This window comes from Callorhinus ursinus, unplaced genomic scaffold (assembly GCF_003265705.2).
Source record: "Callorhinus ursinus isolate GAN/ISIS: 27379988/994484 unplaced genomic scaffold, GSC_fseal_2.0 scaffold13, whole genome shotgun sequence".
Classification (NCBI taxonomy): domain Eukaryota; kingdom Metazoa; phylum Chordata; class Mammalia; order Carnivora; family Otariidae; genus Callorhinus; species Callorhinus ursinus.
In genome coordinates, this window is record NW_027397075.1 from 696,706 (window position 1) to 985,063 (window position 288,358).

General features: G+C 44.5%; 4 protein-coding genes and 2 pseudogenes across 14 annotated transcripts in view; 3 read left to right on the forward strand and 3 right to left on the reverse strand.

Moving 5' to 3' along the window:
* Positions 1 to 9,637: 9,637 nt before the first annotated feature.
* On the forward strand, positions 9,638 to 29,414 carry GPRC5B (G protein-coupled receptor class C group 5 member B). Its single transcript, XM_025855590.2, has 4 exons — positions 9,638 to 9,815; positions 17,558 to 18,571; positions 26,373 to 26,485; positions 27,826 to 29,414. Exons 2-4 carry the CDS (start codon positions 17,566 to 17,568, stop codon positions 27,868 to 27,870), a joined length of 1,164 nt encoding a protein of 387 aa, XP_025711375.1. The 5' UTR covers positions 9,638 to 9,815; positions 17,558 to 17,565; the 3' UTR covers positions 27,871 to 29,414.
* A 1,598-nt stretch (positions 29,415 to 31,012) lies between these two features.
* On the reverse strand, positions 31,013 to 152,816 carry IQCK (IQ motif containing K). Of its 5 annotated transcripts, XR_012380420.1 has the most exons (10): positions 152,520 to 152,794; positions 143,909 to 143,973; positions 142,175 to 142,304; positions 140,739 to 140,836; positions 117,789 to 117,841; positions 117,583 to 117,660; positions 96,423 to 96,507; positions 66,126 to 66,237; positions 31,744 to 31,853; positions 31,013 to 31,541 (listed from the first exon to the last, which is right to left on the reverse strand). XR_012380420.1 is itself a non-coding variant. In XM_025855591.2 (9 exons), exons 1-9 carry the CDS (start codon positions 152,704 to 152,706, stop codon positions 31,798 to 31,800), a joined length of 864 nt encoding a protein of 287 aa, XP_025711376.1. In that variant the 5' UTR covers positions 152,707 to 152,794; the 3' UTR covers positions 31,013 to 31,797. The 5 variants fall into 5 exon arrangements, 4 of the variants coding, with proteins under 4 accessions (XP_025711376.1, XP_025711377.1, XP_073755544.1 ...); XM_025855591.2 differs by having other exon boundaries at positions 31,013 to 31,853; XM_073899443.1 differs by lacking the exons at positions 31,013 to 31,541; positions 31,744 to 31,853; positions 66,126 to 66,237 and adding exons at positions 85,641 to 88,420; positions 89,347 to 89,525 and having other exon boundaries at positions 152,520 to 152,816.
* Positions 152,717 to 174,216, forward strand: KNOP1 (lysine rich nucleolar protein 1). Of its 4 annotated transcripts, XM_073899442.1 has the most exons (6): positions 152,817 to 152,855; positions 153,538 to 153,598; positions 155,525 to 156,447; positions 160,108 to 160,176; positions 167,365 to 167,442; positions 170,069 to 174,216. In XM_073899442.1, exons 3-6 carry the CDS (start codon positions 155,527 to 155,529, stop codon positions 170,378 to 170,380), a joined length of 1,380 nt encoding a protein of 459 aa, XP_073755543.1. In that variant the 5' UTR covers positions 152,817 to 152,855; positions 153,538 to 153,598; positions 155,525 to 155,526; the 3' UTR covers positions 170,381 to 174,216. The 4 variants fall into 4 exon arrangements, with proteins under 4 accessions (XP_025711381.1, XP_025711384.1, XP_025711382.1 ...); XM_025855596.2 differs by lacking the exon at positions 153,538 to 153,598 and having other exon boundaries at positions 152,717 to 152,855; XM_025855597.2 differs by lacking the exon at positions 153,538 to 153,598 and having other exon boundaries at positions 152,796 to 152,855; positions 155,512 to 156,447.
* Positions 174,217 to 184,314: 10,098 nt separating this feature from the next.
* VPS35L (VPS35 endosomal protein sorting factor like) overlaps positions 184,315 to 288,358 on the reverse strand; it is a 114,877-nt gene continuing 10,833 nt past the window's right edge. For 2 of the 4 annotated variants that reach the window (XM_025855505.2, XM_025855506.2), the window contains 29 exons: positions 288,043 to 288,198; positions 285,440 to 285,562; positions 283,239 to 283,263; positions 280,427 to 280,503; positions 276,961 to 277,089; positions 269,468 to 269,552; positions 262,785 to 262,844; positions 256,909 to 257,005; positions 256,145 to 256,192; positions 254,699 to 254,792; positions 250,845 to 250,922; positions 250,230 to 250,352; positions 241,443 to 241,489; positions 240,391 to 240,502; positions 239,757 to 239,873; positions 237,322 to 237,375; positions 233,877 to 233,957; positions 230,948 to 231,010; positions 229,685 to 229,770; positions 227,983 to 228,063; positions 225,791 to 225,854; positions 223,349 to 223,447; positions 221,736 to 221,813; positions 220,836 to 220,950; positions 204,129 to 204,268; positions 196,099 to 196,264; positions 191,185 to 191,303; positions 185,093 to 185,239; positions 184,315 to 184,567 (listed from right to left, as the gene is read on the reverse strand). In XM_025855505.2, the coding sequence (XP_025711290.2) occupies positions 184,469 to 184,567; positions 185,093 to 185,239; positions 191,185 to 191,303; positions 196,099 to 196,264; positions 204,129 to 204,268; positions 220,836 to 220,950; positions 221,736 to 221,813; positions 223,349 to 223,447; positions 225,791 to 225,854; positions 227,983 to 228,063; positions 229,685 to 229,770; positions 230,948 to 231,010; positions 233,877 to 233,957; positions 237,322 to 237,375; positions 239,757 to 239,873; positions 240,391 to 240,502; positions 241,443 to 241,489; positions 250,230 to 250,352; positions 250,845 to 250,922; positions 254,699 to 254,792; positions 256,145 to 256,192; positions 256,909 to 257,005; positions 262,785 to 262,844; positions 269,468 to 269,552; positions 276,961 to 277,089; positions 280,427 to 280,503; positions 283,239 to 283,263; positions 285,440 to 285,562; positions 288,043 to 288,198 (2,763 nt within the window). In that variant the 3' untranslated portion in view covers positions 184,315 to 184,468. Of the gene's footprint in view, positions 184,568 to 185,092; positions 185,240 to 190,077; positions 191,304 to 196,098; positions 196,265 to 204,128; positions 204,269 to 220,835; positions 220,951 to 221,735; positions 221,814 to 223,348; positions 223,448 to 225,790; positions 225,855 to 227,982; positions 228,064 to 229,684; positions 229,771 to 230,947; positions 231,011 to 233,876; positions 233,958 to 237,321; positions 237,376 to 239,756; positions 239,874 to 240,390; positions 240,503 to 241,442; positions 241,490 to 250,229; positions 250,353 to 250,844; positions 250,923 to 254,698; positions 254,793 to 256,144; positions 256,193 to 256,908; positions 257,006 to 262,784; positions 262,845 to 269,467; positions 269,553 to 276,960; positions 277,090 to 280,426; positions 280,504 to 283,238; positions 283,264 to 285,439; positions 285,563 to 288,042; positions 288,199 to 288,358 lie in introns of those variants that run through there. The other 2 variants (XM_073899440.1, XR_012380419.1) reach the window with 2 other exon arrangements.
* On the forward strand, positions 212,371 to 219,414 carry LOC112811427 (B box-binding protein-like; annotated as a pseudogene).
* On the reverse strand, positions 261,590 to 261,664 carry LOC112811533 (U4 spliceosomal RNA; annotated as a pseudogene).

Sequence of the window (288,358 nt, forward strand, 5' to 3'; positions counted from 1 at the left end):
AATTGCAAGGCCTCTCGTATCCTGAAGAAGACTTCAGCACACAAAAATCCTCTTGGAACTTCCCTTATCCTTGTTTCCCCCAACCCCGAAGTATATAATCAGTTGCTCCTCACAATCCCGGGGTGTAAGCAGCTTGTTCTGCCCTCCGGTTCTGTCCTTGTGCTTTAATAAAATCACCTTTTTGCCCCAAAGACATCTCAAGAATTCTTTCTTGGCTGTCGGCTCTGGACCTCACCCACAGTCTAAAACCAACCAACAGTAGCAGAGATAAGAGGACAGAGCCCCTCCCCCCCCCGCCCCAGGCAGGTGATGGGGTTTTGGAATATAGGTGAGGTTCAGGGGGTGGAGACTCGTGTCTTGCAGAATTGTGATCTTTATAAGTTAGCTATTTGTTGTTACTTTCCTTAGCTTTAGGGCAGCCAGGAGTGCCTGGGGAATGTCACATATATCCCATCTGCGGTGGGGGGTGTGGGGGGGTGTCAGTTTGTGCTTTGTCCTCAGCTGGCCTTCTGTTCCCTCCTCACAGGGAGACTGAGCTCAACCCAAGTTGAGGGGGTGAGGGGGAATGAGGTGGTGGCTGAAGGGCCCCCACCAAGTTTAGTCACCAGTGTGGAATCGAGTGTCCCAGAAGAAAGAGATGCCTTTCTCCTCTCCCCAAGCTTCTGGCTGCATCCACCAGGGGGAATACCTGTCTTCATCCATGCAAAAACTCTCCTCTGCAACCCCCTGAAGAAGGGAAGGGACTGTACACTGCGTATCTCTACATTGCTGTTTTTTCAACCAGGTGAACATTTTATCCAAAAAACAAAAACAAAACAAACAAACAAAAAAACCACAGTATTATTTTTTTTAGATTTATTTATTTATTTATTTATTTATTTGAGGGAGGGTGGAGAGGAAGAGGGAAGAATCCTGACATGGAGCCTGACGCAGGGCTCGATCTCATGACCTGAGCCAAAGCCTAGCGTGGATGCTTAACCAGCTGAGACACCCAGGCTGCCACCAATAACTATTTTAAAGAGGGTACATTGTTACAAAGTTTCTGGATCATAAGCCTTACAAGTCTTCATACACCTCAATATAGAAAGCCTGCTTTCAAAAATTGAGCTCAAAGAAGTAACTTTTTGAAACACACAAATAGTGTCTTCCCTGAAGGACTGTTGATAAGCCGGGAAAATTCGGAAATAATCTAACTGCACAATGATAAGAAGTAGTTACATAATCAGGGATCCAGGGAGACAGAATTCCACACTTAAAATAAACCGTTCTCATAAAAGTTAATTTGTAAAACTTGTTTTTAAGGAAATGTTGTCGAGAGATAATAAGTGTTGGCGAGGATGTGGAAAAAAAGGAATGCTTGTGTACTGTTGGTAGCAATGTAAATTGGTGCAGTCGCTATAAAAAAAAAAACATTAAGGAGGAGTTTCCTTAAAAAATTAAAAATAGATCTACATATGATCCAGCAACCCCATTTCTGAGTATATAAATGAAGGAAACAAAAACGGTCTCACAGGTATCTCCATTCCCACGTTCACCACAGCATTATTCACAATAGCCAAGACATGGAAACAACCTGTGTGTCTGTTGACAGATGAATGGATAAAGAAAACATGGTATACATATACAATAGAATATTATTTAGCCACAAAAAGAGGAAATCCTGCCTTCTGCAACAACATGGATGAAACTGGAGAGCATTATGCAAAGTAAAATAAGCCAAACACAGAAAGACAAATACTGTTTGATCTCACATGATATATATGTGGAATCTAAAAAAAGCCAAACTCCTAGAAACAGAGATTATGGTCATGGTTGCTAAGGGCGGGGAGGAAGGGAACATGGGGAGATCTTGATCAAAGGACACAAACTTCCAGTTATAAGATGAATAAATTCTGGGGATTTAATGTACAGCACAGTGACTACCGTTAATAATACAGTATTGTATACTTCAAAGTTAGGAGAGTAGATCTTAAATGTTCTCACCACAACCATGACAACAAAACTGGTAATTATGTGAGATAAAGGATGTGGTAAACATTTTGCACCATATATATGTATGAAATCATCACTTTGTGCACCTTAAACTTGCACAATGTTACATGTCAGTTATATCTCAATAAAGGGGGGAAAAACACACCTTGTCAGGTTTATTGTCTATCTAGCCTGGTAACTGAATACGATGCACTCCCTGAAGTGTATTCAGATAATATCCAACCATGTGTCAAGATTTTCAGAACACAGTGTATACTTTTAAAATTAGAACTCAAAACCATATATATATTATTTCGAGGATAGACATATATATAGATAAAATAGTGTGTGTGTGAGATAGAAAAAATATATATATTGCATCTTTCCGAGTGTCAGGATTATGTTGAATTTGTTTCATTTAAAATTTATAATATTTGGGACCTGGATGGCTCAGTTGGTTAAGTGCCTGCCTTCAGCTCAGGTCATGGTCTCAGGGTCCTGGGGTCGAGTCCCACATCGGGCTCCCTGCTCAGCGGGAAGCCTGCTTGTCCCTCTCCCTCTGCTGCTCCCCCTGCTTGTGCTCTCTCTCTCTCTCATAAATAAATAAAATCTTTAAAAATAAAATAAAATTTATATTTTCTGGATCTTCTACAATACATATAGATTAGTTTTGTAATGGGAGGAGCTGTTGTACCATGACCAATACTATAAAGAAAAGCAAAGAAAGGAAGTGAAGGGGTTGGCGGTCTTGGTCTTCCCAGGACCTCCTCAGTCCCTGTGCAAGCCATGTTGGTCTTCCCTGGCAGGCGAGACTGACCGTGAGATTTGCTAAAATCCAGACACATCAGCTCCCTGTTCTCTCTCTAACTGCAGATGAGTCAGTCCTCAGACCATCTCAGTCACGGGCTGAATGTTGGTGTCCTCCCCAAATCCACACGTTGAAGCCCTACTCCCAAAATGTGATAGTATTCGAAGGTGGAGCCTTTGGGAGGTGATTAGGGTTAGTTGAGTCAGGACAGTGCTGCCCCATGATGAGATTAGAGCCCTTGTAAGAAGAGAGAGACAGCCCAGAGCGCCCTCTCTCGCCAAGTGAGGATACAGCAGGAAAGCAGCTGTCGACGAGCCAGGAAGAGAATCCTCAACAGGAACCCAATTGTGCTGGCCCCCTGATCTTGGACTTCCAGCCTCAGAACCATGAGAAATAAATGTCTGTGGTTCATAAGCTACTCAATCTGTGGCATTTTGCTATAGGAGCCCATGTGGACTAAGACAATCTCCCTCCTAGCAGCCAGAGTGGAAATTGCAGAACATGCCTCAGATGGAGTAACCCTGCTGAAACCTTTGGGGGGCCCCACTGCCCTCAGCACAGACCTACACCCCTTCCCACAAGGCACAGGGTACCAGCCCTTTCTACCCTTCCACCCTCCTCTAGGGCTGCCCCCTGCTCTGCTCCAGCTACCGTGGACTTCTTTCAGCTCCACAGATGCCACCCAGGCCTTTGCCCATGTGGTTCCCTACACCCACAGGGCCATTTTCCTCATCTTTCACACAGCTAGGTGCTGAATGCACTCAGCCTCCAGGGGTCAGCTTCAGTGTCACTGTCCCCGTGAAACCTGCTCTGATTTCCCAAGTCAGAGATAAGAACCTTCCTCTGAGCACCTGGGGCGCCATGCTACCTCTCTCAGAACAGGTACTCAATCTCTTATAACTATCTATTCATGGTAGCATGAGTCAGAGTCCCAGCAGAAGAGATGACGCATTAGAAATAGGACAGTGTGGAAAATGGGGCTGGGCTGGGCTGGGCTGGATGTCCAGGTGGCACACTCACATGGCTGTTGGCTGCATGCTCAGCAGGGGCTGTCGACCACAGCAGGTCAGTTCGCCATCATGGGGCCTCTCCATGTGACTTGGGGTTCCCACAGCATGACAGCCAGGTTCCAGAGGAGTGTCCCAAGCATGTGGAAGCAGAAGTTTCCGGTCCCAAAAGGTCCTGTCTTAGAAGTTGTACAGCATTACTTCCAGCACATCCCACTGTTCAAACAGATGCAAGCCTGGCCCTGATTCAAGGGGAAGGGAAATAGATTTCACCTCTTGATGGGAGGAATAACCAGAATGTAGAGCTTATCTTTTTTTTTTATTTTTTTGAAAGATTTTATTTATTTATTTGACAGAGAGAGACACAGTAAGAGAGGGAACACAAGCAGGGGGAGTGGGAGAGGGAGAGGCAGGCTTCCTGCGGAGCAGGGAGCCCGATGCGGGGCTCAGTCCCAGGACCCCGGGACCATGACCTGAGCCGAAGGCAGACGCTTAACGACTGAGCCACCCAGGCGCCCCCCCCCTTTTTTTTATTTTATTGGAATGCATCTGACATGCACTTACACCACATTGTGTAAATTAAAGGTGTACAACATGTTAATTTGATACATGAATATGTTGTCATATGATTGCCGTTGTAGTGATAATTAGCACCTCTATCACGCTGCCTAATTACCGTTCCTTTTTTTTTAAAAAAGATTTTATTTATCTGAGAGAGAGCACATGAGAGGGGGGAGGGTCAGAGGGAGAAGCAGACTCCCCGCCGAGCAGGGAGCCCGATGCGGGACTCGATCCGGGACTCAGGGATCATGACCTGAGCCGAAGGCAGTCGCTTAACTGACTGAGCCACCCAGGCGCCCTACCGTTCCTTTTTAGTGGTTGGAATAATTGAATTCCAGTCTCTTAGCAGGTTTGCTGATTATAATACAATACTGTTGTCTATATTCACTAGACTGTACATTGGATCTCTAGGACTTATTTACAACTCATTGCAAGTCTGCCCCCTTACACATCATCCGTCCTATCTCTCCTGCCCCCATCCCCTGGTAGCCACCATTTTCATCTTTGTTTTAATGAGTTTGGCTTTTTTAGACCACATATAAATGATGTCACACGGTACTTGTCTTTCTCCGACTTACCTTACTTAACATATATCCTCAAGGTCCTTAATCCACTACAAGGGTCTGTTTACAAAGGAGCCAGTAACAAAGATATAGGTTGGGGGGGGCACCTGGGTGGCTCAGTTGGTTAAGCGACTGCCTTCGGCTCAGGTCATGATCCTGGAGTCCTGGGATCGAGTCCCGCATCGGGCTCCCTGCTCGGCGGGGAGTCTGCTTCTACCTCTGACCCTCTTCCCTCTCGTGCTCTCTATCTCTCATCCTCTCTCTCTCAAATAAATAAATAAAATCTTAAAAAAAAAAAAAGATATTGGGGGACTTCTGGAATCATCTATACCCAATGGGGCCAGGAGAGAAGTTGGAGTCTCCCACGGCAGGGGCGCTAGGGAGGTCATAGGACAGAGGAAGCCCCACCCTTGGCCTTTTCTAGTTTTCTCTTGCATGGCAGCTGCCCTGGCTGATGACAGACACATTTCCTCTGCTCTGTCCTTTTCTGTCTCCTCCCCCAGCTCCTGGTTACTTCCCTTGTCCTGACTCACTTCACCATCTCTGCCTGTCTCCCCCATTACATAATTGTCTCCTGTCCCAGGGGCCCTTACGTAACCCATGTCACCTCAGGCTTCCATCCCCACCTCAGCCTCACCTGTCTGGTACAATATTTCACAGTTGGGTGGGCCAAGCCCTCAGCAAGTACGTGGTGGGAAGGGGGCGGGGGACGGGGAGGGGGAGGAGGAAGCATTCTTCATCCCAGCAGAGGGACTGGACAAAACTCAACTGGCAGGAACGAGATCTGGAGGAACCTCTTCGGCACACGAAGGCTTAGCGCATGGACTGTTGTCAGAGGGACTCAAGCTGGCTTTCTGTGCCTCAACTTCCAATTCTGTAAAATGTCTGCATCTTCAAATTCACTGCAGGACCATCCACAATAGTCAAGGCATAAAAACAACCTAAGTGTCCACTGACAGATGAATGGACAAAGAAAGTGGGGTGTATATATACAATGGAATATTATTCAGCCTGAAAAAAAAGAGGAACTCCTGTCATTCATGATACCATGGACGAACCTAGAGGACATTATGCTAAGTAAAATACACCAGACACAGAAAGACAAAAACTGCACAATCTCACTTATATGATGAATCTAAAAAAAAACTGAACTCATAGAAGCGGAGAGGTAGGGGCGCCTGGGTGGCTCAGTCGGTTGAGCATCCAACTCTTGGTTTCAGCTCAGGTCATGGTCTCAGGGTCATAGGATCGAGCCCTGCATCAGGCTCTGTGCTCAGTGCAGAATCTGTTTGAGATTTTCTCTCTCTCCCTCTGCCCTCTGCCCCTCCCCCTGCTCTCTCTTGCAAATAAATAAATAAATCTTAAAAAAAAAAGTGGAGAGTAGATCAGTGGTTCCCAAGAGCTGGAGGGTGGGGGAAATGGGGTAATGTTGGTCAAAGGGAAATTCTCAGTTATAAGAATAAGTTCTGAGGATCAAATGCACAGCGTGCTGACTGTAGTTAATAATACTATATTACATGCTTGAAATTTGCTAAGAGAATAGATCTTCAGTGTTTTGACCACAGAAGAACAAAGAGCAAAACAAAACTATGAAAGGTGATTGATGTGTTAATTAGCTTGATTGTGGTAATCATTTTATAATGTATATGCATGTCAAATGATCATGTTGTACACCTTGAATATATACAATTTTGTCATACCTCAGTCAAGTTAGAAGAATAATTTTAAAATAAAATAAAATGGGGAGGGGCACCTGGGTGGTACAGTCATTAAGCATCCAACTCCTGGTTTCAGCTCAGGTCATGATCTCAAGGTCGTGAGATCGAGCCCCACATTGGGCTAAGCGCTCAGTGTAGAGTCTGCTTGAGATTCTCTCTCCCTCTCCCTCAGGCCCTTCTGCCTGTGCTCTCTCTCTCTAAAATAAATAAATCTTAAAATTTAATTTAATTTAAAATGTAATTTAATTAAAAACTGACATTTCAGTTCCACAGTCATACTAGTCACATATAAAGTGCTCAACAGGGATGTCTGGTGGCTCAGTCAGTTAAGCATCTGCTTTTCGCTCAGATCATGATCCCAGGATCCTGAGATTGAGTCCCACATCAGGCTCCTTCCTCAGTGCGGAGCCTGCTTCTTCCTCTGCCTGCCGCTCCCCCTGTTTGTGCTCCCTCTCTCTCTCTGACAAATAAAAATAAAATCTTAAAAAAAAATAATTAAAAATAAAGTGCTCAATAGCCACACGTGGCTAGTGGCTGCTATACCTGACAGCACAGATACAGAACACTGCCATCATTGGGGCGCCTGGGTGGCTCAGTCAGTTAAGCATCTGACTCTTGATTTTGGCTCAAGTCATGATCTCAGGGTGGTGAGATCAAGCACCACCTGGAGCCCTGTGTGTGGAACCCAGAGTCTGCTGGAGATTCTTTACCTCTCCCTCTCCCTCCCCCTCTGCCCCTCCCCCACCCCTTCCCCCATTCTACCCCCCTGCACGTGCTCTCTCTCTTTCTAAAATACATAAATAGGGGCGCCTGGGTGGCTCAGTTGGTTAAGTGTCTGCCTTCGGCTCAGGTCACGATCCCAGAATCCTGGGATCGAGCCCTGTGTTGGGCTCCCTGCATTGGCCTGCTTCTCCCTCTCATACTCCTGTTGCTTATGTTCCCTTCTCTCACTCTCTCTCTCTGTCAAATAAATAAATAAAATCTTAAAAAAAAAAAATCTTGTCAAACCTACCCCAGTCCTCCCTCCACACAATTTTTTTCCTCGAGCTTTATTGATATACAACTGACATATAATATTGTGCAAGTTTAAGGTATACAATGTAATGATTTGATATATGTATCTATTACAAAATGATTACACAATAAGGTTGGTTAAGGCATCCATCACCTCACATAGTTACAGTTTTTTTTGGTGAGGTGAGGTGAGAACTATATATATGTGTGTGTGTATATATATATATATACACACATATATATATACATATATATGTATATATACACATATATATATAAAATCTCCACAGCAGAAAAAAGCCCCTGTCCTAGATATATATATATATATATATATGTATATATATATATATCTCTCCACGTGCCAGACTCTACATAAATCACTTTACATTTATCATGTGTTTAACCTTCACAACAACCCCAACAGGCATGTACTCCGAAAGTTATCTTCATTTTGCAATTTGCAAGAAACTGACGCTTAGAGTGAACTTACCCACGTTTACACAGGAAAGGATCTCGGCGTCAGTTCCACTGGGTACCACCAGGTGGCAGTGCCTATCCATTTTCCAATTACGCAGTCCGGCGGGAACGCAGAAGAGGGGTCTTCCCGTAAATAATGTTCGCCTACTGAATGCCAGGCATTGTTCTTAGGCGTTGAGGATACGTCGGCAAATAAAACAGGAAAATTGTTCTGCCTTTCCCTTCCATTTTTCCGTTCGTGGAGGTGTGTAAGTGGCCTGACCAGGAGAAAATCGGCTTGTGTGGGCAGGAACTGAGGGGCCGGAGGCTCGCGGGAAGTGATGAAAATAATTTGAAAGGTCTGTGGTCATCAAAGATCAGGGCATACAACTACCCCCAGGAGGGAATATTATTCTTATTCTGCAGCCCACCTTCCTGCCTCCTTATCCCCACTCCACCGCAGGGAGGTAGGGAGCAGGGGTCACCTCCCTGTCCTGTCTTGTAGGACCGGGATGGGGGAGGAGGGAGGTGGTCTCACTCTGAGAAACCAGAGTGGTGAGTCCTTAAAGTTCTGGGTTTGGGGGGGGGGAGCTTGAACATCTGAAAGTCACCGAGGGAACCAACCCCGTGGGTGTGCTGGACCGCAGCCCTCCAAGCCCCATCTGGGCAATGCTGATCTCGGACAGCCTGGTGGATCAGAAGCCAGACTCAGTGGCGAGGAACGAGGCTGTCTGGGACCCCTCCTTCAAGCCGCTGCTGCGGCCGTCCCGCGGGCGTGCATCCCGACTGTGCCCTGAGCGTCTGCGGAGCCAGTGGTCCCCCGGACAGCTGGGTGTGTGCCGCCGGGGAGAGTGGTGGACGTGTGTGTACGTGGGTGATGTGTGCAGCGTTGGTGGTGGCGATCCTGCGTAAGGACCTACGTGAGGGGTGCACTCTGTGAACGTGCATGTTTGGGGTAGTCAAGGACTCAAGGGTTGAGCAATGTGCGCAAAGGGACAGGGACAAGTTGGGGCGGGGTGGGGGGAATGGAGTGTGCCCAGGCGGACACCCGGTAGAGGATACCAAGCCGCGCCGGTTGGGATCCTTCGCCACGCGCGCGGCGGGATCCTTTCTGTGTTGAGGACCTGGTGCTTGTCGGTTGAGGGGAAGTTACTGTTTGTGAACCCACGTTGGAGAGTGTCATGGGCGGAAAAAAGCCCCTGTACTAGGACACTCGTGGGAGTATCCCTCTGTGTGTGTGTTCCTGCAAATGAATCAACTTGGGGATATGTCCGGTGCGTCTGGACTGCTTATGGGTGCACTGTGGTTGTGGAGGGAATGTCTCCAAATCTGGGACCGTGGAAGGAGGTCGTCTCAGCGCTGAGGGCAAGGAGCTTGGGGCTTGCGCTGGTGGAGAAGGTGGAGAGACGCAGAGCCGTTGGCCCTGGGTTCAGCAAGTTGCAGCCTGCTGGGCAGGAGCCATGGGCGGAGCTGGATGCCCCGGGGGGCGGGGGCGGAGGGGGCGGGCCAGCTAGAGGGGCGGGGCCGCCGCGGCTGCAGCAACTCGGGTCCGGCCAGGGGGCGCCTCGCGCGGCAGCGGCTCGCGAGGGCGATGCAGTGAGACAGGACCCGCGGGCGGGCAGGCTCGCGCGGGGCTGGGGCCGCGGCCGCGCTGCAGAGATGTGACTTGAGGCCGAGAACCAGCAGGAGCGTCGGCGCTGCGAGGCCGCGGGGGTCGGTGAGTGCGAGGCGCGCCGATGGGGTGGAGGGCGCTGCTAGGACCCCAGAAACTTTTACCGCCGTGGACTTCGGAGAACTGGGGAGTCTGCTTCTCGTGCCCCTCTAAGCCCCCCCGGGGCGTTAGTCTGCTGAGGAAGATGGGGGATCGGGGAGAGGGGGAACCACAGTGAGGCCGGAGAAGAGCTGCAGAGGGCGGGGGGAGGGGAGGGCTGGAGACCTTTATGCCGGGGGCGGGGGGTGGAGGAGGAGAGGGTGCTGTGTACCCGGACCAGGTGGTGATCCAAGTCTCTGATCGCAGGTAAAGGACAGCTGGGAGTAGTGTGCGGGAGTCCAGCCGTACCCGAGTGACTCGTCGTGGGAGGGGAGCCGCGGGCAGGTCCCGGGGCCGCGTGCTCAGCCCGTGGGGGCTGACCGCAGGGCAGACGGAGCTCTGGTTATAAGGACCCGGCTTTGGGGGTGAGCGGCCGCACCTGCCGCAGGGACTGGGGGCCAGGCTCGCAACCGGCGATGCCTGTGCACTACGGGACAAGGGAACACTGCAGGAGGAAAAGAGGCAGAGCTGAGACCTGGGGCTGAGGGGCAAACGAGAGGCGGCTGCATACAATGGCGGGGGGGTTGGCGTTTCTATTCCGACCAGGCTGGGGCTGAGGACTAGCCGTGTGCTGTGGTGCGTTCGCTGTCCTTGGAGGACACGGGCTCCCAGCCCCGCACATCCCGGGATCCCTACCGCCCGCACGGGGCCTGGGCCCGGGGGAGCTGGTTAGCCATCCGGGGAGCGGGGCGCCGACCTTGCCACAGAGGACGGCCCCAGCGCAGCTCGCGAGTTCGTTCCCTGGCTGTCGCTCTGTCACACCCGGGCCTAGCTAGTCAACCCCCTCCCAACTCGTCCCCCGTTCGCTAAGGGGGCGGCTCCTTGGAGCTCGGACAAAGGCCCCTGGAGTGTGGCGGGCAGCGGCGTCCCTGTCTGGGGCCCCGGCCCACGCGCCACATTGGCTACCCAACTGGGCCAGGATGGGGGACACTTGAGCAGAGCCCAGGAGGAACTGGGGGTCCTCGAAAAGACAAGAGAAGTGAGGGAAAAGTGAGGGAAGGACCTGGCACAAAAGCCATGGAACTTCAGCCAGGGACCCTTGATTTAGAAGTTTCCTCGGTGGGGTGGGGGCTTTCGGTGCATTGGGACTTCCAGTGAAGCTGCATGCAAATAGCATGTAAATAGAATGCAAATCATCATCTTTTGGTTGGGAGCCCTCCACGAGGCCAGTTTTGTTTGTAGGCTGTGGAGTGAAGGGTTTTCTATCTGTTCCCTGCTCTAAGTCTGAAAAGGGGTCAGCTGAGTTGAGAAGCAGAAAAATGGAAGGGGAAAGGAGTCGCCATTTGGGGCAGGCAGCAAGACAAGCAGTGTTGTTAGAAAGAGAAGCTTCAAACCCTTATTGCTTAATTTGTTCTTTCAGTAAATGTACCAGCTAGAGATCTGGGGTTGGGGCACTACAGTGTAGAGAATGGACAAGCCCCGGCTCTCAGGGCACTGGCCAGGTGGGTGAACAAATAAATAGCTAAATAAGTAAGTAAATAGTAAGTAGATGGAACTTCTAATTGGGGTAAGGGCTGCCAGGAAAATAAAACAGGAAGATGTCAAAGTGATGAGGGTTCGTGTATGTGGGGAAGACGGTTCTCAGGAGTGATATTTTTGTCGAGCCTGGCAAGATGGAGGGCCCACCTCTGGGAGATCTTGGGGGACCACTGCGCAGGCAGAGGGCACTGTAAATGCAAAGGCTTGGAGGTGGGAATGAGTTTAGCACTGAACAAAGGCCATTGTGGCTGGAGCTCGGAGGCAGATGTGGAGGGGGTGGGTGGGAGAGGGGGTGGTAGGGCAGAGCACGATCTTTTGGGCCATGGAAAGGAGTTTAGGTTTTATTCACCATGGGCCAGTGAACCCTTGGAGGGTTTTGATTAGGCAGCCAAGGGATCTGATTTTTTAAAAGCTCCCCTGACCTAAACACGGAGATGGAAAGCAGCTCCCCTTTCATTCTGCCTCTGGGGATGGCGAGGCGCCGGGAGCCTCTGAGGGGCTCCGTCTGGCCGGTGGGGACCGTCTTAAGCCTGTGCTGTCCTGTGAACCCACTTGGGGAGCGGCTAGGGTTTTTAAAATTCACTCTCCACTTTGAGGCAGTTCTTGTCCACCTTAAGTGGCCCTCACCCAGAGCCCTTGGCTCCATAAGCACTTCATGCAGAGCTTCCTGGGGGTTCTGAGTTAGTCACATTTTTTTCTCCGAATTACCGCCCAAGAGGAACCATCCACCCCTGAACGGACAGCCAAGGATGCAATTTGCATTTAAATGATTGCTTTTATTTACAGGATTGGAGCTGCTTTGCATATTCATGGATCATGGAGCTTGTGTTCTGGCAACCCTGTTTACTAACCTAGGAGGGTTATTAAATTCAAGGGCCCCCAAATAGGCTGGTGGTCTGGGCAACATTAGGAAATGAAGATTATGCGATGGTATAACTTGGAAAAGATACCAGAGGGTGAGATTGTGGGTCTGGGAAAGAGCTTAATGTCAGGAACCTTGTAACAGTTTAATCTCGCAGAGCAGGGAATGCACCATCGACTATAAGGGAGTGGGCTGCGACAGAGTGTAATGCTGGGGTGCGTGGGGAGACTGTTTCCACAGCCTCATCCTGGCCTTCTGCCAGGTATGGGGTGAGGGCTCAAACCAGAGGTGCAGTGTAAAGGCCTTGGGTCAGGAGTTGGGAGAAATGAGTTCTAGTCCAGCTTGGCCTGCGAATTCCAGTAAGCCTCTGGCCAAGCTGCCTCACCTCTCATTTTCCCAACAGGAAGGACGATGGAATCATGTCTGTCCTTTTAATAAGCAGGGATCCTGTGGGCCAAGCACCTTGTGGAGTATTTTTCATGTACTTTTCACACGGGCTTTGTGAAGGCAGCACTATCTTTATCTTTTATAGAGGAAGAGACCTAGGGTCAGAGAGGTTAAGTAATGCCCCATGTCACATCGTTAGATCTGGCTTCACTCCCATTGAGGGCCTCCACTCTAGAGGAGACTGATGAAAGTATAAATTCTGTGCCAGGCATTCACCCAGGTACCGATCTACTGACTATGCCCAGGAGTAGGAAAACCCCCTCCCCGTCTGCTCATTTTCTTTCTTTCCCTTCCATGTTCTAGCATCTCCCCCATATCTTGTACCTCTTCATATGGGTAGTGGGTGGATGGGGGCACTTATTTCCCAAGAGAATGGCCAGTGTCTGGTCTCTGGGTGTCCTTGCTCTGACTTCTTGACAGAGAGACCCAGTTTCAGGGCTCCCAGGCTGGCCTGGGTTTCCCATGGGAAAACCACCTTCACAGTGAGGCTTCCGCTTAGAGCACCTGCTTTGGGGATCAGGTGAGTTTAGAGGTTCCCAGGGCAGACCATCACCAAAGGCATCTCCCATTCGCACCACCTCAGGGACCACTTTGCCTGGTGTGATGGGGGAGGCTGGAAACCAGTAATGGACCAACACCGGGGTGGGGGGAGCCCCTTTCCCACCCCATCTCCACGGCAACTGCTCCCCCGGAAAAGCAGTCAGCAAAGTTCATAACCTCTGACAAGGGAATATTTGCCAATCATTTCTATTTATTTAACAGACAGTTTATGTAAGTGCTTATCTGTGTCAACCCCACAGGATGGGTACCATTAACACCTCTAGTTTTGCTGAGGCCAGAAGGGTAAAATCAGTTTGTCCAGGGTCACAAGGTACTAGCAGGTGGCAGGGGCAGAACTTGAAACCTGAAGAAATCTCGGAAGTTCTCCCTGCTGCTAGCCTGGCCTGTGGCCTTCAGGCAGGCAGCACTGTCCTCACACAAGGAACCTTGCCTGCATTCTTTTTTTTTATTTATTTATTTATTTATTTATTTATTTTTTAAGATTTTATTTATTCATGAGAGACAGAGGGAGAGAGAGAGAGAGAAGCAGAGGGAGAAGCAGGCTCCCAAGGAGCAGGGAGCCCGATGCGGGACTCGATCCCAGGACCCCGGGATCATGACCTGAGCCGAAGGCAGACGCTTAACCATCTGAGCCACCCAGGCGCCCACCTTGCCTGCATTCTTTCCAGCCTCTGTAGGCCCCGGCTCGTGGAGAAATGGAGTGTGTTGCTCCACCACCTGCCAGAGGCTTCTGGCCCCTCTGTGGGTGGGGGGTGGTGGACAGAGAGAGAGAGAGAGAGAGAGTGTGTGTGTGTGTGTGTATGTGTGTGTGAGAGAGAGAGAGAGAGAGAAAGATCGTGTATTTAAGAGCCTCTGAATGAGTCACATTTCTGGGAGCCTGCCTGGCAGCAGAGGTAATTAGTATGTGAGCCGAGGCTTGTGCATTCGTTCACATTTGTTCATTCCTCCTTTTGAGGAGCCGCACGCCTACATCCCATGGGTTTGTTGCCATATATTCCATCCCGTCCCGATCAGCCTTGCCTGCGGCTGACTTGAAACCTCTAATCTGGCATTGTTCAGTTTGGGATTCCTGGAGAACTGCTCTTTTGGTGGGAGGAAGCACCAAGTGGCTGATGCGGCAGGATGGGGCTTACCTGACAAGTGGGTACCACCTGCTTGGTCTCTGGCAGGGTTGGTGAGGCGGAACGTCTGGGGGCCGTGGCTCCTGGCTTCCCCGCTGCATAGGTCCAAGGTTCTCACACCTCGGTGTGGCCAAGCAACTGCGCGCACTTGGGGCTTGCTTGCCGGGCTTGTTGAAATGGAGGGGGCTGGGCGCACCCCCCCGAGAGTCTGCATTTCCAGCGAGCACCCAGGTGACACTGCTGCTGTTGTCCGTCTGAGGATCAAAATTTGACTCGAACCTTTCAGGCCGTCTGTTCTTTCCTCTGTAAGACAGCAATGAGCACACCTGTCCTTCTGGGGTAACATGAGGGTCGAGACCACTTTTACCAATCATCTGGTTCGGCAGCTGGGCTGTGAGCCCTGCCCGAGTGGCAGGTGCTAGTGAGTCAATGCAGAACAAGACAGACAAAGCCCTGGATGTGGGAGAGGGGGGGAACACACCCAGAGGGTAATAAAATATTTGGAAATTGTGGCACATGCTACAAAGACAAAAATCAGAAGTACTGGTGTAGAGCATAATGGGGGACAGGAGAGATTGGCCAGCAAAGGGCTCACTTACCAGGTGACATTTCTAGAGCCCAGGTCTGTAGTAAGAGCCCAAGTAACAAGAGTACAATTGTTTGCTGCCTGGTTCTACCACTTTCTAGTTGTGTGACCTCCAAAAAGCCAGCTGACCTCCATGTTTTATTTCCTTTAAAACAGAAATCGTAATAGTAATTGCCACATGGTGTCATTGTGCAGACTATAAGGCGTTAGTATGTGTGAAGTACATAAAAGCGTACCTACAGTGTGGTGAGCACTATGGGTTAGTTATTGTCATGGTTCCTCTGGCCGTCGTAGAAAACTCTGGGGGGCAATTCTGAACCCCCCAGCAATCCTAGATGAGCCAGATTCAGCTTCATCCTGTGAGGCAGTGATCAGCCCTCATGATCATCCTAGACATTGTTCTGTAGAGTGGGGTGGCTGTCACCTCCTGGGCATCCTTAACGACGATAATGATCCACTAGAGACAACTGGATCCCACTAAAGCTCCTGGCTGCCATTGGTTACATCCACATGCCTAGACATTGGGTAGGGAGGACTTCCTGGAAGAAGGGGGGCCACATGATGTGGGAGGAATCATAGAACTTCTTTGTTGGCAAGTAACTCAAACCCAGCTCAGACTGGCCTAATCCAAAAAAGGGAAGTTTATTGGCTGGATGAATAGTGGCTGGACCATGAGTCTTGATGGCCAACATGTGGCTGCATCCTCACCCCTAATTTGCTTGAGTGGAATGCTGGGGTGCATGTTTAAGAAGCATCTCTTGCCAGATGCCTTCTGCTCTGAACCTGCCTTTCTCTCATCGAGAGGCAAAGGTGACAGTCCCTATAGCACCAGGCTCCTTCTCATTTGGCGGCATCAATAATTTATCCCAGTCAATGGCTTCACAGCCAAGGCAGGATCAGAGCTGCTCCTGGAATCCCGTAAAGGAGCAGAGAGGGAGAGAGGTGGTCGATACTGCATTTACTTAGGGAAGCCCCAGGGAGGCACCGGAGCTGCCTGGATGTGGCTGGCTACGGTCTCACACCCGGGTGGAGCGAAGGCAGTAGGTCCAGTTTGAGCCGTCTGGAAACAGACCTGAGAGCCGAGCTGTGTGGGCTGGAGCTTTCTGAAGGGTAGGCTCCATTCAAAAGTGAAGAGCTGGTGGCGGTAGGGGCAGAGGAAAGAGTCCCGGTGAACGAGCCTCTCACTCATTTGACATCCACCAAGCATCACCTCTGTGCCAGCACGGTGCCAGTGCTTGAGTCCACACCAGTGGTGTCATCCTGGTGATTGTGCCCCCACAGGGGACATTCGGCAATGTCAGAAGATTTTTGGGTTGGGGGAGTGGGTATGCTACGGGCATCTAGGGGATAGAGGCCAAGGGTACTGCTGAGTAGCCTACCGTGCACAGGACAGCCAAGGAGAGTCAGACCCGCAATGGCAACGATACCAAGGTGAGAAGCCCTGGTATACCCTGATGAACCAGACAGTGTCCCTGTCCTCCTGCATCTTGCAGCGGAGAAAGACAGGGAAAAGAGCAAGAAGGGAATGCGAGAAACAAAGTAGACAGGCAAGGGGAAAAAAAAAAAAGACAGAGACGATTAGAGCAAAGAAAGAAGTAGAATAAGAGGCTCTGGTGAAGAGGAATGGGGCTGTGACCTTGGCCAAGGTCTGAGAGGGTGACAGGAGGTGGGGGTGAAGAGCAGTTTTCCCAGCATTGGGGGTTGGGGGTGTTTAAGCAGAGGGAGCAGGGAGGCAATATGGGACTTGGGTTAAGCCCGTCTGCCATGGTTGCTGCGTGGAGTCCTGCTTTCATGGGGGCCCGAAGGAGCGCCGAGGGGAATCCTGCAGGGAGGGAGACAGGGGAGAGACAGAGAGGGGTGCAGTGAGGATGGGTTCTCTGGAGATCTTTGGGGGAGATCTGAGGGGCGAGGGAAAGGGGAAACCCAGGACACTAGTTCATTTCACCTTCATCATCCGGGTACACTGTGTTTGGAAATGAGGGCAAGCTCTAGGAGCCGGGTGGTATGACCTTGGGCAAGTGTCCTAACCTCCTGGAGACCCTGTTTTGTCACCAGTGTAAGGACTGGATGTGCCCAGTGCCTGGCTTACAGTGAGGCGTGGGTAAATACTAAGCCGTTACCATTTAGAGACTGAAAAGAGGCAGTGCATACCATTCTCAGCACGGTGCTGGGCTCATGTCTGTCTCTTCAAAGTTTTGTTTTCATTCCCTTATTTTTGAAGAGGTCAGACATAGCACAGAATATAAAAATCAGAGAGTACAAAAAAGTATACAGAGAGAGTGGATCTCTCTCTCTCACCCTCTTCAGCCACTAGCAATAATGATTCATGAGTGTTCACTGTGTGAAATCAAGGTTGCAGGTGGGAGTCGGAATCAGGGTCCTGTACCTCCCCCACTCCCGCCCAGGGGCTGTACCTTCTGGAGAAAGGGCTGCCTTTTTTTGACCCGTCAAAGGTGCCTCATGGGCCAGCAGGTTCGAAATGAGGTGGGTCTTAAAAGAAGTCAGGAAAGTGGGAATCTTACAGTGAACTCGTCTTTTTCTCCCTCCAAACATCTCCCCCATCCTCAATATTCTGGAACCTCTCCGGCGTCAGAGAGAAAGATGAAAACCCACCAGGTTCTCGCCTTCCTCCTACTCTTCATGATCGCCTCCGGGGCTTCTGAGAACGCCAGCACGTCCCGGGGCTGTGGACTGGATCTCCTCCCTCAGTACGTGTCCCTCTGCGACCTGGACACCATCTGGGGCATCGTGGTGGAGGCGGTGGCTGGGGCGGGCGCCCTGATCACGCTGCTCCTGATGCTCATCCTGCTGGTGCGGCTGCCATTTATCAAGGACAAGGAGAAGAAGGACCCCGTGGGCCTCCACTTCCTCTTCCTCCTGGGGACCCTGGGCCTCTTCGGGCTGACGTTCGCCTTCATCATCCGGGAGGACGAGACTATCTGCGCCGTCCGCCGGTTCCTCTGGGGAGTCCTCTTCGCGCTCTGCTTCTCCTGCCTGCTGAGCCAGGCATGGCGCGTGCGGAGGCTGGTGCGCCACGGCAAGAGCCCCTCGGGCTGGCAGCTGGTGGGCGTGGCGCTGTGCCTGATGCTCGTGCAGGTCATCATCGCCATCGAGTGGCTGGTGCTCACCGTGCTGCGCGACGCCAAGCCAGCCTGCGCCTACGAGCCCATGGACTTCGTAATGGCCCTCATCTACGACATGGTACTGCTCGTGGCCGCCCTGGGGCTGGCGCTCTTCACGCTGTGCGGCAAGTTCAGGAAGTGGAAGCAGAACGGGGCCTGCGTCCTGGTCACGGCATTCCTCTCCGTGCTCATCTGGGTGGCCTGGATGACCATGTACCTCTTTGGCAACGCCGAGCTGCGGCAGGCAGATGCCTGGGGCGACCCCACCTTGGCCATCACCCTGGTGGCCAGCGGCTGGGTCTTCGTCATCTTCCACGCCATCCCGGAGATCCACTGCACCATTCTGCCAGCCCCGCAGGAGAACACGCCCAACTACTTCGACACCTCGCAGCCCAGGATGCGGGAGACGGCGTTTGAGGAGGACGTGCCGCTGCCACGCGCCTACATGGAGAACAAGGCCTTCTCCATGGACGAACACAATGCAGGTAAAAGGGGTCGCCACCCTGCGGGGTTAGGCTCTGGGCCCATTTGCCCCCAAAGGACTCCCTTCTCCCTCTCTAGTGGGGATGGGTGGTCCCCGGGGCAGTCCTGGCAGATGGGAGCCGGCAAACATTGGCCCCCCCTGGTACTTCAGCTGGCCCAGAGATGGATTTTTATTCGGCATTTTTCCCCATCTGTTGCCAACTAATTTAATATCAAAATCCAGGTTTCGCACCTCTTTTGGAAAGTCAGCTCTGTCAGTGCTGGGTTGACATTCCCGCCAGGCAATAGCTGTCTGGAGCTGATCTGAACCAGTGTATGCTGGAAGGTTCTACCTCTCAGGAGTTGGGGCTGCTCCTTTGTTTGTTTGTTGTCATTTTCATTCCAGTGTAAAAACATACAGTGTTATATTAGTTTCAGGGGTACAATGTAGTGATTCAACAGCTCCATGTATTACTCCGTGCTCATCAGGATTAGTGGACTGTTGATCCCCTTCAGCTATTTCACCATTCCCTCTGCCCCCAACACCCAACCTCCTCCCTGGTAACCATCTGCTCTCTCTAGTTAAGAACCTGTTTTTTCGTTTGTCTCTCCCCCCCCAACTTTGTTTGTTCTGTTTCTTAAATTCCACATATGAGTGAAATCATATGGTATTTGTCTTTCTCCGACTGGTTTATTTCTCTTAGCATTCTACTCTGTAGAGAGTTGCAAATGGCAAGATTTCGTTCTTTTTATGGCTGAATAATATTCCATAATATATATACTACATCTTCTTTATCCACTCGTCTATTGATGTACATTTGAGTTGCCACTGTGGAGAACAGTATGGAGGTTCCCCCAAAAAATTAAAAATAGGGGCGCCTCGGTGGCTCAGTCAGTTGCGTGTCTGCCTTTGGCTGGGGTTGTGATCTCAGGGTCCTGGGATCGAGTCCTATGTGGGGCTCCTTGCTCAGCGGGGAGTCTGCATCTCCCTCCCCCTCTGCCCCTCCCCTGCTCTCTCTCAAATAAATAAATAAAATCTTTAAAAAAAAATTAAAAATAGAACCACCCTATGATCCAGTAATTGGATTGCATTCCTGGCTGTTTACCCAAAGAAAATGAACATTAATTCGAAGGGCTATAGACACCCCTGTGGTTACTGCAGCATTATTTACAATCGCCAAATTATGGAAGCAGCCCAAGTGGCCGTTCCTTTAGATGGGGATCCATTTTGTGTTTACCACCCTCCCCACCACTCCCTATTGCTCCCTGACCCAGCTGCTAGAACATACTAACATTAATTCCCCGGCTACCTGGAAGTGTGTGAGTTTGTAGTGCAGGTGCTAGATGGATGCAGGGGATACTGGGGGCAATGTGTGTATCTCCTCCCCACCTCCGTCATTCAGGACTGTATGAATTGGTCCCCGGAGTCAGAGGCCCGGATTCAAGTCCTGCCCTCTGTTCTTCCTAGACGTGTGGCCTTGAGCAAACTGCTTTACATCTCTCAGCCTCAGTTTTTCCCATCTGTAAAACAGAAATAATGAGAGAATGTACCTCTAGAAGTGATACCCTCAGGGTCTCCCCCAGGACCTGGCATGCTGGATGTGTGTCTTGGTTGGGTTCCCCTGAAAGCAGAGCCTGAGACTTGGGTGCAGTGGACTTACCTGGGAGGTGTTCCCTGCAAGGGAGAGGTGGGGGGAGTGGGTAATGAGACCAGGAAGGCAGAAGCAACTAGACAAGTACATCAATGAGCTGGTTCCCGCTGTGGGCAGCTGGGGCTCGGTCCTGACAGGGATGCATGCAGAACGAGCCTCAGACTTGATCTTCCAAATCAGGGGAGGCTGCAGCATTCGCTGCCTGTCTCCCACTCCCATTGCCATGTCCCCCATTACTCTGGCTAAGTAAGTACTGCTGGCTTCTGAGAGGTTTGGTGGGCACAAGAGGTGGAGGCTGTCTGGGTACCCAGGACTGTCCATCACCCCTGCAGTGGGATTCGGAGGTGAGCCTGGAGGATGTGGTGCAGGCACTCAGAGCCCCTGCGGCAGATGCTTCCCAAGTATCTGTTCAAGTCATTACTTCAAGTGAGTCGGCTAGGTTCCCAGCACTTGAGATTCAATAAAGTTGCCTTTTCTCGGTTGCCTGAGGATTGATCAGGAGCTGTAATAATAATAATAATAATAATAATAATAATAATAATAATGACATTAACAGTAGCAGTAGAGGAGGAGGTGGTGGTCCTGATTACCTAGTATAGTCATTGCTTCCTGAGCATTAACTGTGTGCCAGGTACTATTCTAAGTCTTTAACCTCCCTTGCTGCACCCAGTGAGACGGTCCTGTTATTATCCCCATCTTAGAGATGAATAAATGGAGACTCTGAGAGGTTCGGTAACTTGCCAAGGACATAAACCTAGGAGGTGGCCCATTTCCAGAGGGCCATGCTCCCCTTTTCAGTGCTGCTCACCCAGGCAGCTGGGCAGTGTTCACCGGCAGGTCATGACTGCAGAGTCAGCCTTGTGGGGTTGATTGCTGAGTGCATCCTGTCTGTCCCTTGCCGACGGGGGGGGGGGGGCACGTCGAGCCATCAGATCTCAAAGGTCACCCAGAGCCCTCCCCACCTGCCCAGTTTCCTCTGTGCCTCCGGCTCCCCACCAGACCCACAGGAGGGAACACCAATGGCCCCACCCGTGGATAGGGCTAGAAACCCTGGTGTGGTCTTTAACAGAGCTGTTTCAGTCTTACTAGAAAGCCCCAGACCAGCAAGCCCATGTTTGTCAAAGGATTTAGCAGGAATGAGTGTCAGCTCGTGTTGCCAGGACAAGGTGGGGGTCAGGATGGGGATCATCACTGCGAGCCCAGAGGGCCCTCCAGGGAATATCATGAGCAGAGGTCAGGAGCCTGGCTGGTTCCTGGGGTCTGGTGGAACCATCTCTTCCCTGGCTCCTTCTGGAACAGGATCCTCTTTATATAAGACCCATGGACTCCCCCTGGACCTCAAAGGTAGTGGGAACTTCTGAAACGGATGTGCACTTTTGTACGTTCATTGGGGAATTTTTGTCTGTCACTTTGTCAAATTCTCAAAGCCGTCTGTGACCCCCAGAAGGCTAAGAATCAGTGTTATGGAACCTGATGGTCTAGTTTACTTGCAGTGAAAAATGGGGATGCTAGAATGACCCAACTAGTAGGGTCTTCAAAAGTAAGGATGGCTAACCCTTAGTAGGTGCTTGCCATGGGCCAGTTACCATTGTGAGCATTTTAGTGGCTAACCTCATTTAATCCCTACGATCACCCATTGAAGTCCATTTTGCAGACAGAAATTGAGGCACAGAAAGGCTCTGTGTCTTGCCTAAGAGGCAGAGCCAGGGTCTGAGCTCACGCAGGCTGGTTCCAGAGCCCCAGTGCTTGACTTGTCTACCACAGAATTACTCATCGTTCCTCAAAACACTTTAGTGACCCTGAGCTCATGATGTACAGGATGACTTGTGCATTGAGGAGACAGGGTTTATCTGTCCCATTTTATAGAGCAGGAAACTGAGGTCCAGCTCACACTCTTAAGAGCAGGGAGGGGAGAAGTTGGTTTTCCACTATGTGCATTTTTTTCTTAGGAAAATGCAGCCAATCCTTCCTATCCACATAAGATCCAGAGATCAAAGGGATCTGGGACCCAGGTCAGAACCAGCAGTACCAGGGCTAGCACGCTGGATGATGGGGGTGGGGTGGGGGCCCTAGAGGTGCCCCCACCCCCATCTATTTCACACTGACACATTCCAAAGCCAGGGAAGTTGTCTTTCTGTCCCCTTTCTTTTCCAAAATAAAACCAGTTTTATCATTCCATTTTGGTGACAAAAACTAGAATAATCAAGTATAAGTTTCAGCAAGTAAAAATAACAAAAATTGCTCAAAATCCCATTGCCCAAAAGCAGCTACTGCTGTTTGCTTCCATCTTGCCAGACATCGCTCAGTGAGCACACAGTCTCTCTCCTTCCCTCCCTCTCTCTCTTACACACGCACGTGCACACACACACAATCCCATAGACTGGTTCTTAACCTAGCTGTACATTTGGGCAGCTTAAAAAAATTACCAGTGCCTGACCCCTCATTCTGGCTAAGTCTGCTTGGGTTTAGGGTTCTTAAGCTCACCAAGTGAGTTGAAGATGTAACCACTGATCTAAGTAGTGTGCCTAAATCAGTATTGTACCAGGTCAGTGACTGCAGAGCTATAGTATCCTTTTCATGATGCAGAGCTTTCCTTGGGCACAATAATTTATTTTTCTGATCCTCAGCTGGTGGCTATTCCATTTGTTTGTGGCTTTCCATATAAGTAATGCTGCCGTGAACAGTCATCTTTGTGCCCTTGATCAATTAACTTCTTGCAAGACAAAAGAAAAAAAAATTCCTAGACATGCATAAAAGAGTCTGCACCTTTAAATCTTGATATATACTGCCAGATGGCCCCCTAAAAGTTAAACTAATTTACTGCCCGCCCCCCCCTACTTAATAACTGTATGAGAGCTCCATTTCTTCACTCACCTTGGATATTGTCAGACTTTGTTTTAATAGCCCTGTTTTGGATCATCCCAAATGTGTGCCCACCAAAATTCTCACGGGACCAGGCAGGGTGGGCCCCAGGCAAAGCCAATTCCCTCAGAAAGCTCACATGGGCTAAATTGGAGTCCTGGCTAGGATTGTTGTTCTAGAAACCCTTGCTTTGCTGGCTGGGGAACATCTGGGCATGTTACCTTGCCATTATGAGAATAACTCGTGTCATCTTTGATGCTGACCTCAGCCAGCTTGTATTTTAGGGAACCAGGCCCTACCAGGGCCTTGCCCAGGAGTTACAGTTGGCTCTCTTTATTTTGCATTTTAGCCAGCCAGCCTTTTGGGCTCTCTTCCCTTGAGAGTCAATCCCTGACGTCCTCAAGAGATGGGAAGGGCATTCCCCAGGTGGCCTGTGGCTCAGTGAAGCCCCAGTGGCTTCTGCTCCCAGATTGCCTTACCCTGAATGAGATCCCAGGTGTATACCACTTCATCAGCCTCCTGCTTATTAATAAGTATCAGCCAAGGCATGAGGTATGTGATAAAAGATTAAAATGCACCGAAGGATGTAGCACCTCAGATCACATCTTGGAAAGTGTTAACGAGGCATATTAAATGTTCACCTTTCAAAGGAGCAATAAAGACAAGCATTCTTTCTTTTAGGGGATTTGGGCTCTCAGATCTCATTAGGACCAAGGGCTATTTAAAATCTGACTCTTAGCTTCCCTGTGCAAGGCCCTGAATCAGCGTTGAGGGGAGGGCCAATCTAGCCTCACCTGCAGAGTCTGGATAGAAGGCTGGCATTCAACCTAAAAACTTAGATTCCTGTGGGGACGCTCTTAGGGATGAGCCCTGCTTGCCTTTCACAGCCGACCCAGGTCAGAGTGGGGTGTTAGGTGGGACCCTTGTAGTTGCAAGTAATAAAAAATCTGATTTGAACTGGCTTAAGCAAAAACAAAACGACAACAAAAAGCAAACATACTGGGGATTGGGCTACAGGAATCATTAGGTCAAGGAGGCTCGGGTGATGACCAGATTTGATCTTCCTCCATCTCTTGGCCCTGTTAGGATCATGGCAGCCCACAACTCTAGGCTTACACAGAGTCCCAGTGGAAAAGAGGAACGTTTCCCCGGGATGCTTGAGCAAAAATCCCAGAGTTGGCTCTGATTGGACCTAACTGGCCAGACTGAAATCACATACTAACCTTAGGCCAGGGTAGAAGGCGGTCATAGCCAACACTTGGGGCCAAGGCACCCACAGATGGCCAGTAGAGTAGAGCCTTTGTTTGAGGAAAATGTGTTGGGGTCAGATTCCCTCACCACAGCTGGCCGGGTCTGTGCGTTATAAGGAAAGCAGTGCTATTGGGTGCTCCCTCTCTTCAAGCAGGTGTAGGCTAGGACTTGAGACTAGTAAGAGCCCATGAACTACCTCTTCTGCCCCCTGGTGCCCCTCCCTGGCTCCCCCTTCTCTACTTCCTGGGAGAGGTATCTCCTTGCTCAGCTCGTGCATAACTAGCTGCTTGAAGGCTTGGATGGAGCTGCTAAAGCAAAGGAGGTATACCTGTGTCTGGAGACATTCATTACGACCATGCCTGTTTCTTTGGTCCAGCTCGGGCTGAGCTGTCCCTCTCCAATGTCACTTAAACTCAAGTTGCTTCTAAGTAACTAAGTGTGATGGTTAAAAACAGTATTTGAAGCCAGCATCGTGTGATGGTTAAGAACACAGATTCTCTGCCTGGGTTTTGAATGCTGGTTCTGCCTCTTTCCAGCTGTGTGACCTTGGGCTAGTGACTTAATCTCTCTGTGCCCCGTGTAAAGTGGAAAAAAGGAAAGTACCTATTATGCTATAAAGCAGAGTCCCTGCTGAGTGTGGAGCCCCCCATGCGACGCAGGGCTCTGGCGGGGGGGCGCTCAATCCCACGACTGTGCGATCTGTCGTGACATGAGCTGAAATCAGGAGTTGGAGGCTTAAGTGACTGAGCCACCCAAGTGCCCCTCTTCGGAGAAGAGTTTAAGTGAGGCTTTTCTTAGCAAAGCAAGATTAGTGCCTTCAATGAGAATGAAAATAATAGAGTCTGTGTTACAACTGAGATGGACTTTTGTTTTCAGTAGTGCTCCTACATTCTGTATTGGCTTTTAATAGACTATTTTTTAGAGCAATTTTAGTTTTACCGAAAAAATTGAGCAGGAATTACAGGGAGTTCCCACATGCCCCTATTATTAACAGTTTGCATTAGTGGTACATTTGTTACAGTTGATGAATCAATATTGATACATTATTATTAACTAAAGTCCACAATTTACATTTTAGAGCACACTCTTTTGTTTGTGCAGTTCTGCAGATTTGGGTGGATGGGTAATGTCATCTTTGTACCATTATAGTATCATAAAGAATAATTTCACTGCCCTAAAAATGCACCATGCTCTCCACCTGTTCCTCACCGCCTCCTCTCCCCCACAATCTTGAGTCTTTACTTTCTCTGTCCCTTTGCCTCTTGCAGAATATCATAGTTGGAATCACACAGTATATAGCTCTTACACACTGGCTTCTTTCACTTAGCAATATGCATTTGTCTCTTCCATGTCTTGTGGAATTTGGGTCTTCTCTGCAAAAAAGGGAAATTTAGATCTCTCAAAGGACACAGCAAATAGGAAACGCCACTTACCCACCTCTCTTAGGCTAAAAAGTGCTGACATATTTTGCCGTCTCTGCTACGGCTGTCCCTTTTTTCCTGTTTAGAAACACCCTGCCCTGGGGGGGGGGGTTGGAGTCCCTGTGTTCTCTTCCCCGTCACTTTCCCATGAGGATGGCCTCTATCATGTACTTGATGTCCACATTCTTAGGGTTGTCTGCCTCTCTGTATCCAGAAACAGTGACGGGTGTTGAACGGTGTGATGTTGAACTTGGCATGAATGTGGTGAGAGAGGAGACCTGTGTGGTGAGAGAGGAGACCTTTGAGGGATGCAGAGGTGCTTCCTTGCCTCCCAGGGCCTGCAGGGGCTGGGGGGCAGGGTAGAGCCTCTACCCTGCCCCCCACCCCGGCAGCAAGCGCCCTGGATTCTACAAACTTCCCAACCCCACTGAGATGGGTCATGCTCCAAGAGAGCCAGAGAACAAAGCCCCATTGTGACTTTTGTTTTGAATCTGGCTTGTGACAATGGGGAGGGGTGGGGGGTGAGGGGGTAATGTGTGCCGGGAGCATGGTGTTGATGCAGGGGAAGAAAACAAAATCTCTGGGTTGTTTTTTGTTTTTTGTTTTGGTGTTGTGTTGCTGCTTCCTACCTCCCTCAGCTCTCCGAACAGCGGGATTTCGCAATGGCAGCTTGGGAAACAGACCGAGCGCTCCATTTAGAAGCAATGTCTATCAGCCCACTGAGATGGCCGTTGTGCTCAATGGAGGGACTGTAAGTATCAAGAGGTGATGTTTTGGCCGGAAGCCCAAGAGCGGTCAGTGTTGGGGGCAGCTTCACTGGGGGCATCCTGCTCTGTGGAGGCTGCTTACGGGCCCCGCACACACACTGGCTCAAGTGGACACCCCTTGCAGCTAGAATGCATGCAGTGCTTCCATTTCTCTTTGCCTCTCTACCCCCTTTCTCCACGCACGGAAGATCCACCTATACTTAGTGAACCATCTGTGGATTCGTTCGAAAGAGTCCCTATTTCTTGGGGCTCTTGTGCCCAGTGAGTTCTGGCTTTCATTATTGCAGAAGGTGCCTAGCCCCCTTCCTGGGAGGTGACTTTTAGGAAAAGCCCAGAGTTGTGAAACCTCTGGCAGATTTTGCCAACACCCAACCTAGCGTACCCCCCCGACCCCCGCACCCCGTCTCTGTGACCCAGCTGGGTGCCGGGTTCCCCCACCTCCACTCCTTAAAAGATGTCTTAAGAAATTGGAGTGATTATCATTTCTCTCCTGCGAGCACAAAAACAGGTTTTACTATCTGATGCCAAACAGACCTTCAGCAGAATTGTCATTGTTTACATTTTGCCTCTGTGCAATTACATCATTTTGTTTCTCCAGCAATCCAAAGACACACTGTCATTCCCACATTTAATTTCCAAACATAGCTACATGCTTCTTTCAGAAACAATGCATAAAGCCAGTTTACACGTGTAAATTGGACTTCCATTCCTATATCATGTGCCAATTCCATAACTCAACCTGAGCTTTTTTTCCTTTCTTTTCCTTTTTTTAAATGTAAGTCGGGGATGGTCTTTGATCTCTGGAGGGAATTTGGGTTTTCCTGGCTTTTTGAATGGTATGCGAGGCATTGGTTTGCACTGGTTTGGAACAGGCTCAAAGACAAATAGACTCACAGATTTGCTTTCTGAAAACCCCCTGCCATCCCTTGGGCTGTTTTATTGTCCGGTGCCAAGACAAAGCTTGACTCGAAAGCATTCGGCCTGTGGTTATAATAAATAATGTTAGAAAATGGCCCCATCAGTCACTCTGAAGCCCTCCTGGTCCTTCAAGGCCAGTGGGTATAAAAACACCCTGGACTTAGAAAAAAGCAAAGTGGGTTTCTGAGTGAGGAGACATTCATTTGGGGTGCACGATTACAGAAAAGGGGACCCGGGGCCTTCCCAAGAACAGAGCAGCGTCACACACACAACGGTTGCCGCTTTTCTTGGGAATTATTCAGCCCCTTAGGAAAAACCCAGGTAATTTGGCACATTGTTAACGAATTGGTTTCTGATGTTGACTTTGCAAAGCACAAAGTTCTTAGTGTGTTATCCTTGTTTCCAGATACCAACTGCTCCGCCAAGTTACACTGGAAGACACCTCTGGTGAAAGACTTTAAGTTCCAGAGAATAAGAATCTCTCTTACCGATTTTATTCCCTGGCTGTGTCTTTCTTGAGGGAGAAATCAGTAATAGTAGCCGAACAAGGCTGCCTCACAGCCAGGAGATCTAGAAATCCTACACAAGGGGATTTCGTGTAAATGTGAACACTGCTGAACCGAAAAGCTAACACCGACTGCCCTCCCGTCCCCTGCCAACGACACACACACGCACACACACACACACACGTAATACCAAACCAACCTCAATCCCTGCAAACTAAAGCAAAGCTAATTGCAAATAGTATAGGCTCACTCGAAAATGTGGCTGGGAAGACTGTTTCATCCTCTGGGGGTAGAACAGAACCAAATTCACAGCCGGTGGGCCTGGCTGGTGTTGGTTGATTGTGGGGGGTCCCCACACCATTGCCCCTCCCCAGCATGTGCTGGACCCCAGGTGGCCTTTTGGAGATGCCTGTTTCATTGGGAGGACTAATGGGGACTTTTCCACCAGCTTGCCTGTTGGTTTGCACATTTCAGGGGGGTCAGGAGCAGTTAAGGAGTGGTGGGTGTGATTCCAAGGTGAGGCCCAGCCGCATCACGGGATGAGCTGTTACAGCCAGTAGTTGGGGAAGGGACCCCGGCATGTGCCAACGAAGAGAAGGCTCTCTGGGAGGTGAAGTGACCGTCACATTTAGAAAGTGGTGACCCACCACTGTTCCCTCTGTGGGCCTCCTGCTGCAGGGCTACAGCAGAAAAGCAGGCCTGCCTCCCTCCGTGGTGGAGCCAGAGCGATATTCTTGCTTGGGGCAACAGTCTCTTTCCCTTGATGAGCTCTCCCTCGACCTGCTCTTGCTGTGCTCCCCAACCCCGAGCCCTTTCCCAGTTTTAGTCCCATGTTCATTTCCAAAGCTCACATGGGCCATCAGCTGACAGCAACCCCCGCCCCACCGGGCTGGCAGGCCAGAAGGCAGGTGCCATAGCGATTCTCCACGATGATGTCACGTGGCAGGGCGTCCCGGGGGAGAGAGCACACGCTGCTGCCTAGCATGTGAGTTCCTGGGTGTTGGGACGCTGACGGAGTGCAAGTTCCAGGGACGGGTGGAGCGCTCCGGGGATTCTTGCTGCTTTTGGAGGGTATGTGGGACATGTTTTGACTTGGTTTTCTGTAAGTTCCATGAAAATGGCTCTCTTCAAAGCCCATCGTTTCTGTCATGGTTTCCATCTGTCCTAAGCAAGTCATTCCTATGTTATTTGGCATTTCGAACATCTCGGCCATTCAAAAGCCCCATGTTCTCTGCACTGTTTGGCCAGCATAATCACTAGCAGTGGGGGATGCCAAGAGTTTTAACTTGACGGCATGAAATGTATAAATGAGGGTGAGCCCTTTGGCATATACTCTAATGACTATATTGCTTTTTCTATAAAACAACCCATAAGCCTTTAACCTTTAAAGAAAATGAAAAAGGTTAGTGTTTGGGGGTGGGGGGAACTGACCTCTTCATAAACCAATATGTCTGAGCTGTTTTAATAAACCTTCTGATTTTTCTCAAGGCCCTAGTCTCTGCTGTGTCCCGTCCTCGCCACGGTCCCCCCTCCCCGCCGCAACCTTGCAGAGCAACGGGGTAAACAAGCCAATTTGGCCCTCCCTATGTGGCCTTCCTCCCAGTTTTCCTTCCAGCTAGTGCATTTCCTTGTGTTGCCACGCATGAGGAGGAAAAAGCATGGGACCAGAATGCCACCCCTACCAGACCTTCGGGAAACAGCCCCACCCCTGCCCAGAGCATGTGCTTGCTTCTAGAGAATCAGATTCCAATCCTCTGTTCAAGGAGCGTCATTGGTGGACTGGAAACCGGGAGTACTGGGGAAGAGAGGGAGGGAAAGAAGCCAGGACCTGGGGTGGGGATGGGGGTGGTGGCTGCATGCAGACCCAGCATTGTGAAAATACAGAAATCTCCAAACACCTCGGTCTAGTCCGATGAAAAACGACAGCAATACACATTCTCGTGCCAGGAAATGGTTGCTTACCCCCCCCCCCCCCCCAGTCCTTTGGGAGCGCTCTGATCCCATCAGTGATTCCGCCTGCAAGAGTCCCCCCTCCCCCGCCCCTTGCAGAAGGGAGCAATTCACCTGATCGTTTTCTCTCTCAGTTCTTGGTGGTCCGGGCGTATAAGGCGAGCACAGCGTAAATGGCTACAGGGGGAAAGTCACGTTTCACCGACATAAAAACGGAACCAGGTTTGAGCCACGGGAAACCTCACTTAATGAGACCTTTTCTCCCTCCCTTTCTTTTTAAATCTCTGATACGTTATTGCACTTCTGGGTTTTGTTTTATTTTGGGTTTAAGGTTGAGAGTGGGCTGGATGCCCTCCCAATGGGGCAGAGGTGGGGAGTGAGAGCAGAGAACTGGTATCTTTCTAATGACTCCACCTAAAGGGTACAAAGAGACCTCTTTGCCAAGAGACTGTGGCCGCCAGTTGCCCCCACGGAGCAAACTTTAAATACAAAATCAAGTGGCACCTCTGTTTATGTAAACAACACTTGTTGAGGGAAAATGACCTGAAGGAGAGCATCTGTGATCAAAATACCTAATTGTAAGCACAAATCTTTCTGTGTCTGGTTATTAAAATCACTCTGGGACTATAACAGCCACGCTTGTCCCCCCTTTTAATAGAAAATGGTCATTCTATCCTGGATTTCTCCACTGGATATGGAGGGTGGGGAGCGAGGGAATCAGCTCAGAGAATTGGCAAACTGGAAAAATCTGGGGATCCCGTGCTTTTAGCACAGATTCCATCAGGGCCCACCGAACAAGGATAAACTTGGAGTGGTCTTCCAGGTCGGCCAGTGCTGAGTTAAACCCCAAACTGAAAGGGAGCGTTGTGGCTTTTATAATCCAATGATGCAATGATTATACCAGCTTACAAGAGTTCTCAGCAGGTGCTTTTTATTAATTGATAAAGAGCTAAAGCTCATTTTTGATAGATAATATATATTTATTAAATGTATTAATGTGTGTTTTATAATGTACCTTTATCCTCCCCTGGCTGACTGTTGCATACTTATTAAAAAAAAATCGTGAAAGAAATTTCAAGACAATCAATGTGTACCATAAATGACTGTATATAAATATTACAAATTTAAAGGTTGTAAAGCATGGGCAGATAGGTTTTATTTTCAAAATGCTGTTCTTAACACAAAAATAAAGGCTTTACTATTTACTTAAGATGTGTGGTAGCTTGTCAAAACCACCCAGAATAACTATGAGGCTTTTGGATTTGCCTGGAGGCTAAGTCTGTGGCATTTTGAATGGGGGAATCCTGGTTAACAGCAAACCGCAGAACAAATGAGGGTAATAAGTTAGCTTACCCAGCAAATGAGGAACTTTCTATGGTACTTTGGGGACTTGACAACCAAAGTCCTTTGTCTGGGTTTAAGTGTCTCAGCTTGTTGGGTTTGCAGTCAGGGTTAAAAGAGTCCGTCTCCTTTGGAAATGGTCGTAGGCAGTATGTCTTTTTTTTATGAAAAGAATACTCACCAGATAAACTTAAAACCCACGGCAGAGGTTTGGGACTTAAATTTAAGCAGCCAAAGTGGGAAACGGGTATCTAAAGCGCTTCAACATCTCTTGGAACTAGAGCTTGTTGTACATTTTAACTGCGGTTGGTGTAGAAGAATATACCTGAAGCACCGAAGAAATAATAATGGATAAAAAATAAAATTTGGAGATAATGCAGAAAGTTTAGATTCGTACTCTCGTAGGATAAACTATATGCACTAAAGCATGTTTGCAACAAATCCTATCTTGTGCAGAAAAGATTCTGTTCACATGTACCAAATCTAGTCGTTAAAAAAAATCAACAAAGAGGAAGCATAATTTGTACATTTTCCTCACGTAGGGTTACCGAAGCTCCGAAGGGAAAAGATCCCACCAGTGGTTAAGGTGGTGGAGTCTTAGGTGCAACCTCCTCCTCATCCTCCATTTTGCATTTCACTGCAAAGAAATGAAAGAGAAAGTCAGAATCGATTTACATACCTAGACAGACTTGTCATTTTGCAAACAGCACACTTTGATGTGTGGAGGTCCATGACACCGAAACCCACTGAGAACCCGCTATGGTTCTGGCACCACGGATCCACCGGGGAAGAACACAGGGCCATTGTGCTTCAAGGAAGGAATCTAAAGCTTCAAAACCATGTAATGTTTGTGGCCATTCTTTTTTCCCCCAGTTTTATTGAAAAGTAATCGACATACACCACTAAGTTTAAGTCAGATAGCACGATGGTTTGATTTACGTATATGGTGAAACAGTTACTATAATAGGTTCAGCTGACCCCCATCTTCTCATACAGATCCAATAACAAGAAAAGAAAAAAAGGAAAGTCTTGTGATGACAACACTTGGGACCTACTCTCTTCCCAACTTTCCTAGGCATCATACAGCTGTAGCCATCATGTTGTACATTAGGGTCCTAGTTCTGATTTATCATGTAACTGGGAAGTTTATATCGTCCCTGGGAACCACAAGTCTGATCTCTCTTCCTATGAGTTTGGGTTTTGTTTTTTGTTTAGATTCCACATATAAATGAGGTCATACAGTACTTGTCTTTCTCTACCTGACTTGTTTTACTTAGCATAATGCCTTCAAAGTCCATCACAGCCATTCTTAATTTAGTTCAGTAGAAGGTCAAAAGTGTGCTTTGCAGGTCGGGGGACTGAAGAAAGGAAGTTTTGCTAAAGATGATGACAGATTCCAGGCTCTTGACTCTGCCCAATCTGTCACCACTCACCTTGCTCCCCCCACCCACCCAAAATTAAAAACTCAGGATAACACTGGGGTGAATACAAGGTCAAAAGGGAATCTTTTCTAGTCTTTCATGGTCTGGAAAAGAATGTGATCCGGGGGATTTCCTGCATCGGCCAAACAGGAAAGTTGGCAGAACACAGGACTGCACAACTTATAAGGGAAATTGTCCCAATAGGGAAAAGCCCCTCTGCTAGAAAAATAGGGAAACCCAGTCCCCCAGGGTGGGGGGGGGATCCTTTTAGAAAGACCCTCTCATTAGAAAAAAATTTTTTTAAGATTTTACTCATTTATTAGAAAGCATGCGCTCGTGCAAGTGGGGGGCAGGGCAGGGAGGGAGAGGGAGAGAATCGAGAATCTCAAGCAGACTCTGTGCTGAGCACGGAGCCCAAAGCAGGGCTTGATCTCAGAACCCAAGATCATGACCTTAGCTGAAATCAAGAGTTGGTCGCTTAACCAACTGAGCCACCCAGGCGCCCCCAAGAAAGACCCACTCGTTTTTAGTAAGTCTTTGCTTCTAGTGTTCAAGTGCGTGTCCTGGACATTAATGCCTGAAGGTTCTTCTGAGTAAGATCACGGGCTCTGGTCACACATGGAGAGCAGTGTTCTAGCAGAAAGGATGTTGTTACCGTGTAAGGCCCAAGCGTGGAGTGAGGCGGGGACGCCATGATGTGCAACACAGTTACTTGCTGTTGGAAGTGGACTAAAAAGCTTTCAGCAGCCTAAGCTAGTACAGCAGTCTTCAAGCTGGGGCTACACAAAGACTTTATAAGGGTATTTGGTCATGGTTTGTTCAAAAAAGTCCCACTCCAAATCCACAGCTGTGACGGTGTGGACTTGCAGTCGGTGGGGTTTATATGTGATCCCCTTTCCTAACTCTCCCAGTCCTGGCATTGCCAAGTGTGGGGAAAATCCCCAGGTGCCAAACAAGGAGGCAATTTGTCCCCCAGAGTCTCCTTTCTATGTTTAATAACTATCAAAAGCTATAGTGTATTTATTTGGCTTTATGAATTACTACTGACTGTATTAATAACTCAAACCAGAAAAAGTATTTTTAATACTTAGAACCTGTGGTCCCGGAAATTTTAAAGAATTGTTTTGAGTGTACACACCTTTTTTGTCCATATAATATGGAAGTTCTATGGGTAACCACCGTGAATACCCTATGTGTGTCTAGATCCTGTTGACGACGACGAACCTTCAAAGCCAAGGATGCGCTACACCTCTGTAGGTGCTTTCCCAGGATCCTGCTAATCCATGATGTGATCCGGATGGGAATGTTTAGCAACTGAGTGGGCATGACAGATTCCCGACTTGTAGCATTTGCCAATTTCCGTAGTCGATTTTAAGCTACCACAGTTGACCACATAATACAGAGTTGGGAGGAGGTCTGCTCCACCTGATGGAACAGCTCAGTACAGGGCTGCTCTGGGTCCGGACAGGGAGGTATGCAGGGAAACCTCAGGGGCAAGATGGTGCTCTAGGCAGGGTTAAGGGGAGCAGCAACGTTCCCAGCATCACTGGGAACCTGTTAGAAATGCAAATCCGCTGCTCGACCCCAGACCTAAAGAATCAGAGACAGTGGAGCCCAGCCAGTTCATGTTTTTAATAAGCCCCCCAGGTGATGATGGATACAAGTTAGAGTTTGATCCACTGCCGCTGGCTTCTCCACCCTGGCTGCATTTAAGAATCACCCGGGCCACGTCTGAAGCCTATTAGTGCCTGTCTCACCCCAGACATTCTGATCTAATTGGTCTGAGGCCCAGGTAGTCAAAGTTCCCATATGTTGCTACTGTTCAGCCACAGTTGAGAAACCCAAACTAGGGTTGGAGTCCCTTTAAAAAAACATGACCATAAAGACCCTCACAGCAGTTCAGAAGAGCCTAGAGTTCCCCTCAATGTCTCAAAATCGAAGCAGTTTGAGTGACTCTCTGGCCTACAGCTGGCTGACAGACGCTAAAGGCTACCAAAAGCCAGAGAGGGAAGGAAGGGTTGGCTGCTGGGAAGAATCCAGCCCTTGGGTTTCCTGTTCCTCAGCTCTGCCCAAAGGAAGAACTCACCTTAGTCCCAGTATCACCCAATTACTGCCCAGGCCTTGATAACCTCTCTTAGCCACCCCTGCACTTCGACTTCACCTGGGAAAAAAGCCCTTAATTATCTCTTCCAGATGATTACACAAAAATCTTGAGAAAGGGATGCTAGGACCGCTCCTCCAAATTGAAAAAACACTAGCTAGAGTTGGTGGACTGGAAATAACAGTGGACGTGGAGCCTCATGATGGAATCACCTGGGGAGCTTTGAACATTCTCAATGCCCAGCCCAACCCCGGCCAGTCAGGTCAGTCTCGGGGGTGGGGACTGTCCATTGGTGCCACCACATTAGAAAAGTGGCGTTACCAAGTGAAACTGGATATGCACGCTCCCCGCCGTTTGCACGCCTGCATCCATCCCCTGGGGAAGCGCTTGCACACATGTTCTGGGCCACATGGATTAAGACGTCCATGATAGCAGAAAGCTGCAAACAACCCAAATGTCTATCAACAGCTGACTGAATAAATAAATCATGGTCTACTTAAACAGTGAGTATAGGGCAGTGAACATGAATAAACCACAGCTACACCTGTCACCTTAGATTAGCTCCCCAATGTTGAAGGAAAGGTAGAAGCCACAGTGTAATACGTACAGTGCGATTCTATTTCTAGCCAATCTAAATACCAAGGAGTGCCTTTAAAGATGAGAAAAACTCTGAAGAGAGGCAAGAGAACAGGAGGTGCCTGGCTGGCTCAGTGAGTAGAGCATGCGACTCTTGATCTCGGGGTTGTAAGTTTGAGCCCCATGTTGGGGGTAGAAATCACTTAAAAATAAAATCTTAAAAAAAAAAAGGCAAAGCGAACAATTAGCACAAAAGTCAGAGCAAGTGGCTTCACTGGGAGAGGAGAAGCTTGAGAGGTGTTGACAGTATTCTATTTCCTTAACTGGGATGGTAGTTAAAAGTGTTTGCCTCATAGTTATATGTACTTTGTAGTCACTATTGTATGACTATTTCCCCCACCCCCAAAAAACAGGTAAAAAGAAATAAATATGGTAGTATATTACTTGAAATTACGAAGTCAACTAATAAAGGAACAGAAAAGAACAATGTAACTGCTTTGGGAGGGCAGAGATGGGGTATAAGTGAACTAGTCCTCATCTGTCATAGCAGGAAATCAGCAGATAACGTCTAAAATCATATCTATCAGGGGCGCCTGGGTGGTTCAGTCGTTCGGCGTCTGCCTTCGGCTCCGGTCATGATCCCAGGGTCCTGGGATCGAGCCCCGCATCGGGCTCCTTTCTCCGCAGGGAGCCCGCTTCTCCCTCTCCCACTCCCCCTTGCTTGTGTTCCCTCTCTTGCTGTCTCCCTCTGTCAAATAAATAAATTAAAAATCTTTTAAAAAATCATATCTATCATATCTAAAATCAAAGTATCCAGAGAGAAAGAGCTAAGAGTTCAAAGTGATTGCTGTAGCAGAGGGTGACACAAAGATGATGCTCAGTATGGCCTTCTGTACATCCTGTACAGCAGTCCCCCTTTGTCCTTGGGGGACAGGTTCCAAGACCCCCAGTGGATGCTCATAACCACAGATAAGGCAAGGGGGGTACTATCTTTTAACCGTGGGAACCATGTGCAGGGATCACTTTGCTAAAAGTTAAGAAACAGATTAAAGTCTCCCCTTAGTGGTTTTCTTCCTTGTCTTGGCACAACAGAGCCTTGCACACGTAGGTCCGCCGGTGGGTAAAGGGAGGGAGCCAGGGCGGAGGCAGCAGGGGAGAAGCAGGTAGCGATGACTGAAGGAAAGAAGCTGGTTTCCATTTTAGTTTAGAGACATCATCATGGTTGGCCTCCAACACCAACAGACAGATGCCTCCGTGCCCCTGCACCGTCCTTGTCCCCCTCAGCAGGCTGGTGCGCAGCCAGTTCCGGAAGGGCTAGAGAGTGGAAAATCCCAGAGACATGAGCCAGCCCTTCAGCTTCAATTAAAGGCAGTGTGACAAGAAAGGCCCTGCATACTAATGAGACTTGCTTACAGTTTCCTCCCCTCGGTCACCCTCCTTCTCTCCTGTTCCCGTCAGGTCAGTGGCCGGGCTGAGAACGCCACACAGCTGGGAGAAACTGCCTAAGGCTTGAGACACAGGAAATTCAGGGGCCATGGGGTCATCCAGCCACTCATTTGGGTTGCCCAGATGTGGCCTCAGCATAAAGGGATCACCTGGGACAGACCCCTGAGCTGCTCCAGACCTTCAGAATCAGATCTCCAGGAGTGAATCCTGGGAATCAGCATCCCGCACCTCTGTGCTTTGAGTGATCCTTCTGAAGTGACAAGTTTGGGAAAGAGCACTCTGTCACTCAGCCAGCACTCAGCACCTGTCTCCTGAGGGCCCAGGTGTTAGATGGTGCTGGGAGGAGCAAACAAGACAAGGCCTGCAAAGTGCTTGGCACTGAGTCCGATCCAGAGTTAGGCACTCAGTAAATATTACCTATTATTATTTTTAGGACATAGTCTTTGATCTCAAGGAGCTCGCAGTCCAGAGGGGGAAGCAGAAAAATAAACAGGGAATTATAAGAACCAAGAGATGTGCACACACCATAGGAAGAAGTTGTTCCAATAAATGTCCATCCGTCACACAGCTATGGACCCATAACAGCTCTGCATCCTGAGTTAGTAAGAGGAGCCTGGTTCACACTCTCAAGTTAGCAATATACTTAAGAAGCCTTAAAGCATTAATTTGTTATCCAGTTAGCACAGTTTCTAGGATTCAAGGGAAATAATACAAGCAAACACTTCTGTGGCACTGACTGAGCCCTTTACACGTATGAAGTGATGTGAGGTAAGTGCCGTGATTTTCCCCAGCCTGACAGACAAGGAGACCGAGGTACACAGGTCATGTGGCTTGCCCAAGGTCACACCGTGGGCTGTCTGGCTCCTGCATTCATGCTCTTAACCCCTGCAAGGTCATGGTCTCTCAGTGTGTCTCGCCTGGTAGATGAACATTTCTGTACTCAAAGATACCATAACGAGGCCTGCAGACAAAGGTGTTCGCTAACACATCGTTTTACCACAAAAACAGCTTGGGAACCACCTAAAGGCCCAACAATTGGGGAATGATTAGGTATCTGATAATTTATAAACTTGGTAAAATATACGAAGCCGTGATGCTTTTGCCAAGTTTGAAGGAAGAGGGAGAAATGTCACGTGGAACACAGTGAGGCACATTTTCTGTAAATTTTGATGATGCAAATTTAAAATTCCTCAATACCAAAAGTTAACGTTGTCTCCAAGGGGGACACCAAGGCTCTGTCTGTTGGTGTTGGAAGCCAAACGTGATGATGTTTCTAAGGGTAAAATGGAAACCAGTTTCTTTCATTCACTCAACTCTGCCCCTTTTTTACCTCCTATACCTTTCTAAAAAAATTTTTTTTGGAAAACAAATGATTCCTGTTTTATATTTATTCCTGGTTGAGGCCTTCCAAAGTACACCCTTAAAATGTTTTTGGGGGGGCTCCTGGGTGGCTCAGTCGTTAATCGGCTGCCTTCAGCTCAGGTCATGATCCCAGGGTCCTGGGATTGAGCCCCACATTGGTTGGGCTCTCTGCTCGGCGGGAAGCCTGCTTCTCCCTCTCCCACTCCCCCTGCTTGTGTTCCCTCTCTCACTGTCTCTCTCTCTGTGTCGAATAAATAAATAAAATCTTTAAAAATAAATAAATAAATAAATAAAATAAAATCTTTAAGAAAAGAGTTTTTTTTAATATTTATTTATCTATTTCAGAGAGAGGAAAAGAGAGTGTGCCTGAGCGCGCACGAGTAGGGGGAGGGGCAGAGGGCAAGAGAGAGCGAGTCTTTTTTTTTTTTTTAAGATTTTATTTATTTATTTGACAGAGAGATAGTGAAAGCAGGAACACAAGCAGGGGGAGTGAGAGAGGGAGAAGCAGGCTTCCCGCCGAACAGGGAGCCCGATGGGGCACTCGATCCCAGGACCCTGGGATCATGACCTGAGCCGAAGGCAGACGCTTAACGACGCTTAACGACGCTTAACGACGCTTAAAGACTGAGCCACCCAGGCGCCCGAGAGAGAATCTTAAGCACACTGGTGCTCAGCGTAGAGCCCCAAGCAGGGCTTGATCTCACCACCCTGAGATCACTACCTGAGCTGAAACCAGGAGTCTGACAGCTAATTTCACCACCCAGGAGCCCCAAGGGGATAATGTATTTAAAGTGCCTGGTGCAAGGATTGACACATAGTGGATACTCAACTAATGTGACTTCCTTTCTCCTACCCGGACTATAGAAATATCAGCGGTAATGCTGCTAGAGAGCTCACTTAGCATTTTTATTTTTTTATTTTATTTTATTTTTTTAAAGATTTATTTATTTATTTGAGAGCGAGAGAATGAGAGAGAGCGCATGAGAGGGGGGAAGGTCAGAGGGCGAAGCAGACTCCCCGCTGAGGAGGGAGCCCGATGCGGGACTCGATCCAGACACTCCAGGATCATGAACCAAGCCGAAGGCAGTCGCTTAACCAACTGAGCCACCCAGGCGCCCTCGCTTAGCATTTTTAAAAATTCATAGCTTGTCACTCATCTGCAAGTTATTTCTCTTGCAAGCTCACTATCAAACACAGTTAAGAACTTGAAAGTAAGCAGAAGTCAGTGTAGATGCTCTGAAATGCGTGCCCCAAACTCTGCTGTGTTGGTTCTAGGAGAGCCTCTTCAGCCTCTCTCAGAGCATGTGTGCTCATTTTTTAAATCTCATTCTGGCAAACGGAGCTATCAGATATCCCAAGAGTATAACTGAGTTTAGGAACACAATGGTGTGTCCCCACAGCGGATAATCACATAAAAACAGTGTGCAACATCGTTAGATGTCAAGGAAATTAAAGGCATGATGAGATAGCTAGCACACATCCACCCACCCACCAGGATGGTTTCAATGAAAGAGACTCACCATACCAAGTGTTAGCAAGGACGCAGAGCAACTGGAAAGCTCAGGCACCACTAGTGCGAATGGGAAATGGTGCAACCATTTTAGAAAAGGACTTGGCAGTATCCTCTAAAATCAAATATTATGTATACTCCCAGACCCATCAATTCCACTCCTGGGTAGTCTGTAACTGAAGTGAGCCAGAAAACATATACAAGGACATTCATAATAGCAGCATTTTTCATAATAGCCAAAAACTGGGTACGACTCAAGTGTTCATCAGTAAAGTGAATGGATATACAGAATGTAATAATATTCATATGAAAGCATTCTACACATCAGTGAAAAAGAGCAAACTGCTGTTATCCTCAACAATCTGGCTGAATCTTCCAGACAACGCTCAGCAAAAGCAGCCAGGCACAAAGAAGTTCGTCCTGTGTTGTCCATTTATACAACGTTAGAGAATAAGCAAAACACTTCCATGGTCTTAGGAGTCAAAATAGAGTTTGCTTTGGGGTTGGGGGCTGCTGACCTGGTGGGGGCACGAGAGAGCCCGCAGAGGGGCTGGACATGTCTTTATCTTGATCTGGGTGGTGGTTATGCCAGGGTATACATACACAGAAGTTCACTTAAGTTTTACTTCCTTTAACAAATTAAAATTAAATAAATTGGAAGATGGGGAGGAAGAGAATAAAGATCTGAGGACCTTTTAATTCAGATCCAGGGCCAAAAGTCTTAGGTGCCTCTGCAGTCCCTAGGAGGGACTTGCAACAGAATATTAACAATATCACATAATTAATCAAGAAACTTGCATTAATTGAATGCTGAACATTATGTTCATTTATCGTCTCATTCAATCTCCGCAGCCACTCTGGGAGGTAGATGCTATCATTATTGCCATTTTAATGATGAGAAAACTAAGGCTCAGAGACACTAAGCAACTTGCTCAAGATCACAGAGCTAAGTAAATGGGCATGCCAAGATTCTAAGCCTGGTCTATCTGAGTTCAAAATCCATGGTCTAAACCATCAAGTCATAGCACCACAGTAAGAATTGGGGTCCCTGATCCTGACCCAGAACCATCCAATGGAGCTTACAGTCATGTTTCATACTTTCCAATTAGGAAGGCAGGGGATATACAATATATGTTACCAAGCTTTTATTTCTCTTCTGCTTTAGTGGACTGAATTTAAAAAATCAGGTTATTTTTCCATTATAAAAACAAAACATAGCCCTTATAGAACATTGGAAGAACACAGAAAAAGTGTAAAAAGAATAAACAAAAGTAACTCCATGTCTCCCCAGTGGAAGAACAAATGGTGAAAGATTTTTTTTTCTAAAAAGAAATATATGTTGACGTTCGAGGGGTAAACGCCAGTAGTCTGGTAAGTTTACCTCCCTTTCTTAACAGTGTCAGACGTTGGGCTGCATTATTTTAAGGAAAGTTGAGCTTTTTGGAAGCCACAAGGCATTGGGGAGAATTTGACAGTCTTGAATGTGCAATAATTAAGACTTATTGTGGACTTCTAAACAGTGTTACTAAAGTAAACTCAGTGAAGTCTCCTTGAAGGCAGTATTTTAAATGGGAACATTTGGTGCTGGAAGCGACAACATTGGTTATATTGAGACAGAAACATGGGGATTATCAGATTTTGACCCTGTAAAGTATCTGGATTCCTGGAAAGGAAGATATTTAATAAAAGGCTTATTTTTTTTATAAGTGAGGCCCCGATGGGGGAAGGGAACCACCAAGGCAAAACCAGTGACAGGGGCATCAGAGCAGAGTGTAGTTGCTCAGAGCACACCTTCTAGAACAGAATCCTACCATCATTTACCCACTGAGTGACCTGAGCACATCTCTGTAGCCCTTGGAGGCCTCAGCTCCCTCCAGGACAGTAACACCTTACTCTCAGTGGCATGAAGGTCCATCACCCAGCACATAGTACGTGCTCAATAAAAATCTTTTTTTTTTTTTTAAGACTGTATTTATTTATTTGACACAGACAGTGAGATCACAAGCAGGGGGAGCTGCAGAGGAAAAGGGAGAGGCAGGCTTCCCGCTGAGCAGGGAGCCTGATGTGGGGCTCCATCCCAGGACCCTGGGGTCATGACCCAAGCCGAAGGCAGATGCCCACACCCAGGTGCCCCTAAAGATTATATTTTTAAGTAATCTTTACACCCAACTAACAACTCTGAGATCAAGAGTTGCCTGCTCTACCGACTAAGCCAGTCGGGCACCCCTCAATGAAATTATTATTTTTTTAAATATTTCATTTATTTATTTGAGAGAGTGCACACAAGAGGCGGGGGTGGGGTGGGGGAGCTGCAGAGGGAGAGGGAGAAACAGACTCTGCTGAGGAGGGAGCCCGACACAGGGCTCCATCCCAGGAGCCCGGGATCATGACCTGAGCCGAAGGCAGATGCTTAACAACTGAGCCACCCAGGTGCCCCAGTGAAATTATTTCTTAATCATACAAGTAATAGAGTATCTGTAGAAAAACTGGAAAATATGCTATTTTCAAACAGATATTTAAATTCATTTTCTTTAAGTCATGTGAGTAAGCTTTATGTGCTATTCCTATGCCTATATCTCTATAAGCATTTTCTTTCCACATCTCAATTCCCGAGGGTAGGTCCATTTAGCTGAATTGCATCAAGACTGGAGCTTCAGCACAGCCAATTACACCGCCACCATCCACTAGGTTGCCCTTCAAAATTCAGTGTCTTCAAAAGTCTAGTGAGTCATGGGTGTGAATGAACAGACGAACCCCATCAGCCACGTCTTGTGACTTTTTAATTTATCTCTGCATTCTCAGCTGCCGCTGCCAAGACTGAGCCTTTAGAAATATCTCCAGCAGTTTGAATTAGCCTGGGTATAAACATTCTCATCCAGTTCAGACTGGCAGAAGCTCGAATATTAAATGTTGCCTTTAAGCGAAAAGGAAACAAATCCTCCAGTTTATTTTTAAGCAGTTCCTTTGTAAGTGTAACAATTTAATAACTAATCAAGAAATCATTTTCAATCTGTACTGAGGGATTGGAGCTGCATTCACTCATTATATTAGTGCTTGGTACAGAACCCAGAGCAGACAGGGCTCAAGTCAAGAAGCCCCAAGGACTAAGAAACCAAACTTACCAAACGTTAAAAAGGGGGCTGGGAAATAACAAACCAAGAGTTTCAACCACAGTGTTCTTCCTAGTATGAAGAATACTGAAAAGAAAACGTGAATGTTTCCATCCATGGATATTGGTGAGAAACATATTTACCTCCAAACAAAACTCTGTTTTAGAAAGGATTACTCATAACACTTATGTCATTCTTTTTTTTTTTTTTTAAGATTTTATTTATTTGACAGAGAGAAACACAGTGAGAGCAGGAACACAAGCAGCGGGAGTGGGAGAGGGAGAAGCAGACTCCCCACTGTGCAGGGAGCCCGATGCGGGGCTCGATCCCAGGACCCTAGGATCATGACCTGAGCCGAAGGCAGATGCTTAACGACTGAGCCACCCAGGCGCCCCCTATGTCATTCTTAATCCATAAATGTCTACTAAATGCATCCACTTCTGTCCATTCCCACTGCCAACCGGTCACTAATCTGTCCCCCACCTGCGGCCACATCCATCTTTCTAAATAGCCCATCTGATGCTGCCACTGCTCAGCTAAAACCCTTTAAAGGCTCCCTGCTGCCCTCAGGATCAAGTCCACAGTCTTTAACAAGGTCCGTGAGGCCATTGCTTGCTCCCGGCTGCCCTGTCACCCTGCATTCTGCTTTTGCCACACAGGCCTTCTTTCAGTCCCCCTTCCAGGCTCAGGGTCTTTACTTAAGTTCCTTTCTCATTCTGGAAAGCCCTCCCTGCCACTCACATCTAATTAATTCCCAGCTCAATTCTGATCTCAGCCTAGGAGAACCTAGTCAAATTCCCCTGCTAGTCTCTGGTAGCACCCTGAACTTCTTTGAAGCACTCATCATGGTTTGTAATCAAGCACTTGTGTGATTACTGGAATAGTGTCTGCTTCCCCCACTAGACTTTGGGTCTCCAGGAGAGCAAGGTGTTGGTGTATGGTCTCCATTGTATCCCCTGCACCTGGAACTGTCCAGTCCACCCCCAGAGCAGGTGCTTGATCAATTCGTGTTGACCTAATTAAGGAATCCTACCCTAGCTTCCTTTTGTAAGCCCCAACCACCCTCTCTCTCTGCCTCTAGGACACAAAAGGACCCACATCTTTCCTGGGAAAAGAACATCCAGACTTTAGTATCAGAGAGGTGTTTGCATTTGGGCTCAGCACTTACCCAGCACACCCTAGGCTCAGTCATTAACCTTCTCGAAGCTTCTGTTGCCTTGCCTATAACAGTGGGTTCCCAGGCGCCTGGGTGGCTCAGTTGGTTAAGCGACTGCCTTCGGCTCAGGTCATGATCCTGGAGTCCCAGGACCGAGTCCCGCATTGGGCTCCCTGCTCAGCAGGGAGTCTGCTTCTCCCTCTGACTCAACCCCCCCTCATGCTCTCTCTCTCTCTCTCTCATTCTCTCTCTCAAAATAAATAAAATCTTAAAAAAAACAACAAAAAACAGTGGGTTCCCCATGGATCTTATTGCACAGGTAATCTTAATATTCAAATACATTAACTGAGGTCACATACAAAAGTCCACCAGAAGAATGATGACACAACAGATACAACAGGTGCATAATAATAAATGGTAGTTCTTGGGGCGCCTAGGTGGCTCAGTCAGTTAAGCGTCTGCGTTTGGCTCAGGTTATGATCCCAGCGTCCTGGGATTGAGCCCCACATCAGGCTTCCTGCTCAGCGGTGAGTCTGCTTCTCCCTCTTCCTCTCCCCCTGTGATCTCTCTCACTCTCGCTCTCGCTCAAATAAATAAAATCTTAAAAACAATAATAATAAATGGTAATTCTTGTCATTGTTCAAACTGCTGTGTACCTGCTTTCCCAGGCTAAGCCCCTTTAGCGCCTGCTGTCTCTACAAAGTTATCCAAAGCAACAAAATATGTTGGGGGCCTGCTGCCTTCCTTTTTGCATTCCTTTGTCAGCCTCCACTGTGTGCTTGTTGATGCTAGCCCAAAAACTGTGAACATGCCAGACAGAGCTATTGCTCTCTTGGAGCTAATCCATGTTTTAATTAAAAGATAAGTGTTTTCAATATGTAAACAATATCTTCCATAGCTACACAAATGGAATTAAACCATCCCATGGCCATTGCCGAGAAATGATTCTAAGAAACTAATCTGAAATACATACAAAGATTTAGGAATGAAGGCATCTATTTGGTGCATGATATTTAAAACCCTGTTCTTTGGCTAAAGTGAGAAACATTTAATGTCCACGCTATTTTTTTAAAAAATATACTCTTTTAAAAGTTTTTTTAAGTAATCTCTACACCCAATGTGGGACTCAAACTCAAAACCCCAAGATCAAGAGTCGCATGCTCCACCAACTGAGCCAGCCAGGCGCCCCTAAGGTCTACTCATTATGATTGCAATTCCCAAGCTGATAGGAAAGACCTGAATGTCAGAGCATCATCTCCATTTCGGCTACCTGTTGCAACTTTTAATGTCGCTAGCAACAGTAACAACAACGATGAAAATAATAATTATTATTATTATAGGAGCACCTGGGCGGCTCAGTTGGTTAAGCGTCTGACTCTTGATCTCAGCTCAGGTCTTGATCTGAGGGTGGTGAGTTCAAGCCTCACGTTGGGCTCCACGCTGGGCATGAGTCTACTTAAATAATAAAAACATAAAAAATAACTGTAAGTACTATTTATTGAGTCATATGTGTGCTAGGCCATTTAGCCCTACATTCCTTTAATCTCCAAAACAACTCTACTATTATTATCTGAATTTTTCAGATAAGAACATTGAGGCTGAGAAACGTTAGTGACTTTTCTAAGTTGCAAATGTGAGATTTGACTGTTATTTGTGCCGATTCTGCTGCTTTTAGGGAAAGCATCTCAAAGTTTGAATGAAAAGACGAATGTTTTCAATTTGTAAAAATACCTCATAGCTTCACAAATAAAATTAAACTCTCTTAGGTATGAAGGCAGCCATGGTGTCAATATTTAGAATGGTGAAGTTCAGAAAGAAGTGTCCAGTAGGAAGATAACTAAATATGTAAAATAAGTTTATAATATATATTTTACAATGGAGAGTTAGGGACATGCGAAAATACTTGTTATGGAGTATGATTTCATTGATGTAAAATTAAAGATAAAGTTGCATTTTCAAAAACATTGACAATAAAAGATGACAATTGGACACTCAAAGGTCCCTGAATTGCCAAAAACAATCTCAAAAAAAAGAAAGTTGGAGGACTTGAATTTCCTGAATTAAAAACTTATTATAAAGATACAGTGATGGAGACTATGTGGTACTAGCGTAAGAACAGACATATAGATCAATAGAATAGAATTGAAAGTCCAGAAATAAGCCCTTACATTCGTGTTCAACTGATTTTCAACAAAGGTGCCAAGATCACTTCAATGGGGAAAGAAGAGTCTCTTCAACAAGTGTTCCTGGACACCTGCAGAGCCACATGTAAAAGGATGGAGTTGGAACCTTCCCTTAGGCCATATATAAAAATTAACTCAAAATGGGCCAAAGATTTAAATGAAACCACTTGAAATATACAACTCTTAGAAAAAAATAAATCTCCATGACCTTGGATTAGGCCACGGTTTCTTAGATATGATACCAAGAGCACAAGCAACAAATGAAAAAATAAACTGGATGTCATCAAAATTAAAAACTCTTGTGCTTCAAGACACCAAGAAAGTGAAAAGACAGCCCACAAAACTGCAAATTATGTATCTAATAAGAAACTTGTGTCTAGAATATACAAGGAACTCTTACAGCTCAACAATAAAATCATAATCCAACTTAAAAAGGCAAAGGATCTGAATAGACATTTCTCCAAAAAAGATATACAAATGGCCAATAAGCACATGAAAAGATGCTCAACATCATTAGGCATCAGGGAAACATAAATCAAACCACAATGGGATACCACTTCACACTCACTAGGATGGCTAGAACCCAAAAGACAGCTAATAACGAGTGTTGGCAGGGATGTGCAAAAATTGGAACTCTCATCCATTGCTGGTGGGAACGTAAAATGGTTTAGCCACTCTGAATACAGTCTGCCAGTTCCTCAAACAATTGAATCTAGAGTTACCATATGACTCGGCAATTCCACTCCTATGTATTTACCCAAGAGAAATGAAAATGCATGTTCACACAAAACCAGTTCATTAATGTTCATAGAAGCATTATTCAAAATAGTCCCCAAATGGAAATGACTCAAATGTCCATCAACTGATGAAGAGGTGAATAAGATGTGATACATCCAGGGCGCCTGGGTGGCTGAGTCGTTAAGCGTCTGCCTTCAGCTCTGGTCGTGATCCCAGGGTCCTGGGATTGAGCCCCCATCTGGCTCCCTGCTCAGTGGGAAGCCTGCTTCTCCCTCTCCCACTCCCCCTGCTTGTATTCCCTCCCTTGCGGTCTCTCTCTCTGTCAAGTAAATAAATAAAATCTTTTAAAAAAAAAAAAGATGTGATACATCCATACCATGGACTATTATTCAGTCATGTTATGAGCTGACTTGTGTTCCCCCTCAAATTCATATGGTAAAGCCCCAAACCCCTCAAGTGACTATATTGGAAATAGAGCCTTTAAGGAGGTGATTAAGATTAATGAGGTCAGAGCGCCTGGGTGGCTCAGATGGTTAAGTGTCTGCCTTCGGCTCAGGTCATGATCCCAGGGTCCTGGGATCGAGTCCCGCATCGGGCTCCCTGCTCAGTGCAGAGCCTGCTTCTCCCTCTCCCTCTGCCATTCCCTCTGCTTGTGCTCTTCTGTCTATCTCTCTGTCAAATAAATAAATAAAAGCTTTATTAAAAAAAGATTAAAAAAGAAAAGATTAATGAGGTCATAAGGGTCGAGCCCTAATCCCATAGAACTGGTAGTGTCCTAAGAGGAGGAAGAGTTACAGAGGTCTCCTTCCACTATGTGAAGATCAAGCTGGGAGGCAGCTTCTGCAAGCCTGTAGGAGAGCTCTCACCAGAACCTGACCATGTCGGCACCCTGATCTCCAACTCCCGGCCTCCAGCACTGTGGGAAAATGTTGTTTAAGCCAGCTAGTCTGTGGTATGTTGTTACGGCAGCCTAAGCTGACTAATACAGGCCATAAAAAGAAATGAAGTATAGATAAATGCTATGACATGGATGGACCTTGAAAACATTGTGCTGAGTGAAATAAACCAGCCACGAAGGCAACTCTACATAGAGACTGGAAAGTAAATTAGTCGTTTTCTGGGGCTGGGAGGAAGGGGGCGGTCTTAGGGAGTTATGGCTAAGGGGAATAGCGTTTCTTTGTGACATGAAAAGATGCTAAAATTGATTGCAGTCACGGTTGCAAATTCTGTGAAAATACTAAAAGTTACTGTCTTGTACACTTTGAATTGTATGTCATATGAATTATATCTCAGTAAAGCTGTTTTTAAGAAAGAAAGAAGACCTTTCAGTAGTGGTCATCTCCAGGTGGTGAGACTTGTAATGACCAACTTTTTTGTTCAACTTGCCACAAAGGGCAATTATTTCTTCTTCTTTGCAATTATTACTTTTATAATCAGTTAAGAAGAAAGTTACTTTCAAAAATTTCATGAAAACAAAGGCCAGCAGTATTCTCCTTTCCTCCAAGGCTGATAAAACTCACACCTCTGCAAGAGTCGGGTACACCCTAATGACAACTCCCCCTGGACCAGGCTTCTCAGTGTTTCGTGTTCTTTCATATATACGATCTCATGTGAGATTCACAACTTCTGTGTTGTAAACAAGGCAGATGGCCATTTTCTTTCTGAATGTATTTATATCTTGCCTTCTCCCTAAAAGGATTTGAGATAATTCATGACAAAATATAGTAATAAAAATAGAAAGAAAAAAAAAGAAAACCAAGTCCAAAGAGAAATGAATTCAGATACAGTAGCCTGAAGAGCCAATGAGCCGTTATACAAGAGCTTTAAATTGAACTCTGAAGTTCCTGGCAGAAGAGGTAAACAGGGAAAGTTAGGGAAGAAGCAAAACATTTCCTCAAGGGAAGCAACATTTTTCCTGGCACCGTGTGCTGGATAAGATTTCTCAGATGAGGATTTATTTATGTAAAAGGATTCGATGGAGTTTGACCCTAACAACATTTTTCCAGAAGATGCTGAAGTACATTCAATATGGCTGTTTCCTAGAGCTACCCTGCTTTCGTAAGCCAAAGATACACAGTTTTGTAAGCCAAAGACAGGGCGAATTCAGGTTAAATCTAAGATCGGAGGACCCGAGTTTATCTGATATAATCCAGTGGTTTTTATATTTGCAAACTGCCACCTACAATAAGAAATACAATTTACATTGCTTTAATAGTACACAAACACACACATCTGAAACTAAACTTTCACCGATGAGCATTCCCTTACTATAAACAATACATACTAATATTTTCTGATCTACTTGTTTATTTTTTAAAGATTTTATTTATTTATTTTAGAGAGAGAGTACGAACCAGGGGAGGGGCAGAGGGAGGAGAGAGAATCCCAAGCAGATGCCACACTGAGTGCAGAGCCCCACTCAGGGCTGGATCTCAGGACCCTGAGATCACAACGTGAGCCAAAATCAAGAATCGGACGCTCAACTGACTGAGCCATCCAACCCCTACTCTTTTATTTTTTAAATGCTGTGGCAACCCACTAATTGATTTCACCATCCATAGTGGGAAAATGGCTCTAATATGCTTCAAAATTTGTATGGTTTATAGTAGTCACTGATCATTACTGAGCACCTAATGTGTATGAGACATTGGACCAAGCATGTTACATGCACTGTCTTATACAGGTCTCTTTGGGATCCAGTGAGGGGAGTACTTTTATTATTTCCATTGTACAGATGAAGAAACTAAAGCATAGAGAGGTTCAGTAACTTGCTCAAGGTCACAGAGCCAGTGAGAATCTGCAGGTAAGCGTGAGCTCAAGTCTTTTAACTCAAATGACCTCTCAGTTGGACTTTAAGAGGGGTGTTAATTTCATTTCACAGTTAAAAGATGGAAGATCAGAAAGGTTAAGTGCCTTGCTCAAAGACACACAGCTAGGAAGCTTCCAAGCAGGGTTTGAAGGTACATCTTGGGACTCCAAGCCGTGGACTTTTTCTGCCATCATTAGCTGCTCTCTCTGGACAGCTTCAAACGTCACTTTGAAACCTCTTAAGAGACAAGTCTCTAGATGCCCGAAAAGCAAATGAGGGCAACTCTGATGCACATGGCAACGGGAGGACATTACATAAGACTCAGTTACTGCTACCTCCCTCCTACTCAGATGGGACAAAATAAGGCACTTTTAAACAATTTTTCTAGGGGCACCTGAATGGCTTGGTCAGTTAGGCATCTGCCTTCAGCTCAGTTCATGATCCCAGGGGCCTAGGATCAAGCCCCGCATCAGGTTCCCTGCTCAGCAGGGAGCCTGCTTCTTCCTCTACCTCTGCCATCAGCACCACCCCCTCCTCTTGCCCCCCGCTTGTGCTCTCTGGCTCTCTCCATCTCTCTGTCAAATAAATAAAATCTTTTAAAAAAAAGTTTTTCTATATACCAAAGTATTAGCGACAGCGTTGGTGGGTAACTTTTCTGATCTCTTGATGCTTTCCTGTATTTTCATCATGAGAATGTATTACTTTGATAAGGGAACAGTTTTTAAATTAGTTTAAAAGGGATCAGCCTGCCCTTCTTAACATCTAGCTTCCATAGCTCTTTACCTTGAAAATTTTCCATGTCCTGGACTAATGAGAGTTGAATCTAGAAATTGGCAAGACACTTGAGCTACTCAGATCCTAAATTTAGATCCTAAGGGCGAATACCATGCCTCAACAGGGCTGGACTGGCACTCACAGGGAGAAGGCGGGACAATTAGGCGGGCGGGACCACTGTCCTTTAAACTAGGCTAACAGGCATAGAGGGACATGGGCTTCTTGCCCTCAGTGATTTAATCAGAGGTTGGATCCTGATGGATTTCATGTGAAACCAAACACCAACAAATTTCTCCCAAGCATTTGAACTCCATAAATAACATCTGTGCATTGCAGCATAATGAGGTGGGGAAGAGGAAGGACTCTGGAATCTGGCTGTCTGGCTTTGCCGCTTCTTTGCTGTGGGGCCCTCGCTACACAGTTCAACCTCTTTGTGCCTCAGTTTCTTCATCTATAAAATGGGGACCATAGTAGTACCCGCTTCACAGGGCTGCTGTGAAGACTGAGTGTCTGTTAAGGAAACACTTGGAAAATTGTTTGCCTCATAGTAAGCACACAGTGAATAGGAACAGCCTGTGTTACTATTTTAGAAAACATAAATCACCAAAAAGGGAAAATAATCGCCTGCATTTCTATTTTAGGAAAAAAACCCAAAACAGGCAGAAATCAATCAACCCATCAATCACCAGCATTACTACCACTTAGAAATAATCACTATATCAGGGTGCCTGGCTGGCTCAGTTGGAAAAGCATTCTTGATCTCAGGGTTGTGAGTTTGAGCCCCACGTTGGGTGTAGAGATTACTAAAAAAAACAACAACAACAAACCAAATTAAAAAAAAATCACTATTAACATTTTGGGTTTATATTCTAGTAGACTTTTCTCTTTGTCCATTTATATATTATGTGTAAGCATATGCCTTCCCTTTATTCGTTTGTGTGTGCGTTTGCTTGCTTGCTTGGAAACAGTTCCATTTACTTGTCCTTGGAGTGTTTACCAAGCTAGATAATTTGGGAAGGGGATTATGAAACACAGATTCATTCATTAATCAACAAAGATTTCTTGAGCATCTACCATGTGCTGGGCACTGTTCTAGGTGCTAGGGATAGAGCAGTGAACAAAACAGGAAGGAAAAACAAAAAGTCCCTGCTATTATAGAATTTAAATTGTATGGTTACACAGACAATAAACAAAATAAATCTTTAAAATCCTGGGTGATTCAAAAGAATTAAACACTTGGAAAAAAATTATGAGTAAGTTATGTGTATCACGTAGTCAAAGACAATTTGTAAAGGAACTAGTACACTTAACTACAACATATAAGCAGCCCTGTGTAACGCACACAGGAAACATGGCACCATCCCGGGAGTCAGCTTCCTCCAGATCCTTCAGCACAGCTGGAAGGGCAGCCATGACTTGTTTCTTTATTCCTGTGAGGCTGCAAAGAAGGGGTGGCACCCACACCAAGTTCTTGATCTATGCCCACCAGACACAGCATGTTGTAATAAAAGTTTGGAAGAGGTTAGCTCTTTTTGAATGACCCGGTACAGAACATGTTGGATGGGGACAAGCAGGGCAGAGGGGTGGGGAAACAAGGGTGGTCAGGGAGGACTCACTAAGGAGGTGACATTAAGCAGAGACTCATGGAGGTGACAGAGCATCAGCCATGAGAATGTTTGGGATCTGCGCCTTCATTTTTTCTCTCGGTTTCTTTTTTAAAGATTTATTTATGGGCGCCTGGGTGGCTCAGGTCACGATCCCGGGGTCCTGGGATCAAGTCCCGCATCGGGCTCCCTGCTCCTTGGGAGCCTGCTTCTCTCTCTCTTTTTCTCTCCCTCTCTGTCTCCCTCTCTCTCTCTCCCTCTGTCTCTCATGAATAAATAAATAAAATCTTTAAAAAATAAAGATTTATTTATTTGAGAGAGAGAGTGGGGGAGAGGGGCAGAGGGAGAGAGAGAGAGAGAATCTTAAGCAGACTCCCCATTGAGTGAGGAGCCCAACGTGGGGCTCGATCTCACGACCCTGAGATCATGACCTGAGCCAAAGTCAAGAGTCAGACGCTTAACCCACAGAGCCACCCAGGTGCCCCCTTTTTCTCTCAGCTTTTTATTGTGGTAAAATACACACAAAATTTACCATCTTAACCATTTTCAGGCATACAGTTCACCGGTATTAAGTATCTTCATATTGTTGTGCAACCATCACCACCATCCATCCGCATGATTGTTTTCATCTTGCAAAAACTGAAACTCTGTGCCCATTAAACAAGAATTCCCCATTCTCCCCTCCACTCAGCCCCTGGCAACTACTGTTCTACTTTCTGTCTCTATGAATTTGATTACTCTAAGTACCTCTTGTAAGTGGAGTCATACAGGATTTGTCCTTTTGTGACTGGCTTATTTCACTCAGCACAATGCCATCAAGTTTCATCCATGTTATAGCAGGTGTCAGAACTTCCTTCCTTTTTAAAGATTTTTTTTTTTATTACTTATTTTTGAGACAGCGAGAGAGGGAACACAAGCAGGGGGAGGGTCAGAGGGAGAAGCAGATTCCCTGCCAAGCAGGGAGCCCGATGCGGGGCTCGATCCCAGGACCCCAGGATCATGACCTGAGCCAAAGGCAGACGCTTAACGACTGAGCCACCCAGGTGCCCCCTTCCTTCCTTTTTAAAGCTGAATGATATTTCACTGTATGTATAGACGACATTTTCCTTATCCATTCATTTATTGATAGACACTTGGGGTGCTTCCAACCTTTTGGCTATTGTAAATAATGCTGCTATGGATATGGTGCACAAATATCCCTTCAAGACTCTTCTTTCAGTTTTTTTTGTGTACATAACAAGAAGTGGAATTGCTGAATCATATGGTGATTCCTTTTTAAATTTTTTTAAGGAACCACTTTGGCTATTTTACCATTTTACATTCCTACCAACAATCTGTAAGGACTCCAATTCTCCATATCCTCACAAACGTGTATTATCTTCTGGGGGATTTTTGATAGTGTCCATCCTGTTGGGAATGGGGTGGTCTGTGCCTTCATTTTAATTTTTTTCATAGCAGCTTTATTGAAATATGAGTCACATACCATACAATACACCCATTTAAAGCACACAGTTCAGTGGTTTTCAGTAGAGTCACAGATGTGTGTAATCATCACCACAATCAATTTCACTATTCCTCACCCCTAAACGAAACCCCATACCCTTTTGCTATTCCCCTCCATTCCCTCAGCCCTAGGCAACCACTGATTTACTTTCTGTCTCTGTGGATTTGCCTATTCTGGACATTTCATATAAATGAAATCATATACTATGTGGTCTTTTTGATGTCTGGCTCTTTGCACTTGCATAATGCTTTCAAGGTCCATCCATGTTGGAGCAGGCATCCATCCTTCATTCCTTCTCATAGTGTGGCCTTCATTTCTCTATTGAACACCTTTCGAGCTTTTGGAGAGCATTAATTCCAGACTTCTCCCTCAGCCTACAAGTCCATGGACTGACTGAAAGAAAGGCTGTGAGAACAGCAAGGCAGTATGATGTTGTGGAAAGTTCTAAATTTCCTCAGCTTTGCCGCTATCGTCTGTATGACCAAAGGTGAGAGACTTTACCTCTGAGACACTCTCCTGCCCTGAAAGATAAGGGTAATAACAGTTTGTACTAATTGAATTTATTGTGAAGATGAGAAATAATATCTGTAAGGTGCCTGGAACATCAGAGGCATTCAATAAATTGAGCTTTCGTGAGGACCATGGATCTCTGAAGACCATCAAGTGTGGGCAGCTCAGGATATAGGCAACACTTACCCTGCAGGCCAAGATACCACACAGCAGCAGGGAATTCCCATTGCCCTCCCTTTTTTAGCTCCTACTTTCATTCAGAGTCACCCCTGAGTGTGATGGACCCAAATATGGTGATAAGAAAGGCCCTCAGTCTAGAATATATGCTTCCTACTCCTCAAATACATGATCAAACAAAAATCTCCTTTAAACATCCCTGTGCTTCCCCCCCAAACTCTCCTAAATGGCCGAATACCCAATCCATCCTTTCCTCTTCCCCCTCTCAACATCTAAATTTCCCAGTTACTCTCTGGCCCTCAACTATCCCACCCTACTCTCTCCAACAAATGCCCAGAATGTTCACCATCTTACTGTTTTTGCCTTCAGTCTTGAGACCAAACTCCCAAGGCCAACCATTACCACCAAGACAATATCAAGTTTCCCAAGGTTTGCATCTGCTCAGCAATAGGCCTCTTGCCCAGGGGGCAGGAGATTCTACAGCAAACACCTATTGGATTTCTTGTTTATAGAGATTTCCTGGTTTATTCCTTCCATTTTTCAAAGGAGAAAGCAAAGTCCATTGACCTGGTAAATTGCCGAGGAGGGCCAAGAACTCAGATCCCTGAATTTTGATCCAAATGAAGTTGCATTTGTGAGAAGAGACTCGCAAAGGAAGATTTTGGGTCCAAAATCTATCCCTATTGCTGGGAACTTGCAACTAATCCACAGTATCAGGATTTTGCTGATGTGGTTACAACACATTCTCTACTAAGAATAAACCCGTGTAATCACTTTCTCTGGCCTCTAGCCTGACACATCTTAAAATTTCTCCCAAGGGATGCTAATCTGCAGCCAGGAGGGAGAACCACTGCTATAGGTAAATTACCTGGAATAAAAATTTTATATATATTTCTTGACAGCTTAAAAAATATTACCCAAACCAGCCACCAGTTATTGACCATTCACTCTGTGCCAGGGGTCTGTTTAATAGCATACAATGGCATTTAATCGTATTTGATCCTCACAGGAGCCCTCTGCAATAGGCCCTAATTGTTCCCATTATAATAGACAAGCAAACTGGGCCTTGAGAGGATGAGCAACTGGCCCATGACCTCACTGATGGTAAGGGGCAGGACCCCGGTTCTGTCAGACCCCAAAGCCAATAGTCTTAATAGCAGCATGTATTAGCCATATATGGCTAATCATTTATCAGTCACTTCTTATTATGAGCCAGGCACTATTCCAGTTCATTTAGTCCTCCCCAAACCCTACAGGGTTGTTCCTCATATCAGTATTTCCCACTTTACTGCCTTGCAAACTGAGTCAGAGAGAGATTAAGCAACCTTCACAAGGTCACAGCTGTTGATAAGTGGGAAATTTAATCCAATCTGGTTCCAGGAGACTTCCAGAAGTTGGTAGGTTTACCTAGATCCTACCAAAGCATTCTGCATTTACAGAACTGCAAAGAAGAATGCTCGACAATCAGATGAAGGAACGAAGCTACGGAAGTTGGAAGTATCCATTTACATAAACTTAAATTTGGGATCTTGAACTTGTGGGACAGACCATTTAAAAAAAGGAAATCACCTGTTACTTTACTTTTTAATTTCAGCAGAATAGTAGGAGATCTTTGAGCATTTCAATAGAAGGCATGTCCTAGCTGTGCAGACTTTTACAAATTTTTAATGAAAAAATATGTATGAAAGTTGATGTCATCCAAACATCTCCACCCACCGGTGAGTCTTAAAAATACAACCTATGAAAGTAATATCAAGGCATGACATCACTAGATTTCTTTTAATCAAATTTTTATTTCTTTTGCACGTTAAAATGGAGAAGGAACTAAGGTTTGAGGAGATATAAGAGAAAAAATTAAGATGAAAGTGAAACCTCAGAGTTATTGATATATTTCTTCTTAAAGAGCCATGGTATTATCAAAGCAATGACCTCATTTCGAATTATTCCTGAGGCATAATCATTCTCATTTTACAAGTAGGGAAAATGAAACACAAAGATTACATCACCCATCAAAAGTTCCAAAGTGGGTTGGTGGCATTAAGGGCTAATTGATGCAACAGTTTTGGATGACAATATGGCGATCACTGTCTAAACTTAATATACACATGTCCTTTGAACCAGCAATTTCATTCCTATGACTTTATCCTATAAAAATACTTCTTTAAGTAAGCAAGAATAAATCTACAAAAATGTCCATGGAAGTATTGTTCATAATACAAACTGAATATCCATTTATAGGGATTGGCTTAAAAAAAAAAAGTATGGTACAGATTTATCATTTTTATGGACCCACAAAAAATGAAAGTGATCTATATATATTGGCATGTGTGATATTGTGATTTATATTAAGAAATGTGTATTTGTCTTCGTCTGCATTTCTGGCGTAGAGCTCCTAAAAACCCTTGGAATTTCCCAAGTGAGAAGGACAGCCGAAGGTGTCTTTTGTTATGTTTATAAGTGACTCTTGGACCCACCCAAGGATGGCTGGTTGCCAGGAAAACCAACCAAGTGATTAGAGGGTTAGAAACTTTCAGTCCCACCCCACTGACTTCCAGGGAGGGAAAAGACACTGGAGGTTGAATCAATCACCAATGGCCAATGATTTAATCAAACGTGCCTATTCAACGAAGCCTCCATAAAAACCCAAAGGACAGGGTTCAGAGACTTCCAGATGGGGATGCCAGAACAATTCAGACCATGGGCCACCATGGCAAGCCCCAAATTCTGTGAGGACAGTAGCTCCTTTGTTTGGGACCTCTCTCTCTCTCTCACTTTTATCTCTCCATCTGGCTGCTGATTCGTATCCTTTAATATATCCTCTGTAATAAACCAGTAATCTAGTGAGTAAACTAGTTTCCTGAGTTCTGCGAGCTGCCCCAGGAAATTAATTGAACCCAATGAGGGGGTTGTGGGAAGCTCCAAACTGCTCCTGCCAGTCAGAAGCACAGGTAACAGGGCGCCTGGGTGGCTCAGTCATTGGGTGTCTTGCTTTCAGCTTGGGTCATGAACACAGAGTCCTGGGATCGAGCCCCACGTTGGGCTCCCTGCTCAGTGGGAAGCCTGCTTCTCCCCTCCCACTCCCCCTGTTGTGTTCCCTCTCTCGCTGTCTCTCTCTCTGTCAAATAAAATAAATAATAATAAAAATCTTAAAAAAAAAAAGCACAGGTAACAACCTGGACTTAGGATTGCCTCAAGTGGGGGCGGTTCTGCATCACAGAGCCCTTAACCTGTGGGGTCTGGTGCTATCTCTGGGTCGATGTGTGCCAGAGTTGAGTTGAATTCTCCAGCTCAGCTGGTGTTGTAGAATCGCTTCTCGGTGGTGTAGAACCATCCCCCCATGTTGGAATTGGTATTAGAACTTTTGGCATGAAAAGATGTCCATGATGCGTTGCCAAGTGAAGGAATACAGGGTATATAATACAGTTCTGTGTATATAAATATCTATGCATATATATTTATATATAGATAGATGAAGAAACCCGATGGGTAGACCCACTCAGTAGTAATTGCCTCTGGAAAATAAGTCACCGATTATTTTAACATGTATCATTGTTATGTGATAGATGATGTTTGTTAGTGACAGCGGGCTATAGCTAATGCCAGAATCCACCTCCTGAGCCACAGGCTAGTGTTCTCTGCCCCCCGCTATCCTCTTCGGTGGTGAAGCCCTTCCCTGCTGCTCATCTATAGACGAGCAGGGTATTTGGAAGGAGGGAGAAAAGAACATCCTCATCCTTACCCACTTAGCTCTGGCTTTCTGCTCTAATGGAAATGTCTCCCAGAAACATGTTTATAGATCCTGCAGCCCTGGGACTAGGGACTCAGCCTCCCCTATCTCCAAACCTCCCCTATCCAATGGCCTGTGGCTGTTTCAGTGTTAGTGTGCAGGGTGGCAGGCTGGCCAGATGCTGCCCACCGTCCAGCCTGGGGGTCCTGGTACCCTGCTGGGAAGCTTTGCACTGGGCCAACATGTGCTTTTGGGCACATAGGTTCAAATAATTGGACAACATGGCACGAGATGGCCTTGGGTTCCCTGGCATCAGGCAGATCTGGGTTTAAGTCCCTGGTCTTGCCCTACTGGCTGTGGCCTTGTGTGAGTCATAGTCTCCTGGCCCTGGTTTCCTCATCTGTACAACGGGGATAATGTCCTTTCTCTGAGAAAGGAGGTGCGAGGAGTACATGGAAACATCAAGTGCTTAGTACAGTGGCTGGCACATGGTATGTGCCCAATAAGCTACAGCTACTTCTTAGTTTCCAGACCTCCTTCTCTGCTCTAAGAACTAAGTTCCAGGGGTATCCTAAGGTCATAAGCATGTAGTGTGGCCAAGATGAGGTACTTATTTTAAGACTATCCTTAAAACCCAATCCTAACAGTTAAGATTTGTCATTACAATCTAAACTTAAAATACTAGATTTATTTATTTAAAAAAAATACTAAATTTAAAGTCAGAAAAAGAAATTTCTCTGGTTTCTACCCTGACCCTCACCATAGGCTTTGTCTTTTCCCAGTGTCCTCTTAACGAAAGAAAAAATCTCAGTTCAGGAGTAAGTGTGCTTCCAAGAAAATTCTTCATCTTGGAAGACACAAACAATACAATGATCCTATTTTTTTCATTGTTGTGGCTTCTAGGAAGCTCAGAGCCACATTTCTGTTTATTATAGGAACATTTTCGAGGTTATTAGTCACATTGCATAATGTATTAGGGAAGGGCCCAGTTGTTTCCTGAACAACTAGCTTGTCTTTTTTCTTACAGTCACTGTGAATTATGTAACAGATCCTATTTCCCTGTTTTGTCTCTAAAAAATCTTTAGCAAGTATAGGACTTGGAGTATTTTGCTTACTACATTTTGTGGCTTAACTTTTTCTTGACTTTTAATTTTTCCCCAACCCAATTACCACATTTATCTAAAAATGTTATATTATACAAGTTTCTGTAAGATACCGCGAAGCACTCTTGGAATGAGGTAGGGAATAAACAGGTAAGCAAACAAAAGTAAATAACTGATTTCCTTTGACAGGTCAACCTCCTCCATCCCTTTCTTTAAAATATCAGTAAGAAGTGATAAAGTCATTTAAAGAGTATTTACACATATAAAGAATACACACACACAAATGTAACCCTATGTTATAGGAACAATTTCTATGGCTTTTTTCTTCCTACTCATACTAGATTTCAAAATAAAATATGGCCATTCAATTACAAGGCACATTTGAAAACAATTACTGAGTATATGAAGCTAAAAATAGTCTATTAATCGAGAAGGGATTTTTGACCACATCTCAAAAATGACTTAGGCATTTTGTTTGGAATTACATTGGCTGCAATTCTTGTCACACACATTTTAAAATAATTCCGGCAACTGTCCCGATGGAGAGAGACTCGAGGATAACTTCACACCATTTCTGTCCTAGAAGAAAATCCTGTTTGGGAGGGCCTCTGACTCAGTGTAACGTGAGATGAGCTATATATGACCACGACTCTACCCTGACAGCTGACACTATTCTCCCTCAGACCTCCTGTCTGCACCAAGGTTGCTCCAAGAAATGAACTTGGCAAAATTTATTCATACTATAAATACCAGAACACAATATGGATAAAATGGCATCCAGTCAAAAAACATATTATGTTCGTTTGTTGGATTTGTACACAGATCAGTGTGTGGGTTTTTTAGATAAAGTTGAAAAACCATTTTTATTTGCAATCATTCCATTTTTTTCTTTTCCGCAAGTCTAAAGGAGAGCTAGCATGTGTTTAACATCAATTGCTTCATCAGAGGTCTTTGGGGTCTAATTACAGTGTCACCTTGGCAGGGGGGGGTTATTTTCTAAACCTTCACATTACCCAAATTCATAAGGTTTAAAACAGGAAGTAACTCAGTAGTGCCCGAGTGTAAGAAAATGATTCAGCTCAGCAACACAGGAAGGGAACAATTTCCCATGCTGGGCAGGTTGTACCCTCTTCCTAGCAATTCAGCCCCTACTTAGGGGCTCCAGTTAACACAAACAGCAAGAATCCAAGGCTTAGGTCATAAGAAATAGGATAAGCAGTGTGTCATGTTCAGGAGGATTCCTGAGAGGTTGGGTCTGACAGTAGAACTCAAGGGAGCATCTTCTCTCTCCGTGTCTCTCCCCGGGGTGTGTTAGAACGCTAGACAGTAAAAGGGAACACCTGGGCCCTTTCTCTGGCTGTGTGACCTTGGGCAAATCCCTCGACCTCCTTGGGCCTCTACTAACTCATCTGTAAATGAAGCCCAGAGCTCCATCCACCATACATGTGTAGACTGCATGCTCTGTGCCAGGCCCTGTGCTAGGCTGGGGGACATCACAATAAATAAGACAAACACAGTCCCCTCATGGAACCCCATGGAACTTAGAGTCTAGTGGAGGAGAGCAACAAGGTTGTTTAAAAGCACACAGATATTTTAATAATACTAATCACGAAAATAACCAGCATTTGTGGGAACAATGTGCCAGGACTTGTTCTAAAGATCATCTCTTGTAAGCTTTTAACAACCACATTGGGAGACAGGTACTATCATTAGTTCCGTTTTGTACATGGGACAACTGAGGCTTAATGAAGTTAACTAGATCAGGGCTGCACGCATTCCAAAACCCAGTCCTTTACCCACTGCACTGTACCGACTTCTTCTTGGCTGACCACAGTTCCAGGACAGTGTTTAGCACTGGCTTTTTTACCTGACGGCCATTTCACAGTCTTATTATAAGTGGGAAATTTATCCATGAATTCCCACTGGGGCATTTCCTGAACCCCATCTTGTTTGGAAATGATGGCTCCTCCTGGAGCCCTGCAAAGGCTGCAGTGGACTAGCAGCAGGTGGCCCAGATGGGAATGCTTTCAGTGCGCCCCCCTCCATAGCTGGATGACACTCACTAAATCCCTGCTGCTCACCCTGCTACACAGCAAGCCAAATCAATCTGTCAACCGACAGCAAATCAACTCAAAAGAATAAGAAACAACAGAAATAAATAGGCACGCTGCACTTTCCCCGACCTTTAAACTGATTACAGCCTTGATTGTCTTCCAATTTTGAAGTGAAATGAAACGGCAGTTGTGCATGGAAGAGAGGCCTGAGCTGAGCCTGCCCGCAACAGCTCAAGGGCTAGCAAGGGTTAAACCATAACAAGGCTTTCACACCGCCAGTTTGATGAGCTCTTACTCCGCACCCGGCACTGTCTGTACGCAGGCTCATTTAAGCCTCAGGACTGGACCCGCTCATCCATTTATTTATTCACTCACTTGATCATTCAACCAATATTTATTTGGTGCTCACTTTGTGCCAGGCACTGTCCTAGGACAGGTCTTTGTCCTCAGGAAACTTATATTTTAATAAGGAAGACACATAACTGCCAATAAACAAATAACAGATGGACTTCTCTTGCCCGGGGCTCAGGGCATGCAGGCTTAGAGGATGCCACATTTTACTTATTTACTTTTATTTTTTTTATGAATTGCTCTATTTCATATTTTATTTTATCTTATCTTATCTTATTTATTTTATTTTTTGGAGGACTCCACATTTTAAAGCGAACACAAAGCAACTGCAGACCCGGCACCTCCTTAGGGTATCAACTCTGGCTGACCAGTAGAACCTGGAAACTTAATATTAACACAGACGCCCGGGGCCCATCCCAAAACCATCAGGTCAGAACCTGTGGAGGTGAGGCACTGGTATTTTTTGACTTCTAATTTTGAAATACTTTTGACTTTACAGAAAAGCTGCAATAATCATCCACAGAACCCCCCAAGTTCACCAGTAGTTTATACTGTGCCTTACTTAACCATTTTCTCTCTGCATATGCATGTGTACACGTGTGTTACATTCTTTTTTTCTGCATCATTTGAGGCTAAGCTACATATCATATCCATTGATTCCTAAAACCTTCAGCATGTATCTTAAGAATAAGGTGGTTTCTCTTTTTTTTAAGATTTTGTTTTTGGGGCGCCTGGGTGGCTCAGTCAGTTAAGTGTCTGCCTTTGGTTCAGGTTATGATCTCAGGATCCTGGGATGGAGCCCTGCATCAGGCTCCCTGCTCAGTGGGGAGCTTGCTTCTTCCTTTCCCTCAGCAGCTCCCCCTGCTTGTGCTCTCTCTCTCCCTCTCTCAAATAAATAAATAAAATCTTCTAAAAAATGAGGAAATTTGATAGTGCTATGTAGTTATTTATATAAAGCCTATATTCAAAGTTTGCTAATTGTCTCAATGTCTTTCATAGAAATTTTTCTCCATCCAGGATCCAGTCTAAGATCATGTGTTGTGTTTAGCTGTCATGTCCTCTTGGTTCTCCTTTAATCTTGGTCTTTCTTGACATTGGCATTTTTTAAGAGTCCAAATCAGTTACTTTGGTGCGTGTCCTTCAATTTGGGTTTGTCCAATGTTTCCGCATGATTAGATTCAAGTTATGCATTTTGACAGGAATAGTGCATAAGCATATGTGATGAGTGTCCTTCTTAGTATATCATACCAGAGGGCACATTATGTCAGCTTGTTCCAATATTGGTGATATAATTTTGAACTGAAGGTGGGTCTGCCAGGTTTTTCTAATACAGAGTTAGTATTTTTCCCTTTGTTTAATGACTACTTTGTAGAGGGATATTTTGAGACTCTAAATATCATATTCCTCATCAAACTTTCACTCAATGGTTTTAGCAAGTACTGATGATTCTTGCCTGAGTTAATTATTTACTAATATGGTTACAAGATGGTGACTTTTTAATTTCATTCTACTTTCTAAATGTATTAGTTGGCATTCCAATGTAAGGAAAACTACCTCTTCTCCCTCACTTATTTTCAATGAGTTATAATTCATTGCTGTCATTGTTAATTTTTTTAAAAGATTTATTTCTTTATTTGAGAGAGAGTGCACGAGCAAGGGGAGGGGCAGAGGGAGAGAGGGAGAGGGGAAACACACTCCCTGCTGAGCGGGGAGCCCCACGACACTGGGGCTCCATCTCATGACCCTGAGATCATGACCTGAGCCAAAACCAAGAGTTGGATGCTTAACCGACTGAGCCACCCAGGAGCCCCACCGTCACTGTTAATTTTGACACTTAAATTATCCCAGATATGCTCACTAAAACTCCTGTCAAGCTAGAGCCTGTATTCTTTTCCCATGTCCCCATCTTTATTTTCTGGCATAAGATGTTCTAGGCTTATCTTCTACTTTCCTTGCCCCAGCCCTGGAATCAGCCATTTCTCTAAGAAACTAATTCTGTTTAGAATGAGGGGTACTTAGAAACCAAGATCTGGGTACTAAGAGTGCTCATTGCTTCTAGGATTTTCTGTCAATGGCACTGGTATTTTTAGAAAGCTCCCAAGATGATTCAAATGTGCAGCCAGTACTGAGAACCACTGTCTATGAAGAAGGGGCCCAATCATTACCTAAGTCGATGGCTCTGGGAAGGAAAGAGGGAGAAGAAATTATAGGATCTATGGAGTAGTGGACCAAAGTAGTATTTTTCAAAGCATGAGTAAAGACACATTGAAGGATAAAGGCCATGAAATTGATTTACTGGGTCATGTCCAGCATTAAAAAAATCAAAAACAAAACCTCAACAGGAGAATATATACTAGATTCTAATATGAATTACAATAAATTTATTATAATAAATTTCTTACTGGGTCACAGCCCAAAAAGATTGAGAATTACTGGCCTAAAGAAGAGTACTGTGCTTTTCTCTCTTAGACAAGAATGGGTGCTTCCCCCAACTCAAGTCCTAAGGCAAGGGAGGGAAAATCCAAGAGAACAACTTAAAAAGATTAAAGGTGTCTCATTATTTGGTCGAACAGCTGCTTTGAGGGTAGATTTACATCCAGATCATTCCTCTATGCCTATCTGAGGAGGGTCAATGTAATCTGGGTAGACACAGTGGGGCAGAGAGAAGGAGGGCCATGGAGAAGTCTGCATGTCCCCCACTGGTTTCCTGTGGATCAGGCAGACACCGGGAGATCACTTAAACGATCTTCGTAACGCCCTGACCAAGAGGGCTGGCCACTGGGTAAGGAGACCCTGGGAGCAAAAGGCTAGGCAGAGGTGGGATCTGAAGTGGTGGTGGTAGAGGTAGAGACAGAGCCCGATCCCCACAGGGGTGTTTTGCCACCTACTGTTTCCCCCCCAGGAAGAATCATATGAAATACAGGGGTCAGAGAGTCAGCATGGAGACGCCTGCCCACAGGACATGAGTGGTAGCCTTAGCCAGGATGCAGTAGCAGCCAAGGGAGGATCACAACAGACAGTGAAGAGATGGATGCCCCCTGTATCTCCCTCCTTCCCACCCATCCCACTGGAGGAGAAAGGGATCTGGAAGAGGCCAGTGTAGAAGTGTGAAAGATCTAACCCTTCCTTCCCCCACTCCCATCCCCACCGATGGAGGGCAGAGGGGGTTGGGTAAGCACTAAATTAGATCTGAGATTGAAATTTTAAACTAGACTGGGCTTTCTGAAATTAGAACATACTGAAAAGACACAGAATCCACCCCATATGCAAGGGATTGGAAAGAGAGGTTCGAGAAAACACAGTTGAAGACAGTTTCTGGGGAGAAGAAGCAGCTTTTGTTTAGAGCCAGCCATGCTGGGACTGTTCAGTAGACTGGTTCCTGGTCCCTGGGGAAGACCCCTTGAGGAGGTAATGCCCCAGGCCTGGAAGATGAGAAGTAGCTGGGGATGGGTGATTTGACAGGAAAAAAAACAATAGAAAGTACAGAGTCCCCCTGGTGAGGGAGGCACTGGCATATGACAAGAACAGAAAAGTCTGGAAGGGCTGCAGCCTAGTGATGGGGGACAGGTACAGGGCAGGATGGGGAGGTGAGAGGACTCCAAGTATGGATGGCCTGTAGCCTGCTGAGGTGGGGAGGATTATTTTTTCATAAATTGCAAAGTATCATGAACTTATTTAAAAGATTCCAACAGTGCACCTCTTCCTCCCTTGTCCAAATCCTAAAGGTGACTATCATTACTGTATTCTTCCAGGCTGTTTAGACATCTCCATGTTTCCATGTATATACTTTTAATATGGCTGAAAATTTATGTTTCTGTGATTCTTTCCCCTTGATAATATATCACGAATCTCCTTCCATGTTGTTGGTTGAATAAAGGATGCTAAATCCATACCATGCAATTGTTAAACTTCATGATACTACTCTCTAGTTGTGACCAGAATGATGTTCTGAGTATGTTCAGTGACAAGGTAGATTATGTGACAGAATGTAACAATGTAGAATCCAACCTTTAATAAAGTATGTGTGGATATTTATTTGTACCTGTTTGCACTGGAAAAAGTATAGCAGGATATATACCCAAATATTAACAGTGGTGGGATTTCTGTTTTTTCCCCTTTTTCTGGCTGCTGTTTTTCTAATTTTCCTATTGTAAATACGTAGTAACTTAAAAGTTTTATAATAAAATATGTGGAAAGCAAATAGGACAAAATGGTGACACCTGCATATGACAGGTGACAGGTGCTTGTTATTCTTTGTACATCAGTGTGTGTGTGCACATGTTTAATTTCTCACAAAAGGGGAGAGAACAAGCATAATGCATCATTTCAGTTCAGACACACAATCAACAACTTAAAACAGATAACCACCCATCACACTGATGGACACCGTGCTTCCAAAATGAGGGGTTATCCTTGATGTCTTATAGCTTAAACAAAAAGACCTGCAGACACAGGATGACACTGAGTTTGTCCCTGAGTGAGGCAAATAGCCTGTAAATTATCACATCACCTCTGTCATTCCAGAGCAGAATCTTAATATGCAGCCACTTCCCACCCCCTCCCCCTCCACACACAAACTGAGTTCCCTGCAGACGCAAGAACCCGACAAGAACTCAGAGGGCTTCCTTCTTGAGCCTGGGCTAAGACGCAGGCTTTCCTAAATAAACTAAGGGCTGTGAATCAAACAACTGACCTTTCTGTTCTTGTTTGGCCCAGAAAATCTTGACTCGCTCGCGAATGTGCTTGTCTTCACGCAGTTTCTTCTGCCACTGACGCAACTCTTGAATCTCAGGATCACACCGAACCTGGAAAACGCCCACAAAGCTTTAGTTCCTTTTCAAAAAATACCTCTATGCATTAGCTTGTTAACTTTGCATGGAAAATCATTTACAAACTAATTGGATATGCTTTGGATTCTAAGTGAATCAGTGTTCTAAATGATTTATCTAAACTCCTACAGCTTATGTAATATTTGAGTGTAAATGAGGTTGTGTGAGGATTTGCTATAATAATGGTAGGTTGAGAACATTCTAGATCTGTGCTGTCCAACAGAAACATGATGTGGCCACCTGTGAAATTTTAAATTTCCTTGCAGTTTCATTTTAAGGAAAAAAGAGCTGGTGAGATTTTTTTTTTTTAAAGATTTTATTTATTTATTTGACAGAGAGAGAGCGACAGCGAGAGAGGGAGCACAAGCAGGGGGAGTGGGAGAGGGAGAAGCAGGCTTCCTGCTGAGCAGGGAGCCCGATGCGGGGCTTGATCCCAGGACCCTGGGATCAGGACCTGAGCTGAAGGCAGACGGTTAACGACTGAGCCACCCAGGTGCCCCCGGTGAGATTATTTTTAAGAATATATTTTATTTAACCTCAAAGATTCAAAATATTATTTCAACATGTAATCAATACAAAAATTATTTATGGGATATTTTACTCTCTTTTTTCCATACTAAATCTTCAACATCTAGTGTATTTTACAGTTACAGCACGTCTCTGTTTGGGCTAGACACATTTCAAGTGCTCAATGATCGCATATAACTGGTGGCTACTATATTGGTTCTAGAAGAATCACAGTCAATGTATTAATCACAGTTCCGTTTAATACCAATTGACTGAGCGCCTATTGCATACTGGGGTTGTGCTAGACATTGGCAATAAAGAGATTATTGATGATAATTTGAATTATTTAAGTTTTATTTTATTATTCCATAGCTCATATTTATTGTGCACTTATGTTCCAGGCATTAAGTATTTTACAAGTATTTTAACCATCAAAACACCCAGTAAGACAAGAATGATTATGCCCATTTTATAGCTGAAGAAACTGGGTTTAGGCAGCTTGCTGAGTTGCAGAGCTAGGAAATGGTGTTGAGATTCAAACACAGGCAGACTGTCCCAGCTGCCCTTGAGGGGCTGAGAATCTAGTAGGGGACACAGAGTATACAGGAATAAGATCAACAAGGTGTGGTAAGAGTAAGGATATCGGTGAGTACAAGGGAATACGGAGGAGGAACTAAACTCAGCCTGGAGCGGTCAGGAAACACTTCATGGAGGAAATGACATCTGGGCTGAGTTTCGAAGCATAAACTAGAGTTAGCCATGGAGAGAAGGTGGGTAGAGTGTAATGGTGGTCCAGTTCTGCTTATTGTGATCATGTCACAAAGCCAGGGCCCAACCTCCTGCTGTTTTAGACCAGCACTGGATCTTCAGACTTCCTGCTCTGATCATTGGGATCCAAGCGTCCTGGATTAGTTTTCGAAAAGTCCTGTTGTCCTCTAGAAGGGTCCTCCCATGGCTTTTTATAACTAGGAAACTTGGGGGGGGGCAATGTTGGGTTTGGGATGATCGCAATCCCTTTCCCTTCTAGAAAGTTCCTGAGTTCTTTATATGCAAATTGATACCCTGCACCAGAGCTCTACTCACTAAGAGGCATTTGGAGAGACGGCCTTAAAAATAAAGTCCTTCCTATTACTTCCTCTCCCAGGGCATGGAGTGCCTTGGTTGTCTTAAGAAAACTACTCAAGTGATTTTTTTCCAAAATAAAAAAGACAGTTTCCTGCTGAACTTATAAATGACAGCTATGCTTGCTTAAAGGAAAAGAAAATATACAATTTATCTATAAATATGTATTTTTAAAGTTACACATACAAAGGACCATATACATATATATTTTATATGTATATTATGTGTGTATATACATATCAAGTACTTTGTATATAAAGTATACACATATACCAGTATAATGTTATGCAAATTTCAGAGAGTAAAATGGCCCTATATTAATGTCATAGAACATAAGGTAATCCCCCAAATCTTTTAAATTACAAACCAATGTTTTTATAGTGTTTCCTAAAGTCTTATGTTCAAAAGATTAGACACCTTCAATATCTCTGTTCTGGGGGCTGAGCAAGCCCAAACCCTCCTGGGCAGCTAAAAAAGGGATTACCCACATCTTTCCCACCAGCTTCTGTTTATTTGGATCCAAGCACACAGAAATCCCCCCATTTCTGCACCGTGACAACTGATACCCTTAATGATAATAAATGTGAAGGATCTTCTGAATCACTAAAGAAAGGTTAACACTAATTATAATCAGCAAGTTGACTAGGTTTTCTTTTATTTATTTATTTATTTAATTTAATTTTATTTTTTTTAAAGATTTTATTTATTTGTCAGAGAGAGAGAGAGAGAAAGCACAAGCAGGGGGAGCGGCAGGCAAAGGGAGAAGCAGGCTTCCTGCTGAGCAGGGAGCCCGATGCAGGACTCGATCCTAGGACCCTGAGATCATCACCTGAGTCGAAGGCAGTCGCTTAACCAACTGAGCCACCCAGGCGTTCCTCTTTTTTTTTTTTTTTTTTTTTTTTATTTTTTTTTTTTTTGAGAGAGAGAGAGTACATGAGAGGGGGAAGGGTCAGTGGGAGAAGCAGACTCCCCGCTGAGCCTGATGCTGGACTCGATCCTGGGACTCCAGGATCATGACCTGAACTGAAGGCAGTCGCTTAACCAGCTGAGCCACCCAGGTGCCCCGACTAGGTTTTCTTCTAGTCAAATTATTTCTGCATAACTGAGGTATTCTTAAAGTTTGAAAGGACACACAGAGTGTGGGTTCCTTTAGGGAAGAAGTAAAATGGGGGAAGGGGCTTTTACTTTTTACTCTGTATTTTTCTACTTGGATTGTTTGGGGTGTTCACAATGAGCATATATTGTTTCAGGAGTACAAGTGTTTCAATTTTAAGTGACAGGCTGCTGAGAGGCAAATAAGAGTTCTTTAACTTAAGAATAACTGATGAATTTTTCCTACAATCCTTTGAACTCTCAATTACCTAAATATTCAACAAACAGAAACACCCATTTCCTTCATCATTCCGGAAGCCTACAGTTGTTCTCAGGGTTCTACTGACCAATTTAGGGTGATTTTCCTCTGTGTGGTCAGAGACCCTTCATCTTTTTCTTGATTTCCTTCATTTCAAACCAAAGACTGCTATTTACCAAAGTGGAATACAGCAGCCTTGTTAGTTAACTTCTCATTACCAGGAAAGCCTGGATCCCTAGAGAAGGCTTTTGTGAGCCCTGGGGAAAGCATGCACTCATTGAACTGGGCTAATCCCTGTCATTATAGTCATGATTACAGAATCAATTTAAACGGCAGTGGTTGTGCCAATCAGCAAATACCGTAGAGTGCAGCGTAATGTTTAACACATAAACAATTTCATTGCTTAAAAAAAAAAAAGTGGCTTCCTACTTTTACTTCTTTAAATTACCACATGGAGTCCACCTGCTCTTCCAAGATAGACACACTGAGTATTATACACATTATTGTGTACTTGACTTTGGGGTAAGCCCAGGAAGAAAACTCTATTATTTGGATGTGAATTTCTTAAAAAATGTCCGTGAACCAATCAAATTCTCCTAATTATCTACTATTCTGATGAAAGCCAACAGGGTACCATATTGGTTAAGAGAGCCAACTCTGGATCAGAACGGCTGAAGTTGAATCTCAGCTCTGCAAATGACAAACTGAGGAACCTGGAGCAAGTTAAACTCTCTGAGCCTCGATTCCCTCATCTGTAAAATGAGAATAGTACAGATATTTCCTTCACTGGGTTGGTGTGAAAACAAGATGAGATATTGTCTGGTCCATAGTAAGCCCTCACTGTGTTAACAATTTCTTAAATCAACTAATATAAGGAGGCACCTGCGTGGCTCAGTTGAGTGCCCAACTCTTGGTTTCAGCTCAGGTCATAATCTCAGGGTTGTGGGATCAGGTCCCAGGTCAGGCTACACTCAGCGTTGGGTCTGCTTGGGATGGTTTCACTCTGCCCCTCCCCTCTCTAAAATAAATAAATAAATAAATAAATAAATAAATAAATAAATAAATAAATAAATATTTTTTAAAAAAGCAATAAGAATAAGAATTCAGCTCTGAGGCTGCAGCCTACAATTGCTGGTAGGACATGGAGCCAATTGGCTGAAGAGCCAGTGATTCATAAAACTGGAAGTGAGGCCTCTTCCCAAGGGTTTGCAAAAGATTGAACACATAAATGATTTTATAATTATATAACTTTAGGCAGTGCTCCGCCAGTAGAGAGGTATCAGGACTGTAGGATGGTGACTGCAGGCAGGGAGGAAGAGAGGGGCTACTAGCTGGGACTTGGAAGTCACCCCTCATAGATGTATACTTTTGAATTCCTCTTAGCTCAGTTGGTTTCCTTGCTTGTTGGCAAAACAGACAATAACATAGCAATGACTATTTTCTCTGGATGATTCCCTGGAGTTTTTCTAATGGCTTTGGAGAAAGAAACTTTCAATATATTACAGTTCCTGGAAAGATGCTGGAGAAACAACACAACGGACAGCCCTTCAGTAATGCTGGCAAGAGTGAACCTCCAAGTCAGTGTGAGATACCTCAGAAGGTTATCACATCCCTGACATGACCTGATGCACTAATGATTATATTAAAGGATTTTGTACTTGAGAAAAGTGGATTTCAAAATGAAGGAAAGAGATGTTTGCAAATTCTCTTTCAAATACCTAATGGAATATTCAGAGTTTCCAACTCTTTCATAAATTCAATTTTCTCTCTGTAAGTAAGCTTTGTGATTTCTTTTCAGATCTTTGGCGAAATGAAACAAAAGTTAGTTTCTCATTCGGGTGGTTATGAGTGTTCCTTATTGTTTGGGGGAACTAATTATAAAAACCTGTAGATATAACATATTTCCTGGTATTGTGGAGGTGTCCCAGATATTCATCTGTAGTATGACAGCATGTCTCTTAGGAGTTGCGTGGGGCTTTCAGGGAGGAGTAAAATGTGTTCTAGAGAAACATTTTTTAAACAGTGTGTTCATCACATTAGTGTATGGTAAATTCAGTTCAGTGGACTGTGAAAAGCATTACAAAAAGTCTGACCCAATAGAAAATACCAGATATTCCTTTATCATTAAGGACCTGCTTTATCTCTGAAAATGTTTTTTTCTCTCAGAGTCTATTTTATCTGACGTTCATAACGCAAGATCACTTTCCTTTTGGTTGGTATTTGTGTTGTATTGTATATCTTTTTCCACCTCTTTGCTTTGGACCATTCTGGGTCATTCTGTATTACCTGTAGCACAGAGGCAGATTTCTTTTTAATCCAATCTGAGAAATCAGAGAAGAGCTCATTCTATTTACATTTATTGTGATCAGTAATATATTTGTACTGATCTCACTCATCTTGTTTTTTATTTGTCATGCTCTTATGTCTTTTTTTTTCCCGTTCCTGCTTTTTATTGCATTGGATTTTTTGAATTCCATTTTTCCCTTCTACTGATTTGTTAGTTCTTATTCTACTTTTTCTTGAATATGTTGCTATAATGTAATAAACGACTTAAAGTAAAAAATGAGTCTGTCCAACTTCCCCTCAAGCAGTTACGGGACTTTAGAACACCTTTAACACCCCACTCTCAACTCTCATGACTGCTGTCCAGCATTTTAGTTTCCTCTCATTTATCCCCCATTGATGCGTGTATATGTGTGTATGTTGTGTGTGTGTGTATATATATATATATATGTATGTGTGTATATTTGTGTTTATATGTACCTATGTGTATATATGCACTTACAGTATATGTCCATGTGTGTATATGCATGTATGTGTGTGTGTATATTACATAATAGTCAATATGTATTTAGATCTAGCAGCTTCCTCATTCACTACTGTTTCTTGCATTCTGCTCCCACTTTTTCCTTATAGATTCAATTTCCTTCTAACTCAAGCACATCATTTAGTAGTTCTTTCAGTGAGAGGTGTGTTTGAAAATGTATTTAACCCTTGCTCTTGAGTGTTAATTTAGTGAGCATATAATTCTCTGTTGAGTGTTACTTTCCCTTAGGGTGTGAAGAGAGTATATATCGCTGTTTTCTGGCGGATCCTACTGCTGATGAGACGTCTTGATCAGTCTCACTGTTTTCCCTTGTAGGCAATCCTTTCGAGAGAACTGTAAGGCTTCTTCTTTGCTTCTGGCATGCCGCGGTTTGACCAGGTAGCATTTTGCTGCAGTTATGTCCTTATTTATCAAGTTCGGGATTTGTGTTTCTTCAACTGGGATGTTCTTGCCCAGGAGCTCTGTCAACACTGCCTCTCCCCGACTCGTTCTGTCGTCGCCCTCTGCAATTCCTACTAGACTTATGTTTGACCTTCTTGTTCTTTATCTCAACTGCTTTCCCACATTTCCCACCTCTTTCTCCCTGTTGCCTTCTTTCTCCCAGATCTCCCTGGATAGCAATTACTCCTCCAGCTGCGTCTGTCTGCTATTTAATGCACACACAAAGTATGGTCCATGGATCACCACCATCAGCAGTACTTGGGAGCTCATTAGACATGCAAATTCATGGCTTCCACCTAAGACCTATTAAATCAGAACTGAATAGAGAGTAGGGCCACGAATCTGGTTTCAACAAACTCTTCAGACATCCTGATGCTTACTGAAGTTTGAGAAGCACAGCTCTAGCCTGTTCAGTTGTTTTCATTTTTATAGGTTGTACTTAGTTCTTTTTCAAATCTGACTCATTTTATTCTTATTGCCCTGTTCTTTCAGCAAGGTTTATATTCTTTAAAAAATTTTTTTTAGTATAAATCTCTATAATCATCTTAAACATACGTATTTCATAGTCTCAAATTGCCACTCTTGAGGCCTTGGATTTTCCAGTTTGTTGTACTCACTGACTCCCCGCCTCCATTCCTTGTTGGTTTATTTTTTATTATGAGCTCATAGTCACTGAGGGCCTTAGTTCTAATTCTAAGTTTGCCCAGGTCTGAGGTCATGTTTTTTATCCAAGGGCCAAAAACAAAAAAAAAATTTTTTTTAAAGGTCAGATAGTAAATATTTTTGGCTTTATGGGCCATATAGTCTCTGTCTCAATGACTGTCATTATAGCACAAAAGCATTCATAGACAATAGGTTTTTTAAAAATGGGCCTGGCTATGTTCCAATAAACTATTTATAAAAATAGACAGCAGGCCAGATTTGGTCCACGGGCTGTAGTTTGTCAGCCCGTGCTCTGATCCTTGAGTGGGCATTAGAACCGTAGCCCCCAGTTTCCCTTAGTGCTCCTTCTATCTTTCTGTATGTATTACATAACGTTATTGCTTTAAGATAATTCCCTAACCTTACCTGGTGATATTGAGATCACTTAGGGCACTTGTTAAAAGTAAGACTCTCAGGCTCTTGCCTTGTAGGTTCTGATTCAGTCTGTGTGACAATGGAACCACCATGTCGATATGTTTAGCAAGAACCCCAGGTGATTCTAATGATCTGAAAAGTCTGAAACTCTGCTCTAATGGCAGAGAATGTGAAGAATGAACTTAATGTTAGGAGACCTACTACTTTACCATGTGTACATTTTTTGTCTCAGTTCTTACACAATGCCACATCGATTATTGCAAATTCTGACAATCAGAGTCAAGAAGGACGGCTCAGGTTATTAGTGTGCGGTCAGGAGACAGGATCTGTGTGACTCATGAACAGCAGCTGCTTTTTGGTACGGTAGTCTTTTCAATGCAGTTCCAGAAAGGCCTTCTCCCAGGAAGCCACACATATTTTGTACTGAAGTCCCTTTAATAATAAAATCGTATCGTAGTACATACTTGGAAAAAGCATTGGAATTTCCCCCAACAGCTCAATGATGACAGTTGAGATAAAGTTCATCCAACTTTTCTTGGTACTTGTTTACCCACATAATTAGGGAATGATTAAGTTGCAAAAGCATTTAAGGGATTCGATGAACTTTGCAATGATTTATAAATTACAGCCAAGTGAACGATGCCAAAGACCGTATTACTGCACAGTGCTTTGATCTCTTTGTTACCACTGATACCCAGAACGGACATGTATGTACTTATAGCTGCCCAGATGTTTCCAATGTGCAGTCAAGGTTGAGAGCCACTGCTCTAAAATATCAACACTTAACCCCTCCACCAGTGGCTCTCAAAGTATGGTTCCCAAACGAGCAGCAACGACATCTCTTGAGAGCTAGTTTGAAAGGTAAGTTCTCAGGCCCTATTCCAGTCCTACTGACTCAGATGTTCTGGAGTTGGGGCCCAGCAATCCCTGTGTTAACATGGCTTCTAGTTAATTCTGATGTAGGCTTCAGTGAATCCCAGCGCCCTGGATCCCTGTCCTTTTGAAAACCATGCCACTTTTCTCATTAAGTGGGGGAGTCTATTCCCCCCCTTTTGAATCTAGGTGGGCCTCATGACTTGGTTTGATCAAGAGAAGGTAACCAAAGTGTTGCTGTGCAAGTTTCAGAGTCTAGCCCTCAAGAAGGCTTGAGGCTTCCATTTTGGGAATGCTTCTTTCATTATGTAAGGAAGCTGGTCTGACCCACTGGAGTATGACAAGCCAGCCACATGAAGGAGAACTGAAGGGCTCCAGACATGTGCATGAGGCCAGCTTGGACCTTCCAGCCCAGCCCAGATCATCTAGGCAGAGAATACCATCATGCTGCTGGAAAGGTCCATCACGGCCAAGAAGGGCCCACTGAAGGTGGTACAGATGAGGCTGGAGTGCCGGACCCAGAGCCCCAGTGTGGAGCTGCATGGGGACATCCCACAGTTGAAGTTCCCAAATGTAGTGTTCACCATTAAACGCACCAACCAAATATAGCCGCGTGAGTGAGTCAAGGAGAAATAGCGGAGGAACTAGCCAGTTAACCCACAAGCCTGTGAAAAATAATCAATTGCTATGGCTTAAGTCACTAAGATTTAGCAGCAGAAGGGATCAGATTACAGCTATACAATTTACCCATACACTTTGCCTTGAAGGAAGACTGATTAGTCCTTTAAAGAGAAAGATTCTAGAAAAGTGAATTTGGCTGGTACTAATTGCCAGGTGCATCAGACGCACCTAGTATGTGGGGCTGGCTTCAGGAGAATTGCCCTGGGCAGTCACACAGGCCCCATGCTTACAAGGGCCTCACCTTGTTTTAATACTCTTGCTGTCACCATCTAGAAACTCTTAAAACTTTGAACAAGGGGCCCTGCATTTGCATTCTACACTAGGCCCTACACATTCTGTAGCCAGTCCCACCAATATGTAGCTTCCTCACTTACTCCTCACGACACCCTTGGAGTCTGGTTTAACAGCTTCCATCACATATTTGGGATATGCTGCCACTGAGCAAATAAAAAGGGGGGGGTTTGCAGACAGTCTGGCAAGTTGGCAAAGCATTTTCTGGGCATATTAAGAAAAATCCACTTGCAGATATAACCCAGAGTATATTTGAACAACCACAGGACCAGGCAGGGGGAAGGTGAAGAGGGTCTGGCCTGGGAAGCTAGGCCCCAAGCAGCCGAAACTCACTATTTATAGTGCTGTGGCCTATTTTGGCCTGCTGGGTGGCCCTGAAAAATTGCCCTGAGAACTGGGCCTGGAAACTGATGATGGAAATCAGGTGCCTTCAATCTGGAGTATCGCTGGCATCATGCTGGGCACAAAAGGCCTTTCTGATGAGCTCAAGGACATTTTGCAAAACAGGACTTTCTTTGATGGGATTTTCTTTGACAGGGAATAAAAAAAAATTAAGGTGAATCATCAGGAAATTGATCAGGAAATATTAGGGAAGAAAATGCATGGATCAGATCAAGTCAATAAAGAGCTAACACTTAGGAGGCCCTAACCATGTGCCAGGCACTATGCTAAGCACTTGACTTGCACCATTTCCTTTTCACCCTCACATATAACCCTGTGAAGGCAACACTCTTATTATCCCCATTTTACAGGAAAGAAAACAGAGGCTTAGGAAAATTAAGTAATTTACTGAAAGTTGCAGGATTGATGAGCTGGGATTCAAACCCACATCATGGTACTCCAGCTACCAGCTCTGCTTCTCAAACTGTTGCGTGCAAACACTCACCCGGGCATCTTGTTAAGATAAAGGTTCTGATTCGAGAGGCCTGGGGTGGGGCCTAGATTTCCAACCAGTTGTCACATGAAGATGATCCTCCTGCTCTATGAATCCCAATTTGAGTAGCAGGGACATAGATACTGTAATCGTTTTCCTGCTTCTATTTTTTTTTAAAGATTTATTTATTCTAGAGAGAGAGGGAGGAAGTAGGGAGAGGGGCAGAGAGACACAGACTCTGCACGGAGTGCAGAGCCCCACGTGGGTCTTGATCCCAGGACCCTGAGCCAAAGGCAGACGCTTAACTGGCTGAGCCACCCCAGCGCTCCTCCTGCTTCTATTTCTATCCTCCTACAGTTTGCTCTCTCCACAGCAGCCTGAGTTATTGTGTTAGTTTCCCTTACTGCATAATAAATGACCCCCCAAAATGTGGTGGCTCACAAGAACAATGAACACTTATCTCACACAGTTTCTGAGGCTCAGAAGTCCAGGCGTGGCTGAGCTGGGTGGTTCTATTTCAAAGTATCCCATGAGGTTACAGCTTGGATGTTAGCTGGGCCTGTAGCCACCTGAAGGTCTGATTGGCTGGAGGAGTTGCACCTAAGGCTCACTCACACAGCTATGCACTGGGTCTCCATTTCCCGTATGTGCGCGTATCTGTAGGGCTGCTCATGACATGGTAGCTGGCTTCTCCCAGAGTGAACGGTCCAAGACGGAGAGACAGACAGAGAGACCAAGGCCACGGTGTCTTTTAGAACCTTATCTTGGAAGTGGCACACCATTATTTCTGTCATATTCTATTAGTTACACATATCAACCCTGGTATAGTTGTGGGAAGGGACGCCCTGGGAATGTGAATACGAGGAGGTGGGGATCACTGGGGAGTCATCGTGGATGCTGGCCTGATGAAAATTATGTGAGAGCATGTCTCTCTTCTCAGCTTCATTGATGTTGGGCTTGTCCACATGACTCGCTTGGGCCAGTGGAATGTGTGGGGAAGTGGCATGTCTCCAGGCTGGGTCTTAAGACTGTATTTCCCCTCACTGTTTTGATCAGAGCTTTTGATCTCTGCTGTAAAGGAACATGCCCTTGGTAGCTTACTGACCTCAGAAGAATGACAGACCCTAGACAAAACTACACAGAACCCAACAGCCTAGATCCAAGTGTAGCGAGATCCAACCTAGAAGAGCTGAAACCTGGCTGAGCTGCAGGCATGTGAGTAGGATATAAATGTATGTTGTAAGCCACTGAGTGTGGGGGTGGTTTGTGAAGCAGCATTACTGGGACAATTGCTAGCTGATACACTTCTCAGCATTATATTACATATTTATTCATATTTGTTTATAGTCTATTGCAAGAATGCAAGCTCCATGAGGGCAGGGACATGGTCTTATTCCCTGTAGTATGCCCAACATCTAGACCAATGCCTGTCTGCCACATAACAGGTCCCCAATAAATACTAGTGAATGAATATCAGTGAATGAATTGATCTAATTATAGAGCATGCTTGCTTAACCTTTATGCTATACTGCCTTCAAGTTAGCCTAAAAAATTGCGAAGTATTAAAAAAACAATTGTCTTGAACAGGAGTTGTAGGCAGCATATCCTTTACAAAGAAAATGTGACTCGCACCAAGTTGTTCTGCCATTGTCTCTGTGCCAGATGCCAACCCTCTTCACCTGGACCATTTCAGACGTCATCCAGAAATGACAACCAACCTCTGCCTGAGAACGGAAGTGCTGCTTGAAATGACACCAGCTCACCTGGTTGGGTGGCTGTGCCCAGAGGGAAGCCAGAGAGATGGCTAATGACACACACAAAGGGAGGAAATGCACTCCACCCCCCCCCCGCCGCCCCCCCGCCTTCAACAGCTGCACCAGGAGACACCCCTCTCTGGAAAGGAGGAAGAGGAAGTCAAGAAGGCTATACAGCTGACCAACAATCCAGGGAAGCCAACACTCACAAGAAAGCAGAAGGAAAAAGGCTGGCCCTTAAAGTCAATGATGTTGGACTTGCTGAGGAAACAGAAATCGATACCAACTCCTAAAGTTTCCCTACTGCCATCTCAGGGCTCGCTTTGGGTTGGGAGTATTTTGAATGAGAAAGTGCTTGGTCAAATTCCTCCCTGCCAACTACATTAATAGAGTGTTTTCCTTCAAATACAAATGCTCAGAATAGATGTACGTGTAATGATGTGGAAAGCTATTCTCAATGCTAGATGAAAGGCAGGATGCAGGCTGTAGAGTGTGAGCCCAAACTTATAAAAGTAAATATCCCATGTTTATAAAAAACACAATATAACATATATACATACATAAATGTTCATATATACAAAAGAAAAAACATTAAAAAGATACATGCCAAACTGTTAATAGTGGTTTCGCCGGGGAAACAGGTTTAGAGTAGGACAGGAATGGAGAGTTCCACATTTAACTTTAAAGTAGTACTGAATGTGTTTCTCCAAAATTCGTATGGTGAAGCCCTAACCCCCAATGTGATGGTATTAGGGGTTGGTAATTAGGATTAGATGAGGTCGCCAGGGTAGGATCCTCAGGACGGGATTAGTACCCTCACGAGAAGAAATCAGAGAGGGGCGCCTGGGTGGCCCAGTTGGTTAAGCATCTGCCTTTGGCTCAAGTCATGATCTCAGAGTCATGGGATCGAGCCCCATGTCAGGCTCCCTGCTCCAAGGGGTGCTTCTCCCTCTCCCTCTGCTCTTCCTCCTGCTCATGTTCTCGCTTGCTCACTCTCTCAAATAAATAAACAAAAATCTCAAAAAAAAAGAAGAAGAGGGCGCCTGGGTGGCTCAGTCGTTAAGCGTTTGCCTTCGACTCAGGTCATGATCCCAGGGTCCTGCTCCGCGGGAAGCCTGCTTCTCCCTCTCCCACTCCCCCTGCTTGTGTTCCCTCTCTCACTGTGCCTCTCTCTGTCAAATAAATAAATAAAAATCTTAAAAAAAAAAAGAAGAAGAGAAGAAATCAGAGAGCTTTTCTTTCTCTCTCTCTCTGCCATGAGTGGACACAGCAAGAAGGAAGCCATCTGCAAGCCAGGAAGGGGGCTCTCACCAGACACTGACCGTGCTGGCACCTTGATCTTGAGCCTCACAGCCTCCAGAACTGTAAGAAATAAATGTCTGTTACTTCAGCCACCCAGTCTGTGGCGTTCTGTTAGAGTAGCCCAAGCTAAGACATTATTTCTATACGGCTTGGTTTTTGTTCACAGTGAGTATCTGCTATTTTACAATAAAAATATCAACGGAAGAGTTTTTTTCATACAAAGATGGTCATTCCTTTCCATACCCAAACCAACACGGTGCTCCTTGCAGTATGTGCTGAGGTGGCCAGATGTGGTGGTAAAATGACCTCTTGTTTCATATGGTGTTTGCCCCTGACAAGGGGCCTTCTCTCACTTGCTCTGAGGTGAGGACTGGATGATCAGGAGCTGCCCGGTAATTGTATCCTTGGCGCCACGCCTCAGCTTGCCTTGTCCTTTCAGTTACATCAGTGTTAGCTTTTTGCAAATGTGCTGACTTAACCCATCCGGCAGAAGACCATGGTCTCCAGCCATGCCCAGTTCTGCCCACATCCCCACTGTCTCGGAAAGGCGTGTGTTTATCCCACTTCTCATCTCCATCTGTCTGTTGGCGTTCCAGTTACTCTTATACATCAGGCAATCTTCTAATAGCACACATAAAATCGACAGAGAAAAGACTGCTCTTTTCATGTGCTCTTGAAAACCTCTCTCAGTGGTTTAGGAAATAGAACCTCTGGTACATTTCAAACAGGAAAGACACGGAGGGATCATTACATCCATATTGATACCGTTCATTCCTGCAGCTAGAGTTCACAGGACACTTTCTCATGGGTTGCCACCAGAAAATATTTTGATCCTTATGATAACCTGGTGAGCTGGACTGGGCAACTATTATTATTCGCAACTAGAAGAGAAAGAAATTGAGATTCCAACGGTCGTGATTTGTCCTGGATCACCCAACTGGTAGGTCTCAAAGTGGATTCCAACTCATTGGTGGGTCTTAAACCTGGCTATATGTTAGCATCACCTGGGGGGAGGGTCTTTTTAAAAACTGCCCATCTCCTGTTCTCATCCTGGCCAGTTGAACAAGATCTCAGGGGAATGAGGCCTTGGGTATTAGAATTTAAGAACAAAATCTTTCCAAGGATGACCCTGATACACGGTGAGGCTTGAAACCATTGCAATCCATAGGTATAAATAAGCCAGTCTTCTGTTAAATTCATAACCAGGATTGGGAACTCCCTCTTATTGGGGTGTTACAGTGGCAGGCTGCTCGACAATAAAAAGGAAGAGGCTACTGATACACATAACCACGTGGAAGAATTTCAAATGCACCAGGTCCAGTGAAGGAAGCCAGACACAAAGGCTATGTATTTTAGGATTTCACTTACCTGACATTCTGGAAAAGGCAAAACCAGAGAAATAGAAACGGATCAGTGAGCGTCAGAGGCTGGTGGTTGGGGGTAGGGGTTAACTACAGAGGGGCAGCCTGAGGGAATTTTGGGGGATGATATAAATGTTTCTATGCCTTGATTATGGGGGTAGTTACACCCTATGCATTTGTCAAAATTAAAAGACTATACTCTACAAAGGGTAAATTTTACTGTGTGTAACTTCTATCTTAATAAACTCAATTAAAACATATGCACACACTTGGGGGCGCCTGGATGGCTCAGTCGATTAAGCATCCGACTCTTGAATTTGGCTCCAATCACGATCTCAGGGTCATGAGATCGAGCCCAGCACCAGGCTCTGCGCTGGGCATGGAGCCTGCTTGGGATTCTCTCTCTCTCATTTCCCCTTACCACCACTCTCTTTCTCTCTTGCTCTCTTTAAAAAACAAAAACAAACCAAAGAACACAGGCACACACAAAATGAGGTATTATTACACACCCACTAAAATGGCTAAAATTAAAAAGACTGACCATAACAAGTACAGGTAAGGACATGGAGCAATGGGAACTCTCATACATTTCTAGTAGGAATGCAAAATGGCTTTGTTTTGTTTTGTTTTTGAGAGAGACGGGGTTCTGAGGACAGTCAGACCTGGGCTTAAAACTCCGGCCTTACCACTTATCACTGTGTGATGCTGGGCAAGTCAGTTAGGGTTTCTAAGCCTTGGTTGGTTCATCTACACATGAGATAATAGTAGTACATACTGGCTTACTTTATAGGGTAGCATAAAGCATAAAGGAGACAATGCTTGTAAAATGCTTAATTCGGTGCCTGGCACATAGCAAGTAACCAAAAATACTAGATTTTGCTATTTTTTTTTAATAAATCAGATTTATTTACTGATTTTGAGAGAGAGAGAGTGTGTGTATGAGCAGGGGGAGGGGCAGAGGGAGAGGGAAAGAATCTCAAGCAAGACTCCTCGCTGAGTGGGAAGCCCAATGTGGGGCTTGATCCCAGGACACTAAGATCATGAGCTGAAATCAAGATTCGGCTGTTTAACCGACTGAGCCACCCAGGCACCCCTAGATTTTACTATTCTTTTTTTTTTTAAGATTTTTATTAATTTATCTGACAGAGGGAGAGAGAATGGGCACGCACACACAAGCAGGGGGATTGGCAGGCAGAGGGAGAGGGAGAAGCAGGCTCTTCGCTGAGCAGGGATCCCAGGATCCTGGGATCATGACCTGAGCTGAAGGCAGATGCTTAACCGACTGAGCCACCCAGGTGCCCCAGATTTTGCTATTCTTAATATTATTATCATTCTTCTTGTTATCACTGCCTCTGAACTCAAGGGACAGATGAGCTCTGTTTGTAAAGTACCCAGCGCTGTTCTTGGCAAGCACTAGATTCTCAGTACACATTTGTCAAAGTCCCGCATCAGGCTCCCTGCTCCTTGCGAGCCTGCTTCTCCCTCTGCCTCTCTCTCTGTCTCTGTCTCTGTCTCTCATGAATAAATAAATAAAATCTTTAAAAAAATAAAAAATAAAAGAGTGAACAAATGGAGTCACACATCAATGGAAGGCGCAAGGCCTCTATTTGAGTGGAACTGGCAGAAGGGTTGATGGCAGCCATCCTTGGGAGCATTCCACTTCAAATGCTAGAGGTCTAATATCAGAATCCTCAGCTTAAAATCAAGACCTCTATAATGCTGAGAAGTTCAGGAGTTTTCTTCCACTCAATCACAGGAACTCGTAAAGGTGGCCTTGACCTCCCTAACAGTTTATAAACATTCTCCATGTGTTAGAAAATTGCTCAAAACCAATTTCACTACGTAGGATTCACAAATACCTCCAAGATAGCCCGAAGGAAAGGGCTCTTTGGGATTTGATCTTCTGGTTGGGAAGGTTAAGGTGAAACAGACTGAAACTATATCCGTGGGCCAGCAAACACCAAGATGATCCCACAAGAAGATAAATCTTTCCGTGTGGAGCTCCCACTAGAGGAATCCGGGGCAGAGATTGCTTATCAAATCACGAAGGTCATGACCAGCCCCTCTGAGGCTATTGAGACATGGCTGTGCCCCATCAAGAGGAAAACTGGGGGTAATTTGATGCAGTGCCCCATTTTTAGCATTCCTTTTGCACAATACAATGTCTGACTTTTGCCAGCAAAGTCTGCCCACCTGCCAGCAGATATCAGCACTCAGAAGAGAAATTCCAAACCAAGAAAATCTTTTCTGTCCGATACTCAGATGAACTAAAGATACCCACCCAGTGAGCCTTCGGCTGATGCTGTCCTTTCAAGCCTGCTTGGGAGGATCGTAATTTCCCATAGCACACTTCATTTCTTCATATTATGAGGCTTGGTGCAGAGGTAGTTCACGAAGGGCAATGCTAAAATGAATACACTTTTCTCAAAAGTAATCTCTGGGGGATTAACGAGCACAGCTGTTGAGTTTGAGGATCCTGGGACAAAGCACCTCCCCACAGAAGTCCCTGTTTAAGCGCCTGTGTAAATCCCAGAGAAGGGCTTTGAAGATGGAACCAAAACAGTTTGTTCTTCTTTGTTTTCAAACGCCCTCATTAGGGAGATCATTTAAGGGATTCAGTTATTCACTAAAATACTTATTATGTATCTAGTCTGTGCCAGACAGTGTTCTAGGGGCTGGGGATATGGGATGAAAAAGTCAAGCAACCTCTGTCCTTCTGGAGCTCACATTCTGGTCAGGGTGACAGGCAATGGACAAACAAATGAATATCCAATATAATGTCAGGTAATTGGTAAGTGATAGGCAGAAAAAAAAGCATAGTAAGAGGCTGGAGAATGATGAGTGCGTGCTCTTTTTGAAAGGGTAACCAGGAGAGACATTCAAGAAGAATCCTGAATGAAGCAAGAGAAGGTACCACGATTGAGAGTTGCCAAGCATAAAGAACAAACAGCAAGTGCAAAGGCCCTGAGACAGGAGCATGCTTGGTGTTCCTGAGGAACTACAAGGAGGCCACTAGCTGGCTTTTTAAAAAGATGCCCTGGGGGTGCCTGGCTGGCCCAGTTGGCAGAGCATGAAGCTCTTGATCTCGGGGTTGCTTGAGTTCAAGCCCCATATTGGGTGTAAAGCTTACTTAAAAAAAAAAAAAAGATGCACCATGAAGTAAGATGGAATCAGTAATAATAAAAAAATGGTAACAGTAACAACAACAGCTAATATTTATTGTGGATTTACTATGTGCCTGGCACTGTGCAAGGCCCAAATGTGGACTAACCATCTGATTCCATCTTCATAGATGGGAACCATTAATAGTCCCATTTTACAAGCAGGAAAGTGTCATTCAGAAGTTACATAACCCACCCAAAGTCATCAATAAATAGATCTGTCTGCTGATAGAGTCCATATTCTTAACAAGTGGCCATAGGGCATGATTTACATAGAATAAAACAAGTTTTTCCACTCAGCCACAACTTTCAAGAACAAGAAAGTTAAGGCTAATGATGAGACCTTCAAGTGATCTTTCAAAAACAATTTTTTTTTTCTTGGTCACGCCTAACATCCCAGCCCGCTGCCTGAAGTGGACAAAAATTTCTCTTCCTCTAAGTACAGAGCCTCAACTTGGAATTTCTGCTTTCTGCAGAAAAATATGGGAGGAACCACAAAACTTTTTCTTTGTATTCTTTGAAGTCTTTTCACAGTTGCTTGGTTTTTATCTTGGGCTGTTTTTGTCGCCCATTTCCTCCCTAACTATACAGGCCATCTCTAAATAGAAAGGAGTGGTTTTTTTGGAGGGAAAAATCAAGTTAAATCAAATCAAACACAGTTGAACACCCATCTCTTGCTTTTTCTTTTTTTTTTTTTAAATTGTGGTAAAATATACTTAACATAAAATTTACCACCTTAACCATTTTTTTTTTAAAGATTTTATTTATTTGACAGAGAGACACAGTGAGAGAGGGAACACAAGCAGGGGGAGTGGGAGAGGGAGAAGCAGGCTTCCCACGGAGCAGAGAGCCCGATGCAGGGCTCGATCTCAGGACCCTGGGATCATGACTGGAGCCGAAGGCAGATGCTTAACGACTGAGCCACCCAGGTTGCCCCCACCCTAACCATTTTTAAGGATACGGTACAGTGGTATTAAGTCCATTCACATTGTTGTGCAAACATCACCAGCATCCTTCCCCAGGACTCTTCGCATCTTGTAAAACTAAAACTCTGTAACCATTGAACACTAACTCCCCATTTACCCTCTCCCCAGTCCCTGGCAACCACCCTTATACTTTCTATCTTCATGATTCTTACTATTCGAAGTACCTCATCTAAATGGACTCATAACAGTATTTGTCTTTTTGTGACTGGCTTATTTCACTTAGCCTTATCCACGTTGTAGCATATGACAGATTCCTTTCCTTTTTAAGGTGGAATAATATTACATTGCACGTATATATCACATTTTCCTTATCCATTTAGGTGTCGATGGACACTTGAGGTGCTTCCACCGTTTAGGTCGTGCCAATAATGCTATGAGCACGGATATACAAATATCTATTCAAGACCCTACTTTCATTCTTTTGGAACTCACAACACTTTTTATTTAGAATCTTCAGAATGCTCTGAAGAGGGAAATGCCAATATTCCTCCCTTGCCTTTTAAACTGCCGGCTGATCCGATGGGTTTTCTCTAGTGAAGTCTAACACATGTGCTGTGAAAGGCTTTCTTTGTTCGTGAAATCAAACCATATTCCAAATGACTTGTGGTCTGTTATTTCTTGTTAATTAAGACTGTAACAGGAGAGCTATAGGCAAAATAATCAAATTTCCTTACAACCTAAAATATTTGAGCATAAATATCTAGATCTTTTCTACACACACACACACACACACACACACACACACACACACACTCCTAAAAGAGGCTCAGGAATAATAGTCTAATGATGCCAAATTTGAACTAAAGAGGAAGAGGGTACAAAAAGTATCATGGTTGAATGTAGGTTTCCAAGTCTTTATTTAAATAATGTTTTTATTCTTCTGTAAAAACAATATATTCTTTGTAGATAATTTGAAAAATAGATAAAAGCAGAGGGCAAAAATGTCACCCCTTATCCTATCTCTGAACAACTACAATATTATTTTATATATTTGTTTCTAGTGGACTATCTACATATCCATATATATTTTTAAAATATTTTATTTATTTGATAGAGAGAGACACAGAGAGAGAGGGAACACAAGCAGGGGGAGTGGGAGAGGGAGAAGCAGGCTTCCCACAGAGCAGGGAGCCCGATGCGGGGCTTGATCCCAGGACCCTGGGATCCTGACCTGAGCTGAAAGCAGATGCTTAAAGACTGAGCCACCCAGGCGCCCCTACATATCCATATTTTTAACATAATTATAAATAATCTACATATAAGACATTTTATTCTTTCTTCACCTAATATCCTATGGCAATCTCCATCTTGTTACTATGCTCTGTTTATTATTTTTAATGTTGACATAATAGTCCATTGAGTAAATGCCCAGTATTTATTTTATAATTACTATGTTATTGAATATTAATTGTTTTACATTTTACTTAATCTAAAACTTGCCGCACGCTTTCAGGAAGAAAACTCTGATTCTGGATTGTAACTCTGATTCTGGTAGAGCTTCTAGATTGTATCACAGATACAATCTTCACTTATCCAGCCTCTAGCTATCAGAATAGGTCAAGAGATACCTAGGCCAGTGGGATTAAAAGAAAGATAAAACAAGTGGTCACTCAGGCACCACTTCCCAGGCTTCTTCTAGACTCAGAGGTCTGCTGTATTGGTAGCAAATGGTACTCCCCAGAGTTGTGCAGTAGACAACCCATACAACTGTGGACACATGGTTTTACCTGTTTATACACTCCTGCACAGTGTCCATGCAACTCCAACATCCTTAGACATACTTCAGGTCCCAGTCTCTTACTTCTTCCTCTCTTCACTCTCCCAACAAGACCTACACCAAGGCACACTTGTATATATTGCTGGTACATGTAAATAGGTCTAGAGGCTAGTCTCTAGCCTCTGTAGAGGGTAATATAGCAGTAATTGGCAAAACTCTGAAAAAAGGTGCTTACTTTTTGAGCCATCAATTCCACTTCTAGCAATTAACCTTATAAAGAGAATCAGTTAAGTGTTCAAGGACATATGAACAAGGATGTTTTCATAATATGTTTTCTATAGAAGAGAAAACTGGAATGTCTAACTCTGGTTACATAAATTTCATATCACAGAGCCATTACAATTTGTGAGACAGACCTTTGTGTACTGACAAAAAAGGAGATCCCCAGTATGTCACTAAGGGGAAAAAGCAGGCACAAAACAGTGTTGGCCTCACAATTTTGCTTTAAAAAATTCCTATATGAACGGAAAAATTCTAGAAGGATGAATACATTAAAATTTTTTTAAAAACTTCTATGTATTATCCTTTTTTCTACAATGGAAATGTATTATTTAAACAATAAAAATAATAGATATGTTTAAAAAAATTTTGCTCCTTGGGGTAGGCTTCCCCTCTCCAGCTATGAGCAAGTCGATACAGGACACAGTCTTTCCCTGGGACAAAGTGGAATGGTTTCTCTGCACGAGTGGACCCAGATTTTTATTTTGTGCCAATATCTACCTTCAAGAGTCTAGAACTTTTTGTGTTGAAAACAATCATTGTCAGGACTCTAGATTGTGACAGAAATCCATCTGGAAGAGACTCACTGGCACCGCTAAATCCAGGTGCTCCACGGCCTTAAAGTCTCAGCCCCCTCCTGGCTCCCAGCTCCCTTGCCTCTGCAGTCACTTTTCTGTCAGGTTCTTTACTCAGTGGCAAGATGTTTGTGGACAGTCTGGCCTCCCAACTACCCCCATGCAAAGCAAGCTGCTCTGTCTCAACATCTCCTGTGAGATCCCAGGATGGTTTCACTAGGTATGACTGGCCTGATTTAGGTCCCTTGCCCATCATGAACTAATCCCTGTAGCCAGAGGGATGTGATATTCCAGTGGCCGAGCTGGCAGAGACCCACCTCTACAGCCAAGGGGAGAGGGACTGTCCAACTCTAAACCTGTACTCTTTGTTTATAACAAGCTGTTTCTCCTTGGGGGTGCCTCATCCACCCCAGCTCACTGCACAGTAGACAAAGGTATAAGTGCACAGATTCTCATTGTTTTCTGCAGGTGGAAATCGGGATCGCCAGTCTTTTTTTTTTTGCAAAGCCACAAAGGAGCTGCTGGAGCAACCTTGCACTGTATTGTTCACCAAATGAACAAAAACAGTAATGATTGATGGGCTTTGTGATTGTCAGCTGTCACAGTGCCTGGAGGGGGCGTTGATCCTGGGAGGAGGGGAGATTGTATGCCACCCTGGAGTCTAGGCTAGTTAGACAGAATAAAATAAAACAAATGCGCAGAAAGCATAAAACACCCGAAGCTTATTTAGACAGAATCAATATTCAGTGGATTTATCTGGTCTCTGCCTCCTAAATCATTAAAGAAATTTCAATCCTTATGGCCCATGGGAACCTCATTTGAACTTCATAGTTAAAATAGAGAGCAGAGTTTTCTCTATTCCCTGTAACATCCAGTGTTTCAGCGGCAGAAGAGCACCATTGATGTGGTAATGCAGCTTATCACCAATCACACTTCAGAGAGTGTTCAGAGGACCAGCTTCATTCACAATATCGAAACAGCTTTTTAAAAAAAAACATTCAGTTTTGCATGTTGAAACAATCTGGCTTTCTAATCATTCGTTAATCTACTATTTTGGAAAAAAGGAACAAGAGCGTGTCACTTTTACAGATGTGTTTAACATCTAGTAATAACTACCAGGAACCTATTTATAAGGCTAATTATAAAGTCAAAGCTACCAAGAATGGTTCACTACACATAGCTTTTCATACCACATGACATTTCTTTTAATGTGGTAGGTTAAAATATATTTTTATGAGATGTCCAGCTAGTTTCATGATAACAAGCGAGGATGTCAGATTTCTGGATTTTAAAACTTCCTGTCAAGAATATTTTTCAGTCTTAAAGAGGAAGGAAGTTCTGACACATGCGACAATATAAATGAATCTTGAGGACATTAAGTGAAATAAGCCAGTCACAAAAGGACAAATACTGTATGATTGCACTTCTATGAGGTATCTAGGTAGTCAAACCATAGAGACAGAAAGTAAAAGGGTGGCTGCCAGGGGCTGGGGGAAGGAGGGCATGGGGAGGAGTTATTGTTTGGTGGGGACAGAGTTTCGGTCTAGAAAGATGAAAGTTCTAGAAATGCATGGTGGTGATGGCTGCACAACAGGGTGAATGTGCTTAACGTCACTTTACAACTAAAAATGGTTAAAATGGTAAATTTCATGGTATGTATAGTTTACCATACAAAACAATTTTGTGGGGGGCTGTATTTTTCCCTCATGGTGTTTAAGACAGTACCAGTAACGGTTTTCATTAATTGCAAACCCTTCATGCTAAGTGCAATAAAACTACGTGGGAGTGTGTAAGGAGAGAGAGTTCGTGCAAGTGCTGCCTGTGACGGAACACTTCACAAATTTCTGAAAATCCCCTTTTCTGGTCTTAGGATGTTTCGTTGTTATAAAACCAGGCCAAGGGGCACCTGGGTGGCTCAGGTGATTAAGCGTCTGCCTTCAGCTCAGGTCATGATCTCCAGGTCCTGGGATCGAGCCCCGCATCAGGCTCCCAGATCAGCGGGGAGGCTGCTTCTTCCTCTCTCTCTGCCTCTCCCCTTGCTTGTGCTCTCTCTGTCTCTCTCTCTCTGAAATGAATGAATAAAATCTTAAAAAAAAAAAAAAACAGGCCAAAAATCAAGAACTTGTGTCAGAAGAACACATGGTTAAAAGGTATAAAATGGCTTGCTTTGTATTTTTTTCCCATAATTATTCATTCGTTTGCTTACACATAATTTACCTAACATAAAATTCACCCCTTTTACAGTTTACCGTTCAGCGGTGTTTATTCACAGTTGTACCGCCATCTCCATCCTCTAATTCCAGAACATTTCTATCACCCAAAACAGTGCCGTTAGCAGTCATTCCCCGTGCCTCTCTTCCTTGGGTCCTGACCACCACTAATCTGGTTTCTGTCTAGGGATTTACCTATTCTGGACATTTTATTTAAATGGAATATGTGGCCTTTTATGTCTGGTTCCTTCTCTTTAGCATAAAGTGTTCAAGGTTCATCTACCTTGTAGCGTGTATCAGTACTTCATTCCTTTTTATGGCTGAGTAACGTTCCACATTTTACATACCCATTCATCAGTTGGTGGACATTTTGATTGTTTCCCACACTTTGGCTATTGTGAATAATGCTTCCATGAACATTCCTGTACAGGTGTTTGTATGGACAGATGCTTTCAATTATCTTAAACATATACCTAGGAGTAGGATTGCTGAGTCATGGAGCAGTGACTCGATGTTTAGATTTTTGACAAACTGCCAAACTGCTTTCCAAAGTGGCTGTACCATTTCCCATTCTCCCCAGCAGTGTGCGAGCCCTTCCAAGATCTCTACATTCTCGCCAACACTGTTATTGCCTTTTGGATCCTAGCCATGCTGGTGGATGTGAAGTGGCATCTCACTGTGGTTTTGCTTTGCATTTCCTACATCTTTTCATGTGCCACTTGGCACATTTGCATATATTCTTTGAAGAAGTGTCTATTCGAATCCCTTCCAGTTTCGTAATTGAGTTATTTGTCAGGCTGTGAGAATTCTTTATATATTTGGGATATTAGACCCTTATCTGATACATGATTTGCAAATATTTTCTTCCATTCTGTGTTTTGTCTTTTTGTTCACTTGATGGTGTTCTTAAGAGCCAAAAGTCTGGGGTTTTTTAAAGATTTTATTTATTTATTTGAGAGAGAGAGTGTGCAAGCACAAACGGGGGAGTGGGGCAGGGGCAGAAGAAGAGGGAGAAGCAGACTCCCTGCTGAGCAGGGAACCAGACATAGGGCTCGATCCCAGGACCCTGAGATCATGACCCGAGCCAAAGGCAGACACTTAACTGGACTGAGCACCCAGGCGCCCCAAAAGGTTTTTTTTTTTTAAGATTTATTTGTTTTTATTTTAGAGAGAGAGTGGGGGGTGAGGGGAAGGGGCAAAGGGAGGAGAGAGAGAGATTCTCAAGCAGACTCCCCGCTGAGCACATCACCCAATGTGGGGCTCGATCTCATAGCCCTGAGATCATGACTTGAGCCAAAATCAAGAATCAGACACTTAACTGACTGAGCCACCCAGGCACCCGAAGAGCCAAAAGTTTTTAATTTTGACGAAGTCCAATGTCTTTTTCTTCGTTTGTTACTTGTGCTTTTTGTTATGTAAACTGTTGTTTAATCCAAAGTCATGAAATTTACACCTATGTCTTTTTTTCAGATTTTTATAGTTTTAGCATTTTCATTTAGGTCTTGGATTAATTTTTGTATATTGTATGAGGTAGGGGATCTAACTTTATTCTTTTGCATGTGGATATTCAGGAGTTCTAGCACTATGTGTTGAAAAGACTATTCTTTCCCCATCGAATGGTCTTGGCACTCTTGTTAAAAATCAATTGACCATAAATGTAAGGGTTTATTTCTGTACTCTCAATTCTATTCCATTAATCTATGCCACTAGCACTTTTTTTTAAAAGATTTTATTTATTTATTTGAGAGAGAGAGAATGAGAGATAGAGAGCATGAGAGGGAAGAGGGTCAGAGGGAGAAGCAGACTCCCTGCTGAGCAGGGAGCCCGATATGGGACTCGATCCCAGGACTCCAGGATCATGACCTGAGCCGAAGGCAGTCGCTTAACCAACTGAGCCACCCAGGTGCCCTATGCCACTAGCACTTGATTACTATAGCTCTATAGTAAGTTTTGCAATAGAGAAGTGTGAGTCCTCTGATTTTGTTCTTTTTTCAAGACTGTTTTGGATATTTGGGGTCTCTTACATTTTCATATGAATTTTAGGATCTGCTTGTCAGTTTCTGTTAAAAAAAAGTCAGTTGGGATTTTGATAGAGATGGCACTGTATCTGCAGATCAATTTGTACTGTCATCTTCACAATATTAGGTCTTCCAATCAATGGACACAGGCTGTCTTTCCATTTGTTTGGGTCTTTCTAAATTTTTTTCAGGGATGTTTTGTAGTTCTCAGCATACAAGTCTTGCACTTCTTTTGTGAAATTTATTCCCAAGTATTTTGTTCTTTTTGATGCTATTACAAATGGGATTGTTTTATTAATTTCATTTTCAGATTGCTCATTGCTAAGCACATATAAATACGATTGATTTTTTGTGTATTGGTTTGGTATCCTGCAACCTTGCTGGACTTGTTTCTTAGTTCTAATTTTTAAATATTTCTAGTGAGTTACGTAGGAATTTCTGCATAGAAGGTCATGTTTATATAGAGAATAGAGATAGTTTTACTTCCTCCTTTCTGATTAGAATGCCTTTTATTCCTTTTCTTTTATTTTTTTTAAGATTTTATTTATTTATTTGACAGAGAGAGACACAGCAAGAGAGAGAACACAAGCAGGGGGAGTGGGAGTGGGAGAAGCAGGCTTCCTGCAGAGCAGGGAGCCCGATGCGGGGCTCGATCCCAGGACCCCGCGATCATGACGCCAGATGAAGGCGGACGGTCAACCGACTGAGCCACCCAGGAGCCCCTTTATTCCTTTTCTTGCCTAACTTCCTTGGTTAAAACCTCCAGTGCTGTGCTGAACTGAAGTAGAGAGGATATCTTTGTTTCATTCCCAATCTCAGGGGGAAAACACCCAGTTTTTCATCCTAAATATGATGTTAGCTGCGGAATTTTGTAACTACCCTTTATCAAGTTGAAGTTCCTTTCTAGTCATAGTTTGTTGAGTGTTTTTTTTATCATAAAAGCCTGTTGGATTTTGTCAAATGTTCTTTCTGCATCCATAACATGGTTTAAATTAATTTGAAATAATGAAAATCACATTGTATTCTCTTTGTAAAGACTTTGTTCAGTGTATAGAAGGCTACAGTCTCCTTAATTCTTTCCCAGCCACCCCAAGTTACCCACTATTGTTAGATTGCTCCATTTCCTTTCAGGTATTTTCCTATCTTATGTGTGTGTGTGTGTGTAGCTGTCCAAAATATATGTTTTTTTAAAAAATATTTATTTATTTATTTGAGAGAGAGAGTACGCATGCATGTGCACAAGTTTGAGGAGGGGCAGAGGGAGAGCGAATCCTGAAGCAAACTCCCCACTGAGCACAGAGCCCCCCATGCAGGGCTCAATCCCAGGACTCTGAGATCATGACCTGAGCTGAAATCATGAGTTGGCCACTTAACGGACTGAACCACCCAGGCGTCCCTATACAGTACACATTTTAATAAAAAGTGGTATAATATATATACGTGTGTGTGTGTATGCTATTTCTCCTTGAGATACCATCTTGTTCCCAGTAGATATTCCAGTGTCCCATCTTTCTTTTAAGGATGAGATCAAGTCCCTCCATTTTTGTGGAAGCTTCTGAGGTCATCCCACATATCAGACATCTTTCCTTCTAGCAACAACTTAGGATCTTACCCTCTACTTGGCACTCTTCAGTAATATATATATATCACAGGAGATGTTTGTGATATTACATATTATATAATATAATTATTATATATTATATATACATATCACAGGAGATGTTTGGATTTGAACAACCCGAACTCTCACACAGCATACACTTGCTCCTACACATCTTTTGTACCATAAGGAACATTTCTAGCTATTGTGTGATGATGGTATTATAACCAGTTAAATTTTGAGCCACTGTGACATCTTTTTATATGGCAGTGTTTGTTGGTATGATGAGCTGAATTCAGCTGTCTTATAGACTACAGACAGTCCCCAGCTTATAATGATAACACTTTATATGATGGTTTGAAAGCCATATGCCTTAAGTAGAAACTGTACTTTAAATTTTGAATTTTGATCATTTCCTGGGTGAGTGATATGCCATACGATACTCTCATAATCCTAGGCAGTGCAGCAAGCCACAGGTCCCATTCAGCCAGCTGATCACCAGGGTCAATAACCAATACACTGATGACCATTCTGTACCCATGCAATTATTCTATTTTTCACTTTCAGTGCAGTATTCAATAAGTTCCAGGAGCTATTCAACACTTTATTATAAAATAGACTATTTTATAGGGGATGATTTTACCAAAATGTCAGCTAACATAAGTGTTTTGAGCACATTTATAGGCTAAGCTAAGCTATGAGGTCCAGTGGGTTAGGTGTATTAAATGAATTTTCAACTTATAATATTTTCAGCTTACAATGGGTTTATCAGGATGTAGCCCCATGATAAATAGAGAAAGATCTCTCTGTTTTTCATGTTCTGCCTGTAACACAGGCTCCTGTGCGTGAAAGTCTTACTACATGGGAGAATCAGGGACAGAACCTCCCCTTTTCCTGTTAACATACTGGTTATATTCCAGGCTTCTGAGTATGATTTGGTTTGAAGAAAGCGCTTTGCTGTTTTAAAGAAAGGAAATCTGAAAATCACTATTTATTGCATTTTGCTCTTACAGTTTCATTAAAAGGATCAGAAAGTGGGAAAGTAAAACGGCTACTTCTAGTGTAACAAGTGTAAGTCTTACAGATGAAATACACTGACAACAAAGGCGGAGCTCAGAAAGCACTGGAAGCCAGGAATCTTTGACCTCGGTTGGGCGTCCCTGAACTTAAGCTACCCTGCTGATGTTCAGTTATGAAGGAAAAAGACCACAGGTATAAAATATGTATGAAATGCTGAACACCTATGTCGTCACTAGTTTTATCTAAATCGTGGGGTATAATAGAGGGTTTTATAACCGGGTTTTAACTCTTTGGGAACAAACTGCTCCTTATAATGTGCAAGTCTATTATTTATAAACTTCCACACCTGACTTCGACCCATGTGTTCAGGAATGTGCCATGTACAAAAGGAGTGGAATGACTGGACGATATTGCCTGAGACAATAGGAAGCTCCTTGTAATCAAGGACAGTCCCATTTAATGGTCATTTAACAAATATTTTGCTTGTTGATTTATTAATTATATCTCATTAGAGTAAATCTAACTTCTTCATGGAGAATTGCTTGCTGGTGTGTTCCTTTCAGTCTACTTCTCCTGTAGTAATTCTGAGGAGTGCATCAATGTGCATCTTTGGCCTCCATGTAAATCCACTGAGACTTTTCCTTGCGGCGATTTACTACCTCTGAAATCAAATCTAAACTCATTCCATTGACTTGGGTGGAGACATGCTTCTACCTAGAATGGGTGCTTCATGTTTACCTGGAAGCTTCTTAACATTGATACTCTGCCAACAAATTGAAGAGGATGTACGCTTTTTTTTTAAAATTTTTTATTTATTTGACAGAGAGAGACACAGCAAGAGAGGGAACACAAGTAGGGGGAGAGGGAGAGGGAGACGCAGGCTTCCCGCGGAGCAGGGAGCCCGATGCGGGGCTCGAACCCAGGACCCTGGGATCATGACCTGAGCCGAAGGCAGACGCTTAACGACTGAGCCACCCAGGCGCCCCAGGATGTACACTTTTTAGCACGAGATACACATGCCACTCTCATATGTATTTGGTAAGAATTTTTCAGAGTACATCCTTCCTGAAGGGCCACATGACAATATAGATCAGGAACTTTAGAAAGGAACTCACCTTTTGACCTAGAAATTCCACTTCCAGAATTCATCCTACATAAACAACCAGACAAATGTGCGAAGATGCCTGCACAAAGATATCTATTACAGGGCGCCTGGGTGGTTCAGTTGGTTAAGCGACTGCCTTCGGCTCAGGTCATGATCCTGGGGTCCCAGTATCGAGTCCCACATCGGGCTCCCTGCTCAGCGGGGAGTCTGCTTCTCCCTCTGACCCTCCTCCCTCTCGTGCTCTCTATCTCTCATTCTCTCTCTCTCAAATAAATAAATAAAATCTTTAAAAAAAAGATATCTATTACAGCATTTATTATAATAATGATAAACTGGGACTAACCAATGGCTAGGAAAGACAGGTTTCAAAAGAAAAGGTTACTTCTAGCATATGATACGTGTTTATATGTTATTCTATCTTTTCAGATTTTTTATGCTTTATTTTTTTCATTTTAATTCCAGTGTTAACATACAGTGCTATATAAGCTTTAGGTGTACAATATAGCCATTTGATGGTTCCATATATGACTCAGTGCTCACCAAGATAAGGGTACTCTCAATCCCCTTCAACTGTTTCACCCATCCCCCACCCTATCCATTAAGACTTTTAAGGTTTGGAAAATTTCACACCAAAATGCCAGCAATGATTATTTTGGGATAACCGTTTCGGTGGCTCAAAAAGTTTTATTTGCTCTACCTGAGTAATTTTCTTTCTTTCTTTTTTTTTCCTAAAATGAACACGGTATTGCTCTTTGTATGTATATAATATTATTTTTGGGGTAATACAGGCCAGTCGACCCAACATTAAAAGGCTGGAGGGTACTTTTATTGACAATTGCAATGTAAGTTTTGGTAAAAATTCTAAATCACTCTTTGAGATGTATTTTGCAGAGAATCCTATTTCTGAGGTTTGGATGTTAGCTATTACTATAGCTCTGTTTCAAATTCATCTAACAGTTTTCCCATGGGCCCTCCACATCACAAAAATTCCCCATCAGACCAAATGCCATAATTGGACATGACTCTTACCAGATAGGCTCTCCAGAAGGATTGAATGCACAGAGCTGCCTCTTCTTCTGTCAGCAGGAGGGAGAGTGGGATCGGCGGCCGGGGACTGAAAAGCAATAAAATGGTCATATGCCCATGAGAATCCATCCTTCAGCCTCGGCAGCCCTTTGACAACATAATGGCCTCTCTGATTAAGTGCCTCATCCATTTCCATTCTTAGAAAGCAGGAATGCCATTTTTGATAGAAAAGTTTAGGCTTGACTTAGCATGTTTTATTTTAAAATCCAAGATGGATTCGTTTTGTTTTGTTTTTAACCAGTGTGCTCTTAAATCACTGTTAGCCTGTTCTGCTTTGAAAGGCTCAGGCTATTAAAGCTGCATGTGAGTCCTAAAAGGTGGGACATCCATAAGGCTCTATAGACATAAAACAGGAGACAAAGCAGGGCGACTTTTAAATACTGCATTACAACTGAGACATAATAAAGGATTCTTTTTCTACCTTTCTACTGAAGGGAAATTAAGCGGCTCATCTCTTTCCTGAAGGCAAAAATATTGGAATTTATCTCTGATAAATTGTGTGTGCATTCCAGTTTAATGTGGCTTGAATTCAGGCATATTTTTTTTTAAAGATTTTATTTATTTATTTGAGAGAGCGAGAATGAGAGAGAGAGAGAGAGCGAGCACATGAGAGGGGGGAGGGTCAGAGGGAGAAGCAGACTCCCCGCTGGGCAGGGAGCCCGATGCGGGACTCGATCCCGGGACTCCAGGATCATGACCTGAGCCGAAGGCAGTCGCTTAACCAACTGAGCCACCCAGGCGCCCAGGCATATTTTTAAGTTAAGTTCTGCTACTACATCTTAGTAGGCAATACAATATCTCAAGTGCTGGGTCATTTGACGTTCCTTGCTCTTGTGGGATTTTTCAGATTGTGATGGGATGTTTGATCATAGATATTACGTTTAAAAATCATGGTGAAATGTTCTTTTCTCCCCCCCCCCCCGCCAAAAGTTGCATAGAGATACTAATTCCTGACAAGTTTTTATAAGTATGATTTGATTCTGGTTCCTTATGTTTCTCTAAAGCACAGTTACCTCTGAAAACCCCAGTTAAGCCTTTTTAGATATAGTACAAAGAAATAAACTTCAGAAAGGATGTGGGTCACATGGAGGCTGCTCCCAGGACAGGATCCCCAGAAGTGACTTTGCAAGTGAGGGGTTCCTAAGTTCCCTGGCCTCAGAGTTCTCCCTAACAACAGCCATCATTTGAGTTTATAGTAACTCCCATCATACAGAGAGGTTGACTAACTTACCCAAGGTCACACAGCTTGTAGATGGCCTAGTTGGGATCTGAGCCCAGACTCAGATCTTCCCTCTCAGTGCTCGGCTGACACCAGACTTTCACTGGGCAAATACTCGCAGATGTGGAGCCTGGCACAGACTGCAAAGCTAAGTGGCAACATTGCATGATTCTCCAGGATGTGTGGTTTTATTTCTCTCTAAACTCTGATTTAAAAACAACAACAACCCACCCTTGATATAGTATGTTTGTTTGAATGAATGAATGTGCTTTTGAATTATTCCAGAATCAAAGAAATCAAAGCCCAGAAGAATCCTGAGGTTACTGAGATCATTTCAAGGGAGTGCGGTGTTGTTGCCAGGTTCTGGGTCCTGGACCGGGCAGGTCCTTTCGAAGAGACCAAGTAAAGAAGATTCTTCTATTTCTTTGGAGAAATAATTACACACTCAAAATGACAGCATTGTTAGAGAACTGTCCCTAATGTTCTGTTTCCATTTTTATTTGCATGATGTGGTGGCTTTTTAAAATTTTTGTTTGGTTCTCTTTACGTTTTCACTTCTTCTTGCCTAATATCTGGCTCTCTGGGCTGCAACAGATCATTCATATTTTGCTGGAGGCCTGCTTTCTACATTAAATGTCTGTACTCATCCGTTGTCCTTAATCTTGGAATCTTAGTTGTGTGACACCAACAAATCACATCCCTGAAGAAATTCTCTTTCACTAGTTAAAAATCAATGGCTTCTAGAGAGACCTTGGTGTTTCTAAGGAGACCTTGGTGTGCTGGCAATGGTTTTACGAGACTAATGTTATCATGCATTAATGCTAGCTGATATTTACTAAGAGCTTTCTGGACTCCCTTCCTATAAGCATTGCTCCTTGTATTCCAGCCATGCTGTCCTTTTTCATCTCCTCAAAAGTGCCCTCCCACCTCAAGGTCTTTGCAGAGGGGCTTTCCTGTGCCTCTAATATCCTCCTACCCCTAGCCAGGGGCATTGTGAATAGCTGTGCAGGTTGCTGCTTTAAAGACACCCAGCGGGTGGGCCAGAGGGCACTGAAACCCAGCCTATGCTCTTCCCGCTAAGCCATGCTCAGGGTGTGAGCCCCGTCTGCCCTATGGTAGGGGTTCAAAACCTTAAGGTAGCAGGTGAGGGGGCTGACACTTCTTCCTCCTGGTTCACTCTCACTCTTTCTTCTGATTATGGAAAGGTGTTCTTTGATTAGGTTAGGACCTAGTGGAGCTCTGTGTAATTTTCCTTCCTAGTCCTTGGCCCAATTCGGAGATGTAATTCTGTGTGGTTATCTAATGAATGCCCCAATCCTCAACTGGACTGAAAGCTCCACGAGGGCAGAGACCAGGCCTGTGTTTGCTCTCTTGGTAGTCCCAACGCTTAGGAATTATTCCAGAACCAAAGACATCAAAGCCAGGGAGAACCTTAGGGGTAGGGATACCATTTCTAGTGGGTACTTGATAAATGTTTGTGGAATGAGCCTCTCTGCCTGGCACAGCGTCCTAAGCACTTTCCATACATTATTTCATTAAATCCTCACAATATGAGTAATGAGCGATTGTTATCCTTCTTTTAGATTGAAGAAACTGAGGCACAGAGGTGTGAGGTGATTCATTCATGTGAGGTGATATGGTCAGTGACCATATCCTGCTGAGAATCTTTTGACCCAGGAAGCACAGGGAGTGGCCTAAGGAGAAGAGAAGGCAGCTTACAAGGTCACTGATGTGGAATTCAGGGTCTCGCAGCTGTGCGTGTTTAATAGAAGAAAACACAGTTATTTGCCTAGATGAAAAAACTGGCGGGGGGGGAGATATAATCATAGAAAATGCCCTCTTCATTAACTCTTACAGTAATAACTTGGCAGGTATCCATTTGTCTGACGTTCCACAGGGAAATCTGATGTCAGGACAGCAGAACAAAGTGGAGTTTGTCACTTGTATCTGAGGGGAGATTTGATGGCGCCTTTCTGTTCAGTGGCAATTTTTCTGCCTTAAGTATATTTTTTTCTACTAATGTCATGAAATCCTCAAAGTAACAGTATTCCTGTTTCGGAATAGCAGTAGGAAAGGAGAACTGCAAATCTTGGGACAACAGGCTGGGCCAGCCTGACAAAGGGCTTTCACCAGTAATGAAACCCCGAATGGCTTTGCATCACAATGAATCTCCAAAAAGCAAAATGAGATTTCTAATAGGCCTTTAAGCAGTAATATGAGGCCACCTTTAGTGACATCCCTGCTTTCATGGCTAAATAATGGGGTGCTGTCTCGTTCCCAAACCAAGAATAAGTATGAGAGAGCCAGTGTAAATCAGGCCAAATGAAAAGGACTTAATCTTCTGAGAGTAGTCCCTGGGAATTATCAATCATTTCAGCAGGCCAGCTTGAAGGGATAGAAGCCACGTCAGGCCCTTTTCTCTCTTTTGGAATCAGTGCAACTGGCTTCAGGTCAAATAAAAATAGAGATGGAGTAGAGGCAACCGCTCATCATTGCGGAACTCGGGAGCGGGACAAGGGGCCATGACAATCAAAGGAGAAGGCAGCAGCGGAAGATCCCTCTTTAAGGGATTCCCCAGAGCGGACAGGTTTGCGTGTTTCAATGGGCAAAACTGAACCACTGAGTATGTTTCCAACACCTGTCTTACTGGTAATGCTCATTAGTCGTGTCCTTTTCCTTTTTTAAGACTTATTTATTTTTAGAGAGAGAGCATGAGTGGGAGTGGCAGAGGGAGAGGGAGAGAGAGAATGTCAGGTGGGCTCTGACGTGGGGCTTGATCTCATAACCCTGAGCTCATGACCGGAGCAGAAGTCAAGAGTCTGATGCTCAACCGACTGCACCACTCAGGTGCCCACCTTTTCTTTTTTTCTTAAATGTGAATCAAATATATTTGAATCATAAGAACTGATGCTATAATTCTGAGGATTTATTTTTCTAATTTGTGTGTATGCATAAACACACACAATTGCTTCCTCCTTTTTGGGTGCTAAGTAAAAGATTTGCAGGACCTAAAGAAGATACACAGTATGCTTTCAAAATACACAAGGGAATCTGAGAAGTCTTTATGAACTTCTGCATCCAGTTCTAAAACAAGAGGGACCATCCCAAAGTGGCAGAATAACAGAATAATTAAACAGAATAAAGCAGAAAGGAGAAAAGCTTGCTTTATATTGAAAACTGAATCTTGGAATCCAAATTCTATCCGCTTTTCATTAGGTAAGAGATTAATTTGTTTTCTTGGAACATGACAGCACAATCCTGATGCAAAGCCATTTACAAAATGACCCAGGCCCTAAATCAACCATCATTTATACAGCCCTTCAAGGGCCTAGTATTTGATAACATCTACCCATCGTAAACAGCAAAAGAGATTATCCAGTCCCTGCCCTCGGCCTTAACTGGTTTCCCAAACATTCTGTTAGAGGCATCAGTCTTGAGTAATAAACTTCAAATATTTGGAAGAAGTACAACAGAGGTTATCTGGAATGGGGCATCCAGATATACGGTGACCAGCCATTAGGACAGACTCTCATAGGACTCTTTTCTATGATGTGAGGAACAGCTCTGAAAACCAGTAGGGGAGAGCCAGCTACATTACTCTCCAGCAGCCTTAAAGTGTGTTTAGAAACCATGGTTACTAGGATGTGATCTGGCTTTCGCCCCCTCACTAACTCCACCCTGGGAGACAGACAAGCCGTTATTACCCCAGCATCGAGCTGAATCACCCTCCTAAGTTAAACATAGAATCCACTCCCATTTTACCAGGCCCATCATCGGAAGTGGCATATGGGTCCAGTCAACAGAGCTCACCTAATGATGCGAGAAGGCCAGGAGCCCACCCTGCAGGTATAACCATCCTGAAAACCAGGGTTGTGATCTCGATGAGCTTTGATAAACATGCCCAGAGTGCTGCGTCATTTAGTCTCTTTTTAATGGATTACATGTTTTCTCTAATGTGACTCAAGGAAAACTTGAAGGAGATCTGCCTCCTTCCCATTCTCCCTCTTCCTGCTCCAGAACGTGAGCCTGGGCAAGGGTGGGTGTATGGGAAGGGCAAACCACCTTCCTCCTCACGGCTTCCAAATCACTTGCAGGGGTCTTAACTTGTTTTGTGTCATGGGTCCCTTTTTACGCTAGCAGTTTGGATTTCTTCTCTAGATAATATTTAATAAAATATGCAAGTAAATGTTTCAAAGCAAACCAATTATATTGCAATACAGTTTTCAAAATATTTTTAAAAACCCAATTGATGACATAATAATATATGAGCCTCTAGAGTATGCAGTAAGTAAGAAGAGCTAATGGCAGGTCAATGAACTACTGTTATTTGGAAGAAGTAACAAGAGTAAATGATATTTCAGGATCACTGCAACAACTAGATTGGGGGGGTGAAAAAATGTGATTGCTATTAGTGATGAAGACACTGGTACTATGGACTCTCCTGAGGTTTGTTGCCTACATTCATAATTAAAAGTGAGGCTAAATCTCAGTTAGAGGCTAATGAAAATAGAGAGGCAATTTGTCCACCTTCAACGTTCAGGGACCCCTAAATCATTGACAGTTGTGGCTGGAGCTGTGGAAAGGGGCGGGGGGAGACGAGGTTTACGTCTAGGATGAGATTGAGGACTAAAGATTTTAAAACTAAATGGGATGAATCCAGTGAAATGAGACGGTCTAAAAACAGAGTGATAGGAACTTATGGAATTTGTCCAAAAAGTTATTTAAAGGGCTGCCTCCCAGATGGAAGGGAGATCCACTGTGAGATGGTAGGGCAGTTACTGGGGGAAAAATAAGAAGGAAGTTTCATATTTTTTAAAAAAGATTTCTTCATTTGATAGAGAGAGAGCGAGCGTGCCTGAGCACAGACGTGGCGGCGGGAGTGGGGGCCGTGATGGGGAAGGGCAGAGGGAGAGAATCTTTAAGCACACTCCTTGCAGAGTGCAGAGCCTGACGCAGGGCTCCAACCCACGACCCATGAGGTCATGACCTGAGCTGAAACCAAGAGCTGGACACTTAATCAACTGAGCCACCCAGGGGTCCCGGAAGCTTCGTATTTTTATTCCCCCAAAGTTGTCATTTTTCCATAAAGCCCTTAAATTTTCCAGAGCTCTAATTTCTGCCAGTCCATTTCAGTAACTGGCTCCCCATTCAGCCAGTTGCTCAGGCCTGAAATCTCCAAGTCATGCTTGACTTCTCTCTCACCCCACATCCAATCCATCAACAAGTCTTCTTGGTTCCAACATCAAAATATCCCAAATCCAACCTCTTCTTGCCTCCCACACTCCAAGCTGCCATCATCTGCCTGCCTGCACTAGGCTCCCCCACTGGCCACTTGTATTGTTAGAGTTGAATTCAGTCAACTCCCCTGCCAGCCGCCAGAGTGATCTTTTTTAATGAAAAGACTGATTTATTTGAGAGAAAGAGAAAGAGAGAGAATGTATGTGTGAGCAGGGGGAGGGGCAGAAGGAAAGGGAGAGAGAATCTCAAGGAGGCTCCCTGCTGAGCTCGGAGCTTGACGTGGGGCTCTATCCCAGGACCCTGAGATCATGACCTGAGCCAAAATCAAGAGTCGGACTCTCAACCAACTGAGCCACCCAGATGCCCCCAGAGTGATCTTAAAAGATAAATCAGATTCCCTTCATCTTCTGCTCAAAACCCTCCAATAGTTTTCTGTCACGCTCAGAGGAATAAAGTAAAAGCATACTCTTTACCATGGTCCCCAAAAGCTCACCTACCCAAGTTGGGCACAGCCTAGCCTTGCCTGTCTGGCTTTATTTCCTACCACTCTCTCGGCCTCCTTCATCCCCTCTGGTCTCACTAGCCAAGTCTGTTCCCATCTCAGGGCCTTCAGAGTGGCTCGTCTCTTCACCTGGAACACTCTTCCTTCTGATCTTTGTAAGGTTGGCTTACAGGCCCCTGTGCAAATGTTACCTCCTTCGAGAAGTGAACCTTCCCTGGCTTCTCTAAACAGCAGCAGGCCTCACCGCAGCCCTGGGATGCTCTATCCACTTACACTGCTTTAGTTTTCCTCAGAGCTCCTGGGTCTTCTATACATTATATATAGTATGTTTGTTTGTTAGCTTACTCATTGACTGGCTTCCCGCTAAAATGTAAAGTTTATGGGGGCCAAGACTTTCTCTCTCTTGTTTGCCACTCTATCTACAGTACCTGGAAAAGTGCCTGGAAAAAAAATAAGCATTCAACAAATATTTCTGGAAGAATGAATATTATTTCAGATAAGAAAACAGGGGCGCCTGGATGGCTCAGTTGGTTAAGCATCTGATTTTGGTTTCTGCTCAGGTCATGATCTCCTGGTGAGATCAAGCCTCGCATCAGTCTCCCTGCTCAGGTGGGAGTCTGCATCCCCTCTCCCCCTCCCCCTGCTCGTGCTCTCTCTCAAATAAATATATAAATCTTAAAAAAAAAAAAGAAAACAGAACTTTCTTTAATGTCAGGATTTATCAGTGGCAGAGCAGATACTTGGTTTTGCTCTTGCTTGGTTATTCTGCTATTCACATTTCATCTTGCTGAAGTACTGACTACTATTCTCCTGAGATTAAGGATAAAATGAAAGTGGTCATTCTTTGGACACCTACTATGAGCCCTCTGCAATGGATATCTTTAATTTTTATCTGCTCATCATACTCTCCCCTTTCTTGTGGTATCAGCCCTCAGATTTTGCTTTGATACCTCTACCTCCCTGTATTGGGGGGGGAACGTGGGTCACAGCACCTTGCCCTCCCATGACCAAGGAGTGCGCCTGACACCCAAGCTTAGCCAAGCAGATGCTGTTTCCCTACAATGTGAATCTTGAGTGGACTGGTAGAGACTAGAGGATTCTTCCTGGCAGTGTTGTCATGAAAACATGGGTCTGTGCTTCCTGGATCCCTGTACCTGCTTTCTAAGGCCAAGTCCTTACCTTTTCCTTCATGTTTGTGAGTTACCTTTTTTCTTCCAGTATATACCCTTTTCTTTAAGTAGCCTTTAAATTTCTCTTGCTTGTAAAAAAAAATAAAAATAAATAAATAAATTTCTCTTGCTTGTGACAAAGCACTCTGATACCATCTTAAACCTCATGGCCACCCTGCAATGCCATCCCCAAGTAACAGAAGAGAGGAACATGGCTTGTGAAGGGATTATTCCAGGTTGCCTGACTGTGGCAGGCTGCCTAAGAGTTTCCCAAGATGTCCTCATCCAATCCCCAGACTCTTGAATATATATGTCCCTTTAGATGGCAAAAGACACGTTTTAAGAAGTGACTAAGTTAAGAATTTTGGATTATCCTGGGTTATCCAGGTGGGCCAATGATGTAGTCACAAGTAGCCTTGTGAGAGGGATGCAGAGGGCGATGCCACATCTACAGAAGATGTGACAATGGATACCAGAGGTCAGGGTGATGCAAAGTGGTCATGCGCCCTCCGGAACACAGGGAGCCTCCAGAAATTAGAGAAGGCAAGAAAACAAGTTTTCCTCTAGAGGCTCCAGAATGAATTGGTTTTGGACTTCTAGCCTCCAGAACTATAAGAGAATAAGTTTGTGTTGTTTTAAGCCACCAGTTTTGTGGTGGTTTATTAAGCAGCTATGGGAAACTAATACACCAACTAATAAATGGCAGAGCTCACTTGCGAACCCAGACATGTCTGCCATGCTGGTTCCCACAGGCTCCCTGAGCTTATTCCCAAATAGTCACCTAGAGACAACAGGAAGGAAGCAGGACTGAGTGCCGCAGAGAAAGGGCCACCCTCACGCCAAACTTCCAGTGAGAAAGAGGCGCTTAGAGGACTTATGCATCCCAGCATGTCCTGAATTCAGGAAACAGCTCTTCTTCCTTCCTATATGCTAATATAAAGAGCAAAGATGATTTATTATCCTTATGAGACTCCTGGCCTCTTAAGTTACCTGTCTATAAGACAAAATTAAATAAAATGAATTTTTCCTGGAGCACCTGGGTGGCCCAGTTGGTTAAGCATCCGACTCCTAATTTTGGCTCAGGTCATGATCTTGGGGTCACGAGTTTAAGCCCCATGTCAGGCTCTGCGCTGGATGTGGAGCCTGCTTGAGATTCTCTCTCTTCCTCTCCCTCTGCTCCTCCCCACTTGCACACTCTGTCTTAAAAAAAAAAAAAAAAGATGTTTTCCTTTCGACAGGGCATGACAGCAAATTTTCTGCTGTGCCATTTAATTATGATCTTTAGTGCTACACGCATGCTATTTCCTGTGCCATCTAGAAGGCACGAGTGTTTTTCCTTCCCACTGTTAACTTTCACACAAACACACCATCATATGACTGGTGCTTGTCCTCAAATGGCACAGTGACACTTTTGTTTTCACCTCAGCTTTTGGTCATAAGATACCTTTTACTGACATGTAAGTATTGTGATTTTTTTTCTTTTTCTTTTCTTTCTTTTTTTTTTGTCTAAGGATAGAACTTAGCTGAAAAGACATTTCACCCAAAGCAAGTTTTCTTTTCTAAAACACAATCTTTGTCTCACTGAAGGTCTCAGCTTTAATGATGTCTTTCATGAGCCTTCTCCCCCGGGGCATGGGACCAGATAGGCAGCAGGGCACTTTTGTTCCTTGTGCTTATTTAGTGATTTATTTTTGCAAATGAATCTGACCAATTCTTTGCAGTCAAAATAAAAAGTGAAATTTTTCTTGTTCTCAATATCATAGCAAATAGTTTCATTGTTTCTGATTGGCTGGTTGAGTCAGGACTCTATACTGCGAAAGAGGATGATGACAGATTCATAAATAGGAGGAAAGCCATCAGGCAATATGATGTAATCCACCACTGTTGAAAGGTAGGGAAGAAAACACCCTCATAGAGCTCTGATTAAAGCATGTGGTAGATTGCGTTATTGGTCCCAATTATTACTCTTTTCCCTGGAAGAGAATTGTGCATCTCTACTCTGCCATAGGGCTTGCAGTTTCTGCCTGGGGGTGGTGTCAACTTCCCCATAGCACTGCTATTCAGCTTGGCCATGGACTTGTATTGGCCAATGAAATGTGAGCAGCAGAAATGCTTGCCCCTGCATGGATTGGCCATTGCTCTTCTCTCTCTGCCATGAGAGTGAGGGAGCGGGCTGTTCCTTCATCCTGGGTCCCAGAATGAAAGGGGACAAGGAGCAGAACCAAAAGTGACATGCAGCCAACAGAAAAAAGGGTGAAGAATAAATGTTTGCCATTCTAAGGCACTGAAATTTGAGGGTTATTTGTTACTGCAACAGAACCTAGAGAAAGCTGACTAATTCAGAATACTGGCAGGTAGTTGGGGCAAAACCATGTAGGAGCACATATAAGTCAGGACTCTTTAATTTGCAAGTATTAGAAACTTAACTCAAGCTGGCTTAAGCAAAAAATTAAAGATTGTAAAAAAGGCTTAATTAAGGGATAGGGTTGGCGTTAGGCATGGCCATATAGAGAGGCCCAAAACGACGCCATAGAAATCCAGGTTCTGGTTGCCTCTCAGTTCTGAAGTTATCTCAGGCGCAGCCTCTTCAGGTGGTTGCCCCTCCGCAGCTCAAGGCTTATGACCTCAAAGCTCCAAGTCTACAGGAAGAGAGAGAAAATCTTTCCCGGTTGCTTCCTGAAAAATCTTGGGGTTACAGGTGATTGAACCAATTTGGGAGCAACAGCGGTGGTCAGGGGGGTTCACTGCTCTGAGTGGCCAGGCCTGGGTCACACACCCAGCCCAGAGCCAGGGGTGGAATCAGCTCCCTGTCCACACGGACTGAGAATGGGAGACAGGTGATCCTTCCAGTTACAGGGAGTTCTGTAACCAGAAGAAGGAGGAAATCAATGCAGCGGGGGTGGGGGGGGAAATGGGGTGGGGGTAGGGGTGTGGGGGGGTGGGGTGGGGAGGAAGCATAAATGTCTACCACAAAAAGCGAGAAAATGGAATTTAAAAAGGTAGAATAAATACCCTCTAGTTTTGTAATTAAGATAATTTCAGAGAGAGAAAGAGAACGTGAGCACACAAGCAGGGGGAGGGGCAGAGGGAGAAGGAGAGAGAATCCTAAGCAGACTGCCTGATGTAGGGCTTGATCCAGCCACCCTGAGATCATGAGCTGAAATGACGAGTCGGACGTTTAACCGACTGAGCCACCCAGGCACCCCTTGTTTTGTAATTGTTTTTAATTCTTAAAGTAACTCTGTAGACAATATGAAAAACTACAAAATAATTTAGAAAAGAAAATAAAAGTTGTGTTCTGGCCCTTTGGAGTGAAACATCCTTTTGAAAGATTTTTGAGTCTAGAGTTATTTAATTCTATGATTATCCTTGATTTTAAACATTTCCTTTTCACCATATAGTTTATTTAACAAACATGTTTATTTTGTATGTGATAAATCTTATTTTTATAAACCTAAGAAAAAATGTTAAGGGTTGTCGATGTCTATATACAATAACTACATAAAATGCAGTTATTTAAAGAAAAAAATCACAGAAAAGAAATGGGTAACTGCGAAGGGATGGACAGAGCGAAGAGTATGCTAAATTATGGGGAACCTGTAGGCAAAAGGCCCAGCATTTATGTGAAAAGCGATTGGCAGCCACCCGTGACAAATGATCCTAACCTACCAGCTGTGATCTGACAATATAATGACATCAAGCAACAAAGACAGCTGGGCTTCGTAGAATCTGTCTTACCAAGAACATTAAAATAGAGCCAAACTCACATTTTAGATGGCTCCCCAGGCTGGTAGATGGGGTTCTCTGAGGCAATAAATGCTAACACACACATAATATACAGAGTCGTATCTTCCACGGTAGCTACACTCTGAAGTCAGCACATAAGATGTCAAAATTTCCCCTTAGCAAACCTTAAATTACCCATAGCATCTTTCAGTTAGTGTCACATAGCCAGTGTTCCCCCTGTCTGAGCCCTGATCACTCTAAGTACCAGGTGATCTAAGAGGTAGTGGAGTAGATGGGTTAACCACTCTTCATGGCATGGACTCAGCAGCAAGGCCGCCTGGGTTCAATCCCAACTCTTCTTTGCTAGCTTGTGACCTCGGGCAGGTATGTTATCCCTGTGCCTCATTTCTTTCTCTGAAATACGGCTGTCACCGGGACAGCTGGTACTCATGGACTATCCAGTGTTCCCTTATGGATCTCGGCCTCCCTCCCAGTTGGTTTGGGGTCAGCCTCTGTGAGGAGAGGCGAGAGGGTTAAGAATGTCCTAGACTGAGAAGGTTAAGAGCTAGGGTGCCTCCTCCTTTCTTTCTTTGCTTCAGTGACCTCAAAAATCGTATGTTCTAAATAGCTATAAACAAAAGGGCTGTCCAACCTGCATCAGTCTTTGTACGAGCAAGAAGTAAGCTGTTATTGATATTTCAGTGCTGTTTAGAACTGCAACTTAGCCTAACATAGCCTGACGAATACAAGGGGGACATAAAATTTCCTACTCTGTAGGGTTCTTACCGAAGTTAAATTAGGTCCTAGTTATCAATTGTTCAGAATAGTATCTGAGTAAACACCATATAAATGCTTGGTTGGCAGGCAGTTACATAGGTAGACAGACACATAGATGGACAAATAGAAGGAAGCAGTTGCCTTTTGAGCTGCTCATGTTACAAGGGGCACATAACACTGGGAACAACTAAGGAAAGAGCTGAGTCATGTGCCCTATTTATGCTGTACCTCCAGAGTGGAATGGCAAGGGGGACTGCTTAAATTTTCAAAAATCGTATTTCTCTTTCTCTCTCTCTTTTCCCCAAAAGCATAAATTAGCATAAATTAAGTACATGCATACTGCAATCCAACTATACACAAAAACTGTTCATGAAGACAGGGACCATGTTCAATTATGTCAAATTTCCATGGCACAGAGTAAGTATCCAATAAACAGTAGCCAACAAGCTTATGAGTATGTCTGCTTTGTAACTTTAGAGCACATTGCAGCATTCAGTAAATATTGGCTACATAAATGAACAAATAAATAACTCCCTTAAAATAGCTGCAATATAGCTGTTTGTGTATGTACCAGTTCTGGAAAGATGGTAGCCCCTTCACAGGTGGCATCAGAATTCCTCTTAGGTAAAGACTTAGCTTTGTTTCGATGAAAGACCATTTTACAGATGAAAAAACTGAGGCTCAGAGGGATGAAGTCATCTTTGCCCAGAGACACACAGCTCAAAATGGTGAAGCTTGGTCTGGAAGGTGGAGATGTGATTCCAGAGCCCAAGTTCCTAACCCCTACACTTCCACTGCCGCCACCTTGTCCTCTAGGACATTCTTACGCCACGCTTGATGGCTCCCAGATTTGACTTACTGTCATCTTCTCCAACCCACCCCCCACCAGCCTTCTCTCATACTCCATTATTCGAACTGGTGACACCTCTAACACCATGGCCTCCTGCCCTCACGATTCCATGACCCCCGTCTCCCCTTGTGTCAGTCACTCAATAGAACGGCTACATCTTAGGATGGGTTGTCCCTGAAGACCGTCAGATCTCAATGTTCCAAATTCCCGTTGTGATCGTAACCTCCTCTATCCTTCCATCTTTCCCACTTACTCACATGTATTTATATTTTTAGTCCTTCTGCAAGACTGGGATTTGAGAAGATTACTGGTATCTAGAACAGGGCTCAGCAAACTATAGCCCACGGGCCTAATGGGGCCCATCACCTATTTGTATAAATAAAGTTGGACTGGAATCCAGCCATCCCTGTTTATTCACATACTTTCTATGACTGCTTTCATGCTACAATGGTGCAGGTGAAGTAATTGTAAGAGAGACCGTATGTGGCCTGCAAAGCCTAAGAGATTTACCCTGCTCTACAGAAAAAGTATTATTAAAAGAAAAAGTACTACTGGCGCCATGTTCTTAGGGCAAGCCCAAGGCTCTGATCATGTTAACCCTCCTTCTCATTGGTGCTGGAGAGAAGTGGGTTTGGCATCAGAGCAGGATGTGAAGGGAGAACGAGGCTGAGGTAAGGGAACTGCTGGTGAGTCATGCACATTCAGAGCCAGGTCTCAGGGTGACCAAGGTCTCCCCAGCACCGTGAGGCTTCTCACTTGGGTCCACACTTGCTACTCTCTCCTTGTCCTGGGGCCATTTTCCTTTCATACCATTTGAGTTTCTCAGCATGATCACATGAAAACTCAGTCTCCCCCACTGCCTGTCACTCCAGCCACCTCCAGTGGAGAAGAACACCCCTCAGCCCTCCTGGTTGACTTTGCCAGTTAATAGATACCTCCTTGCCCACGGCATTCATCCATCATTCAATCAAGCGGTCAGGAGGAGCTTTGAAAAATCTCATTGTTTCTTTTCCTTTTAATTTTTTTTTATGGAAAATTTCAAAGATATAAAAAAGTAGACAGAAAACAAAAATGAACCCATGTCACCGTCAGTCAGTTTCAATTATACTGTGCTGCATGTCAGTTATTCGATGTCATTCCCCCCAACCCTGTCCACAGACATCATATCATTTCGTGTTTCATTCATAAATATTTTAGCATGTTTCTCTAAAAGGTAATAACTTTTTAAAATCATGACTATGAAATGATTATCATACCTTAAGTAAAAGAATAATTCTTTACATCAACTATTTATTGAGCATTCAAATTTCCAATTGCCTCCTAATTTTTCTTTCTCTGAATCATGACTCAAATAAGATTTACCTATTGAAATTTCAAAAACCATATGGACCCCTACCATCCCCATTTTAGTGTCTCCAAGTATGGTACAATTTTTACTCCCAAAGTAAACACATAATGTAGTGTTTCTCTCTCTTTCTGAAAACTGGTTGTTAAATCATTAACAGAATTTAAAAAATATGGTAGTTTTTGAGAAAAAACTAAGATATACTTAGAAAAGTTAACCATGTTTTCCCTTTATTTAAGATCCCCTAGGCCCAGTCTAGACCTTTCACTATGTTAGCTTTGCTAGTCTTCAACCCTGATTTTACCCAACCATCTGTTTTCTCCACCCCCTTTCCAGGGTTGCAGAGGGTTGCTGGTGATAATCACATAAGCAGGTTGTTTATATGCACCACAAATTCAGGCCATCAGCTGGGCCATCCCTATTTATCTCTGGTTGATTCCCTATCAGTTTCATGACGGCAGCTGCTGCAGCACCCCCTCCGTCCCCCACAAGCCTCTAGAACCTGCCTGGGCCTCCCTCTCAGCAGATGTCTCCACACCTACACAAACAACCAGAATGATAGGACCCACCATGAACTTGCTCAACTTTTCCCCTTCTACCTCAAATTTCCTTCCACTCGTAGTTCTGGTCTCAGAGGAAGACATACATCTTCTTATATCTAATATATGTGTATACATGCATAGAAAAGTCTCTGAAAAGAAGTTCACTAAAATGTCAACAATGGTTAGATTTGGGAGGCAGGCTCTTAGGTGATTTGTACCTTTTTCTTTTTGCTTTTCTGTTTGCTTTTACTTTTTTCTCTGAGCATGTATCATTTTTGCAAAACCCATAATACCATTTCAAAATGTCAGTGATCCGCAAGAAAATGTAGGTGATCCCTATGAGTGAGGGACTTTCAATTTTCCCATATTCTCCATTACCCTTTGAGGTAGGCAATGGCGCCTAAACATGTCCACATCATAATTCCTAGAACCTTATGTTACCTTTACAACGGCAAAAAGGACTTTGCAGATGTGATTAAATTAAAGACTTGAGATGGGGAGAATGTTCTGAATTAGCTAGGTGAGCCAATGTAATCATAGGAGTCCTCCTTCACAGATGAAGAGGGAAGCAAAAGAGAGTCAGAGAAATGTGACTAAGGACACAGGATCAGAGATAGGCAACGTTGCTGGCTTTGAAGATGGAGGAAGTCACCATCAGCCAATACAGAAAGCCTCTAGAAGCTGCAAAAGGCAAGGAAATGGGTTCTCCCCTACAGCCTCTGGGAAAGAATGCAGCCCTGTCTACACCTTGATTTTAGCCCAGGGTGACCCGTGTCAGGCTTCTGACCTCCAAAACTGTAAGATAATAACTTTGTCAAAGCCACCGAATTTGTGGTAATTTGTTACAGCAGCACTAGAAAACTAATATACTCCTATTCCCTCCCTGCTGGTCATTCAAATCAACATAAAATCTAAGTGGAAACACTGACTTGCTTTGCAAACAACTAGAAGACTAGCCATGGTAACCACTGCCAATCACATGACTTAGAGTAAGTGCCTCCTTCGTTGGACCTCTGGAACCAACTCTGGGGTACTCCAAAGTTTGGCTGTGGTCCATCTCAGCTCAATCTGTACATCTGACTTGGGAACCTTGATTCCAAAATCAACCTTTCTCTCCAGACCCCACTTCCGAGCTTCAGGCCAATGTTGCCAATATGGATGTCCTAGAGGCACCTCAATCTCAATGTGACTGAGATAGAAATCCTCCTCTTTATCCTTGAGCCTGCTTTGCCGGTGAGGTCTTTTTGCTTCTATCATGGGCCTCCCATTTGCCCAGCAAATCTCGCCTTTTCAGGCACACCTCTTCTCCACCCCCAAACTCATCCCATGCATCCATCCACTCTACCCATCCCAGGTACCTCCTTTTCCATTCCTGTTGTCCCAGTTCAAGACCCGAGGGCTGTAACCAGGCTTTCCCCAATCTCACATATCCCCTGCATTCTTGGGAGTTATCTTGCCAAAACAGCCTGCTCACATTACCCCTCCGCTCCAAAATCTTTTAAATACGCTCTCTCGCTTATGGAATAATGCCCAAACTTCATCGGTTTTACTGAAAACCAAAATCCACCCTCTCACTCCCTTCCAGCCTTATCTCCTATCTCATCCCTGTACCTTGGCGTGCTCTGTGAGCCAGCTACACTGGTTTCCTGTGCCTGGACCAAGTCCTGCCTTCTCCTACCTTCCTGCCTTTGGCCTTGAGTACCCTTTTCTGCTGTATCTCTCTTCCTAAGTCCACCGTGTCCTTTGATGGCAATTGTAGCCACTAGTAAGCCATATGTTACTACAGGCTGGCCCCCTTTGCGATTTCATTTGTAGGTGCATCATTTTGCTGCATCTTCCTAATTTTACTAACTAAACATTTTATTAATGAGGATATGGAGGCTTACAGAGTGACCTGCTGTGGTGCTTTTAAAACATGTCTGCACGTGGTTTGATACTCCTCCCTTCAAAAGGTGGAGCCTAGTCGCATTCCCTCTGAACGTGGTACTTGAGCTGTACTTAGAGACTCACTGCTAATTAACTAACAGAATGTGGTCGAAGTGCAGGTGTTTGGCTTCCTAGATTGGTCACAAAAGGCCCTGCAGCTTCCTTCTTGGTCTCAAGTCTCTCATCCTGAAAGAGGCGTGAGGACCCTCAGCAGCCCATGCATGGAAAAGCCCATGTGGGGAAAAACTGAGGCCTTCAGCCCCCACCATGTGGGGAAGCCAACTTGAAAGTGGCTCCTCTGGTTCACTCACGCCTTCGGAAGACTATAGTGCCTGCAACGCCTTGACCGTGGCCAAAGAGAGACCTTGAACCAGAAGCACCCAGCTGAGCTGCACCTGAATTCCTGATTCAAAGAAACTATGAGATAATAAGCATTTATTGTTTCAAGCCACTAAATGTTGGGGTACTTTGTTACACGGTAAAAGAAGCTAAAACACCCAGGGTCATGAGACTAATAAGTGGTAGAATAGAGATTTGAATGCTGGTTTGTCTGTCCCCGGAGCTCATGCTCTTAACCCCAACCCAAAGCCGCATGAAGTGCTAGTTTATATTTTGCTTCCTTTATAAAACATTGACATAGTCTTCCCTCAAAATCCATCTTCCTCCAATCTATACCTTTAAGCCCTATCCAAAATGCCCATTTATTGTGCCCCCAAAATCACCATATTTGCCTAAGACCTACCTCACTTTATTTGCAACTTTCCAGCTCCTTTCAGCTTTAGTACCTACATCTTAGTGTTGTCACTAAGATTAAATGAGTAATACATGTAAAAGTGCTTAGCAGAGGGATGACTAAATTATACTATTTATTACCTCAAGTATACTATTTATTAGTAGTATAATATAATTATACTACTTATTTAGACACAGCATGTCTTCTGCTATAGGGATGAAGTCTCAACTCTGGCTGTATATTAGAACCACCCAGGAAGCTATTTAAAAATAAATAAATAAAAACCAAAAACAACAATGCCTAGGCAATACCCTGAATTAATAGGTCTCATTTACGAAGTCTTGGGTGAAGCCAGGCAACAAAAACTCCTCAGATGACTTTGAAGAGCAGCCAGGGTAGAAACCCACTGGATTAGGTCAGAGGTTCTCAAGCTCTGGGGCTACTTTGTTGGCTCCTTGCCCCGCTCAACCCTTCATACCTCTGACATTTGCTAGTGTCTGGAGATATTCTTGATGGTGATGGCTTTAGGGAGGTGCTATTGGCATCTGGTGGGTGGAGGCCAGAGAATCTGCTGAACATTCCAGAATGCACACGCCAGCCCCACATCAGAGAATTATCTGGTGCCAACTGTCGATAGTGCTGAGGTTCAAAAACCTGGATTAGGTATTGTTTCCCAGCTCCTACCCTCGTTCCTACTTGTCTGACTCATCTGGTCAAAAATATCTTTGAGAAGGATACAGCACCTGAGTCCTTGCCTCTCAAAGCCAAATCTGGGCACCAACCAGCTTGGCCACTGCCTCAACTGGGCTGGCTCCAGGTCTGTTGGGGGGTCTGTGAATAGTCTTGTGCTTCCCCATTTCCCTTCAGTGCTTTAACCTGTATTACAACACTCACTACAGGAACCATAGTTAGTTGTAAACATGTCTCTCTCACCCCCAGAGCCAGAGCCATATTTGATTCATCTCAATTTATTCCACAACACCAGGCTCTGTGCATTGCACGTGGTAGGTGTTCAATAAATAACTACATCAAATTAGATTAATATAACTTAAAGTTTTAACATGCTTCTTGGCATCTCTTTGGAAGGTTATGGAAATAGTACAAATGCCAGTTAAGGTGAGAGCTCTTACGTTTCTGTTCTTGTAGAGTTAAAGTGAAATGATTGCTTTGGCTACTTCTCAGTATATTTATATGAGCGGCCAGCAGAAGATAGCAACCATTTTAAATTAAGATATTTGTATAATAAATGACTAGGGATTTGAGAGGACTCTTGTCTAAGTTCTTATATCTTTAAGATTCTTTCTCATTGGTTATTAGAAGTGGGAAAACATTTCATTTTCAAGGCAAAGCAACAACTTGGAAAATGATACTGAAAATACCTGGTCTTAGAAAAACATGCAAATCTTCCACTTATTAATCATTTATACTCAATACATTATGGGCCTTCCATTTTCATGGTGGGCAAAATTAGGCATAGGTTTAGAAGCTAAATAAAAAAACAAGGTTTTCCAATATCATTCTCCTTTCAATGCGTAGCTGCTCTCAGATTTTTAAAAAACTGGTAATGGGGTGCCTGGCTGGCTCAGTTGGTAGAGCAGGTGACTCTTGATCCTCAGGGTTATGAGTTCGAGCCCCATGTTGGATGTGGAGATTACTTTAAAAAAACTCTTTAAAAAACTGGTAATACCTGGGGTACATTTAATTCTCAAAATTAAGAAAGTCAGTCAAGAGTCTATTCAACTTGGCATTCTCAAGAAGGGTAATTTAAGTAAAAAAAAAAATAGTGTCATTTGAGGGTTAAGGGTCTAATTTAAGGTCTTTTATTTGGTTTAATACGGTTTTGCAAGGCTCACTTAATTTTCTAATGCCTCAGTTTCCTGACATTATTCTTGCGAAGGGCTGGCATGAAAACATTTCAAAGCAACAGGTTAAATATATATCATTTTATCTAAATGGAGCTACCTTTCTTCCACCTATGCCTTAAAATAGTGGACCACTGCTTAAATGTCATCTTCCAAGTGAGATCTTCCTTGACCACCCTACGCAAAAATTAAGCCCCCTCAACACTCTGTATTCCCCCCTCTCTGCTTTATTTTTCCCTATAGCACTTAATTGTTTGTTTATTGTCTGTCATCCCTCACTAGGATATAAATTTCATTTAGGCAGGGATTTGGGGCCACTTTGTTCAATGCTTTACCTCCAGCACCCAGAATGATGTTTGGCACATCGCAGTACTCAATAAATATTTATTGTATGAATGAGTCCATTATGCAAATTTAGAAATGAAATATATTATAACACCATCAAAGGCATGAATTAGATGTAACTGAATCAACAGGGCTAGATCTCAAAAGCGTATACTTGAGTCAAATAAAAGCAAGTTGCAGAATAGTGCATAAATTTCCTCATCTGCAAAACAGGTCTGGTAATGGCATTGTTATGAGGATCAAGTTAGTTTACTAGTGTTAAATGCTGAGAACAATGACACAAGCATTCAATAAATGTTATTTGCCATCATCATCATTACACTGATGAAAATTCACTCACAGCAGCAAATAGTACTACTAATTTTTTATGATATAATCTAATTTTACATAAACAACCAATTTTAAGAACTCTGGAAGGATGCACTATAGACTAAACTGATTACATTTGTGAGGAGAGAAGACTCATATTAGAATGATGGTCAAAGACAGTTTTAACTTTATCTGTCATGTTCTAGTATCTTAAATGTAGAATTGATGCATACAACTAAAAATTAATATTTAGGAAAGTTTCTTGAGACATAACCTCTTGAGAGGGGGTGGGGAGGGAGGGAGAGATAACGGAGAGATGAATTACTTAGGATAAGAATTTTTAAAAGTTTTCTACTTTATTTCTGAAGTGCTTCTTGAATAATCACCACATGGATAGGAGGTTCTTCGCCTAGACTGAAAATAACTAGAGACAAGAGCCACAAATATAACTGACCTGGAGCCCTGGGTGGATTACATGAGTTAGTTGGATTGGAGAAAACTATCATTAACACAATCTTAAAATAGGAATAAATTATTTGAGGTCTTGTGTTGGTACTTACTGATGCTTCAGCCACTGGTCCACAAACGGAATGGAGAAGAATTCTGTGAAAGCCTCCCTTATCCTCTTTGGATTTTGACTGGTAACGATGCCATATGTTTGATTGACAAGAAAACAATAAGCAAGTCAACTGTTGCTATTCTGCTTGCAAATTAACACTATTGAATCCTTAGGGTCATTGAATATTCAAAGACATGCAAAACTTACTTGTATAACCACTCGGTCAGAAAATCACAGGCAATGAACTTGGTTCTTTTTCTCTAAAAAGAAAAGAGAGAAGAGAGAATGAAATTATACTCTTTGTCCACATGTCTGAGTAGGACAAAGGAAGAGAGGTTAATTGATTTTTTTTGTGTTAGGTGAAATATGCATGAGCCTTTTATGAGGTTTATAAGTATATCAACAAACAGTAAATTGGGGCGATGCAAAGACTCCTGAAGACATTTCTCTAGTCTTTGGACAAGCATATTTTCTGACAGCAGGGACTAATAAAAGTGCACATAGTAGGGGGCTTACTACATGCTTTTGGAATTGTCACAGAAGGATTTTATTTAAATCTGGACCTTGAGGAGCACCTGGACGGTTCAGTTGGTTAAGTGTCTGACTCTTGATTTCAGCTCAGGTCATGATCTCAGGGTTGCGGGATTGAGCTCTGTGTAGGGCTCCTCACTCAGTGCAGAGTCAGATTGTCCCTCTCCCTCCCCCTCTAACCCTCCCCCTGCTCTCACTCTCTCTTTCTCTAAAATATATAAATAAATAAAATCTTTAAAAAAAAATCTAGACCTTGATTCTGAATAACTGTATTTACTGTCCTCCCCCCGTCCACTCACATCCTCAGAACAGCACTACTTCAGGTCTGGCTACCGTGTTCTGATGTGGAAGCCAAACATGCAAGTGCCATTGGCCAGTGTGGCCAACCTGGCCAGTTGTCCACCCAACAGCCACTCTCCACTTCATCCTGATAAAACAGAGAACCTGATTGACAAGCAGCCCACAGGGGGAAGAACTGTATTTTCCAGCCTCCCACATAGCAAGGGATAGCCATGACACAATTGTGCCCTATGACATAGAAATGAACAGGTCTTATGGACTTCTGCAAAAGTCCTGCTTTCTTAATTTCTGCTGTCCCTTCTTCCTTGAAGTTTCCTTCTACTTCTTTCAGCCTGTAAAACAGATGTGTGCCTGGAAGTGGAGCAGCACCTTTCAACAATGAAGCCAAAGCCACATGCTAAGGGTGGTAGGGCAGGGGGTTAGAAGGAGCCTGGGCCATTGAAGACTTCCTTAAGCCTCTGTACCAGCTCGGGCCTGACCTACTCTGAACATCCTGATATGTAAGGGGAAATAAATGTCATTTGGTTTTTCAACTAAATTTTCATTACATGCCAGTGAATGCAGTCCCTAAGAGATAGATAGATAGCCAGTAAACCACAAGGGAAAGAATACCCTAGAGCACCTGGGGAGAAGGCATGCTAAGAAGGCAATGGGATGGACCACCAGGTATCTTGTCTCCTGGATCCACTGAAAGTCTTTGTAACCCAAACAGAACCAGTCAACTCCTTTAAGAGAACTGTTATGCAAACTGGGAGATAAAGGGTTGCTACCTCTCCTTTTAAGATAACAGGGGCTAAGCAATGTCCACAATAGCCAAACTATGGAAAGAGCCAAGATGTCCATCAACAGATGAATGGATAAAGAAGATGTGGTATATATATACAATGGAATATTATGCAGCCATCAAAAAAAACCCCAAAATCTTGCCATTTGCAATGACGTGGATGGAGCTAGAGGGTATTATGCTGAGCAGAATAAGTCAATCAGAGAAAGACATGTATCATATGACCTCACTGATATGAGGAATTCTTAATCTCAGGAAACAAACTGAGGATTGCTGGGGTGGTGGGGGGTGGGAGGGATGGGGTGGCTGGGTGATGGACATTGAGGAGAGTATGTGCTATGGTGAGCACTGTGAATTGTGTAAGACTGATGAATCACAGACCTGTACCTCTGAAACAAATAATACATTATATGTTAAAAAAAAAAGATAGTAGGAAGGGAAAAATGAAGTGGGGGGAATCGGAGGGGGAGACGAACCATGAGAGACTATGGACTCTGAGAAACAAACTGAGGGTTCTAGAGGGGAGGGGGGTGGGGGGACGGGTTAGCCTGGTGATGGGTATTAAAGAGGTCACATATTGAATGGAGCACTGGGTGTTCTACGCAAACAATGAATCATGGTACACTACACCAAAAACTAATGATGTAATGTATGGTGATTAACATAATAAAATAAAATTAAAAAAAAAAAGATAACAGGGACTAAGAACCAAAAGTCCAGAGGTGTTGGTTGCCATGTGAAAAGATCCTTCCCAAGAATGTAGACAATACAGAATCTGCTAGAAATTCTCTCTTTTTACCTCCAGGTCTACCCTTCTCCTCCCTGCTCTGTGCCTCAGGAGGCTGATTTTATGGTTCACTTCAACCAGGTTCCCTTACTCACTAGGTGGGTCCAGCCAATGAGAGGTACCAGCAGGAGATCCGAGACAGGGAGGAGAGAAAGGCAGGGTGCTATGGATTGAACTGTGTCCTCTCTGACCCAAATTCATATGTTGAAGTCCTAACTTCCAGTACTTCAGAATGTGACCATATTTGGAAATAGGATCACTACAAATACAACTAGTTAAGCCCAGCCATCCCTGAAGGACACAGCAACTCCAAAGAAAATGAATAAATTTTGGGTTCTATTAGCAAGGAAGCAGGGAGATGCTGCTGGCTAGACCATCAATGGCAGATTCCTAACGATATTGTACTAGACCCTGGATCCAGCTATACCCAAAGCCCAAATCCTCTGGCTGATATCCTCAGGTACATGAGCCAATATACATATATTTTTTATTAAGTCAGTTTGCATTAGGTTGTTTATTGCTTACAACAGGAAGAGTTGTAACTCCTATTCCTTTCTTCTCTAATCGGCTAACCCCCACTTGTCCTTCTAGATGCCTCCATGAAGGCCTTCTGAGCAGACTGAAGCCTCTCTTCAGTCTAGAGTAGGCTCCCCCAGTTCCCTGTGTGCCCCTGTCAGAGCATCTCAGACATAACGTAACTGCTGGCGCACATGTCTATCTACCTCACTGAACTATAAACTTTCTGAGGACAGGGCATATGTCTCTTTTCCTTATATTCTCAGGACTTATTTGAGTGCCTTGCATGGAGTAGGTGATCAATGGGTGGTGACTAATTCAACTCGCCATTCAACTCTCAAACATCAAAGCAAGAAAGAACTCATTTACAAGAATTCTGACATTTAAAAATAGGAATTGCTGATATAATTCTGGACAATTTCTCTTCATTTTCTTCTCATAATATTTTACCATGAAAATTTTCCTACTTTTTCCCCCTTCACTTCAAAATAGCCAACTCAGTTTTATAACCTTAGGTAAGGTTGAAAAGATGGTTGTGAAATTGATTCTCACCAAAAAAGAAAGTGCTGCTTAAGATTTTTTACTGAAAGCTTTACTCCAGCTGTTAGTAAATAAAATATGGTGGTGCCTGAGTTACTGGGGGTTGTTTGCAGTCTTTTACCACCTTGATGATAGCCTTTTATTAAAAAATTGAAATACTCCTGGCCAGGGTAATAAAATTAAATGTACCAGCCCATGGAATGGGGTTTCCTAAGCCTGCCTTGCAAGAATAGGTTATCCCTTCAAAAAGCCATCTTTAACCAAAATAAGAAAATACTTATACAACAATGCAAATATGTATCTAGCATGAATTGCTATATAATAATTTAAACAATTCAGCAATTGTAAGATGGCAGTGTCTCTCTCTCTCCTGTCCTACAAAAGATGCATTGTTCCCCTGGCATTTACCGCACCGTTTGGTGGTAAAGATTTCTTCTACCAAGGGAATGCAGCTTGACTTTCTCTATTAAACAGACTTTTAAAATAGCCAAATGGTCTGATGTATGAAGGTCATGCAGACAGATTTAATCACTTTTGATGCAAAGAAATAAAATGGAAGAAATTGTGTTTTCCTTCTGTTCTGGGCAAGTGTGGACGTGCCATGCATACTCAGACACATGGAACAGTGGGGATATTGTTCAGCTGTTGTTTAGTTTAAAAATTATCTGCCAGGGAGCTGAAAAAGAGAAGGGAAAGCAAATGAAAAGTTGTGGTGAGTGAAGAGATAAGAGAGGAAGTAATCGAGAGAAAAATTAAGGAGTGAGATTAGGAAAGTGTGGGCACCCAGGGTTTACATAATGTGGAAAATACACTAAGTTCATGATTGTTAAAGGGTGAGTATATGCAAGTTTGGGCAAGCAGAAGAAACAGTTAAGACCACCTCAAACAAGGTTAAAAAGCAATTTTTAAAATCCAGAATTAAAGGAAAAAGACTAAATGTCAAAAGACATCATCACGTCATCGTGAGTTGGCAGCTTACTTTAAAATGCATCCAAAAAACAAGGTAGATGAATAGAGGGATGGACTGATGGATTGATGGACAGATATGCAACCAAGCAAATAAAGCAAAATGGTAACTGTAGAATCGAGGTGGTAAATATGTGGGTGTTCCCTCTGAAATTCTTTCAGCTGTTCTATATGCTGGAGAAATTTTGTACTAAAGTTCAGGGAGGCGTTGCGGCGGGGGCGGGGGGAGAACATCATCATAAAAGACTGAAACCCCACAAGGAGAAAAGACAGAACCTGGAGTTCAATCCAGTGGTCATGTTGGGTATGTGTATAGGAGGCAGACTGGAGGTGCAGAGACTGGGGAGAGAAACTTCTAGCATTGGAAAGGCAGCAAATCTGCATCAGGTAATGAATGTAATTGCACCCCAGAAAGGTCAAAAGCACATGCTGTGAGGTTAGTGAATTGAAGTGTGGCTTGCTATGGCATTGTGTTCATTGAGACTCTTCGGGTTTGCAAGGGATGGAAATATGCTCGAGTTACCTTGGTTACTGGGGTTTTTTTACAAATCAGTTTAGGATAGATTTTTGCTGCAACAAACAAGCCCTGAATCTGAGAAGCTTATATCAACCATGATTTATTTCTGACTCGCGATATATGAACATTTCAATCAACTATGGCTCTCTGCTCCATGTTGTCTTTACTCTGGGACTCAGGCTGACGGAGCAGCCTCTCTCTGAAATATCACTAGTTATCATGGCAAGTGAAAAGACTATGGTGAACCATGCTTTGACTCTTAGAGCGTCTGTTTGGAAATGACGTATGTCACGTCCATACATTGCTTTGGCCAAAGCAGTCACATGGTCTCTCCATTAGAGAGAGCCCACAAACATTTGTGAACACTAACATATTCTATCTGGCACGGGGGCATAATGTAAACATAGAAGGAGTGGAAGGAAAATGGGAATTCCTCTGACTAGGGGCAGGTCTCAGGGAGAAGTGACCAGTGTCCACAGCTGTTCAGGGCACAAGTCTGGCTAACTACAGTAGCTTCGTCCATCAGTAGCTTTGTGGCTCAACAACAGTTTTTGTTCTTGATCTATGTGGGACTTGGCCCTTTGGCATCACTACTCCCCAGAAGGAAGAATGTGACTGGGCTGGTAAGGTGGTACGACTCAGGATAGGCCATCCCTATTGGGCAGAGCAATTGTATCAGATCATTTCATAGCCACTTGGCATCCTAGAGTGGCTACCTACAGGGTATGACACTTATTCCTGGCTCTATCACTTGTAGCCAGGGTGATGGGGACATGGACAAAGCAGGGACAGAGGGCTGAAGTTGAGGCTGTGGGTATGGCATGCACTTAGAATATCACAGCCTCCTTTCCCACATAGCTATTCTCCACAGTAAATTTCCACATGCCAGAGACCCCCCAGACATGACAAAAGTGATAAATAACTCATGCTAGAAATGAGTACATACTTGGACTAGACCCAGAGGCCAAAATACTTATCACAGCAAACTTCAAACAGAAGTTCAATTTTTCCCCAATGCATTAGAATTTCATTGGAGAAAAATAGTACTTCTCAAAAGAACTTAAAAATATGTACTCATAACACAAAGTATTGACCAAGACTTTCAGCATGGGCCATGTGGTCATTTCTAAAAGTGTTCTTAATTAAAAGGAGTAATGCTAAAATAATTCTACCACACCTTTCCTGTGAGAATCTATTTTTTCCACTCCTTAGAAAACTTTTCCAAACAAAAGCTGATGGTATTTCTAATTCCCTTATTAGTCAAGGCCAGGAAATAAGAGTTTCTTCCTTCACTGACCAAAGCCCTTGCACTTTTTAAAGATATTTGGGTGCTTCACTCAAAAAATAAAAAACTACAATAAATGACCATTAGATGGCAAGGACTCTAAGAAGAAATAGAAGATTCTATTTTACTGAATTATTCATAGTGGCAAATTTTAGTGTCATGAGATCACCAAATGCCTTATCAGGAGTCAGAAACAGTTTCCTGATACTAACTTTTGTTTACAATACTCTTCTTTGTAATGGAATTTGATGAGCAACCAAGCAAAAGGGAAAATTTTATGCCAAGTGGGATAGGATAGGAAAAGAGGTAGAAAGTCTTATCACCTCTATCCAGACTCTGCATTTAATCCATATTTAAAGCTGAGATAAGCTTTATCTTCAGGCATCATTTTACTCATGCAAAAAACTCCTGATTTCTTTCCAAATTATGCAAGGTGTGCTGTTCCAGTTTGGCCCTATTTGGTAACCTTTACTGAGGACCTACTATGTGCCAAGCCTGTGCTGAACACTAGAGATAAAGAAATGAGTAAGCCATGGCTCCACTGTGGTTATTAATTCAACATCCAGCAGCCAATCCCCGGCTGGGTAGTAGCTGTGATGAGTAGAGAGGATTAACCCCCTCTCCAGCTCCGGGTGTGAACCCTGATAACACAGTCCAGATAATCCCACCCCACCTGCCACCGAGACCTAAACCAATCTGGTCCACATTTATCCTGGCCCAAGGGATTCACTGAATGAAGAATGGGTGCACAGTCAATTTCAGACTGATAAGGTATGAGAGGAGATGTGCTGGGGCTTCTGGGAAATCTTTTCCTTTGCTTTTCTAAACAAGCTCGATCATTCTCCCCTGGTTGCTGTAGTAGGTGGGGCAAAGCCTAGGCCAGTGGCAGTAGCTGTTCTGTCACTCTGAGGGAAGCCAGCCTGAGGATAAAACCAACTCTGCAAGAGGCCAACCAGAGATGCAGAAGAGAAGCAAGCCCTCGATTACAACACTGAGCTCCTGAATCAAACCAATCCTGAAATCTTCCTTCTCTACCTCAGAGCTGTCTAGTTTCGTGAACCAATGAACCTCCTTCATTACTTAAGCCAGTTTTCTGCTATTTGCAGCATAATGAGTCCTAGCCAAGATAGCTGCCCAGTATCCCTTCTGCCTTCTTTTGGTAACTGCACCGAGTTCCTTTGGGGGATCTACCCTTCCCCAATTCTAAAGCTATGTGCATTGGGTTAGGGATCCTTCCCTTTGCCCAGTAGCCCACTGCCCACTAAATTCCCCTAGTTCCAAGGACTGACTCCAAAGTAAGTAATTGACCTGAGTCAGTTCAACTAGAAACTCTGGAAGAGACTTTCTCTTTCTCAGGTACCACTTGAGCCTTTAAGACATAGGCTGGTGTCATAGATGGGGACTGTTTGAGGGTAGAGCCAAGCCAGAGGAAATAAAATCAAGAGATGGAGAAGGAACCGAGTCATGAAGACATCATCTGGGCCCCCAGATCAAGCTGTGGAAGATCTCCCCATGGGAAAGCATGTACACAAACAAACAAACAAAAAGTCTTTTTCACTGAAGTGAGTTTGAATGGGGTTTTCTGTAATTTGAGGGACTGGCCCTCAGAGTTAACTAGCAGATATGGGACTGGTTAGTTCTGCATACTTAACACGTCCAGCTAAAACAAAACTCTTTTGACTTCATACTACTTTTTACTGCTAACAATATCAACCTTTTATCAAAAACTGCTTATAGCAAAAATTATTAACCTTACTCTGAGTGCCCAAAATATTTTCAGAGATGCATTGGAAAGAATTTCCAAGTGAGGTTTACCACACAGCCACTAAGCCAGCTTTGTTCAATATATCAGTCCAATTAAGTTCTCATTAAGTTCTGGTCTCTCATGTTCCAATTAAGCTAATCCAAAGGCATGGCTTGATGTCAGGGGATCACCAAGAACGTCGAGCCAGCTGTAATGTCTAATCTTTATGATGATATTTATGTGTCTCAAACTTAATTTGCTCCAGTGGAATACAACCCAATTCATGACAGAACAGGAATGGTATTGTGGCCTTTAATCAACCTTCAGTCTGAGAAAAGTGCTGAAGTTCTATCTCAACAATTGCACAGTTGATTTCCTGCCTTAAGACCTCTCCCCCCTTCCAAATCACATAGACTGTGGGCAGCCCAGGGGTCCCAGGGAAGGCAGCTATACTATAAATAGAAGACCAGGAAGGTCAATGTCAACAAAGATTCAACAAGGAACAAGCAAGTCTTCGTGAAAACTCTACCACCATGAAAACTCCGGTCTCAGTATCGAAATTATTTGCAACCTAGCTTCACAGATATGCCTCCAAGAGATCAAGGGCCTGGAGCACTCCCTTCAAGCCCTGCCCTCTGCTCAGAGAAGATGGAAAAACTGGTCAAGGCCTGTGCAAAAGGAAGCTTCGGGCAGAGGCTCTGATGACCCATCTCACTACTCCTGCCTGAAATAGGATTTATTCTTTCTTTTCACTATCAACCTGGTCCCCTGTTTTCTCCCTCTGTTTTCTCACTTCTTGAATCCCTCTTTCAAGCCCAATCCTGAATAACAACGGCTACCCCTTACTGAACACTCACCCTGTGCTAAGTGCCATGCACACAACTTACTCAATCCTCTCAAAAGCCCTGGTGAGGTGGGTACTATGATTATCACCCTCCCCATTTAACAGATAAGAAAACTTGAGACTCACGGTTTAAGGAATCTTCCCAGGGGCCCAGAGCCAGCAAAAGTTGAAGGGGGAGATTCAAGCCCACCCGTGTGACTCCAGAACCCCTACCCTACCCTTCATCACTGTATTCTGTCAGAGCCCTCCACATGTCTGAGTCTAATCTCCCACCAGTCTTTAACTCCCCACAGGTCCAGTCTTCAATCCACCTCTTCCTTACCTACTGCCCTCAGTTTTAGTTTTCCCTTCCAGCCCTAAGGAACCTTTCTCCAATTTGATTTTGTTCTTATGTTATTGCTACTTTTCACTGTAGCTGTGCCAGTTACTGAGCTAAACACTTTAAATGCATTATCTTATTTAATTCTGATAAACTCTCTTACTACTATGAACAATTACTATTATTATTACTTCCTATTTTATGGAGGAGAAAACTGAGGCTCAGGAAGATTAAAATTACAAGGTCCCAATGCTAGCAATGTCCAAAGTCACATATCTAGAAAGAGGTAGAACTGGGCCCTAAATTCAGGTGAGCAGAGTTCCAAACTCTATGCTTATTCATGAAGCTTCCCTTCTACTGCCTCCCACGTAAGAGTAGCAGCTACTACCACAAAAATCTGGGTAGTTCCAGGTTTTCAGAACACGGGTTGGCAAACTTTTTCTTAAAGGACCAGTTGTAAATATTAGACTTGTGTCACAACTATTCAACTTAGTTCTAGTTAAAAAGTACAACAGTGCGCTTTTAGTGCAAAAGTGGCCGTAGACAATCTGTAAAGGAATGAGTGGGGTCGAGTTCCAATAAAACTTCATTTACAAAAACAGGCAGTTGGCCATAGGCCATAGTTTACAGACCTCTGCTTTAGAACATTATCAATCACTGATAGATGGATGATCCTTCGTGTGGAAGCATGGAAAAATCCACAGTACTTGATCTCGGACACAGAAATGTGATTTTCAAGAAAGCTCTGTTTCACCTATTTCCTGGATAACCCTTTTATTATTCTAAGAGATTAACAGTTTAAACATCTGTTGGATCTGTTATTAGTTTATGACGTGGGTTTTCTGGTTCCTCAAAAGTAGCAGGAGAAATTGCAGCTCTCTAAACAACCAAGAAGGTCAGTGACTTATTTTAAGGTAGGTTCTTTTAAAAAAGAATCAATTGAACCTTATTTTCATTTTTTTTTAATGGCTTCCAATCCTTTAGACATTAATTCTCAAGAGAAGTTTGGGATACTTGCAGTCTTCCTTTCTTTCTTTTTTGGTTACTGTGGTAGTGATTCTAGCAGCTTCTTCAGCCTTGGAGGGCTCTTCATAGGGCATTCTCAGGTTCTGAGCTCACCATATTATTTCCAAGAGTTATGTTTAGATTTTTACAAATATACATTATGTTTAAAAGGCACCAGTATTTTTAGAGTGATGAGGAAAGTCCATCCTTGGCCATCTGTAATACCCAGAAATTAGTAACAAGGATGCCGCCTTCCATTTATTCAAGCAACAACTGGTCACCCCGTCGGGACCCTGGGGAGTAATATTCCTGTTGCAGACTCGCTTTTTCCCAGGCATCATGTTAATCGTGTTCACAACAGTTAATGTGTGCTGAGTGTTTTCTCTGTGCCAGGCACTCTTTTAAATTTTACTTAACTCATTTATCCTCATTGACAGCTACACATTATTATTATTATTACTATTATTCCCATTTTACAGATTAGGAAACAGGGACACAGGAAGGCTAAATACCTCGCCCAAAGTCCCTTACTCATAGATGGAAGAGTATGAATATGAACCCAGTTGTACTCCGGAGCTTGCTCTTTCACACGTTACCTCTTTAACCCTCTCAATAATCCCACCTGTGCTTTACAAATGAGGAGAGGAGGTAGTTGCAGACAAGTAATGTCCCTGAAGTCACTAGGCTAGAGCCAGAAGTCAAACCTGCCACCTGCTGCCAGATCCACACTAATTCTAATACAGCGTATGAGGTAAATTACAAAAAGCGCCACCGTTCTTCACCCATCCCCGGACCCACACCCTCTGTGATGTAGCTTTATAGTTCTTCCCATCAAGAGGTGGAGTCTATTTCCTTACTCCTTGAATCTGAGCTGGTCTTGTGACTTGCTTTGGCCAATATAATGCCATGAAAGTAGCAATGTGCCAGTTCCAAGCCTCAGGCTCAAGAGGCCTTGAGAACTTCTCAAATCCTCACACCCTTGCCCAGCTACCACGTGAACAGTCCAGGGTTCATCTGATGGAAGCTGAGAGACCAAGTCGAATAGAGATGATGCATCCCAGCTAAGGCCATCCTAGAACAGCTGGTACCCAGCCTGCCTGGTAGCTAGCCACAGACACGTGAACAACATCAGCCAAGGCCAGGAGAACTTCCCAACTGAGCCCAGTCCAAATTGCTGCCTTGCAGGAGAGTGAACTAAATAAATTGTTGTTTTAAGCTGCTAACTTTTGAGGTACTTTGTTATGTAGCAAAAGTTAACTAATGCCATGTATAATAAGTGAAATGCAATTCATGCCCAAATGGTAACGTTCTCCCTACTTAGTAGCCGGACAAGGCTGCTACCACAGCCACCTGGCACAAAGCCATGCCCCTGAAAGCCAGAGGACAAAGCTTCAGAGTAGAAAAGGAAAATCCTGTCACAAAGCCACTGCCCTTTATTTTGTAAGACAACCATGGGGTCACCCTCAGGTCAGAGCCTGTTGACTTTCTTTTTAAGGCCTTGTCTTTTGAGGATGACTTTGATTTTCAGAAACAAAAGCAACTCCTAGCCAAGTTTGGGAATGAAGTGATCAATGAATGTTGCCATTGTTAAAAAGAAGAAAGAAAAGAAGCATGACTATAAAGTTATAATAAGATTTTCTTGCATGGTTTACAAACTGGATCTGACAGCAATTCCAAGAGCCTCAAAGGGAAGTATTTTCAACACTCATAGCCTTTTTTTTTTTTTAAGATTTTATTTATTTATTTGACAAAGAGAGAGAGAGAGTACAAGCAGGGGAAGCAGCAGAGGGAGTGGGAGAAGCAGGCTTCCCGCTGAGCAGGGAGCCCAATGCAGGGCTCGATCCCAGGATCCCAGGATCATGACCCGAGCCGAAGGCAGACGCTTAACGACTGAGCCACCCAGATGCCCCTCAACACTAACAGCCTTATTGACATAGAGCAGTCTCCCCTTATCCACAGGGGGTAGGTTCCAAGACCCCAGTGGATGCCTAAAGCTGTGGATAGTACTGAACTCTGTATGTACTATGTTTTTCCTATAAATACATACCTATGATAAATTTAATTTACAAATTAGGCACAGTAAGACAACATCAACTATAACAATATGCTAAAATAAAAGTCATGTGAATGTGGTCTCTCTATCTCTCAGAATATTTTATGGTCCTGTACTCACCCTTCTTCCTTTAGTGATGATGTGAGATAATAAAATGTCTGAGTTACGAGATGAAATGAAGTGAATGAGGTAGTGGTGTTAGGCTACTACTGATCTTCTGATGACTGTCAGAAGGAGCATCATCTGCTTCTGGAACACGTGTGACCACAGGTCACTGAAACCTCAGCTTAGGGGGCATTGCTACAGTGGGACTGAGTGCCTGGCTCGGAAGCAAGACTCCTGGGCTCCAACCCTGGCTCTTCCTCTGAGTAGCCTTGTGAATGGGGGTACTTCTTGAGCCTCCATTTCCTCATCCACAAAATGGGGACAATAAAACCACCCATTCCAAGGGTTGCTGTGATGATTAAATAAGACCACAATGTGAAATAATGCCTGGCATATAAGAAGTACTCTATAAATGATTGCCATCCATCACCACTGATTAATCACTTAGATGGTAACTGGTAATAGTAGATGATTAAGAAATAGCCCTTAACTTGGAGCCATATTTCATATTTAGGTATTAACTTCCAAAATGTGAAATTGGGATCTGTTGTCTGGACCAACTTCAATGTGATAATATTCAATCAAACGTAACAAGATCAGGTAAAAACCTAGTTTCCTCTACTCAAAACCTACCCAAGAGAAACGAAAACATATGTCCACACAATACTTATATGCAAATGTTCATAGCAGCATTATTCATAATAGCCAAAAAGGAGAAACAACCCAAAACAAAATGTGGTATATCCATACCATTGAATATTATTCAGCAATAAAGATGCAGTACTGATATATGCCACAACATAGATGAACCTCACAAACACGGTACTATGTGAAATAAGCCCAATGCAAAAGACCATATGTTATGTGATTCTAGTTGTATGAAATATCCAGAAAAGATTTACCAAATCTATGGAGATAAAAAGTAGGTTAGCTGTTGCCTGGGGGCAGGGGTAGAAATGAAGAGTGACCAGAAATAGTCACTAGAGATTTTGGGGGGGGTTTATGGAAATGTTCTAAAATTAGATTGTGGTGATGGCCGCACAACTCTGTACATTTGCTCCTGTTAAAATGAGTGGATCTTTTAAAATCACTTTTTTAAATTGCGGTAAAATATACATAATATTTACCACCCTAACGATTTTTTAGTGCATAGTTCAGATGTGTTAAACACCTTCACATTGTGTAACGTATCTCCAGAATTCCTCTCATCTTGCAAAACTGAAACTCTACCCATTAAACAACAACTCCCCATTCCCTCCTCCCCACAGCCCCTGGCAACCATATGCCTCTTTCTGTCTCTATGAATTTGACCACTCTAGGTATCTCATGTAAGTGAAATCATACATATAAATCATACTTTGTATTTCAACCGATGCTGTGTTCTGTTTTGTTTTTTTTGTGACTGGCTTATTTCACTAGGATAATGTCCACAAAGTACATTCATGTGGTAGCATGTGACAAGAAGAGTTCCCTCCTTTTAAAGGCTGGATAATATTCCAGTGTATGGATATACCACATTTTGTTTATCCATTCATCCATGATGGACACTTGGGTAAAATGAATGGATTTTATGGTATGTAAATTATATTTCAATAAAGCTGGGTGTTTTTATTTTATTTATTTATTTTAGAGAGAGAGAGCGCGCACAAGAGGGGATGGAGGGGCAGAGGGAGAAGGAGAAGCAGGCTCCCCACTGAGCAGGGAGCCCAACATGGGGCTCGATCCCAGGACCCTGGGATCATGACCTGAGCCAAAGGCAGATGCTTAACTGACTGAGCCATCCAGGTGCCCCAATAAAGTTGTTTAATTTTTTTTTAAAAGATTTTATTTATTTGGCAGAGAGAGAGAGACAGCGATAGAGGGAACACAAGCAGGGGGGGTGGGAGAGGGAGAAGCAGGCTCCCTGCTGAGCAGGCAGCCCGATGCGGGGCTCGATCCCAGGACCCTGGGATCATGACCCGAGCCGAAGGCAGACGCTTAACGACTGAGCCACCCAGGCACCCCTTAAGTTTGATTTATACATCTCCCTGTTAATGGACTTTAAGGTCATTTCCATTTCTCTATATTTGGACCAATGTTGCATTTATTTATTTATTTATTTATTTATTTTTTAAGATTTTATTTATTTATTTGAGAGAGAGAGAATGAGAGATAGAGAGCACGAGAGGGAAGAGGGTCAGAGGGAGAAGCAGACTCCCTGCCGAGCAGGGAGCCCGACGTGGGACTCGATCCCAGGACTCCAGGATCATGACCTGAGCCGAAGGCAGTCGCTTAACCAACTGAGCCACCCAGGCGCCCCCAATGTTGCATTTAATGTTCTTCTTCAGAGCTTCTTGTTACAAAGACTGAGTTTTTCCAGCCATAGTACAGATTTAGAAGGGAAATTTTTAGGTCATAGAGTGTATTTTCAATTTTACTAGGTTTTGCAAATTTTTCTCCAGGAGGGCAGTACCAATTATATAGTAGAACATGACAGTTCCAGGGCACCTGGATGGCTCAGTCCATTAAGCAGCTCAGGTCATGATTCCAAAGTCCTGGGATTGAGCCCCGCATTGGGCTTCCTGCTCAGCATGAGTATGCTTCTCTGTACTCTTTCTCGCTCTCTCTCAAGTAAATAAATAAAATCTTAAAAAAAAAAAAAAGAACATGACAGTTCCTCTCCACAGCTTCATCCATTGCTCATATTGCCAAACTTTTACATGTTTGCCAATCTGTGGCATTGAGTATCTTTTGATTTGGCTCTCTGGGTCTCCCCTTTTGTGAACTTCCTGATCATACCCTTTGTCTATTTTCTTATTTCATTGTTCTGTTGTGTTGTTCTCTTTTTTTCTTATTGATATATAGGAATTCTTTGTAGTCTTAATACTAACCTGTTACATATGTTGCAAGTATGTAGGACAGATGAGTGGATAAAGGTCAAGTCAACTAAAGGCAGAGATCAATAGGAATTGGAAAGTGCCTGGAGTAGAAGATTAACAGGGTTTTGGGGCCTGAGATCAGGGCCACTGTGGTATTCATTATGATCATCCTGCATGTGCTTATAATAGGACCCAAGAATAAGAATTATAGCAAGCTATTTATTGAGCACATGCTATGTGTCAGGTGCAGTGCTAAGCAACTGATCTAGCCTGATGCTCAGAATGAGCCAGTGAGGTAGATGTTATTGTCCCTCTTCCATGTATGAGAAAACAAGGGCTCAGTGACGTGAGGTTATTCATATAAGTAGCTCAGTTGAGATTTTAACACAGCTCTACCTGATTTTAACATCTTGCTCTTAAAAAATGTTTTAAGTGTATTCTGTTTGGCATGCTGTATTTTACCTTTTTAAAAATTGTCAACAGTTAAAAGGACAGTTCATGGTAAAATATGGATTGTGGGTTTTTACTGGAAACTCAGGAGATAGGGTCATACTGATCCCATGTTCCAGCATAGTAACTATCAGTAAGAAATGAGGAGCACAGCAGCTGCCCCTGTAATGCATGAGCTTGCTTGGTGGCCACAGTCCCCGCCACTCCTTGGTGTCCCCTTGTTATGCCAGGCCTCTTTCAGTGCCTACATGGCCCTGCAGTCCTCTGAATGTTTTCGTCTTAAGATAAACAGTGTTGGGACACCTGGGTAGCTCAGTCGGTTGAGTATCCAAGTCTTGGTTTCGGCTCAGGTCATGATCTCATGGATCGTGGGATTGAGCCCCGGGGCATCAGTCTCCATGCTCAGTTCGGAGTCTGCTTCAAGATTCTCTTCCTTTGCCCTCCCCTGCTTGTGGTCTCTCTCTCTCCCCCCCCCCCAAATAAAAAAAAAAAACTTAAAAAAAAAAAAAAGACAAAACAGTGTTGATACACTGGGTGTGGCTGAATAATGGCCCCTCAAAAATATCCACTTCCTAGCCCCTAGCTCCTGTGGATCTGTTACCTTACATGGCAAAAGAACCTTGCAAATGTGATTAAAGATCCTGAAATGGGGAGATTATCCAGATGGGCCCAATGTAATCACTGGGGCGGCAGAAGGCGATGTGATGATGGAAGCAGGGGTCCAAGCGACGCTGCTGCTGGCTGTGAACACAGAAGATGGCCTCAAAGCAAGGAATGAAGGTGGCCTCCACGATTAACACAGTCCTGCAGACCCATTTTAGACTTCCGAACCAGAGATGTTCTATACCCTGCAATGGGCAGGATAGTCCTGCACAAGAAAAAACTGTTCTGCATCCTAAATATTTTCAAATATCCCACTGGATGTTTACTAGGTTAAAAAACTGGTTTATAATCAATCATCTGAGTCCAGAATGTAGCTCCATTTTAACATACAAATGCAGGCAGGGTTTTTTTTTTATGATTTCAATATATATTTATTTTTCCAGGAAAGCAGCTACCATGTATGCCAAGAGAAAATTGTACTTTGTTGTATTCAGAACCTAAGGGTTTCTCACCATTTCAGAAAAATCCTGTCACCATGGACTGCATCACTTACAGTGAGTGAGTGACTGACGCATCATGTGTGATCCAGTCTGCCTTTTGTAGCTGTCATAGTCATGGTGATTCTACATATACGTACAAGTGAGTGACTACTCAGATCTTCTAGTGTAATTTTACCTGAGCTTTAAAAAATTAAATAAATATTACTTATGTTGTGAATGGTTTTCATTTCTCCCTTTATGCTATAGTCCACTATATAAACAGCCACTATATGTATTTGAAATTACTGCACAGATAGATGTGATAGACTATTATGCTAACGGGCACCTAATTAACCATGCCTCCTAGGTCCATGCCCCTTAGCAATGTGACCTTGCCACTTCTTCTAGAGGGAGTCTATTTCTCACCTACTTATGAGTTGCTTTTTGAGTTGCTGGCTTTGTGAATTGCTTTGACCAAAAGAATGTGGTAGAAGGGATGCTGTTGGAGTTCCTGAGCCTCGGCCTCACACTTCTGCCTTTGCCCTCCTGTAAGGCTGCCCTGAAACCACCAGGCTGTAAAGGAGCAGGGCTGGCCTCCTAGAGGATGAGAGAGGCATGTGGAGGAGAACTGAAGTGCCTTGCGGACACCAGCACTCAGGCTCCAGCCCCGTGCAGGAGGCCAGATGGGCCTCCCAGCCCTGCCCAGTCACCTGCTGAAAGCAGTCACCTGGTGAGACCAAGAGAAGAGTCAGCCCATAGAAATAATAAATTATTGTTTTAAGCCGTGAAGTTTCCAGGTAGTTTATGATACAACAACACAGCAATCAGGTAACTGATAAATAGGTAATAAATATTATCTAAGCATTTCCTTTCAGGACATGAAGAGGGCTCTATAAAGTGTGACAAGGGGGCATTGGGCCCAGTAGGGTAGAGAACCACTGCTCTGATGAGTTCCCACTGCTCCTAAAATAAAACTCACTCTTTACTGGCCTATATGATATGGACGCTGCAGAGCGACCTTGCCCACTTCACCTCCCATCTCATTCGCTTGCTCTGCTCCCTCCATACTGGCTTCCTTTTTGTCCCTGGAGTAGGGACTGAATTTGGCAGTACTGGGTCATCAGAAAAACTTAAGAGGAGTTGTACCAGAGGATTTCAGTGCCAAAGTGCCACAAGTTAAAAACAGAACAAATGGTAAAAAGATGGAGCTGAGTGACTTACTCAGTGTATCAGTGAAAATGAAAAAAAAAGAAAATCACCTAGATGGGGGAGCAAAGTTAAATATATGGGTGTGAAAATGTTATTTATTTATAATTTCTATTTTTTATAATTACAAAAGTAATTCACACTTATTTTCAAATATTCACAAAATTTTCAAAAATTACCAAAATACTTTGGAGCAAAGGCCTCCAAATTTTCATCTCTCCCCCAGCTTACATGTTACTTTCCACTTATTGGCTAATAGATTTAGATACTATCATTTATATTCACTTACCTTTGGTTTGGTCTGTGTACCGCATATGTCAGTATACACACAGGAAATGACTGTACTGTATCTACTGTCAATTCACAGGTGTAATTCCATCAACTATTTGTACAAAGTAATCATTTCCCATTCTTTATCTTTCACAGAGTATGTTTAACACAATATAAAATATTGTTAGCACCCAGCTAATGTCACAGCAAAACTAAAAGGCCCATTGACTTTCTTTATAGATGGTCACTTTAGTGCCCTACAGATGCCACCTACATCTCTGTGACCTTTCTTTTTTTTTTTAAAGATTTTATTTATTTATTTTAGAGAGAGAGAGAGCACGTACATGTGCACGCACGAGTGGGGGGGGGAGAGGGAGAAGTAGACTCCCCGCTGAGCAGGGACACTGACTCAGGGCTCGATCCCAGGACCCTGAGATCATGACCGAAGTCAAAGTCAGACACTTAAGCAACTGAGCCACCCAGGCACCCCTCTCTGTGACCTTTTTATACGTAGTTGAAAACAACTATCTGGGGAAGGATTAAATAAATATATTTCACTTGTTAAATTCATCTCAGGAAATGCACAGGGTCTCCATTTAATCTTAAGGCTGAGATAATTCATGGGAATCGTTCCTTTAAGGTTTAGTCTTCCAATTGTAATCTCCTCCAAAAATTAAGGACTAGAGAAATATCTGCTTGTTAAATAACCTGAATTTTATTCTGAGCATTTAAAAGATTAAAATATCTAATGATGAACAAACCATTTGTTTAGTGTCTTTATGAAATTCACCAGAGTTCCATTCATAATATTTAAAATGACATGGATAAAGGAATTGAATTATGAATTAATCAAAATCAAAATCATCAAGCTTACGCAGCTTGTCTGGGGCAGAGTGAGGTTGGAAGCAAAGTCTGCCTGATTCTGGAGGCTCAGTTCTGAACCACTGGACCATGTACCATAGACTGCCTCATTCGTGTGTGTGTGTGTGTGTGTGTGTGTGTGTGTGTGTGTGTGTGTGCCTAATTGGCCAAATGCTCTATGGCATAACAATGAGGTGCCACTCATTATTCTCCCTGCCCCCCTTCTGCTTTATTCCCTCCAGTTTTCCTTGGAGTGTCATGGTACTCGCAGGACAATCTAAATAAAAGATTCTGCCCCACGAGGCCTGCGTGAGGGCCTGGTCTGGGTGACTGCCCCAGATCCACCTCACTTCTCACTCCTTTTCTCCACAGCTTCCAGACCCATTTTTCATATCAGAATGTGCCCTGTGCTTGTGGCAAGCCATTGGACTGACCACCAGCGTGGTCTGGCATCAAACTCCTAGACTCAGGAAGCAGAGTACTGCTCGGCTTGAATCTTGGCTCTACCACTTAACTAGCTGTTCCCTTGAGCTTGTTGGTTAACCTTGGCACTGCAGGGTCCTCATCCGTAAGACTGAAATAAGAGCACCCACATCAGAGGGTTGCTGGAAGATGAAATGAGTTTCTGCAGATCAAATGTTTAGAACAATGTAAGAGCCCTAAAGTGCTAGAAACTGCTATTCTTCAATTCCAGCTTCTTGCTCAACTCTCTGGCTCTCCATCTGTTAGGAGGCCCCTTCAATTTTAGAGGACAGGCTCCTTACTCAGCTCTAGCTCTAGGGGAAGCCACTCTACAGTCTACCTTCCTCCAGAGGCAGTAAATGGAGACACTGCAGGTACAGTTAGTAAATTAGCTCTTGCGTGTAATAGCTAGGGTAAACTGACAAGCGCTCCCATAACTTAACTGCTATCTTAAAAATTGGCCCTGACTTTTGAGGAACCGTATTCATTCATCTAACAAATATTTAGTAGGTCCCTACCACGTCCCAGGCACTACTGGAGCTACATCATAGAACAAAACAGAAAATAACGAAAGCAAGGAAACCTAACTCTAAGTCAGCATTTTAAGGGCAAAATACAAATCAGCAATTATTTCTTGAGTGACCTAATATAAATGCTGTTTCAAGATATAATTTGAATGGCCCCAATAAACAATGAATCATGCTGCTGTTTAAGAATCATTCGGATGCGAGTTCAGTTGTGGGTGACAGATAAGAATGCTCCAGTTATGTAATTTTGGCTGGAGGTTGGTTATCATTCAGTTTAAGCATCTATTCCCACTGACAGGATGCGAGGAACAGCTGAATTGAGAAAATGCAAATCTGTTGTGCAGATCTGGGTAAGAGAAGCTCTACTTGGGTCTGACAAATGTTGCTGTAATTTTCAAGCCTTCAAAAATAACCCACAAAAGACTACATGACCAGGGGGTGAAAAAGGAGGGAATTAGATTTAATTAAGAAATCCTAAATCAGGAAATGAAAGAAGTTAATGGTAATCCACCCATCTTGCATATTTGTAGTATTCAAATTACTGAGCTTTGGGGCAAAGCCTGAGGGAAGGCTGGGTAGGACGCTAACCTTCCTTGGTGCCTGCGAACCTCATTAAATGCTTCCCCTCATCCTCCTGGTAACAGAGGCACCTCTGCCATCCCCTGCCTCCTTTTTTTTTCTGCCATCCCTTTAATAGGGGAGGAAACAGGCTCACAGATCACTTAGGGTCCCACCACACGGAAGCAGTTGAGCAGGACTTTGGACTCACACGGAAGCAGTTGAGCAGGACTTTGGACTCCAGGGTGTCTGGCTGCCTTGAAAGTTTATCAGTTTTTGCAAGCTAACAGTTTTAAGAACCTACATTTTCTACATTCCTTGATCGCTCATTACAACATTTAAACTTTAATGCTCCATTCAAACACCCTGCAGCATTTTATGTTTAGACTGGTTTCATTTAGTCCCAGAGGCAGCTCATCTGCAGGACGTCAAAGATGAAATATGAGTTGGCACAAGGATGCCTCATTAATCTCTAATACAAATAGAAATATCTCTGATTCTTTAAAAGCATTTTATCATTGCCTGGAGGCTGGAAACCATTTCTAGCCCCCTCATTACAAAATTACTTATGGGCAAACAGTAGAGATATAACCCTCAATGTAAAATCTTAATTACTGCCCTTTTAGCTGATTTTTGTGTCTTGTGAAAGGGTATAAATTAGAAGAGTAACAGCTGAAGAAATTAGAACAAAGCCTGCACAGTTGAATGTAGCTGTGTTCAGGTCTAGACGTGCATTCACAGCACCTAGATCCACTCTTGTTGTTTCCCCACATCCATTCTTATTTCAGAGAACAGATACAAAGGGAGAAAAAAAAAACCCTTCAGCTACCAAAGGCTTTACTGCTCGTTTGTGGTTTTCTTGAGGACAAGGCCATAGCTGGTCCTCTCTGTGTCCCTCCCTAGGGTCTGGCCCGGTCATCAGCACATAGTAGGATTTAATAAATATTTGTTGAACAGAACTGAATTTGGGTGACTTAATCTGTCTACGGATATTCTTTACGCATATTCAAACACAGGTTATTTCCACTGTGCTCATTTCATTGTTTAATCATTGTGTGCCATTCTTTGTTCAATCTAATAAAAGGTACAGCACACTGAATATACTTTGGCCAACAGCAAGATTAAAAAGAAAGATCCCTGAAATGTGACTTGCAGGACAGTCTGGTCTCCCTCATTCAGCAGCAGGACCTGAAGCCAGAGAGACAAAGCCATCTGACATCAGCAGGGTCAGGTTAGGGGCTCGGTTCTCTGGCCCCTGGCCTCACTACCATCCCACCCAGCTGCACCTTGCACCTGTTAGCACCACACAGTGGAGGGGAAGGTCAATTATGAGTGGGGAACGGACATTAAGCCCTCAGGAGAAGCCAAATGAGCAAATGAAAAATTTATAAGTGGAAACAGTTCAGATTTTATAACCTACGGCAAGTAACAAAACTGTTCTTCAAAAAACAGATATGGATTTTAAAAAATCAGTATTTCCTGGAGCTATTTAGAGGACAACCTCCAACTTCCATTGTTTGGGAGGGATGAAGTTAGGATTATCTAGGCTATGGGTATGTATGTAAAAGCACCATCCGGGCAGTATGCACCTCTTCTCAGAGAGACTCTGTGCTGAGGGGCAACCAAACAGTTGATACAATTAGCTGTGAATGCTCTAAAGACCCTGGGATGTGGCAGCTGACTGAGGTTTGCACTGTAGTTAAATTGCACCACCAATTTTTGAGTATCATTTTGAATCATAACCTGGATCTGAATGCTAACTCTGCAAATTCATCTTGATCACCTTTCTAAATCTCTTTGTTCTTCTGTTTCCTCATCTGTAAAATGCAGAGGACACTAACAGAAGGAATCTCAGAGGGCTTTTGGAAGGGCTGAATGAAATAACGAATGGTCAAGCATTCAGCAAAGCACCTGGCACAGAGTAAGCTCTTGGCCAATATTAAATATTGTTGCTATTTTACTCTCTTCATGTGGGCCATTCAAAATTCTAGTATTCTCAAAACTGTGCAGGGAACACACACACCCCAAAGTATCCTGTCAACTGTAGAAAACAGGGAGCCTCCACATGGGTATTTACGGGAGGGTGCGCCAGGATTGGAACTCCATTCACACAGAAAACTGGCTGCAGTGTGACCATGACTAATGCTCAGCAAGCACTCACTGTGGGCCAGACCTCTCCTGAAGCAAGCTACATGCATAATATTGAGCAGGAAGTGGAGTATGGAGAGGCCAGAGGTGGGAAGATCAATCCAGAGTCAGATAAAATATAAGGAGAGCTTTAATCCACACACACAGTCAGCGGGAGCCAATAAACCTGGTAGATGCCAGTTACCCTCAGGAGAAGGGCAGGCAGGGAGGCCAAGAAGGCAGAAAACCTCTCTGGAGCCAAGCAGCCAGACAGATGGCAGTGCACGTGTGTGCACAACTAGATGTCATGGCTGGAGCTGAGTGACCAAAACACAGCTCTCCCTCCCAAAGGGATTGTTTTGAGAACGACCACTTGATGGTACTGAGATAATGAGGTACCATCTGATAAAAATGAATTACTGAGCATTTAGAAATAAAGAAACCCCACAGAGCAACTGACCTCAAAACATTTTTCTTTCTTTGCTTGGTGAAGCAGGCTAGCCATTCCAGGAAGCAGAACTGGAAAGATGAATGTTTCCAAATATTCCTTGGGGGAACCTAAATCAAGCCAAAAAAAAAAAAAAAAAAAAAATCCCACTGAAAATCCCAAATGGCCCAGATGAATCTGGGAGAAATGTTTGTTTCTGAACCAAAAAAGACACTGTCCATGAAATAACATGACCTTAAATGTTGCATTTTACTCCAGACTGTTGAGTTAGGCTGTATTATTAAAGAAACTTAAAATATCTTTCTGAGCCTCTGTGGACTGGTGAGGATGTAGAGGGGTCCTGCACCAGGCCAGGGCCATAGGCACAGCAAGGAGGCCAGTGTGGCTGGAGGGAAAATAAGCAAGGGAAATATGGTAGCAACGAGGCCGGAGAGGAACAGGGTGGGTGTACAATGGATTGTACCACAGTAATGGTGGTGGTGGGTGCCAAGGCCCAAAGCACACTAGCAGAGAGAACAGAACAAAGGGGTAGGAGAGGTCTGGCATCAGGGAAGGCCAGAGGAACTGGGCCCAGGGGGAAGATGGAGAAAGTCTATACCTCTGATTTCAACCCACAATGCAGGGCAGCATGATACTTTCATCTATTTTTTACATTCTCCCCTTTGATTTTAATGTGGAATCAAGGTATGCTTGCTGTTATTTATTATTTTTATTTTTTTTTAAAGATTTTATTTATTTATTTGAGAGAGAGAGAATGAGAGATAGAGAGCACTAGAGGGAAGAGGGGCAGAGGGAGAAGCAGACTCCCTGCTCAGCAGGGAGCCCGATGTGGGACTCGATCCCAGGACTCCAGGATCATGACCTGAGCCGAAGGCAGTCGCTTAACCAACTGAGCCACCCAGGGGCCCCTTATTTATTATTTTTAATATATTTCAACCTTAAAGAGAAACCAGTGGGATAAAAGTATTTCTCTTAAAAATAAAAATTAAGGGGTGCCTGGCTGACTCAGGGTTGTTAGTTTAAGCCCCATGTTGGGCATGGAGGCTACTTAAAAAAGTTTAAAAAAATAAAATTCTGATACATATTTAAAAAATAAAAAATAGGGGCGCCTGGGTGGTTCAGTCGTTAAGTGTCTGCCTTCGGCTCAGGTCATGATTCCAGGGTCCTGGGATCAAGCCCCGCATCCGGCTCCTTGCTCGGCGGGAAGCCTGCTTCTCCCTTTCCCACTCCCCCTGCTTGTGTTCCTGCTCTCCTGCTCTCTCTCTGTCAAATAAATAGAATCTCCAAAAATATAAAATAAAAAATAAAAAAATTAAAATTAAAATAAGAACATATTCTTTCGTATTTTTGTGGTCTCCCTGAGGTCTGTCCACCCCGTCCCCATCCTCTGGCTTTGCAATGTTACAAGCCCCAAATTATAAAAGACAAAATCTCACTTCCTTACTTACATGTTTTTGGATCGACTGTTTCCAACTTAACTTGAGGACAGGGTAAATGCAAGTCCATGATCAAATGAGGAACTGAATAAAGGTACTCTGTATTGAAGCCATGGAGAACCATTTCCTCTAATGGTGAAACCTGATGGGGGGGGTTGGGGAGGAAATCAATTCATATAAATAGCTTAAATAACTGTATTTTTCTGTATAACCTAACAAAGGATAAAATTCTGTATTAACTTCAGGTTCAAGGGGCATAACGAATACAAATCTTTGTCCCTCTTCCTTTCTGAGACACCTATAAATGACAATCAAGGAATAAAGCCCTAACAGAGAAAAGAACAGGAGGACCATTAGTGGATGAAAGATTTGACATTTCCAAAAGAAACAGGAATGAAGCATATGGTCAAATAAGAAAGGTAATGGCAGCCCAGGATCCAGAGGAAGAAACTGCCCCAGGGGATAGGAGTCCCTATTCCCATCAAAACTCCAAAAGGCTTCGATTCTTAGGGGTTCAAGTCCTCAGAGGATGGGAATGAAAAAGGGAATGATAAACAGGCAGGGTTAAGTGGAAGTCTGGCTGGGGCTCCACTGGCCTGCTGTCTACACTCCACCTTCTCCTGCTTCTGCCCCTTTCAATATACATAAAGCTCCATTCCCACCAGCATTTTATATCCAGGTCTCCCTCCTTCCCAATGATTCCAGTGATTTCCAACGACTCCAAGGACTGGCCAAGCTGGTAGCCAAAAGGAAAAAAAAAAAAGCTCACCATTGATTTGGAGGCTCTCTGCCTGCAACCCTGAAGAAGTCTTCCAGTAGACAAGCACTCCCCACAAGCTCCTAGTCAATGTTTCTACTCATAGAGGAGGCTCATCCAGAAGACAAACCCACATGTACAATAGAAGAAAATCATACCAGCTACATAGAAAAATCCGCTCAGATGCCCATTTTAAATTTTGAATAAATAACAAAATTCTCTACACAGATAAAGAACATCAACAGCATAAAAGAGATCAGGATCTACAAAGAACAACTGACTGGAAGAAGCACCAACAATTCAGGGAAGGGAACTGTAATTGGTATCTGCGGAGAAATTTGAGAAAGCATTAAATCCACAGAGCAAGAACAGGACGCTATTAAAAAAAGAACAATCACAGGCCAAGAAATTTCTTAGACACAGAATCTCTACTAGTGGCAGTTGCAATAAGCTGCTGCCAAGTCTAGAGACAGGTTTGGGTCCTATCCCTGTGACTCTCCTCAATAACCTGACTCTCTCAGAGCCCTGCTCTTTTATTTTAAACTCCATTAAGCCCCTATTTTACTCCAGGCATACTGCCTGAGGGCCCCCCCTTCCTGGCTGCCTTGTCCTTGGCCCTCTTAGTACAGTCTTTTTTATCCTACCCACACTGGCATGCAGAGAGAAACATGCTCTATCCCCAACTGTCCCCAACATGGACATGTGTTGACTCCTTTGTAAAGACCTTTCTCATCCAGGATCTCATTTGAGCCCCACAGAGGTCCTGTGAGTTAGTCAAGGATTATCTGTTCCATTTAACAGAGGTGGAAGCTGAGGCTCAGAGAGGTTATATGATGCCCTTTAAGTCGCACCATTAGTAGTAGAGCTAGGGCTGGCCCCAATTTCTGGTTCTAATTCCAGTGCCTTCCCTTTCCCACCTCCCAAACTCATGATGTCACCATTCTCACATAAAAGCCTTTCACTTAGGTTAGGGCCTGGGCGATACTCACAGTAATCATAGCTTCTTGTTTGACTTTATATCCCTCTGGAAAGGGAGGCAGCTCAGCTTCATACTCTAAAGGGAGCAGGAAAAAAATCCTCAATTCCACACTTCATTGCAGTTTGTGATGCAATTTCCTTTCCTCTGAATAAAACATTCTTAAATTTTATTTTGGTTGATGGTTTATAAAGACAACCGGCTACTATAGGTTAATAATTCCTGTGAACCACCTTACTTAAAATGGATAAGAGATGATTGTTCTCTTGTATGACAGACTCAAGGCTTTATGTAAGAGTTTGAGACTCTTTGGCTGAGAAGGTACAACTTTAGATTTTGCCCCCAAGTTATAACTAAGGGGAGACACCAGTAGCTACACAGAGAGGAGGGGAGAAAAGAAAGAAGAGCAGCACATGATGGGAGGGCAGAATAAAAGTGACAGAGAGATGAGCTGTCTCTTGAAGTCATGAGGATGAGCATGAAGGTAGGATGGCCTGACTGGGGTTTGCATCTGGAAGAGTAACCCCATAAAGACCTTGCTACTCAAAGTATGCCCAAGAACCAGCAGCACTGGCATCTCTGGGGAGTTAGAAATGCAAAACCTCAAACCCACCCAAACCTGCTGAATTTGAACCTGCCTTTTAACGAGATCCCAGGTGACTTGTATGCACAAGTGGGAGTAGTCCTGCTATCAACTCCAGTAGCTTGCTACCCTGGCTGCACGCAAAAATCACTGTGGAGCTTTTTGAAAATACCAAAGTCTGGCCCAACTCCAGAAATTCTGATTCAGTGGGTCTAGGGTGGCCTGGGAATCAGTATTTTTAAAGCTTTCCAGCTGATCTAATGTGCAGTGAGGTGGAGAATGATTGCCAGGTTTCAAGGCTGTTCACAGTCAACCTGTTGGAGAGCCTAATGCAAAGAACAGTCCATATAAGTTCTGCAGGGTAACAAGAACTATTGCTCAGAGAGGGACAGAAATGCTCATGGGCTATCTCAGTTACATCCCTAAAAGAGAGTGGTAAAAATATTTCTGGAAAAGCCAATGTTTTAAAGGCAAATGCATAGTCGCTTTGCAGCAATGAGGAAAAACGGTTTTTGGGCAAGATAGTATGGATGGAATGAATAAAATTGTATTGGACCTATGTTTTGTTCTACTACCTGGTTCCTTGTCAGTGAAACATCTCTTGGCTTTTTTTTTTTTAACTCCTAGTTATCAGGCTGGGGACCAGTATGTCAGGCTGTAGGTTGCAAGCAATCTTGATTCCCAGGACCAGCTATATTAGTTTTTAATGCTATGTAACAAATTACCACAAACTTAGCAACATAAAACAACACAAATTTATTATTTCACAGTTCCTGTAGGTCAGGAGTCCGCGGGTATGGGATCAGGCTCGAATCAAGGTGTTGGCCATTCATGGCTGTGATCTCATCTGAGGGTTGGGTCCTCTTCTAAGATCATTGGTTGTTGGCAGGATTCAGTTTCTTGTGGCTGTAGGTCTGAAATCCCCATTTTCTTTTTGTTGGTGGGATTCTCAGCTCCTAGAGGCCACCCTCAGGTCCTGTCATGGACAGTTCACACCTTGTTATTTGCTACTTCAAGGCGAACAGGAGTCTCTTCTGCTTTAATGACTTTGACTTAAGGGCTCACCTGATTAGGTCAGGGCCACCTACAGTGATCTTCCTAAGTCAAAAGTCAACTGATGTCAAACTTCAATTACATCTGGAAAATCCCTTGAAGGCAATGCCTAGATTTGTGTTTGATTGAATAACTAGGAAGTGTGTGCAGTAGGGAGTGGGAATCCTTGGAGCCATCTTAGAATTCCGCCCAGTGTAACAGCTTGAGCTCTACCACTTTGCTTTCCTCTCAAACAAGCATGTAAATTCACTCTTCTTCCCCAAACACTTTGAGAAACACCAACAGGGTGTGAAAACTGTTTATTCAGATTTAGGATATATACATTTAGAGCTTTGTCCGATTACAAAAGCAACACATGCCATTATGAGGAAATTCCAAAAAATACAGATTTGTCTTATGTAAAGAGTGTAAGTCACATCCAATCCCATTATAACCCATAACCACTGTATTTTCAACGTATTTACTAACATATGTATATAATACACAAATACATTTATTTACTTTAGATCTCCTAGACCACGTCAAATCACCTAACTATAGAACCTCATAGCACCGTCCTTTTTCTTCATAATTCTTATCAGTTTTATCCTTATTTGAAATTTGTAAAAATTAATGACTGTGTGGGCGCCTGGGTGGCTCAGATGGTTAAGCGTCTGCCTTCGGCTCAGGTCATGATCCCAGGGTCCTGGGATCGAGTCCCGCATCGGGCTCCCTGCTCCTTGGGAGCCTGCTTCTCCCTCTGCCTCTCTCTCTCTCTCTCTCTGTCTCTCATGAATAAATAAATAAAATCTTAAAAAAAAATTAATGACTGTGCATTTTGCGAGGGAAATTGTCTGGGTTCGTTTATGCTCACCATCATATTCCCAAAGAATACTTGCTGAATGGATGAACAAAATGAAGAATAGTTTAACAAGTTACTTTTGATCCTTTATCTATTCACTTGTTCATACTTAGTGAGAGCGTACTATGTGCCAAGAAGCATTTTAGGTGTTGAGTCTTGGACATCTTTCAAGGTTGCTACATATATGATATGCCACAATTATTTAACCAGTGTACTTGGTGTCTAGGTTGTTTCCAATTTTTCATTATTACAAACAATGCTGCTAGGAGCATCACTATATACACATCATCAATTGGAAAGGAGGTATTTTTATAGGATTAATTCTTAGATGTGGAATTGCTCTGTTAAAGGAAAAAATAGTTTAAAATTTCAGCCAAATTGCCAAATGTTCCTTCAAAAAGTTTAAAACGATTTATACTCCTAATAGTAAGACTGTCTGTTTCTCCAGGGTATTACCAATCTTATCTATATTTAAAATGATATGTTGCTTTTATTTGCATTTCTTTGTTATTTATGTTTTTTCTACTTAGATTTTTTCCAAGTAGATCTCTTAGGAGTCCACTTAAATTTGATGGAAAAGATACAAACTTTTTCATCATATGACCGCAAAAGATATACAGTTGAAATGATTATGTAGAAATACAGGAAAATAATATTATCTTCAGGACAATATGATGTGTTTGTGATTTCAAGCCTCTATAATGTTTGAGAATCTGGCATATTTGAGAACTTGTCGCTTTTGCCTTGTGATTTCAATTTAAAATATGTAATTGATTACAGACTGATGCTTTTTACATTGAAAACCATATGAGCTTGTATGAATTTGACTAAGTTTGTAGAGTATTGAACTCACTAACTTCATTTACCATAGTTTGACTCACTCAATTTTTTTTTAAGATTTTTTATTTATTTATTTGATAGACAGCGAGAGAGGGAACACAAGCAGGGGGAGTGGGAGAGGGAGAAGCAGGCTTCCTGCTGAGCAGGGAGCCCGATGTGATGCGGGGCTCTATCCCAGGACCCCGGGATCATGACCTGAGCTGAAGGCAGACGCCCAACGACTGAGCCGCCCAGAAGCTTTAACAACTGAGCCACTCAGGCACCCCTGATTAATTCAATTTCTAAGAGCTGCTTCAGTGCTTAGGAAATTTGCTTGTCTGTTTAGCATTAGAAATGCTTAAGAAAACCAGGTATACTAAATTTATAAATGTTTACAATTTTTTAGTTATCGAAGCTTGTAAACTGGGTTAATCGATCAGGGGAATTTAATGTTATATGCACATTCAGTGAATACTAAGAACAAGTCAAAGTGGTTACTCATTTTATACAACAAAGGCAATATTCTGCAAGAGGCAGAGCAGAAAGAGCTTACAACCCCATTGGCAGAGCGGAGCCTTTCTGCCAAAATTGGAACCTGTCCCCTCTATGTTCCTAAGGATATGAGATAATGAAATGTCCTTTTTGCTCAGGCCACTATTAGACTGTCTCTGATTTGCTGCTGAACATGTTCCTAACTGAAACAGCAATTAAAATACGATGTTTAGGGCGCCTGGGTGGCTCAGTGGGTTAAATGTCTGCCTTCGGCTCTGGTCATGATCCTAGCATCCTGGGATCGAGTTCTGCATGGGGTTCCCTGCTCATCAGGGAGCCTGCTTCTCTCTCTGCCCCTCCCCACCGCTTGTTCTTTTTCTCTCTCTCAAAAATAAAGAAATAAAAATACTTAAAAAAAAAATACAATGTTTACCAACAGGGGCCTACTGGAAAGGGATGGATCAGGAAGGTGGAAGAGGTGGGAGTGAATCTAATGAACACCTAGCCAGCATACACTACAGCGAGGGGTTGTACTAGGTGCTGGACGGATAGATGCCTAGTGCGGAGGAGCTTATGTTCTGGTGAGGGGATGAACAGTAATCCGGTGCCTCTGAGATGTGGACATGCTGCTGGAGGGGGCTATGCCCAGTGCTCTCTCAGTGCAGTGAGGAGATAGGGCTTCAAATCAGTGTGAGGAACGAGATAAGCCTTTCTAGAAGGGGGGGGGGCCACTTAGGCTAGGTCTTGAAAGATAAAGATGAGAAGGCAGAGATGTTCCGGTAAGAGGCAAAGCTTGGGCAAGGCAAGGAGGAATAGAACAGTATGGCTCATTGGAGGAATTAGTTCCTGTGGCTAAAAGGACACAGTACAGGACAGCAGCACTGCGCTTTGTACCTCACTTGGAGAGCTTATTTAAAATGCAGAGCTTAAGGACTCACTCCCAAGAGGTCCAACTCATCAGGTCCAGGACAGAGCACAGGAATCTGCATTTTAACAAGCAATCCAGATTTTGACGCAGGTGCCCCAGGGCTACACTTTGAAGCGTGCTGCATGTTGTGTAAGGGCTTGGATTTGAGTGACACACACATCTGAGTTCAAGCCTGGTTCTATCACTTACTTCGGGAAAGTTTCTTTAACTCTCTCTGCCTCAATTTCCTCCATTTTGCCTGTACAACAGGGAAAATCCTCACTGCGTTGCTATGAGGTTTAAATGAGAGGAAAAACATCTAGCACAGTGTCTGACACATAGAGCAGCTCGAGAGATGTTGCTATTAGTATGATTTGAGCAAATGGTAGGTGCTGAACCTAAAAAAAAAAAAAAAAAGACAGGAACCAGATCATTAAAGGGCTTAGGTCTTAAGCTAGAGTTCGTTTACCATGAAAGCTATGAAAATCATTGTAGGTCAAGGCACGATGTGATCAGATTTGAATTTTAGAGAGGGTCCTGTGGAAGAGGGTCTGACAGGGGACTTCTGCATTTAAAAAGCTGCAGCACAATCCAAACAGGATGTGATAAGGGCTTGACCTAAAGCAGGAGCCATGACAACAAGGGGCTGAGGATTTGGGGCTTATAAATGTTAAGCAGGTACAATCTGTAGGGATTGGAGAATGTATGTGGGGATCATGAAAAGTGAATGGGAAACATGTTAGGATGAATCTCTGATTTCTGGACGGGGTAGCTGAGTGAATGATGGGGACACTCATCGAGATGGAAAGTTGTTGGGTGTCTAGAATAGTGCCTGGAGTCATTCCTAGCCCAGCACTTATAACAGTTCCCAGCATGGGTAGATATGTTGACAGAAGAGATGAGAATAATTTCACTGGAACAATGAGGTAATTAAGAGCTAGTCTGCACTGGGTTAAGAGAAAAGGAATGACAGTGGTGTGAACAAGGGCAGTGTGTTCTTTCCAGAAGCTTGGCTGAGAGAAGAAAAGGGAGAGATAAGAGCTAGAAGATAATACGTGCTAAGGGAGAGGTTTTTCTCAAGATGTCAGACCAAAGGATGTTTGGAAGGAAAAGTCAGTAAAGAAGTGAGATGTAGGAGAGGGGGTGACAGAGCAGGATCCTGGGATGGCAAGGGGGTGGTACCAAAGCACAGATGTAGGCTGAGCTGTTGGTAGCAGGGTATGTGTGCAGATGCAAATATGTTTATTGGTATAAGGAAGTTGAAGGATCCCCTCCCCACTTCTTCTCAGTGAATGCCCCCTACATTTACTAAGTGGTATCACCCAACATTTGAGGGAGTGTGTAGAAACCTGGGGCTAGCAGATGGGGGCAATGGAAGAAGACACTGAGGGATGTTGACGGATAGGCACTGTGCGAGCCCCCGGGGCCATTTTTCTCTAGGTGTACTCAACTGCTGGGCTAGGGTTACAAGCACTGATTCAGAGCTGGTCCCTGTTGGTACCTGGCAGGTGGGATGGAGGAACCTGATTTTACAACAGTTCTAAGGGTTGAGGTTGGAGAGTGTTTGGAGTCATGAACCAATGGCAATAATGAGGATGTTGATGAGAGTAGTAACAGCAAGATCAAAATAGAAGACTGTAAGCTCCCAGTACTTTGACTCAGGCTTGGTTAAAACCATAGTTAAAAATCATGTCAAAAGCAATAATAAAATTTAATTAGAAGCCTTGGCAGGAAAGACCTTTATTGATACTGATACAAGTACCTTTGAGGATACAAAGCTCAGAGGTAGTCATCACTGGAAAGTTGAGAGAGAAAATTAAAGAACAATTACAAGTAAGTCATCAAGTCATTCACACACACACACACAGCATCAGCCAGGTAGGACAGTCTTAAGTCAGGTATCTACCTATTCTGTATTTCTTCTTCCTAAATTGAGTTTCTCACAGGTCTATTTGCTGTGATAAGTTGCTTTTTTTTAAATGGAGATATACTAAAAGAATGTAACACTTAACCTCAAACATAGGATTACCCCAAAGCCTGTTTTTCATGTTTGTCGTGAGGCACTAAATTTTTACTCACTATATGTTTGTTATAGAAAACTGCATGTTAGAATGGTTAAGAAATTCATCTGGGTTATAATAATCATGACCCGAGTCAGCACCTGAGTATATAATTCACCATCTTTGACCTCATTAACTTCGTGATGTAACTCTGTCACTTTGTGAGTAGCATCAATTCACTTGCTTTTTAGAGAGCACCACACTTCTTTGTCTTTGCTTTCTCCCTTCATGGCTATTTGACCAAAATAATCTCACGACTTTAAAACACAATGCAAACCATGTTTCGTTGTTAACAACAATGAACATTTATTGAGCTCTTTCTGAATGCCTGACAGTATGCTAATCACCTTCACATCTATTATTTTACCTGGTCCTCACATCAGCCCTGTGAGGTAGGTAAGCAGTTTCCCTTAAACAACACACCATAATAAACTCTATTACAAAGAGCTGTCTGGCTTGGAGAAGTCAAAACGTCTTTCACTTTTTTTGGGGAAAAGACATCCACAACTACCTTCAAATATGAGTGGATTCTTTATGGTAGAATTCTCACAGGTCTATTTGCTGTGATAAATTGGGTCACAGCACCAAGGGGGTAAGGAACAAAGGGTAGAAATTACAAGGAGAACGTTGAAGATGAATACATTTTTTTAAATATAATGTGATTCTGGAAAAGGAATTCAAGCACTGGATGGGAGGTGAAACAGCCGCCGAGGGTTATCTATGAACTCTTGAGTCCACTATTCTCTTCCTCCTCTGTATTTTCCACTTCTTTCATATATTGCATTCACTCTTTTTTCCCATTCAATGAACATTTACTGGCTTGTCCAATATGGTAGCCACTAGCCACAAGTGGCTATTTAATTTGGTAAACTTAAATAACATAAAAAATTTGAGTCCCAAATGCACTAACCACATTTTAAGTGCTCAAAACTGTATGTGTCTAATAGCTACCACATATATTTGGGTTCTGACATTTAATTAGTTTCAAGTGTACAACATCATCAATCAACAGGGCTACCATACTTGAAAGTTCTGGGAAATGCTGTTTCAGAAAGCTGACATAGTGACAGTAACCACAAGAATGAAACATCTTGAGTTCTTGACCTTGAGGAACTTATAACCTAGGGGAGAAAAAAACCCACCCAATATTATTTTTTCCGAGCTAACACTTATTGAACTCTTGCTGGAAATCAGGCAGTTTGCTAAGCACTTTCTGTGACTATTTAGCTGCAATGCTCCTAACACCATAAAATAGATGTCATTATGCTCACTTTACAGAAAGGTCAATAACTTGCCCAATATATGTGAAGAGTACTGTAAGGCCTCATGACCAAGAGCATGCGTAGGGCCACGAAATAAGTTGAGCTAAACTCCATTTGGGGATTTTAAGGAAGATTAGAAGTGGAGAAGGATTAAAACCCACATCTGTAGAGACCCTGTTTACTCAACATGTGGGCTACAGACTTAACTACATCGGAATTACCTAGGATGCACGTTAAGAGCGCAGATTCCCTGCACCTGATTATGGGATCTGTGCGCAGGAACCAAGCTCCCCATCCCTGCTCCCGCGATTCTTTACTATTCATTAAGTGAGGTTTGAGAGCCGCTGTCCCCCTTTGTTCCGCTTTCTCCTGGGTCTCCTGGCTTTAACCTGACTACGGATCAAGGTGGGAGACCCCGCTGCGTAATCTCGGACAAAAGTCTCGGAGCCTCAGTTTCCCCGTCCGTGAAACGGAGATCCCCGCGGGCATGCGGCGCGGCTACCAAGGAGGCCGCGCACGTCAGGCGCCTGGAGCACAGCAGGCGCCCAGTAAACGCGGCCCCCCGCCTGGCGAGTCCCGCCCCTCTCTGCCGGCCCGGGCTGCCTACCCTCGCAGATCTGCTCCCACAGGTTCTTGCCCGGAGGCTCCACGCCCTGTCCTGGCGAGACGGGTAGCTCGGGGGACACGGCGGACACGATGGGCACTGGCGTCCGCACAGTGTCCGAGGACTCTGCGGGGCGGGCCGGCTCCTCGCGCTGGGCGGTGCGACTACTTTCCGGACCCGGTGCCGCCATGGCCGCGGTTTCCACAGCAACCGCGCTCCCCGCGAGGCTATGACCCGGAAAGAGCTGGAATTCAAGGAGGCGGGCCAGCGACTCGAGATTAACTTCCGGGTCGCGGTAGAGCTGGCTTTCACGTGGAGGCGGGGAAGATTGGCCTACGGGTGAGTGCTGAGGAGCGGCACTGGCCGGGCGCTGTGGGGTCTGGAGCTTGCGCCTGGGGACTTGCGCGGCAAACTGAGGGGAAAGTGGGTGGCCTGTACCCCAAATCCACACATTCCCCTCACCCCAATCGCATGTATGCGCTCGCTCAGGCCTGGAAGTTCTCCCGCCTTGGAGCGGGGCCGGGATTCCGTGTAATCCCTCCCTGTGTTTGTGCGGAAGCTTTGGCGCGGCGGAGCCTTTGAGGGACCGTTCTCGCCTCCTGGGTCCCTTGCTTCCTGCTCGTGAACCTGCGGCGGCAGTGAGGTGTTAGTTCCATTGTGCAGAGCGCGGGCTCCGACGTCCTGCGGGCTGGGTTCGAGTCCTTTTTGCCACTTGCTGGCTTTAGGACCCAGGACAAGTAAATTCAAGTCTCGAAGCCTCATTGAGTCTGAGATGGGGTCTTCACACCGCTCCTCACGAGACTACCGCGAGATTTTAAAAGAGGTTTTGGAGAAAGTGTTTGCTTTTGCTGGAGACGCACTGTGAGATTCTTTTCTCTTCTTGGAGCGAATATATTTGGGGCCCCAGGGTTGAAGAAGAGGATCTTCAGTGCTAAAGAGGGAGGAAGCTACAGTGATTACGAACGGCCGAAAGGGGATTAAATTGACTACAGTCTCCCTTTAACTTCTTTGTTCTAATCAGGTCGCTTGACTACTCCCGCCACCTGAGGCACTCTTGGCTCTCTCGACTGCACCCGCTCCAGGTTTGCACCTTCTCGCCTTCCTTTGCAGGCCCCTCTTCCTCTGTTCTCCGGTTTCCCTGAGATCTTGTCTTAGGCTCATTCTGTTTGAGACTTAGTTACCATCCATATATTTACAGGTGTTTTTTGTTTTGTTTTGTTTTACCCATGTCAGCCCGGTCAGCCGTGAGCCTCAGACTCACATATCCACCTGTCCACCGAATATCCTCCTGTCCACTTGGATAGCTCAAGGCATCTATGTAAACCAGCCTGTCTCCTGCAGCCCCTAATTACCTGCCTTAAGTTCCTTTTTTTCAGGGATTAACACCACCATCCTGCAGTTGCCTAAGCTGGAAACCTCTGTTCTAGAAACTTTCCAGACAACTGGTAGGCCAGATTAGATGAACTTCATTGCTCTGACGTCACCACTAGCCTTGCTTTTATTCACTCTATTTTCATTATCACACCTCTTTTCCTCCTACACCTGCTCCTTGATAGCAGGTGTTTTATCTTGTTCATCTCTCTATCTCTGGCTTTCATTCATTCACTGAGTATTTATCGAACACCCCCTGTGTGTCAGGTACAGAGCTAGGCTTTGGGAATACAGCAGAAAACAGGACAAGAGTGAATTGAGAGGGTGTACCCTTGACTTTCCAGGTGCTCCTGGCATGAGTTATAAATGAACTTGAGCCATGGCTTAGTCCTGGCCTGGCTCTTTGAAGCTGCTAATGGTGAGCCAGGTCCATTGTGGTTCCCCAGGGCTCCGAGGCTGAAGTGAGCTTCAGGATAGAGAAGCTCCTGACCTTTCCCTCCCACTGTTCAAACTTCCTGCGAGGGGGTTATTTTGTTTCTGGATTCCCTGGGTGTCTCCATGTCACCTAGTGCAGGGAGCAGCAGCAGCTCGGGTGGTGACTGGAGAGAAGTGGCCCAGCCGGAAGCTAAAATGTACTTGATGGCACCAGCCCCTTCCCACACTTGCCTACATGCCAAAAGCTGGGCATTCTAAGTTGCTCTGTGTCATCTTCAATTGTTATATGTTGGTAATTAATTTGAAAATTTAGAAACAGTGAAGCAAGCAGGGCTATGTCCCCAACACCTCCCCCTCTCCCTGGCAGCATTTGATCTGGTTCAGTTCCTCTTTATGGATCGGGAAACTGAGGCCCAGAGAAACCAACACTATGCAGCAAGAGGGCATCAGTCACCATTTGAACCTAGGTCTTGTCAGTCCTAGCTGGGGCTCCTTTCATCGTATCATGTTGCCATTCTTATTACTCGTCACGTGGGAAGGTAGGTAGGAGGGTAAGTCATCCAGGTTGCAAGTGGGGGGAATTAATTTCCACACAGAAAGGAAAAGAGCTACTTAGATGAACCAAGGTAAGGGGTTAATTGTGCCATAGTTACTGCATCTGGTGGGAATCGGCAGGAAGAGTTGACCTCAGGATTTCTTTCCCCTTCATTCAGTAAAAGTAAGCCCCTGAGGACAGCACCTGGTCTGTCTGATTTGATTGCAGTTGAATCCTCAGTGGCTGGCACACGGTAGGCAGTGGGTAAATGTGTTGAATGGGTCACCAGGCTCAGAGATTTAAGGAAGGGGGTGGGAAAGAATCACTTTCCACGGATTACTGTGTGTTCTTTCCAATAGCCCTTTGAGAAGGAATTGTTATTTCCCCCCATTTTCCAGATGGGGAAATTAATGTTCAGGGAGGCTAGGTGACTAGGGCTTAAGTTAGTGAGGGAGCAGTTTGAATTTGAACCTGGCGTTGTCTGAATTTAAATTCCATTCTACTTCTTTAATCACATTTTCCTTTGTTCCAAAGGAGTCACGCGCCTTTTCCCATCCCCTAACATTTCAGACTAGCCACTCAGAAATGTGGCTCTTGGCCCTAACTAGCCAAATTGTACATGGAGTGGTTTGGTGTGGAGATAACTTGTATCAGTTTCTCTTTTCAGGGATGATCACCAAAACCCACAAAGGAGACCTGGGCCTTGGGGTCCCAGAGAAAAAGAAGAAGAAGAAGAAGGTAGTCAAAGAACCAGAGACTCAGTACTCAGTTTTAAACAGTGATAATTATTTCACTGATATCTGTCGCACAAGAGCCACATCCCCCTCAAAGAGTGTGGTCTTAGGGCAGGCATCTGAGATGCCTCTAGTGAAGAAAAAGAAGAAGAAGAAGGGCCACAGCACCCTCTGCGAGGAGCACCTAGAACCTGAGACCGTATTACGTGCTGGACGGACAGAGAAGTTGTATAGCCCCAGGAAGCAGGCTCTTGGTTCATCTGAGTTCCAAAGTGGGGAGAAGAAAAAAAAGAGGAAGTCCTTAAGGCCTCTGGCCATGCCTTCTGGCTCAAAAGTGAAGACCTCCCCGGACACAAGACAGGGCGAGGAGGTGACCAGGGTTGGCAAGAAGCCCAAAAAACACAAGAAGGAGAAAAAGGCCCAGGAGGCTGCATCCTTCTCAGCCAAGGACCCTTGGTTCTGTGAGTCTGGGGATACTCTGTACACTTGCTCAGTGGAGAAGGATGGCGAGGAGCAGGCAGCCTCAGGGCAGAAACGGAAGCAGGGGAGCCCCAAGGAATGCAACGTGAAGATGAAGAAGAAAAAGAAAATCTACCAGAAGGGAGATACCTCCCTAGAAGAGCATCTTGAGTGCTCCAAGTCCGTGGAGAGCAACCCTCGAAAAGGAAGTAAGAAGCCAGTCAAAGTTGAGGCTCGAGAATACATCCCAGTAGGACATAACCCCAAGTCCCCTGCAAAAAAGAAAATGAAGTCCAAGAAAAAGGTAGAGCAGCCAGGCATTGAGGAGCCAGCTCTGAAGAGGAATAAAAAGAAGAAGGAGAAAGAGAGCAGAGTAGCAGAAGAACCTTGGGAAGAGGTAGGCTTTTCTTCAGAATTAGAATCTGCTTTGGGAGAATAAGGGTGGAAGGTTGTGTGTGTGTGTGTGTGTGTGTGTGTGTGTGTGTGTGTGTGTGTTTCTCATGTTTGTAGCTGTGTGTTTCTCATATTTGTAGCTGCCAGAACCCTGAATAAACTGATCTCAGCCAGAAAAAACTGATCTCAGCCAGAAAAGGGATTTGTTGAGACCTGTAACTGGAAAGGTTAAAAGCTGTTTAACTTCAGGTATGGCTGGATCCAGGTGCTCATGGAATATCCTCAATAGTAAAGGTATCCCTTGTTATTGAAACTCTACCCAAGTCCTCACTGTCCTCAATCAAGATCTAAATAAATTGGAATAAAATTTTTAGATGAATCTCCCTTTCTGAACTCTTGCCTTTTGATGTCCAAAACTCAGGAACCAAATAGTTTGAGATAACATGGTCTGTGGCTGTCTGAGCTTATTTTCTGTGCTCAGTGTACATGATTTAGATATCAAATAGATTTGGATTGCAGGAGATGCCCGTGTGGCTTTCCCCAGCTCTGGGCTTCGTTGGTTTTGGTCCCAGACAGGCACCTCCCACCTCACAGCAAGATGGTCTCAGAAGCTCCAGGATTTCATCCTAATAATTAGGCTGCCCCCAAAGGGAGAGAGAGAGTCCCTCTGAAACGATTACAGAAGTCGTCTCAGAGCTGCTCTCACAGGCCTCGATTGGATCACACAAGCCAGAATCCCTGATCTGAAGCCGGCGGGGGAGGGGCAGGGGCCTAGGGTATCAGTCCCACCTGAACCCCACTGTCTTGAGGTCGGGGGGAAAAGACAGTTTCTGGGAGGAAAACCCAGTCCTAATTCCCAGGAGGAAGGGAATGGTTGATGGTCTGATGAAGACAACAGAGATCCACTGTCTCCCTTCTGACAAGCTTCCTTGAGCGGGGGAGGGGGGCGGGTGGGGAAGGGAGGAGATGAGCCAGAACACTTGGACTCCATAGGCCCATAGCCTCCCCTGTCTGTGCCGGGGCCACACCTCTATCCCTGTCTTTGGGGTATGTCTGTGTGTGCAGGGGGTTAGGTGGTACATGTCCTACTCCAAGCAGATGTCTGGCTTGTTGGGGTTGTGATGGCTGAAATTTTTTGAACACTTACCGTATGCCTGGTACTAAGCTAATGCTCCCCATGTATTAACCCGTTTAATCCTCACATCAGTCTGGTGAGTTAGCTGTTGTGGTGGTCATCCTCATTTGACAGACAAGGAAACATACTCAGAGGAGTTAAATACCTTGATCAAGATCACCCGCCTGTTACAGTGTGGGGCTGGGCTTTAAACCCAATCTGGCTTCTGAACTTGAGGTTTCATCCTTTCTCAGAAGCTGCCTTGTAACTTCTCATAGATGCCAGTATCATTAGAGCCCAAGAAGTGACTGTCTTATATTGGAACAAGCCCTGGATTCTCTTCCCAGTTCTGCACCAACCAGCTAGGTGAGCTCAGACCAGCCACTGCCCCATGGTCCTCAAGTAAGAATGATGGCTAATGTGTATTGAGCACTTACTGAAGGATGGCATTGGAGGGGCTCCCTGGAGCAGGGTCATCAGGAAGGTGTCTGTGTGGCTTGAGCTCAGCTTGGCCAGACAGGGTTGAGGAGGGCAAAGGTGGCTTCCATTATCAGGGCATTCTGGTCTCTGGATTTTTCCCAGTTTTGCCCTAGTCCATTAGATTTGGTTTTACTGGTCTCTCTTATTCAGAAGCTCTTAGAGCCAAGAAGAACTCAGAGGTGGGAGCCTAACCCCCATCAGAATCTAGAATCCCTTCTCTCCGGAGTCCAGTGGAAGGTGGTCAGTCCCCTCTGTTTAACATCTCCTGCGATGGGGCCTCTGCTGCCTAGGACAGACCACTGAGTCAGGAAATGCACACATCTTCAAGGTCAGGATTGGTGATGTGCATGAACAGAGCTCTTCAGGGATCATCACACGTGATCTGGGTGCCAGGCAGAGCCCGCCTACAGTAAGGATGCAGGAAACGTGGCAGTTGTCATTACCAAAGGACCAGGGAAAGTGGCTGGCCTGAGGTCTCACTTTCAGAGGGTCCCATGGGGGCTGAGGCCAGTGAGAGAGCGTGGCATGTGTACACATGCCCAGGGCAGGCCCAGTGAGGACACCACATGGGAGCAGAGACCTGTGAGGGGTGTCTGCCGTCGGTTATGCAGAGGGAACAGCAAGCGCAGAGGCCCTGGAAGGAACAAAGACAGGGTAGTGGGAGCTGAGAGTTTAGGGGGCCAAGTGCTAGAGACCAGAGAGGCCACGGGAGCCTAGATTTTTGTGTAAACAAGATGAGAGCCTTTGGAGGGTTTTAGGGAGTGGAGTGATGTGATCCAACTGAGTTACTAAATTCTTATTAAGATTTTTTTTTAAAGACTTATTTATTAGAGAAAGAGCGTGCGCACACACAAGCAGGAGGGGCGAGGGAGAGGGAGAAAGAATCTCAAGCAGACTCTGTGCCAAGTGCAGAGCCTGATGTGGGGCTCAATCTGAGGGCCCTGAGATCTGGACCTGAGCTGAAACCAAGAGTTGGATGCTTAATCTGCGCCACCCAGGTGCCCCTTAAATTTTTACTTTTTTAATTGAGATACAGCAGACATATAACATGGTACAAGTTTAAAGTGTATATATAACATGTTCCACTTGAGTTTGTTTTTTTTTTAATTTTTTTAAAAGTATTTATCAGAGCGTGTGTGCACACTAGCAGGCGGGCGGTGGGGCGGGGAGCAGAGCAGAGGGAGAAGGACAAGCAGACGGTGCGCTGAGCGTGGAGCCCAGTGCGGGGCTTCGTCCCACAACCCGGAGATCATGGCCTGAGCCAAAATCAGGAGTTGGACACAACCGACTGAGCCACCCAGGCGCCCCAAGATTTTATTTTTGAGTAATCTCTATACCCAGCGTGAGGCTTGAACCTACAGCCCCAAGATCAAGAGTCTCATGCTCTGCTGACTGAGACGGCCAGGTGCCCCTCCAGTTGAGGTTTTAAAGCTCACCTGAGCTGCTCTGCATAATGCAGCAGGGTTGAGGGTGAGGAAGCAGGTGTTAAAGACTTGTGGTTGTCCAAACAGGAGAGAAGGCAGTGACTAGGAGTGGGGTGGGGGCTTGGGGGGGCACTCTTGAGAGAACTGGGTTTGGGTTTGCTGGCAGGGTCTCCCTCCCCACCCCCCAATCAGGGCCCCAAGGCCCCGAGCCCACCTGTCCCTTGCTAGTTTCCCTCCCACCATCAGCAGGACCCTTGGCCTCTCTCCTCTTAATGGTTTGGTGCCATGGGAGGTTAAGGTGATGTCTGTGTGGCAGGAAAGGTGCGCCAAGCCTAAGTCAGGAGACCCGCATAAGTGTCATCCCTGTCCCTGAGCTGTGGGGGTGACTTCATGATGGTCACTTCGCCTCTCTAAGCCTTAAGTTTCTTCATATGTCAAATAGGTCAGTGCCATTGTTTTGAGGGGAGAATTGGTGAGAATTGTGCCACGATTCCACAAGAGGATGTCAGAAGTTCTGTAAGTGGCAGGGGTTGAGGTGGTGCTGCGGTCTTGGGTCTTTTCTGGACTCTCATGATCTCATTTGCTGAGCTGCTAGGGCAGAGGCCATCCTATGCTTGACTTTTACTCCCTTTGCCCTTTTGCGCAGGAGCCTGACACAGACTTAGAGGTGGTGTTGGAAAAGAAAGGCAACATGGATGAGGCGCACATAGACCAGGTACGGCCCAGGTCCTCACCCCCCTTCCATGTGTCTTGCCCCCGCCAGGCACACATTTGTCTCCTACAAGGCAACAAGATCCTGGTCCCAGAGGTGTCAGGGACCCCAAAAGCCACCAGCCAGCCTCTGGCACACTTCCAGTGGCAGGAACTTGTGGCCTCCCCCACTTCATGCTGGGAGATGCCTTCACTACCACAGCTCTGACTGAGGGGCCATCTGGTCATTCAGAATCCCGGGCTGAGGCTTTCCTCCTTGTAATTGCTGCAGGGAGAGACGGGAGTGTGACCCCAGGAGCTGTAACCAGGGCAGGGAGCATGTGCTCAGCCAGGCCTATGCATTGCCATCTCCTGGCCTCAATTCAGGAGTGTTTAGAGAAGTTACTCTGTTGTGCATCTGCTTCTGCCTCTGCCGTGCCCAGATCCGTAGGTAGATGCATCCTTTACTGGAGCTTGACTTTCTGGAATTGGGGTATATGTATGGTCCTGAACCAAATGAGGCCTGGCAGGACCGCGTGGTAACAGCATAGGCATGGCTTTGGGCTTTGGGCCATTACTAACGAGGTGACCTGGGGCAGTCACTAACCTCACTGACCCTACTATAGGTGGCTGCGAAGACCAGACGAGGTCGTGTTTGTGAGGCACTCAGCAGGGGCCTGTCTGATATCTCAGCTTAAGAAGTGGCAGCCGTTACCCTGACCACATCCTCTTGCTTTGTCAGCAAGTAATTGTTGGAGAGAAGCAACAGGGTGTGATGCAGAGATGACTCCTGTCCCATGGCCCTTCTCCAGGAGAGAAGGAAACCAGAGAATACTAGCAAATGAGCGGAGTGTGAGGAGGCCTGTAAGATGCCACAGAAGTTCCAAATCTAATGCCTTTGGGGCACTGGGGAACTCTCCCTGGAGGCCGCGCATCGAAGTGGGGCCAAGAAGATCCGTGAGGTGATGCTGACTAATGGGAGCTCCCCAGCCTCTGGGTCATAGTCACACTGCTCCCCAGAATCAGGGCCAATGGTAATGAGCTGGGCAGCCGCACAGAGAGGACAAAGGTGGGGCCCTGACCTGTCTAGGACCTTCCATCAGTTCCTTTCCCAGGTGTCCTCCGCCACTCAGGAGGCAGCAAGTTGCTAGAACTCAGTCCTCGTGCCTGTGTACTTCTATGGGCAAGGCCCGCCAACAACCCTTTACTTCTTTTTTGTGCCTGCTGAGTACTTTGATTACTTGACAATTTTTAAGAAAACCTTTAACCATTTTGGGTGACACATTACCTCAGTGTAGTGAAGCTTTGACCTCTCCTGTTTTCCCCATAAGTGCTAAAATTTACTGTGTTAAAAAATTGCAACCTGGAAACAAAGGCAACCTGAAATCCTACCATCTAATAATGATCATTGTTAGCCCTTTGTTACATTGTTCCAGATTTTTCTTCTGTAACTATGTATGTGTAATTTTAAAGCACTGTGCAATCATGCTCTGTATACTGTTCTTTTAACTTTTGTCATTTAACTGGTGATTGCTTTTCATTTTGGTATATGTACATCTGTATCATTCCACATGTGGATCATGGTTCTACTATAGGAATATGTCATTTTCTCATTTTTACAGCTGTCACTTTGTTTTATGTAGTTTTAAACTTATATAAATGGTCACCTTGACTCGTAGCCTGTGGCAGATTAGAAGGGAGGAGGGGGACACCTAGGTGGCTCAGTCAGTTGAGCGTCCAATTCTTGATTTTGGCTCAAGTCATGATCTCAGTCATGAGATTGAGCTCCATGTTGGGCTCTATGCTGGGTGTGGAAGCTGCTTGAGATTCTCCTTCTCCCACCTCCATCACCACCACCCCAAACTCATACATGCACGCGCGCTCGCTCTCGCTATCAAAAAAAAAAAAAGCGGAAGAAAGGCCACAAATTGGGACAGCTGAAGTTATACCTAATCCTTAGAAGGGAGGACAAGGCCCTGGAAGCTTTTTTTTTTTTTTTTTTTGGTAATTGAAGTGTAGTTGACATACAATGTTACAGTAGTTTCAGGTGTACAACCTAGTGATTCAGTAATTACATATTTTATGAAATGCTCACCACAATAAGTGTAGTTACCATCTGTCACCATACAAAGCTGTCACAATATTACTATGTTCCCTGTGCTGTACTTTACATGCCTGTGACTTATTTATAACTAGAAGTTTGTACCTCTCAATCTCTTTCACCTATTTGAGCCTATCTGCCTATATGCTCCATCTCGCAACCACTAGTTTTCTGTTTTTATGAATCATTGCTGTTTTGTTTGTTCTTTTTTCTGTCTCAGTTATTTCACTTAGCATAATACACTGTAGGCCCATCCATGTTGTTGCAAATGGCAAGATTTCATTCTTTTTCACGACAGAGTAATATTCCACTGTGTTGGGCGCATGTGTGTACGTGTACATATGTGTACACATACCACATCTTTTTGCATTCATCTGTCAGTGAACACTTAGGATGCATCCATATCTTGGCTATTGTAAATAATGGTGGGATAAACATAGGGGTGCATATGCATATATCTTTTCAAATTAGTGTTTTCCTTTTCTTTGGGTAAATACCCGAAGTAGAATTACTGGCTTGTATGGCATTTCTATTTTAAAATTTTTGAGGAAATTCCATACTGTTTTTTAGAGTGGTTGTACCAATTTACATTCACACCAACAGTGTACAAGAGTTGCCTTTTCTCTTCATCCTTGCCAACACTTGGTATTTCCTGTCTTTTTGATACTAGCCATTCTGACTGGTGTGATGTGATATCTCATTGTGGTTTTGATTTGCATTTTCCTGATGGTTAAGATGTTGAACATCTGTTCATGTGTCTGTTGGGCATTTGTATGTCTTTGGAAAAGTGTCTATTCAGGTCCTCTGCCCATTTAAAAAAAAATTTTTTTTTGGTATTAGTTCTTTATATATTTTGAATATTAGCCCCTTATTGAATATATTATTTGCAAATAAGTTGATCCTTGAACAACATGGGTTTGAATTGCACAAGTACATGAATACATAGATTTTTTTCCGATACAGTAATGTAAATGCATTTTTTCTTCCTTACGATTTTAACATTTTTAGCTTTATTGTAAGAATACAGTATGTAATATGTATAACTTACAAAATCTATGTTAATCAACGGTTTATATTATTGGTAAGGCTTCCAGTTAACAGTAGGCTACTAATGGTTAAATTTTGGGGGAGTCAAAAGGTGTATGTGGATTTTCAACTGTGCAGGGAATTGGTGCCCTCACCCCCACTTGTTCAAGGGTCAACTGTATCTTCTCCCATTCAGAGGTTGCCTTTTCTTTTGTTATGATTTCCTTCACTGTGCAGAAACTTTTTAGTTTGATGTAGTCCAAATTGTTGTTTTTATTACCCTTGCCTGAGGAGACAAAACCAGAAGAACATTGCTAAAACTGTGTCCAAGTGTTTATTGCCTATGTTTTTTTGTTTTGTTTTTTTTTAAAGATTCTATTTATTTATTTGAGAGAGAGAGAGCATGAGAGGGGAGAGGGTCAGGGGGAAGCAGACTCCCCACCAAGCAGGGAGCCCAATGTGGGACTCGATCCTGGGACTCTGGGATCATGACCGAAGGCAGTCGCCCAACCACTGAGCCACCCAGGTGCCCGCCTATGTTTTTTTTTTTTAAGGTTTTATTTATTTGAGAGAGAGGGAGAGAATGAGCGGGGGGGGGAGGGGCAAAGGGAAAGGGACAAGCAGGCTGCCCACTGAGCAGGGAGCACGATGGGGGCCTAATGCTAGGATCCTGGGATCATGACCTGAGCCGAAGGCAGACACTTAACCGACTGAGCCACCCAGGTGCACCGCCTATGTTTTCTTTTAGGACTTCTATGGTTTCAGGTCTCCCATTTAAGTCTTGAATTCTTTTTGAGTTTATTTTTGTGTATGGTATAAGCAAGTGGATCAATTCCATCCTTTTGGTATAGCTGTCCAGTTTTCCCAACACCATTTATTAGAGACTATCTTTCTCCCATTGTATATCCTTGGATCCTTTGTCATAGATTAATTGACCACATAAATGTGGGTTTTTTTTTTTTCCTGGGCTCTGTTTTCTTCCATCAGTCTGTGTGTCTGCTTTTGTGGCAGTACCATTCTGTTTTGATTACTGTTGCTTTGTAGTATAGTTTGAAATCTGGGATTGTGCTACCCCCAGCTTTGATTTTCTCTCTCAAGATTGCTTTGGCTATTCAGAGTCTTGTGGTTCCATACAAACTTTAGGATTGTTAGTTCCAGTTCTATAGATAATGCTATTGGTATTTTGATAGGGCTTGCATTGAACCTGTAGATTGCTTTGGGTAGTATGGACATTTTAACAATATTCTTCCAATCCATGAGTATGGTATATCTTTCCATTTATTTATGTGATCTTCAGTTTCTTTCATCAGTGTCTTTTAATTTTCAGAGTATACCTCTTTCACCTATTCCTAAGTATTTTATTCTTTTTGATGCAGTTGTAAATGGGAGTGTTTTCTTTTTTTTTTTTAAGACAGAGATAACGAATGGGGGGTGGGTGGGTAAAGGGAGAGAGAGAATCTTAAGCAGGAGATCTCATGACCCTGAGGTCATGTCAAGAGTCAGACGCTTAACCAGCTGAGCCACCCAAGTGCCCCCAGGGGTATTTTTCTAATTTCTCTTTTTGATAGGTTGTTATTGGCGCCTGGGTGCCTCAGTTGGTTAAGCGACTGCCTTCGGCTCTGGTCATGATCCTGGGGTCCCAGGATCAAGTCCCGCATCAGGCTCCCTGCTCAGCAGGGAATCTGCTTCTCTCTCTGACCCTCCCCCCTCTCATGTGCTCTCTTTCCCTCATTCTCTCTCTCAAATAAATAAAATCTTTAAAAAAAAAATGCAACAGATTCTTTTTTTTTTTTTTTAAAGATTTTATTTACTTGACAGATAGCGAGAACAGGAACACAAGCAGGGGGAGTGGTAGAGGGAGAAGCAGGCTTCCCGCCAAGCAGGGAGCCCGATGTGGGGCTCGATCCCAGGACCTTGGGATCATGACCTGAGCCAGAGGCAGATGCTTAACAACTGAGCCACCCAGGCACCCTGCAATAGATTCTTATATATTGATTTTGTATCCTGCAGCTTTTACTGAATTCATTTATTAGTTGTAATAGTTTTTTGGTGGAGTCTTTAGGGTTTTCTATACAGAGTATCATGCCATCTGCAAGTAGTGACAGTTTTCTTTCCAATTTGGATCCCTTTTCTTTTTCTTGTCTGCTGTGGCAGACACTTCACTACTGTGTTGAATAAAAGTGATGAGAGTAGATAATTTTGTTTCTCCTCTTAGAGGAAAAGTTTGCAGCTTTTCACCATTGAGTATGATATTAACTGTGGGTTTATCATTTATGGCCTTTTATGTTGAGGTATGTTCCCTCTGTACCCACTTTGTTGACAGTTGTTACCATGAATTGATGATGAATTTTGTCAAATGCTTTTTCTGCATGTATTGAGATGAATATTTTTATTCATTTTGTTAATGATGATTGATTTACAGATATTAAACCATCCTTGCATCCCTGAGATAAAGCCTACTTGATCATGGTGAACGATCCTTTTAATGTATTGCTGAATTCAGTTTGCTAACGTTTTGTTGAGGACTTTTGCATCTATGTTCATCAGGGATATTGGTCCTGGAAGCTTTTATATCAAACAGCAGGGTCATTAGTCCACTGATGGTGGCCTTGAGCCATGCTGACAGCATTGTATAAGACATACCTACTGTGGACCAGGCACTCTGTTAGGTTCTTATATTCTGCACCCAACAGTTTCATGTGGGTTAGGGGGTTCTCCCACCCCAGCAATTCTTAGCCACCAGCTGGGTGGCCTACCATTCAGCTCAGTTCTGACACTGTATATCTGGAGATTGTGTCACATCCCACAGGTTAAGGACTCAGTCCCACCAGACTGCTTTCCACCCATGCCCCAGTTCAGATGCCAGTTACAAGCTGGATTGTCACCTGTGCTTCTTACCAGGCTGTTATAGATGGGAGGTTCTGATAACCCCCTCCTCGGGTTTTATTAATTGCCAGAGCAGTTCACAAAACTCAGAGAATCCTTTTACTTACAAGATTGTTGTTTATAATGAAAGGATATAAATCAGGAACAGCCAGATGGTAGTGATACATAGGGCAAGGTATGGGTAACTGCACTTAACTTGCTTGCCCTCTCCAAGCATACCACTGTCCCCAAATCTCCCATGTTTTCACCAACCCAGAAGCTCTCTGAATACCCCTCTCTTTTGGGGGTTTTATGGAGGCTTCATTACATAGGCATGATTGATTAAATCATTGGCCGTTTGGTGATTGATTCACCCTTCAGCCCCTCTTCCTTCCTTGGGGGTTGGAGATGGGACTGAAAATTCCAACCTTCTAGTCACAGAGTTGGTTCACCTGGCAACCAGACCCCATTCTTAGGTTCTTTCAGGCATTCACCTCATTAACATAACAAAACATGTTATGAGGCATTCACCTCATAACATAACATTTACAAAGCAACTTGATGACTCCTCGCTTTGGAAATCCCAAGGGGTTTAGGAGCTTTGTGCAGAAACTGGATGAAGACCAAATATGTATTTATTATGAATCCTATTACAATTGTGCTTCTCCCATTTATCCTCCAAGGTAGCTGATATTTCTATTTGCAGATAAATGGAAGTACACAAAGGTTAAGTGACTTACCCAAGGCCACACTAGTTAGTGGCAGAGCTAAGATTCAAACTAACCTGTGCCTGACTTCAGTGCTGTTTCTAGAAAACAATGCTGTCCCGAAAGTTAACTACAGTATCTTCTGTACAGGAAGGCAGGGCTTCAGGCAGTATGCTTTGGGAAGTTTCTACCCAGTATGGCTATTACAGACAAAAAAGGTTGTGGTGCTAAAGGTGGATAAGGCTCAGTTTGTAGGAAAGTTCATTCTTAAAAGAAAAGTTCATTCTTAATCCAAAACAAGGATTAATGAGGCTGCCCATTTTAGGCCAAGGCATTGCAGCCTTGGGATGCTTAGAGGATACTTTTGACAAATGCCTGCCCCAATTTGCAGCGGAGGGAAGCTGCTCTCCCTCTTGTCACCCTCCTGTCCTCTTGCCTGTCTCTGCTCGATTTTAAGCTCAAAGGAAAACAACTGTGTCCCATTTCCTTCTTTTCTTTCCTCTCCCTTGCTCAGGTGAGGCGAAAGGCTTTGCAAGAAGAGATCGATCGTGAGTCGGGCAAAACAGAAGCTTCTGAACCGAGGAAGTGGACAGTAAGTTTGATGCTCAGGCTCTGGTCGGTTTCATACCCTGGCACCCTGAGTCCTCCTTCTGCTTGTTGCACCATGAAGAGCAGAGTGCTGGGAGACCATGTTAGTCCAGGCCCCCAAGGCTGTCCCCATGTGCCTGCTGGCTCTCTTCACTGCAGAACTTGTCCTGAGCTAATTTCCTTCCTTCTGAAAGGGGTGCTTGCCTCCCTCCTGGAGAGCTGGCCAAGCAAGATAAGCAGCCTGAACCTTTGTCTCCTGCTGTGGATGGGTGGGGTGTCCCACACATTAGTCACTGAGAGCATGTAAGAGGCGCTTTCCAGCAGTGGATGATGACCTCAAAAGGCTGCTTGGACCAGGGCAGGAGGCAGGGGTGAGAGCGGTGTGGTGTGGTGGCGGCCTCTCTCAGGACTGCCTTCGAGGTCCGGTTGGAATGGGAGATTTCCAAACCAGGCCTGAGGAGATGGGACAGGAGAGAGTGAAGCACAAGGACCACGAAGTCAGGCTGAAGAGGGATGAGAGGGATGTGGGCAGGGCAGTGGGCCATACCAGGCCAGCCTTGGTGACCATCGTAGGGAGCGTGCACTGGGCTCTTACGTGCTGTGGGAGCTGCTGGAGGGCATTTATGTAGGGGAAATGGGGAATGGGTTAGATGGCTCAGCCTGCAGGCCTGAGGACTGGGATGGTGGCAGAGGATAGAGAAAGAGAAGAAAACAGCTTCATAATCCAAAAAGGCTTGTTAATAGATTGGATTTGGGGGAGAGGGAAAGAAGGATCCAGACGACAGGGAAGCCTTGCCTTTCTGCACTGTTAAGTCTTCACAGTTTAACATAGGAAAGAACAGTTGATTTGGATCAAAAGACCTAAGTTCAATATTTCTGGCTCTGCCACTTTCTAGTTGTGAGACTCAGGCAAGCAATGTCTTCTCTCTGAGCCTCAGTTTCCACAGCTGTAGAATGAGACTCATACTCTGGTCCAGTGGGATATGGAGAGGGGCTTTGTTCTGTGTTTTCCCTCTGGGTATTCTCTCCTTTCTCCCCATCCTCTTTAGCTGAGCAGAGCTGATAGAAACCCTTATTGACTTGAGGAAGGCAAGAAACACGACAGCATCATTCAGAACCTTTGGCTCCAGGGGCTGTACCTAGAAGGACCTGATGGGGGAAGGGGGCTCCTGGGGCCCAGGGGCGGCATCTGCTGGGGACACTTTAGGTGGCATTGCCTCCCAGGACCTAGGGCCACTTGACCGCCGAGGCATATGGTGGGGCTTCCAGAGTGGCTGTGGGCCCCTGCGGGAGGGTCCCCTTTCAGTGGGTCAGCAGCCCTTGAAGAGCTAGCCTACCTATGACTGGTCAGCCTCTGGCAGCACTCTCCTCAGACCCAGTGCAGGACTGTCCAAGCTGGTTTCTCAAACTAGAAATTGTAGACCCGGGAAGCTGTAATTATGCCTACTGGGCATAACTGGGCCACTATGAAGCTGGGAGAATTTGTCACTGCTTCACTCGGGGCAGGTGTAGCAGTGACTGGTTCTTACTGTTCTCCCAAATCTGACCTAGAAATAAGTGCTAAGCTGGGATTTGGCTTGCAAGTGGAAAGTTTCCAGGCAGTATAGAGGTCAGCAATTGGGGTGGTGTGGGAAGAATGACAAATTATCAAGGATTTAAAGTTGCCAAACATTGTGCTCTGGGTTGTTGGTGTAAAATGTGATTTGATCCGTAGCTGAAGCCCTGTGAGAAGGGTATTACACTCCTATTTTATAGGTGATGACATTGAGGCTCAGAGAGTTTAGGTGATTTGACCAGGGTCACACAGGTAGGCTGGATTCTTGGGTATCTGTGACTTTAAACCCCTAGTTTTCTTAAGCCGGGTTTCTTGTCTCTCTCACAGATATGGGAAGGACAGGGGTCTTTTCTTATGCAGCTTCTCTGAGGGACTGTCTTGAATTTTCTTGAACATGGATGATTTGTGTATAGGTGGTAGAGTACTCTGGACAGGAATTGGAACCTCCGAGTTTCTGGAGTTCCTGGGCCGGTTCAGCTTTGGACTCAGCTGTGTGACCCTTGACCTCTCTGGGCCTCCACTCCCTGCTATGAAATGCACTGCTTGTGTGAAGAGAAGTTCATTTCAGATTCCCACTTGCCTCCTCCTCCTTCCAACTGTCAGAAACCTTAGGCTGAGGGAAGAGTGGGTAGCCAGCTGGTGAGGCGAGGTGAGCTGTGCTGGGAGGTGTATAGAGGTATGTTGGGAGGTGAGGTTGTTGGAGGTGAGGGGAGGGGAGGTGTGCCATACTCTTTGCCGTGAGTGAGGGAAGGAGGAAAGCAGACAGGCAGCTCCATGGGGGCCCTGGTGTAGGCCAGACCTGAGATAGAATTCCAGCAGGGTCGTTAATGAGGTTTGTGCCCCCAGTTAAGCTGCAGACCTCCCATTTCCTTATCAGTAAAATGGAAATGCTAACAGTATTCCTCATAGGGCTCTTGTTGGAATTCAGAAGACAGTCCATTGATGTGCTCATGAGCACTGTGCCTGGTATATAGCCAGCATTTAATCAGCTGGATCCTCCCTGGTGGGGCTGGGGTTGGGGAAAGGGCAGGGCTTTGGAAACCAGGAAAATAACCACCTCTTTTTCTCTCTACAGGGAACTCACTTTGGCCAGTGGGATACTGCTAGTTTTGAAAACGAGGAACAGAAACTGAAATTTCTCAAACTGATGGGTGGCTTTAAAAATGGGGCCCCTTCATTCAGCCGCCCCTCTAACACGATCGGAAGGCCCAACATGGCTCTCAGCAAGAAGGCAGCCGACACCCTGCAGCAGCACCTGCAGCAGGACTACGACCGGGCCATGAGCTGGAAGCACAAGCGGGGCGCTGGCCTTGGCTTCTCCACCGCCCCGGACAAAACCTTTTATATTGACAGGAATGCTTCCAAGTCGATCAAGTTTGAAGATTAGACTCTACTGTCTTGTCCTTCAAAACAGTGCAAATTGCTTTTATTATTCACTTATGCAGTTGAAAACCATCTGACAACTGTCTCAGATCAAACCTCTGCAGAGATTAAGGAAAACTCTGCCTGTGTGCTTGGACGAAGTGAGGTCAGGGAGCTCATGTTTCAGAAGCCAAGAGAACATGTGAGTGGCTAACACCTACTATTTTGTGTATTAAGCATTCCATCCCTGTGTGAAGACATCAGCATATATAAATAATAGCTAAATTTGCTGAGTACTTAGTATGTGCCAGGTACGTACTACTGTGTTTCCCTCGCATTATGTAGTTAGTGATTATAAAATAGGTGCTATTATCCCCATCTTACTGATGAGGAAACTGAGGTTCAGGGATGAAGTAATAAAATTGCCCGGTTCACCCAACCAGTAAGTGCCAAGTGTTGGACTTCTGTATCCCACATCCTGTGTCACTGTTCACTACTCCGAATGTCCCCCCTTCTAGGGAATTTCACCAGGAATACTCATGGGGGATGAAAATCTCTTGATTGAAGAGACAAAAGTTTTGTGAGATGTCTAAATCTCAAAAAGGAAGTAGAATTGTTGGTAAACAGATAAGAGCAAGCTCATTTTCTTTACCCATCCTGAAGACAAATAGGGGTCTGAATGGCCACCAAGCAGATGTGGCTGAGCTTCCTCTGTGGTTGGGAAATGTGTTTCTAAACCAATTTTGCCTTTTCTGGCTCTCCTGCCTTCCATCCTCAGTGTTGAGCTTGGATTTAATCTTCATGCTTTAACTGAGTTCTGACCAAGGCATTTTAGAGAGACTGTTAGTCTTAATGAACCGATGGCAAATTCCCAGGGATATGTTTATTAGAATCTTTGTGACCACAAGGGAGAGAGTCCTAGGTGACTTGTGTGGTGGAGGTCTAATGCCAGGAGGCCTGGGATAACACAGGAAGTTGCCTCATCTTGACACTGCTGCCATGCCTGGACCCTACAACCAGCCTCACAGAGCTCCAGATACAGTGACCTGAGTGACAAATGACCACCTTCTCCATTCACCTAGCATTTTGCATCTGAAAATACAGGTTCTGAGTGGGACATTTTCACATCACTTGGCCTGAATGCCTTCTATAGATATCCCAGCTCAGGTAGGCCTAACTAAATAGCCAGGATATTCAGTCTCTCACTGGGCAGGAAGTCCTGATGTGTAGGGGTTGACTCAGCAACTCAACAAGGAAACATTCTTTTCCTCTCTGCTCCATCCATCCTATTGGCTTCATCAGGCTGCTTGAAAGAATAGCTGTAGCAATTCTAGGTGGGATATCAAGATACTAGAACATTCCAGAGGAAGAAGAAAAACCTTATGGCTCAAGGAAAGTTCCAGAAGACCTTTCATCATCACTTATTGCCTAGTAGGGGGTCATATGCCCATTTCTGAGCCAGCCCCTGGTGTGTGGAAGAAGAGTCTCCTCAGGCCAGTCATAAAGGAAGAGTGAGGGGCAGGTGCTGGCAAGACAAACATGGAGTCTACTACTGCCCCACTGGACAGAGGTGAGGCGGGCCTCCCTGGGTGCTGCCTAGTAAGCATGGGCCAGGGAAGGGGTCGCACAAATCTATGCCAGCAGTGTTTCAGGTGGGCCACTTCACTCAGAATGTGAATTGGGCCTTTGATGGATTCAACCGTGAGATACATGATAGAAGAGGCCATATAAGTGCCTGGAAGGTAAGATTCTGTGTTTGAGTTAGCTCCTTCAGAGCACCTCCTCTTCATAGGGGGATAAATCTCTCCTGGCCTTAAATCTACACCACAGGAATTCACTCACTGTATTGACTGCTTCTCTCATTCTTTTTAACTTGTCAAGAGATCACTCTACAGTTTGGGCCTGCCTTGGCTCATCAGGAAGGGTTGTGCTCAACCATCTCTTGGGTGGTTCTGGAGATCAGTTGATTAGTTGTCCACTCTCTTGTCCCCATAGTGATAGTTCTCATTAGCAATGTGATTGTCAGGCCTTTCCCCTCCTGTCATTTAGTATAAATAGTCTGTGTAATAGGATTTGACTTTCAAACTTAATGTATCATCATTGGCTGAAGAGTTCCACTGGCTTAGGAGAAGGTTTATAGTTTGTTTCTGAAGCAGGGTCTAACCAGAGCAGATGGAATAGCCCAGACAGCAAGATGGCCAGTGGCCTCAAAATGGACTTAACCTTGGTCTGCATTGACAAGAGTGGCAGAGACACCATTTTCCAAGTGAGCGGGTCTTTGTCCTGTGGCAGTGTGCAGTCCTGGGAGGATTTTCACTCTGAGCTTCCTGTGTTAGCTGGGCTCCTCTCTTTCGTAAATTAAACAACACTGACTTGTGCCACCTCTGCCCCTTTTCCCCATGTTCAGAGCCATCAATTTGCAAGGGTTTTTTTTTTTTTTGGTGCGATTTCCTATGTTCTTGGTGTCTTGACTCTGTAAAACACAGCATGTCTCCACTGCAAAAGGTGGTTTTGGGATTTTTTACTCAGAATCGGGGCAGGAGAGGTCTGGCATATAGCACAGCCAAGGTCTTAGTTGAATATTTAACAGCTCTGTTCTCATTTCTCCCTTGGGGATTTCTCACTCAACTGACCCTCCTTCTATTGGCAGGGTCCTTCTCTCCTTCAGTTGCCCTTATCTAGCTATCTCTGAAACCTTTATGATACTTAATTACTTTATCCTTTGCAGTGATTCCTGCTATTTCTGCCTTAGCCTACTAGGCCCTACCCTGAGACTTGCTTTCCATGACTAGACCGGTCCATCAAAAGTATTTGCTAGATAGACAAAGTTCTCCTCAAAAAGAAATTGTGTATTCAGCTCTACAAACTTAGAATTATTCAGGTTTGTGATCGGCAGAATAATTGCCCCCCCCCGCCAAGATGTCCATGTCCCAGTCACCAGAACCTTATGAGTGTTAGCACACAAAACAAAAAGGAGTTTAGGGTAGCATATGGAATTACAGTTGCCAGTCAGCTGACCTTAAAATAAGATTATCCTGGATTGTCTCATTGGGCCCAGTGTAATCATATGGGTCCTTAACTGTAGAAGGGGGAGTCAGAAATGTGGAAGAGACTTGTAAGAAAAGCTCAACAAGCTGTTGCTGGTTTTAAGATAGAGGAAGGGGCCACAAGCCAAGGAATGCAGGTGGCCTCTAGAAGCTAGAAAGGTAAGAAAACATTCTCCCCCCTCCGAATGGAGCCTCTGAATGGAACAAAACCCTGCCCTTACCTTCATTTTGAGGGTACGCCCCCTGAGACCTGTTGGACTTAGGAAAAAGAGATCTGCAAGGTGATAGAATTGTATTGTTGTAAGCCACTAAGTTTGTGGTAATTGTTAAAACCAGCAATAGAAAAGTAATATAGGTCTCATGCAGAACTTTTCCTCATTGTTTTTTACCTTACTTCCTAAGATTCTTTGAATTTTTATTGTTCCGTTGTCCTTTGTAATGACATTCCCAGTAGGCTGTGGTTTACAGAGATTGGCTAATTGATTCAGTAATGGGCTGAGGAAAACCACAAAAGATCACAGAAAATCTAAGCCTTTGCCTGGGTCTGGTGATAGATGGTTCCAAAGCTCCTTTGAGGTAATGCATTACTCAATATGAAAGTCCAAATTCATGTCAATTTAAGAACATTGTTACTCAGGCTTGGGAACGAACGCTGTCTGATATGAACAGCCTCAGAGTAGAAGAAAGGACTTAAAAGCAGGTAATTTGTGAATTTGCCAATTGTGTTTCATTTAAACAGTATCATATAGTAACAGTGGTACATGAAATAATTTTAATGGAAATAATTTTGTGAAATAAAGGTCACTTGATAATATTTGAGTAATACCACCATGTTTTCTGAATTTCTCTATGTTTTGTTCAGTAAAGGGGAGCAAAAGTGTTATGCTTCAGAATCCGCTGTTCTTTAATGTAGGCTCTTTTCTCAGGCTGGGGGCTGGTGGTGGTGGTGGTGGTGGTGGTGGTGGTGGTGGTGGTGGTGGTGGTGGAGAAATTAACAATTAAGTTGGCCAGAAAATCCATATATATTCTTTGGTCCTAAACTGTTTGGTAAAAATATGAGTTTTATATAAGTTTATTTTAAAAAATTATTTTAGCCACTTTTACTGAGATTTACTGTGTGAACTGTAATCCTACATTTCACAGGGTAGAGATGAAATGTAATTTACGTCCAGTATATATCTTCCAGAAGTAGAAAAGTTTGGGGCATTTTAATCTACAACTTGGATTAAGTGGATGCATTTTCCTGAGCACAGGCTTGGAGGCTTTGAATCACCACCAATCAATATTAATGCTTTTATTGATTCAAAATAAAATGTCAGTGGAAGCTCATTAGCAGGAATACAAGAATCAGATTCCAGATTCCAAAAATCTGGTGGTAAAACAGTAGAATCACATGCAGTTTAGAATTATGGCTGCAAAGCAAACGGGGCAGTATGTTTAGACAAGTTCTCTTCTAGATGAAGAGAGTCAGAAGTAATTAAATGAACAGTCATGAACATAAATGTTCCTTTGGGAGATTTTATTGGTTATATACTTTCCACTGAAGCTACAGAGGGAATTGCAGATTTGACCTCACTTTCTCTAATCCACCGCTGTTTTTTTAAATTTATTTTTATTTTATTTTATTTTTAAGATTTTATTTATTTGACAGAGACAGAGTGAGAGAGGGAACACAAGCAGGGGGAGTGGGAGAGGGAGAAGCAGGCTTCCCGCCGAGCAGGGAGCCCGATATGGGGCTCGATCCCAGGACCCTGGGATCATGACCTGAGCCAAAAGCAGACGCCTAATGACTGAGCCACTCAGGTGCCCCTAAATTTATTTTTAATTGTACTTGACATATACTATATTAAGTTTCATGTATACAACATAGTCATTTGACATATGCCTTAAAAAATGTCTACCACAAAAAGTATAATTACCATCTTTTACCCTACAGAGTTAATACAATATTACTGATTGTATTCCCTCTGCTTATATTTCTGTGATTTATTTATTTTATAACTGGAAGTTTGTACCTCTTAATCCCCTTCACCTGTTTCTCTCTTCCTCCCACCCCCCTGCCCTCTGGCAACCAACAGTATTTTCTCTGTATTTATGAGTCTGTTTGTTTTTTGTTTGTTCATTTGTTAGATTCCACATGTAAGTGAAATTGTATGGTATTTGTCTTTTTCTGACTTGACTTCACTTTCCATAATCCCTATAGCGTATCCATGTTGTTGCAAAAGGCAAGATTTTATTCTTTTTTATGGCTGAGTAATATTCCTGATGGGTTTTTTGGGTAAACACCCAAAAGTGGATCATATGTATTTCTATTTTTAATTTTTTTAGGAACCTCTATACTGTTCTCCATAGTGGCTGCACCAATTTACATTCCCACCAACAATGCATGGAGGTTCCCTTTTTCCACATCCTCAACACTTGTTACTTCTTGTCTTTTTGATTATAGTTAATCTGACAGGTGTGAGGTGATGTCTCATTGTGATTTTCATTTGTGTTTCCGTGATGTTGAGTATCTTTTCATGTGTCTGTTGGCCATCTGTATGTCTTCTTTGGAAAAATGCCTGTTCAGGTCCTCTGCCCATTTTTAATTGAATTATTTGAGAGGTTTTGGTGTTTCGTTGTTAAGTGTTTTTTTCTTTTGTTTTGCTTTGGATATTAACTCCTTATCAAATATTTACATATATCTTCTCCCATTCAGTAGGTTGCCTTTTTGTTTTGTTGATAATTTCCTTTGCTGTGCAAAAGCTTTTTAGTAGTCCAGTTATATATTTTTGTTCATGTTGCCCTTGCCTGAGGAGACGGATCCAGAAAAGTATTGCTAAGACCATTGTCTAAGAGTTTACTGCCTATGTGTTCCTTCAGGAGTTTTATGGTTTCAGGTCTTACATTTAAGTCTTGAATCAGTTTTGAATATATTTTTGTATGCGGTGTAAGGAAGTGGTACAGTTTCATTCTTTTGATAGACCTGTCCAGTTTTCCCAACACCATTTATTGAGCAGATAGTCTTTCTCACCATTGTTAGATCCTTGGATCCTTTGTCATAGGGTAATTGACCATATAAGTGTGGGTTTATTTCTGGGCTCTCTGTTCTCTTCTGTTGATCTGTGTGTCTGTTTTTGTGCCAGTACTGTTCTGTTTTGATTACTGTTGGTTTGTAGTGTAGTTTAAAATCTGGGATTGTGCTACCTCCAGCTTTTTCTGTCCCAAGATTGCTTTGGCTATTCAGGGTCTTTTGTGGTTCCATACAGATTTTAGGATTGTTTGCTCCAGTTCTGTGGAAAATGCTATAGATATTTTGATAGGGATTGCATTGAACCTATAGATTGCTTTGGGTAGTATGGACATCTTAACAGTATTGTTCCAATCCATGAGCATGGTATATCTTTCCATTTATTTATGTGGTCTTCAGTTTCTTTCATCAGTGTCTTATAATTTTCAGTATAGTTCTTTCACCACCTTGGTTAAATTTATTCTTAGGTATGTGTGTATTCCATTGTAGTTAACATACAGTGTGATATTAGTTCAGGTGTATGATACAGTGATGCAGTAATTATATACATTACTGACTGCTCATCATAATAAGTGTACTCTTAATCCCCTTCATCTATTTTTACCCATCCCCCCCCACCCCTCTGGTAAACATCAGTTTGTTCTCTTTAGTTAAGAGTCTGTTTATGGTTTGTCTTTTTTTCTTTGTTCATTTGTTTCTTAAATTCCACATCATATTGTATTTGTCTTTCTCTTATTTCACTTAGTGTTATACTCTCTAGATCCATGTTGCAAATGGCAAGATTTTCTTTTTATGGCTGAGTAATATTCGAGTGTGTATGTGTCACCTCTTCTTCATTCATCTATTGATGGACACTTGGGCTGCTTATATTCAAAGTAATTATTGATCAGTATGTATTTATTGCCATTTTGTTGCTTGTTTTATGGTTGTTTTGTAGTTTTCCTTTTACTCTTTTCTCAGTGTTTGCTGGCTTTAATGATCTACTTGGATTCCTTTCTCTTTATTTTTTGCACGTCTATTACTGATTTTTGATTTGTAGTTACCATTCGGTTTGTATATAACATCTTATGTATACATCAGTCTATATTAAGTTGATGGTCACTTAAGTTTGAATCCATTCTTTACTCCACCCCCCCCCCACATTTAAAGTATATGGTGTCATACTTTACATCCTTTTATTTTGTGAATCCCTTGACTTATTTTTTTTAGATATACTTAATTTTCCTACTTTTGTGCTTCCTGCCTTTCTTCCTCCTATTTATCAGCTTTCCTTTCCACTCAGAGTCCCCTTTAACATTTCTTGTACAGCTGGTTTAGTGGTCATGAATTTAACTTTTATTTGTCTGGGAAACACTTTCTCTCTTATTCTGAATGATAGCCTTGCTGGATAGACTATTCTTGGCTGCAGGTTTTTTCCTTTCAGCACTTTGAATATATCATGCCACTCTCTTCTGGCCTGCAAACATTTCTGCTGAAAAATCACCTGAGTTCCTTACAGGGTTTCCCTTGTATGTAACTGTTTTCCCTTGTGGCTTTTAAAATTCTCTGTTACTACTGTTGGCCATTTTAATTACTATGTGTCTTGGTGTGGACCTCCTTGGGTTGATTTTGATGGGGGCTCTTAGTGCCTCCTGGATCTGGCTTTCTGTTTCCTTCTCCAGATTTGGGAACTTTTCAGCTATTATTTCTTAAGCTTTCTGCCCCCTTTTCTCTTTCTTCTCCTTCTGGGATCCCTATAATGCAGATGTTATTACACTGATAGTGTTGCTGAGTTCCCTAAGTCATTTTCATTTTTCATTATTGTTTTTTTCTCCTTCCTGTCCAGTTTGATTGCTTTCTATTACTCTACCCTCCAGGTCATCGATCCGTTCTTCTGCTTCCTCTAGTCTACTATTTATTCCATCTAGTGTATTATGAATTTCATTTATTGAGTTATCTCTGATTGGTTCTTTTTATGTTTTCTATCTCTTTGCCTTACTGAGGTCCTCTATGCTTTTCTACAGTCCAATGAGTATCTTTATGACCATTACTTTAAATTCTTTATCTAATGTTAATGTATTACTTATCTCCATTTTGTTTAGCTCCCTTGCTGTGATTTTGTCCTGTTCTTTCATTTGTGACATATTCCTTTATCTCCTGATTTTGTCTAACTCTGGTCTGTTTCTATATGTCAGGAAAGTCAGCTACCTCTCCTGTTCTTGAAAGTGGTGGCCTTATGAAGAAGAGGTCCGGTAGTGCCATGGAGTGTCTGGTTTACCAGAACCTGGTGCTTTAGGGGTGTCTACTGTGTGTTTTGTGAGTGTCCTGTTACTGTGGCTGAGCTGCTTTTGCCTTCAGGTGTCTGCAGTGGCTCTTTGCCTATTGTGGGCAGGGTTTGGTCTGTGTTAGTGGGCCAATCTGGGGCCACCTCTGGCTTGAGTTGAGTCAGACCAAGCATTTGCTAGAGATGCAGTAGCACTCAACTACGGGGCACTTTCCTTGTGTTGACCCCTGAGAAGCTTTTGGGCTCTGGCCAAGGGTGCATTGGAGGAAGCAGGTCCATAGAATGCAGGGGCGCATGGTTGTAGCAGGGTTTGTGCAGGTCTGCTGTAGGAGAGGACCTGCAGCCATCTACAACTCCTGCCAAGGCTGCTGGGGTGGAGTGGGCAGATTCACAGAAGTATGGGGATGGGGTGCGCAGTGTCATCAAGCTCGCTGGAAAGTGTGCTCTGCTGGTTCCTACAGATGTCTGTGTATCTTGGCTGGGCACAGGGGAGAGAAATGGCACTCACCAGCTCCTTTGTTCTGGAGAAGTCTCCCAGGGATCCCTTCCCCTGCAGAACATGCTCTGATTATTAGTAAACCAGTCTCCCTATTGTATATCCCAGGCATTTTTCAAACTGCTACTTCTACATTTTATCTTCGTGGGGCTGTTTCTTGTGTGGCTTACTTAAGGATGGAGTCAGTTTCTTAATGTCTTCTTGGCTCTCCCAGAGCTGAGCCCTCTGATTTTTAAAGTTCCAGGTGTCAAGCTGCACTGATTGTAAGAACTAGCGAAATTGTGCTCCTCTGCTTTTCAAAGCTAAATGTTACGGGGATTCGTCTTCCCTGTGTGAGTTCCCCATGCTGGGGTGCCTGGTGTGAGGGTCTGTTTCTTTACCCTGTCCATGCCCGTGGCATCCCTCCCTCATGTGGACAGTCCTGCAGTCATTTTAGCTCTCAACTGGGTCTCTACCTTTCCTACCCTCTTCAATTCGGCCGCTTCTCTACATTTATCTGTGGAGAGTCTGCTCTGTCCTGTTTTACTCTTTTTAATGCAGTTGTAAACAGTATTTTTTAAAAAATTTCTCCTCCTGCTAGTTTATTATTGGCATGTAGAAATGGAACAGATTTCTGTGTATTTTGTATAACTGAAACTTTTATTGAATTCATTTATTATAGTGGTTTTGATTTTTTTCTTTGGTTTTTAGGGTTTTCTATATAGCGGGGTTTGTGCAAGTCTGCTGTGGGAAGGGACCTGCCAAGGCTGCAGGTCCCTTCCCACAGCAGACCTGCACAAATCATGTCATCTACAAATAGTGATAGTTTTACTACTTTACCAATTTGGATGCCTTTTCTTTTTCTTACATGATTGTTATGGCTCGGACCTCTGTACTATGTTGAAGAAACCTGGGGGAGCAGACGTTCTTGTCCTGTACCTGATCTTAGAGGAAAAGCCTTCAGCTTTTCATTTTTGGGTATGATGTTAGCTGTGGGTTTGGGCTTTTATTATGGTGAGGTATGGTCCCTCTATACCCACTGTGTTAAGAGTTGTTATCATGAATAGGTGTTGAATTTTGTCAAATTTTTTTTTCTGCATCTAATGAGATCATGATTTTTAATCCTTCATTTTGTTAATGTAGTGTATCACATTGATTGATTTGCAGATACTGAACTATCCTTGCATCCCTGGAATAAATCCCATTTGATCTTGGTGAGTAATCCTTTCAATGTTTTGCTGAATTTGGCTTGCTAATATTTTGTTGAGAATTTTTGCATTGGTGTTCATCAGGGATATTACTGGCTTATAATTAGCATTTTTCCCCCTGTAGTATGTATCTTTATTTGGTTTTGGTATCAGAGTAATGCTGGCCTCATGGAAGAATTTGGAAGCATTTGTTCCTCTTCAATTTTTTGCAGTAATTGAAAAGGACAGGTATTAACTCTTTAAAGGTTTGGCTTTACCTGTGAAGCTATCGGGTCCTGGACTTCTTTTTGTTGGGAGTTCTTTGATTACTCATTCAATCTCATTACTAGTAACCATTCTGTCCAGATTTTCTATTCTCGATTCAGTTTTGGAAGATTGCATGTTCCTAGTAATTTGTCCATTTCTTCTAGATTGTCCAGTTTGTTGGCATATAATTTTTTGTAGTAGTCTCTTATAATTCTTTGTATTTCTGTAGTGTCAACTGTAACTTCTCTTTCATGTCTGATTTTATATATTTGAGTCCTCTTTTTCTCTCGAGTGTGGCTAAAGGTTTATCAGTTTTATCTTTTCAAGAACCAGCTCTTAGTCTTGGTCTTTTGTTATTGTTGTTTTGTTTTTGGTCTCTATTTCATTTACTTCCACTCTGATCTTCATTATTTCATTCCTTCTACTAACTTTGGGTTTGTTTGTTCTTTTTCTGGTTCCTTTAGTTGTAAGGTTAGATTGTGTTATTTTTCTTGTTTCTTGAGGTAGATCTGTATCGCTATAAATTTCTATCTTAGAACTGTTTTTTCTGTGTTCCAAAGATTTTGGAACATTGTATTTCCATTATTATTTGTCTCAAGGTATTTTTTAATTTCCTTTTTGGTTTCTTCATTGACCCATTGGTTGTTCAGTACCATGTTGTTCAGTGTCTATGTGTTTGTGGTTTTTCGAATTTTTTTCTTTTGATTGCTAGATCTTGTGGTCTGAAGTGAGTCTTCGTATGGATGTGTCCTTTTATTTTTTTTTTTAATCATTCAGTTATCCTATGTCTTTTGATTGGAGCATTTAGTCTGTTTACATTTAAAGTAATTATTGATAAATACATTTGCCCTTGAATAAGGTGGTGGTTAGGGATACTGACTGATACCCATGCAGTTGAAAATCCACATAAAACTTGTGAGTGCCCCAAAATTTAACTATTAATAGCCTTCTGTTGACCAGGAGCCTTGCTTGGTAACATAAATAGTTGATTAACACATATTTTGTATGTTAGATGTACTAGTATTCTTAAAGTAAGAAAATCATAAATAACATTTTTTTTATAAAAAAAAATCCATGTACAGTTCAACCCTATGCTGTTCAGGGGTCAGCTGTACTTCCATTTTATTTGCTTTCTGGTTGTTTCTGTTCTTTTCTCCTGCTTTCTTTTGTTTGATGACTTTTAGTCTTATGCTTAGATTCCTTCATATTTTGTGTCTATTATAGGTTTTAGGCTACCATGAGGTTCATATATAACAATGTATTTAGCAGTCTATTTTAATGGTCACTTCAGTTTGAACATATTCTAAAAGCACTACATTTTTACTGCCCTCCCACATTTTATGTATTTGCTGTCATACTTTACATCTTTTTATTTTGTGTACCCATTAACTAATTATGGTAGATAAAATTGATACTACTTTTGTCTTTTAACCTTCGTACTATTATAAATAATTGATCTACTACCTTTACTGTATGTTTTTACCAGTGAAATTTTTTCTTTCATAATTTTCTTCTAGTTATGTTCTTTTACACTTAAAGAAGTCCCTTTAACATTTCTTGTAAGGCTGGGTTAGTGGTGATGAACTCTAACTTTTGTTTGGGAAACTTATTTCTCCTGCAATTCTGAATGATAATCTTGACGGGTATTCTTGGCTGTAGGTTTTATCTTTTCAGCACTTGGAATAGATCACGCCATTCCTTTCTGGCACACAGTTTTTGCTGAAAAAGCAGTTGATAGCCTCGTGGGGGTTTCCTTTGTATGTTATTAGTTGCTTTTCTCCTGCTGCTTTTAAGGTTTTCATTAATTATTGACATTGTAACTACAGTTGACCCCTAACAATGCAGGGGTTAGGGGCACTAATCCCCTGTGCAGTTGAAAATCCACATATAACTCTTGACTCCCCCCAAGTTTACTAATAGCCTACTGTTGACCAGAAGCCTTAAACAGCTGATGGACACACATTTTCTGTTATATTATATACTGTATTTTTAAAGCTAGAGAAAAAATTAAATCAGAAGAGAGAATATAGTTCTGTACTGCATAGAAAAAATATCTACATGTAAGTGGACTTGTGTTGTTAAAAGAGCCAACTGTATCATGTGTCTTGGTATGGACCTCTTTGGATTCATCTTGTTTGGGGCTTTCTGTTCTTCCTGGTGCTAGATGTCCATTTCCTTCTCTAGGTTATAGAAGTTATCAGTTATTATTTGGTAAGTTTTGTGTCCATTTTTTCTTCTCTCCTCTCCTGGGATGTTTGTAATGCAAATGTTCAGCTTGATTTCTAATACCTTGTGTTCCAGATTGCTGATTCGTTTTTCTGCACCTTCTATGATATTGATACACTAGAGGGTATTTTTCATTTGTTATTGTATTCAGCTCAATCTTTTTTATATTTTCTATCTCTTTATTAAAGTTCTCACTGAATTCAAGTCCAGCTAGCATCTTTATGGCTGTTACTTTGAACTCTTTTATCAGGTAGGGTATCTCTGGTTCATTTTTGAGGTTTTGTTTTGGTTCTTTTGTTTGGAACTTACTCCATTTTGTCTACTCTGTATTTAGTAGGTCAGCTACATCTGGTCTTGAAGGTAGTGGCCTTCTGGAGGAGGCATCCTGTGGGGGCCAATAGTGCTGTCTCCCCTGGCCACCAGAACCAGGTGCTCCAGGCACGTCCCCTATATGGGCTGTGTACACACTGGTGGGTGGCAGTGAGATTTGGCCACAATTGCTCTGAGCATCGTGGTAGGCACAAGCTGTGCCTGTTGGGAAGGTGAGTCCAAAGATTAATGCCTGGTCAGTGCCAGTGGTGCTAGCAAAGTAGAAAGTGACTTGCAAACTCTTCCATTCCCAGAGAAAATTCCTACAGATTGTTGCCCCTCCCAGCACATGCCCTAAAATTAGTAAATGTCCTTCATGTGTAACCCAGTACTTTTCAAACTGCTACCTCGGGTCTCAGAGTGATTAAGAGTAGACCCTCAGTTTTCTATAGCCTTTGGCTCTCCCAGAGTTAAGCCCCACAGATTTCCACAGCTCAACATTATGGGAGCTCATCTTCCTGGTGCTGCAGACCCCACCCTATGAGAGGCTTGACTCTTGCCACTTATGAGTGATAACCCTCCCACTTTATGGGTCACTGTGCCCAGGATGTGGTTCTTGACCTTATCTCTGCCCTTCCTACCCTTCTCAGTGTAGCTTTTTGTCTTTAGCTGTGTTAAGAGCTGTTCTGCTAAGTCTTTGGAACTGAGTGAGTTCCATGTTGTGTAGCTGCATCATTAGTGTGTCCGTGGGAAAGGTGAGTTCACAACCTTACTGTGCCATCCTCCCAGGAGTTCCAGTGGGTGCAGTGGGGGTGCCTGCTGGTGGTGCTCATGCATGCCCTGCTGTGCCCACGTATGCATGAGCTGCTGCACTCGCATCTTCTGTGTTGCCACCGAGAGCTAGGTATAAACCAGTATATTCTGAAGTCCTATCCAGAGCTGCCTTTTGATAGAAAAGTTAATTGCACCATCTACCTTTTATCAATCTTCTGTGGTGGTTTAGGCAACTTTCAATTCCAGACTTGAGGCCCTCAAATTAGGTAACAGTGGCTCTTTAAAACTAGACCCCTTTTCAAGGTTTTTCTAGTTAAAAAACACACGTGACAGATTTACTTGTGTTCTTCTGTTTCTCAGTAAAGGTTGATCTGAAGGCCACTTGCACAAAGACACTGCTATTCTTGTGAACAAGATTGGATTTTAATGCTCTGAACAATTCCTACTTCTTCACTGTCACAATAATCTGGGTAGAGGCCAAAGCTGAAACCATCTGTATATGTAAAAATAAAAAAAGCAAAGCAGGTCTTTCTGGACTTGACTTCACAGCCCTAGTCAGGTCCTTGTTTGCAGAGGGAGCCTGAGGGCCAGTTCAGTCAGATGACCCATATCTGGTTGTTTGCTTCGCTTTTTGATGTATTCCAGAGTTTTCACCTAGGAGGAAAAAGAACAATCAGTATTCTTTCTGGTTCACCAGTGCGCCAACAAATCAACCATATTGTGAGTTTATGCTTTCTTACAGCTAAAGTCTTTTGAAGGATAAAGGAGGAGAACCAACCAACCAAGTCTTTAAAGTATGGGGCGCCTGGGTGGCTCAGTCAGTTAAGGGTCTGCCTTCAACTCAGTCATGATCTCAGGGTCCTGGGATTGAGCCCCCCAGCCGGAGGCCTGCTTTTCCCTCTCCCTCTGCCGCTTCCCCTGCTTGTGCTTTCTCTCACCATCTCTCTCAAATAAATAAAATCTTAAAGAGCGAAGTCTTTAAGTACAACTTCTTAGATTATAATTTGCTTCTAAAATCAGATTTTGGTGTGACCAGGAATAGCTCATATTTTTATAGATGTGTATTTTATTCAGAGAGAATAAAAGGAAGGGGAGACCGGGGTTTGTTGAGGCCAGTTGTGCTCTGGCCGGTGGCTCCATGTGGTTTACCAGGACCCACATGCCTTCCCAGTGCCTCACCATGGTCCTGGTATCTGCACAGCCGTGTCTCTGTGCCAGGTGCCACAGGTTGACAGAGAGCTGGTTGAGTCTGTTGTTGCGCAGGTCTCCATGTGCCAAGATACTATTAAAGAAGGAAAGGCCCAGGGAGCTTTGGCGCTTCAAAGCCTGAAACAGGAGAGAGAGATTACCATCTGGACATGGGGCCCAGGTTGGACCCAGTGTTGATGCCAGCTCTACCATGCATCTTCCGTAGGGCAAGCTGCTTAACCTCCCAAGCCCCGCCTTCAGCTGTAGGAGAGTAAGGTAGTGCCAGCTCCTCGGGTAAGTGAAGATTGAATGAGATGAAGCATATGAAGCCTTCATTCTGTGCCTCCCACATGGGCATTACTCATGAAATGGAAGCAGAAGCAAGTGATACTTTCATGAGACTCCACACACAGCAGGGTAAAGGAATGAAGTGATAGGCCTTCTTCCAAGTACAAACAAAAACTGAAAGGCTACAATAAAATGTCTTTCAGATGTATCCTGAGCCATCCAAAGTTATGGTCACTGTCTAGGGCAGAAATAAAGACCAACTGACAGCTCCCCATAAACAGCCCAGGCCCAGCTTTCTTAAGACCTATTCTACAATACCAAATCTTGCCTCTGATTAGAGGTACCTAAACAAGCGAAGTCTAACCAAAATGTCAGGGTAGACCAAGCCTGAATTCAACAACAGGCCTTGGAGAAAGGATACAAGTTCTAAAAGCTAAATAGAGGCATGTGGGAAGGCCCAGTGAACAGGTGGGCCTAACCAGCCAGCCAGGTTCTGTCACGGTCCATGGGGACCCTGGACAGCTGTTGACCTGGGCCCTTGCCTCACAATGCAGAACATCAGTGAGTCCAGCAAAGCAGGTGAGAAAGGAGCCCTTAAAGTGGGCCAGGTATTCTCCATGCTTTATACAGCTCATCTCATTTAATCTACACAGCACATCTTTGTGGGAAGCACATTTCTGACCAGCTAGGCACATGTAGGTACATGTTTTGCACTGTCTCCCAAGGATCCCAACCCCTGGTTATTCAAGCACTGTACTGGGTGCTAGGGTGAAGGGACTTTGTAGATGTAATTAGAGTTATGGACCTTGGAGAATCCTGGATTATCTGGGTGGGCCCAATCTAATCCCTTGAGCCCTAAGAGGCAGAGAAATTTCTGAGAGACCAGTAGCAGAAGAGGCAGAAGGGGTGAGTTCACAGAGATTTGAAGCATGAGGATGCTACCTATCATTGATGGCTTTCAAATGGAAGAAGGGGGCCAAAAGCCAAGAAATGCAGACAACTTCTAGAAGCTGAGAACACCTCTAGCCAAGAGCCAGCAAGGGAACGGACCTTAGTCCTACAACTGCATGGAACTCAAGTCTGCCAGCACCCTAAAGAAGCCAGTCAGTCAACACCTTGATTTTCACTGTCAACTCACCAAACTGATAATATAAGTGAGTGTTTTAAGCTGTTGAGTTTGTGGCAGTTTTTTTTAAGGCTGCAAGAGAAATCCAATCCACTCCCATTTTGCAGAGACCCTCAAAGCTCAGAAATCTTTGGGGAACTTGCTCACGGACCACAGGTCTTAAGTACAAAGCAGGGATTTGGGCTCCAGTGGTCTGACTCCAAAGCCTGTGCCCACACCCTTCCATGTTCCACTCCAGCTGATGGAATATTCCCATAGACCCAGTGTTAGCATCACATTAGGAATCCAAATTCTGAAGAGGCTAAGAGTTGCTTTTCTCAACTACTCAAGGTGGACAAAACCAACCTAGTAACCACTGATGTGTCCATCCATCATTCCACAAATATTCATGGGAGCCAGATCCTCTTCTAACTACTGAGCCAACTTAATCCTTCCTGCCATCCTCTGCCATGTGAGAATTTACAGTCTCTTGGTGGAGGGAAAAAAAAACTATCAAGGTGCAGCTTCAAGCACAGTTGGGCAAGGGTGGCTGAGCAGCAATGAAGAGACCTCCATTGCAGGGCCAGTCGAGCCTGCCTTGGCAACGGCCCGGACCTGTGACAGTCACAGAAGCAGCTGAGCTGACTGAACGTTACCGTCAAGGAGTGGGGTCATGCCGTGCACTGCCCAAGCCTGCAGGCCCTGGGAGAAAAGCGGCAAGTACCGGGCACAGACTCATTAAGTGGCAGCTGACTGCCTGCTTGGGATCCTCTCTCTAATCAAGACAATGCAGTTCTTCTACCCCAACCAGGAACCTGGGCAGAGATCACCATTCCGTGGGTTCCAGCCCAACCTGCTGCCTGCCTTTCAAACCAGCCCTTGTCTGATGGCTGGGACAACAGGAGGGTGCGTATCTTCAGGACAAAGCTAAAACAAATTCTATTTCAAATACAACTAAAAGAGTCTCCCCGGAGAGAGGTCCTTTAACTACATTTCACTGAAGTGAGAGAGATTTTTTAAAAGACAAGGGAGACAATATCTAACAACTAGCTATTTCTCTATTCTGTATCTTCTCAGTAAGCATTTTATCTTAAAAAGCCCAATCCACATGTTTCACATGCACAGCCCATTAAAAGTGAAATCATGAGAGACAGATCTGAGGGATGAGAAGTCATGCCAACCTACATGCAAAGACCCAAAAACCACGAACACATTATGAGAGAACCAAATCAGGGCCTTGAAGCCCCCCTCCTCTTCTCCAGAGGTTTTTAAATAGAAAAGAGCTTCTTTTCATTGTTTTCCTATGAAAATTGTCATTTCCAGGAAGCTCCACGGGTCTGGCATGATTCCCAGCTTCACCACACCCAAACAAACAACTTCACGAAGTTCATGAGTAAACTGGCGAGCCCCTTCATGTAGATTCAGAGAAAATTTTGGAAGCAGGGCTGCTCCCAGCATCGAGATGATCTACTCAGGCCTGGCATCGGCACTGGGGGTCTTCAAAAAGCAGGAAGCTTTGCTCTCCACCTGGTAGAGAACTCTGACCCATTTCCCAGGTCCCAGACTCCCAGGGCCCCTGCCATGACGTGCTTGTCTACGCTGAATTTCGCACTGCATTGTTAAAATGAAGGATGGTACGTTCCATTTTAGTTCGGTAAATGTGCATATATGGAAGGACATTTTCACTAAATGTCCCTGGTATTATGTGAGTTGAAATGTTCTTTGGAAGAATTCCAACTTTGCTATTTTTTCAGAATCCTGTTTCAGAGTCATTATTGCAACCAGTGCCCCCTCCCCCAAGAGAAAAAGAGACATTAAATACAACCACAGCACTATCCCCCCCACAACTGCAAAAATGTGTTCCAAGACCCCCAGTAAATGCCTGAAACCACGGACAGTACTGAACCTGGTATGTACTGTTTTTTCCTATACATACATACCTCTGATAGTTTATAAATCAGGCACAGTAAGAAATTAACAATAGAATTATATACTATAATAAAAGTTATGTTAATCTGGTCTCTCAAACTACTGTACTGTACTCACCCTTATGATGATGTAAAGGGATAAACTCCATGAGATGAGGTGAATGACACAGGCATCGTGACATCATGTTAGGCTGCTACTGACCTGATTAGATGTCAGGAGCGGGGTTGGCCCCAGGTAACTGAAACTCCATGGCAGCGGGGGGCGGGGGGTAGTGGTAATGGGACACAACTACTACGTATAGTTCTTGGCTTTATTTTTGTGAGCTTGGGGGTTGTGCTAGGCTATGGTCATTTACGCTGTCAGTGGTCACATCTGATTAAACCCAGCCTGTTGCATCAGGGTGAAGAAATGTATTTTCAAGCCACGTGGCAAATTTTTTGGGGTGTATCTGTTAAACAAAGTACTGCTCTAAGAGGTCCCTGGGCTAGAAGTTGGAGCCAGAGCCCATGGTTTTTAAAAATCAGGAAAAGGTGCCTAAGAAGAATTTTTCATGGCAGAGGAGCTCAAGATAAAGGACCCCATTTCTCCTGGAGGGTAGGAAGAGCTCTCCCCTGAAAACTGCCAATACACAGAGACAAAGAAGAGCTGGGTCTTTAGCCCTAAAAGTTTGCCCGTGTTTGAAAAAGGCCTTTCAGTTGGGGGAGAATTGTCTCTCCTGATACTCACTGGTTTGATAAACCAGTCTCCCTGAAGAAATCGGGGTTCTGATTCTGCCCTGTCCCCTGACAGGGAAGCGCCCTCCATGTGTTAACTTCCCCAGCCCTGCATCCAGAAGGGTCCCCAGGTCGGTGGGACACACCAACACATGCTCCCTCCCTAGAGAGTGTGCTATGATGCACGTGGGACCTACTGCTAACCCTAAGGCTGGCCCTAGAACTTGGCAGGGGGCACTGGAGGATGGAGTCCTGAAAAAAATCCCACTCTCTCCAGCACCTGCTCGAATATCCTGGGGATAATGGGAACCCAGAACACATATGTATATCATACACGTGTACGTCCATACGTAGCTATATAATATTCTTGTGGTTTTCTAGTGGAGAAGGGGGTAAGGACAATGGTGGTATTTCATATAGCCCCGGAAATGAGTATGAATTAAACCTAAAATTCAGTTTGAACTTATTTTGTCTTCAAAGGGTTTGACGGGGTGGGGATAAAGGAGCAAAACCTAGGAACGGGAGAATCCAGGGAAGGGAAGGGAAGGAAGGGGAAGGCTGGGAAGCTACTGGGAAATAGGCAGTCCGAAATCTGCCTTAGCTTTGGCAAAGGGAATTGAGGAGCAGGGTGGCGGGAGAGTACAGGGCCTGCCAGGATGAAATTAGGAATGACACATGGAGGTGGAAACAGATTCAGGCACCAGCCGACCCACGGAAAGAACACAGAGAAAGGTCAAGCACCAGCTTTGACTCCTAAGGCACTGCCCCTCTCTGCCCCCCTTCCCACAGGCCCCGACTACACAACAGGGTTCAGCCTGAACACACTCCCAGAGATGAGCCTAGGTCTGAACAAGCCTGAGACGGGGCCTCTGGGAGCCATCTGTCACCTACATGTTAGGACTGAAGCTGCAAAGGAAGCGGTGGTTGGCATAACTGGAGAAGGGAACAGGTAGGTATGTAGACTGTACTAAATGGAAATTAAATTTAACTATCATCTAACTATATGGAGACTATGGAAAAACTGCTCTGAAAACATAAAAGATGCAGCATCTGACATATCCATGTAATTTGTGGTTAAGAACACAGGTTCCAGAAAACTGCCTCAACCACATTGTGTAGCTACCACTCTAGGGCTGTCTCCCTGTCCGTACAGTGTAAAGGAACAGCTGTCCCACCTCACTGGTCTGTCGTGAGAATTCAGTGAAATGACAAATGCAGAGTCCTCAACGCTACACTCACATAACAGAGGCTGGAGAGGGTGCATGGGTGGCTCGGTTGGTTAAGCATCTGCCTTCGGCTCAGGTCGTGATCCCGGGGTCCTGGGATCGAGCCCCGCATTGGGCTCCCTACTCAACGAGGAGCCTGCTTCTCCCTCTGCCTCTCTGTGTCTCATGAATAAATAAATAAAATCTTAAAAAAAAACAAAGGCTGGAGAAACAACCTCCACTGTGGTGGGACAGGAACCACATGCCACTTCTTACAAGGTAAGTGAAAGGCCTTGGTCGAGGAGGGCAATGCAGTGGCTCAAAGTTCAGCCTTGGGGATCAAGGTGATGACCCCGTTCTATCACCAGAGGAAACCCAGGGCGTGGAGAAACCTCTCTGAGCCTCAGTTTCCTTTACTGTCCAATGAGAATAAACAGAGCACTTGCACCTCAGGCTGGTCATGGGCATGAAAAAAACCTATGATGTGCAAAATACAGGCAATTTATTCAGCATGTATGGATCAAGCACCTGCTGTATGCGGGCCTCTCTTCAAGGTGGAGGGATGCTGTGGTGAGTGACACACAGGCCCCAGAGACAGGGAGGTCTCCGAGACTCATGTCGCAAGGTCCCAGCCCCCAAGGGAGCTGATATTCTGGTAGGAGAGGCAAGCAACTGAAAAACAGAGCATTTAGTACAGGAGCAAAAGCCCTGGATGGAGCACTCAGTTATCGGTCTGCACAGAAACACATTACTCACATGACCGAGTTTCCTTTCCAGAATGGACCAATGTCCAACCACCCTGGAAACCCATGCTTTCAGAGGGAGCAGGCAGAGGGCACCTACCTCATCCTTGGCCAAGGTTTTCAGGTGCTCCAGGATCTGAGCCATCACCGTCTCACAGAGCTTGTTGTTTTCTGCCAGAAACTTGGAGTCTCCCCCATACAGGCTGTCGTTGGAGTCAACTGATGGAACAGACCAGAGCAGTGAGCAAAGCGTGGTCTAGCCATACAAAGGAATATTATGCAATCATAAAAAGGAATGAAATTCTGATACGTGTTGAAACGTGGATGAATCTTGAAAGCTTTATGTAAGTGAAATATGCCAGACATAAAAGGACAAATACTGCATGATTCCTCTTCCACAGGACACTGGGACAGGCAGATTTGTAGAAGGACGCAGAGTGGAGGACACCACAGGCAGGGGCAGGGGGGCGGGGGTATAGGAAGTCACTGTCTATTGGGTACAGAGTTTGTTGGAATGATTAAAAAATCTTGGGTAGGGGTGATGGCTGCTCAACACTGTGAATATACTTGATGAAAGCTGAATTATGCACTTAAAAAGTTAAAGTGGTAAACTTTATTTTATCACTATGTAGGTTATGAATTTTTAAAAAAATGTAAAAAAAGCCTTAGTACAAAAAGTCCTTATCTTTGACTTGGGGAAGCCATTCCAAGGTATTTATTTTTAAGAAAATAATCCAACAGGGGCGCCTGGGTGGCTCAGCTGGTTAAGCGTCTAATTCTTCATTTTGGCTCAGATTGTGATCTCAGGGTTGTGAGACCGAGCCCTGCATCGGGCTCCATGCTCTGCGGGGGAGTCTGCCTGAGGATTTCTCTCTCTATGCCCCTCCCCTTACATGCACGCTCTCTCTCAAATAAGTCTTTAAAAAAAAAAAAATAAAAAATAAATGCTCTGTTACAGTATTAAATACTTGGAGAATAATAAAAGTATATGATTTATAGTTATTAATTACCACATACTACAGTATATTATTGTTATAACATACTATTAATAACATTATAAGATACTATTAATTTTTAAAAAGTGACAAAAGTATCCATAGTAGAGCCGATATGTGTACATCTATATTTCCTAATTTATAGCTGCTTAAGAACCAATTCTTTTAATTAAAAAAATTAAATTTCATGATTTCCTGTCATCTTGAACCTTCCAGAGAATGGGATGGGAATAAGCACACAGTAATTAATTAATTTCAGATATGCCTTCTGTACATTTCTAGTTGCTATTTCAAGAATAACAACTCTCCTTACTGCTTTTTATTTTGAAAACTGGCAAGGCTGCCGAAAAGTCGGGAAAACAGTACACTGAATACATACCTGTGCTCTCCACGACACACACATACAGACACACAGACACATAATGGAGTTCTGTGGCTGAACCAGTCGTAAGCAGATTGCAGACACGTTGCCTAAAAATAAGAACTGCTCCCCAGCAGTCTCCTTGCTCCCCAGCCTCTCTGTGTAAAGGCGATCTCTAATCCACTTCTGAACTGCCTGTGTATGGAGCTGCGTCTTAACTGCTATCCACCAGTCAGAGGAGGACAGCTATTCTCTTAAAAGAATGTAAAAGATTGGGATTCTGGTAAAGGAATGTGATTCAGCCATTCACCACCACCTGAGTTTGCAGGGCGGCAGGAAGGAATTTCTCAAGTCTACTGCTGAGGACCAGAATAGTTCCTGGCATAAATTCTTAGGCTTACTCCGGGTTGGAATCTACTCTCTTTCTGATGAGCTCAGCACTGGAAAAGAGAGAAGGTCTAAGACCGCCCATGGCCAACACACACCAGGGTTCCTCCCCAGAGGGGCCAGGGGTGTGTTCAGAGCAGGCTGCTCACTTGCGCGTGTGCGCGCACGCACACACACACACACACACACACACACACTCTCTCTCTCTCTTTCTCTGCCCCTCCTGGATGAGGGCCTGCTCTGCACCAGGATCCAGGCTAGGAGCTGGGGACCCAGGGGGGCAAGGCTGATTCAGTCCCTGCCTCACAGATGCTCACAGACTGTAAGGAGATGCAGACCAGCAAAGAGGCAATCACAACAGCATGTACTGATTGTTAGAAGCGGGCAGTGCAAAGGGTTATGAGCTCCTAAAATCTAGGCCTGGGATGGAACTCTGGAATTAGCAAGATCAGGCTAAGCTCTACAGGTTAAATTCACTAGATGAAGTGCTAAAGGGGGAACGGGGGGCGGGATGAGTTTTCCATGCTAACACTTGGTGGTGACAGAGGGAGGAAAGGAGAAACTTGAGAATTAGAAGGAAGTTGGTCAGACCAGTGTGTGCAGTGGCCCTGCGAATCCAGGCGCAGCTCGTATGAGGGAGATAAATGACATCCCTGGCAAGCGGACACTAAGAATAGCCCACAGTCCCTGCATCTGTCTGGCCCGAGGATCATGACCCTCAACGCCTCAAGGGCCTGGCAGGTGGCGTGGAGCAGCCAAGGGGCTACAATGGCTCCATGGAGGCATCCTGGGTTTGTGGTCTTCCAGCCAGATCGACGCTATCTGCATATGAAGTAAACATTCAGTACTCCGCCATCCTCCCCTTCCATGTGGAACACGCCCACTCTCTCACAGGCTTGGGTGAAAGCGCTGGGGTTCTTGCTCCAGGTGATTTCACAATACCATCTTATTAACAGAAAAAGAAAGCAGCAAAGGCATCCTTTGGAAATGCAAAAAAGTTGTGACCCTAGTTCTTCAGAAGTTCTAACCTGTGTCAACACTACAAGGCTGCCTAGAATAAGGGATGGGAAAGCAAAGCCTCCTTTGGGCCCCCTGGGCCTCTCTCCTACCAAGACGATTGTCAGGTCACAATTATGCATCCAGAGTAAACACAGCTGGGCCAAGAAAAAAGGGAAAAAAAACCCACCCATCCTTCCGCTTTCTCCTCTAAAAGCTATAAGTCTAAAAGGCTCCTGCCTATCAAACCTAGCCACGCTCCCTTTGCTAGCTAGCACTCCGGCCCCCCAGTCTGCCGTGGCTGTGGTAAGCTTAGAGGGTTAAACGAATCTGCTCCAGAAGAGGGAAGAGAGGGCTTGCCCCTCTCACAGGGCCTGAGGTTTGCAGACCCACTTCCACGTCAGTGCCTGGTCCTCAGAAGTCTCTAGAGTTGCAAGCCCTCAGTGTGCACTTGGCAAAAAAGAGGAAATAAAAATGCCAACAGATAAAGGAAAAGGTGCTCAATCTCATTAGTCATCAGAGAAATGCAGATTACACTCATCAGAAGAGCCAAAATGAAGAAGACTGACCGCAGGGAAGGAACAAAGGGAACCCTCATTCATGCCTGGTGGGGTTGTCAATGGGTACAACTGTTTTGGAAGACCATGAGACAGTGTCTACCAAAGCTGAACATAAGCAAGTTCCATGAGCCAGCGACTCCACCTGTAGGCACAGAGCCAACAGAAATGTACACGAAGAACATGTCCAAGAATGTTCACGGCCAGAACCAGAACCACTGGAAACATGCACATGATTCATCCGTCAGGCAATGAATGAATTCTGGTACGGTCACGCCATGGAATATGACACGGCAATGCAAAAGGAGGAATTCGGCTACGCACAACACAGACAGAGCTCACACACGGAATACTGAGTAAAAGAAGCTAGACACCAAAGTATGCATGCTAAATGACTTCATTCACATAAAAGTGAGAACTGTATAAACTAACGTGCGATGCTACAAGTCGAGAGAGTGGTGAACCATGCAGAGGAAGTGGTGAACCATGCAGAGGAAGTGGTGGTGCTAACTGGAAGGGGGGCACGATCTGGGGGGAGGGTTACCTGGGTGTGCTCACTGTGTGATGAGTCACTGAGCTTTACAGCGGATAGTACGTACGTAGCGTGTTACACTTTAATTAAAACACTGTTCTTTTGTAATTGAGGAGGGAGCATGATACACGCCCCACAGTTCTGGGGCGTAAATTCCACTTCTGTTACTAACTGGCTATCGGACCTTGAGTAAACCTCAGGGTCTGAGTGTCCCCTTACTGGAATGGAAAGTGGGGGCACCCACGCTTGTCTTACACTCTGCAGTGCTGTAAGGAGTACAGGAGGAAGATCCGCGGAGTCTGGTGTGCTACCTGGCATGCAGTAGGAGCTCAAGTCGTGGGAGCTGTCATCCTTGACATCAACCAGCCTCCCTAAGTTACATCTTAACGATTAGCCCCCAAATCCCAGCTAGAGGAAGCCTCTGAGAGTCATAGGGGAAGGCCCTCCTGCGAATTTGCTTCCTGAAATTTCCAAGTGTATAGAGACAGTTGCTTAAACCCTCAAGTATGTCATTACTGGCCAAAGCACTTTTAACAGTAGGGCCATGTTCTGGGAAACCAATCACTGGAACTGAGGGTTTGATAAGCAAGTAGATGCTTGGGCTCTGCAGGCAAAGGTCTGGAGTTGGGACTGTCCTGTGTGTCCAGGATATGAGAAGTCCGCTTTCAAATTTCTAGCAGCAAATTCAGAATGGCTGGTAGCACACAGGGGAACAAGGCCACCTCCTTCCTTCTGAGCATCTTAACTAGGGGTTCACAGAATCTCAGCACCACTTGAAGAACTGGGTAAAGTCCCACCTGAGACTGGGGTTAGGGGCAGACCCTGAATGAAGCTCAGGCATGTATGTATGTAACCACCTTTCTAGGTTACTCGTAGTGCACCAGACAGAGCACAGATCCAAAAGAGTGCTTCTCTAAACTTGTCTGACTGTTGAAATGATTTTGGATGTTTGTTCTAGACGAAATTCTCAGGCCTCTTCTTGGGGATCCTAATTAAGAAGGGGTGGGATGGGGCTCAGGAATCTGCTCAGGGAATTCTTATTTGGGCACATTTAGCAAGGCCCTGGAGTAGAAGTTCCTGGTGGGTAAAAAACCCAGGAGATTAATCAAAGAAAACAAAAAAAAATTTCACTGGACTTTCATGAACTTCAAGCTCGGAGCAGTATGGGAGGAGGGCACCCCACTACCTTTGTCTATGTGGTAGAGGTAGGTCTCCTGGCTCATGGCGGAGAGCAGGTGCAGGACGCAGGTGTAGATGCGGATTTTATCATCACTGCTGTCCTCCCAGGTGTAGTCCTGGATCACGTTGAGAAGCTCTCGAACAAGAAACAGGACCCCATGTTCGGGATGATCCTAGTGGAAAGCCAAAACAGGAGAATTAATCCTAGATACGAGGCAGGAAGCGGGGGGGAAAAGCCCCCAAAACCATGAAGACAGAAGCCCAGGTCCCTCCCGTTTGCAGCTGTGGAGGACTTACAGTGGCCGGCCACTTCCCGGAGGCAAGCCCACTCATGAGCCTGGTTCAGGAACACCGAGAAAACAGAGACTGTTGTTAACCCCACTGATGAGCATGCTCCACTCTTGGGAGACAAGCCCTGAGAGCCTCCTTGGATCCAAGGAATCGAGAAGGCCAAGTTACCTATCAGCTTAATGGCCTGTTTCCAAAATTACAGTCTTGTTCTCCCATGTGTGTAGCAGTAAAAAGCCCTGTTCCTTCGACTACAAAAGCAAGACTGCGGGTCTTGCAGCAGATGCAACAGTGGAAGCCACCTACTTTGGGTAACCCCGCCCCCCCAAATGATCACTGTCACTACCAAAGGCACCAGCTTTAAACATAGCATTGCTCTTTAGGGCGTTCAGTGACATTAACAGCTAAATTGAGGACACTCTCTTGGGAAAGGAAAAACCCAAGAGACACTCCGAGTTTAGAATGGTGTTTCTCAGATGCTGAAATGAACCAAAAGAGGGTTCCAGACGGTAAAAAGCTGGCAGCTGGCTTCCCTTCCGACAGGCTACCTGGGATTCTGGGGCTCTCCTCCTGAACACAGCCCCCCCCCCCCCAGACCTCTACCGCCAGGGGTGAGTGCCCGGGCCCTGCCACCATCGCCTTGCTGACCTGGTGGCCACACCTTTATGGCTGCTGGGACCAGCTGGACCCCCCACAGTCCTGCCAGGCCACCGCGGCCTTGGTAGAAGAACAAGGCCATTGCCAAACCACGGGCCAGTAAGCGTGAGGGGATAAATACCCCAAACTTGTTCCACTCCTGCTTCCAGTCTGCAGTCGGTCCCGGCCCCTGGCTGAAACGAGTTGGGAGAGAAGGAAGCACGCCCGGGTGACGCAGTCCCCGGGGGCCAGTCTCCCACACCGATCTCCATGGAAGGGCAAACAAAGGAGGCTACAGCCGGCAGCTTGTGTGCCAAGGAGGTCTGGCCTCCCGGCCCTACTGTTCCCTCGGGCTGAAATCTTCATCTGCAAGACCTGGCCGGACCCGCTCCTCGATGGTCTCTAGATCCCATCTTTCGTGCGGGCTCCTCATTGAGGCCTTCCCTGGTCATCCATCCAGAGCCTTCCACACCCCCTCCCCCAGTCTCCATCACAAATCGTCCTTATTTTTTCAGAGCAGTTCTGAAGTGACTTATTTATTCCTTCTGGGAATATCTCTGACGGCATCTCTTGGTTTACGTTTCTCTCTCTTTCATCCTAGCCTCTGAGCCCTGGGAGGGCAAGTACTTCAGCTGTCGTAGTTGCCAATTCACAGCCAGGGCTGCCCAGGGAACACGATGTGATCGGTGCCCCGTCCCTGTCCCTGGCTCTGGGGTAGTGCCGGGCACATGGCAAGCACTCAGTAAATAGTGCCGAACGTATCACAGCCAGAGTGCCTTCTCCGTGCCAGGCGCTACGGTGGCTACAAAGACAGACAACAGTCGCTAACGTTCATGGTCACCACGGTAGCTTTTCTACGTTCCAGAAGGATACTGTTATGACCAGGCCCTAATTTCACAGATGGCAGATGAGCCCCGGAGACGTCAACGGGCCCCGTGTCACATGGCTGGTCCGCGGAAGAACCAGGGCTCGAGCACAGACTCCTGCTAACATTTACGCTGCCACTCTCTGACCTGATGGAGCCGGCTAACGGGGGGGAAGCCACACACATACGCCAGCCACTGTGAATACCTGCACGGAGGACGACAAATGCTGGGACCAGGACGGCTGGGAACTGACCAGTAGTACACTTTCGACCAGGGGAAGGAGGGTGGAGGGGTGTGAGAGGTTTGGTACAGCTGTTAACATCTACAGGAGTTGTGCCTGGGTATCAGCAAGAGAGAGGACGCACGATGCACTCGAGGCTGAGCGCCTCAGACTAGAGTGATCAAAATCGCCCTCGCTGTGGTCTGCCTTCCATTTAGAGTCGCTCTCAGCTGGCAACTTACTGCTGCCGCTCTCTGTGAACAGCTGTTTCTGACTGGGCTATTTTGTTCTGCTACGTGGATGTTCAAAAATATTTTTTATTTAAGGATCTGCCTTGGGAAGAAACAACAATCTGAATGTTCCAGTCACAATTTCAACCCCGCCATCGTAACTGCAGTGGGAGCCCATTCAGCACACCTCCACCGAGGGGGAAGGAAGGGGTCATGGAGACAGAAAGGTCTGCAGTAAGCCATTTCCGGGAGCTTTTTGCTCATAACTGAAGAGATGAGACTATTTCCAACCTTCTGCACCAGGAAAAAGTTTTCCATAGGATATCCATGCTTCAGTGGTTGTAACATTTTTTTTTTAATTGTACTTTGATACTTCAGTGCCAGCAACCGAAACAAGGCGAGCAAACACAGATTTAAAAAAAGAGGAAGAAGAGAAAGGGGCGCCTGGGTGGCTCAGTTAAGTGGCCCGCCCTTGGTTTCAGCTCAGGTCATGATCGCAGGGTCCTGGGATGGAGCCCTGTGTCCTGCTCCGCACTCAGCGGGAAATCTGTTTCAGGATTTTCTCTTCCTCTGCCCCTCCCCCACTCCCTAAAATAAATAAATAAATCTTTAAAAACAAAATTAGAAGAACAAAAAGGTCCTGGATTCAGCTGGCAATGCAAGCAGAGCAAGGTGCCCCCGCGGCACCCCCCCCACATCCCTGCCGAGGCTGCCTCCCTGACAGAGCAAACCAGTGCTTATGAGGCAGCTCCCAATCAACTCTCTCTCTCTCAGATGGACAGACAGGTGACCTGGCTTCCACTATTCGCAATATCCCTTTGGGTCCCTGGTTCTGGTCTGCAGGAATCCCTGTATTAAATGCCATTCCTTGGCAGAAGAAGGAATACCCCAGAAATGACTGATTTCCCAGGATCGTGAAGATCAGAGGCGGCAAAGATGCACTGAGCACAGACATCCTGGCTTTTACTCTGGTCTTGGCTGCTTACGAGCTGGTGACCCTGGGTAAGTCCCTTCACCTCTCTGTGCCAATGAAGAGAGTAACAGGCCTGTTTGTGGAGTATTTGTGAACTTCTGGCTGGCTCACTGGAAGGGGTGTGTAAGTGTTGGTGATAAATAATAAAGTCCTTCAGAAAAGGAGCCAGAACATGGGGCAGGATGGGGCATGGCGCTGGAAGGAGCAGGGCAGGAAAGAGGGGGAAATGAAGTGGGAGGGCGGGGCACAGAGCGGCATGGGGATGCGAGGCTGTCAGGAACCAGCTCACTGTCTGGGGGACTACGTGGCTCTGCAGGAGCCCACGCCTGCCTGACTGGCTCACGCCCCCGGTGTCCCTCAGCACCACCACAGACGAGTCACTGAGGCTCTCTTCTGGTCCCTCCAATGCAGGGTGTGCCTTCCCACCTGAGGGCCTTTACCCATGCTGCCCCCTCTGCCCAGAATGCCCTCTCCTGTCCCCCCGAGGCCCTTCATTACTAGTCATCCTGTGGATCTCAGCTCTAGCAGCACGTTCTTGGGAAACTTCCCTGACCCACTTCCTTTCAAATCTGGGTTCTCAGAAGTCCCTGTATTTTTTTGTGGGACTTTATACAACTGTAGTTTTAAGTATGTATTTATTTGTTTAGTGTCTGTCTTCCTGAGTGGAGGACGCACTTCTCTGGTTCCCTCCTGAATTCCCAGATCAGCAAGTATTTACAGAATAGATGGGATGAATGAAGCTCAGCACTCAGACCCCATGTCATGCTCAGGGCTGGACCTCTTCACAAGGATAAGGAGTAGAAAAAGACGTTTCCCTGCTGTGTCCTAGGTGATCAGGGCCAGAAAACTGATGGTAGTAACATTTCCATTGCCTATAAAAGTCAACTGAATCAAAATTAGGCCTCTGAAGTGTTAACAATGAACCTATTCAATGAAGACTACATGTCCTACCAAAATGTTAGGAGAAATGCATTAGCTCAGTTATATAGAGAAATCTCTCTGCAGCCCACCAAGAGGCTGACTGCGGCGAACACCAAAGCAGAATGCTTCCAAATGCTCCCACACCGGTACAGTTTGCCAGAGAGAGGGCTGGCCTGGGGGAATGTTTATTTCTGCATTTCTAAATATGAATAAAGTGGGCCAGGTAGTTTATTTAGTCTAAAATCACTTCAAGTTTTTTCTCAACAAATAAAATGAATCAAGGCCTTTTAAAAGCCTTGTACACAGTTGGCAGGGATGTAAACTGATGCAGCCACTCTGGAAAACAGTATGGGGGTTCCTCAAACAGTTAAAAATAGAGCTACCCTAAGATCCAGCAATGCCACCTCTGGGTATTTATCCAGAGAGTTGAAATCAGGATCTCTAAGAGATATTAGTACTCCCATGCTTAGTGCGGCGCTATTTGTAGTAGCCAAGATATGGAAAGAACCTAAATGCCCATTGATGGATGAAGAAAACCTGATCTACAACAGATTAATATTCAGCCTTAAAAAAGAAGGAAATGTTGTCAAATACGACAACATGGATGAACCTTGGAGGCTCTTAAGCTAAGTGAAATAAGCCCATCACAGAAAGACAAATACTGCATGATTCTGCTTATATAAGGCCATCTGAAACAGTTACGTTCACAGAATCAAAGGGTGGGATGGTGGCTGCCAGGGGCTGGAGGGGAGGAGGAAACGGGGAGTTACTCATCAGTGGGCTTCAAGGTTCAATTGGCAAGACGAATAAGCTCTAGAGATCTCTGTCCAATACTGTGCCTGTAGTCAATCCTACCGTATCATACACTTAAATATGTGTTGAGAGTAGATCTCGTTTTAAGTGTCCTTACAACAATAACATTAAATGAAAAAAATTAAACAGTAAAAGCTGTGACATGAAAGGATATGATGTGAACCAGGATATAAGTGGGATAGGACAGTCGTCTCCACGCTAAACCTCCTCACAACAGACGCACCTCAGGTGCAGCCCATCCTCTGGCCCGGGAGCCCACTCAGCGCTTAGCCTCGGCTCTTCAGGCTGAACATCTGGGCCCTTAAAGCCCGCCCGTGGTAGCTGCATCCCATGGGAGGGACAGACGGTTGCTAAGGCTCAAGCTCGAGCAGATAAGTGCACTGTAAACGTTTCAGGCTCAGATGCTGCAGCCAGGCTCCGGAGCGGCAAAGACCTGGGTTCAAATCCTGACTTCGCTGCTCACTAGCTGTGCGGCCTCAGGCAAGCCGCACGGGCTCCCCAGCTCCGGGGTGCCCTAAGTGGACAAGGCACAGTGACTCCTCCCTTGCAGGGCTTGGGGGGAGGAATCCTAGACACTGAATGATGCGGAAGGACTTCCCGGCACAAGGCAATGGATGAGCAGTCGCACTGGGGCTATTCTTCATCTCATTATCTTTACTAAACCCCAGCAAAAGCATGCACACTGATACCGGGAACGAGAAAATCTGCTGAGACCAGGGGGACATTCCCATGAATGCCTAAGGGGCCAATAGGCAACAGAAATGGGTTCAGTGGGTCCGGAGGTGCCCACTGGAACTGCAGAGAGGGCACCGCCCCCCAAAATGGGGCAGCTGCTCCCAAGCTGTGGCCAACTGGCCAGGTCGGAGAATGCGGGCCCCACATGGCGGGATCGGATTTTTCAAGAGGAGCTGAAAATCGGGTTTTTCTGTGATCCAACAATTTTTAAATGTGGGTAATTCATTCCAAATGTTTTCCATCATTATGTGGCCAAAAGAGCCTGTTTACGGGCTGGATTCCACCCACTGGTCATCCATGCGCAGCCCCAGGGACAGAGCTTCTGGGTCCCGAAGCACTTTCAGATCTGTTGTTTCATCCAGCCTTACAGCAGCCCTGCCAGGTGGGCATTCTGGTGACATTTTAGAAAGGTGACAATTGAGGCTCCGAAGAGTTAGAAAACTTTCCCAAAGCCACAATGCTGCTGAGTCACTGGGTCAGACGGCACTCAAGTTTCTGACTCCAAGCACAAGGCTTTTGTCAAGGCTCCAGTGATTTTTGACGTGAAGAAAACCCCATGTGCAGAAGGAAAATGCATCCCAATTCACCAGTAAACAATGACATTCATCAGCTGGCTCCTTAGAAACTCTGATTCTTTTTAGTCCCCTCACTTGACAACTGGGCTATCCAAAAAAGAGAAACCGATGATACAAAGGACTAAGAAAGTGATCTGAAAACACTGAAGCCAAGCATTGAGCTCTTGGCCACACCATCCTCTCTCTGGAGAACTTGGGATCTCAACTGAGACACTTGGAAACCGAGTCATTTTTTGTCTCCTCAGCTCCTCCACAAGACCATTCGAATGCCAGACAATTCAGCCACACAAAATGCACACTTCAGTGATAGTATAGTCACAGAGATGTGCAACTATCACCACAATCAATTTTAGAACATTTGTGTCACCCCAGAAAGGAACCTTGTACCCATGAGAGCAGAGTTACTTCCTGTCAAAGTGTGGTTCTAGGACTGTCCACCCCTGACTTACTCAAGAGGCTTTCAAAAATGCTGACTCAGGGCCCAACCCCAAACTCTTCAGTGAGCCTCTCTGGAAGAGGGGGCCCAAGAATCTGTATTTTAACAAGGATTCCTGATTCCTACAGACATTTGGCTCTACCAGGAGCCAGTCTTGTTTTGTGCCTGGCCCTGTCACAGCCTGGTGAAGGCTACGGGCTCCTCAGAACACAATTTTTAATGCAGAAAATAAAATACATAAGACTACAAAGGAAACCAATTATGCTAAAATATATTGTCAACATATTTTTTCAATGTATTTGTCATATCGTGTTCTATTACTTCTTGATGAATACATTTAATTAGCCATCCTCTGAAATATGTCACACCTGAAATATGTTAAGAACATATGGCTGATTTCGTTGGTGACAAAGTCCCAGCTATGTCACTACTATGTGGCCCGTTGCCTATAACTCACAGTGAAGCAAAGGGCTAAGTTTATTCACTGAGATTTGTAAAAATTAAGATCTTTTTTTTTCTCATCTAAATTCATGGTTGCCCCCGCCAGACCTTCAGGGAGTAGGCAGACCCCGAGTTAAGAACCCCTGCTAGATACTGAGGGTCCTGGTGCTGGGTCTGGAGAGGGGCCTTGATTCCTGCCAGCTCAAGCCTGACTGCTCGTCAGTATGTCCCACGAGAAACCCCAGCACGCTTCCAACAATGTCTCCTTTGACCTCAGCCACCTTGTTTTGGTTTCTAGTAGTTGCCACTGAAAGAACATCACCAACACCTTTTACAGGGCTGAGTATGTGCCAACTGTTCTAATCGCGTATGTATATTCACTCCCTTAACCCTCCCAACAATCCAGAGATAGAGACACTATTATTATTTCCATTTTATAGATGAGAAGACTGCAGCCCAGTCATGGGACATGACTGCCCGAGCCTGCAGAGCTGGAAGGAGGGGGAGCCGAGGTTCCACCCTAGGCATCTCGGTACCAAGACCTGAGCCCTTACCCAGTAAGTGGCACCCCCTTGATCGTATGAGAACCTCAACTAAGACACCCAGGACACATAATGAATGTAAAATACACTGAATAATTTAGGGGCACCTGGCTGGCTTGGTCAACAGAGCATGTGGGATCTCGGGATCATGAGTTTGAGCCCTGCGTTGGGGGAAGAGATTACATAATAAATAATAGTTTAAAAAAAAGAAAAGAAAAGAAGATAAATTGAGTAATTTAACATCTGACTAGAAAACCAACACAAAGATACAGATAGGACGTCCCTGCACTTTTAGGGCTAAGAATGTATATAAAGCAGATCAAAGAAGGACATCACCTATAGCTCTTCTGGCAAAACGTACCGGAACTATTAATAAAGTAGAAAAGAAATTGCAGAGGAATTCCAGAAGGAATGACTCCGACGGTCGCATCTTTCCATCGATATTAATCATCTTTGGAACTTCTGGAATGAGGCTTATAGCGGCTTTGAAAAAGGCATCAGCTGCAAGACAGAAGAAAAGTCTGTGTATGAGAACTCCGAAAAATTCAGGTTCTGCTTTGTTCTTCACTAGGCCTGCAGGCCCGTCCTGAGAGTTCTGTGGAAGTTGGGCCACGTTGAGGGCCCCATACAGTGGACAGGTCCCACAAGAGGGTTTCTGCAACCTTAACCGACTGGTGGAACATTCAGTTGAGAGTTGAGAGGGCACTGCTGTTGCCTTCCATCTCCCCCTCTCTCCCTCCTTCCTTCACTGAGCAACTCAGCTCAAAGAACTGCAAACTGGCTTTAAGAATTAAGTGAAATAAGCAAGTGGCAAATTTTTATAGAAAGCCAAGAAATCACAGCTGTGGGGACTGAGGGCTCAACCTGGACTGCTTGCCGGAACCCTCCAGTGCCCCGCATGGGGAAGCAGAGTCACCGGGCACACTTCACAGACGGGAACCAAGGTGTGGAAGGACGAATGGTCCTGCGTCAGGGTCCTGGGTACACTGAGGCAGAGTAGGGCGCAAACTCCCATCTGCCTGCGTCTACCCTGGCGCACCCTGGATTTGTTAAAGAAATAACTGAGACATCTGAAGGAATCCACACGTGCACATACGTGCACACATGCATACACAGCTTTAGAGACTTCCGACTAGGTGAATTGTTCCAGAGAATCACTTGGGAAATGAAGATATTTAAAAAAAATGTTTAGTATTCTGTAGAACAAGAAGACCTCAAAGGGTGAGAGAAAGCAAGGCAAGGGGAGAGGAAGAGGAAGAGGGGGATGGAAAGAGGAAGAGCTGGGCGGGAGGCAGCAATGGGAGGGCAGAGACAGGAAGGAATGGATGGGGAGAGGAGGAAGGACTGAGGTGGGGGCTGAGAGGGAGACAGAGTTCTTTCTAGAACTGCCAAAGCATTCACCATGAGAAAAAGCCTCAAGGTCAAAACAGACAAAACACTGACCTGACAAGTGAAATCTTAAACTACCCAAGAAGATCAAACGTTTGCATGGTCCAAATAAGTACACTTCCACTCCGGAACGACTCCCAGTGATGCGGAGAGGACACGCACTGGCACACGGCATCCTGAACCCCCGCCGGAACCCCACCCAGCACCCCAGAGGGGCACATGCAACAACAAAGGCCTGCACTTAATGAGAAGAGTGTGCGGCTGCAGCTGGTGGGGGGTGGGGTGCCTTCTCTTCCCTTTTCAAAGCAAAAAAAAAAAAAAAAAAAAAAAAGACAACAAAAACCACGTTAAGGAAAGGCAGCTCTCTCAGAGCTTTCCAGAAACTCCCTTCCCAGGCTGTCTCTCCCAAACTGAACTCACAACCCTACCACATTCACCAAGCGGTGAACAGGCACTGTGAGCACACAGAGAAAAGGAGGCGAGAGTCGACATCGGGGTGAGACCAACGTGATCACACTAAATAACTATTTTCTCGGAGCCTGTTGTGTCCTTTGGTCGGGGGCGGAGGGGGGGGGACACAAAGAAGCTGATGTCCATCTTTCCGGACAGAAAGAGATTAGATACAGGGCCGCTGGGAAAAGACACGTGATGCGGACTCTGGTAGACAGAGGTGGAGGCTGCAGGGTCTCCTGTCTCAGGCTACAGACAGTAGTAAAAGGCAGCGTTGGAGGGAACCAGGGAGACTCCCAGGCCCTGTCGTAAAGCAGTTTGTATTCTTAGTCCTCGGCAGTCCTGTGGGGAAGGCACAATGGTTTCCATGCCCACATAAGGAAAGAGGCTCAGAAAGTGAGTGGCCAGGTTAAAGTAGCCCAGGGATGGTCAAGGCCATCGCCCACTCTAAGCAATGCAATCAAATCTGCACTAAAAAAAAAAAAAATCAACCTGCAACTCCTAGATCTGATAAGGGGTTTGTATCTAGAATATATGAAGACATTCTCCAGCAAGAGCAAAACAGGTAACCTGATCAACAACGGGCAAAGGACCTGAATAGACATTTCTCCGAAGAAAACACACAAATGGTCAACAAGCACATGAACGGATGCCCAACATCAATAATCATTAGAAACATGCAAATCAAATCCAAAGTGAGATTTCATCCCTAGGAGATAACATCAGGATGGGCACTGCTGAAAATCAGTGACTAGCAGGCGTTGGCAAAGATGTTGAGAAACCGGAACGCTGGTGCACCGCGGGTGGGGACGTGAAACCGCTCAGCGGCTGTAGGAACTGGTTTGGTGGCCACTCAGAAAGTGACACACGGACCTACCACCTGGCCCCGCAGCTCCACTTCCAGGAGTACCTTCCAAAGAAATGATGGCAGAGACTCAAACAGGTATGTGTGCAAGAGTGTGTGTGGAAGGACAGGTCACAAGGGCCAAACAGCAGCAACAACCCGGGCATCTGCCAGCAGAGGAACAGATAAGCAAAATGCGAAACATCCACACCATGGGATAGCATTCAGCCTGAGAAGGAAGGAAATTCTAACATGTGCCCCAACATGCACACATCCTGAAAACATCACGCTAAGAAAATAGATCGGACCAGAGGACAAATGCATAGGATTTCCCTTTCCTGAGGCAGAGGAGTCAAATTCGTAGAGCAGACAGCTGAACAGGGAGCGGGGTGTAGTTACTGTTTTCAGGGATATGCTTTTCATTCAGTCTGGAATGAGGAAAACGTTCTGGAAGTGGACAGCGGTGAGGGGATTGCATGGCATTGTGAATGCACCTAAAGCCAGTGAACTGCACACTGAAAAATGCTTACAGTGATACATTTCATATCACTGATACGTAACCACACTACACGATAAAGAAACAGAGCTGAATTCACCACTGCCATTACCCCCCTTTAAGCTCAGGCAGGCCTGGACCCCACCAGGTCTGGCTGTCTTCCTTCTGCAGGAAAAGCTCTCTGTCCCCATGGCTCTATAGCAATTGCTTTCTGGTGAAAACATTAAGTCCATAATGAACAAGGTGAAGAGCCTCTCTCAGCGGAATCCAAAACTCTGCTCAGAACAACTTGAAAGACCATTTATTTATTCTATTTATGCGTTTGTTACCAAGTGGCCCCAAGAAAAGTGCCTATTATTATGCCTCATTAAAGAGGGAGCAGCTTTGTGCCTGGCGCTCTGTTCCTCACAAATGCCCCACTCAGTTCCCATTCCAAAGGAGAGAGCTAAAATAAACAGTTATTTAGGGGTTGGGGCAGGCAATGTTCCACAGTGTTGCAAAGCAGATTTTTATTTCTATCCTCAGAAGACTTACTCCATATATAAAATCTTATCTAGGAGACTTCTCAATTTCGACTTTGTAATTAGGGCTCAAATCCTACTGTATATGAAAACAGTTTTTCCTCATGGAGTTTGGAATAATCTCATCAATACCACTGAACACTTTTGTGGCTATTAGAGAGAGAGAGCACACACGCATCTCCAGTAGACACCACGCTGAGTGCAGATCTCAGGACCCGAGCCAAAATCAAGAGTCAGATCCTTAACCAACTGAGCCACCCACGCACCCCTTGTTTTGTTTTAAAGACCTACAGAAAAAGGAGAAATCAGATTGCCATCCACAAAGACTATTATTCCTGTTTCACAAGGGGAAGGAAAAAGCAGGTATATGTACAAGCTTCCCTATGCTATATCTTTTTCTACCTGAATCTTCTGAGGTTTCATGGAACAACCAGGCTTCTTTTCCACAACCCACTTAAAAAAAAAAAGAAAGTAAAGAAAACCAAAAATACCACTGAGGCCCAGCTGGTCCCACCCTAGAGTTCGTTCTGACTTGTCCTTCAGTGCTGCCGGCTACTGGCAGAGGGCAGACACAGCCAGCATCCCTGCTCCCAGGAAGAGGGACTGAGCTCCTCTCAGAGCCAGTTTTCCAAAACTGCTTTATCACAAGAATCATCAGCCTTGCAAAAAAAATGCAGGTTCCCAGGCTCAATATCGCCGATGGGAACGTATCACGGTACAGCCGCTTTGCAGGACCCGGCAGCTCCTCTGAACGTACGTGGATGTCACGTACACATACATACAGGCTCCGATATGGGTGAGCCTTGAAATCGTGATGCTAAATGAAAGGAGTCGATCATAAAAGACCTGTATTGTAAGACTGCATTTTTACATGAAATAGTAAGAATAGGCAGATCCAGAGAAACAAAAAGTAGACGGGCACCTGCCTGGAGCTTGGGAGAGAGGAACAGGGACTGACTACTTAATGGATCAGGGACTGCCTTTCGGGGTGATGAAAATGTTCTGGAATTAGTGATGACAGTTGCGCAACTCTGTGAATGCCCTAAAGCCCACTGAATTGTACGCTTAGGAGAAGGATGGATCTTATGATACATGAATCAATCAGATCTCACTAAGCTGTCGTTTAAAAAATATCTATGAATTCCCAGGTGCCACCTTAAATGTATTGAGCCACACTATCCAAGATAGAAACTTGGAAATCTAACTTAAAAAAAAAAAGCTTTCAATAGGTACTAGAGCTACAGGATTCAAAATGCCAAAGGTAACACTCCTCACTCCCATCCCCTGCCATCCAGCTACCCTTCCCTGAGGCAAAACATATTATCTGCTGCTTGACACCATTTTGCAACTCCCTTCACCCCCACCTCACACCTAACAACAGGTCTTCAAGATGATTCCATCACTGGGGCACCTGGCTCAGTCTGTTAAGTGTCCAACTCTTGATTTCCACTCAGGTCATGATCTCAGGGTCGTGGGATCGAGCCCCAACATCAGCTCTGTGCTCAACGCAGAGTCTGCTTGTCCCCCTCTCTCTGCTCCGCCTCTCTCTCTCTCAAAATCTTAAAAAAAAAACCATTCCATCATTGCACATAAAGTACACCTTCATCTTTTTTTTATAGCTACTAAGTGAAATCTGGTCCATGTGCTTTTTCTTCTCTTTGTGTGTGTGTGGGGGGGGGGCACAAAATACATATGACATAAAATTTACCACCTTCATCACTTAGTCCATTTGTTTCTTTAAACAAGCTTCTCTAGTGAGTTTTGGAATTCAAGAGGTTTGCAAGAAACTGTTCTAAACTGTTCGGATAAATGCAGAATATGACTTCCCCGTTGTGACTGATGCACTCTGAAAGGTTTCACCTGGAGACACTCGGCGAGAAGCACACACAAGTAGTCAGCAGCGAGGAAGCTCAGCCAGAGCTCAGCCTTGTCACTTCATAGATACAGTAAGAGCCAGGGAAGCTTGCAAAAACAATCATCACAGGATTTTTTATAATTTTCTGAGATTTCAGGCTCTCCTGTTTCCCAATCTGGGCAGTTTCAAAGGGTCTGCAGAACACCAAAGGAGAATATTCCAGAGGCCTCTGCAAGGACACAGAGAAGTCACACACACCCAAAGCATAAAGCCACCAAAAGGAGAGAATGGTCAAGAAAATAGGTCACTTGCAAACCCTGGAAGAAGGTGAGATGTGAACAGAAGCTGAAATGAGGGCTTAGTTGAAGATACTAGGTGAGCTGTGTGCTGCCTACTAGCTCCTCTCTGAGGACGAAGGTATCTTTGTATCAACTCCAAGCTCAGCAGGACAAACAACCCAGCTCTAAGGGACTAGTTAAAACTGTTGCATTGTCATATCGTGGAAATGATGCAGCTAATAAAGAGAAGGAGGTACATCTGTATGTTTGGATGTATGATGATGTCTGTGATGTATTAAGCACAAAACGATATATGCCTGTGTATAGCATGATCCTGTCTTTGTAAGAAAGTGTACGTGCTTATGGAGATGTGTAGAAAAAGTGAGGCAATATAAGGCCAAAGTAGTAAGTGTGATATCGGAGTGGTGGCTGAGGGTGAAGGAAACTAGGATCTTCCACTTCCTGTTAAGTTACTGTTTGGGAATTTTCATTTAAATTTCTAAAAATTATTTCTCTTGAGCACACAAAGGCAATACAAGTTTGTTATAACACTTTCAACCCTAGGAGTGTTCGAAACAAAGTGAGGCAAGGAGGCAGACAGGCAGACGGTCAAAGGGGTACCTGAAGAGGTCCCCTTCCTTCTTTACCAGAGGCGGGCCACCCACTGCTGTGGGCCTTAGCAACTCCTGCTGCTCGAAGGGACATGCACCCTCCTTGGGTGCAAAAACGAGGCACGAAGGGTGGTGCACGCCTCCCGGAGGCCCAGCGTACTGCTCTGCTCCCCACAGCCAATGCGCCAGGACAGTTCCTCGCAGGTTCGCTGCTCCATGACGTGAGTCCTAATTCAGGGTTCAAGCTCTCTAGATGGCTCCACTTGCAGAGCTTCTTCTCAAGGCTTTAGAAGGTCTCACTGTGTGCTCTGAAGCCTTTTCCAGCTCCGGGAGACAGCTCAAGGGCTAGTGGCCTCCCACAGGCATGCTCACCTGAAGAGCCCATTGCTACCTATTTTGCACACCAAGGCTCTGCACAGGGCTCTGTCTGAACAGTAGGGTTCCACGTTCCCGAGACTAAAATAGCCGTCAACTGGACAACTGTTAGAAAGCTTTAAAATGGCTCAGAATTAAGATGCTGGTTGCTCATTGTTGGCAAGAGAAAAAAAAAAAAACTGGAAAGAATGCAAATATTTTTCAATAGGAGTTTAGGACAAAAATGGAGGGGGGAGTGGGAGAAATAATTTATAGCACTTCCAAAAAGAAAAGGAAATGAAATAGAACACTTAACAGCCATTACAATGAGGTAGATTTTTATATACTGACATGGGTAAGTGGGGAGGGGCGGCAGGGGAAAGGCCAAGATCTACTGGTAAGTGAAAAAAGCAAACTGAGAAACATTGTGGAAGACACAATCCATTCTTAAGGGTGGCGGGGCTGCATGTATATATAATATAGAGAGATGGGGAGGGAAGGAAAGCGCATGAGAGCGCATGAGAACGAATATTTCTAAATGGAGAAAAAAGTTAAGACAACTATCCACATTGTTAACAATGGCTATTTTTTGGAAGGGAGGAAACAGATTACTGGTGACTTTTATTTGGAGGCTTTTTACGTTTAAGTTCTACATTTATTTGTGGGAATTTTTTCAAATGAGCATATACTTTTTTTTTTTTTTCATAAAAATCATTAAGATTTAGCATAACGTCCAGGTTGCCTGTTTCTCAGTGGGAAACAGGACAGTACCCCCAATCACCCTCTGTACAAGAGAACATAAACTCAGACCGGAACTATCACCTCTGAGAGTAAGGTCATCCTTGTGTGTCCCTGGCATTGTCAATACAGAATTAGACTCAGTACATGAATCCTAAGAGACAGTCAAGAAGCGATAACCCACCACCAGAGGCAGTTTTTGGTTTCTTCAATAATGCATTAGGTCAGTGCTAACGGAAATCTTTACTATGCTTCGGAGTCCTAAACTCCCAGGACTAAACAAGAGCTCAGAAGCAATTTGCCCCACTCCCAAAAGACCTCAGGGAAATCACATGCCCTCCCGGACAACGGAGATGGACAGCTCCTAGGCCAGGGAACTCTAGGAAAGGAAACCTCACAATTTCTTAGGACAAAACGTCACAAGAGGGCGAAAGACTCCCTCTGGTCCCTTGAATATACTTGATTAAAGCAGGATTCTGGTTACACTCTCTCCGTATTGCTGAACATCTTTACCAATCTTCAACATTTCCCATCTCTAGGTAAGTTGAGGTTTGGAGTGGCAATAGCAGTATAATGGATACTATTTATAGATGTAACACCGGGACAGAGCCCACTACCTCAAACTTTGTATTTTGGAGTGAATGTTAAAGTCCTCCCTATGCCCCCAAATTCGTATGTTGAAATCCTACCCTCTCCCCACTACCCAAGGTGGTTATTAGGAGGCGGGGACTTGGTGGTGATGAGATCATGGGGGTGGAGCCCTCACGAATGGGATTAGTGCCCTTATGAGAGAGGCTCCAGAGAACGTTCTCACCCCTTCCACATGGGAGCACGCAGTAAGAAGATGGCTGCCTATGAACCAAGAAAGTCCTCACCAGACACTGAATCTCCTGGAAGCTTGATCTTGGAATTCTAGCCTCCAGGACTGTGAGCAACAAATGTCCATCCCTGAAGCCACGCCGTCTGTGGTATTTCTGTTGCAGCGGGCTGAACTCCACTCTGCAATCAAGATGCACCATCATCTTGTTGGGGGGGGGTTGCCTTTTGGGTAAAGCCTCATGGGCCAAATGGCTGAGTTATTATCCACAGGTGAGTTAACCCCAGAGATTTAATGCTGTTTATTACTAAACTGTGTTTCTGTAATAGACCATTATTACAGCAGTTAAGTTTGAGGATTTAAGGGGCCACTGTTTTGATAATATGTATACGAATAAGATTTTATAAAAAATATGAGTGCCTAAAAATAATTAAATACTTTATTCTCAAATGCTTACTTGTTATCAATGACAGCTGAATCTAACCTTGATTCTGCCATCTGGTTTATGCAGAAACCCCTTCCATTCACGGAGTATCAATGCATTGTGAAAAGTCTACTGTGGTCATAGAAATGATTTCTCGGTTCCAATATGCCATCCACATACCCGACTCCTGTCTTTGGGGTAATGCACAGTCAACAAACGTTTCTAAAATCCCCGCAGTAGCTCACAGGGGGCTGTAAAGGTGTCTCTGTAGAGATTAGGTTTGGATTTCCCTGAGCAGAAAGGATTACATTTCTCTCACCTTAATTCTGTTCTTTGTTTTCTACATAAGCTTATCTAACATTCAATCTATAATAATTGGCCTCCAGCAACCACAGGCACCCAGGGCCAGAAATAACACTTGGTATTGCCGTTGACAGGAGCTAACGTAACTTCAGGGAAGCCCAGGGGTAAAAAGAGCACGGGAGGTCAGATCAGGTCACTTATGAGCTGGATACTCCTGGGCAAGTCCTGTGACACTTCGGAGACTTAGTCTCGTCATCTGTAAAACGAACATAAATCACCTAGCAAATACTACATACCGAGTAAGACTGGACTGTTCTGCCAGGAATTCAGGTCTCTTGTCAGGCCCCAAACTATCTTCCTACCTTGATCTCCTGCTCATTCCCTCCAGATGCACTGTTTCCAGCCTGCAAGCCTCTGCTTCCACTCCTGTCTCAGCCTAGAATGCCCTCTGCCTCATTTCAGCATATAAACACCCTCCCTTACCCTCCAGGCTCTTCAATGCCACCTCTTTTATGAAGTTTCTTTTCTTTTTTTTTTTTTTGCTCTTCCAAGCCAAGGGTCCTCTCTCTCTCTCCTCTAAAATTCTGTTGCATGTTTTATGAACATCTTGCACATTTATCACAAGCTGCCTTGTGTAAGTGTAAACCGATGTGCTCTCCCCTATGAGCATGCAGTCTCTTTAAGTGCATTCCTGTTCCGGCACAAGGCTTGGCACAGTGGCTTGCATGTAAGAAATGGCCAAGAGTGCTGGCAGGGGGAGGCAACTCGGAGACATTTATTAATATAAAGAGCTGACTGCACTTATGGGGAGACTCTCCCCTGCCCCTTTTCTGTGGGTTCCATCCATCCCAGGCCCTGATACTCCCTAAAGTGGATGGCCCATGCGTGTTGGGATGTGGGCGACCAGTTTCATGCCACCTGCCCACCTGTGAACTGTGCCAGCAAAAATAACCCGCTTTGTCTCTGATCACCAGGGAGGCCTCAAGGTCTGAGAAGACAGTCACATCAGATGTATCCTTCAGGGGACAGTCTGAATAAGTTAGATACTTAGGTCGGTACATAGGTACAGAGGTAAACATTTAAAAAATAATAAAAAGATGGGGCGCCTGGGTGGCTCAGTCGGTTAAGTGTCTGCCTTCGGCTCAGGTCATGATCCCAGGGCCCTGGTATCGAGCCCCACGTCGGGCTCCTGGATCAGTGAGGAGCCTGCTTCTCCCTCTCCCTCTGCCTCTCTCCCTGCTCATGCTCTCTCTCTCTCTGTATCTCTGTGTCTCAAATGAATCAATAAAATCTTAAAAAAAAAATTTCATGGAGCAGATACTCTTGCAGGGGAGAAAAGCAGACAATTATTTACATATTTACTTGTTAAATAACAACAGTGGTTAGTCCAGTGAGGGCAAAGTCAGGGTAACACATCCTATAAAATAACCTGACCTAACTCTTAGTTTGTTCGGGGGTCGAGATGCCAAGAATGGTATGCCTTAAGAAGGGGCTTGTGAGCTATGCTCTAAAGGATGAAGTTGCAAAAAATAAATTTAAAAAAGTAAAATTTAAAAGGAGGGGGAGATAATTCTGGAAAGCACTATTAATAATAGTGGAAAGCATTGTTATTAATGAAAAGAACAAAACTACTTTGCTTGAATTGTTTTCTCTATCATTTCATCTTTGGAGGAATCGCAGACCTTTTTTGTTTGTTTTCCCAGATAATTTGGCGGGGTTAATCTTAAAAGAACAATCAGTTTTCCTGTGGATTTCTCAAGGTTTTGCAGATGAGAAGTTTGCTTTCAGAACCCCGAAACCACAGAGCTGTCATTGTATGTAGAGCTCCACAGTGTACTTTCTGTCTTTTGAGAGACAGTTAGACAAGGTTAATATTAACTGAGCAGCTACTACGTGCCAGCGAGCCAAGTTCTCTAAATATGTTCTCTCATTTAATCTGCAACAGACAGGTGCCACAGCTGAGCTCTCCACTTGACAGATGAGAAAACTGAGGCACAAAAGGGCCAACTCGTCTGGGGGCATCCAGCTTGTAAGTGGCAGAGTCGGGACCAGGGAACCTAAAAGTCACCATCGTGAGGGACGCATCCCGACATCCTGCTGTTGGCCAAACGCGCCACGGGCTTTTGCACCTCCCATGCCTCTGCTCAAGCCCTTTACCCCACTTGGAATGCCAATGGTTCCTTCTTCCCTCCGCACTCCTCCCGATAAACGTACGTTCCCCTTCTAAGGCCAAGCTTCAACAATACTTCCATTGTAAAACACTCTCCTTTCTCAGATTAGAAACCAGAAAGATAAAGGAACAAACACAAAAATAAAGGGCAAAACAATCTGTTCCTGCTGTGGCCTGGTAATAATCTTCTAGAAAGAACCGCTCACAAACAAGAGCAGAACTTATCTAGTGAACTGGCTGAAAGAAAAGGTCCACAGGCGTCTCCAGGTGAGAAGCACGAGTCCTCTGTTTCTCCTAACTACTGGGGCCAACTGGTGACTTTGGAACAACACCCTTCCCCCACTCCGGCCCCCCGACAATCCACTCCACGTGCTACACCAGTATGTCCAAAGGACCAGACCTGGGCCTCCCCTGTAAAAAGCCTTCATCAGCATCCCAAACAGGGCTGACAGAGTTCAACGGGAGTTTAATGTCAGGCTGGACCCAGTACTGACAAAGACACTGCCCGATAAAGAAGATACAAACTGAGGCTGGATCAGGGAGACCAGAAAATGAATCGGGGGGGGGGGGGGGGGGGGGTTTTTTTTTTTTTTTTAAGGATTTTTTTGAGAGAGAGAGAGAGAGGGAAAACATGATGGGGGGAGGGGCAGAGGGAGAGGAAGAAGCAGACTGTTTACAGAGCAGGGAGCTGGATGTGGGGCTTGATCCCAGGACCCTGAGATCATGACATGAGCCGAAGGCAGATGCTTAACGACTGAGCCACACAGGTGCCCCGACAGGACTGTTTTATAACCACCGGGGTGGGGGGCGCCTGGGTGGCTCAGTCGTTGGGCGTCTGCCTTCAGCTCAGGTCATGATCTCAGGGTCCTGGGATCGAGTCCCACATCGGGCTCCTTGCTCCGCAGGAAGCCTGCTTTTCCCTCTCCCACTCCCCCTGCTTGTGTTCCTGCTCTCGCTGTCTCTCTCTCTGTCAAATAAATAAATAAAATCTTTAAAAAAAAAAAATAAAATAAAATAACCACCGGGGTGGGGGGGGGGGGGGGGGGGGGAGGCGGGATCGGGGGGGGGGGGAACAAAAGCGGCCTATTTCCACAAGCTTCATTTAATTTATATGTAGCCTTCCCCTCTTAGTAAATGAATGTATTATTCATTTTGGCCTGCAATTGCTGCATGTGGCTTTCGGACCAACAATAATAGGCTTTTAAGGTTCAGTGCCATAGCATTTGGAGACTGGAGGAAAAATTAGCAGATAAATTATTAAACATGAAGTGGACGCCACATTCCCGTCCCTCCTGCAGTGGCTTGAAGCGCAGGGTGAGGCAGACGAGGAGGCCAGGGCACAGACACCGAGGGCATCAACCACCCACCCAGCATGTACCAGGCTCTTCTGACACTGTTTATCTCCAGGTGTGGACCGAGGCCATCATGGGGCAGCACAACAGAGGAAAAGCCACCCAGGGCTCTTGTCAAATAGTTTTGGAGCAGCAAATCTTTGATGATGGGGGTGCCTCTATTTAGCTTAAGAATTTTTGTTTTGCCTTTTTTTTTTTTTTAAGTAGCATGAAGCCCCATCTGGGGTCCAGTCATAATAAGCTTGCCTGGGACCTACAATATTTTAGATCACGGTCCTTAGTTTCTAAGTTGGGAGAAGAAAGATCTAGGCTTCTAGAGCCTCTACTTATAGTTCATAGGTTTGATATCAGCAGCTATCCGTTCCTAATGTTTTAAGTTATGCAAAACTCGAGAGTTCCCATGTTAAGTCTACTATTCCTGAACTTTTAAAGAGGGAACCAGTTTATAATAAGATTTTAAGTTTCTTACATCAATCTAAGCTAATTAATCAATCCAAACTAATCTTCATTTTGCATAGCATCAGGGTTTTGGTGGTGGCTGTTCATTTTTGTTTCACCTTGTTTCTTGCTAACCCATCGTGCTTACCAAAGCAGGCACTAGGAGAAAGTTCCACGTTTACCAACACACAACAAGGACAGGTGGGGAGGGTGGATAAGCAACACACATACAGTAAGAAAACACACAGATCAGAAGCATAATGATGATCACGAGAGGATGGTACAGAGCATGATAGACTGGGGAGGTGCAGTCAGCTAGAGTGGTGCTTCTAGCTAGACTGGACAACAGAAGCTATCCCCACCAGGGGAGGCTTGATTCTCATCGCCTGCTTGGTAATTAAAAACAAAAACAAAAACAAAACCAAGCAGCCGGGGGAAGATCATTTTAGAAAGAGGGAATGGCAAGTACAAAGACTCTGAATTAGAATACACCTTCCTATGTTCAAAGAAAAGAAGCCAGCCAGTGTGGTTTAAGTACGGCGTGAGATGAGAACAAAAGGCAGGCAGGCACCAGATCGCCTGAAGACTCATAGGCAAGGTGTTTGATGTAATTCCACATGTGGTGGGAAGCTACTGGAGTCCCCAGGTGTCAAAAGCAAAACTCAACAGACTTTGAAAAGGCTCGTGGGTAGCAATCACGTTTGAAGGCCTCAGTGCCCATAGCTGCCCCAGGTGAGCGAAGATACAGATCAATGTGCCAGAACTGCCATGCCAAGGACCACTCTCCAACCAACCCAAAGAACCCACCCAGGGCAACGGCAGCCGGTGGCGGATGGCCAACCCTGGCGTTATAAACTGTGAGGTCAGGTGGGAGATGGGAGTGGAAGGCAGACCATCACTGAAACCATCGGCCCACCTCGTTCGGTGCCACAGAAACCAACTGTGTGCCCTGCAGATGCTCTATCACAGCGGTGAAGGGCCCGGCCTTGAGTCCAACAGAGCGGGGGCTGAGGGCTGGCTACTGAGCCCCTCCCCGCTGCAGTTCTCACCTGGGAAAGGAGGCACCAACCACAGGACCGCCTCACGTGGCTGTTGGGAGGATGAAATGAGACAGTATGTGCAAACGGCTCGTCACACACAAACGCTCCAGCCACGGTGCCTGGATCTCTGCTGGACGGCTACCTTGCTGCCAAGGCTCTGCACGCCAGCCCTTGACACAGACCGTCCCAGGAGCTGACAAGCACATCCTGTAGCAAACACCTGCCTGAGGGCTTTCTCTTGACTCAAGTGCAGAGCAGGAGAGGGAGCCGGGGAGGTGATGATCTAGAAACAGCCCTCAGTCAACGACAGATGGAATAGAGTCAATAACCCGAGTTCGATCGGTAGTGGGAGTGGAGAGCGGACCCCAGAGAGCCCTGAGCAGTCCCACCGCCGCCGCCGGCCCCAGACACCATCACTGCAACAGTGAGCAGTGAGGCCGAGACCCAGCAGCCGCCCGCCCCCCCTGCCCTCAGCGCTGCCCACACCAAGCCGGGCACCGCGGGCAGCGGCGCAGGCAGTGGCGGCCCAGGCAGCCTCACATTGGCAGCGCCTGCCGGCAGGGACAAAAAAACCATTGCAACAAAGGTTTTGGGAACAGTAAAATGGTTCAATGTAGGAAACGGATCTGGTTTCATCAAGAGGAATGACACCACGGAAGATGTACTTGTGCGCCAGACTGCCATAAAGAAGGATAACCCCAGGAAGTACCTTCGCAGTGTAGGAGATGGAGAGACCGTGGAGTCCGACGTGGCTGAAGGAGAAAAGGGTGCGGAGGCAGCAAATGTGACAGGGCCCTGGTGGAGTTCCAGTGCAAGGCAGTAAACACGCAGCAGACGTAACCAGTCTAGACGCTCTCCACGTCACGGGTCCTCCACGCAATTCCCACAGAATTACCAGAACAGTGAGAGCGCGGAAAAGAACGAGGGATCGGAAAGTGCTCCCGAAGGCTGGGCCCAACAGCGCCGGCCCTACCGCGGGCGACGGTTCCCACCTTTACTACATGCGGAGACCCTCTGGGCATCGACCACTGTGTTCCAACCCTGGAAGGTGATGGAAGGTGCTGACAACCAGGGTGCAGGAGAGCAAGGTAGACCAGTGAGATGGAATATGTACCAGGGTTATAGACCGCGATTCCGCAGGGGTCCTCCTCGCCAAAGACAGCCTCTGGATGGCAATGAGGAAGATAAGGAAAATCAAGGAGATGAGACCCAAGGTTAGCAGCCACCTCAACGTCGGTACTGCCGCAACTTCACTTACCGACGCAGACGCCCAGAAAACCCTAAACCACAAGATGGCAAAGAGACAAAAGCAGCCGATCCACCAGCTGAGAATTCGTCCGCTCCCGAGGCTGAGCAGGGCGGGGCTGAGTAAATGCCGGCTTACCACCTCTACCATCATCCAGTTTAGTCATCCACCGCGAAGAAATGAAGATGAAATTCCAGCAATAAGAAATGAACAGAAGACTGGAGCTGAAGACCTTAAGTGCTTGCTTTTTGCCCATTGACCAGATAAAAAGAACTATCTGCATTATCTATGCAGCATGGGGTTTTATTTTTTACCTAAAGATGTCTCTTTTTGGTAATGACAAACGTGTTTAAAAAAAAAACAAACTGGTTTTTCTTGGGCGCCTGGGTGGCTCAGATGGTTAAGCATCTGTCTTCGGCTCAGGTCATGATCCCAGGGTCTTGGGATCGAGTCCCGCATCAGGCTCCCTACTCCTTGGGAGCCTGCTTCTCCCTCTGCCTCTCTCTCTGCCTCTCTCTCTCTCTCTCTGTCTCTGTCTCTCATGAATAAATAAATAAATAAAAAGTTTAAAAAAAAAAGATGCATATGCGTTAAAAAAACAAAACCTGGTTTTTCTCAATACACCTTTAAAGGTTTTTAAATTGTTTCATATCTGGTCAAGTTGAGATTTTTAAGAACCTCATTTTTAATTTGTAATAAAAGTTTACAACTTGATTTTTTTTAAAAAAATCAACAAACGCCAAGCACCCATTAATAAAGGTCTTAAAAAAAAAAAAAGTCAATAACCCGCTTTCCCTGCCCCTCAGGTGGGGCAGCACCGAGGCCATCTGACACCCCCTCCCAGAGATCCCCAGTGGGAACGTACCTCAGCTGCCCACAGTGGTAACCTGCCCAATAGCGCACCTTTCGTTGGCTTCCTTCCCTTCCCTGTCTCAGCCCCCCATCACGTGACTGACATTCTCGGGGGGTTGCCTCCCAAATAAACCATCTGGCTCCTCTAACTCGTACAGAAATGGGCCCTGAGCAGAATTTTTATCACTAACAGCAAGCTGTAGAGAGTATTCTTTCCATACTTATTAGCATCTATTTGTAGGTCTCTGGGGTTTCAAACAAAGAAACATACGCAAAAAATAAACAGCCAGGGGGCGCCTGGGTGGCTCAGCTGTTAAGCGTCTGCCTTCGGCTCAGGTCATGATCCCAGGGTCCTGGGATTGAGCCCTGCATCGGGCTCCTGCTCCGCGGGAAGCCTGCTTCTCCCTCTCCCACTCCCCCTGCTTGTGTTCCCTCTCTCGCTGTGTCTCTCTCTGTCGAAAAAATAAATAAAATCTTTAAAAATAAATAAATAAATAAACAGCCACGTGCTGCGATGAAGCAGTCCTAACTTGTAAAATTCTCTAAGCACACCTCTCTGGGGGTGTCAAGCTGCCTGCCCTGGCCTGTGTGAGACAGGTTTCAGAAGGCCTTACAGGAAAATAGCATCAGGCTGCCATCTGTCTGACGCTATAAATGTGGGCACGTTCAGTGTGCTTCCCGCTACAGAAACAGATTTAAAACTCATCGTTTCTCGATCAGTTTTCTTTCCTACTTAAAGGAATCTCACACACACACACACACACACACACACACACACACACACACACACACACACACACACACACAACCCTACCTACCTACCTACCTCCCTCTGAGTCGGCTTCCCTCAGCGGCCAGGAAGTGCTCGCAGGAGAAAACAATGGGCTTACCTTGGGAGAGGCACTGGTTGGCCAAGGCAACCTGACCAGAGTGCAGGTAGAGATTGAGGCGCGTGAAGATGCCCACCAGGGAGGGGACGGTGATGAAGCAGTACGCAACACAGGCCTAGAAGGAAGGGAAGAAACACGGCAGGTGACGGAAGCAGTACCCTCGCTGCAGCCTGCTCCTCCGGCTTTCATCCATCGCATGCTTCCAAGAAAAAAACACTGAAAATAACGAAATCTCCTCATTCTGAGCCCCAATTTTCTTTTCTCGCCTCTGCAGCGTGCTCCAGCTGCCTCTGGGAGGAGGAGACCAGGCAAGTAAGGGGCATAAGGGGGTGAGAAAAATAAATCTTCATCTGTCATAGCAGGAAGTAAATAGCTCATGCTTTCCATTGACCAAGAAGCAGACTTTTAAACCAATTACTTAAAAATATGGTGGTAATTAGAAGAAATTGCTCGAAAAGGTTTTGAGCGGGTTGGCTCTGAGAAAAGAGGTATGAAGTCAGGGCAGGGATGGTATGCTTATTCCTCACTGTCCTCTTTTTGGTCCCGTTCTGTTTTTTTTAAAACACAGACATGGATTTTGCTTTGATAAAAAGACCTTCCAGGTACAGGCACAAGCCAGAGAGAACTCAGCCAGCACAAAACCGCAATCCGCCTCTTAACCCCAACACCCCACTCCCATAACACGTATCCAAATGGAGACTTCTTTGATCATTTCTTTTGAAATATCAAGAAAAGTGGTCTGTTCATAGGTAGTCAAGGAAAAATTAATCTGGAAACTCGATACTTAACCACCCCTAGGACACATTTACTTGTCTTTTTCTGGGAAGAGCAACTTAGAAACTTGCAAATCAAACAACTCACTGGAGTGCCAAGTCTGGGAGGCTTATCTCTAGAACATACCCGGACAAAGGCAGCTGTCTTTCTGGAATGATTTCCTTTCATTACTTTCCTTGTTTCCATTGCCAACCGGTTTACACTCTGGATTAATTAAAAAAAAAATAGAAATAATTATGGAACGATGGCTGACTCAGATTAACGTCTTCCATAGAGATCTGGACATGAACTGCATACAAGTCAGTAAGAACGAGCTATGCGGGGCCAAGACTGGCTAGCTCCAAACCCTGACATGCCTGAGGGGTCATCAGGCCTGATTCAGTCTCAGCCTTGAGCAAACATCCCCAACAGGGTAAGAACAAAAGGCACTCACAGAGTTAGTCATGCCTATCAGCCGGCATAGTGAATGACCATTTTCTGGTTTAATGAATAGCCAGGGTTCACTTCATTTCCAGAAATCCCACACACTAAGGTTGAGATCTGAGAGATCCTAAGAGAAACCTCCAAACCCGAGAGCCACCATACAATTCCCCTATGCAATACTAACATGAAGCGTAAGAACAGAAACAAGACCTACCACATCATACTCACAGCATCCAGGTGCTGTTCTAAGAGCTGTACATTCATCAGCTCCCTTACTCCCCACGGCCCTACCAAGGTGGGCACTGTTACCTCCCCACAACTTACAGAGGAGTTCTCTACCTTTAGGTCTTAAGTTCAGTAATGCCACCTAACCTGCTAAGCAGCAAACAAATATATAAAAAGGTTGCTCTCCTTGGGAATTTACATGAAACAAAGCCGTGGAGAATCTTTCAAAAAATATGCAAAGTTCGGACCTATGGTTCCCAAACCATGTACCATGACATCTTCGAGGGTTGGAGCAAATTCATAGGTGCACCACAGTTTTCTTGGGAAACAGAGCAATGTTCAATTGTTGAGCACTGGGGAAAGCACCGGCGTGAGGTAGCTCACAGATTCAACACTGGACTGCATCCTGCTCCTCACAGCGATGTCCTACCTTGGTAAACTGGGTTTTCAGCAGCTGCTCTGATAAAAAACAAGTACTATGCAAAAATCAATGTGGGGAAAGAAAAATCAATGTGGAAGAGGGAACAAGGGTAGTGAGGCCAATCTGATGCTAAGGTTTGAGAAGTGGTATAGTGCCCAACAGGTACACATGCTTATTAGTAATTAGAATTATTTAAGAATAAAAATATATTATTTTTCATTCAATTCACATAGATTGTTATTTGAAAGAGTTATCCAGTTGTGAGGGCATAAATATTTAAGTTCTTTGAGTCCAACTTCTTAATCAACAGAACTGTTCTTTTTCTTGGCCTGGGGGCACCATGAAAAGCTACCGAGATCCAACAATGCTGGGACTCTGGTTAAGTCATTAGAGCCATAGGTTAATATTTCTATGGCTCATCAGTGCAACCCACTTTGCTGCTGGCGTATAGGAATGAGAATATGCTCATTTCAGAGAAAAAGAGGTTAAAAAAAAAAGTCCAAAGACTTAAGCAAAATTGCAGATTTGAATAACCTTTGAGAAGCCACCTTTTATGCCCTAAAGAATAGGAGTGTTATGGGGCCACAAGACTCCCAGATTAAACTCCATGCTTGGCATATAGATAATAAATATTTATTGAGAAAAGAAACGAATAAATGAAAATCCTTACGTGAATCAACTGCACAAGAACAGGTTCCAGGTTGCAAAACATGGACCTAGCCTCAACATAAAAACTGAGCTGTTGTTCAAAATCACGGCCAAAGGAAACCTAGAAGCAAGGGAAAAGATGCTGAGAATGTTATCTCTAGAGACCTCTGAGCACACACCATTGAGAAGAGTTTCCCTGAGCTTCGAGGGGTGGGGCAAGTCTGTGATGACAAGTCACCAAAAATCCCACCAATATGAATGGGTGGAAATGCCCCAGGTATGCAAGCATGCATACAAGCACGCCCGCGCACGCACGCACGCGCGCACACACAAACACACACACACACACTGGAATTTACTCCAATTAGACTTTACGTGACTTTGCCCAGCATATAACTGCAATATTACTATTACCACCTCCTCTTTATGACATGAGCACTGGAGTAGAACATAAAAAGACCAAAGGGTAACAGAACAGAATCTCAGAATGTAAATCGGATTTCCCAGGTTAGAAGGAAACCCCTGGAAAGGAAATAATGGAATTTTGTTTGTCAGCTGTGGCCTTTTCACAGAACATAAATTTGGTTATTGGGAGCCATTGGTCAGAGGGATTTCCCTAATAAGAGCCACACCTTTCTGCTTCCTGATGGGGAGTCCAAACTCAGCAACTTACGGGTGGTTGCTGGAGCCATAGGTGGAAGTTTCTCCATCAATAAAAATCCCCTCTTCTATTTCTTCAAATTTATGAACAGCTTGTTAGGAGGACAAACTTGACTGTTACAGCAATCATTTTTGCCCAGAGGAGGCTTAACATTGCGATTTCCATTACAGCTATCAGGTTTCACATCTTATTTCCTCATATTCTTTTCCATTCTAACTTGGTGGCTCTCAGACAGAGCCATAAAGGGATAAAATACCACCCGATCAGCACATAAATCAAGGGCAAGGAGAGTCACCTGGTAAAAGGTGCATTTCCCCCCACGACAATTGAAGGGTTAATTCTGATTTTGCATCAGAATGGATTGTTTTACCCACAGAGTCAGGTGAACGATGACACTGACCCTTCTGTGGAACAAGTCACATTTTCAGGGTCCTTTTCAAAGTGCTCTAGTTATTTTCCTCTTGGTCAGGTTTTGTTTTGACACTTGTATTAAAACAGGACACCGGCAGCAGTTGTTACTTTAGCTTTGGGCATGAAGAATGAAAGCAAAGGTGGTTCTGGCTAGGAAGGGATGGTGGGGTTGCTCCCAAAGAAGGCTGCAAGAACCCCTCCCACTCTGCTTGGCCTTTTGCAGCGTCCCTGTGGACTCTTCCCATCTGCGGGTGGAGTCTACTTCCCCCCCTCTCCAAGGCCACAGCCCCGGTCACTGTTTTGACCAAGAGAATGTAGCAGGATGCGGCACCAGTCACTGTGTGATTACTGGATTTTGGTCTTAGAAGGCCCTGCAGCTTCTGTCCATGCCCGCACCATATAAAAGAGCCCGGCTGAGACGGCTGGATGATGGCAGAACAGCAGAAAGAGGCCACGCCGGTGAGAAATGAGGCCCCAACAGCCAGCACCAAGAGCCCAGACACGGGAGTGGGAGCGAGGCTGTCCTGGATCCTCCGTGGCCCCAATCCTGGTACACGGAGCAGCCTGACTCCACAGTCAACCCCCAGGATTGTTAAGAATTAATAAGACACTGTTATTTAAAGCTGCTAAGTTTTGGGGCGCCTGGGTGGCTCAGTCGGTTAAGCGTCTGCCTTCAGCTCAGGTCATGATTCCATGATTCCAGGCTCTCTGCTCAGCGGGGAATCTGCTTCTCCCTCTGTCCTCCGCCCCCCGCCCCGTCCCCCGGCTTGTGCGCACTCTGACAAATAAACAAAATCTTAAAAGGAAAAAAAAAAGCTAAGTTTTGGGGTGAGTTGTTATGCACCAATTTTGCCCCTCCCCCCAGCATCGGTTCACCATCACCTGATGAGCAGCTCATCGGGTACCTCAAAGAGCCCCTACTCCCCACTCCCAGGGTCCACATGACTGGGGCTGTGCAGGTGTACATATGTCCCCCAGGCCTGGCCAGTCAGTGTGTTTCTTCCCCCTCACTGCAGCAATTCGTTCAGGTGACCCAAGTTCATCTGGAGACTCAATCCCAGGACTTCTGCTGGAGCCCTTCCTGCTGGGAACCCGGAGCTCTTCAGGGGCATGAGCCTGTCTGGGAGGACACCGAGCGAGCGGAACCCCGAGCCCGACACACACAGACGGCAGGTCCTGATGACACATTTTTTTATTCCTTAAGCCAGTTCGTCTTGGCTCTCTTTGCCCCCAGGGGAGTGCTGGCTAATGTAAGACGTTTTCTAATTTCCTCTTATCTTAATAAAAATGAAAAGCACCAGGGAACATAATGTTAACTGCTTTCACCAGAGTTAAGGACAAACAATTACATCACATTTCCAAGTACCCTGAAACTTCTTCCCCAATACTTACCATTTTTATAAATCCATTTATCAAATATGCCAGCATTCTTTTCTCATCCTCAAGAGTGAGTGCACTAAAATCAATAATGGTACATAATTAACATTGAGGTAATAAATAAAAGTTTCTAAAGAATATGTAAGAAGTAAGCAATTTAACAGGTCAGAACACTTTGCATTTTCTAGATTTAAAACACTCCCGACAGGCTGTGTCTCTTCTGATGAAAATGTATCATCTAAATGAACATAATTTAAGTGTGTTTCTCATCTCTCTCAAAGATGATGTTTTCAGGACATATTTATTGATAGCAAAGGAGAAGGAAACTTTCCCTTGGAATTTGGACAGCAAGGTCCAACTGCAAATTTTTGTATTCCAGAGAAGTTTTGTTCAACATTTCAGGATAGAAAATTTCAAACAAGCAGCAAAGTCGAAAGAATTTTACAACACCCATATACACACCACCAGGATCCCACCATTATCATTTTACTATGTTTGCTTTATCACATAACTACCCGCTTCCCTCTCCATCCATCAATCCAGCTCATTTTGGGGAGGCATCTTAAAGTAAATTATAGATTGTAATTGCCTCTATTTAATAGTAGTATTAATACAAATATAAATAAGACAATGTCACGTCCTTAAGCTTCGACTACACATGTGAAGGCCTATTAATAGTTCCCCAAATTTATTTTTTTTAACAACTTAAGAGCCTAGAGAAAACAGGAGACAAGTTTTGTGTGTTGGTTTGTCCTTTCCATGTCCCTGGCAAAGACTGCATTCCATCCACTAACAAAGCAATGTTCCTTTCATTCTTTGAGATTCCATTTCCCAGCCCCCTCTGTAGTTGGGTACGACCATAGGACAGTTCTGGCCAATGGGATGTGAGCACAAGTGAGGGTGAGCTGCCCAAGTTTCTCGCAGAAAGAAAACCACTATCCTCCAATGCCCGCAGGCTGTACGTGGACATGGTAGAGGTAAGCCAGCTTCCCCCAGCAAGACAAGGGCAACACCCCAGAGGAATGGCCGAACAACAAGACAGAAGGAACCTGGATGGTGCTCTACAGCAGAGGGGCCCTACCCCATCTGATCTCACACCTTTAGCAAGAGAGAAATAAACTTTCTATTTTACCGAAGCTAAAACCCAGTATCCTACTAAGACAAGTGCCTTTCTGATGTGTTTTGTGCCTTTATTTCTATTTTTGTCCAACTAAAAAGCCTATCGGTTGGTTCCATGTACTAGAAAAAGTCTTGATATTTTGATTTTGGTAACTATTCACGAGGCTGACAACACAAGATCATGAAAATAAAGATTCCAAAATTCAGAAGAAAAAAAAAGAAATACAATTCATCTTGCTGATGGTTAAGTTCTAAAACCGTTTTCTCCATTCTTGTAACATTTTCCAATGACTCAAGCTGCTGTGCTTAAAAATTCTGTGGGGACTAAAATTTCAGCCACAAATGAGCAGGAACTGCTTCAAACACAATCAAATGGAAACATGTAACAGAAAAAAACTAGAAAGCAAAGGAGTGATAGTTTGGCCTCTGATCCAGAGGTAAGGCTAACGCACAGGACTGAGCCTCAGGTCTACCAAACACCTAGAGCCCTTCATGTAAGGAAGAAAAGCTATTTCATTTGAATTTCAAGTAATTAGCTAATAACGAGAAAAAATGTAAAGACTATGTTACTGGATGAGTGAACTCATTATTATTGTATCTGCTGCTCTCAAATCTCCAAGAGAGGTGGAGTTTGAGTTCACGCCTTTTCCTCTCAACAGATATCCCTTTGTAAAAACATCTGCCATCTCGGCACGCCTTGGTGGTGCAGTCGATTGAGTGTCTCTTGGTTTCAGCACAGATCACGATCTCAGGGTTGTGGGATCGAGCCCCACATCAGACTCTGTGCTCAGCGTGGAGTCTGCTTGAAGATTCTCTCCCTCTGCCCCTCCCCCTGACTCGCTCTTGCTTTCTCTCTCTCTCAAATCAATCTTTAAAAAAAAAAAGACCTGCCATTTCATTTTCTCAGGAAGGTTACCCTCAGCCTCTCTCTTCTCCTAGACTGGAATGTCCTCATTAGCAAGAATTTTAATAGACCCCATAAAATAATAGTATCCACAGTGGCAGCTTAATGCAGTAATTCCCCAATGTACCATTATGTGGTATTAAGACCCAATCCATGTTATGTTTCAGCCTTAAGCGTGGCTTACTTCACAGAGTCATGCATGGTCTTGCACACGTGCAAAAGGGCATTCAGAATCACAGGGTCCTTTGTGGGCTCTTGCTGATGCCTACAAGACATTTAAAGACAACAGTATAAGTTATGTTCACTCACAGCAATGAAGGCATGGGCTGAGTTTCTCCTCTATCACATCTATTTGAGAAATAGCAAATTACCCAGTTGGCATTGAACATGTAATGGGCAATGTTCTGGTTTTACTCTTAATTCTTCCTTCAATAACAAGTTTGCTTTTCTACACATATTATAACTTCTCCTAAAATCATGGTAAATCCTACCAAATCATGGTAAAGCTGCTGCATTTCTAAGCCAGGCAATGGGCAGACCTGATTTTTTTTACATTTCTTTCTAAAGCAGTCCACAACCCATTTACAACTGTGTTAAGTGCCAGGCAAAATTGTAATTTGGCTTTTCAAATAATACAGAAGGACAAGGTCTTATAACAAATCTTTATGTAAGTAAAGGAAGTATATTTGTTTCCAAGCATATGGAATTAATATTTCAGGAAGACAACACAAGGAAAGCTTAAAACATACATTATTCAAGCAACATCTAACTCAATTTTCCAAACCAGGGTTATTTAAGTTCCATCTTAACACACTTTATTTTACCATATCTATATATTTAATATTTAAAGCAACTTTAGGGGCACCTGGGTGGCTCAGTCAGTTAAGCACTGCCTTCAGCTCAGGTCTTAATCTCAGGGCCCTAAGATCGAGCCCTCCATTGGGCTCCCTGCTAAGCGGGGAGTCTGCTTCTCCCTCTGCCTGCCTCTCTTCCTACTTGTGCTTTCTCTCTCTGTCAAATAAATAAATAAAATCTTTAAAAAATAAAGCAACTTTAACTTTTTAAATTTAATTCTGTCCTAAAAAAAATACATGAAAACACCAATTAAACTAGTTGTATATTGAATACACTTTAAATATACAAGTTTTCAAATCAAAATCAAAATCTCTCCTCCACGTGCCACCTAGAATTATTTCCTGTACCACCAACAGTAGGTTGTTTGGGGAAACACAGATTTAGTCAAAAGGAAAGCAACTGAATTTAAAAATCAATCACAAAGGGGCACCTGGGTGGCTCAGATGGTTAAGCGTCTGCCTTCGGCTCAGGTCATGATCCCAGGGTCCTGGGATCGAGCCCCACATCGGGCTCCTGGCTCAGCGAGGAGCCTGCGTCTCCCTCTGCCTCTCTCCCTGCTCATGCTTTTTCTCTCTCTCTATCTCTGTGTCTCAAATGAATAAATAAAATCTTAAAAAAAAAAAAAAGAAACCCCAACCTTTTTAAAAAAAAAAAATCAATCACAAATCTAAGGCATTGAAGACGGAAAGCTTTCTAGCTCTGTGACCTTGACAAGTATGACTTTATTTTTATCTTTTAAAATGTTACTCCCTAAGTAGTTCATTAACAGATTGCTCCTTCCAAAAACACATCAGAATACAATGTAGGTGATGGCCAGGCTCCAACTACTACTTATGGCTTTGTCTTCTTAGGCACTAATTACAAACTTTTATCATGACTGCTCCTTGTAATGTGTTTTTCCTCTCCATGTTATTTTAGATGTTAAATGCATACAGATCATTAGGCCTCCAAGGACACAGAGTGATTCTTATCCATATGCTTCACAGGGGCATCGGGAATCCAAGCTTCTGGTGACACCGTGTTACACTTACTTGATAAAAACTTCCATGATGCACTTGCAAACCTCCACCCGCACACTCTCTTTTTGAAACATGTCCAGAAACGGCAAAAATTTTTCCTAAAAACAAAACAAAAAAACCAAAACACTCTCCATGCAATTTACACAAGTTGCTGAAGGGATTTGTTGAGTCACTTTTTCTTTGAAGGTCAGAGCAGAGAAAGAGCTATTCATCTCTCTGAGGCAGGTCAGAGAAGGACCCACCTGAAAGCAGGTTTGTGAAAGCTCGTAGGGTTAAAACCACTGACACGCCCCAGGGGTCAGGACTGGGGCCAGTGAACATTCTGGGAACCATCTGGGCAAGCTTCAGATGACCATGGGCTTCTCCAGGTAACAACACACAAGGTGGGCTTCTTTTTTACGACTGTACTGATCAGAGAAAGGAGAGCCAGTTGTTCAGAGTGGCCCCCACAGCCTGACTCTACATTTACTAACTGTGCCACCTAAAAAAAAAAAAAAAAAAACCAAACAAAACTGTGCCACCTTACTCAAGTTATTCCACCTCCTCCAGCATCAGTTTTCCCAACTGTAAAGTGAGAATTCTAACTGCTCCTACTTCCTAGCGGTGTTGTGAAAATGGTACGAGGCAACGCATGCAAAGTTCCAGCACAGTGCTTGGGGTATGGAGAATCTCCAAAAAATAAGAGGTTCTATTTTTAAAATAAACAAGAAACAAACAGTTCCGTGAGTGTACATGAATGGAAACCCAAAGAGGGAGGCGTGACAGGGAAGAGAATCCTCTAGATTTGTACTTGCCCAGGGCAAGGCAGCCAGTGTGAAGGGGTGTGGGGTATTTTAAAATGTGAGGGACACATAACAAAAATTTCAACTGTCAGACAATGAGACAACAATTAGTTTGACGTACTCCAGAGTTTCAACGTTAGACTGTATGTGTGATAAAAAGCAAGTGTCCTGTGAAAATCAGTGTGGAAGAGAACACCCAGTCTGACTCCCAGGTTTGAGAAGCTGTGTGCTGTTCAAGAGGGGCAAACATTCCAAGAGCGAGTCATGAAAGAAAGAAAGATAATATTTTTCTCTCCGTCTGGGTACTCATTTTTCGAATGCTGATTAAGTTGTTATGCCATAAATACTGAAGTTGTTTAGACCTAACTACTTTCTAAAGGGAACTGTTAAGTATTTCTTTTGGCTTCGGACACCATGAAAACATGACCGAGACACTAAGTGAACCTCTGACTGAGACACAGATTTCCAAAGGTAATTAAGGAATGCTACTTACCACTGAGAAAAGCACGGAGAAATCGTGGAAGTGGGCAATCACTTTCTTAATTATTGAATGAAGCTGCAAAACCGAACAGAAAACACATCATTAATAAAACTTGGATATATTTTTTCAAGATTTTATTTCTAAGTAATCTCTACATCCAACGTGGGGCTCAAACTCACAACCCCGAGATCCAGCCAGGCATTCCAAAAGTTGGGTATTTCTAAAAGGCAACCTTCTTTCATAATTTGAAATTACAATTACAATAAGGGAAAGCTGGGTGACTTGGGAACGGGAGATTACTGGGGGTTAGAGGTTAGGCCCTGTCTCAGTCTGAGTTTGCCCATTTTACTCTGTAGTCTTGGGGAAGCCACTTCCCAGCCTCATCTTCCTCCTCTGTAAAATGGAGAGCAAAGCAGTACCTGGCTCACTGTGAGGGTTAAATGGGATGGTTCGTGTAACGTGCTTACAGCAGTGTAGTGCCTTTCCTTGGAAAGCTGTCTATTATAAAGTCAGCTATGAATATTCAAGGGGGGGGCAAACAGCTTCGTCAAAGGGCCACAGAGCCATTACAACTACTCAACACGGCTACTGCAGCTCAAAAGCAGCCAGAGAGAGCATGTAAGCAAATGGGCATGGCTGGATCCAATATAACTTCATTCACAATAACAGGTGGTGGGCTGCATTACATTTGGTCCATGGGTCATACTTGGCACACCCCTGTTCCAGCCCATCATGGCCCTGTGTTTTTTGACAACTTCTGTGGAGAAGCAATGAACAGAGTTTGCTGGTGGAGTCAAAGGCCACATCATTACCCAAGGATGATGGCACAGTCTCTAAGGTCAGCTCCAGATACTCACGTACTGATGTCTACCCCCCACCACCCTGAGATACACACAGTCCTGTTGACAGGGAGAACCACAGAGGTGTTTTTTCTAAGGAAAATATAAACCTCCGCCCCCGGTTACTGTCCAGAAGAGAAAATTTACTGACAGGTACTTTTGTTTACACTAAAAACACTGCTGTTAAAATCATTTGTTTAAATCGCTTAAGACGGGGCTCCTGGGTGGCTCAGTCGTTGAGCGTCTGCCTTGGGCTCAGGTCATGATCACAGGGTCCTGGGATCCAGCCCCGCATCGGGCTCCCTGCTCCGCGTGAAGCCTGCTTCTCCCTCTCCCACTCCCCCTGCTTGTGTTCCCTCTCTCGCTGTGTCTCTCTCTGTCAAATAAAATCTTTAAAAAAATAAAAAAATAAAAAAAAATAAATCGCTTAAGACAAGGGGCTCACAACTCATATGGGTGGCTATCCAGAATGCAGGCTGACCCCTGGGGTACCTTTCATAAATTGCTTCTAGATATGACAGAATTGTATAATGTAATTATTCCTCTCTCTCTTAGGAACGGACTGCATTAAAATTATGTTAAAGTCTTCAATTAAATGGGTCCCTAGGAGTCAAGGTCTTACTAAATATTCCTCAACAAAAATTCTAATGCATCTCAGTCTTCATATGCACCCAAGATCTTGCCGACCCACAAGGGTATGACCCATCTCCTTTACACGGTTCATTTACTCAGTGATGCTTACCAAGAGCCTGTTGTGCAAGACTATCACCCCGAGAAAAATGTCAGGTATTCAGTGCCTATTCAATAAATTCTAATGATGAACTATTTTAATTAGCAAATGGTGAAAACACTCTTACCAAAATGTTAGAATTCTAACCTTCTTACAAGAACATGTAATTAATTTTCTTCTACTAAGTGAAGCTAAAAATTGATTGCAATAAGCGCCAGAACGTCATGTTATTAAATAAAAAATAAAATCTTAATTAGGTTGAAAGTTACTTGACAGTAAATGAACCTTCGCTGGATTCTGTATTGGAAGAGGAAAAAATCTGCTATCAAGGACATTGGACTGTGGAGGAGACAATAAGGTATTAATGTTAAATTCTCTAGAGTCGATAATCGAACTGGTTATATGGAGAATGTCCTTGTTCTTAGGAAATATTCATTGAATTCTTCAGAGGCAAAGTAGATGATGTATGCAACTGTTTCTTCCTCAAAGAAGCCAGAAAAAAATTTACACACATATAGTGCATATGTGTACATATGATAATGATAAAGCAAACATGGAAAATGTTCACAGTTGGTGAATCTGACTAAAAAATAATGGGAGGGCACCTGGGTGGTTCAGTTGGTTGGGCGACTGCCTTCGGCTCAGGTCCTGATCCTGGAGTCCCGGGATAGAGTCCCACATTGGGCTCCCTGCTCAGCGGGGAGTCTGCTTCTCCCTCTGACCCTCTTCCCTCTCATGCTCTCTATCTCTCGTTCTCTCTCTCTCAAATAAATAAATAAAATCTTAAAAAAAAAAAATAATGGGAGTTCAGGGGTGCCTGGGTGGCTCAGTCAGTTAAGCGTCTGCCTTTGGCTCAGGTCATGATCCCAGGGTCCTGGGATCCGCATCGGTCCCCCTGCTCCGCGGGAAGCCTGCTTCTCCCTCTCCCACTCCCCCTACTTGTGTTCTTTGTCTCTCCCTGTCAAATAAATAAATAAAATCTTTAAAAAATAATCATAATAATGGGAGTTCTCTGAACTATTCTTTCTATTTTCCAATAAGCTTAACTACTTCCAAATAATAGTTTAACTGGAAAACACAGGCCCCTTACTTACTGGTGCCAAGCAACTGTGCCAGGGCATCTCATATCATATTTCATGCAATCCTCATAGCCACTCTGAGTGTAGGACTATTAGCCCCATTTTACAAGTGAGGAAACTGAGGCACAACAAGGTTAAGTAGTGGAGTGAAGGGCAGATGGCGATGATATGGCAGAGCTAGGATTTGAACCCAGGATTATCTGACTTTACAGCTTGACCCATGCAACATGCCTATGTGATTCAACAGAGTACAATTCCTAACAGTGTGGAAATCAGGAAAGCAAAGCTGTTACCTGAGGGTAGGAGTCTTCAAATGCACGATCTGGAGTCATGTGCTTGATGACATCAGCCAGAACAGTATTCACCTCTCGTTTCTAAGGGGGGGGGGGGATAAACCTGTGTTAGACACTGAAAGGCAGTCACTGACCACTTTTCTGGGGGAAAGGACTAACATTTTCAGAACATACCACATACTTTCCAGGAAACAGTTTCAAATCTTCTGCTGGAAATAATATTAAGGGAGAACTCCCACCTATATCATAGCCCTGAAGGTAACTACTTCTGCACCAGGTCAGGACTAAAACATTGTTCTCAAAGGTTCTGGGGTGTTACACTATCCCCGCTGCTTTCCCTGAGTGCTGTTAAAATCAGCCGTGCCACTCTGTCCCTGCCTGTCCCAGGCCGCTCCCCTGGTGCTGGCGGACGGCACAGTGCGGCCTTGTGGGAAGTGCGCGGACTCAGCCCCTACAAGCTGAGTGACCTCGATGCCCACCTTGGCTTTTGTCATCTCTATCAGGGGGTCAACCAACCACGGCCCAAATCCAGCCCTGGGCCTGTTTTTATACAGCCCACGAGATAAAAATGATTTTTACGTTCAAACCAGAAGAATAATATTTCATGACAAAAATATGAGATTCAAATTTCAGTGTGCATCAAGTTTACTGGAACACACAGCTGTACTCACTCATATATTGTCTGTAGCTGCTCACATGCTGCAATGATAGAGTTGGATACTTGTGACAGAGATCGTATGGACCACAACACATCAAATATTTACTGTCTGGCTCACCACAGAAAAGGTATGCTGACCCCTGGTCCTTATAACAGGAAGAATGAAGCCTCCTGGCAAGGTCTCTCTGAAGCTGCATAGCTCACAGGTAAGGCGCCTGGTATTTGATATTTGTTATCTAAATAGTTGCCATTGGGGCGCCTGGGTGGCTCAGTTGGTTAAGCGGCTGCCTTCGGCTCAGGTCATGATCCCAGGGTCAGGCTCCCTGCTCAGCGGGGAGTCTGCTTCTCCCTCTCCCTCTGCCTGCCTCTCTGCCTACTTGTGCTCTCTCTCTGTCAAATAAATAAATAAAATCTTTAAAAAAATAAATAAATAAATAGTTGCCATTATGTTTACTCTCTTGCCTAATGCTCATTAAACTCCCTGGCACGGACATGTTTATCCCCCATTTTAGAGATGAGGAAGTGGAGCTCAGGAAGTTACATGACTTAGCTAGGGTCACACAGCTTAAAAAAAAAAAAAAACTGACAATGGCACTGAAAGGAACCAGAGCTCCTTGGAGAAACAGCTGATGCTGATTAACATAACATAATAAAATAAAATTAAAAAAAAAAAAGAAGAACTATGCCAGGGAGCCTACAACATCTTATAAGAGAAAGCAAGGAAGGCATCAAAGACTACGGAGAACATGTCAGAAGGACTCAGGAGCCAACCTGAAAAGCCATCCACTGGACAAAGAAGGGACAAATGAGCGTCAGTAAGAATGATGTAATTCAAGTATATTTAAATCCATGTGCTCCTAAAGACACCAACAACTACTACTCACTGGTCACCTTTGGGGATGCTGAGGAATCAAGCCTCATTCTAAAACTAGTAAGGGAAAGGAAACAAACCAGCAGCATCCCTGCCTTTTCTGCACAAGCTGTACCTCAGAGTAACCAAACACCCGGCGTGAAAAGTTTCTCTTTCTACAAGTATCCCAGCTAATGAACAGAGAAGAGTTGATTGTAATTCCAGGTATCACCATTTTGCAGCCCCTGAGAAACAGTGAGATGCAACGAGCTTCGGTGGCTGCCCACGTTATAGAGAGACAGCCTGATACTGTGAGCTTCCCAGGAGAAGCGCCCAACCACCACCCACAGTGCCAGAAACTCTAATCTGAAGCTGATGAAGTCTCTAGAACTAACTGCTGATTGGCAGGATATATTGACAGCAAAAGAACACCATCACCAGATGCAACTAGCTGGTCTAGACTGGGAAACTCTACAGGACAAGGATCCCAATTTCTTCAACAAATAAATCACAGATGGGGGGGGGGGAGGGAAAGGAAGGAGGGGGGGGAAAGAGAGAGAATTTACAGTTTAAAAGAACCCTAAGAAGTCTACAGCAATGTACAGGCTTTATTTTAATCCCAGCTGAACAATAAACTCTAAAAAAAATTGCAAGACAACTGGGGACATCTGATCATTGATTTTTAAGGATATTAAAAGCAGTATTTTTTTTTTTTTTTTTAGTTAAGATAGTCAGGATTTGGTTTCAGAAAAGGGAATCTTATATTTTACATATATGTGCTGAGAACTGGCAGGTGAAGACACGGTGTTTGAGATTTGCTTCAGAATAACCCAGGGGTGGAGAGAAGGGGTAAAGATCTAAATGAAACAAGATCTGTCATGAGTTGATCATTTCTGGGTGATGAGTTCAAGGAATATCATGTCTGAAGTTTCCAAAATAAAGCATAAAACCAAAATTGGACCAAAGAAACAAAATCAACAGAGCAGCACTTACATAATGCTTAAAACAAGGCCAAAACCAATTTAAAGGCCCAAATGGTGGCTGCCTTCAACTTCCAACGGTTGGGGACTGTGACTGAGAGCACAGTTCAGGGGGCTTCGGGGAGTTATTCCCTGCTTCTATGGACCATGATCACATGGATGTACTTCCTCAAGATTCATTAGGTAGCAAACTTACAATACATGCATTTTTCTGCATATATGCTATACTTCGGTTTTTAAAAGCTGATGAAAATTTGGATTCTGGCAACAGGATTTGAACCCAGGTGTGCCTGCTTCTAAAATCTCTGTTACTTGGCAAGCCCAGTTATTTCCCAAACTAAGATTCCAGTATGGGCACAGGAAAAGAAGTGCCTCTGCTTAGAAAAAAAATTACACACAAGTCAAATATGTGGAAATGGTACTGAATGGACCCCCCAGGGAGAGTCACAATGCGCTTTAGCAAGTAAGCATCTTAAGGTTTCCGATGGTGAAAAAAACTGCTTCCCTTGGTATAAGGGAGCATTTCCCCAATTTACACGTGAGTATGGAATACTTTTGTTACAATGTACATATTCAGGGGCGCCTGGGTGGCTCAGTCCTTAAGCGTCTGCCTTCGGCTCAGGTCATGACCCCAGGGTCCTGGGATCAAGCCCCGCATCGGGCTCCCTGCTCCGCGGGAAGCCTGCTTCTCCCTCTCCCACTCCCCCTGCTGTGTTCCCCCTCTGGCTGTCTCTCTCTCTGTCAAATAAATAAAAATAAATAAATAAAAATAAAATCTTTTTAAAAAAATGCACATATTCATGCTCTACCGCAGTGTAACATAAAGGATGTGATTTTTATAAATTAAGGACAATTACCATTGTAAAATGCCTAAATGCCTCAGTTAGCCTCGTTCATTATTATAAACATGAATAAAAACATAACTCTTCCAGAAACAATACCGCAGGCCACACATACCGTGAAATGCTTGCAAGTGTACTCCACCCACACTTCGGCACAGTTAATGTAGTCCTGCAGAGAAAAAGCAAAAATGGCTTGACGATAAGAACACCCTGAGGGGCCTTATGGTAAAAGCTCATCACGTACAAACCCCTTCAAGAGCTCTGACAATTAAAAGAGGTAAGTGATAGGAATTTCAAGACTGGTTGGTTCATCTACAGAAAAGTCTAGCCCACCGATATATTTTACCCTAAGAAGCAAGTTATAGAAATACAGCAGTTGCACGAAACTAACTAACATTCCAGAATTGCTACTTGGGCCAAGATAGAATCTGGGAAGAACTGAAAGGCAGTGGAGATAAAAGTCATGAGTCTGGGCCACACCTCAGCAGAGACATTGATGGTGGATCTGGTTGAAGACCAGAATTAGGGGCGCCTGGGTGGCTCAGTCATTAAGTGTCTGCCCTCAGCTCAGGTCATGATCCCGGAGTCCTGGGATCAATCCCCGCATCGGGCTCCCTGCTCAGTGGGAAGCCTGCTTTTCCCTCTCCCACTCCCCCTGCTTGTGTTCCCTCTTTCACTGTCTCTCTGTCAAATAAATACATAAAATCTTAAAAAAAAATGAAGACCAGAATTAAATGTGATTTTTGCACGTTCTGAGAAAAAAAAAAACAAACGGGCTTCCTACCTTTAAAAAATAAACCATTTTTCTGATAGAGGGGTGATGTGTATGTTGTAAAAAGGCTAAGAAAACACTGAAGATTTCAAGTAAGAAATTACGTGTTAGATTCAAGTAGGGGGGAGGGCCCACAGAGAGCCCATGGGATGGTCATGGAAATGGCAGTGAATAGCTAGGTACGGCTGCGTGCCCCAGAAGACACTCAAGGTGGGGAAACCAAGCGCTCGAGCGTGTCTCTTCTGTTCCTACACTTTAAGGGAAAGAAAGAAGAAATGAAGAAGGAAGAAAATAGTTATCTCGTTCACAAAAGAAAAGCCAGGAACATCTGAAGGTCGGACTGGAAAGCGAAGGCTGTGTGAAGTTCAAGACTGAAGAAAACCATCAATGTGGCCTTTTGATGCAAGGTTGCTTGGAAGCACTCACACAAAGGCATCAGAGGCCCGGGGACTGGACTTTACACATGCTAAATAAGCTGTTCAGTTAGCCAATCACAGTTAAGTTAAACAGTTTAGTTTATGAAGTTTAGTGACGGTTTTGCTAAACTTAACCTAGTATTTGATTTGGTAAACAAGTCTCTGGTATTTCTAAATTAGGCCAGTATTCGCAATATACTATTGTAAGTGCGGTGACTGGAAAGGGGTTTATAACCGAACTCACTCTAATATTTCCTTCTTGGTAAATGATTGTGTCAAATGTTACGTACTCTTATTGAGTTATTTGCTGGGTTTTGGACTAGATGTTTGCGTCCAAAATGCCTGTGTTGAAAATCCCAGCCCCTCAGTGTGCTGGCATTAGGAGGTGGTTTTGGGAGGTGATAGGGTCATGAGGGCAGAACCCTCATGAATGGGATTAGTGCCCTGATAAAAGAGACCCCAGAGAGCCCACTCTCCCTCTCTGCCAAGGGAGGAGGAAAAGCTGGCTGTCTGCAAATCCAGAAGAGGGCCCTCACCGGAATCTGACCAGGCTGTCACCCTGATTTCAAACTTGCAAACCCCAGAACTGCAAGAAATAAATTTGTTGTCTGTAAGCCCCCTGGTCTGTGCTGTTCTGTTATAGCAGCTGAACTAAGACATGCTGCTAGCAGGAGAGGAACGGTGTGCGGTGTGAAGTCTGCCCAGCCGGTCCTTCAGCCAAAGGCAGTCAGTACCATTTACCTAGTGGCAGCCGCAAAACTTGCTGGCGTGCTGCCGACAAGGATGGTGAGATGGGCAACCCAAACCTCCAGCACTATGGTGCTACACACCTTTGGCACCTAACACTGGCTGGTCCATCTTTCCTAGACTCCCCGACCTGAAGTTGGGGGAGAATGAGGCCCCAGCTGTCTCTGCTCAGGGAACAACAGTTCAAGGGACAACAGTTGGAATTCCCTTCTGCTAATTACAGTTTTGACTTCTGATCTTCCATTTAGGAATATCTTACTCAGTTGTTACTTTCAAATCCAAGTACTATAGACAGTTGTACTTTGGATGCTGTTTACAAAGCCATAGGCCTTTTAAAGTTTCAAATATTTATAATTTTACACTTTTAGTAAATCCTGAAGCCTCAAGAATTAGACATAATTAGGATACAAAAACCAAATAAATATATCTTTAGAGCTATCAATTCTCCACTATAGGTTAGCAAAAACAATTAAAAGAAGTATTATTTCTAAAAAAAAAAAAAAAAACCCAGACATATGATTAGTCAAAAGATAATTTTTTTTAAAGGAAAGAACATACTGCAGAACTTGGACAAAAGGCAGGCACAGTCGATCTAAGGTCTGAATAGTCACCCACCTGTGGATTCTTCAACTTAGTGATGACTTTCCAAGCTTCATTGAGAATCTGGAGTCGATCGCCCTCAGGAGGGTCAGCCAAGGCCAAGTTTAACCCCAATGAGCGAAAAAGGAGATGCTAAGAAAAACAGTGAACCATTACAATACTGGGGATTTTAAATCGGAGCACCTTGAGGCTTAGAGGAGAAGGCTCTAACACTGAGCTCATCTCAGGGCTCATCCTCCCATGATCTTCCTGAAGTTCTACCTCAGGCCTACATGCAAGTCCGACTGAGCTGCTCAGAACAAAGCCAGCTCCGTGTACCGCTCTGATTGGTGGGCCCTAACATTCTGCTGGACAGAGCTTTTCATAAATAACGAGTGAAGATACATTTTTAAAGATGGGGGACTGAGCCTTTCCTAAATACTTCACAGTGAGCTAATTCGATAGATTTAGGACTCGTTGGCAGCAATGACACGTGCCTAACAATCCCAATCACGAACTCATCTTCTATCGTGTTCTTCAGAGACAGAGCCTTCGCCTGTTTTCCTGCTGGCCCGGGCTGCTCCCCCCACTGCCCCACCCCGGCCAAGGACTGTCTCCCTCGACAGCTCTCAGGTAAACAGTGCCTATCTGTTCTCCCACAAGAGCCTACCTTAGGGAAACCTGACTCATCACACTCTTTAATCATGCCAATGAAATCCATGGACCTCGTGGCGATGAACTCGGCCCGGAAAGCTGACATCACAGAATTCAACAGCAAGGCGCTGTAAGACACACGACCCACATCAGCAGAGCTGCCCCTTAATGAAAGCCACTTTAATTTTAAGTATGTACGTTGCTGGGAAGGAGGAATTGAGAACTCTTTAATGGTAAAGTTGGAAAAAATTTTAAAAGGCTGGTGTGAAAAGGCAACCTCTAGAGAACAACACGATGTTTTATACACATTTGGAACTCGGTAAATGTTGAATTGACTGGATGAATGGGTAGCTGGCTGGCTGGCCGGATTGATGGACAGCAAGCAATCAAATCCATTTAAACAGATGTAAACTGAGCCTTTGTTGGCTGGTGCACTAATAAAACTAAACATTAAATCACAATATTGATCCAAACTGCAAATATATAAAATACATATCTCAACCTCTTACAAAAAGCACTGTTCTAGGACCTAGGGGACACAGTGACTTAGGGACATCTACCACGGAAGGGAGAGCAGAGAGGAAACCTCATATGCTTGGAAGACAGGAAAACGGAGTTTATTTTGACCCTACCACTTACCACAGCCCCATGGGGAAAGGACTATTACTAAACCCATTTTACAGATGAGGAGCCTGAGGCATAGAGAGGTCAAGTAGATGACCCCAGTTCACAAAGCTAAGAAAGAGTGGAGCCAGGAATCAGAAGCCAGGAGACTGGACTCAACTTTTCTGCCCTCTGTTGTCATCCTGTCGCTCTGCTGATCCTCTCGCCCACATGAGCATGCCAAGCTCAAAAAAAAAAAAAAAAATCAACCAGCTCCACTTCCAAACCCATGTTTTTTGAATTTTAAAATACTGGGGCACCTGGGTGGCTCAGTCTGTTGGGCGTCCAACTCTTGACCTCGGCTCAGGTCTTGACCTCAGGGTTGTGAGTTCAAGCGCCACATTGATCTCCATGCTTACTTTAAAAAAAATTTTTTTAAATAAATTAAAAAAATAAAATACTTACTTGTTTCCTAGTTTCTTGCATCTATCCATCATCTCAGTTAGCAGAGTCTAATTAAAAATAATTATAATGATAATAATTACTCACTGGAACACCGTTAATGGCTTTAGAGCTATCTTAAGACAATTACGTATTTCTAAAAGAGCTCCTGTTTTTTGTTGTTGTTGTTGTTGTTGTTGTTGTTCACAAAAATCAATGGAAGAGGTATCCTTTAGGTCAGTGGTTTGGGGAAGGTTTTGAATGGCACAGACGAGGTCAACCCTGAGACTGAAGAGCCACTAACAGCAACCTGGACACTGAGAGCTCGCCGGGCACCAGGATAAGCACTTGCCTTTTCTTGCTGGCTCTTCACAGCAGTCTTCGGAGGCCTGCCTGTTATCCCCACGTCACAGAAGCGAAAGTCAAAGCTCAGAAGCGTTAAGCTGCTTCCCAGTAAGTGGTGGAAATGAGATTCGCAGGAATCTGGCCCCCCGTGGTCTTTAGTGCAATTATACCCCTTCGGGCTGTGTCCTAGGTGTTGCCTGAATAATTAAGGTGAAAGCTGACTGTGGAGATACTGCCCATACCCCAGAACCCCAACTTCATTCAGATTCTATCTCTGCCCTACAAACATCAGGGTGGGGCCTGTTACAGACTGAATAAGGTCCGCTCCCAATTTGTATGATGAAGCCCTAATGCCCAATGTGACTGACTGCGTTTGGAGATAGGACTTTTAGAGATGTAATCAGTGAGAAGTGAGGTCCTAAGTGTGGGGCCCTAATCCAATGGGACTGAGGTCTTTATAAGAAAAGAAAGAGAGGGGTGCCTGGGGGGTTCAGTCAGTTAAGCATCTGCCTTCAGCTCAAGTCATGATCCTGGGGTCCTAGATAAAGCCCTGCGTCGGGCTCCCTGCTTCTTGTCCCTCTGCCTCTGCCCCTCCCCTCCCCCTGCTCATGCTCACTCTCTCTCCTGCTCTCGGGCTCTCTCTCTCTCAAATAAATAAGGAAAATCTTAAAAAAAAAAAAAGAAGAAGAAGAAGAGGAGAGACCAGGAACACACAGGCACAGAGAGAAGACCATGTGAGGACACAGTGAGAAGATAAGCCTCACCAGAAACCAACCCTCCCTGCCAGCACCTTGATCTTGGACTTCTAGCCTCCAGAACTGTGAGAAAATAAATTTTTGTTGTTCAAGCCCTCCAGTCTATTATGGCAACCTGCTATGGTCTGAATGGCCCCTAACTCCCAAGGTGATGATATTAAGAGGTGATCAGGTCATGAGGGTGGAGCTCTCGTGAGTGGGATTAATACCCTTATAAAAGGGGCCCAAGAAAATTCGCTTGTGCCACGTGAAGACGCAGCGAAGACAGACGTCTACGGACAGGAAGTAAGCTTTCACCAGACACCAGATCTGCTCTTATCTTGATCTTGTACTTCCCAGCTCCAGAACTGGACGAAATCAATACCTGGTATTGATAAGCCACCCAGTTTGTGGCATTTTGTTTTAACAGCCAGAACGGACGAAGACACAGCCTGAGCAAATTAACACAGGTCCAAACTGATCACAGTGACCCCATTCCCTTTGCCAGTGTGGGATTTAGACAATGGGCACATGACCCATTTCTAGCTGCTTTCCAGCAGGAGTTCTGAGAAAAGGTTTCCTTGTTCTTAAACAGGAACCCAAGGAATTGTAGATTCTTCATCTTTCTGCCTCTGGATGCTGCCAGGTTTCAATGTGATGCCTGGAATGGCTACAGCCACTTTGCTACCTGAAGATGACAGAGGAGAGATGGACAGAACCTGCCTGGACCATAGCCTGCACTTGCTGTGTGAGAAAAGACACTGAATTATTTTGGTAGGGCCAATTAGGTGTTTGTTCCTTATAGTCAGCATCCCAACTGAAAATAAAACTGCCAGTATCACAAATGGTTTCCCTAATCCACTCATGGGGTATTTATACTTGAAAAGTCATTCCTGAAGGCCAATATCAAAGTGGTTTCTGGAAAAGATTGAGAAAGAGATATCCTGTAGGAGTGTCACATCAACACTGCCCAACATGCAAAAGTAATCACTCATTCAATACCTACTTATGGAGCAACTTTAAGGCACTAAGCACTATCCTAGGCCCTGGGAACAGGGCAGTGAGAAAATCAAACAGAAAACCATGCCCTTATGTGGCTTATTCTCTCTCTTACACACACACACACAAAAAAATGAGAGCTCTTGGCCTACCACTTCTGAAAAAAGTTGGTAAATGCCAACATATGGACAAAACATTCTGGCCATTAAGACAAATGCTTAAAAATTTCCTTCACAGGAGATGAATGCATTAAAAATGTATCCAAATATGTAACTTTAAAAAAAAAAAAAAGCTCGGTCATCATATAGGAATATAGGAAGTACCCATAAGTGTCCAGGGAGCCACATGATATGGATCCCAGGCACATCTGTTAGAGGTCAGAATTTTTTTTTCTGAGAAGTAACAGGATCGATTACCTTTGGCAAGAACGAGATAAACAACAGTTCAAACCAGACTGAGACCGAAACAAGCCTGTTGGCTGGGATGAACTAGGAAAATGTGCAGCTTAGCATATTAGCTTGTATACACACATCAGAACTTGAAGGTGCAAGAGACTTGGACGGCCCCTACGTCTCATTTATCTATTTATTTGTTTTTCACAAAAACTACAAAAATAGGGTCGCTTAGGCGGCTTAGTCGAGTAAGCATCCAACTCTTGGTTTTGGCTCAGGTTATGACCTCAGGGTCATGAGATGGAGCCCCACATCGGGCTCCATGCTCAGCGCGGAGTCTGCTTGAGGTTCTCTCTCTTTCTCCATCTGCCCCTCCCTCCCCCCACCCTCTAATAAACCTTTAAAAAACATAAAATAAAAAATAAAATAAAAACTATGAAAATAAGAAATGCTTATTACGGAAAAAATGCTCAAACACTACCGCCGTGCGGTTAAGCAAAATGCAAATGCCTTCCCTCCCAACTCCTGCTTCCTAGTGATCACCAGTGTCAACATTTTCATGTTTCTTTTTAGGCCTTTGTTTATACCTTGTGAATATATAGCTTTTATTATAAAAGTCCAGTTTGGGTTTTTTTGTCTTACAAAAATGAACAGTCATATACATTTTAGGGCACAACTTGCCGTTTTGACTCAAGAATCCAGCATGGGCTTCACTCTTCCCGTGTAACTACACACACGCATCTGCCTCATTCTTTTTAATGGCTGAGGAATCCCTACCATGCATATAACATTACTGTTCAGATTGCTCCTGATAGATTTTTAAGCCTTTTTTATTTTGAGCGAATTAGACTCATAAAAGATTATAAAAATAATAGAGAAGGTCCTGGGTACCAGTCACCTGGCTCCCCCCAATGGTGACATCTTATTTAACTCGAGTGTGTTATCAAAGCAAGGAAAGTGATGTTGGGATAATACAATTAATTAGAATATTTCACCAGGTTTTCCATTCACACTTTACTACGGGGGAAGGGTATGTCTTTGTGACATTTCACTAACATATATGGATGTCTATAACCACCACCGTATTTAACTACTGGATCTTTAAGGTTATCTCCAGATGAGGGTTATTTACGTACTTCAAAAGTATAGGTAAAACTAAAGAAGTTGAGCTGACACCTCACTTCTGCTTTCTAAACTGAGATGGACTCATATGCAGCTCCCAGATTTGTATTCCTGCTTTTACTACATAACCTTCCAATCAGTGTTTACAAGTACTGCTTCATAAAACAAACAAAACAGAGAATTAAATGATATGTGTATCATATTTTCCTTATTTTTCTAAATGAAGCAAACACGTAAAGGGTGGGCAAAATCATATGCCCCTTCCCTCCAGTCCAGACTTGATATGCTCAAGTCTCAAAGAAAATATTTCAATGTGAATAAAAAGAAATCCTATACTCCAGGAATTAAAAGGAGAAATTTTTAAATTTTTCATCATTTCTCTTTCACTGGGAACTTTTTTTTCCTAATTCAAAAGAATGAAAATGATACACCTATATGCATCAGAGGGATTCAGCAATGGCTAAGGCTAGTTTAGACTGGCATTACCAGCCTCACATTTTAGAGTATTTATTTATTTATTTATTTTAAAGATTTTATTTATTTATTTTAAAGATTTTATTTATTTAAGAGAGAGAGATAGTGAGAGCACGAGCTGGGGGAGATGGACAGACAGACTCCCCGCTGAGTAGGGAGCCCGATGTGGGGCTCCATCCCAGGACCTGGGGATCATGACCTGAGCCAAAGTCAGACACTTAACTGACTGAGCCACCCAGGTGCCCCACATTTTAGAATAAAGTGCAATTTATAGTTTGCCCATTAGGTAACAGTCCCATGAGTCGATTTGTTAGTCCCTCCTTAAGTGTAACCAGTAACAAGAGTTATCCAGAAAGAAAGAGTTGAGGAGTTTAGAGAACACATCTGCTGGGTTCAGAGTTACGGCCAACATGGCTACATGGCTTTGACTCTTTCAAGTTGTGTGACCTTAGCAAGTTGTGAGCCTCAGGTGCCTCATCTATAAAATGAGGATGACAATGATACCTAGCCTAGGGAAGCTGAAAATGAAGTAAGGTGGCTCAACTAAAGGAACTAAAACAGGGCTTGGTCCCCAGTGAGCCTCAGAAAGAGGTGACTGTGTGAAGGGCTCTAAAGCTTAGCATCTCTGACTCACCTCCCTCCTCCATTCATCACACCCAACAAACCCAACGCTGAACACTTCCTGACATGACTGAGGGTCAGAGAACTTCCTTAACAACAGGTATTCGTTTTAACGTTAAGTGAGGGAAAAGCACCATAAAATTATGCATACAAAAATCCTCATCTATAAAATAAAAATACAGAGCTAAAGCCAGAGTGGACAGAGAAATATTAATACGGAAACCTATCAAAATGTTAATATAGCAGGATTTTAGGTGGCTGTTTTTCGCCTTTTTACTTTTCTGTCTTTTCTAAATATGAATACATTTTTTTAATTTGTTTATTTTAAAGAGAAGGAGGGAGAGAGCAAGAGAGACTGAGCATGTGAGCGGGGAGAGGGAGAGGGAGAACCCCAAGCAGACTCCCCACCGAGCACAGAGCCCAGTGGGGGCGATCCCAGGACCCCAAGATCATGACCTGAGCTGAAATCAAGAGTCGGATGCTCAACCCACTGAGCCACCCAAGCGCCCCTCCATATGTATTTTTATTAAGAAATGTTTTCTGATTAGGAAATTCTCTCCTATCCATTCTCTCATTTTTTTGCCACAGCTACCAACCCTTCTCCTTTTTCTGATCTGTCTGGTCTGCTTCTGCCAGTTTGATCTTCAAGTACTGCTTGTTTCAAATCATTCTCCTGATCAAAAATCTCCAAGAGCTGCCTGATCTCCACCACGTTATGTTCAACAACCTCTGCAAACCAGCCTAATTTCTCACTCTTCTCCAGTAAGGCTGGCCTCCTCATTATGCCTCTTACTTGCCTCAGTCCCTTCCCTTGGCCCGCCCTCCCCCCCACCCCACCCCTGCTTATTTCCTGATTTTCAAGTCGGCCCAGACCCCATCTGCTTCAGTGAGTCCAAACATAAGGATGGCAGCCACCCCCTTTGCCTGGTGCCCCCATCCCTTGGCCACGCACAGATGGGCACTATCATAGTCACTCCATGACAGCCCTTCAAGGAAGCTTCTTTTATTAGCCCCATTTTACAGCTGGTAAAAGACGTCAAGTAGCCCAAGGCAACACAGCCATAGTCTGAACCCAGGTCTGCCCAACTGCCCACCCCAGCCTCTACTGGTGCACCTGCCTCTTCACTCATCCAACATTTACAACCTGCACCTCTCGGGCTTAGTGAAGACCACACGGGATTCCCTGTCAGACGAGACTCACCACTCATGTCCAGGACCAGGCCTTTTTCCTTCTACACCTTCCATGCCACCCCCAATGAACGAAAAGCTGCTGAAATGCTGAGAAGCTTACCAAGGGATTTGTTTTCACCACCCAAAACCAGATCTTGTAAAATGGTTACTTTTCTCCTGTGCAGGATGTGCCTGAAATTCGGGGCATAAATCCATTTTTTACTTACTATCATTTTATTTTAGTTGTATAAGGGGGAAAGAAAAAAATCCTGTCTTCAAACAACAACAAAAAAGCCTTTCTGAATAATCACTCCCTGATTTTTTTTTTCCTGGGGATTTGGGATTTCAATTTCAATCTGAAATTTCATATGACATATTCGTAGCTGAAGGCTTTTCTCCTTTCCCCCCATCTTGCTTGCCTGTCCTGTATATTACCAGCGGCCGTAGCCAGACAGACAATCCCTTGCTTTGGAGGCACAGCCTAACTCCCCAAGTGACACATCCCAGCCACTCGGAGAGTTTTTAGGCATCAGACACACGCATTTTCAACACCACCTTCTACCCGGACATTGATTCTTCTGCATTTTGAAAATGATTAACATTTTTTTAATGAGACGTTGCAAGTTCCTTATTTAAGTGCCCCAAGAATCAGAGTTTATTATTATTCAGGTGACCTAATTTTTTTAATCACTTCTTCTGGCTCAGTAATGATTTCCTAGAGTTTTACTCCCCGGGAAACCTCTATTCCCAGCTTCTGCCATCCTTTGAGATTACTGGTGCTTAAAATAAAAGGAAGAATGCCTTATGACAGGTACCTTTTGTTTTAATCCAATTTGGCCTTTTGTTAAGGAGAAAAAAACCTAAGTGTTCCCATTTTCAAACACGTCAATCCTGCTCCTGTTTCAGTCACTCAGCTGAACAGGTCGGGAGGCTCTCTTTCTACACTCAGGCTCGTGCCCCCCTCACCTGAAGGCCTTTCAAACAATCTTCCATTCATACTGACTTGATTTAAAATCAACTTAATGGTTAAAAAAAAAAAAAGTCACCTGAAATATAAGATGCTCCTATTTTTCCCCTCATACTTTAGGATTTGGGAAAATTAAAATGTAAGGAAAGCAGCACATTTGGTTGGAAAGTTAGAAGGCACCGGTAGGCCAAGAAACTAAGTTAAGATGATGCAAAATCTCACCTTCCAGTGATATTTTGACATACCTCCTCCCCAGTTCTTGCATGCAGATATAAAAATCATGTTTGCAATCCCGACAACACAACAAACGCCCCAGTACTATGTGTGGGGCACTCCACCAAGCAACGCAAATGGATCGTCCTATGCCACCCGTGCAAAGAAAAAAAAAGAATTAAAGCTCCATTTCACAGATGGAAGAAAAAAAGGCTCAGAGTGGTTAGGGACTTGGCTGTGCCTCTGTCCTGACAGCTGTAAGCAATGGATCTGGGAATCAAACCCAGGCATTCCGACTCCAGGGCCCACACTTGAACACTAGGCCATGCTACCACTGAGGACACACAGAGCAAGGTGTGTAACCTCCTTTTGTGACTCACCAATTATTGTGAGCACCCTTAGGTCCATATGCACATCGTGGTCCTCCATCATTGTAAGTGGGCCCTGTCACATTTCACTGAATCTATATGGATTCCACAATCTACCCAATCCCCTCGTGATGGCTGTTTCTGATGCTGGGCCAGCCCGAACAACCCACACATCTGTATGTACAGGTGCGTGCCTGCATCTTTATGCACTTGTCCAATTATGTCTACGTGATTTTTTTTTAAGATTTTATTTATTTGAGAGAGAGAGCACATGAGCAGGGGCAGAGGGAGAAGCAGGCCCCCCCCCGCAGAACGAGAAGCCCGACGTGGGGCTCAATCCCAACACCCCGGGATCATGACCTGAGCTAAAGGCAGACGCTCCACCGACTGAGCCACCCAGGTGCCCCTCTACATGATATTCTTAAAAGTGGGAGTGCTTAATCAAAGTCAGGTCCTTTTTTCTCTTTCTTTAGGGTGTCAATATGTTTACAGCCTCTGTGAAAAGGCAGGTGTACCTGAATTTTGCTCTGCACTATGCATCCTTGTTTTGTAGCAAGACCCCTTTCCTTCCTCCCCAAAGGATAAATTCTGAACCATCTGTTGAAGAAGCTTCATCCATCATGGTGGTTATTATGCGAACTGGAACTGATGTTCTACTTCTCAGTCTTGGGTAAGAAAAAAATATTTCTGCTATGATTCCGACTGTATTTTAATTCCTAACAATACTTCAATTAGACCAAAAAAAAAAGAGGGTTTAGTCAGTTAAGTGTCTCCCTTCAGGTCAGGTCATGATCTCAGGGTCCTAGGATTGAGCCCAGCACTGGGGCTCCCTGCTCAGCCAGGAGTCTGCTTCTCCCTCTCCCTCCCCCTGCTTATTCTCTCTCTCTCTCAAATAAATAATAAAATCTTAAAAAAAAAAAAAAACAGAAAAAAATCTTATCAACGCAATCACACACCTGAGTTTCACTTTCCCTCTGTAAAATAAGGAAACTATTATCTGCTCTACCGACTTCCTGGATTATCACAAACACGAGAGGGGGTCATGAAGGTTAGTGAAGAGGTGATGAAACCCACTGGCCCTGGAGCCACACTGCACAGTGTATGCCCAGTCACCACCACCTTCGAGCTCTGCGACCTGTCAGAGGTGTCTGTCTGCCCTGGCTGAGCGTCCCTCCAGTACTGGTAACAAAACAATCTAGGGGAAGCACAGTGCACAGCACCGGCCACCACAGTGAGCCCTGTGGATCGGGTGGCTAGCAGCAGTATGGTTGTCGCTGTTACGGAAAACCCTGTTGACGTGACCGGGCACATAGATGGAGAGGTCATTACGACACTATATGGAAGAGCAGGGAGCCCCAGCATTTCTCCTCCGTGTGAACTTCCCGCTGATGCCACACAGCAGTTACCTCGGGGGCATGGTAGGAGATGCACTGGAAGATCCAGTCCATAGCAGGCGAGTACAAGGGCAGGTAGGACAACAGCTCCACTCCCTGGACCACCAGCTGGTTCTGAACCGTATCCCCATGAATCTAGAGGAGACCGAATAAACACTCAGAAAAGGAAGGGAATAATAATAAACGAAGAGCATGTAACTCGCAGACTGTGCATACTTGTAAGCATTTGGATGGCCCCGAGAGAAATAGCCTGGTTTCTCGGTTTTGTTTTGTTTTTTTTTAAACTAGAAAAAACACACAGAAAGTTTCCCATGTCCCCAGGCTGAGCTGTTTTGGGAATGTGCGCTGTGCAAAGAAATAACCTGATAAAAATGGAGCCCGCAGATGCGAGGAAGAAAGGCTGATCAACTGGAGACATTTCCTGTTAACACATGCATATTAATTCTCTCTGCTTATTCAGTACAATCAACACATTTTAATTGTCTAACAGACTTGAGTGTAATTTTCGAGGGTTTACACATTTAAAGGGCTTTAAGGCAATCTCAACTTAGAAATCCAACTGGGTTTTGTGAATTCAAGATCGTGTAACTCTTATGTCAATGAGCTGTTCTGCCAGTGTTCTCTTACCTGTTTGAATGTGAGGAGGAAGTCAAAAAAGTTCTTATTCAGGCTTTCTTTGAGATGTGGAGCCACTTCCATTCCCACCTGGAGCCAAACAAAAGAAACTACCTTGACTATGGAAAAACAGGTTGCAAAGAATATATACGGTAGGATGTCGTTGTTATAAATTAAAAACATACACGGAAATAAACGTAGGCACAGAGAAGTCCAGAAAGTTTTTATTCTTTTTCCTTATCTGTTTTCTTATTCAAGAAGCATGGATGCTTTTATAAGAAAAACCACAGAAGTTATTTTTAATGGGAAAAAAAAGGCAACATTTGCAGTAATCATTTTTGCAACTTCCCAAAGGTAATGAATGTATTTCTGAATAGATGACCAAGAGAACAAATCAATATGGCACAAAGGAAGAATGTACTCTTAAGACTGTGTATACAGGGGGCGTCTGGGTGGCTCAGTTGTTAAGCGTCTGCCTTCGGCTCAGGTCATGGTCCCAGGGTCCTGGGATCGAGCCCCGCATCGGGCTCCCTGCTCCGCGGGGAGTCTGCTTCTCCCTCTCCCACTCCCCCCACTTGTGTTCCCTCTCTCGCTGTGTCTCTAATAAATAAATAAAATCTTTTAAAAAAAAAAAGATTGTGTATACAGCATTCTCTTGCTCTCAAAAAAAATGATAAACACACATGTGGCTGCACTTTTATTAAATGAAGCAAAAAAGACTCTGGTGCGGAAGAGGGTCAGCTGGGACTTCACTGTTACATTGTTAAAATACACAGATTCATTCTTTGCTGGGCAGTCATGGAAGCAGACAAGTTTTTAACGTATTTTAAGCAATTTTATACAATACGAGCATGAAGCATAACAATGCTATAACCCACTTGCTCCCGCATTCATTGCTTAAAAAACAGACTGTAAAATTGCCAGCCAAAAAAAATGTGCTAATCCTAGAGAAGGCAGCCAGAGCCCTGGGGCTGGATGGAAAAATAAAGGTATGAGCTATGGAGGGGAGTTCATGTGTTTCATGTGTTCAAAACAAAAGCATCCTGTTCTTTAAACCAAGCCCCTCAGATACACCTCAATTCCAAGTTGCTGCTTTAGCACAAAAACAACTTTGTAGGAGAAGGTGCTTCTCTGGGACCCGATTTCTTCAAATGGGGACAGATTTCTGCCACTCACCTCCCCCTACTTGAGGTCATGAAGATTAACAATAATGATTTTTTTTTTTACAGACTGTGAAGAATTCCTTTGAGAAGAATTATGCGAGATCCACTGCGGTGCTAAATTCCAAGGGCAGCTCCATGGCTATTGAGGATGTTTTCAAGGACAAGCAGATTAAAAAAAAAAAAAACTAACAACAAATGTCAGAACACAGTTCTACTGTGTTCTATTGTCTTTCCTTCCACTTAATCATATCGTAGAAGAGACAGTAATTATCTGTTAGGCGACAGCAAAGGAAGGCCCAGTGGACAAGCAATGGTGATGAGCTGAAGAGACCGTGACTTAGCAGAGGAGTTAATCATACTTTCCTTTAATAAACAGCTTCGAGCTTTCCCCCACGCCCTGCCCACTCACTGCTTTTCTGTGTTTTATTTATTTATTTCCATCAAGACAAATGAGCAGCTTGGAAATCTGCTTGGGTCTGAAAGATTTCTACCCAGAGTAGCAAGGGTAGTAGCTCATGATTCCCATCTGCTGTTTCCACCTGCCTGGCATGCATTTCCTATTTCTGGTATCAGCAAGTTGGATTTGTATTTGGGGAAGCAAACCTCCCTCTCAGACCATGAGGTCTGTGGAGGAGCCGGATCCACCCCACCCTGAGGTCCAGGGGTGGGCACATGACCCAGGCCTGTTCAGTGGGCATATCACATCCCATGGCCACAGTCTGTGGATGGGCAAGTAACCCAAAATGGCTCATTGAGAGCCCTGAGACTCTGACTGGCATTTCTAAGGTTCTCCTTCCACTGGGGTTCAGTTAGGAGGATGGGAGCCTGGGGCTGCTGAATAAGCCACAGAATGAAGTCAACACAGAGGACAGCCGAGCTGAGTGACGAAGGAGAGCATAGTTCTTGACAACACTCTGAAGACCCTGGATCTAGCCATGCCTGAGCTACCCCTAGATTCTTTAGACACACAAGCCAATAACCCTCCTTTTTGCTTAAAATAGTATGAACTGGGTTTTTGCCGCTTGCAGCTGAAAGAATGCAGACTGTCTCTTATTCTTTTATGTCAAGAGACTTAGTAGCTACCCAACCTGGGCAACTGATGCAAAGCCTGGGTTGACAAAGATGATTTCCACAGACAAGACTGCATTTTATCACCAGTCTTCTTGGGATGGGTTCATCGTCACCAAAGTTTAAAGTTACCATGTGCCATTTTATAAACCAGAAACATGATCTTTCCCCCAACCTGTGCAACTTACTTCCAACTTTACAACTCAACAGGTCTGCAAAGAATGTACATTTCCACCTTTTTGATTTCTCTTCAATAACCAGAATCATCCTCATTAATACACACAGTGACTCTAAGTCTTTTATTACTCTATTATCCAACTGGGGAGTCGAATAATGTGCTATGTCCGATGAGGGGAAAGGCTGTGGAACACAAATATGCAAATGACAATATCCTTGCATCTCCCCCACAGGACCCAACAGTGTTCTGCACACAGTAGGCCCTTAGCAAACACGGACCCAGGAGGAATATTCATGCTTCAATATATTCCAAAGCTAAAGCTCTAGGAAACATACCTGATATTCCTGTATGAAAAAAACCCACCCCAAGTTTCAAGCAGATGGCAGGGCCTAAACACTCTGGCCTCTGTTACCAACAGGGACTAGGTTGCCCTCAAGTGAAAAGGTTTTTCTTTCCTTCCTGGTATCAGGGAACAGACCTATAAAAAGTGTCCTTCATAAGGATGTTTGCTATTCACTCTGAGGGCGCTGTCTGATTTCTTTGCGACATTGACACCACAGGGCTTCTGTCACTTGCTAGATGTCACGTAAAGTCAGTCAAAGGCTACCGGTTCTCGCCTTCTGATTTACAAATAGGAATGATCACTGGCAAGGGCTGGGGGAGGCCCTGTAGCTTTGTCCTCAAAGAAGTCTGCAGTTCATCAGGACCCTACAAAAGAGGGGCATTAAGCCCTCCTTGAGGTGACAGGACTAGCAAGGACGACTCCCAGGGCAAGCTGATGGCTGCAAAGCCCCCATGAGAGTTGAAGAAGAATTAACCAGAAACTCTCCATGGGTTGCATTTTTCATAAATGAAAAAGTCTGAAATAGAAGCTTCATGGTGCTTTGAGAGAGAAAAAGGCTAAGTGCTCTACAACCAGGACCACCTCCCCAGTCTGAACAGCTAGAGAGAGAGGCCGGGAGCCCTCTGTGGCTGGGCTGCACAGACCCTGACACCTGTTATTGCAAGTGGCACCTCACCCTGCCCGACAGCCCCCACCAACTCGCACCCTGAGCCAACTCTTGAATGTGGGAACAGAGAAACTAATAAAACAACCCGATCCAAGACAAAAGGAAAGCCGATTTCGAGTCAATGAAAAGCAGCCTATCAGCCAAGAGGCCTTGGGAGCCTCCCTCCCAGCAAGAACTGGAGAAACAATTAATTCTGAAAACCAGTTCATTTGTATGAAGATGACCTTAGACGCACCCTAATTAGAGTGACAGTAAGTGGGCCTACTTTAAAATTAATTTTTAGAAGAAATCCTACAGCTCTGCTTTCCGTGGGAAGAGCCGTGTTCTAAAATTAGCTAATGAAGTCCTTCTTGTAGTGACTTGTGAGGTGCCGGGCAGCAGAAGCCTACGTGAAGGAGACGGGCGGCAGCCCCGTCTGCGAGCGCGTGGGGACCCGACGCCACCTACCCGGCACAGATAGGCCCTGGCGTACACGGACACGAGCGGGTCTCCGATCCCGCGAATCATGCACGTCAGCCGGGGAAGACATTCTGAAATCCCCCTGTTAGGAACAAAAAGAGGGCAGCATTACACCCAGTGGGAGCAATCACTGTTCTTTTATTTTTAACCTAAAGATAAAGCTACACTTCCTCAATGTGGGGGGGGGCACAAAAAGAATCAAGGTTCAGAGACAAACCAAGGCCAAAGTTGGCATTTTTCTAAGGCAATGTAACAAAAGTCTCTCTGGACACAATTTACTCATTGAGTGGCTTCTATCATCTTTACCATTTGCATGGGGCTGGAGTCTAACCTTTCCTTTTTTGCCCGTTTGAGGTCATATTTATTTTATTGGTTTAACAGTTTTCGTCCCCCCGTTATTTTCCATCTGCTGGTCACTCCTGACCTTCTCGATGTTCTCGCCGTGTCTATATTCCTTCGGCACTAACTTACCGTCCTCTGCCCCACTCCTTCCTGGCACCCAACTCCTGGCACCTCAGGCTGGCATCAGCAATCCCCCATCAATGTGAACTGTGACTGATTTATTTCTCCTGCAACCTGGGACTTGCCTCTGCCTCAGGCATTACCTTCCCCAATGGTGAGGCAAAATAATTTCTTTTCAGGGCATTAAGAATCAATTAATTCTGAAAACCAGTTCATATTATTCCTAAAAAATACCCCAGACATCCTTAGATCCAAATCAAGTATATTTGGTACACATTCTAAGCCCAATGAAAAGACTTCACTATGAAGCACCAGGAGTTGGCCCCTGGCTTCAGGGAGTTTATTATCTACAGGCTATTCAACATGACCTAGCGTTTTGTTGGCTCTGCAGAAAACATCTGGTTTCTCCCAGCCCTGGAAACTACTCTCAAAACAAGGCCCAAGAGGGGCTTGGGGCTCAGGGGCAAAGGCTTTTGCTTCTGACAGCATCTTCATCACCATCTTCAGCAGCATCAGCAAATACTGAGCACAGGCCCACTGGGTGGCAGGCAGTGCTCTCGACAAACCCTCACCGACCTCTTTTTATGGCCTCGTTCACAGAAGAGGAAACTGAGGGTCAGAGATGCTTCATAACTTGCCAAGACCACACAGCTACTAAAGGCAAAGCGAGGATTCTTCCATGAACCACTCAATCACCTTCTCCTAGCTTGAATTTTCTTCTCCATCAAATAGGAATTATAATGGTATCTCTACCTAATCAAGTTTCCACTTAGATCAGAGGAGAAAATGCACGGAAGGTGCTTAGCACCAGATCTGCTACATGCTAAGTACCCCAATGAATGATAGCTATTACACTGCCGTGTGTGTGTGTGTGTGTGTGTGTGTGTGTGTATGTGTGTGTGTGTATGAGAGAGGGAGAGAGAGAGACTTCTTGAAAATGTTATGGTTCTAGACATTGAAGAAGAGCCTTACGTTTTGGAGAGGAACTTGTTACACTTCAGGATGGATGCTTCCACATAACTACAAAAACATCCTGTTAAGGAAGACATTTTCCAGATGGCCTGTTCCCTATGGCAAAGAGACAAGACCACTCATGAGCAGAACTTAGCATGACTTCTGGACACGGAACCACAATGGCTCTCACCAGCCTAGAGAATTGCATTAGCTAACAGCCTGTGGTTTCCATAGTTGGTTTTCAAGATTTCATACTTATTTAAAATACATTTTGGGGAAAAAATTGCATGCTGATTCACAGTTGCATGCTGAGGTTTTAAACTGTGTTTTGAGCACTTCCCATCGAGGCTTTATGGGGAAAGAATGAACTTTAGATAACTAAGATTCACTTGTGTATAAGTCAAACTCTGTTCTCCAAAACTGGCATCTGTGCAGGGAAGCCTGACCCTGTTCTTTCAAGTTTTTGGAACCAGAGAAAACACATAAAAATGAAGCATTTTAATTGAGAGAATTAATGTGGGAATGTTCCTCTAGGAAACAAAAGTCTGGTACATGGCATCATATTCAAAGAAGGAAAACAGAACACTATTTGGGGAGAGAGGAGTCCAAAGGCTTTGACAATGTGGCTGGCCCTGGATTTTCAAGCTAGCAACCGTAACGGGACAAAATTTTCAACAGGAATTTCAGGGCGTCCCATCACATGGCTTCCATTAATGGTGCAACTCTTTCAGCCTATCTTTAAAATCATCAGACCCAAAAAAAAAAAAAAAAAAAAAGGATACAATCTTGGAATGAGTTCCCTGATGGAAGCAATCTTGAAAAACCAATTTAAGCATGTTTCTTTGGCCGTGTCATTTACATTCTCTGGAGAGAAGTGACCTGAAATACAAAAACAATACCCATCAGGATCTGTTACAGCTGCTACGGGTCCTGAGATAGGAGAACATTACAATGGACAAGAAGGGGTAGCCTCCCCAGTTCTTCTAGGTCTTTCCTTCCAAGTATTAATATTATTAGGAAACAATTAGTGACAGTGAAAGCTTACATATGAGGCTTTCCAAGTGCTGCTCAGAGTGCTTTATAGACATCAGGTCACCTCATCCCCACAACATCCCTCCACAGTACATACTTTTTTTTTTTTTAAGATTTTATTTATTTATTAGAGAGAGAGAGAGAGAGAGCGGGCGAGAGAGAGCATGAGTGGGGGGGCAGGGAGGGGCAGAGGGAAAAGGAGAGGGAGGAGAAGACTCCCTGCTGAGTGGGCAGCTCAACGCAGGGCTCGATCCCAGGACCCTGAGATCATGACCTGAGCTTTATTTTACTCTGACAGATGCAGAGACCAAGGCACAGACATGGTTAGGGCACACAGCAAGCAAAGGTCAGAGCTGCAATTCAACCCAGCTGGACACGATGGTGGAACCACCATCACCGACCTTGAATTATGAGAGCAACAAGACAGAAGTCAGGATCCCTGGCCGTAGGCTGGCTGCCCCACCAGCCCTGACCTTTTCATTGTTATTCTGAGTTTTCTGGCCCCGGCACCCAAGCCTGGTCTTGACATGCATCTTAATAAGGAATGGAAGAGCGTATGGAACAATGAGATCAACAATCGGCAACCCCCCGCCCCCAAGACTCATCACCAACAAGGCCACTGTGGAACTCTCGCATAGAGAAATGATTTCTTCTAAACCATTTCCACATATTAGATTCCCACCCCACCGATGGATGTGCTTTATACTTCTGGCATTCAATCACAAAGGGGGGCGCACCTGACTGGCTCAGCTGGTAGAGCATGCAACTCTTAATTGCAGGGTCATGAGTTCAAGCCCCACGTGTGGCACAGTTTACTTAAAATTAAAAAAAATAAATAAAAATAAAAAAGGGAGAAGTTAATCGCTTTAGAAGACAACAAACGAATTCTAGCTTGTTGTCCTCATCTTTGTTGTGCACAGAGTCATTTCTCGTCCCTGATTCTGCTTTCTGCAGCTTGGTGGCACACAATTGAGGTGATCGAAATCCCAAAAGAATCAGCAAAAAGATAAACCTCCAGGTACTTCTTAGCAGAGAACAGTCACTAATCACAACTGCAGATATTTTGGAATTGCAATCTCAAGTATTTATCTATTTTTGGATGTTATGGAATGCGCTTCATTCATTCAAGAACTATTCACTTGCCAGTTCCAAAGGGAAGGGAAATTACCATTTCCCATTTCCTGCCCTAAACCCATGCACTTAAAAGTAACTTTTTTTTTCAAGTTCCAAGAGATCCAGACAGGAAAAGATAAGGGTTATTCTTAAATTCATTTGTCAATCGTGCCTTGTAAAAAGGACGGGTGGGATTAATTTCCCTTCATAGGACTGAATCATGGGACCTGAAACCCAAAAGAAAAATAAGTCTCTGAGATCATCTAATAAAACCCCTCACTCTACCGACGAGGGACTGGAGATTCAGAAGAGAGCTGGCATTACCGTAAGCTACAGCCCACCAGCCCTGACAAGAGCCTTGTCTGCTGAAGCCCATGGTTGGACGTGGGAGACCCCGGGGACACAGAAAGGCAAGCTGTCCTGGGTGTCCACATCGCCTGTAAGCTATACAATAATCTGCACATGCCAATACAAATGCTTCAGGCTTTCCTTCCAGCTCAAGAGATCATTTAAGAGAAAACGATGTTAAGGGAGGACTTTAAAATCCTGTAGCGAAGTGGGGCGCCTGGCTGACTTGGTCAGTAGAGCACGCAACTCTTCATCTTGGGGTCGTGAGTTGAAGCCCCATGATGGGCATAGAGCTCACTCAAAAACTAAAAAATTGGGATGCCTGGGTGGCTCAGTTAAGCGGCTGCCTTCGGCCCGGGTCATGATCCCAGGGTCCTGGGATCGAGTCCCACATCGGGCTCCTTGCTCAGCAGGGAGCCTGCTTCTCCCTCTCTCTCCCTCTGCTTGTGCTCTCTCTGTCAAATAAAATAAAATCTTTAAAAAAAAAAACTAAAAAATTAACTAATTAAAATCTTGTAGCAAGGTAAATCTTACATGCCTATACTTCATTTACTCAACACAAATGTTTTAAGAACCAACTAAAAGTAGTATTCTAGGCTCTGAAGAGATAAATAATACATAAGACAGACCCTGTCCTCATGAAGTTTATATTCCAGCAGAGGGAAAAACATAATAAACAGCAAAAAGAATAAGCTAGCAAGCAAACAAATCAGGTAATATCCAGTAATAGCCAACACTGTGAAAGATATAAAAGTATTAGACTAGACAGTGACTTTGGGGGTGCAGTTTCATTAGACAGGGTGGTCCCAGAAGACTCTGGCAGAGGTGGCATTTGAGCTGAGCCCTGAATTGCAAAAAGGAGCCAGCCATATTTAGATGTGGAGGAAATGTATTCCAGGAAGAGGAAACATCAAGTGCAAAGGTCCTGAGGTAGATATTACCTCTGGTCAAAGAAGAAAAAAAGCAAGCCAATGAGGTAAGCAGGAAGGAGAGAAGCAGGCACTGCACACCAAGTCATACAGGGCTATAGCCTTGGTAAGGAGCTGGAGAGTTTTTCTAGGTGCGACAGAAACTCCCTGAAGGGTTCTGGGCAGAGGAATGGCCTAACATGACATGATTTATACTTTAGCACTTAGGCTGCTTACACGGAGAATGAATTCAGAGTGTGGAAATTAATTCAGAGATTTCAACGTAACAAAAAGCAAAGATTCTTCCTTCTATTCCCACTTATTTTTCTTTTATGGTGCTTCTTTTTTCAACCCTGAACTTCTGTGGGTATTTTAGGAGGAGGGAGGAGACCAGTGAATCTAGTTCTCTTTCCTCTGCCAAGTCTCTACCCCAGAAGCGAGAGGTCTCTTTACATAACGGCGCATATAGGGATGTCATCTTAGTACGCGCCTCAAAGGCCAGGTCAATTAAGGACACTGCTTATCCAGATGCAGCCTACATCAGCCATGGGGAAAAACCGAAGATGGGAATGCCCACAGTTGACGACAACTGCAACACGACAAACCCAAGTTCTTTCTCCCAAGATGGAAATAAAGTTACTTTATCACTTAGAGTAGACGGTCTCTCCCCACATAGGCTGGATTAAGAAATGGTAGGGAAAAACTACCACATACAGTAGTATGTACTTTCCATGAACCCAAAGGACACTGGTATCCTTCTAAACTCATAAAATAGGTATGCATGCCTCAGTTCAAATTCCTGAAGGTGAAGGGCTCAAAAATTAAATTCACCAGTCAGAACTTGATTCAACTGGAAAGAATGAGTACACATGCCACCAGATTCCTCTCTGTACATAATTTCTTTAGGCAGAATTCCACACAGTCGATTTCAAAAGCTTTCTTCATAATTATTGTTAAGAGACATCCCCCAAATCACTGACATTTTTGAGAGAAATTTGCCCTTTTCCCTCTCAGGTTCTTGGAACAAGAGAACACTACGTGCAGATGAAGATTTTCACTGAAAGAAAAAAAAATAAGAAATTATTTTCAAGAAGAACAGAAGCCTGATTTGCATTGCTTGAGGTAAAAAAAAAAAAAATAGGTATTTTGGAGAAGGAAGAGTTTCCGTGATCAAAGTGCTAATTAATAAATTTAGACAAGGACTGGAAATGAATACGAAAATAGTCTTTTATCTTGAACTTTTATAGTTTAGGTAGGAGGTTGTTAGTAATTTTTCCTTAACTGGCTCTAAAATTATTGTTTGTATCCTTAGAGAAAATTGGGAGGAAGGAAAATTATTGCAGTAGATGTAATCTCAAAGGCCTCTGGGGGTTAGACAGGTAACAAATATTCTTATGTGGTTAGGTGTACAATAATAGGAAGTAGCAGACTGTGTATTAAAAAGCATGTTAAAAAATGCTGTGGGAGGGGCGTCTGGGTGCTCTTGATTTCGGCTCAGGTCATGATCTCAGGGTCATGAGATCAAGCCCCAAGTCAGGTTCTGTGCTCAGTGGGGAGTCTGCTTGACATTCTCTCTCTCTCTCTCCCCCTCTTCCCCTCCCTCTGCCGCCCTCTCTAAAGTAAATAAATGTTTTGGGGGGAAAATGCTGTTGTAGCAGTCAGTAGAGCATGCGACTCTTGATCTTAGGGTTAGGAGTTCAAGACCCATATTGGGTGTAGAGATTACTTAAAAATAAAAAGCCACAAAAAACACCTGTTTGGGTTTAATTCTGCTTAGAGACGAGCATTTACTGCTGCTTACTTGTATGGCACACAAGTTGGCAAGTTTAAATTAAACAGGTGCACCTAGATTTCCCAAATCCTTAAAGCTGACAGAGAAGGCCTTTGCACTCAAGCTGGCCCCTGCCTACTTCTCCAGGCTCACTGCCTTCCAATCTTGAGATGCCTTAGAACATGGGAGGAGCGGTTAATAACATCACAGATGTGATGTGGTATAGGGGAGGATCTAGAGCAGCACCAACCAATAGAAATACCACGTGAGCCATGTTCAAAGAGAATAAAACAAGTGAAATTTTAATTAGCAATAATCGCGCCTAGGATAAACTTCACTGGCTACAATACTGCCCTGTGCAAAGCTTAAAACAAGTGAAATTTTACTAAAATGCCTCATTTAACCCAATTCACCCAAAATGTCATTTCAACATGCAATCAATTTTAAAAATCATCAGTGAGATACTTCATGGTCTTTTGTTTCTATTAAGTCTCTGAAATCCAGTGTATTTTTATACACACAGCACACCCTCCATTTGGACTGGCCGGATCTCAAGTGCCCCACATGACCCGTGGCCGCCATGTTGGACGGCACAGATCCAGCTTAAGAGCAAGGCTCCCACTAGCTGGCGACAGGGCTGAGGGCAAGTCCTTGGCTCTTCCCCCGTGGGCTTGCTCATCTGATACCAGATGACCCTTCCAGCCCCAAAGGTCTGTAGAGTTCTGTCTCTTTCTGAGAAAGAGCTGTATTAAATCATTTTTAAAATAACAGATACAGAGATGGATGAAAGAATTAATGAATAAGTGAACAGGCCAATTATGGGTTACGGTCGCTGATTCCATTATTTGGCTGAAAACAGGAGCAGTGGGAGCAAGCTTGTTGTGGTAACTTGTATGGATGAGAACGTTTCCTTACAGCAGCTCTAGAAACTTGAAAGGAGGGACAAGAAGTAAGAGAAGCCGCTGCTGAGAGTTCCATGTTGCCAGACAGATCGTCACCATTTATGTTACAACAGAGATTCATAATCAAGCTGTCCCATTTTAACCCCCTTAGAATTTAAAATGGATTGGCAATAAATTTAATGCACACATCACTTAAGTATCTGTTATCGATTTCTTTGACATTGTTCTTTAGCATATATAAAGTTGGTTTCTGCAATTTGCTTCTCAGGAGAGAGATGCAGGAAAAAAATGTCAGGCAGTGGAGGGATTTAAGTTGATATAAAAGGTCAGCTGAATCTAGTTGCAATATCTTTTTATTTTCCTGGATTCCAAGTACTTGCCCAAATTCTTAGCCAGGCCATTTGAAAACCTAATTTTTTTTTAGAAAACTGAGATGATCAGAAATCTGCAAAGGTGTTTCTTCTACTTTTAACACACCAAAAACAAAGTAAATCTTATAGTGAGTCTCCATAAATCCTGACTTGATAGAAACCTAATCACAACTCCAGGGCAGAACGAAACCAGTAGAACAGCTCTGACATTACCTGGTAAGACGCTGCGGTTATCCACACACATGGAGAAGATGCGCTCATACACGAGCTTTCCTGGGGAGAAAAGGACAGATGGTGTTAGCATCCCGCTCTTCAGGAGTGAACACTAAATAAACGTTTGTTAATTAGGGACAGAGCCGGCGAGGCCCAGAGCACTTTAACTTGTGATGGTATGCTGCCACCTAGTGGGACAAATTTTAAGCCGCGTTTCTTTTGTTTCTGTTTTTAATAAAGTGCGGACTTCTACTTTCTGCGAGGCAGGGAAGTCATCCTTCTCCCCTTAGAGAGGGAAACTTAGGGCCAAGGGGACCTCGGGCACCTCCATTCACTCATCAGCAAATCATCCATGTTGTGCTTCTAAGCCAGAGGCTGCAGATGGGCAGCCTGTGGGTAGAATCCAGCCAGGGATCCATTTTGTTTGGCCCACAACACAAAGGCCCACAAAGTGCTTTAACTTTTTTTTTTTTTTAATTAGTTGCCAACAGGTTAAAAACTTCGTTCATATGAAAAACCCGATTTCCTGCTTCTTCACAAATGATGTGCCAAAAATGGCCCATATCCCTACAGGATAAAAATGAGCTATGACAGGGGCACCTGGGTGGCTCAGTCAGTTAAGCGTCTGCTTTCAGCTCAGGTCGTGATCCCAGGGTCCTGGGGTGGAGCCCGCATCACACTCCCTGCTCAGTGGGGAGCCTGCTTCTCCCTCACCCTCTGCCTGCCGCTCCCCCTCCTTGTGCTCTCAAATCTTTAAAAAGTCTCTTTAAAAAAAAAAAATGAACAAGCTACAACAAATTAGTAGCTGACTCTTCAAATGGCATATATACCGCCCAGTTGATCCCAGCTTCCACCATGCTGTCTCTCAGCAACTGTCTGGGGCACTCATTTATGTGATCTGCCTGGTGCCCAGAAGCATCGAAATTTGAGATTCAACTAGCAAGTGCTACAAGGGTAGAAATTTGGGTCTGTTTTGCTCACGGATATATCCCCAGTAGTAAGATCAGTGACTGGCACACCGTGGACGCTCAGTATTTGCAAGATGCATAAACATATTTTAGGTGATGTGGGTCCTAGGTCACCGCTGCAAGGACTCAAATCTGCTACTGTAGCTCAAAAGCAATCACAGACAATGTATAAGCAAATAGATGTGGTTGGTCATGTTCCAATAACAATAATAAAACTTTACTTACAAAAGCAAGTGGGCAGGGTAGACTTGGTCCACAAACCACCCCTTAATCTAGGACTAAAAGCTTTATTTATTCTGTGTTATTTTAGAAAATACTATCAACATCAAAGGGATAAAAATTATAGTTCTATTCCTTTCCTGGAGTCTTCCAAATCACCTTTAATGTCAAAAGTATTTCCCTGAGCCCTTGCGTTATTTTTTGCCCCCATAACCCCATCATTCAGGGAAGCAAAGAAACACACAACCGGTCCTCACATGGAAAAAGAGACAGACAGGAAGTTCTAAGAACGTGAAGTCAAATGACTTCACCAAGAAATGACACCAGGCTAGGGAAAAGGGCAGGAAGCCGCCCAAGAGAAGAGGAGCCATCTGGGTGCCTCTCCCAAGGGGGGACTACTTACATTACAATCACATAAAGACACCTGTTGAAAAGGCACATTCCTGGGGCCCACCTCAGAGCTAGTGCAAAATAGTATTTTGGAGGGTGAGGACTAGGAATATGAATTTTGAATAACCTTAGCTAGGCAATTCTTGTCTACACTCAAGCATGAGGACCATGGATTTAGACAAGCACCATGGGTCTCACAGCTAAAACTTGCCTTGGGCATGGGAATCTCTAAAAACAGTGACAAGCCCCCTCTTCCCTCTAAACTAGTGGTTCCCAACCTTGGCTAAACACTTGAAGCACCCGGGGCGCCTGAAAATAGGCTGGTGTCTGTGTCTATCCCCAGAGGTTCTGACAGAAGTGATCTGGGGTCCAGCTTGACCATTGGGAGTGTTTTTAAAGCTCCCCAGGTGTGCAGCCGAGGATGAAAACCCCTGCTCTACACCATCAGTTCAATTGAGAAGCTCCCAGGAAGCCTCAGGGAATAAACCCCAGTTCTCAAAGCCACCTGCCTTTTTCCTCCTGGCCAGAAGTGCTTTCCTTACCTGCGGCCATGGGCTCCCATGGCAGCCACACCTGGGGCCATGATGGGCCTCCTCTTGAGGACCACAGAACATGGCACTGGGACTGCATATAATTTTTACCTTGGGCCATCACACAGCAAGCCATGCTGGTCACCTCTCACCTATGGTACATGGACCAGACTTAAGAGCACAAAACGCCTTTACTTGCTCCACAAAAAGGCTGCCATCCCTCTAAAACCACAATGTGTATAGTGTACCTTCATATGCTAAGGGGCTTTCAACTACAAAATCATTTTTGGCCAAACGAGTTTGGTGAGTATTTTTTTCCTTTGTTAGGTTAGTTTACAGTCTTGAGAAATAATACCTGATCCTAGATTTATTTCCTTTCCCAACTGTCTTACAAATCAAGAACACTAAAATAGATAAATAATTTTCTGAGCACTAACTTTGCGCCAGGTACTTTCAAAGTTGCTTACATGATCCTGCCTGCAAACTCTTAGAAGAGGAAAAACGTTATATGCTTCCTATGTATTCTCTTAATTCCCTCCAGAAAACCCCAGAGGCAGCATCTATTATGCCCATTTTGCAGGAGGAAACCAAGTGTTTCTTGGTCAGATGCACTCGACTCTGGAACAGGACACACAGGCGTGGGGCGTGGGGCGTGGGCCGAGAGACTCCAGAGCCCAGCTCTGTGCTCGGTGCCTCCAGTGAAATCCCCCTTGAAGTCCAGCATGCATCTTCCCATCTGCACATGCTCAGGGCCATGTCCCACATCCCTGCCCAGCAAGATGCTCCCACCTTCGGTCAATCCTGTCAACCACTAAACACCAGCCTGCCTACGGTCAAGCACCTCCCTACAGAGCACCATTAGGACAATGCACACAAGCCAGATCACAGCGCTCCGAACTTCCACCCAAGCAAGGCAGACTGCCACCCGTTTTGTGAAAGGTGAAAACATTTTGTTACGGGCAGAGCACAACAGTCTCCTTGAGCACCTGCAGATGCAGTCTGCCTCACAATCCTGAGGAATACTAATCACAACAGGTCCTGACAAGGGCAGCCTATTTTTAGGCGCCCCGGGTGCTTTAAGTGTTTAGCCACGGTTGGGGACCACTGGTTTAGAGGTAAGAGGGGGGCTTGTCACTGTTTTTAGAGATTCCCAGGCCCAAGGCAAGTTTTAGCTCCGAGACCCGTGGTGCTTGTCTAAATCCATGGTCCTCACACTTGAGTGTCGACCACTGAGATGTGGAGGAAGGAGAATGACGTCGAAGGCCGATACCTCATTTGAATGTTCGGTTTCAAAAAAGAAAAATACTCCTCTGATACGAAATTCAAAAAAGGCTGTAGAAGGTATGAGGGAAGTTTCTCTCTGGCCCATCCCCATCCACTCCACAGCCCCCGCCGGCCTCTGAGGACTCCCACTGCTACTGAATTTCTTGGACATCCTTCTAAATGTTTCTTCAGGCAAATAAAAGGGAATGTGAACAAGTATTCTAATTTCTCCTCCTCTCTTACACAAACAGAACATACTTTACAGCTGTTCTGCATTTTGATTTTTTCACGTGATGACATATATACCCCGGAGATCTCTCCACACCGGAATGCAGAGCACACCCTCACTCTTTCTTGTGGGCTTCCTATGCTCCGGGGTACAGATGGACCCTCGTTTATGTAACTGGTCCCCCAGTGATGGCCACTTGGGTTGTTTCCAGGATTCCGCTATCACAAATGGGATGAATTCCCAGAGGTGAAGATGCCAGGGTCAAATTAACACACATTTGTAATTTTCATGGAGAGCAACATTTCCCCCATGAGCCAAGTACAAGAGAAACAAAACAGGTCTTTGACTACAGAGAAAACTCAGAATCCCAGGCCTGCCGCTTACTGCCCACCTTGCGACCCTGGGAGAGCTACTTTACTTCTCTGTGCCTCAGGCCCCTCACCTGTGAAATGGGGTCATCAGAGACCCCACCTCACAGGTTGTGATGAAGACAACGTGATGTAATATCTCTAAAGCACCCAGAACAGAGTCAGGCCCAAGGACATTATTTGTTGAGGGTTTATCACTGCTGTTACCAATTCTCAGCCCAGCTAATCTCTGGGATAGGGCAAAAACAGGCATGTGCACCATATCCCGGCCTGCCAAGGGAGGGGACTGGGATGATGCCAGCAGAGGCTGACGGATCGGCTGCCCAAAATTCTCACAAGGTTAATGTCCGGATCTGGCCAGGCTTGTAGGTTAGAAGCCGATCCATTGTGCTAGTCTCACTCAGAATGCTGACTCATGCAGAAGAAACTTGCAGGAGGCAGGTGAGGGAAACCAGAAGGCTGGTGTGTTAACCCACCATGACAAATAGAACTGTCAGGAGAACCAGACACAACCACCGACCTCTCTCCCTGACTGATGTCCTCGCTGCTGAAGGCAAGCTGCACATGGGGACAAATCAAGGCCCGAAGGGCGTATGACTGAGTATCTATTCTGAGAGCCTAACTCACCCATCCATTCTGCAAATCCATTCATTTTCTCCATCTCCGCCATCTCCCCAGCCTCCCACCTGAAGTGCTAGCCACGCTCCCTGAGCCACCTCCGCCCTATAGTCTCAACAAGCAGCCAGTAAAAGTTAAATCATCACATTCCTGCTCGCCTTAACACTCCCAGTGGTTCCTTATGTTCTCAGGGTCAAAGCCCAAGTCCTCCCAATGGCCCACAAGGCCCGCCAGGACCTCCAGCCATGTCAGCTCCTGAGCCACCACCCGGCACACCCCCTCCAGCCATCCCAGCCTCTTCAAACCTGCCAGGCACGCTCCTCCCCCAGGGACTTTGCACCCCCTGTCCTCGGCCTAACATGGCTGCACTCTCCCTCCCCCAGAGAGCATGTGGCTCATCTCTCCTCTCCTTCAAGCACTTGCTCAAATAGCAACGTCTCAGCAGGGCCTCCCGTGACCACTCTAACTAAAACCACAGTCTCCTCCACCCCTTACCCTCCTCTGTTTTGTTTTTTCCCTCCACGCTACTGATCATCATCTAACATACAATTGGGTTTACTTACTTGTTTTGTAAATCCCTTTTACCAGAACATAAGCCCCCAAAAGTGAGGAATTTTGTCTCTTCTTGCTGATACATCCTTGGCACTCCGCAGAGTGCCTGGGCCACCTGACCCTGATTGGCCGTCACTCAGCCAGGCCATCTCTTCTTGGGGTCCAGTTAGCTCCCATCCCCCTGTCTTCTGGCAACATCATCACCTTTCTTGTTTGGGGTGACCCAGGCCTGGATAATCTGCTAATTCATCCTGCCAGATACCAAAAATGACTCAGAAACTGACTTGTGATCCAACCAGGCCAAGGAGATAAAATTCTGGGACTTTTCGTTGTAGGCTTGGAAGAAAAAAGCTCTTCCCTTGTCCTGGGACTACCGGCGGAAGAACTGATACAAGTGGAGAACACCTTGCAGAGTTTGAGAACGAGCAGACCCCAAGGGCAAGTACTAGAAAATACCAACACACTGTTTGAGTTCCTGAATCCAGAAACTACTCCTGGACTTTTCAACATAGGCCAATAAATACCCGCTTTTCCCAAGATTAGGAGTTAGATCTTTTTTATATCATTTGTTCTAGCTACTACACTCAGACCCCAGTCTCCTGTGAAGCAAATGGGGGTCTCTGCTTGATATTTTGTTTTCTGCCATATTAGATCTTTCTATGGGCTTCAGATGAGACTTGCTGGGTTGGGAGTCCACTGGTCCCTCCTTGGCAAGAAAGCAAATGTCTCTGTTCTGATCTGCTAGGTGTTGGGCTCTCAGAAGACGATTCTGTCTGCTAGTTCTTGGGGAGAACCTTGCCACTGAACATCATTTAGAGTTTATAGAGGGCTGAATGGCTTGATGCTCTGGCCACCGATGACCACCAAGGAGCACAAAAGCCCCCTGTGTCTCCAGAGGGGCCCCAGGCTCTTCTCTTCAGTCTAGATCATTCTGCCTGATGGGGAGAGCATGGGACAAAGGGCAGCCGTGATGTGGCAGGAAACCTCACAAGAGCTGTAGTAATCAGTCCAGGCAGGAGAGGACTGTGGCTTGGACTATGGTGTTCAGTGAAGACAGATAAAAACAGACAAAGTGGAGGGACACCCAGGAGACCGAAGAACCTGGTGATGGATTGGACATGGGGCGCAGGGGAGAAGATTCTCACATTTCCAGCTCGGGCACAGGGTACATTCCCTGGGACAGAAACCCACTGCAGCTGCTGGGAAGAGAAGCCGAGTTCGGTTCTGACAAAGTGAGTTCCAGGCACCATGACATGTCAAGGGACGGGAGTTGGTTTAGACCGGATGTGTGCTCCCCAGCTCCCCCATGCTTCACCTGCTTGCTTCACTAGCCTCTCAGAAGGTTAGAAAACAGGTCATTTAGGATTCTCTAAAAACGGCACCCTTGTTAATGAGTGGGGGCAGGGTGGTTGTTTGGTCTTCCTCATGTTTCACCCAACTACTTAAACCACAACAGAAATTAAAGCAACACTACCACCCAACTTCTGGCAAAAAAAAAAAAAAAAATGTATTTCCTAGATTGAAGATGAACAGGACTAGTACTTACCAAATGTATCAAGTATGTCGGTGATAAGGACAAATTTGCTTGGGTAGAACTGAATAACGCCTGTGTCTGAAAGAAGCTTTGAACACTAAAAAAAAAAGAGAAGAGAGAAGGAAATTCACTGTGTCGTGTCTGACTTGGTTGCAATGCTCCAGGCCTGGAAAATTAATTTCTACAAACAAGCACAGGTGCTTTCCATGTGCCAAGCCCCATGCCAGACATTGGAAACATAATGAGAAGCAAAACCACTGTCCCTCTGACAAGGTATGGGGGGGCAGACCGCTCACTACAGAGCCTCTTATAGAAACACTCCATCACATCCCTCCAAGAAAGCCACAGGACTGAGGACTCTTATCCAGAAGGGTCTTTGCTTATACACCGAACGAGGGTCAGCATCAAAGTCACCAAGAGAGGTCAAGGACACCTCTCCCATCAATGTTCTCACAAACGACTCCAGCTTTGTTCCAAGTGCTTTTCAGCACAGCTTCCTCTGGTTTATCTCAGGATGGTCTTGCTTCTTCAACATTCTTTTCTATGAAATGACGCCATAAGTACATCTCCAGGGTTTCTTAAACGAGCAACTATTTTTTTTTTTAATTGAAGTATAGTTGACACACAATGTTAGTTTCAGGTGTACAACATAGCATTGTTGCATATTATTATACATTATAGACAACTCTATACAGCTCACAAGTGTAGCTACCATCTGTCACCATAAAACATTATCACAATAGCAATGACTATATTCCCTATGCTGTACATGTTATCCCCATAGCATCTATTATTTATTCTCACTTCCAAATTTCCCTCTAAAAGGAAACATGACAAGCTTCAAAGAGCACATTTCCCTGTAACTATGATATGCAACACTAGGAACATTTTGCTCAATCCCTATGCCTGTATCACTCACACCAAAGGGCCCTTGACATGTTCAGATCTTTTTTTATTTTTTAGAGAGAGAGCGTGAGAGCGTGAGCCAGGAGGGGCAGGGGGAGGAGAGAGAGAATCCCAAGCAGGCTCCATGCTGAGCATGGAGCCCAACACGGTGCTCAATCCCAGGACCCTGTGATCATGACCTGAGGTGAAATCATGAATTGGACGCTCTACCGACTGAGCCACCCAGGCACCCCGACACATTCAGAATGTTTAATGGAAGACTACAGCCACAAAATGTGGCCCTAAACACCCCAGATTAAGTCATCTTTTATGATCAGAAACAAAAAACCTGTTTCTTCTTTGGAGAACAAAACTTAATGCCCTGAAATCTTTACAAATTCAAAAGTAAGCACAAGGAACTAAATAATTTGCCATCTTCTATCATTCCAATGCTTGACCTTTAGATACAAATATGTCACTTAAAAACAAAAGACAGAGTCCGTTAATATGCATTTCCAAAGTGCAAAGATTGGAAATAATGTCTGTCATATCAAGAGGTAGGCTGATACGGGTTTTCCGTTTGGCATTGTCACCCAATTTCTAAATTGTTAAATTCACAAAGTTTCTCCTTAGCATTACAGCCTAAAGGCAAACAACATTTCTGTTTTGTGAAACACCCTCTTACAGCCAAATGTTTTTGGGGGGGGGGTGTGGGGGAGAGAAGGGCGAGGGAAACGTAAGCTGTTAAAACAATGGTGTTGACACCAAACGTGGGATTTGGACGTTCGTAGAAATCCATTTCCAGATGCCTTGCTTTGTGTTCTTCATATGCCCTTTATGTGAGCTCCAACTTCAACAACTGCCCCATGAGATTTCAGGGCTTGGAAAAAGCAAACAACTCTGAATCCTAGAGACTGTTTACAATACACAGCCCTCGGTTCCTAGGGATGTGACGTCTCCTGAGTTCCAACCCAGAGCCCCTCAGAGAGGAGTTACTGCCCAGTGGTGAGATGAGAAGACAGAATTCAAACAGAAGATTGCAAATTAAACACAGCTGGGGCTTCCCAACATCTATGTACTGATTTTTCTCCCAAGCTGGTATCACGGAACATACATTTCACACGAGAGAATAGGAAGCGGAATTTTTTTTTTTAGGTCCACAGTTAAAGTCATAATCAGGTCCTAAAATGAAGTTCCCCTTAAATCACTATTTTGAAGATGCCAGATTTTTAAAGCCTTGGTGCAGTTTCCTAAACAAAAATTAGGCTTCCTAGGGTGTGTGTTAAAATTACAGATTCTTGGGGCACCTGGGTGGCTCAGTTGGTTAAGTGTCCGACTCTTGATCTCGGGGTTGTGAGCTGGAGTCTTGTGCTGGGCTCCATGCTGGGCATAGAACCTACCATAATAAAAAAAAAAAAGATTCCCTGGCTCCATGCCAAACCTACTGGTCAAAACCTCCAGCCAAGGTACTAGGGAATCAGTATTTTTAACAAGGGCTTCAGGTGACAGCAGCGCTGGAACCCAGGACACACTGCGTTTGTGATATCCACAATCTGCAGCATACTCCGAACGAACTGAGCATCCCACAGCCCAAGTGTTCTCAGCTCTGGAATCATCTGGGGAGCTTTTAGAAATAACGGCATCTGGGTCTCACTCCCAGAGATTCTGATCAAGCTGGTCTGGGGTGCAGCTCAGACTCAGGACATTTTTAAAGCTCCCAAGGGATTCTGATGTGCAGCCCAGGTGGAGAAGCACCATGGCAGACACTTCCTGAACGGCTGACTGATAAACTACTCTGCCTGAAATACTTGCTATGGAACTGATTAGCACTGCTGGAAAAATACTAAAAGGGTGTTTTTCATTTTTTCCAATTAGCAACATTCTACAAGGACACTAGGCAGTTTCTAGAATTCAATATATATCTACATATATACATATTGGATATGTATATATTTATATACACATACATATATTAAATAGCCCAAACAAAAGGATACAGTAAAACATAACCTAAAGCCGCAAACTAAGAAAGGAAGATGGATCAAAAGAAGCAAGCAAGCAGACTAATCAGAAGACAATTACTACCAAAGATACATGGAAAAAAATCTTAAAAATAAGAAAAATACAAACACCATTAATGGAAAAAATGAGCAAGAAGAATCAACCAAAGCCACTCTATGGAGAAGGAAACCCCAGCAGCCAATAAACATGTGAAAAGAGGCTCAATATTATAATCAGGGAACTGCAAATTAAAACCACAATACAATATGATTTTATTACCTTCTAAATAGGAAAAATGATAAACAGAAAGTCCGCTCATACCAAATGTTGTGAGGTCACTCAACAGCACAGACTCAAACAGCCCGAGTGCTGCTAGGAGTGCGCGGGGGCACAGCTGCGAGGGAAAGCAATCTGGCATTGCCCGGTCAAGCTCAAGAGGCACATGCCCAGCACCCAAGCAATTCCACTCTCAGCTATGGGTCCTCACCTCCAGAGGGGCCAGCAGACTTGTCCAGGAGTGATCTCGCCAACACCGTTCATAACAAAGAAGAAAAAAGGAAAAACCAGATGCCCATCGACAGAAAGAATGATGCATATTTTATGCATCAGGAGATGCACTACTGTTAAAATGGCAAATCTCTCTAACTGACCTAACAAAGTCAACACAATCCCCATCAAAATCCCAGTTTGGGGGTGGGGGGTGAGGACAGGGCAGGTAGAAATAGGCGCATACTAAAAATCACATAGAAATGCAAAGGACCCAGGATAGCCAAAATAATTTTGTGGGGCAAAAAAAAAAAAAAAAGAACCAAAGTTAAAAGACTTACACTAACCAGTTTCAAAATTTACCATAGGGGCGCCTTTGTGGCACAGTCGGTTAAGCGTCCAATTCTTGGTTTTGGCTCAGGTCCTGATCTCAGGGTCATGAGATCGAGCCTCGTGTCAGGATCTCCGCTCGGCATTTTTTTTTTTAAAGATTTTATTTATGCATTTGACAGAGAGAAAGAGCACACAAGCAGGCAGAAGGAGAGGGAGAAGCAGGCTCCCCGTGGAGCAGGGAGCCGGACGCGGGGCTCAATCCCAGGACCCCAGGATCACGACCTGAGCTGAAGGCAGATGCTTCACCAACTAAGCCACCCAGGTGCCCCAGCACGGAGTCTTCTTAAGATTCTCTCTCTCCCTCTCCCTTTACCCCTCCCCACTGCACTTGTACACTCACGCACGCGCAATGTGCGCTCTCTCTGAAATAAAATAAATCTTAAAATTACCATAAAAATATGGTAATCAAGACAGTGTGGTACTAACATGAGGACAGACTTACACAGATATTTTGGAATTGACTTAAGAGCTCAGAAATAAACCCCTACATTTATAGTCAGGTAACTTTAACAAAGGTGCCAAAATAATTCAATAAGGAATAGAAAGCCTTTTCAACAAATATTGCTGAAACAACCAGATATCCACATGCAAAACAAACAAATCTAGACCCTTAGACTAGACACAAAAATCACTTCGAAATGGACCATAAACCTAGATGGACGAGCTAAAATTATAAAACTTCTAGAAGAGGGGCACCTGGCTGGCTCAGTCGGTAGAGCATGTGACTCCTGACCTTGGGGTTGGGAGTTTGAGCCCCACTATGGGTGTAGAGATTACTTAAAAATAAAATCCTTGGGGCGCCTGGGTGGCTCAGTTGGTTAAGCGACTGCCTTTGGCTCAGGTCATGATCCTGGAGTCGCGGGATCAAGTCCCGCATCGGGCTCCCTGCTCAGTGGGGAGTCTGCTTCTCCCTCTGACCCTCTCCCCTCTCATGCTCTCTATCTCATTCTCTCTCTCAAATAAATAAATAAAATCTTTAAAAAAAAATAAAATCCTTAAAAAAAAAAAAGCTTCTAGAAAAAAAACAAAGGAAAAAATTCTCATGACCTTGGGTTAGGTTAAGAGTTATTAGCTACCACTCCAAAATCATGAGCCAAAAGAGACAGTTGATAGATCGAATTTCGCTAAAACCAAAAACTCCTCCACTCCAAAAGACACTATTATAAAAATGAAGACAAGCCACAGACTAGGAGACCATCCTCATAGATCAGATACTTGATAAGGAACTTGTATTGAGCATAAAGAATTGTCAAAACGTAACAAGAGGGGCGCCTGGGTGGCTCAACTGGTTAAGCAACTGCCTTCAGCTCAGGTCATGATCCTGGAGTCCCTGGATCGAGTCCCGCACAGGGCTCCCTCCTCAGCAGGGAGTCTGCCTCTCCCTCTGACTCTCCTCCCTCTCATGCTCTCTATCATTCTCTCTCTCTCAAAAAATAAATCAAAATCTTTAAAAAAAAAAAAAGTAACAAGAACATAATGTGATTTTTAAAAATGGGCAAGTCGTATTAAATCTTTCACTAACAAAGATATAAAAATGGCCAATGAGCCTATGAAAAGAAGCTTGACCTTATCGGTTGCCAGGGATTGCAAATTAAAACCACTCATGAGATACCACTTCAAATCCGCTAGGGTGACTGTAATCGAAGTGACAGACAGTAATGCGAGCGTCGGAAAACAGAGGAACTTGAACCCTCACACCCAGCTCGTGGGGATGCAAACGCAAAATGCTTTGGCCATTTCTCAGAAAGTTACACATTCCCTTATCACAGGACTCAGCAATTCTACTCCTAGGAATCTATCCGAGAGAACGAGAGCCCGTGTCCACATGAAGACTCGTACGCAAATGTTCACAGTGGCATCGTTCGTTACTAGCCAGAGTGGAAATGACCTCAGTGTCCATCATCAACTTGTTAAAGGGATAAGTAAGATGTGGTTCTCCATTCAATGGCATACTATTCAGCAGTAAAAAGGTACAAAGTGCTGATATTGCAGCACAGACAAACCTCAAAAACATTATGCCAAGTGAAAGGATCCAGAGGCAAAAGATTACATGTTGAATGATCCCTATGAAATGTCCGGAAAAGGCGAATTTATAGTCAGAAAGCAGATCAGTGGTTTCCTGGGCCTGGAAGTGTCAGGGTCTGACTGCAAACAGGCTTGAGGGAATTTGGGGGAAGGGGTAAGAACATGCTCTAGAGGTGCCTGGGTGGCTCAGTTGTTAAGCATCTGCCTTTGGCTCAGGTCATGATCCCAGGGTGGTGGGATCGAGCCCCGCGTCCGGCTCCCTGCTCAGGGGGAAGCCTGCTTCTCCCACTCCCCCTACTTGTGTTCCCTCTCTCGCTGTCTCTCTGTCAAATAAATAAAATCTTAAAAAAAAAGAACATACTCTAAAATTGAATTGGGTAATAATTAAGTAACTTACTAAAAAGTCACTGAAATACATTTCAATAAATCCACCACACAACAGAATACCTTACTGCAAAGCAAATAAAGTGAACTGTGCTCATTTCTCCATACTCTGCCCCACCCCCGATTCTCTTTTTTGGTTAAAGAAGCAGCCTTTAAAGTATCGAAAGTAAAATAGTTACTATTAACCAGATGTGAAGTTAATGAAACACTTCCAAGGTTTTTTTCTTTGAGAAGACATGAATCAAATCTCCAGATGTAAAAACTCTCGGACATCAAGTTCTCTACACTCCAGTCCTTTATGGGGAGATGTTGCCAATAAAAATACTTCGAAAAAGCGCTTGTTAGTTTAATATTTTCTTACTTGAGCCTCTCAGCAAGCAACCCTATCACGTGTATCCAGGATGAGAGGACTCTTCTTCGGGAGTATTTACTTTGTAAACTAACAACAGTGATCGAAGGGAAATGAATTCAGGTTTGCCTCTGCCATAAAACACCAAAAAAAAAAAAGCACCGGCTATAAGAAAGTGTCGTCTTAAAAGACTTCAACTACCCAGTGTCAAGACTGCCAGACTCCATCCCTCTCTCCAAATCAACAGGTGAGAAAACAAATGTCACATTGCCATGACATTGAACAAGAACAGGATTATATTTTTAAAATAAAATGCTGTTCTGAAAATCATAATGCACACATGAGTCCTTTTACAGTGTACTTCTGAGCACGTTTTGCCAAGAGACAATGACCTGAAGGGTCAAGAAACTGAATAAGCTCTTTTCCTTACAGAACTTGATCTTGTGATCCAAGAGCTGTCATGGATCAACAAATTCGTCAACAAAGGATTCAACAAATGTACCTCGCCTAACACTGTCAACATGTTTTGTCACATAATTATGCAGAATATGAACCAAAAATGCACATAACAGGGACACACAACCATAAGTCCCAAAAATACAAAGGAAATCTGATCAAGGAACCCAAGACAGTTGGTCAATCTTTAGTTTGTACAAACCATAAATGTGTCGGTGGATGCATCAGGGCCAAAAAACTGCACAATCCAGGGAAAATCATTAATTCTGTAATCCAAGCTGAAGGTCCTGGAATTGTGCAGTATACAACCTGTGCAGCTGTACATGGTGGCCCTGGGATTAGGTATCTCATAAAAACACAGATTCATCATCATGGCCTTTCAAAGGAAGTATGTGAAAATGGAACAGAAGCAAAAAAGTAGGGTAAGACCCTGAAGGCAGGCCTATGAAAAACCTTAATTACCTATAAAGGAGTTTTACATAGGAAATTCTCAGGAAAGGAAAAAAAAAAAATCACTAGACCTGACCTGGATGACTATTTTTAGAGCCTTCACTTTCTGGTCCGAGGCCCAGGCGTCCTTCAGCGACTGGTTGAGCTCCTCAATGCGGTTCACATAATCCTGTTGAGTCAAATTCAACAGTTCCTTTTGGGATCCCTGTGGGCAGAAAGTAGGAAGGTGTAAGCACAAAAAGAAAAACAACATTTGGCCACCACCCTGTGAACAATACTGAGTATTGGCTGAGCTTCGGTCTCTAAGTTTTTCTCATACTCCCAACCAGGACTGACAGTTTCATCTTGTGACTGAAGAGGTTCTTTTGAGTTTTCTGCAAAAACAAGCAGAGCACAGGCACTGAGACTGACCTTGGAGCAAGTCAGACCTAAGTCAGCCCTCAGCTCAATGATTCAGATAATCACTGGGAACCACTGTGTGCCAAGCAGGGGACACCAGATGCCCGAGACAGAAAGATGAGCAAAAAAATTATTTCTGCACTAACGGAGTTTCATATACAGAGGATGAGATGGATATTAATATAAATGGAGATAAATGCTCCAGAGGAAACAATTCTATGAAAACCTACATCATAGTTCACTGAATCTGAGGTGCCCATTCTAGGAAGCACAATTCTTTGGGTACCACTAAGTTAGAAAAAAAAAATGCCACTCACGGACATGCACTAATTGAGAGACGCAGCCCAATTTCAGGGACATTCAAATGTGGGGGAAAAGGTTTATCTCAGAATGGAAGAAATACAGTAACGAAGGAATGGACTCTAGACTGGTGGTCGAGAATGGTTTCCTGGGGGCACCTGGGTGGCTCAGTCAATTAAGTATCTGCCTTCAGCTCGGGTCATGATCTCAGGGTCCTGGGATCAACTGAGCCCTGCATCGGGCTCCCTGCTCAGTGACAAGCCTGCTTCTCCCTCTCCCTCTACAGCTCCCCCTGCTTGTGCTCTCGCTCTCTGTCAAAGAAATAAAATCTTAAAAAAAAAAAAGAATCGTTTCCTGGAGGAAGGGATGCTTGAGCCAAACACTCAGGGGTGTGCAGGTATTACTGGACAATGGCGAAAGTGGGGGGTGGGGGCTGTTAACTAGACCATGGGGAGTGCCTTCAGGACAGAGAGCCGACCACAACAAAAAGCTGTGGCAGAAGGAAAGCAAGATCATCACAGGGATGAAATAAACAATGAATGTAAAGATTTAGCAGAGCCTTTGGCACATGGCACCTGCTCATTAATCCTTGGCTGTTGTTAAGTGCTATTTATTTACAAAGCTCACAGGGGTGAGGGTCCTGTTAACCCACACAAGACCATGAACTAAATCTTTTTTCTATCAGTGTTCCCTGGAATCCAAAGCAAAGAACTCTTTATTAAAGAAATACAAGCAGAAGGTTCAGGAAATTTGGACTGATCCCAACAGATCCCTGAACTGCAGGATAGGGCCCTCCTTGTCCCTTTGCAGTAGGAAGAGCCGCGTGACTAATTTGGGCCAACGGGCTGTGAGCACAGTGGCACGTGTACCTTCTGGGCTGAGGCGGTGAGAATAACCCTTTCTCAGCTCTGCGGTGATGACCCTGGAAGCCATCTGTTGAGATGGCAGCATCTCAAGATGGTGGTGTGTCTGTCACCTTCACTGGATGAGTAATGTGATAAGAAATAAACTTCTGTTACGATCTCAGAGGTTCATTTGTTAGCACAGTACAACCCAGCCTTGCCCTGACTAATAAGCAATGTTTGCCTGGAAGCCAGGGGGCAGCCATCTGCTGCTTAGAGCAAGGAGCAGCAAGAAAATCAATCTTGGAGGGGGCTGGGGGTACAACAAGTACAGAGTCAGTGACTGAATGCTACAGAGAACTGAGAAAGGCAGACGGTGGCTGGCTAGGTGTCTGGGTGATTCTTTAACTCCTGGTTCCAGGCTACCATACCCTTGGGCTCAGGTAGTGGCCTTGTATCCTTCAACAGAGTCCCCATTTGCAACTGAAGCCAGCTCAGGTAACACTTGGATTAAAGAGCGTCGATGAAAATGCTCAGCAATTCCTCTCCTGCTAGCCAAGGTTGGCTGAGGACATGCAGACCGAGGCTCCCGGGCACCCTAATTCAAAACGTGTCCTTTCTGAATTGGGAAATAAGAGGGTGGGCGAATAGACTTTGCTGAGCACCCAACAGCTCTGGTCTCAGAGCTGGAAGGACCCTGAACTGAGGGGCAAGATGCAGGACAGAGCGATGGCACCTGCCATCACAAGGCCCTTTGTGGATTTCAAAGCATTACCACTGTGTCCAAACAACTATACTCTTTATGCCCATGTTCTAGTTAGGGATGCAGATATAGGAAAAGGGAACACCCAAGGGCACTCTGCTTGTCGGCAGTTGAGCTAGGTAAGGCCTCCAGACTCAGGTTAAGCCGGTGCTGACAGCAACTAACAAGAGCACACAGCATGCGCTGGGTGTTGGTCCAAGCACTTGATATGCATTAACTTATTTCATTCCTCGAACAACCCTAAGAGGCAAGTATGATGCAGCATCCCCCATTTTACAGATAAGTAAACTGAGGCACAAAGCTGTTAAGCCCCTTGCCCCAAATCCTGGAATTGCCAAACGGTAGAGCCGAGATTCAAACTCAGGCAGTCTGGCTCCCGAGTCTCTTACTCAGGACGCTAGGTGGCCTCTCTAAGTGACATCCCAGGGGACGCAAACTCCCCTGCCTCCAGGGGCCAGGCCTGTAGTGTTCATAAGTGAATCGGGACAGGAAGGACTGTATAACCTGGATGGCACATGCCCTGGTTAAGTGCAGGAATGTGGACCCTCAGTTAGCAGGTGGAATTAAAAACAAAAACAGGGGTGCTGGGTGGCTCAGTTGGTTAAGCGACTGCCTTCGGCTCAGGTCATGATCCCAGGGTCCTGGGATCAAGCCCTGCATCGGGCTCCCTGCTCAGCGGGAAGCCTGCTTCTCCTTTTCCCACTCCCCCTGCTTGTGTTCCCCCTCTCTCTCTCTCTCTCTCTCTCTGTCAAATAAACAAATAAAATCTAAAAAAATAAATAAAAAATAAAAAACAAAAAACTAGATTTACATGTGAAATTCATCAGTCTTAAGAGTTTGCAAATGAGTCGTGTTCTCTAAAAGCATGTTTTCTGAAAGATTCGTGTGAGCCACAGCAAGCCAGCAGAGGCCTCTGCACAAGGTATGATTCTTTTTCCTGTTCAAGGCGCTTCCCAGGGAGGTGACTCCAGCTGGCTTTTCCAGTTAGACCCTGTCCCCACACGACCTGGGTCTGTTCAGGCATCACAGCGACAAGACACCTTCAGAAAACCAGCCCAAGGCAGGTCCTGCGCACTCAGCCAACTGCACCGTTGGCCACTTCCCCTGGATCGACTGGTGCCTCGGGAGGAACGAACACAATGCGCAGCTTGGGAATTACCACCAAAACGCATCTCACTTGGCAGGGGAAACAAAAGCGCCGGTCCTCCCCGCGCTCGGCCAACAACTTGCTCACTCACCTCTTCAAAGTCATCCAGCTCCTCTAGCCTGGTCCGAACCTTCTCCGACATGGCGGATGTGGCAGTCCCCGCTTTGCCTAAACAGAATGGACTGAGGTCACACAGGTGGCTTTCTCCGTCCCCAACACCCCCAAGGGAAGGCATCTCTCACTCTCCACCTCAACGTGAATAAGGGGACCAGGGAACAACTTCATTACAGACAACTCCGAGAGTTTGAAAACCATGTCCTTATATAACCAAAGTTCCACTGCAAACATTTTCGCTCAGAAGCTGCCCCCAGAGATCAGTGGGCCAGCCTTGAAATGGTTCCACACTCCATTCGGTATTTACAAACTTTTCACTGAATCATTTGTTTTCTAAAGAAAGGCAGACCAGGGAAGGACGCCAAAAATCCATCATGCCATTGTCTTCCACCAACAAAAGGCCCTCTCAGGCTTGGCCTCGGTGTGGGACTGTCACACTCGGATACCCACTCTTCAGGCAAACAGGGCTAGCCACGCCTCCTACCATCACCTGTCAGCCGATTCTCACCATCCCATCCACGGGCTGGCGGGACAGAGACCAAGGGACGCCCTCCGGGGCATGGGCCAGCAGAGTGAGGCTGTCTGTCCAGCTGGCTCTCCAGCGCTCCTCATCTCAGAAACCTTTCCCCATCTGCAAGGGGCTTCTGTTCTAGATCTGAGTTCCCCCTGCTCCTGCCCCCCAAACTCATTCTCAGGATCAGAAGTTCATTCTTTGAAGGCACTGGCTACTTCGGTCTGGTGTTAGCTCAAAGATTTGTTTGGGATCAGGCTGAGAGCATGGTGCAGTTATTTAATTACTAACAAACGAATCCTTAAGTTTCCAAATAATGTTTGTTTTTGTTTTTGTTTTTTTACTTCGTTTCTACTGTTCCCTTCAATTTGAAATACAATATGTAAAGTGCATACATGTACATTTTAATGGATAATTATAAAACCTTGCGACCACCACCCAGCCCAGATACGGTTTTGCTTCCTGTTCACCGTTATCTTTAGTTGATGAAATTTACCCGTGTTGTTACACAGAACTGTTTCCCTGCTGTTTACTATTTTCCACTATGTGAATACACCACAATGTATTTCTTATTCTACTGTTGATGGATGTTTGGGTTGTTTCCTGTTTGGGGCTACCATGAATGATGCTGCTGTGAACATTTCTATGTCCCTGGTTCATAGACACATACATTTCTTCAGGGCAGCGCCTTCTCAGACTTTTACAGGAATCACTTACAGATGAATTAGCATGCAACTCGGATTTTCAGTAGGCCTGGCAGGGCCTGAGACTCTGCCTTTCTAATGACTCCTAGGTGATGTCAACGCTACCGGCCCTTGGACCACACTTTAAGAAAAACATGAACTTGGGTAAAGGTGGAAAACGTTTTCTGTAAAGGGCCAGATATAAATATTTTAGGTTTTGTGAGTTATACAGTCTCTGTCACAGGTACTCAACTCTGCCATTCTAGCCCCAAAGCAGCTGCAGACAATATGTAAACAACCTGGCATGGCTGTGTTCCAATAAAACTTTATTTACAAGCTTAAACAGATCTGGCCTGCAGGAAGTCGTTTGCCAATTTCTGGCCTACAGCATATCCTAATAGAACCGCTGGGTCAAAGGGTTGGCCCAACTTCAATTTTAATTGATAACCACAAAAGTGCTTTACACAGTGGTTTTATCACTTTACACTCCCACTGGCAGCACAAGAGTGCCTGATCCTATACGTTCTCACCAGCAAGTCATCTCATCAATCTTTCTGATCTTTCCAAACTGGTAGATATGCAACAGTCGGATTTATTTTTTCATGGACTGGGGTCAAAGTTACGGCCCTAACAAAGGTGTTCCCACTCTCCTCATTTCTAAAGTGTTGCTCCCACCTGCAGAGGACGAGGGAGAGTTGCAGCTGCCATACTAGTGATCTGCACACAAATCACAACTGTGCTCACCTGCACCCCAGTGGCACATGAGCTGTCAGGTGCCTTAGAATCACCTGGGAGCTTCAAAAAAGCACTTTGCAGGGGTGTCCTGGTGGCACAATCGGTTAAGCATCCAATTCTTGGTTTTGGCTCAGGTTGTGATCGCAGGATCGTGACCATGAGCCCTGCATTGGGCTCTGCACTCAGCATGGAGTGCGCTTAGGACTCTCTTTCCCTCTCCCTCTGCCCCTCCCCCCACCACGCTCTCTCGAATAAATAAATAAATCTTAAAAAAAAAAAAAAGCAATACCTGGCTCCCACTCCTCAAGGTAAATTCAACAAGTGCAGTGGGGCCCCGTGGTATGTGTTTGTATGAAAGTTGCTCAGGTGAGCCTGCTGCAGAGCTAGTTTGAGGTGCACTGGTCCAGAGCTTCTGACCATGTGTCCTGGCAGGAGAAACTGAGGACCGCAGTGTTCACGGACCAGTCGTCAATAAGACTGCGACTCTTGTCCCCAATGTATCTGCCTTCTCACAGGGAGAGGGTAAAGACTTAAGGCAAAGTAATGGATCTCTAAAAAGGAGAATTTTAACTATTTTCCAGCTGGTGAGGAGGTACTCAGAGAGGAGACTACTACCGCTCTGTAACTAAAATCAGACAGTGAGCTAATGTTTTACTCTTAGAAACTCCTTTGGTCTTTTTTTTTCCCCCACTAATCATATCAATATGTATTTCAATTCTACTAAGTCTGTACATAATCTAGGAAAGAACAGCTTTAATGGAATTAAACACCAGACCGGATACTACAAACTTTTTTCCTTTGTGAAACTAAAGGTTATGCGAGAATTCCCCATTGAGACAGTAACAACAACAAAAACTCACCTTTTTCAGATCCCATAAACAGATTCTGCAGAGGCAAAAATAATTTGTTAATATTTTTTAAAACTGACTAGTTTCTGCAACAACAAAAAACTTGTAAGACACTTTACTCAAGTAGCATGAAGACAACACGACCCATCATTTTCCAACAAAGCTACTTACTTATCCAAATGAAAAACCGAACTATTTAATCAAAGGCAGAAAACACAGCTCACTAGAAACTACGGCAGGTTCAAATTTCTGCACAATTCAGGATGCTCAAAGTGAGCCAACAAATAGCAAAAATTTTCAGGGCACCGGCATCACGGGGTTGCCTTTACCTTCCTCTCAATCAGGGTTTCACAGCCTTGGTGCTACTGACATTAGAGGCTGGAAAATCCTGTTGTGTGGGGGCGGACCCGGGCACTGGAAGATGTTTAGCAGCGTCCCTGGTCTCTACCCACTAGATGCCAGTCACATCCCCACAGCTGTGACAACCAAAAATGCCTCCAGACATTGCCAGGTGTCCCCTGGCAGGTAAAATTACTCCTGCTTGAAAAATCACCGCTCTGAAGTAAGTCAATGCATTCAGAAAATCAGAACAAAACGACTAGTCCAGCGATTCTGCCTGCAACCCCCTCACCCAGCTCCAGCCCTGAGAGGAAGCCAGGAGGGGAGGGATCCAGGCAGAGCCTTCCCATTGCCCACTGGGTCCACCCCTCCTCCCTACTCCAGCCCCGATTTCTGAAGGGCACGCTGATCACCACTTCCCAGCTTCCCTTCCACCTGCGTCCGGCCCATGACGACCTTCAAGACAAATGTGACTGGGTGTGTGGAGGGGGGACTCTGGGAGGGGTCCTCAAATGAGCAAGGGTGCATCCTACTTTCCCCTCTCCTCCTTCCAACAACTCAGATACGAGGGGACACTGGACAGGGCAGGACAGAAAGAGCTGCTGTTCCAGCCCTGGACCACCCACCTCTGAGCTGCTTTTCAGGGTCAAGAGAGAAACGTCACTGGTGAGGGCTTTGGTTATAAGCTCCTGAACCTCGTCCTCAGTAACACGGGCATTCCCCTGCTTTCCCTGGCTGGTCTCAGGTCTCAGCTTGGAGCCAACGACTCCGCCTTGTGGCCACCCAAACAGTGAACTTCCAGTTCTGGAAGAAAACCTGAGCCACAGCAAGAAGCACACCTTCTTCGGGGGTGGGAGCTGGGGGGTGGGGGGGAGCAGGCTCCTCACATCCTAACTCAGACCTCCCCAGAGATGGGGCTCCAATGTTCCAGTTCTTCCCCTGAACTGTGCCAGAGCCCTGATTCTTAACACATTTTTTGAGAAACCAATGAGCACATTTTTCTCCCAACTAACGCTGACACAATGAGGAAAACGTACGGAGCCCAGGAGTTGGGGCAACATTAACTGTGATGTTGTGATTTGTAAGAAATCCTATTCCTGGCACAGAAGCTCCTACTACCCTTGGAGTTTCCCAAGGGATGAGAGTGGTAAAGGTGTCTTTTGTTAACTGACTTTTGGACCCACCTAAGGATGGGGACAGGTTTCCAAGGGAAGCAAAATTAGAACTTTCAGTCCCAGGCCCTGACCTCCAGGGAAGGGAGAAGGACTGAAGGGTGAATCAATCACCAATGGCCAATGATTTAATCAATCATGTCTATGCAATGAAACCTCCATAAAAACCCAAAAGGACTGGGCTCAGAGAGTCTCCAGGTTGGTGAACAGAATGCATCCACATGCCACCATGCAGGACCCCCAACTCCACGGGGAAGGAGGTTGTTTGGAACCTCACTCTAGGTCTCTCTTCCAGTGGATGCTAATTCGGGGCCTTCAATATCCTTGTAATCTAGTGAGTAAACTGGTTTCCTGAGTTCTGTGAGCCACCTCACAAATTAGCTAAACCCAAGGAGAGGGTGGTGGGAATCCGACGCACAATCAGATAGCCAGAAGCACAGCGGACCACCTGGACTCATGACCCGACGGTGAAGTGGGAGAGAGTGTTGAGGGACCAGGTCCCTATCCCATGGGAAGTGACACAATCTCCGGGTATCTCTCTGTGTCAGAACGGAGTCGAGCTGCAGGACACCCAGTAGGCATCAGAGAATTGCTTGGTGTGAAGGAAAATCCTACACACGCACTTGGGGGCAGAATCATAGTGACGAAAAGCAATTACAAAGTCCAAAGCGGGCCCTGGGGGAAGAGCATACTGGTACTCACGATGGAGAGCTTTTCTGTGGTGGTGTACCGGGCAAGGATTTCTCCTCGTTTGTTGGCCCAGGGCTCGAAGTCGGATCCTACAATGGAGTTCTCGTCTCTGTCTCGTCTCTTTCTAGAGCTGTCCTAAGGAAAGGCAAGACAAGCTCTCAGCCACAGTACTGTTTTAGTCTTTAAAAACAAAGTATAAGAAATCAAGGTGATGGGGCGCCTGAGTGGCTCAGTCGTTAAGCGTCTGCCTTCAGCTCAGGTCATGATCCCAGGGTCCTGGGATCGAGCCCCGCATCAGGCTCCCTGCTCAGCGGGAGGCCTGCTTCTCCCTCTCCCACTCCCCCTGCTTATGTTCCCTCTCTCGCTGTGTCTTTCTCTGTCAAAGTCAAATAAATAAAATCTTAAAAAAAAAAAAGAAAACAAGGTGACTACAGTTGATAGCAAGGTATCATAAAACTGAAATTTGCTAGGAGAGTAAAACTTAAATGTTCTCACCAAATTAAAAAAAAAAAGTAAATATGTGAGGTGATGGATTTATTAACTAACTTGATGGGGGAAGTGCTTTCACAACGTATACAAATAGCAAATATTCGGGGCACCCCGGTGGCTCGGACCATTATGCCTTGGCTCAAGTCATGAACTCATGGCAGTCGTGGGATTGAACCCCAAGACAGGCACCATGCTCAATGGGAAGCCTGCTTCTCCCTCTCCCTCTGCCTGTCAAATAAATAAATACTTTAATTAAAAATGAAAACAAAATTAAACAAATGTAAAAAAAGACAAATAGCAAAATCATGTTCATATTTTAAATGTCTAACAATTTCACCAATTATATCTCAAAGCTAAAGGGGAAAAAAAAAGTAAGCAGAAGGCAGACAGTCTCTCATTGCAGAATAACACAAATCTAAAAGGTTTACTAGATAAAATACTTTTCCGGCCAGTTCCCCACAAATGGCCAACAGACAGATCAAAAGACACTCAAACACGTTAAGAATCAAGGCAAGGCAAACGGCAAGTGGTCATTTTTCAACCACCAAAATGGCAGAGTTCAAGTGCCGAGAATATCCCAGGTGGCAAGGCTGCAGGAAGACGGGCGCTGCCGGCGGTGCTAGAACACGGTGAGGCCCTCCTGGAGAGTGACGTGGCAGTAGCCCTCAAAACCTTAAACACACATTGCCGTAGCCGGGGACTGAACTTCTAAGAAGTTATCCTGCAGGGGCGCCTGATGCTCAGTCGGTGGAGCATGCGACGCTTGATCTCAGGGTTGTGAGTTTGCGTCCTATGTTGGGTGTAGAGATTACTTAAACAGAAAAGTCTTTAAAGAAAAAAAAAGGATGGGCACCTGGGTGGCTCAGTTGGTTAAACGACTGCCTTCGGCTCAGGTCATGATCCTGGAGTCCTGGGATCGAATCCCGCATCGGGCTCCCTGCTGAGCAGGGAGTCTGCTTCTCCCTCTGACCCTAACCCCTCTCATGTGCTCTCTCTCATTCTCTCTCAAATAAATAAATAAAATCTTTATAAAAAAAAAAGAAGTTATCCCACAAAAATCCATGCACACCGAGACGTGTGTCTGGTCAAGGCCCGGCATGCCATGGCCAAGACAAGGAACACCAGAAACAGTCCACGTGCCCAGCATCAAGTAAGTACTCGTTCTTTAGGACGCAATGCAGCTATTCGAAATAAAAAGACTGCTCCCTAACTATGAACACAGAAAGTTCCCCAAGACACCCTGTCAAGTTAAAAAAAAAAAAAAGTACTCGGAGGTGGGCAATGCCAGCTGAGAATGATGGTTCAGAGTGTGGATTCAGAAGTCAGCCAGGCTGGGCTTGAAGTCAGCATCTGCACGTTCCTCCTCCATCTGGGCCCCTTCAGAACACCTGTCACATGGCAGCGTGAGCCCGAGAACTCGCTGAGAAAATGCCCACCACACGCTTAGTAGATCCGGTTACTGCTGTAGTTGGTACTCACACAGGAGCAGGGGTATAAATACTCAAAGTGCTACCGCAGATAGATCCCCAAGAAAATACAAAGGGGCGCCTGGGTGGCTCAGTCGTTAAGCATCTGCCTTCGGCTCAGGTCATGATCCCAGGGTCCTGGGATCGAGCCCCACATCAGGCTCCCTGCTCGGCAGGGAGATGGCTTCTCCCTCTCCCTCTGCTGCTCCCCCTGCTTGTGTGTGCTCATGAGCTCCCTCTCTCTCAAACAAATAAAGTCTTTAAAAAGAAAAGGAAATACGAAGTGATAGAAGAGACACTGAAAACACTGATCACTGAGGACCTCAAAGGTGGCCAACAGGACGCAGGCTTCGTTGGCAGTGTTTAACTCTTACGTGAAAAATCAGCGATCTACTTATGTAATTACCTAAGAATAAATAAATAAATAAGGGAATTATAAAGGGTGAAATTAAAACCAAAAATGAATTTTGAAACGCCTTCATAAAGAAAGGAGGGGTGGCCTCCGTAAGCCGGACCCTGTGGGCGCCTGGATCAGCTGAACGGTTACAAACATGATGCCCCCCCCACCCCACCCCGCATGACCTGTGCAGAACGAAAGCAAAAAAGATGAAAAGCCGCCACCCCCGCCCCCGCAGGACCGACCACCAGTGGCCGCATTACCGTGGCTGCGGGGTCCACCGTGGCCGCGAACATGGAGAGGGGGTCGGTCCCGTCCAGCACGCTGCTCAGCGGGTCTAGCACGGAGCTGGAGGACGAGGAGGACGTGGAAGAAGTGCTACCTTTCCGGCTCACTTTCTTGGTCTTCGACTCCGTGACCTGTGGGGAAAACCCAAGAGGTCAAGTGGAAGTTTCCCAAGACGTTTCCCAGAGATACACTCACATGGGTTTTTGCTCATTCCCTTCATTGAAGCGACCACTGCTTTGGGCAGGAACGCTTACTTTCTGTGACAAACGGACATGACTCAGAATCCCAGCT

What these genes read in the sequence shown, in the direction of transcription:
- IQCK (XM_025855591.2), bottom strand. Translation starts at nt 152,706, where the DNA reads ATGGCGGCACCGGGTCCGGAAAGTAGTCGCACCGCCCAGCGCGAGGAG. An exon ending in AGAAAGAAAAATGTTTTGAG is followed by an intron (nt 117,842 to 140,738) that starts GTCAGTTGCTCT and finishes TTTTCTTTTTAG; the next exon opens with AGAAAAAGAACCAAGTTCAT. An exon ending in GGCCAAACAAGAACAGAAAG is followed by an intron (nt 31,854 to 66,125) that starts GTCAGTTGTTTG and finishes ATTTCTTTGCAG; the next exon opens with TGAAATGCAAAATGGAGGAT.
- KNOP1 (XM_025855596.2), top strand. Translation starts at nt 155,527, where the DNA reads ATGATCACCAAAACCCACAAAGGAGACCTGGGCCTTGGGGTCCCAGAG. An exon ending in CAGAAGAACCTTGGGAAGAG is followed by an intron (nt 156,448 to 160,107) that starts GTAGGCTTTTCT and finishes CCTTTTGCGCAG; the next exon opens with GAGCCTGACACAGACTTAGA. An exon ending in CTGAACCGAGGAAGTGGACA is followed by an intron (nt 167,443 to 170,068) that starts GTAAGTTTGATG and finishes TTCTCTCTACAG; the next exon opens with GGAACTCACTTTGGCCAGTG.
- GPRC5B (XM_025855590.2), top strand. Translation starts at nt 17,566, where the DNA reads ATGAAAACCCACCAGGTTCTCGCCTTCCTCCTACTCTTCATGATCGCC. An exon ending in CATGGACGAACACAATGCAG is followed by an intron (nt 18,572 to 26,372) that starts GTAAAAGGGGTC and finishes TACCTCCCTCAG; the next exon opens with CTCTCCGAACAGCGGGATTT. An exon ending in TTGTGCTCAATGGAGGGACT is followed by an intron (nt 26,486 to 27,825) that starts GTAAGTATCAAG and finishes CCTTGTTTCCAG; the next exon opens with ATACCAACTGCTCCGCCAAG.